This window comes from Oncorhynchus kisutch, linkage group LG8 (genome assembly GCF_002021735.2).
Source record: "Oncorhynchus kisutch isolate 150728-3 linkage group LG8, Okis_V2, whole genome shotgun sequence".
NCBI lineage: Eukaryota > Metazoa > Chordata > Actinopteri > Salmoniformes > Salmonidae > Oncorhynchus > Oncorhynchus kisutch.
In genome coordinates this window covers 32,524,214-32,791,112 of record NC_034181.2, presented here as the reverse complement: position 1 = coordinate 32,791,112, position 266,899 = coordinate 32,524,214, and the positions used below count along the sequence as shown (strand labels likewise).

The window sequence follows — 266,899 nt, the reverse complement described above, 5'->3', positions numbered from 1 at the left end:
GTATACGAACTGATACAAAAAACTACACTTGATTCATAACTTCAAGTTTTTCCATTTAAATTATACAAAATGATTGCCACCAACAGAATGCTATAGGGCATACAACAATCTCAGCTCTGTAGATTGTGCTGCGAAGAGACATGATCATTTATTCTGGTATTGATCCTTTGTTTCTGGTCACAGGTTCAGGAATGGTTAAAAATCACAACATTCACTGAAAATTAACCTTACAAATAGCAATGTTGGGCGATTTGGAAAGCCATAGTCAGTCAATAAATAACATAATACTCGTAGGAAAGGTTTTCATCTTTAGCTCACAATCTGTGGACACTATACGATTAGAAAGGTTCAAAATGTATGTAAAACATCACAGCACAATTGAAAAATATATGGCACATGGAATCCAAACGAGGGTAGTTTATGGTGATAGGTGGGATGGGCTGAGAGTAGCTGAGGGGTGGGATAAAAGAGCGTATGTTTGGTAATGTGTTATTGTTATGTGATTGCTTTCTCTAAAAGTACCATGTATGCAAAATATGTATGTAAAATGTATATGTAAAATGTATGTATATGTAACAAAAAAGCTGTAAAAAACAAAGATGTGTCCTCTGAAGAGGGGTAAAAAATATATTTTTTAAATCTAAGTAACATAAAAAAATCCACATTAAATTCCGTCAGTTTAAGCTGGAGATATCAGTTTTGCAGGGGCTGCGTCTCAATCCATCACATCCTCCTATGTCGGCCTTCCGCATTTGTCAGACCGTGAGACATTCCAAAAATCGAAAACGTCTGGCCTACAAACTAATATGAGCACTGAGGAAAGATGAGAATCCCACAAACATGACGATGTTCTCCGTTTCCCCACAAGTTTCACGTGACTTGACCGAAGGTAACCCATACAAATGAATGGAAGTATGGAAGTAGTTGTGTGTCACATATCAGCATAGACCGATGAGACAGGACAACTTAAGCCGAGCTCATCCTCCCCCTTTCATGTTCAGGTCTCTGCCAGAAGAGCACAAATACAATTTCTTATGTAACAGTCTATGTTCAAGGTGGACTGTAAAGCTGCTCTGACAGTGGGCTGGCTCTCAATCAGCTATTCACTCACACTGAGTTGAGTCGGCACATCCAGCCTTAACCAGCCTGGTGAAGAACCAACCAACCTGCTGGGTCAAGAACCTACTAGAGTGGCACTCAGAAACAGGCCTAAACATGTCATTTCTTCAACCTTAAGCAATAACTCATATGCTCAGGTCTAAGCAGATTGTTTAGCTTCAAAATGTATCTCGGTAAGTGAAATGGTATAAGAGAATTCCATTTATGGATCTAAATCTGAGGAGCGAGGTACTGTATATCATGGACATGAATGTGAGTGTAGCCTAACTGTCAGCTAAATATAGTGTCAGCTCATCAGCCAGCTTCAACTTTGCCAAAACAGAGTTACAATAGGTGTCTCATCGTCTCCATAAACAGAACAGCCACTTCGGCTGCCGCTGCGTCTGTTTGTGGAAACACCACAATGGAAAAACCCACTCAGTGAGGCTGAGTCCCCACCGCCACTGCATCCTCCCAAACAGACAAAACCATGTTCTAGTGTTGAATCTACATATACACATATAATGTCGCTGACTGACTCATTGCTGTTCAGGCTCATTGACGCCAGTATCTCCCTCATACATCAATGGCTGTGGCAGGGCATTGAGAGATAATTTCCATTAGATGTATTTCATGACTCCCTGCAGTTAGTCTTTGTGGCTTTGGGCCTAAAGGCTATGTAGCAGGAGTGTATCAGTGCATGACTGTCTGTAGGGCAGTGTACGTGTAGTCAGGGTTGGAAAGGTTACTTTCTCAATGTAATCCATTACAATTCCCTGACCAAAATTGTAATCAGTAAAGTAACTTTTGGATTACCCAAACTCAGTAACGTAATCGGATAACTCTACCTACATGTACATATTACCTGAATGCCGCTGCACATCGACTCTGTACCGGTACCCCCTGTATATAGCCCCGATATTGTTATTTACTGTTGCTCTTTAATTATTTGTTATTCTTCTCTCTTACTTGTAAATTGCTGGCCATACATTTTACTGGGTTGGGTATGTAGGCTTCTTTTGACATGATTAAATTATATCTTTACATTAAAAAACAAAGTATATCAGAATTCCAGTCATTCCAGTAAATGTTATACCACTTAATCTTCAAGAATAGGACTTGGAAATATGGAAGTATAGATTAGCCAAATTGTTTAACCTGAGCATGACCCCAAAACTAAGGACCTATTAGCCAGTCCTACTCTGTTGTTTATGATTTTGCTGTCATGGAGGACTGATTGATTCTAGTTGAACAATAAATGCTGCGTTCATGGAATGGTATGCTTTGAGCACTACTGAAATGTGCTATTTACATGTGTACAAATGAATGCCATTTGCTATAGGCCTATGGTTTACCTTTTTGTTGGTGACACTTAGATATCTTGATAATATGCAACTGTTTAAAGGGCAAATTTACAGATGAAACAATAACAAAATTAACACCACGCCTCTGTTTTGGTAAAAAGCTGAGGGATCGGCCGGGAGAAATGTAACCACTAAGATTAATAGACAGAGCTATGGATGCAAGGACTGACCATACATGATATCAAAATGATTGTTTTAGCATTTTATGAGGCTATACAGTGATTGTTTAAATTTAAAATGTTTACAAACATTGGAGAAAAACAAGCTTATATTTTGGGTTCTCATGGAGTGTAACATTTTAACTAAGCTCATGAGACATTTATTATATTTTTCAAGATTCAATGGATACATTTATAACTGGGTGGTTTGAGCACTGAATGCGGATTGGCTGACAGCCATGGTATATCAGACCGTATACCACAGGTATGACAAAACATTTACTGCTCTAATTAGTTGGTAACCAGTTTATAATAGCAATAACGCACCTCGGAGGTTTGTGGTATACAGCTAGTATACCATGGATAAGGGCTGTATTCAGGCACTTCCGCGTTGCGTCATGCATAAGAACAGCCCTTAGCCATGGTATATTGGCCATATACCACACCTCCTAGTGCCTTATTGCTTAAATAAGTCAAAAAATTGATATAGCAACTACATATTGCCCTTTTAAGTGTATCAAAAGTGTGCGAGGTTGAGCACGTTTCCATTAGGACTATGGATTTAAAAAAATTATCAGCATGAATTAGACTGAATAATGAAAGCCCTTAGGCTGGGATCCGCACTATGCAGCTGTTGCAAGAGCTCATATTTCACCTGCTGTCCACTGGTTTCAAAAACAATGATTCAATTCAACCATTATATTGGGTTAAAATACACATTTAGATTTGTGAACAGCCATCCACAACAACCACAATACGTAAGGCGCAAATGACTAAATGAGAGAGCAGCAGTGTGATTCACATCAATGCGCTATGTAGATATCAATAAGTGATATCCGTATCGCCGTAGAGTGCTGTCATCCTTCAAATCAGAGACCACTATGAAATCTGTGGTTTTACATTGAATCCGTTACTCCCCAACCCTGCATGTAGTAAGGATAAGGAGTGGAACCACAGGATATTTTTTTTTTTATGTAATTTTTTTAACTTGGCAAGTCATTTAATTAAAAAATCTTATTTACAATGACGGCCTAGAAACAGTGGGTTAACTGCCTTGTTCAAGGGCAGAATGACAGATGTTTTACCTTGTCAGCTCAGCGTTTCGATCTAGCAACCTTTCGGTTACTGGCCCAACACTCTAACCACTAGGCTACCTGCCGCCCCAAAATGGAATATATACTGAACAAAAATATAAACGCAACATGTAAAGTGTTGGTCCCATGTTTCATGAGTTGAAATAAAAGATACCAGAAATGTTCCATATGAACAAAAAGCTTATTTCTCCCAAATGTTGTGCATACATTTGTTTACATCCATGTTAGTGATTATTTGTCATTTGCCAAGATAATTCATCTATCTGACAGGTGTGGCATTTCAAGAAACTGATTAAACAGCATGATCATTACACAGGTGCACCTTGTGCTGGGGATAATAAAAGGCCACTCTAAAATGTGCAATTGTTATGCTGACTACAGTCCACCAGAGCAGTTGCCAGAGAATCTAATGTTAATTTCTCTACCATAAGCAGCCTCCAACATCACCCATTGAGCATGTTTGGGATGATCTGGATTGATGTGCATGTATATTTAAAACCAAAAACTTTTGGACTTTTACTCAAGTAGTATTTTACTGGTTGACCTTCACTTTTATTTGAGTCATTTTCTATTAAAGGTAACTTTTACTCAAGTATGACAATTGGGTACTTTTTCCACCACTGCCAGATACTGACTGGTTTTCTAGTCCGCGCCCCCACCTTTTTTTAAGGTATCCGCAACCAACAGATGCATATCTGTATTTCCAGTCATGTGAAAGCCATAAATTAAGGCCTATTGAATTTATTTCAATTGACTGATTATATTTTTTGTTCAGTATAGTTTAAAAGGCATTTGGTCTATATACAAACAGCTAAAAACAGCCAGCAGTAGTATATCATCAATCCTTATGCCAGCACACCTTCATCTATCGCTCTATCACTCTCTCCACTCCACCTGATGAGCACCATTGTATACTTAGCTCTCCATCCTTCTCTCTTTACTCAAACTCCACAGGCGGACCTTGATAAAAATAGTCATATTTTCCTATTGGCGTTTGAATTACCCCTCACCTCTACTTCTCCTATCGTTCCATCTCTGTCATGTAGCTTTCACAAAGGTACTGTATCATAAGACATCATCTCTGCCTTGCAGTACACTACAGTCTTTGCTGAGCAACCTAGTGAAGGCTGAATCAAGCTGATGATGGGTTGCTGTGCTGTCAACATCGTTATCTGCCTTCAACAACAATCATGGTACAATACAGCAACTGCAGACAGGTTCTGATCTGAGGCAATGTTTCAGGGAAGCTGAAGAAATTGTGATGGTGATGATATTTGTTTATGATGATAATTATTAGGTGTAGCTACAGAATCTTCAACCTAGTCCAGCATTTGGTTTAGGTATTTTATTAGGATCCCCATTAGCTGTTGCAAAAGCAGCAGTTACTCTTCCTGGGGTCCACACAAAACATGAAACATAATACAGAATATCATTAGACAAGAACAGTTCAAGGACAGAACTACATAAAAAGGCACACACAGCCTACATATCAATGCATACACACAAACTATCGAGGGAGCTAACTTTAGTTGCTCTGTGTATTCTAGCTTGACTTGCTAGAAAGTAAGAGAAACAAGTTGAGGAAAAAGTAACTAAACATGTTTTATTATCACCTGAAACAATATGTTTCTCCTGTCTTGACTGAAAAGGCCATATTTTTCAATCTCCCAAAATAAATGCAATCTGAAGAGAGACAGGCTCTCCTCCATCTTGCGTTATAAAGACTACACAGTGAGATAGATTCAGGCACTTGCAAAGTGAAGGAAAATTATGAAACACAGAAAGATAAAAAATATTGTTTTATAATTATTTTGCATTGACTTATCCGAGCAGTAGTGGGGAGCACACTGCATGAAAAGGGCGTACAGTCAATGGAATTCCATACCATGTGTGTACAAGGCGTTAGGCATGTGCAAATGTTTTCTGAAATCTTAACGCATTCATGCAGCACAATGTAAAACACAGACACTGTAAATCTGTCAAAGCTTCCAGGGCAGACAGTTATGGAGTCACTTTAACCGACCACAGAATGAGAAATGCATAGACAATATGGTCTCATAGGCCCATTGTTGAGAGGCATCAGTGTTAGGGCCTCTATCAAAAATGTCTATAGGCCTATATTTTACAACTTTACCAAGATAATTTACTGCAAAGTGCTCTGATGGTATGTGCCTATTTTTCATAAAGAAGCTTTAAAAGCCCAAATGTCCCATATTCCACTCTTAAATGGTGACAGGCAGTTATGGGTAATGTGAAGAACATTCCTCATCCAGTCTGGTCATACTAGAGTATTACTCTTTGACCTTTGTTGTAATATATAAACAAATATGCCCTATAGAGTAGATTAGACTGGGAAAAGGAAACTGGCACGTAAACAAAGACTTTCCCATGGAGGTGACATACAGTATAGCATGTCACTGAATTAGAGCAGAGAATGGTACCACTTCACTGACTCATTGCAAATCAGCAAAAAACACAATTCTAAACAGCATGGATGGAATCATTCTAATAATAAATGGTGTGCAATAAAAGACGAACCAGTATATTTTTCCCTGCCTATATCCAAACCACACCAAATGATGGTCACAAAAGTACTATCATCCATATGGTAGTCATTGGAAACATTTAGAAACAGAGAATCACACATAGTATATTGGCTAATGCAGTGAAGCTGGCTGAAGAAAAATACCCTTAGTTGGTTTATTGCATTTGTCAGTATCAAAAGTGGAATAATTCAACTTTCTCAATGACCAAAACCAACTGAGCATGAACTGGCTTCAAAATGTGGTGATGTCTAGATCTACTGATAGCTGGGAAACCTGGGTAAAAACTGATGACCAATGTTTGAAGTTCTTCCAACCCACTTCTGTTCACTTTTCTCTGTGTGGACATTCTGATCTGTCCTGTGTTTGAATAGACTATTCAATCATATACTTCTTGAAACAGTTAGAGCAGGGTGTTGATGCAGTGAGCAACTTCTTACCGTCCTACCATGTCATGTCGTCCAAGTCTGTCTGAGTCTGAAGATCTAAAGTGCAGAGATAAGAGAACATAGGTCATTCAGTTCCAAGACAAACAGAAGAGCATCAAGCTTTCAACATGAGACAGCTATTAATGCATTATATGGCTTGCTATAAGGATTCACAATAGTGTACGGCTTTGTAGCAGACAAAAACAATAAAATATTACAAGTTCAAATGTATTCCATTTTAATACTGAGACTCTGCTTTCATCCTACTTCCTTACATCCTCAATAAACTCAATGATTTATTGACCTCTGTGCAATCTTCAGTCGTTTGTTCCTTTCCAGATTTTTGGGGTGGATGATGTCATTCTTCTGCCACGTTCTTCATTTCCACAGGGTGACCGGTCTGTAGCACTGTGCTGGCTTTCGTTGTCGGAGAAAAGCCAGAAGGAACTTTGTTTTTGTTGTCAATGCGCCTGCTTTAGCCATTATCAAAAGGAGAAGAGAGATTAGGAATTGGAAAGAGTCATAACACAGATATACAGTAGTACACACTGCTGTTGTACCCTTTAGAGGTGAACTTATCGTATTGTAGAATGGTATGCCAATGTGTTAGAGTAAAACATTTTTTTTTTTTAAAGATTTACTTTAAACCTATCAGCTCTCCTAGTCCGTTACTGACATGGAGCACATTGTTGCACTAAATCCCATTTTTGTAAGTGTTCCCATGACAGCTGCAAGTCCAATAAAACACATGAACTAGATTTTCCCTTGAAATGGAAATAACACTTAAAATGATCACATGAATTCAAGGAATGCGTTGCCTACAAGAGAGAAAAGAGAAAAAAGATACAAGATCAAACAGTACAATAACATTTTCTTTACCCCTTTCAATGTCCATCAGCTAAGAGCAGAACAAACTGTTCACACTAACCCATACTGTACAAGTAAGCTGTAAATTATACACAAATTTTTATCAACAGTAAAATAACTTGAAATGTTTTACTGCAGCATATTGTACATTATGGTGTATTGTGGGAAAATGTTGGGGGCGGGGAAAGAATTGCTGTATTTCAAATGGGACTGTAATTCTACCCCACAGAATAGAGGACAGTAATGTACCGTATCTTTGGAGCGCCAAAAAACCAAATGACCACTAGTGGGTGCATGGTGTTGTTCCCGTTCTCATTACCATATTTTGAAGCGTGCCTTGTAAGAGGCTATATTTGTTGCACCTTGTGAGTGAGCATGCGGTACCAATTTAGCTCCTATGTGGTTATAATGCCCCATCAATGTAAGATGTATAGGGGCAGATTGGCAGCAAGTCTTAAACCTTAAAATGGTTGAGCATTTTACCATGTCCTTTTGGTCTGTTTTGCCCTGGAAACAGTTTCTTTTTTACAATGTAATACAGTATATTTTAAGGTACAGTGCAGCAGGTTCCACGCAGCTGATAGGATCTGAAACAATATAAGTGTTCTATGGGTACTGACAGTACCAGTCAAAAGTTTGGACACACCTACTCATTCAAGGGTTTTTCTTATTTTTTTTTACAATTTTCTACATTGTAGAATAATAGTGAAGACATCAAAACTATGAAATAACACATATGGAATCATGTAGTAACCAAAAAAAAGTAGTGTTAAATCAAAATATATTTTAGATTTTAGTTTCTTCAAAGTAGTCCCCCTTTGCCTTGACAGCTTTGCACACTCTTTGCATTCTCTCAAACAGCTTCACCTGGTATGCTTTTCTATGCTGAGCACTTGTTGGCTGCTTTTCCTTCACTCTGCGGTCCAACTCATCCCAAACCATCTCAATTGGGTTGAGGTTGGGTAATTGTGGAGACAAGGTCATCTGATGTAGCACTCCATCACTCTCATTCTTGGTCAAATAGTCCTTACACAGCCTGGAGGTGTGTTTTGGGTCATTGTCCTGTTGAAAAACAAAAAAAGTCCCACTGAGCGCAAACCAGATGGGATGGCATATCTCTGCAGAATGCTGTGGTATCTATGCTGGTTAAGTGTGCCTTGAATTCTAAATAAATCCCTGACAGTGTCAGCAGCAAAGCACACCCACACCTCCTCCTCCATGATTCTGACTCATCAGACCAAAGGACAGATTTCCACCGGGCTAATGTCCATTGCTCGTGTTTCTTGGCCCAAGCAAGTCTCTTCTTCTTATTGGTGTCCTTTAGTAGCGGTTTCTTTGCTGCAATTCAACCATGAAAGCCAGATTCACGCAGTCTCCTCTGACCAGTTGATGTTGAGATGTGTCTGTTGAACTCTGAAGCATTTATTTGGGCCGCAATTTCTGAGGCAGGTAACTAATGAACATATCCTCTGCAGTAGAGGTAACTCTGGGTCTTCCTTTCCTGTGGCGGTCCTCATGAGAGCCAGTTTCATCATAGCACTTGATCTTCTGTATACCACCCCTACCTTGTCACAACACAACGGATTGGCTCAAACATATTAAGATGTAAAGAAATTCCACAAATGTACTTTTAAGAAGGCACACTTGTTAATTGAAATGCATGCCAGGTGACTACCTCATGAAGCTGGTTGAGAAAAGGCCAAGAGTGTGCAAAGCTGTCATCAAGGCAACGGGAGGCTAGGGTTAGGGTTTGATGTCTTCCTTGTGTCATAGACGGCCTTGACCAGGAATCCCACGAGGCAGTGCACAATTAGCCCAGCGATGTCTGGGTTAGGGGAGAGTTTGGCAGGCCGGACTTCGACTTTCACCTCTCCTGAATCCATAGTGGAGTTGCAAGCGATGGGACAAGACTAACTACCAATTGGATATCATGAAATTGGGGCGAAAAAGGGGTAAAGTACTACAACAACAAAAAAAAAACTTTTAGGAAAGCAGGTGAAGTGAACCACCCTGCAAATGCTTGGCGTGATGTGGGATACATGGTTCTGGGGCACAGCTGACATATGGTTGATGACACAGGATTCTACATTTCCAAATGGTTTAATACCTCATTATCTATTCCCAATGTCTATGGTTGGAATTTATGTGTAACTATGGAAATGGTCTGAGATCAGCTCAACATATGCCACAATTATAACAATAACATGTTAACTAAGAATCTGGACAATAACATTCCACTGTCCATCTTTGGGTTCGCGTGACATCCCAAAATCAGTCAAGCTTAGCTTTGCGGTTGCGATTCAAGCAAAACGTGATAAATTATACACAACAGTTAAACAATGTCTTGAATTCCACAGCTAATATAAACTGTAGCCTAACATCCAATCAAAGTTATGTTTTAATGTTCCCGTGGTGAATGAGCTCATTTATTTAGTTGTGAAAGCACAGTAAACGATTCATGATCTTTTGCACATTGCTACAATAACTGTCTGTCTGTCAAAAGGCAAAGAAATATTGTTTGTCCTATCCCTTGTTCAAGCCTAACGTTTACAGCTTTCATTCATGTAATATCCATGACTGATCATCTCAAAATATTAACACTATGAATTCCAGTTTATGACATGTGTTTCTGTCCATGGCCAAGCTATCAATCTACTTTAATGTTGTACTAACACAAACCTTCAATGTATAGGCCTACGTTCATGCATTTTCTGGTGATTAAAACATCATCTTAAGAGAGTAATAAAGGCATGAATGGGGTGAATAATTTAGAGCCTCATCGCTGAATAGTTCCTAATAATACGTCAGTACGGGAAACTGGAGACAACCCAGAGAAGGAGATATAAAAAGGGAGATATAGTATAGGCCAGGTTCAGTCACATACATTTCCTAGATGCCAAAGGCCCAGATGGATATTGTCATTTTTAGGCGTAGTAACAAACTCCCAACTCACGACCCAAAACGGTTCAAACCCCTCATTGGCAGAAATAACATTTTGAAGTTTTAAAGCACATTTTCTGCAATTCTACACATTTTGCCGTGCCGTGTGTATTTACATGATACAGTACCGGAGTGACTCAACAAAATCAACGTAAGCCAGGTGGTTGAGGCCCGCATGGGCACATAATCTAGCCCTGATAACTACAAGATTTAGATAACTGGTTAGCCTAAATTACCAGCCTAGCCAACATGGGCTAGTTGATCAACTGGACATTTCTGACAGGTTACAAATAGCTCTAAGATCTGTCAGTTAATGACATAAGATGAAAACTGCCCATGCGCTGCCAAATTCCGAAATTGCGTTCTAAGTACTATTACAACGCTCAACGGCATTAAATTGAAAGCCAGATTCGGACCGCGGTCCACCAGTTAAGAAGGGTTGGCATAGGCTGTTCTACCAATGGGGTTTTATGACCAAGCTACATCTGAAACAGGCAGTCATAAACATTTCCTCTTCATGAGCAAAAGTCATACTTTTACTTAAGTTTCAAAATAAGATTTCAAAATTTACCCAGAGAAAATACATAAATTATATGTCCTGGTATAGCCTTGTGTTTTACCACAAAGAACCACTAGAAACAGTCACTGTTTCTTCGATTTTCTGAAGGAAATACACTGCTCAAAAAAAGAAAGGGAACACTAAAATAACACATCCTAGATCTGAATGAATGAAATATTCTTATTGAATACTTTTTTCTTTACATAGTTGAATGTGCTGACAACAAAATCACAAAAATGATCAATGGAAATTTATCAACCCATGGAGGTCTGGATTTGGAGTCACACTCAAAATTAAAGTGGAAAACCACACTACAGGCTGATCCAACTTTGATGTAATGTCCTTAAAACAAGTCAAAATGAGGCTCAGTAGTGTGTGTGGCCTCCACGTGCCTGTATGACCTCCCTACAATGCCTGGGCATGCTCCTGATGAGGTGGCGGATGGTCTCCTGAGGGATCTCCTCCCAGACCTGGACTAAAGCATCCGCCAACTCCTGGACAGTCTGTGGTGCAACGTGGCGTTGGTGAATGGAGCGAGACATGATGTCCCAGATGTGCTCAATTGGATTCAGGTCTGGGGAACGGGCGGGCCAGTCCATAGCATCAATGCCTTCCTCTTGCAGGAACTGCTGACACACTCCAGCCACATGAGGTCTAACATTGTCTTGCATTAGGAGGAACCCAGGGCCAACCGCACCAGCATATGGTCTCACAAGGGGTCTGAGGATGTCATCGCGGTACCTAATGACAGTCAGGCTACCTCTGGCGAGCACATGGAGGGCTGTGCGCCCCCCCAAAGAAATGCCACCCCACACCATGACTGACCCACCGCCAAACCGGTCATGCTGGAGGATGTTGCAGGCAGAAGAACGTTCTCCACGGCGTCTCCAGACTCTGTTACGTCTGTCACGTGCTCAGTGTGAACCTGCTTTCATCTGTGAAGAGCACAGGGCGCCAGTGGCGAATTTGCCAATCTTGGTGTTCTCTGGCAAATGCCAAACGTCCTGCACGGTGTTGGGCTGTAAGCACAACCCCCACCTGTGGACATCGGGCCCTCATAACACCCTCATGGAGTCTGTTTCCGACCGTTTGAGAAGACACATGCACATTTGTGGCCTGCTGGAGGTCATTTTGCAGGGCTCTGGCAGTGCTCCTCCTTGCACAAAGGCGGAGGTAGCGGTCCTGCTGCTGGGTTGTTGCCCTCCTACGGCCTCCTCCACATCTCCTGATGTACTGGCCTATCTCCTGGTAGCGCCTCCATGCTCTGGACACTACGCTGACAGACACAGCAAACCTTCTTGCCACAGCTTGCATTGATTTTCCATCCTGGATGAGCTGCACTACCGGAGCCACTTGTGTGGGTTGTAGACTCCGTCTCATGCTACCACTAGAGTGAAAGCACCAAAAGCATTAAAAAGTGACCAAAACATCAGCCAGGAAGCATAGGAACTGAGAAGTGGTCTGTGGTTACCACCTGCAGAACCACTCCTTTATTGGGGGTGTCTTGCTAATTGCCTATAATTTCCACCTGTTGTCTATTCCATTTGCACAACAGCATGTGACATTTTTTGTCAATCAGTGTTGCTTCCTAAGTGGACAGTTTGATTTCACAGAAGTGTGATTGACTTGGAGTTACATTGTGTTGTTTAAGTGTTCCCTTTATTTTTTTGAGCAGTGTATTTAGACCCCTCCAGACTTGGCCATTTCAGTGACATTTGGGACAAACATACAGTACCAGTCAAAAGTTGACACACGTACTCATTCAAGGGTTTTTATTTTGACTATTTTTTACATTGTAGAATAACAGCGAAGAGATGACAACTATGAAATAACACATATGGAATCATGTAGTAACCAACAAAAAAATAAAGTGTTAAACAAATCAAAATATATTTAAAATTTTAGATTCTTCAAAGTAGCCACCCTTTGCCTTGATGACAGCTTTGCACACTCTTGGCATTCTCTCAACCAGCTTCATGAGGTAGTCACCTGCCATGCATTTCAATAAACAAGTAGGAAAGGAATTCCACAAATTAATATGTTTGTCTTGTGACACGGTAGGGGTAGTATACAGAAGATAGCCCTATTTGGTAAAAGACCATGTCCATATTATTGCAAGAACAGCTCAAATAAGCAAAGAGAAACAACAGTACATCATTACTTTAAGACACATTAAGAACTTTGAAAGTTTCTTCAAGGTCAGTCGCAAAAACCATCAATTGCTATGATGAAACTGGCTCTCATGAGGACCAACACAGGAAAGGAAGACCCAGAGTTCCCTCTGCTGCAGCGGAGAAGTTTATTGGAGTTACCAGCCTCAGAAAATGCAGCCCAAATAAATGCTTCAGAGTTCAAGTAACAGACACATCTCAACATCAACTGTTCAGAGGAGACTGCGTGAATCAGGCCTGCATTGTCGAATTGCTGCAAAGAAACCACAGCTTTGCTGCTGACACTGTCAGTGATTTATTTAGAATTCAAGGCACACTTAACCAGCATAGCTACCACAGCATTCTGCAGAGATATGCCATCCCATCTGGTTTGCGCTTAGTGGGACTATCATCTGTTTTTCAACAGGACAATGACCTAACACACCTCCAGGCTGTGTAAGAGAGAGAGTAATGGAGTTCTGCATCAGATGACCTGGCCTCTACAATCACCCAACCTCAACCCAATTGAGATGGTTTGGGATGAGTCGGACCGTAGAGTGAAGGAAAAGCAGCCAACAAGTGCTCAGCATCTGTGGGAACTCCTTCAAGACTGTTGGAAAAGCATTCCGCATGAAGCTGTTTGAGAAAATGCCAAGAGTGTGCAAAGCGGTCATCAAGTCAAAGCGTGGCTCATTTGAAGAATCTTAAATATAAAAAATATTTTGATTTGGTTAACACATTTTTGGTTACTACATTTTTTATTCTACAATGTAGAAAAAAATAAAAACCCTTGAATTAGTAGGTGTCCAATCTTTTGACTGATAATGTACATCCAACTTCATAGTGCTCTGACTACGTAAACGTGGAACAGGCAACCAGTTGCTAGTCTGCTATAACAACCTGTATAATGCGTATTCATCTTTGAGTTGAAAGCTAATAAAAAAAAAAAATTAAACACACTTGTGTATAACCTTTAAAAAAAATGAGTGTGATTTCACTCCGATTTAAAACGTCTTAAAAAACACCTGTGAACAGATTAGGGAGACCCAGCCACAAATGCTAGTGACGGTAAACAAACCCCTGTCCTAGCCTGAGAAGGCCTGTGTAATTGTAACATCAGGTTTACAGTATGTAATGTTTAGAGCAGCCATGGCCTTTACAGTACATCACCGTCTGAGTGCTTATTTGAACCCTGTTAGCTAAATGAGTCTCCTAGGTTTTCATTGTGTGGTGCGTTTATATTCTGTATTTCACTGAACAGAGTGATTTAAAGTGTCATTTCAGGATCAGATTGTTTAATGTTTTAGTGATTTAGTGATTTAGTAACTGAGTGTATGCAACCTCAACTACGACTGAAAGCACATTCCACATCTGCTTTGTTAAATGTAGGCTACTGCCGCTGATACATTACTTAAAAATGACAGCCAATAATAAGATATAATGCCAACAAAAGCATACATATATAGTGATATACATGCCAAAAAGCAGTTGTGGGGAAACAATCTGCACCAACAAAAACTCATGCTTTTATTGCAAAAAATGTGAGAGTTATCCAGGTTATATGCCTAGGCTAGCCTATACAATTATGTGGAGTGGAGTCAGCACTTGCAGATGAGAATATATTTCCTCCGGTTCCTGAACTCAACATGGACATATTATCAATATTGAATACAATTTCACATAATGTGTGACCTTGTGGTATGAGGAATGCAAAAGCAGGAAGTCCCTAATCAAATAGACTAGTACAGTAGTAGGAGTAAATTAACATGCAAATCTTTATCCACATAAAAAATAATGAACTCCAAAGACAACTAGACTTAGTAGAAACCAATTTTGGTGCAATTAAACATTGGGACATGACAAAACCATTTAAACCCATGGCAGATGATAGGTGTGGGATGGTCTCCCTGACATTTACTCCATTTTAGTCCAATTCATTCCCAGATCGAATGATTTGGCCCCAAACTCATAGCACACTAACACTGTCTGCATGGGACCTAGCTGTTGCACAGCTGTGCAACTTGATGAATCTACTGCATCTTCCCATATTTTAACACTATGGGGACTGCAGAAATAACAATGCAGAACATTAAACAGAACATTCAACTGGAGACTGAGAAGAAAAAAAAGGGGCTTCTGGTAGTAAATGTACTTTATGTTACACTCTAACATTAAGCCTCATGAGTCAAAGTAATGTGGGACAGCTCACTGCCAACTAGGCTTCACAACAAAAAGCTCAGTGACTGGGATTCCACAAACTCAGGTTTCAGCTGCCTCAGGTCATGTTATCATGTTATTTAGGAAAGAAATTGAAACTGAATTTCATCGTAAGCATCCATTTATTTTCTAAAGCTTAACAAAGCAAGCAGAGTACAAAGTACAAATAGGCCTATTGGTTTACTAAATATTAGTAAATGAGGTCATCTCACTATTCTCTGATCTTCAGTACCTCAATCAGAGCCATCGCCTCTTCCTCTGGACCAAAACAGAAAATAGAGCCGTAAGTCAATCCACATGCAACCACTTAAAAATCAAGCATAGTATCCGGTGTAACCTCATTATCGTCCTCTAAATAGGCTACTCAATGACGTCAATATAGACATTCTCATCTTGTCATACTGTCTTTGAAGTTTTTTATCTAAGTAGGGTTAAAGTTAGAATCCTTAGTTTCTACATTCATTCATGTCCAAAAATGTTATACCCATTGATGAATATACTTTATAAATGCCTCGTGAGCTTAGTTCAACTGTCATACCCCATCTGAACACAAAATCTAAGCTTGTTATACATAGCCTCAAAACATGGTTAAAACTATAAATGTTGACATGATGTATGGTCAGCCCTTGCATACATAACTGTCACTTTGAATTTGAGAGTGGTTACATTTCTTCAGGTTAATCCCTCAGCTTTACCAAAACACAGGCAGGGTGACCGCTTTAATTAAACCAAAAGAGGAAGAGAAGCCTATACAGCCAGGAGTTTTTCGGAACCGACCCGCTTTATGATCACAGCCTTGTCTAGCGTCACAATCAAAAAGGGGAGAATAACAATTCATTATTTCCCGTTGCTCTCCTCAATCAATGCATAGTAAGGAAGGTCGCATAAACTACTGACATACAGCCTACTACAACTACATCTTTGTATTCTGCAATTCTGCATCAACAGGGCACTGCCATTTATGTTTAACCTCTAGCCCCCTCTGGTGGCATTGTCAATAAATCAGCTAAAAAGGACAGGCATATAGTACTTCAGACAAACACTTCCATGGTTACTGTTCATTAGGAGGGGAGGAGCCCTAGTAGACAGAGGGGAGGAGATATGCATGAGTTATAAAGCAGATATCACGGTGAAGGATAATGCAGGTAAACTAAACTCTCCATGAAAAACAAAGCAATATGCATAAACACTTAACACCCAAAGGCAGTGGCTTGGACAATTTATAAACTCGAAGCTCATTTGTCAGATTCTACATTCAACGGGTAAAATGGTTTAAAACAACAAGTTTACAGTACCTTCATACTATGGGAGAGTGGAGGAATGCACAGGTCCACTGTGAGCTGAGGATCTCTGCTGTACAGGTAACATCTCCTGTAATAATATCTACCCAGAAACACAGACAATTTAGTAAGAGAAAACCTTCAAATTATCATGCCGTCATTTTTATTTCCATTTGTACAAATCTAAATGTAACATATGCAGTCTTCTTAAAACTGGTGTGAATTGTGCTGTAGGCTATTCTGAGATGAACTTAGATTGCCCTCATCAGAACCTCTGTGTGGCTCTTGCATTGCTAGATGTTGCTAGACAGACCACTAGCAGGGACAGGTGAAGAGGTGCCCCAAGGGTCCACAAGGGCAATTAGGGTGGTTGTCAAGCTGCAGCAAGAGCTGGGAGAGAAGACAGAGGCACGGCTGCAGGAAAAGGGGGTTTGGTGTATTGAGGTCACCATTAGAGAGCATTACCACACAGGGAGCTTCCACCTGGCTTCTCAGCAGACCTAGCTAAGCAAAAAGGGCAGTCGGCAGAGACAGATCATAGGTCAGAATCCAAACTCTTCCATCAATATGCCACCAAAGCCAGCTAGTCAGGCTGCTGACTCTGGATATCCCTCTACAGTCTGGGGAGAGAAGCTGTATGGATCAAGATGATACAGAAGGGCCAAAGGGCTGTGAGGATGAACCCCTTTCTGGTCCAAAAGGTCAGACAGATCCAGGACCAGACCTGTCCCCCTGCTCTCCAGTACAGGGAGCTGACTGGCCACAGTTCCATCAGCCAGCACCTGGCTGCAGTAACACTGTGGCCATGGAAGCATTCCTGGAGCTGGCTGGGCTCCAGCGCTATAGCAGCTGGACAGGGGCCAGGAGGCTGGAGTACAAGCTGCCTGGTGGTGACTGCACACTGGTGGTGCAGAGGAGACACAGCATGGGAGGATAAGCAAACACTGACACTGCTGTCCACGAGAGCAGAAGTTCTACATGTTGGCCATGAATTTGAGAAGATGGAAAAAGTGGCAGCGGAGCTTGACTCAAATCCCAACTGACCATGTTACAGGCTATCTAAGCAATTGAAACATCAGCAATTCATGTCAAGAGGTTAAATAACTCAATTTAATAAATATTTATTAATATAAATTGGTGTCCCATTTCTTTTACAGCCGGCCCACCTATGAATGACCACAGCATGCAAATTGTACAGAGAATTCCCCATGATGATCGTGTTGCATGATGTACTTACCTTTTTGTGTTGCACGAGTAATCATATACCGCAATAGAAATAGCATATTTTTGTAGACACTAAGAGGCCAACTTGGCCATGACTCGTTGGCCAAAGCAGAAAATAAGTGTGTGGTAAACATGCTTGAGATGTTATGTTTTGTTCGATGAGTTAATCTTAATCTGCTAACGTCACTTTTTGTAAATGAAGGATTTATGTAATCAGAACAAGCCATAAAAGGTCATATTAACCGACTGACATCTCATAATAAAGGCTTTGGAGAAATGCATTCTAACTTTAGATCTTGTTTGGCGTTTATCCGATTATTTCCCCATTAATTTACCTGATAGAATTTTCTACTTCTGGATTCCTAACTAACTTCCGTTTATTTAGGGCTACAAGCTGGCGAGCTATATGGCTGTGGATAAAATAAACAAACATTGTTAGTCAGTGACTGCTCGAATTCAACGTTGTCATTGAAGTTGTAGGCTACTAGCTAGCTACTGTACTAACTTTGCTTTTTATCCTGATTATGTGCCACATATCCCTCTGCAGGCCAGGTCCTATTTGCACCCAAAGAATGTAATTACTAACCTGTAAACAATTTGCTCGCCTCTGCCACCACTGCAAGAAAAATCACTGGACAGGAGTGCCAAATCAGCATCTTTATTTTACAAACAAACGCATTTTCTATTGACATTTCTTTGTATCATAAAAAAGCAATTTACAAGCGTAAGAACCCCCAAAAAGCAGCACAGAATGATTATGAGTAAAATATAATTTGAATAAATATATCATATATTTCATGCTATAAAATAAATTCATAAATGGCAAGTTAATAGTTCAGCTCTAGCTAGCTTAATTTACTTCATAGTTGTACATAACAGTAGAGTTCTGAGGTTCACAGTTGGGTTGTATGTAGAGTGGATTAGAGGGAGGTGGACTGACACCTGGCCAAACTAAAAGGTCTCCCCTGTTCCTCAACATTGAACCTCTGTGCTTGTCACACGCATGCAGAGGGGGAACGGAAAACATGGGTTCAGTGAGACCCTTGAGGCAGAATGTTTGGGAACCACTGACTGAGGATTTATTTCCCCACCTGAAGAGAAGTGCACATTGAATTCTACGCATATGAGCTGTATGCCCAGTGACCACTTTATAACACTAGTATAAACCCTGAGTTCTACTTATTTTTTTGTGCCATATCAACAAAAATACATGATATCCAGACACCAAATGTCAGAGACCAATGAGTTTCACATCAAAGGAAACAGGCCAGTCTTAACATGTAGTTAAAGCAGCACTGACCAATTCCACTCTGACCAGCTGAAACTTCAGTCTCAGTACACGAGGGGAAAGGGGAGACCTTTACATTTTAGCATGAACACAGGTCGCCACTCCCAATGTGGCTTTGCAGCCCACAATCCCTTTCAGTATTTGATACAGATGGAGGTGCAACTTTAAAACCAGTGCCATTGAGTTTGACTGAATCACATGCTTAGCTTTTGCATTGCAGTTAATTGACAGTCATAGGCTTTGGATGCGTACTTAGAAGACCAGCAATACCAGTCTCACCTAATGAGCATTTTCACTCAACCTGTCCAAAGACTCACAAAATATATAAAAAATATCAATATCAAATTGTCCTTGTCCTACTTCAATTCGATAGCTCCCTGACATTCAATGTTTAGTTGAGATGTGACAGGCCCAGAATTAGATTAGGCTCACTGATAACAATACATCCCCTTTAAAAAGGTTATTGCTTTTGTATATTACACAGTGGAGAAAGGCTGAGAGAAGCTATGGAAGACTTTCAGATTTTGTTAAAGTCTATATCAGTGTTCATAAACTACCTGAAGTTAGTCTGTTCAAAAATTCAAAAAGTAGTCAAACAGCCTTCCCTGTAAACACTTCCTTCTGATTACTTCTGGCCCACAAGCATCTCCCTCCTACCTTTTCTGTGAATAGTTTTGAACAAACAGAGTGAACGCAAATAAGTGTCAGGTTCAGTTGGTTGGTGAGTGGTGTGACATTAGTAACCAAAGTTGATAAAAGCATTTACACAAGTTGCCCCCCCCCCCCCCCCTCTATAATGTAAATACACAAGTGTATAGTATTTTGTATATCAAAATCTATAAACAGACCAGTCTATAAGCACCATTTAAGGGTAAAAAGGTCCCTTAAGATAAAGTAATAGAGTCCCTTGAGGTGGAGACAAATTATGAGTAGATCCTCTCTGGAATATGAATGTATCAAAGACAGGATATTTCTAAGTGCATGCCAGATGAGACAAACACAATAACTATGGTTGTGTTCCAAAACCAGCCATCGGCATTTCAAAAACTATTTTGTGGGTGAGTGACGTGCAATACAACAGGGTAATCTTTCCATTTTTCACTCTACAAATGTCATGTTTTTAAAATCTTCCCATTCTCAAGCAGCTGTCCCCCCTGGTCAGATGTTACAAAAGGAATCTTGAGAGGGGAAGAGTCTAGCTGTACTCTCTCCTCTCTCGCGCTCTCAGAGACTGAAGGCGATGCCTTCGATTGTCCTCAGTGCTAACAGAAAGGCTAGAGTAAACATACAAAACAGCCTCTGGAGAGAGGAACAAAACAGCTCACGACTGTGATTAGATGCCATGCAAGTCACCATATTACCATAAACACAATTCATCACATTATTAATGGATATCAAATGGGGTCTGACGACAAGGAAATAGTAGGGCTAAATAAGTACGGCTGGAAAAAAATGGAGGTGGCATGTAAACATAATTTAAGAGATCAACTTGGGCATATATCTAAGACATGATTCTCCTCACTGCTGAACTATTCTCAATGATGTGCTCATTCCCTTTAAGACATTTAATTGTTGCATAAACTAAATCACAGGAAAGATTTTTCCAAATTAAAGTGAAATCAACAGTATTTTATCAATAGATATACCTTCCCCTTGATCCATTTCATTCTTTACATTGAAGGCAGGCACAAAACAGAAGTCCACTGTAAGTGCCATGGAGTCAGGGATATAGTTTGTGTGGAAAGGCACAGATCACGATTCAAAAGCCTTTGTTCTTCAAAATATTACTAGGATTGATATGGTTGGCATCTTAAAATTATATAAATAAACAAACTCAATTTCTGTACAATTTCTTTCATGATATTAAATATATCTGGCAACATGCTCAAGACTGTGGGACTCTGTGGAAATAGAAAGGAATTGGAAAATAGGAACCAGGCTACAGCTTATGTAGGAAACTCATCTTGCCTCTTGTTGGCCAAATGTAGACAGACCTTTGTCGTTCAGTATTTGTTTTCTATGGAGGATTATCCATCATGCTATCGTCTGTTGGACTCCTGGCACAATAACCTATAGTAGTCTGCCCCTGTTCTAATAACGTGAAACATCATGAGAAGGATTCAATGATATGACGAGGTCAATTCCCTCTTAAACCAGTAGGGGGACAGATTCGATATGAGCAGAGGGTTATAAGACTTTACAAAGACGGTTACCACACAGAACATGACATTCTAGACTTCTGCCTAGTAGGCATTCAGACAGTGGAAAATAGATTGTGGCTGACTTTCAGCCACAACACTGTCAAGCATGTTATGTGAGAGAAAATAAAAACAGGGAAAAACAAAGGGAAAGGGCCCGTCACTGATCTTCAAAAACAGACAAGCAACAAGACGATAGTAAATCAGAATTCACTAAATCTGAGAAGGACCCTATTGGTTTCCATGGCATCTGGTGAAACAAGACGATGGACATCAAAACAATGAACCCATTGTGTTGTGGGCATAGAGAGACTATTGGTGACCTAACGATATGAACAGTAGTGTTTCCCCTAGTATTTTTCTTCAACACCAGTGGCAAAGGAAGCAGGGGGTGGGCTGGTTCTCTTTGCTGGCTGTTAGAACCTAATTTGATGACTTCAAGACATTCTACTCCAAAACACATGAAAATTTAATTATGTTGACACCATCGGAAATAGAACTGACGAGCGCCACTACAGCACTGTAGGGAGATAAGGAGCATGTGGTGGCTGTGCTCGCTCTGCTCACTACAAATATCAGCTTGAATTTGTCACACTGATCTTAAAGGGATAAGATTTTGGCAACTAAGCCCTTCTACTTACCCAGGCAGATGAATTCGTGGATACAATAGAGTACCACAGTATGAGTCATAATAACCATAAAACCTAGAGATCAAAACAGGGAAATTGTTCCAATCATTTTTCACCAAGTGTAAATCTCTCTAGGACAAGGCGACTTAATCAATATATTTGTCTGTATTTACCCCACAAAAATGAAATGCTAAATAGATGCTAATGTGGCTATCATAAAGAACTACAAATGCCATGATGATCTGGACAAGACTGCCGAATCAAGGCAAAGGTAAGAATCTCTGGATTAACAATCTAAAGTTAGTTAAATGTAATCAATAAAACAGCTACAGTTCTTTAAATGGACAATTATGTTAACTGTCTCAAGACTACGCAAGATTTAAATTCACTATACCTGTTCGCAAAGGTATCAGCTAGAAACGAAGTGCAGGAGCTTGTAGAGATGTAGTTTTGCATGATGTCTACTTTGAAGCAAATTCAAATTTTTGAATCAGAGTAAATAGAGCCAAATATAATGATAAAAGTCTCCTTGTCCGAGAGAGAGATTTACATGATCAAAACGTCACACCAGGATAGGCCTACACGAGAAACAGCCCTTATATTAAGTGTTTCTAAAATTCCCTATGGGAAAAATGAATGATGGAAAAACGATTGGAACCATTTCCCTCTTTTGACAGCTAGGTTTTATGGTTATTATGACACCTCCACTGTGGGGCTATATTTATGTACCTGTGTGCAGTTTGAAGGAAGTAGAAGGTGTTTTTGCAAGCCATTGCCAACTAGTGTTAGCACAATGACAGGCATACTAGCTGTTCCCATAGACTTCCAGTCATTGCGCTTACGCTAAGTAGCAATTGCACCAACACTAGTTAGAAACTTCCTTTAATAAACTGCAAGCAGAAACAAAACTAGTATCCATGAGTTCATCTGACTGGGTATGTAGAAAAAGTGCTTAATTGGCAAAATCTCGCACCATCACTTTAAAAGCATGTCTGGGCAGAAATACACATATGTATTTCTGCAAAGACGTGCTGCTGTTTAAAGGAAGATTCCTAACTAGCAATAGCTCAACAGCTAGCATGCCTGTCATTGTGCTAACGCTAGTTAGCAATGGTTTGCAAAACTACCTTCTACTTCCTTCAAACTGCAGAGACAAATAGAGCCCCACAGTGGAAGTGTCATAATATAAACTATTATTTTGAAGTGGCCGACACTGCTAAATAAATATAGGGTAAAAACACTTGGACATGCATGCAAAACTGCTCAATACCAATATGAAAACAAAAATCACTGCAAAATAAATGTTTTTTTTAAAGGGCACTAAAAACCGAAAAAAAATAACAGGTATCAAATGGTGGTCCCACCAGGACCTCTGGTGTTTTCAGGACACTTTTAAACAGTGAACCATGTGACAATTAACATTTTATTTGAGCCTTCTACCACCTTGGAAGGTTTACTGTAGTTATGTGATCATGTGTAAAAACAAAAAAAAAGGTACATAGGATACAAGGAAAGCGCCACACTGCTGAAATAGCAAATCAGCAAGAAGAGGGATAAGGGGGCAAAATGACTTGTCAAAAAGTGCTCTTTAAGGATCAGCTTTCCACCTGATCTTAAAAGGCCCAATGCAGCTGTTTTTATATCAATATCAAATCATTTATGGGTAACAATTAAGTAATAGATTTGTATAAAAATGGACAAATGGCTTTTTAGCAAACAAACTTTCAAGCAAGTATTTTGCTAGGAATGTCTGGGAGTGGTCTGAATGGGAAGGGAAAACTATGTTATTGGCAAAGAGGTATGGAAAATCACTGACTGCACTGGGCCTTTAAAAAGAGATTACTCTGGACTAGCATGTTGGCGCAATAATTTATTCCTGTATTTCTCAAAACTACCGTAGTTAGAAGCATTTCGACATACAATAAGTCGAAAGCCAGTTCAGCTAATCCCTGGGCCTGTACTATGCCATGGCTTTCTGCATTGCAATGCTTAGTCATGAAATGCAATATAAGTCTGACAAACATACCCCCCCATCACCACCATATGTGCATTTGTGAGTTATGACGATATGAATAACGAAATTAACGTTTTGAAATATGGTCAATGACATTCGTCCAACTGCTAGGCCCTGACAGCCCAGCTAATCTCGAAACATGCAGATCAAAACCAACAGTGCCTTCAATGATTATTTACCTATTAACACTGAAATAGCTAGCTATCAACATCAGTTGTCAAAAGGGCTTACACTGACCGAAGCAATTCCAATTCCAATTTGATTCCTGACTATTAAAAAGCAGTAGCATAGTGCCGAATACATCTATGGTCACCATTGCTCTTCAAGACATAAAAAAAAATTAACAAAACTATCACCAAGTCTCCATTCAGACGATTCTATTTGAAACAAAAAGTGCACCATTACTTTGGATCACAAGCTTCTCTCAAAATACCATCAAGAGCTTATTTTCTAATGAGGCATCAATGAGTTTCCCATTTGATTCCCTCATCTCAACAGTGATGTCGGATCAGGGAAGGGCAGAAACAGTGAATGAGAGGACGAGAGCAGAACATGAGTCCTAATGAAATGGAGAGTGAATAAAGAAATGCCATGACAAGATGGTTGATTTTCCTTTGTTGTTATTTGCATATTGATTCTATGCAGATTCAGGGCAGGACTGCCCTTGCTGTACCAAGCTAATGAGTGGGACTCTGCACTGAGCATAATCTTCACACAAATAAACTAAGAGTTTCACATAAACAGGTTGAGAATTAACAAACTAAAACATCAAGAGAATGGAAGACACTCCAAATGACTTCACTGTGTATGAGGATCAAATCGTTGATCCCATGTGGATTAAAATATATTATAAACTGGGTGGTTCAAGCCCTGAATGCTGATTGGCTGATAGCCGTGGTATATCAGACCGTATACCACAGGTATGACAAAATATTTATTTTTACTGATCAAAGTACATTGATAACCAGTTTATAATAGCAATAAGGCACTTCGGGGGTTTGTGATATATGGTCAACATACCATGGCTAAGGGCAGTATGCAGGCACTCTGTTTTGCGTCGTGCATAAGAACATGCCATTTGCGTTGGAATATTGGCTATAAACCACACCACCCTTGGGCCTTATTGCTTAAGAAGAGAATATTTAAAAAAGCACTGACCTTCATTGGTGAAAAGAGACAAGAGGAATTTGTCCTGTGTGTTCTAAAAACAATTATAAACTGGGTGGTTCAAGCCCTGAATTCTCATTGGCTGAAAGCCATGGTATTACAGACCGTATACCACGGGTATGAAAAAAAATATATTTTTACTGCTCCAATTACGTTGGTAACGAGTTTATAATAGCAATAAGGCTCCTCGGGGTTTGTGATATATGGTCAACATACCATGGCTAATGGCTGTGTCCAGGCACTCCGCGGAGCATCATGCGTAAGAACAGCCCTTAGCCATGGTATATTGACCATATACCACCTCAGGCCTTATTGCTTAAATAGATATTGGCTGTAGAGACAGTGGAAATATGTCATTTATTATCCTCTATTATTGTATTCTATCCACTGTCCTCCTTGCGCATGCTCAATGCAAACACACTTAATATTTCTTAAAACACATCAATATAGCACCTTCGTTCTTTGCCCACATTACATCCTGTCTGACCATGAACCAACGGGCAAGGACACGGTCCAGCGTTCATACAATCAGCAAGGAATATTAGTCTAAAGTATCAAGGCTTAGCGTTGGGACTGAGGATGTTCTGCCTAGAGTTTGGCAAATGAAACAGAGACCCTAAAGCAAAACGGTTTGTTTTTAAAACGGTGAACACTTCTGTTCTTGGTAGGTTCTTGGATATGAGGTAGAACCCGGTGGAGTTTCATAAAAGCTAAAATACTGTCTGTTATGAGTATGTAGTTGTATCATGAGGTATTGAACGGATATTTCACACAAAGCTTTGCACTTGGCAGAAAAATAATTCCTTGTGAGTAAAGTGACCTCCTTTGGCCACATGTGCAAAAACAGGTCAGGTAAAAACATGATATGATAAGCATCTTATCAGAGCTTTCACATTATCAATTATTGCAACATGCCTATATTACTCTGTAAATATGTTTTAAAAACATATATATTTTTTAAAGCGAAAACAAAAGGCCTTGATTATTGAGGGCACCTTATCAATAGCGAGTTGATACCCCTTCCCTTTGAAATCTATTTTTAAAAAGTACCCCTTTCTCCTCTTCTTCTACATTAAGCAACAGTTGACTTTCACAAAAATGGATGGACAGGCAGAAAACGGATGCACAAAGTAGGTTCAACATTGAAAGGAGCCGGTTCCAAAACAAATCCTAAACGTTTAAAGAACATATCTTAAAGCTTCCTCAACCAGAGCCAGGGCCTAAAAATCACATCTGGACGCCTCGGCTTCCTCAGGGCTGCACTTTGAGCTCTCCTCCATGTCGTTGGCCGGAGCCTCCTCAGCATACTGCGTCTCAAAGGCCATCCCCTCTGAGGCATCCTCTGGGTCTTTCTGACCAGAGATGCCCTCCGTCCTCTCTGGAGAGTCCATGTGGTTGGGGCCCTCTGAGGCCCCCAAGTGCTTCTTTCTCAGGTGTTGGTTGAGGGTCCCCTGGAAGGGGAAGCACTTGCCACAAATCTGGCAGTGGAAGGGCTTGTTGTCCGTGTGGCCGCGGATGTGGTACTCCAGCTGGTCCTTGCGAGTGTACTTCTTGCCGCAGAACTTGCAGACGAAGGGTGTGATTCCCATGTGGAGGCGCATGTGGCGGTCCAGGCTGCCCTTCTGATTGAAGGACTTGCCGCAGTAGATGCAGATGAGCCTCTCGTTGTAGGGGTACCACTGGCTGCGCAGGCTCCGCTCTCGCACATCGTTCTCAAAACCTACTTGGCCCAACACCGCCTCGCTGCTGTCCTCAGTGTTTCCCGGTTTGATATGACCCAGGACCTCTGCTGGGACGGTCACTGAGGGGCGCTTGGCTCTGGCTCTGCCGCCCCTGAAGCCACTGAGCATGGAGCGGGAGGGGCTGGAGCTGCTAAGGCTCACAAAGCAGGGGGACGACAGGCCTGAGTAAGTGTAGCCAGCTGGCTGGATGACGGGACCATAGGAGCCAACACTGACAGCCAGCACCTGCTCTCCATCCACCAGCTCTGTGTGGTAGCCATCGTCGCCTGCCGAGGAGCTGTCCGAGTAGCTGGGCCTATCTGCCTTCTCCAGCTTCACGTGCACGTCTGTCACCTGGCCGTCCTTCCCAATCAGCTCCACCTGCTCGGTCTCTCCCTCCATGGCTGCCTCCTGCTCTGACACACCGTCACTGCTGCCACGATCTGACTGGCCCTCCTCCTGGTACCGCGCCCTGCCATGGCCTTTCCCTGCAGCCAGCTCAGAGCGGGCCTCTATGCTGTGCCTGGAGTAGTATGGGGGGGAGATCTGTGTGGGGTTGATGAAGAGGCTGCTGTCTTTGACACCATTGCGGCTGGCCTGGGAGCCCTCCTTGTCTGGGCTTGTGGCGCTGGAGGGGATGCTTATCTTGGAGTGGATGCCCTCCAGGATCTGGGTACACTTGTCGATGACGGCCTGCATCTGCAGGAAGCTGGCTGCTGTGAGGAAGCTGACGACATCCTTGAGCTGCAGGGACATGCGACCAGTGTAGCAGAAGGCCAGCAGCTGCTCAAACACCTCAGGGTTCTTGATGACGGAGATGGACAGGCCACTCATGGTGCCCAGGGCCGAGTGGTCGCGGAAGTACGGTGAGCTGGCCGCCAGCACGGCCTTGTGGGCACGGAAAGGCTGGCCCTGGATGTGAACGATGATGTCACATAGTTTCCCCTGCAGTCGCAACTCATTGAGTTGGTTGAGAACGGTGTTGCTGAACTCTGGCACGTCAAACTCTATGTAGGCACTGCCGTCGTCCATCTCTTGGATAGGTCTTTCCAGTTTGTAGGCTGCCTGTGGCAGAAACGGAGAAAACAAAAAAAAATCGTTATGAATAAGAATCAGGATACATCTTAGAACACCAGTCATCCACTGAATCAGTGGCTGGTCTTTTCAAGTTTCATTTTCACATACAAAATATATATTCATTGACAGTTAAAGGTGAGGTTAATTTTATTTTACAAGTACAATCATGGTGTGCCACAACAGCCAAATAAAAACAAGCACGCTATATGAGCAAACTTTGGCTGTCTGTGCCAGAAATATGCCAACACTGAGCAACCTAGACTACAGCATTTCACATTCACACTGGCCTGGGGAGAAAAACGATGCTTCAACAAGATACCCTAAATCTTTAGCAGCAACAGCATAAAAGGATGTCAATTTTTTATGAAAAAACAGTACTGTACACTTCCCTTGTGCTTCAACAAATATGTGTTGAGTATATTCATACAAGAAATGCCTGGACAAAAATAACCGTGTGCATTTGACCTAGTGTAGCAAAAAGCATTGAGTGTTGTAGCCAACAATCTTGACTTGAAATAAGATCCAGCATCTGGGCAATTTCACAGTAATTTAGCAAAGGAATGACTGTAGGGATAACTGCAGCCTTATCCAAGTTTGGAGATGGCGTGCAAGAGCATAGTCATTCCACCCATTTCAGGATTCAGGCCATCTTTATTGTTGGGAGTGTACAAGATCAAAATACAAAAGCACTCAGAAACCAAGTAGCCTGCACCACAGCAAAAACAGCTAGCGAGCAAAAACAACAAAACATACTAGCAGATCTGGAGTGAAAATCCTCACTGCACTAACATTGCAGGCCCTTGAACCTTGAGTGGTCAGAACAAGATAGGCTACCATGACAGCACTCTGACGCATATTGAAAAGAATCTTCAAATTACTGAATTATTCAGTAGGAATATGACAAGAATAGTAGTCCTCCATGTGAAGTACATGTGTTCTAAAAGCATTTCTACATTTTAAAAATCTGTTCAGGCAAAGAAAAATCTGGTTATTTGGCAACAAAGTGGTAGCCGGCCCAGGCTAGCTGTAAATGTCAAGTCACTTGGTCACACCCAGAGTGGGACTGAACACTGCTTCATTATGATGTGGCAAGTGAGACTTTGCTTCTTGAAAATCCTATATATTTTTATTTTACCAGGCAAGTAAGTTAAGAACAAGTTCTTATTTTCAATGACGGCCTAGGAACATTGGGTTAACTGCCTTGTTCAGGGGCAGAATGACAGATGTTTACCATGTCAGCTCGGGGATTCAATCTTGCAACCTTTTGGTTACTAGTCCAGCGCTCTAACAACTAGGCTACCTGCAGCTCCAAAAAAGGTGAGGTATGTTGGGACTAGAGGTCGGCCGATTACGATTTTTCAACGCCGATACCGATTATTGGAGGACCAAAAAAGCCGATACCGATTTTTTCAAATAAATAATGTATTTGTAATAATGACAATTACAACAATACTGAATTAACACCTATTTTAACTTAATATAATACATCAAAAGTTTGGGGAACGACCTTTCCTGTTTCAGCATGACAATGCCCCCGTGCACAAAGCGATACAGAAATGGTAGTCAAGCTCGTGTGGAAGAACTTGACTGGCCTGCACAGAGCCCTGCACAGAGCCCTGACCTCAACCCCATCGAAGACCTTTGGGATGAATTGGAACGCTGACAGAGCGAGGCCTGAATCGCCCAACATCAGTGGCCAACCTCAATAACGCTTGTGGCTGATTGGAAGTAAGACCATGCAGCAATGTTCCAACATCTAGTGGAAAGCCTTCGCAGAAGAATGAAGGCTGTTATAGAAAAAAAAAAAGTGGTAAAACTCCATATTAATGCCCATGATTTTGAATGAGATGTTCGACGAGCAGTTGTCCACGTACTTTTGGTCATGTAGTGTACGAGGTACAAATGTATCCAGTTTTTAGGCCTGAGCTATTTTACAAAAACGTGTCCGTCTCAGTCTGTTCTCCAGTTCTGCCCCCTTCAATCTCTCCTCCTACCTCTCTCTCACCCTGCCTGCCTCTCCCTGGAAATTCAGTATGATCTTCTGCACATTGAGTGTCAGCAGTTTGAGAACGTAAACACTTTCTCTGATTGCCTAGGCTTGCCAAGACACCTGTGCCACTACCCATATGTTCTCATCCTGGTTGGCACAGGAGACTGAGGGCAAAAAGACAAAGAGAAAATGGAAGAGCATTATTTCCCCTCTGCCATCATGAGGCTTTCAAATATAGCATGCATATTAAAACGTGTCAGTGGCCTGTCCCACTCCCAACATCATGCATTGCAAACTAAACTGAGAGCCAAGTTGAAGGGCAGCCAAAGAACGTATGCCGAGTGGCTGAGCTGAACCCAAAGCGGCAAGGGTCACAGAAGCAAGGGTCAAAACGGACTGGATTGGAAACAAACTCACTTAAGTTCAGCAGTAGGGATGGGGGTTTGAAATAGTTTCACTACTCGAATAGTATCATGAATTTCTGTTGGATATCCAGATGTTTGAAATACATGCGTCTTTTTTAGATGTACGTTTTTAACCTGAGCATTGCTGCGCGAAGGAGAGACACTGGCACTCTGCAGCTGCAGCAATAGAGGGGCCGGTGTGAGATGGGACCGAGCCGAGCAGGCAAGGGAGAGAGGGACTAAGTAATGTTAGCCAAGGCAACTCGGCTACAGCCAAGACGATCTAACTTGTAGCTGCCACAATGTTAAATCATCTCATATAACAGGGCCTGTCTTGATTAGAGTAGCCAGCTACCCATTCAATTAAAATGAGCAACCAATAGGTATGCTGTTGTAGCCTACTCCTTTTGCTAACTTTTAATTCTGTAATTTTATTGCATCTTGCATTGCATTAGTGTACTCACAAGTTCTCGAATTCTAACGTCCGTTCGGATATTCTAATATTTGAATAACCGTACACATCCCTATTTAGCAGGTTTGATTAAGCCCAAAATAAACAATAAAAATCTGAAGTCTAAAAGTGAAATGAACTTTGACCAGTGTAACACCCATTTTCTAGTCATATTGCTTTGTCTGAGTACAGGACAAACTGAGCTACCAGGAAGTGACCCGAGACCAGGTAAGTGGAACTCTGGTGTTTCCTCTGCTGTAGGTAGGCCTATGACTAGTCGGAATGTGGGCCTGTAACTTAAAAGACTGCACTACAAAACTTGCCCATCACTCAATTTTAAAAAGCATACTGTAAAAACAGGAATGTCAGCACTGGCAAACAACAAGCAATGAATGCTTACTTCAAGATAAGCAGTGTTTTGCCTACTTTGCAAAACAGCATGCAGCCCGAACCAAGCCAAAATTGCAAAACAAGCAAGACATGGCAAAGCAATACAAAATGGGCGGGAGTGGGAGACTTCTGAGAAAATGGATCTTGTGAAATTGGAGGGGGGAGTACATGGGGGGGGGGGGGGGGGGGGGGGGGGGGTTATCTTATTTGCCCTGGTGTGAGCAGAATAACTTGCAAGCACACAGAATTTGAGCAATGGAAATAACAGGGAATTAATACATTTATCATTGACCTACAGGAAATTGGGTTTCTGGGTTGATTAAGACATTATCCATTAACCTATATTCTGACTCCTATCATCCATGTTGTATTAGAATTCCCCAGGCATTGAAGAAAAAGCACTGGAAGACAACGCAATCCTTTCGCTACTAACCTAATCAAAATGTGACCAACACAATGAAAATAACAATACATTCGGGATGTACTGTCAGCCTCATTCCATTGACAGGTCATCACCAACCTCTTTTTACTGTCAATTACTGACATGGGCTGCTATTCCTGCCATTCAATCATTTCTGTTCTGGCCAATCCCTTTGGGTAAAGAACATTTCAATGACCAGAGAAACTGATAACCAAGCTACCGTGGAGTTACTGCAGCACAATTACAAGAAGTACAGGACTAATTAAAAATAAATGGACATTACAAAACTAGCAAGGGAAATAAGGCTTTGCATATTCGCTGGGCATAGCCTAATCAGTACAGATAAAAAATACTTCCCTGTTGCTTGTAAGTCGCTGGGCAGAGAAGTCAAATCGGTCTCTTTTATACTCAGCCAAACTGAGTGCTGAGCTGAGTAAATCACTATGCTAACTACCGGTTGCTACTGTAGGTGGTGTTAGTCGGTTGTACCTGCGCCAAAACTCAGTATTTTTCATCCTATAGCTCGTTCTCCACCTTTTTAAATAATGAGCCAACATGCTTGCAGCGTTTCTTATCCTGACAGATCACATATAGTGAGCAATGTGTTTGGAACATCAAATCATAATATTGATTCACAATAGTTAATCGTATCGTGATAATAGCATATCGTGAGGTCCCTGGCAATTCCCAGCCCTACTACTGTCAAAACTAGGCTTGGGTGGTAATCCAGATTTTTATACCATTCTTGCGAAATCCCGGTGGGGCAAAAATGTATTTCCTATTGAGTATTGAGATAAACTTTTGTTATTGACCAAATACTTATTTTCCACCATAATTTGTAAAATAATTGATTAAAAATCCTACAATGTGATTTTCTGGATTTGTTTTCTCATTTTGTCTGTCATAGTTGGAGTGTACCTATGATGAAAATTACCGGCCTCATCTTTTTAAGTGGAAGAACTTGCACAATTGGTGGCTGACTAAATACTTTTTTGCCCCACTGTATGGCATCACCAACCCCGAACACAAGGGACGCTATTTTCAAACACAAAAAAAAACACTGAGCATCATCAGTAAGCCAAAGGTTAGCAATGCTAACAAGTACATGTCAAATCCCATAGCCAATGCTAGCTAAATGCTAACTAGTGAATACAAACAATTTATACAGCCTGATAAACTATTTGCAGGTCAGACATCCCAGCTTATAGTTATTTACATTTTAGTCATTTAGCAGACGCTCTTATCCAGGATGCCTTACAGTAGTGATTGCATATATTTTCGGTCCCCCGTGGGAATCAGACCCACAACCCTCGCGGTGCAAGCGCCATGCTCTACCAACTTTTCTGAACACACACAAAACAAAGTAGACAGTAAGGTTGGATTTTTCCACTGTTATCAAGATATGGTTAGCTTCTTGCAAAATCAAGCTTAACTAGTTACTAAGTTAGATACTACTTGTAAACAAACATGTGACTGGCTCAGCTGCTTTTAAAAAGGAAATACCGGCAATTCGTAACCTAGTGGGGCGAATCAACGCAAGCATAGCTTTTTACATTTGCATCACAACTCATTTGAGAAAATGAGGCTATTTTTAGACCTTTACTTGTTTCCTGTAAGAACTCATGATCCATGAACCTATATGACAGACATCTTGGTGTCATGATACTCCTTATAGTGTGTGCTAACGTATGGAGTGTCTAAATTCTGAAATACAATCATTCATTTATTCACCTTAAATATTAACATTTTTGATTTTGTTTATTTTTAGACATTGTTTGGAACAATATATTCTAGAAGTACACCACATTTCCTCAGTGGGTTCCCTGCTAATTCTGACATTATGATACATTTTATGAGCACCACCATACCTAGGGCTGGCACAATTACCATATAACCGACAGCCATGGATGAAGACGGTCATGAAAATAAAATAACTGTCACAAGTTTCAAAAAAGTTGTGTGTGAAGCCAAAAACAAACAAAAAGCGTGTGTGTTTTTATTTTATTTTATATTTATTTTTTACACACGTGTACACGCTGGAATTAGAATGCACGGTAGTGAAGCGAAAACACAGGCCGGGGAGCATCATGCACTTCAAATTAGAAAGCAAGTATTCTTTGCCTTTACGCGAAGGAATGCTGATAAAGTGAGTGGGTAAATTGCCAGAAAATAGACTGTGTATTGTTAAATCAGGAATAGTGACATGTATAGTTAAGTGTGTATTTAGTGTTGACAAGTTCAGTTGCCTGTGCCAATAATACATATTTTAAAACAAATGTATGCCTACCTTTGTTGATTTCCAGCACAGGCATATAGGCTAGGCAGGCTGCGAAACTCTGTTCAAGAGAGAATACCATTATGTAGAAAGAACGAAATTACATAAGAGACAAATTCTTTATAAACTGCTAGGGTATATTTGCTACAATTCTCCTCATGTTCATGAGCCAACATAACAGGAGGCAGGTACGGTGGCTCCCATTGGACATAAGGTGTGTCCCAAGGAACAACAGTAATTCACGAGGGCTACATAGCAAACATAAATACAACTGCTTATTATGGATTCTCAAGACAAATAAGTTGGCAGTGTATGTGAATTGACTCTACTCTCGCACACAAGTTGACACCATTGACGGAGTCTCTGTGTGGTTTCAGCTTTACGAGTTATCATTTTACTTCCTGCTTTGCTCCTATGGGTACACTCACAATGGCCGCCAGTCAACCCATTGTGCCATTTTTTACTTGAATAGGGACGCCCGTTATACTCATTCTGTGTTTATAGCAGCTAGGGCTGACCCTATTTAGTCGACTGGACGGTAAATAGGCTGTTGGTTGACCAATAATTTTTGACCCAACTTGAGAGAAACCAGTTTTGGCAAATTTCATTTAGGAGCTGTCAATTTATTAATTGTGTTTTGTTTGGAGCGCTCCTGTCAATGTTGAGTGAGAATGCACACCTGATTACGTGCAGAAGTAGGCCTAGACTACCTGGCCAAATGTTGGCTTATAAACTGTGCCCATTTGGGGATCTGGCAGTATTCCTGATTGTCTTAGCTCACCACCATTAATGAGCTGTGGAGCTTCAAAGTATTTTTTTCTTCACCTCAAACAAAGTCTGTTTTTACATTATTGAGAATGACAATAGTTCCTCAATGTAGCCCATTTGAAAAATATTTCCAGCTCTCTCCCTTTCGATAACCACTTGGAATGAAAGGGGAAAACTGATCCCGTGAAAACGTTTTAAAATACGTCTACCTGATTACTTCTTATCCCTTGCACAAATACAGCAGTGTCTGCCAGGAGCTCACTGGTGTAAGAAACTGAGGAACAATAATATTTTATACAAGTTTCTTGCAGACATGCAGGCTGCAATTTTTGCAGGCTATATTTATATAGTCAGGCTGCAATTATATAGGCAACAGAAATGTAGATTTGTATACATTTATTTAGATTAAGAAGTATTCAATCACATGACAAAGATTTTGAGATACGAAGACTATTATAAAATAAATTAAACTGTTCCACGAAAATGGGCATATGAAAATCATAACTGGCATGCAGATCGGTAAAAATGGTAAGATAAATTGGCACTCCTAATGGAAAAGTTTGCCGACTCCTGGAGTAGCCTATGACCGGCAACTTCAGGAGCGTAATGGCAGAATCTGCAAAAGCCAGCAGCAGCGGGAGGTAGTGGTTGAGGAACATGTTTTTTTTTCTTCTGGTTAGGCTCTGTCTGGCTGCCTCGAATCATTTGTGTGTCTTAATTATTTAAAAATCACAATGTGCTTATAGCATCAGACAAGCTCAGTAAACTACATATATAATAGGTTAGTTTGAAATAAGATTTTTTTGGGGGGGTTGTCTGTGACAGCCCTAATGGCAGCACATGCAGTCAGGAGCAGAGAAGAGGATAAAATATTTTATTTATTTATAAATCAAATAAATATTTGTATTATTATTATTATTATTATTATGACCGCAGTCATTTGGCTGGCCAATTACCATCATCCAAAATTCCATGACCGTCAAAGCACTAGCACCACTAACACAGTGAATGGGAAAATGGCTTCAAAGGGAACTCCCTCTGCTGGTGATTGGCGGAATGTACAATCCTAAAGGAGGGCTGTGATTGGTTAGTGACCTATAATCTACATTTTGATGTATAAAACGTGTCATATATTTTTTTTAAGTACCAGAGAATCCCCTCTGGAAATGTGACATGTAATATATTGACAAATATGGTCTAAAAATAAGCAACATTAAAAAGGGTGCTTGAGATATTTATGTAAAATAAATTGTGGAAAAATGTGTTTCAGAATCTAGACAGTGTATATTTAAGAGCACACTGTAAGAAGTATAAGGACATCCAATATGTCCATCATGTACAGTTCTCAGACCATACGGATTTACAGGAGGCATGTAAAGGCCTAGGTTCAGAAAGGGCCTAAAATTAACACTTATGATTTTAAATACACAACAAAAAATATACAAATGTAAAAAGTATGACAAACATCCTCCCTCCCAATGCAGTTAATACATTCAGTAGCCAGTTTATTCAGTACACCCATCTAGTACCGGGTCAGACCCCCGTAGCCATGAAGGGATGCACCTGGTCAGCAACAATGTTCAGATACGCTGTGGAGTTCAAACATTGCTCAATTGGTATCAAGGGACTTAACGTATGCCAGGAAAACATTCCCCATACCATTACACAACCAGCCTGCACCATTGACACCAGGCAGGATGGGGCCATGGAATCATGGTGCTTACAGCAAATTGTGACTCTGCCATCAGCATGACGCAACAAGAATCGGGAGTCATCAGACCAGGCAATATTTTTCCACTCAATTGTCCAGTGTTGGTGATTGCGTGCCCACTGGAGCCGCTTCCTTGTTGTTTTTAGTTGATAGGAGTGGAACCCGGTGTAGTCGTCTGTTGCAATGGCCCATCCGTTACAAGGACCAGCAAGTTGTGCATTCCCAAATGCCGTTCTGCTCTGTTATTTGCCTGTTTGCGGCTCGCCTGTTAGCTTGCACGATTCTTGACATTCTCTTTCGACCATATCAACAAGGGTTTTTTGCCCGCAGGACTGCTGACTGGATGTTGTTTTGTTTGTCGCACCTTTCTCAGTAAACCCTAGCCCAGGAGGACCGGAGTACTAAAGTTCTGTTCTTCCTGATAATTAATTACACACACACCTGGTGTTCTGGGTATAAATCACTCCCTGACTAGAGGGGTATATTGAAAAAAGCTGTCGTCTTCTAGGTCCAGATTTGAATTTCAGGGTGCTAGGGTGTTGTTCGGTCTTCCCTTTTATTTGAAAAACAACTGTTACATTGTGCTTCCCTTTATGTTTGTGTTATTGCTCTACCAAGGGGTGGCATGGTAGCCTAGTGGTTAGAGCGTTGGACTAGTAACCGAAAGGCTGCAAGTTCAAATCCCCGAGCTGACAAGGTACAAATCTGAACAGGCAGTTAACCCACTGTTCCTAGGCAGTCATTGAAAATAAGATTTTGTTCTTAACTGACTTGCCTAGTAAAATAAAGGTAAATTAAAAATTAAAAAAGTCCAAGTTATTAACACAGTATGCATTTCCTAGTGAAAAACAAAGGTACTATCTAACAAGTTAATGTAACAAAGCTTTGGAAAATCCTGGAATTCAAGGACACCTGGATGACCCTAGATGAAACTGCACTTTGCACTGCTGTGTCCACAACATACAACCAGTAGTTTTATCTGGCCTTTTATCAAAGCCAGATGCGCCACATAAAGATAAAAAAAGACCTATAATTTATGTGTAATCCAATAACGTTTGCCTACATTTTATATATTTCAGTTTTAAGGTTTGCAATCAGTGCAGCTAATTCGTGCCTATCAATTGACTGAATACAGGAGACGAGCTAGCTAGTCCCAAAATAATGTCAACTTTACTTACAAGTTGCAACAATAACGGACTAGATAATTAACTAGCTACTATAGTTAATTATTTTACAGGGGTTTGAACAAATGTTACCCAACTAAAGCAACCATTCCATTTCCACAACACGAGCGTTTTATGGTGCCACTTTGGGTCCCAGCAAAATGAAATGGAACATTGTTTTAGCCTAACGTTACCTACACGAACTAGCTAGGCTATTCCTTTTCTTGATACACTATCTGACAAGATAGTCATGTTCAGAAAGTTAGATTTGACTTTTCCTTCTAGTGGGGGATAACAAGGCGGACTAATTGGCCTCGAAAAGTTGTAACGCTACTTAGTATAACTTCTGTATAACCTTACTGTGTCTGTCTCTAGAGACAAGCTTGCTGCCGCCCGATCTGACATTAGCCACTTAGCCTGCTACAAATTCTGACAGGCTAGTTAGTTAGCTAGGTACTATAGGTGGCTACATCAAACGGCATAAAACACCAGGCTGACAGTTAAGGCTATCAAAACAAGTTATTGGTTAGCGAGCTAGCTAATTTACGTTATTTGACTAACGTTAGCAAGTATGCTAGCTAGAACGGTGATGCAGAACAAATAAAACAGTGCGGGATGCGCGGAGATCATGGCTGTTAACGTATATCGAAGATGACTAGCTAGCTTAGCTAACTTGGAAGCCTTGTTTTACAGGCAAATTCCCCCAAAATTAGCTAAGCCTGTGCGTCAGCAAGCTAATGTTACCGTTGGACAGGAACCTAGCGCGAGCCGCTAGCGGGCAACCTTTTCAGAAAATGACACAAGCAGAAACAACGTTTTGATGATGAGATTATCTTCAGTTTGTGTCCAAATCAATGTTGAAGTCTGTCGAACTCACCTTTTCCCAATCAAACGTCGCCCATTTCCCCCAGTAGCTCGCTTTCACTTGAGCCAGGCCTCCCCCCACTCCAGCTGTGTCAGTCACTGCAAAAAAAAAACTGCAACCGGAAGTGTAGCTATAGGTTTCCGAGCCCGACCTGCTGGGTCTACTGCGTTTGCACCATATAGGGTTTGCACAAAAATACAATTTCTGATATACCATATACCACGTCCCCAATGAAAGTTGCGCCCCTGTATATAAGTGTTCAATTATTTAAAGTAACACATTTGTAGCATATCCTATTCTTCAATCTATATACTAAGTTAACGTTACAAACTATATGCACCTCTGTTTGAGGTACGATCAGTTTTTAATCACATTATTTAAGACCTTTATTTGTGGGGTGTGGGACCACACAACGCATTTCTGTATTGCTTTTTAGATTACATCCTTATAGGAAGCAGATAGCATATATGGCCTGCCCTTCCAAATAGCCTTCATACATAGAAGACCCTTGAAATTATAGTGTAGCAATCTTCGCTATATGAGCCACATTACAATTTCCACCAAGCGGATTAACCCTATTGGCGGGATGCCTGGGGTGTTTGGTCTTTGTGCCAGCAACCTGAGTTTGCTTCCCTGCCCTGTTGTTCGCTACACCGGTGTCAGATGGCGGCTGAGCGATGCGTAGGGTGTTTGCCTTTCACGCCAACAAACACAAGTTCGCTTCCCTGCCCCGCCATTCGCTACAATATTAATAATGTTTACCTACAGCATATCACAACATACAACTCCAAGAAAAATAACATTTGGGATTTGTAAAGAGAATCCTCTCACAGTTAATTAGTTTTTTCAGAGAAATACAGGTTGGGCAGGAGTGCAAAACTGTTTGAAAGTGGGGGTCAGAGGCTGCATTTGGACTATAGATCAATGCCAAGGTCCCTATCTTCGTCACACCTCTTCTATCATACCACATATGTGCTGATCTATTCCTGCCCAGAAATCGTTAACCGTCATTTCAAAACACAATGTCAAGCAGATGTCCTGACTGTAATGACATGAAATGGGCTATATCATACTGTCTGGGGATTTATGTAATGCAAACTCAATGAACCACCCTTTATGAACAGGTCATAAAGGTACTGCATGTAGTTCTGTAGTCTCTCCAGCATGGGGTGCCACAGACTAAATAAAGAAAGTGTTGTGAAACAACTGCACTCTATAGGCTACTTCCAAAATAAAATAAACCATTTTTTAAATTTACAATCACTTGAGTAACTTAGGGATACAAAGTACACTGAAAAAAATATGAATGCAACATGCAACAATTTCAAAGATTTTACTGAATTACAGTTTATACGAGGAAATCAGTCTATTTAAATAAATCCACTGGGTACAAATGTAAAAAAATAAAGAATATATAGAAAAATAACAAATAATTAAAGAGCAGCAGCAAAATAACAGTATCGAGGCTATATAGTTGAGGTAATATGTACATATAGGTAAAGGTATAGTGACTATGCATAGATAATAAACAGAGAGTAGCAGCAGTGTAAAAGAGAGGGTGGGGGGGTAGCCATTTGAAGAGCTGTTCAGGAGTCTTAAGGCTTGGGGGGAGAAGCTCTTAAGAAGCCTTTTAGACCTAGACTTGGTGCTCTGGTACTGCATGCCATGCAGTAGCAGAGAGAACATTATATGACTAAGGTGGCTGGAGTCTTTGACAATTTATAGGGCCTTCCTCTGACACCGCTTGGTATAGAGGTCCTGGATGGCAGGAAGCTTGGCCCCATCACCGATACCTTGAAAAAATAGGTAGAGGTGTAAACCAGTCATTATCTGGTGTAACAACCATTTGACTCATGCAGCGCGACACATCTCCTTCAAAAAGAGTGGATCGGGCTGTTGATTGTGGCCTGTGGAATGTTGTCCCACTCAGTGGCGACCCCTCATTCGGGGCAGATGGGACGGAGCCCCACCTGTTTTGAGCCCCAACTGTTAAGCTAAAAAAAATAAAAAATGTGCCTGTTTTGCATGCTATTTTGGCAGTAATACGTGTCACATATCAGTTTGCTATCAATGCAAAAAATATATTTGAATTAATAAAGCCGCATACAAACATGGTCTCTTTTTTGCATTTTTTAGTAAGGCAGCTCCAAAACGCAGGTGTTTCAGCCCATCTCAGTGCTTTCTATGGTGGTGGGAAAGCCAGTGGAAAATACAGATTATAAGGGTTGGTTGTACCGTGATTGGCTCAGTGTTCTGTCACTCACCGCAAAATCTATGGGGTGAGCTCGAAAATTCAAGCTCCTTGGATGCTTCCATAGAGTTACATTAGAAGTGCCCATCCAAGAAGGGTCAAGGTCATTGGCCACAGATAAAATTACTTCAAATTACATTATATTTACCGGGGTTTTGATTGGACTGATCATGTCAACATCATTCTTTCAAAATCTTAGCTAGCAAGCTAGACAAGCAGTCATCATCATGAATCACGTTGACAATCTTCTGGCAAATCCTTTTCAATTCATGTCAAATGAAAATAAATTATAGATAAAACGTATCGGTGCTCATTGGCCATTGGACATAAACATTACACAACAAGTTGGAATTTGCAAATTCAACAATGGGTGGTTTGGAAGGAATCAGTGGCTAACTGCAATCATTGCAAAGCAATCACTAGCCTGCTATTCAGTGGAGCGGATGTGTGGTCCAAGTCTGGGTTTAAGGGTCTCTTTTCCAAGCTTAAATTATAAACATTCATGCTGTCAGTCATCAGGGCTTCTGTCGCGTTCAAAACAACTGGTAACTCGGAATTGGGAAATCTCAGACTTCAGTGAGTTCAAAACAACTGGGAACTCAGAAGATAAATAGCTCCAACTGGGATAATATGTTTTGGACGGTCACCCAACTCGGAATTCCTAGTCTGGAACTTGGGCCTCTTACTAGAACTCCGGTCTGAAGATCATTGACGTCATGATTCTACCTTGTTTTTTTGTTTTTTTGAGTTCCCAGTTGTCTTGAAAGCACCATAAATCCATAGAATGCCAGACTTGGATGACAAAGTTTGAAGACAACATTTTACCACAAGGATCGTCGTGCCACCTTCCTGTTCAAGTGAGCACAACACAACAAGATGTGTCCAAAAATGTATTGTATGTTGCTGCATAAGTTATGTAATATGCCAGGAAGATATGTGGACTGTAGCTAAGAAAGTTATACTTAGTGTATGTTGTGTGGTAAGCTCTTAGTAGCCGATGTGCCTCACCCTAATAATTTGGTCCCTTTCTCCCTCATAACTTAGCCTACTGTTAAGACTTGGTGGTGCACATGTAGCCTATAGCCTGTTATGGAGAAATGTAATCATTGAATATTGTAAGAGCATTCTTTGTCTGTTTTTATTCCCCCTTTATTTATCCTACGGTTCTGACTTGGTGTACAGGGAAAATACTGTAAGAACGGCCCGTGTTCGGAATTCTGTCGATGTACATTTCAAAAGTGCTGAACAAATAGTTATATTGACTACATTCGTCCTAGCTCACTCATTAATGTCTTCATCAAAATGACGGATTGCCTCTTATCCGCTCGTCATCCCCTTATGCCATAGTTTGTACATCTCAATTGTCAGTAGACACCACATGTGTTTAAGCAAGTTATCCATATCAGTTATGTTTTTTAAAGGCAGTAAATGAGGCTGAATGAACTGTTTCGAATGCCAGACAAGGCTCTGCTGATAGCCAGGTGTAATAGTGGTAAGTATCCACCTCATGGTGCTGGAAATAAAGTTATGCTGTTGGGACAGCTTTATGTAGGCTCTAACAGTTTGTGTGCACCGTTTGTCACCATTTTAATGCATTGTTTAGTGTTGTGTTGTGTAGTGGCTTTGCTGGCATGCATCAAAACAATTGGGGGGGAGTTTGCCCCACCAAGATTCACATGCGAAAATGGCCACTGGTCCCGCTCCTCTTCCATGGCTGCGCAAAGTTGCTGGATATTGGCGGGAACTGGAACACTCTGTCCTACACGTTGATTCAGAGAATCCCAAACATGCTCAATGGGTGACATGCCTGGTGAGTATGCAGGCCATGGAAGAACTGGGAAATGTTCATCTTTCAGGAATTGTGTAGAGATCCTTGCGACATGGGGCCATGCACTATCATGCTGAAACATGAGGTGATGGCTGCGGGTGAATGGCATGACAATGGACCTCAAGGTCTCGTCACGGTATCTCTGTGCATTCAAATTCGCTAATGGTAAAATGTAATTGTGTTTGTTGTCCGTAGCTTATGCCTGCTCATACCATAAATCCACCGCCACCATGGGGCATGGTACAGCTGTCTGCCAGGATTAATCCTTGAAGAGCACACTTCTCCAGTGTGCCAGTGGCCATCAAAGTCGAGCATTTGCCCACGCATCGGTTACGACGCCAAACTGCAGTCAGGTCAAGACCCTGGTGAGGACGACAAGCACTCAGATGAGCTTCCCTGAGAATGTTTGAGACAATTTCTGACAGTTTGTGTAGAAATTCTTTGCTTGTGCAAACCCACAGTTTCATCAGCTGTCCGGGTGGCTGGTCTCAGACGATCCCACAGTTTAAGATGTGGAGGTCCTGAACTGGTGTGGTTACACGTGGTCTACGGTTGTAAGGCCGGTTAGACGTACTGCCAAATGCCCTAAAACGACATTGGAGGTGGCTTATGGTGAGAAATTAACATTACAGTCTCTGGCAACAGCTCTGGTGGACATTCCTGCAGTCATTATGCCAATTGCAAGCTCCCTCAAAACTTGAGACATCTGTGGCATTTTGACGAAACTTCACATTTTAGAGTGGACTTTTTTTGTCACCAGCACAAGGTGCAGGTGTGTAATTACCATGCTGTTTAATCAGCTTCTTGATATGCCACACCTGTCAGGTGGATTGATTATAAATATTGTGTAGACATTTTTAATGGAATATCTACATCGACGTACAGAGGCCCATTATCAGCAACCATCACTCCTGAGTTCCACTGGCACATTGTGTTAGCTAATCCAAGTTTATAATTTTAAAAGGCTAATTGATCATTAGAAAACCCTAATTAAGCTCAGCTGAAAACTGTTGTCCTTTAGACTAGTTGAGTATCTGGAGCATCAGCATTTGTGGGTTCGATTACAGGCCCAAAATGGCCAGAAACAAAGAACTTGCATGTTTTTGTTAAAGAGAAACATATAACTTACAGTAATGCCACAATCTATGTTTTGTGACCTTTTCTATCATTTGTTTTGATTTCAAGCTGAGTAAAACAACTATCTCTATTTATCCTTACTATTTCCTTTACTGCCAATTACTCATAGCCTCACTCAATAACTTTAATTCTAAAAATAACTGTACATTTTATTCTAAAATTAACTGTGAGAAAAAATACATTATTAGTTAATAACTCAACACTGAAATATTTAATTGAATGTACATGCACAAAATGTATCTGAAATGCTTGTGTATATTACGAATATTTTTTTCCCCCTTTTATGGGGTGGCAGGTAGCCTAGTGGTTAGAGCATTGGACTTGTAACTGATAGATTGCAAGACTGAATCCCTGAGCTGACAAGGTAAAATCAGTCATTCTGTCCCTAGGGCTTCATTGAAAATAAGAATTTGTTCTTAACTGACCTGCATAGTTAAATAAAGGTTAAAAAAAATGTATCAATGGTGGAGGGTATTCAATGCCATACAAGCTTCAATGCCATACAACTCTCCTTCCGTGGCCTCCAATTGCTCTTAAATACAAGTAAAACTAAATGCATGCTCTTCAACCGATCGCTACCTGCACCTACCCGCCTGTCCAACATCACTACTCTGGACGGCTCTGACTTAGAATACGTGGACAACTACAAATACTTAGGTGTCTGGTTAGACTGTAAACTCTCCTTCCAGACCCATATCAAACATCTCCAATCCAAAGTTAAATCTAGAATTGGCTTCCTATTTCGCAACAAAGCATCCTTCACTCATGCTGCCAAACATACCCTTGTAAAACTGACCATCCTACCAATCCTCGACTTTGGCGATGTCATTTACAAAATAGCCTCCAATACCCTACTCAACAAATTGGATGCAGTCTATCACAGTGCAATCCGTTTTGTCACCAAAGCCCCATATACTACCCACCATTGCGACCTGTACGCTCTCGTTGGCTGGCCCTCGCTTCATACTCGTCGCCAAACCCACTGGCTCCATGTCATCTACAAGACCCTGCTAGGTAAAGTCCCCCCTTATCTCAGCTCGCTGGTCACCATAGCATCTCCCACCTGTAGCACACGCTCCAGCAGGTATATCTCTCTAGTCACCCCCAAAACCAATTCTTTCTTTGGCCGCCTCTCCTTCCAGTTCTCTGCTGCCAATGACTGGAACGAACTACAAAAATCTCTTAAACTGGAAACACTTATCTCCCTCACTAGCTTTAAGCACCAACTGTCAGAGCAGCTCACAGATTACTGCACCTGTACATAGCCCACCTATAATTTAGCCCAAACAACTACCTCTTTCCCAACTGTATTTAATTTATTTATTTATTTTGCTCCTTTGCACCCCATTATTTTTTATTTCTACTTTGCACATTCTTCCATTGCAAAACTACCATTCCAGTGTTTTACTTGCTATATTGTATTTACTTTGCCACCATGGCCTTTTTTGCCTTTACCTCCCTTCTCACCTCATTTGCTCACATTGTATATAGACTTGTTTATACTGCATTATTGACTGTATGTTTGTTTTTACTCCATGTGTAACTCTGTGTCGTTTTATCTGTCGAACTGCTTTGCTTTATCTTGGCCAGGTCGCAATTGTAAATGAGAACTTGTTCTCAACTTGCCTACCTGGTTAAATAAAGGTAAAATAAAAAAATAAAAAAATAAAATATATATATATATTTGACCACCTCTCAATCAGAAAGATTTCTGGCTCCCAGGTGTCTTTTATACAGGTAACGAGCTGAGATTAGGAGCACACTCTTAAAGGGAGTGCTCCTAATCCCAGTTTGTTACCTGTATAAAAGACACCTGTCCACAGAAGCAATCAATCAATCAGATTCCAAACTTTCCACCATGGCCAAGACCAAAGAGCTCTCCAAGGATGTCAGGGACAAGATTGTAGACCTACACAAGGCTGGAATGGGCTACAAGACCATCTCCAAGCAGCTTGGTGAGAAGGTGACAACAGTTGGTGCGATTATTCGCAAATGGGAGAAACACAAAATAACTGTCAATCTCCCTCGGCCTGGGGCTCCATGCAAGATCTCACCTTGTGGAGTTGCAATGATCATGAGAATGGTGAGGAATCAGCTCAGAACTACACGGGAAGATCTTGTCAATGATCTCAAGGCAGCTGGGACCATAGTCACCAAGAAAACAATTGGTAACACACTACGCCGTGAAGGACTGAAATCCTGCAGCACCCGCAAGGTCCCCCTGCTCAAGAAAGCACATATACATGCCTGTCTGAAGTTTGCCAATAAACATCTGAATGATTCAGAGGACAACTGGGTGAAAGTGTTGTGGTCAGATGAGACCAAATTGGAGCTCTTTGGCATCAACTCAACTCGCCGTGTTTGGAGGAGGAGGAATGCTGCCTATGACCCCAAGAACACCATCCCCACTGTCAAACATTCAGGTGGAAACATTATGCTTTGGGGGTGTTTTTCTGCTAAGGGGACAGGACAACTTCACCGCATCAAAGGGACGATGGACGGGGCCATGTACCGTCAAATCTTGGGTGAGAACCTCCTTCCCTCAGCCAGGGCATTGAAAAAGGGTCGTGGATGGGTACTTCAGCATGACCCAAAACACACGGCCAAGGCAACAAAGGAGTGGCTCAAGAATAAGCACATTAAGGTCCTGGAGTGGCCAAACCAGTCTCCAGACCTTAATCCCATAGAAAATCTGTGGAGGGAGCTGAAGGTTCGAGTTGCCAAACGTCAGCCTCGAAACTTAATGACTTGGAGAAGTTCTGCAAAGAGGAGTGGGACAAAATCCCTCCGGAGATGTGTGCAAACCTGGTGGCCAACTGCAAGAAACGTCTGACCTCTGTGATTGCCAACAAGGATTTTGCCACCAAGTACTAAGTCATGTTTTGCAGAGGGGTCAAATACTTATTTCCCTCATTAAAATGCAAATAAATTTTTTGTTGTTGTTATTCTGTCTCTCACTGTTCAAATAAACCTACCATTAAAATTGTAAACTGATTATTTCTATGTCAGTGGGCAAATGTACAAAATCAGCAGGGGACCAAAAACGTTTTTCCCTCACTGTATGTGGATGCACCTGCTTTCAATATACACTACCATTCGAAAGTTTGGGTTCACTTAAAAATGTCCTTGTTTTTGAAAGAAAAGCAAAAAAAATTGTCCATTAAAATAACATCAAATTGATCCGAAATACAGTGTAGACATTGTTAATGTTGTAAATGACTATTGTAGCTGGAAACACATTATGTTAGCTAATCCAAGTTTATAATTTTAAAAGGCTAATTGATCATTAGAAAACCCTAATTTAGCACAGCTGAAAACTGTTGTCCTGATTAAAAATGTTATAGAAATGCAGTTGTTGATATTGAATGTGTAATGCAATAATATGTCTGCGGTAGAACTTTGCCACAATCTCAAATCAAATCAAATCAAATTGTATTTGTCACATACACATGGTTAGCAGATATTAATGTGAGTGTAGCGAAATGCTTGTGCTTCTAGTTCCGACAATGCAGTAATAACCAACGAGTAATCTAAACTAACAATTTCACAACAACTACCTTATACACACAAGTGTAAAGGGATGAAGAATATATACATAACAATATATGAATGATTGATGGTACAGAACGGAATAGGCAAGATGCAGTAGATGGTATCGAATACAGTATATACATATGAGATGAGGAATGTAGGGTATGTAAACATATAAAAGTGGCATTGTTTAAAGTGGCTAGTGATACATGTATTACATAAAGATGGCAAGATGCAGTAGATGGTATAGAGTACAGTATATACATATGAGATGAGTAATGTAGGGTGTGTAAACATTATATTAAGTGGCATTGTTTAAAGTGGCTAGTGATACAAATTTTACATCCATTTTTACATTATTAAAGTGGCTGGAGTTGAGTCAGTGTCAGTATGTTGGCAGCAGCCACTCAATGTTAGTGGTGGCTATTTAACAGTCTGATGGCCTTGAGATAGAAGCTGTTTTTCAGTCTCTCGGTCCCTGCTTTGATACACCTGTACTGACCTCGCCTTCTGGATGATAGCGGGGTGAACAGGCAGTGGCTCGAGTGGTTGTTGTCCTTGATGATCTTTATGGCCTTCCTGTGACATCGGGTGATGTAGATGTCCTGGAGGGCAAGTAGCAGTTGCCGTACCAGGCGGTATTACAGCCCGACAGGATGCTCTCGATTGTGCATCTGTAAAAGTTTGTGAGTGCTTTTGGTGACAAGCCAAATTTCTTCAGCCTCCTGAGGTTGAAGAGGCGCTGCTGAGCCTTCTTCACCATGCTGTCTATGTGGGCGGACCAATTCAGTTTGTCCGTGATGTGTACGCCGAGGAACTTAAAACTTACTACCCTCTCCAATACTGTCCCGTCTATGTGGATAGGGGGGTGCTCCCTCGGCTGTTTCCTGAAGTCCACGATCATCCCCTTTGTTTTGTAGATGTTGAGTGTAAGGTTATTTTCTGATTTACAGTAGGACACTGCATCTCAGAGCGATGAAATAGTATGAAATATTATTGATGAGGAGCTCCCTCCAGATTTGATGTTGAAATGCAAAAGTCATTTCCAGTTTTAATTACAATTACAGTTACTGCATTACATAGTGTTTCAGATATTATCCAATATAGCAATATTGCAGGTTAAGATGGTGTTCCACTCAAACAAATACATTTTTACATATGAACCATAATACAAAATAAATACATTCATCCAAAAAACAGAAACTACATTTAGTTTTTCTCTACTTGGATATGGACCAATGTATGCAAAGAGGTGAGTTTGAAATCTTGCATATGTATGGATCTATGTATATCAAATTAATTTGTCAAAAGTAAATATTTCTGTAAGAACTCCCACAGGTTTGCCTCACAATGGAAATTTATCAAAGAGACATAAAGACATCAATTTGGAGTCAATTTGGACTCAGAAACGTGTCCTACCACCACATAATTAACACCTTTCAAAACATAAATACACTTTGTGTGTTATACACTATATGCTTGAATTTGGAACATATCGAATGGGCTACCTTGTTGTCAAGGTTTGTCACTTTTTGATTTTGATGATAAAAAAACTATAGTTCACAAACCTGCGTTTGTAATTATCATAATATTTCAATATTCAGCTGTATATCCTTCCCATAAAGCAAAAATGGAAAAGGTCTTGTCTTTTTGACTCTTTTACACTACGGTAGACTCTGGGCTTCTTAGCCTGCAAGTATTTATGGACGAGAGGGCTGAATGTGATCCTGTGTGTATTTTATCTCATTCTGTGTGAGTTACAGCTTGGCAGCTCTAGTGAATTTCTGACATAATCTGGTTGCAGGTGGGTGATTGACATAAGGAGCAGAATGGCTTTGTCATTGCACGTGCTCCTTGTTAAACAAGATGCTCCTCTATTCTCAACAGTCATTTGCTTTTTTCAAGAGCTTGACACACAGCTGAAGGTGCAGCCAAGGTATGGTGATGACAAATGGTTTTGTTGACCTACAGGGGGTGATCATGGTATTGATAACATTTCAAACATCCTCCTAATCAATGGGGTTTTCTGTTGAAGTTGTAATCTTTCTTGAAACAGGCTTTGTTAGGGGCAGTTCCATTTACTTGACCAATACGTTTTTGGTGGTAAGCTAATGGGACTGGGTTTGAGACGTGCAGGGCAAGAATCAGGAGGGGGCTCCAGGTGGGGTGGCTTGGATCTCTGAGGTGACTCACTACTTTTTTTATTCAGGTGACTTAGCAAATTCCTCAATGACCCCCCTCGTCTTAAAGCTTTGGAGAGCAAAGTTTGCTAGGATCTGTTCAAAGTCCAGATCTCAGGTAACAGTGTGAAGGAATAGGGAGCTCTACTGTTCTGCTGTGCAGACTAAAGAACATAGATTAACATATGTCACAGTTCTTGCCTTTGTTTCAGGACAAAACAAAAATCCCTGAACAAGGAAATCATTGTTGTCTCACGACTGTCACTTTAATTTTCAATGTCAAACATGATTGAACTACAACATAAAGAACATTGTTGACACTTGAACATTTTGACAGGTTAAAAAGATTGAATATCAATGGAGGACATTATATTTGTCTCCTTGTAAATATAACATGAAAAACACATTGCTCTCTACGTGCAACAGGAGTCCATAAATACCTTGGCTGTCAGTACTCGGGGGAAACAATGGCCTCCTAGTTCTTCAGTCTAGAGAGAAGCTATAGCTCACTGATGGAGAACATATTTCCAAATAGCAGGTGTTTGAGTCTGTCAGTGCCTGGTCCTCACCATGACTGTCAATGAAAGGGCCAGCTCGGCCAGGTGTGGGAGCACCTCTCGGGCCCTCTCAGCTTACTCCTTGAATATGTTGAGGGTTTGGGGGAGGATGTAGCTGATATCAGAAAGTAAAAGGTTGTGAGAGAGCGCACAGTACATTTTCCCTGTCATTGGGCAAGACTAAAGATTCATAACATAGGTAAATTATTATGATGATTCAAAAACCACAAACCATGCATTTGCATCTTTTATTTAGTGCTTTATCTCTTCCATCAAATATTTAAGTGCCTTGACGAAAGTGAATAGCTTAGATATCTTAATTTGTTCAGAAATTCTGAGTTACCAATGATGAACAAACATACAGCACACTAGTCTCAGTGTAACTAGATGGATATAAATGATAATGAAACTCTAAATGCTTCTTCTTCAGATGTATCATATCGCATTTGCCTAAGAAATTAAGGCACATTGTGGAAATAATGGCCTGGGTTTTAAGGGAACACAGAGAGACCTGTGGGGATGAGTGATATCTGGCACACCATGAAGAGAAGGAGAGGTGTGCTGCCCGGTGCTTAGCCCAAATGAAAGCCCTGCTTAGTGGAGCAGAGATCAAGATGACGGACCGGTGGAGGGTTCAGCTGGGCCTTTGTTATTGATAAGTCTGTCATCCCTGCTGATATTGGAGCAGTAATGACAGCTGATGATTAGGCCACTCCTGAGCTATTAACTACATTTCTTATCCTTACTCAAGCCCAGGAGAGCAGGCTAGAGAGACAAAGGCAACCTTTATGAATTCAGGGCCTTAAACGGCATCCACCTGACCTGAAAGGCACAACTGTTACGTCTTTCTGCCAGGCCAAAGAAGTCAGGGATGAGATACATGTCAAAGGTCGCTATTTAAAATGAAGGGGTTCTGAGTGACTGGGCTGTTGAAAGAAGGCTGTGATGAAATTACAGAAAATTGGCTGTTTTGTCAACATTTCATCGGCAGATTTACAGAAAGCTGACCCCGACCCTCTCTCCCCCCTCTTTCACAGAGCTGTGGGGATTGGGTCAGTCAGAATTGACTAACAAAGAAATCTCCTCTTTATTTCTCTCTCGCTTTCCCTCTCCCTCTCTAGAAGTGATATTTAATATGATCTCTTTTTAATGATCCTTAAGTGGCTGAAATTACATCTCCCCCAAAACATGTAAGTAGGAAAAATGACCAGTCTGGTCTCATAGATAAGACGTAACATAGTAAACGTAAAACACTCAAATTAGTATGATATGTTACGTTTGGTATTGTTACATAAGACAGAAGGTGGATGGGTGGGTGTATAATGCGAATGTCTAACAACCCAAAGGTTAACTAATTAGCAACTTAGCAACTACTTACTACTTTTTAGCTGCTTTGCTACTACTTAACATGTTAGCTAACCAGTGGAGGCTTCTCAGATGAGGAAGGGGAGGACCATCCTCCTCAGTGAATTTGAATAAATATAAAAATTGTAAAACACTAAAGAGGTTATCTTTTTAGATAAAACTATGCTAAATATATTCACATCACCAAATAATTGATTACAATACACTGTTTTGCAATGAAGGTCTACAATAGCCTCAACAGCATTCTGTAGGGTAGCACCATGTTGTAGCCGGAGGACAGCGAGCTTCCTTCCTCCTCTTGGTGCTTTGACTTCAATACAAAACCTAGGAGGTTCTTGGTTCTCACCCCCTTCCATAGACTTACACAGCAATTATGACAATTTCCAGAGGACGTCCTCCAACCTATCAGAGCTGACATGTTGTCCACCCAATCAAAGGATCAGAGAATTAATCTAGTACTGAAATAATAAGCTACAGGTAGCTAGCACTGCAGTGCATAAAATGTGGTGAGTAGTTGACTCAGAGAGAAAGACAATAGTTGAAAAGTTTTCAACAAATTAATTTATTAAAAAATGAAGGAGAATCAAGAGAAAGAGAGATTTCATAATTTCTTTCAGTTTCACTTAACTAGTCAGCTGCATTTGCTAGCTAAGTAAGTTACTCAAACACCCAGCTCAAACAGAGGGATGATATGTTAGCTAGCTGGCTATGGCTATCCAACAACACTGGAACTCTTCCAAGTCAAGGTAAGCTTTTGGATTTATTAATTTATTGCTACAGGGGACTGCTGGTGTAACCGCTAACTAACTTTACACTGTAACGTTACTGCATGATTGTGGCGGGTTTATGACATGGTTTGGCTTGGAAAGGTTTTTTCGCCTGGTCTCATACAGCTGCTGTGTTGTTCGTTGAAGTCCACAAACAAAGGGAAAAGGTGAGAGTGAATACAACATAGCTGCTATGACAGTGAACTGTGTTTATGCGTGATCAGGGGTGTATTCATTACGCCTATTCTGTTGAAAAACATTTCTTAATTGGAAGCAAACGATACGATTAAAACATCTGAATTTGTCTAATAGAAACTCTCGTTTGCAACTGTTGGACTAATGATTACACCCTAAATAAGCTAGATGCAGGCAAGAGCGTGCAAGGCAGTATGTGAATGTGTCACTGTCTGTTATCTGTCTGTCTGTTATCTCAAATTTTTCTGTCGACCTGCGTGTACCTACGTTGTAAACTTTAATTCATAGGCTAGGTTGTAGCAACCTCATGATGGGTATAAAGTATCATGTAGTAGCCTAAACCTATCGGTGTTAAATTTCACTGGGTGAATGGAATATGAATGACAGTCGTCCAACATGCTGTAATAGAAATAGCCTAGCTAACGTTAGTCACCTAGCTAATATTACCGTTAGCCACCTAGCTAATGTTAGCCAAAACAAATTGGAATTCACAACATATTATAGGTTTTGTAAATTCTTAACACATAACAAACTTATTCAAAAAAGGATTAAATCATTTTTTCCCCTCATCAATTTAAACACTATATCCCATTATGACAAAGCAAAAATGGGTTTTATGGGGTCCTGAGCGCTCTGGAGCAGGTTTTCATCAAGGATCTCTCTGTACTTTGCTCTGTTCCTCTTTCCCTCGATTCTGACTAGTTTCCCAGTCCCTCCCGCAGAAAAACATCCCCACAGCATGATGCTGCCACCACCATGCTTCACCGTAGGGATGGTGCCAGGTTTCCTCCAGATGTGACAATTGGCATTCAGGCCAAAGATTTCAATCTTGGTTTCATCAGACCAGAGAACCTTGTTTCTCATGGTCTGAGAGTCCTTTAGGTGCCTTTTGGCAAACTCCAAGCGGTCTGTCATGTGCCTTTTATTGAAGAGTGGCTTCCGCCTGGCCACTTTACCATAAAGGTCTGATTGGTGGAGTGCTGCAGAGATTCTTGTCCTTCTGGAAGGTTCTCCCATCTCCACAGAGGAACTAGAGCTCTGTCGGAGTGACCATCGGGTTGCAATGTCAACTGTGAGATCTTATATAGAGACCTTTGTGCCTTTCCAAATCATGTCCAAACTATTTAATTAATCACAGGTGGACTCCAATCTAGTTGTAGAAACATCTCAAGGATGATCAATGGAAATAATGCACCTGAGCTAAATTTCAAGTCTCATAGCAAAGGGTCTGAATACTTATGTAAATAAGGTATTTTAGTTTTTTTATGGTTCATAAATTTGCAAACATTTCTAAAAACCTGTTTTCACTTTGTCATTATGGGGTAATTGTGTGTAGATTGATGAGGAACATTTTCCATTTAATCCATTTTAGAATAAGGCTGTAACGTAACAAAATGTGGAAAAAGTCAAGGGGTCTGAATACTTTGCGAATACGTTGTACATGTCGGTGGCTCAATCAAGCTAGTCGTATTGACTGCTTTTTTATTTCACTCTCGCTGGCGCCAAACATTTTAAAAAGTATTGATCGGGGACGGAATACGGCCGGACCATCAAATAATTAGGCACGTACATTACTCTTACAGACTTTTCACGTGGGCAAGGATATTGGAAATGTATCAAAGCCTATTGGATAATAATTGGTTTTGAACTGGGACAGAAGAACTTACTTTTTCCGACATAACATAGGTACAGCAGATCCCTGTATTATGTGGAACACTTTTAAATGTACCTTTAGAGGCTATGCAATTCAATAGTCACTTCTAAAACAAAGGCAATTTAGGTCAAAAGAGTCCATTTCAACAAAGGAAAAGGACTAACAGTATAGATAGATAGCAGTAAAAACTGTACCATAGAGGCACATAATAAGTTAGAGGAAAAACAAAAATAAATTGAGGAACTTATTCAAGATCAAGTGTAATATATTATAAAAAATTAAGCGAACTGGATGCAATATGGGTAAAATGCAATCTTCAACATAGAAATACTAACAAAAATAATTTACTGAAACTTATTACAAATGTTGGTGACCACCCATCACTCACCAAAATATATTTTGAAAGAGGAAGCAAAGTACTTTCAGTATATGTTTCAGTCTCCTCCGTCTCCACTAACCAAAGTTAATTGTATGGATTTTTTAAATATTAATAATTAAAAATTAACAGCTGTACAGGAAGAGTCATGTGAAGGCCAAATTACAGAGGAGGAACTTGTTGATGCAATTAAAGCCTTTAAGCCTTGGAAAACTCCAGGGCTGGATAGCATAACAGTTGAGGTATAACAAACCTTTTTTGATGTACACAGAGGAGCATTATTAGCATGTTTTAACCACTCTTGTAAAAATGGTCAATTATCAGATACTCAACAAGAAGATCTGATTTCATTATTACTGAAACAGGACCCAAGTGGTAAATATAAAGATCCTGTTCTTTGAAAAAAATGGAAACCCCTTACACTTCAGTGTAAATGCATCACACAAAAAGGTATTGTTGAATATTATTCATCCTAATCAAACCATATTTTTTACATGGATGATACATTGGAGATAATTTAAGGCAAGTACTGGAAAATAGGACACTGTGAAAAATCTTTTGATAAAGCATGACGTATAAAGCATAAAGTTTAAAGGCTTTTGATAAAGTATGACTGAAATGTATATATTAATGCCTGGAATATTTACATTTTGGAGAATCTCTTATACAATGCGTTAAAGTTATGTATAGTTACACTAGGTGTAAAATAGTAAATAAGGGATACTTCTCAGAAAGTATTCAACTGTCAAGAGGAGTAAAACAAGGTTGTCAACTATCGGCATATCTATCTATTATGGCCATCTAAATGTTAGCTATTAAAATCAGATCCAACAATAATATCAAAGTGCTAGAAATCCAGGGCTTAAAAACAAATATGTCATTGTACACTGATGATTCATGTTTTCTTTTAAATACACAATTGGGATCCCTCCACATCCTCAATGAGGATCTAGATACGTTTTCTACCCTCTCTGGATTACAACCAAATTATGATAAGTGTACTACAGTATATTACATACTGGATCACAAAAAAATACAACTTTATCACTACCGTGTAGTTTACCAATGAAATTGGTAAATAAATATGAATTAGTAGGGCAGAAATGATTAAATATTAAAGCATTTGACCTCTCACTAAAGGCTTCAGTCAAAAAAAAGTTATACTTAAATCCGAACGGGTTCTCTAGTAGATTAGTAAGAATGTCGCACCCCGTGTTCAAGAACGGCCTTTTTCCCTTTATTCAGATTTCAACCTCTCACTTTCGGTTATTTGAAAATGAAATAATCCCTAAAATATCGCTATTTTTAAAACAAGCCATGGAAAGTTGGTTGTGATTTTTGCTTAATCCACCAGAAAAGACTGAAACAATTATACAACAAATAGTATGTTTAAATTGAAATATAATAATTGATTAAAAAAAACATTTGAGATATATATATATATATATATATATATATATATATATATATATATATATATATATATATATATATACACAGTATGAAAATAAGTATAGTCTATAAATTATATCATAAATAGGACTGGTGGAGTTGTCACACATGCAGCTAACAAAAACATATTGAAATGTCTGCTCTACTCAAAATTACAACCAACTAATTGCAGCATTACTGCAAAAATGGAAGAGGAAAGTGGAAGGGGGGGAAAGTAGTGTCTGTCGTTCCTGCATTAAAGACCAAAATTGGAGGAAATTGTGATAAATAAAAAGGATACCAATTTCATTTAAGGACCATAAAATGGACAGCTGTGCCATATAGATTGCAAAATAGTTTGGAAGAAATTTTCAATGTACCGATTCCAAGGCATATGGTTTATGAACTGATATGCAAAACAACAGTGGATTCTAGACTTTTTAAATTGTAATTATTATACAAATGTCTTGCAACCAATATAATATTATATATATATATATATATATATATGTATATATATATATATATAGGGGATACAACCATCCCAGCTCTGCAGATTTTGCTGTGAACAGACGGAATCATCAGATCAATTGTTTTGGTACTGTCCGTATGTAGCTTATTTTTTGGTCGCAGGTCCAGGAATTGCTGAAGAATTGCAACATTTACCTGGAGCTAACTCTGCTAATAACACTGTTCTGTGATTTGAAAAGTCATAGTCAATCGATCAATAATATTATACTACTTTTAGCTAAAAGTTGTGTCTTTAATTTACAATCTGTAAAAAGATTAGAAAGGTTCAGAACATTTGTGAAAAATCACAGCTCATACAAAAATATTTGGCAAATAGAAATCCAAAATGGATGGGAGGGTTGAGTGTAGCTCAAGGGTGAGATTAAAACAAACTAAAAATAACTATTGTAAAATACTTTGTGTCCGTAATATGTATACAGTATGAATAAGCTGGAAGTAGAAGCCTACGTGTTGTTGTCAATCAGTTTTCTCCAATTAGGAGAGGGCTGGTAGGGTTAATGGAAAATAATAAAGGAAAATACAGTTGAAGTCGGAAGTTTACATACACTTTGGTTGGAGTCATTAAAACTCGTTTTTCAACCACTCCACAAATTTCTTGTTAACAAACAATAGTTTTGGCAAGTCGGTTAAGACATCTACTTTGTGCATGACACAAGTCATTTGTCCATCAATTGTTTACAGACAGATTATTTCACTTATAATTCACTGTATCAAAATTCCAGTGGGTCAGAGGTTTACATACAATAAGTTGACTGTGCCTTTAAACAGCTGGGAAAATTCCAGAAAATTATGTCATGGCTTTAGAAGCTTCTGATAGGCTGATTGAGTCAATTGGAGGTGTACCTGTGGATGTATTTCAAGGCCTACCTTCAAACTCAGTGCCTCTTTGCTTGACATGGGAAAATGAAAAGATATCAGCCAAGACTTGTAAACCTCCACAAGGCTGGTTCATCCTTGGAAGCAATTTCCAAATGCCTGAAGGTACCACATTCATCTCTACAAACAGTAGCACGCAGTATAAACACCATGGGACCACGCAACCGTCATACCACTCAGGAATGAGATGCGTTCTGTCTCCTATAGATGAATGTACTTTGGTGTGAAAAGTGCAAATCAATCCCAGAACCACAGATTAAGGACCTTGTGAAGATGCTGGAGGAACAGGTACAAAAGTATCTATAGCCACAGTAAAATGAGTCCGATATCGACATAACCTGAAAGGCCGCTCAGCAACGAAGAAGCCACTGCTCCAAAAGCACCATAAAAAAGACAGACTACGGTTTGCAACTGCACATGGGGACAAAGGTCGTACTTTTTGGAAAAATGTCCTCTTGTCTGATGAAACAAAAATATAAAATTTTGACCATAATGACCATCGTTATGTTTTGGAGGAAAAAGGTTTAGGCTTGCAAGCCGAAGAATACCATCCCAACCGTGAAGCATGGGGTGGCAGCATCATGTGCACTTCACAAAATAGATGGCATAATGAGGCAGGAAAATGATGTGAATATATTGAAGCAACATCTGAAGACATCAGTCAGGAAGTTAAAGCTTGGTCACAAATGGGTCTTCCAAATGGACAATGACCCCAAGCATACTTCCAAAGTTATGGCAAAATGGCTTAAGGACAACAATGTCAAGGTATTGGAGTGGCCATCACAAAGCCCTGACCTCAATCCGACAGAAAATTTGTGGGCAGAACTGAAAAAGCGTATGCGAGCAAGGAGGCCTACAAACCTGACTCAGTTACACCAGCTCTGTCAGGAGGAATGGGCCAAAATTCACCCAACTTATTGTGGGAAGCTTGTGGAAGGCTACCTGAAACTTTTGACCCTATTTAAATCATTTAAAGGCAATGCTACAAAATACTAATTGAGTGTATGCAAACTTCTGAGCCACTGGGAATGTGGTGAAAGAAATAAAAGCTGAAATAAATAATTCTCTCTACTATTATTCTGACATTTCACATTCTTAAAATCAAGTTGTGATCCTAATTGACCTAAGACAGGGACTTTTTACTAGGATTAAATGTCAGGAATTGTGAAAACGGACTTTAAATGTATTTGGCTAAGGTGTATGTAAATGTCCGACTTCGACTTTATATACACTACCGGTCAAAAGTTTTAGAATGCCTACTCATTCAAGGGTTTTTCTTAATTCTACATTGTAGAATAATACTGATGACGTCAAAACTATGAAATACCACATATGGACTCATTGTAGTAATCAAAAAAGTGATAAATAAATAAAAAAATATTTTATATTTGAGATTCTTCAAATAGCCACCCTTTGCCTCAATGACAGCTTTGCACACTCTTGGCATTCTCTCAATCGGCTTCATGTTCCTTATACATTCTATAAGAAACGTAACATATCATACTAATTGGAGTGTTCCAGATTTACAGAAATGACAGGCTTCCTCTTTGTTACCAAAGTTCTTAAGGAAATTGTAAATGTTTAAAATAATGTTCCATAACAACATTTTATGTTACAATATTGTATTACAATTAACACTAAAAGTAATATAAAATACAAATATCTATCAGATAGTTAACAAATTATAGACACTATAGTTTGGACAATTTAGTGAAACTGGAAAACAATGTCATCAATCTTACAAGTAAAACAACAAGTGTAAATTAAACATTAATGAGCTGAAATTGAAATAGAGATACATGATTGGTTGGCTATGGACACATCACCTTAAATGTTTTGCTACACAGCATTCCCTCTTAAATCTCTATACTTGTCCCTGACCCCAGACCTGCCTTCTGTCTGCCTCTGGTATTCCCTGACAAAGACCAGCGGGAATCCTGGGCTTGTTGCTTTAGCCTCCAACAGCCGGAGGCAAAGCATCTTTCATTAAAGTCTAAAACCTCAGGAATATGATACTTGCCTAGTGATAAGATCTGGTAATGCAGTAACATGGAATTATGGAAGAAGAAAATTGCCATTTTGTAAATAAGCACCTGTGATCTCTCATGAAAGCCCCCTGTTTATGGGCTGGGTCAGTACAGGGAGAAAGAGGGGGCCTGGAACCCAATCTGGCACCGGCCTGCAGACTCAGAGGAGGGATTTACAGACCAGGGGCCATGCAGAGGTCCGGGGCAGTAATATTGGAGCTGTAGAAAGTCAGCCGAGGGAGGACCAGACAGTGCTCTCTCTCTCTCTAGTACCTGCAGTCAGAGAAAATCATCTCCCCCTTACAGGGGAGCATGGCCTCCTGTAGATGGTCCAGCCAGTAGGCTGTGTTAACCTACAGACGTTCAGAAAGAAAGCCATGTTAAGAGTCATGTTGTGCTGGTCAATGCTAACACAGAGGGAGCCTCTGCAGGGTAGCATTCCATCCACTCTCCATAGTGTGTGAACCAGGGTGACCACTTTATTGCATTGACCCCTGACCTATGACTTCAATGTGGAGGTGTTGTCATGTTATCGGAATGAGAGAGGGAGTGGGTGATGGATCATGGGAGGGTGATCTCTCACTCGCCAGATTCTGAGACAGCAAAAAGCTGAACATTATCAGACAGAAAATGAAAAGGACACTTTCAACAGAATGGTAGAGAAAGGCATTCATAATTACAATGTCACACATGTAATGTTTATCAGCACAGTTATTTTTGTTGTAGTTCCTATTTGACATTATATCTAGAGGCCTGGGCCATCTATAACATTGCAGTTCTTCTCTTCGCCTCATTCATAAGTCCTCATACAGAGCACTTGTTGAACTTTTACAATATAGGCTCCACTACACTATAGCGCTATCTATGGTTTTTGCTTCCTCTGTCACTCCATTTCTTTTTAAATGCTTGTAATGGGTTGTAATGAGCTAGTGATTGATCCCACAGAGGCATGTCTGTTCTCTCCTCCCTCCCTGAAAGTGCATGTCAGGTGCGATAGAGTTATGTGACATTCAGACAGATTTGACGAAGGAGATACAGTGTTGTACTTACCCTCACCCCAAGTTCAGAGCCATCAAAAGAGCCCACCAAGCATGCAGGTGTTCTGCTTGCAGCAAAATCCCTGCCAGAAAATTCACCCCACCCGCCCCCCGCCCCCACCCCAGGCTCTCTTTTTTCTCTCTCCCCGAGCAGCCATAAGCAGAGCTACAGTATGCTTCACGCTCACATGGCAAACATGATATCCATGATGCAGTTTCCAACAAGGTATCATTCTCATATACTGTGATTCAACTCTTCTGCCAAGAACAGGCTGCTAGTCGTTCACACCTCATAGAACCACAGGACTATCTGTTGACTGCCACCCTGGAGGATTTGTTCTGTTTCACCTCATTATATGCAGCTTGCTTTGACAAATTTGTGATTTCCATTCGGAAGTGGAGGCTTTAGTGAAATTTTAGACAGAATGCCCAGTTCTCACTGAAATCATTTCCCCCAGTCCTTCCATAAACATTATCCTCGCCATTAGTTAAATATGCAGTCCGGGATCTTAAGCACAACAAATGTGTAACATATTGTACAAACTGGATGACGTAGTACACAATTCGATGATGTAGTACACAAAAAATGGGGACACATTTTGGCTCGCAAGCACCACTTTCAAAACTATTGGCTGAAATTAAACAAAAGTTCTGGAGCATCACTTTAAGTGGCCACTGACTCATGACTACATAAGTCCCCCAACACAAGAACAGGTTAAAATGTCTGGCAATGAGTGCTCAAGGGGAAGAGGATTGGTTAAAATGGTGAGGTTGGATGGAATAAAGAAAGAAGACTTATTGTGCTAGAACTGATGTGTTTCTTGACTCCTCTGGGTAGTTTCCTCATCACCTCTTTAAATGTGTAAGCGTTTGGCACACAGCCTAAGGCAGGTTCTCTCGAAGAAGCCAGCAAAGCAATGAGGGTCAATGGTGGCCATACATTTTTTTAAACTCCAGATTGGAATCAGCCGTGAACTGAAGGAATATAGTATGCTCTGAAGGTATGCAAAAACATTTGCCTTGATCATATTATGCTCATACTACCCTCTACAAGGATAATGTAAATTAAGATACTCTGCCATGAAAGGAGATTGAAATATTTTGAATGTAATAATAATAATTATCATCGTAATTTATTCAACATATATAGCGCTATTCCTTACATAAAGACATCTCAAAGTGCTCTAAAGCAACAACAACAACAAAACAAGCAATTTAAACACAACATCATCAATCATCATGAGTTGATTGACGGTCAAGAGACTGATGGTTGAGAAAGTTCATAGCCTGAGTTAGGTTAGTGGAGGAAGGAGGTAGTCAAGGGGAGAGCTGGGAGCAGCAGGCAACACGTTGTCATTATGGTGTCTTGCCATTCATGCCGTCTGTGGCTTCGTAGTAAGACTCAGATGACGATACTAAATTAGCCACTAAATTAGCTAGTTAGTCTTCACCACTACCAAAATGCAGCACCCACTTGAGTGATGCTAATGCAGTCACAAGGGCCAGAAAGCACACTACAGCACCCTTTCCTCTGGTCTAAAAAAAATATAACAATGCCCCAGGGCAGGGATTGGGGACATTGCCCTGCGTAGGGTGCCGTCTTTCGGATGGGACATTAAACGGGTGTCCTGGCTCTCTGTGGTCATTAAAGATCCCATGGCACTTATTGTAAGAGTAGGGGTGTTAAACCGGTGTCCTGGCTAAATTCCCAATCTGGCCTTCATACCATCATGGCCACCTAATCATCCCCAGCTTACAATTGGTTCATTCATCCCCCCTCCTCTCCCCTGTAACTATTCCTCAGGTCGTTGCTGTAAATGAGAATGTGATCTCTGTCAACTTACCTGGTAAAATAAGGGTAAAACAAATAAATAATCTTTAATGGTCATCTATAATCTATTTACAACCTCCACCTTCTGGCTTCTTTCCATCCTCAACATCCCGATAGTTGGTGTAATCCAATCAAAACATTGCCTTCTAGCCAACCAACATTAGCTAGCTAGCTAGCCAAAAATCAACTGCTAACTTCAGTCTTGAAAATGCTGGATTCAAACTATTTAGACTCTAATAATAAGCTAATAGTTCATTCCTAAAACAAAAAGTATGTAATGGAAAATGCTATAAAACAATTAATTATTACAAATATTTACAAAATGTACAGCAGCTCTCTGCCTAGGTGACCTCAAGGCACCATGGCAATCACATAGCTAATAATAATAATCTAAGTATCCGAATGAGGTCCAGGAGATTTTGAAGTATCAATCCCAAACATAATAATCAAATAATCTAATCTAAGTATGTTGAATAAAAAATGATATTGAATTTACTCTGCCGATTGTATGTGGTGTTGATCCTTCAGCTGCTTAAAATTTGAGACAAAATATCCAATGGAAAGTATTGAGGAAGTTTAAATATAATTTTATTCATTTATTCAATTGTATCCATTCGTGACAGACAAGGAACGTTTATGATTTTTCTTTGTAAATGATCGTGGTGTTGTCTACATAATTTGAATACATCTCCACATTTCATATCTAACCTAGATCATTTCTATAGATTACACTGTACTGATGAACTGTATGCCCTCACAGGGTCTCCATAATTGGATACATATCCTTAGGCCTTCTCAACATAGAATATATCCCAGGCCCAAAAACAGCAAGTGTGTTTTACTGTAGACCCAAGCCTTTACTCTGCCCCATGTTCAGACATACTGACTCACAGCCCCTCCCTTCTATTCAGTCTATGTTATATTTTTCTATACCATCAGGGGGCGATGCCAGAAAGCTGAAACTAAACATCTAATAATTTGTCCGTTATTCCAAAAAAGAAGGAACCGATTCAATCGTTATTTATAGTTAACTAAGAAGTTATTTGAAAACCTAATCTGGTGTAATACAGTTATACTTTATATCATGAAATTAAAACTATCTTATTATTTTGCAAAGTCAAAGTTGAGGTAAAATCATGTGTACTGTGTTTAATAAAGTCGATGAACTAAAGACACTGAGGGGGAGCAGTTCAGAACAATATTTACAATGTGGGAGTGTGATTAAGAAAGTAATTAAATTAGACAAGGACCCCTACCCACTCTGTCTGTGGGTCAAAGTTAACTTCCATGTTCATCGTGGGAGACTGGAGACGTTTGAGCTTCGCTGGTTTCCTATCAGGGTTGGTCAGACTGGACTGACAATGGCAATGACAGACATTGACTCTCTCTGCTAGAAATATCAAGAAGTTATATCACCTGTGTACACACACCAACCACAATGAGGATTTAAAGCTACAAGATGAGGGAACAAAATATTGATTAGAGTTCAGTTGTTACAAACATTTTCAAGCAGAGCCGTTTTCACCTGACACAAACCACAGCTGCTTTGCCCTGCAGGATCAAATGTTCAGGAGAAAACTAAAATAAGTTATACACAAAATATCATTAATTGCATAGGATAAAGAGGCTGACAGCGCACCAAGAGCATGAATAAATCAGTAGATTGTAACGGCCCCTGTTCAGTGTAGCTCTTACCTTGTTGGAAAGCACATGTACAGTATAACCATCTGCTATCAATCCAACCCAGAGAGACACACTGTGTCTTACCTTGAGTCCGATCTAACACGGATAAACCAAGCAATACAATTTGAGTCACATCTACAATACTGAATATACTCCAAAATGTGTTGTGGGCTTCTGAGGCTTGATGCACCTGTTGTTAATTGTTATCAAATCAAATCAAAGTTTATTGGTCAAGTACACAGTTTAGCAGATGTTATAGCGGGTGCAGCTAAATGCTTATGTTACTAGCTCCTAACAATGCAGTAAAATATCAAACAAGTACACAAAAAATAAACAAATAAAACATATTCATATAGTATATATGGGGCAGCAGGTGTCACGTTCTGACCTTAGTTATTTTATTATGTCTTTGTTTTAGTATGGTTAGGGCGTGAGTTGGGTGGGTTGTCTATGTTCTTTTTTCTATAATTTGGGATTTTCTGTGTTCGGCATGGTATGGTTCTCAATCAGGGACAACGATTGACAGTTGGCTCTGATTGAGAACCATACCATGCCGAACACAATCATACTTAGGTAGCCTGTTTTTCCCACTTGATTTGTGGGTAGTTGTTTTCTGTTTTGTGTGTTTGCACCTTACAGGACTGTTTTGTTTCACTCTCTTTGTTGTTTTGTTATTCAGTGTTCAGTTGATTTATTAAATATTAACATGGACAAATACCACGCTGCGCATTGGTCCGATCTTGACTACTCTTCCTCAGATGATGAGGAGAACCGTTACAGCAGGTATCAGAGTGGTTAGAGCATTGGGACAGCAACCAGAAGGTTGCTAGATTGAATCCCCGAGCTGACAAAGTAAACATCTGTCGTTCTGCCCCTGAACAAGGCTTTGTAAATAAGATTTTTTTTCTTAACTGACTTGCCTAGTTAAATAAAGGTTAAAATAAATATATATATATATATATATATATATATGAGTATGAAACAAGAAATCATAAAATATTAAACCAATGAACAACTTCTTGGGCCTGTATTTATTTCAAGGCTTCCATATTAGATGTATCTTTAGTGAGATAAAAAAAAATATGTTAGTTAGCGCTTTGCCGCAAGCCATCCTCACACTAAACCCTTTCTGTTTTGACAGATGGCATGTTATTTCCCCTGGCCTGTTATTTCTATTCCCAACGTAACAACTTCCCACTGAAGACTTTGAAACATCCCAAAGGCAGCATGTACTTCAAGCTTTAATAGTAGGTGGGGTCTTGATTTGATGCATATTGCACAGGAGTGTATCTTAAACTGGATTGGTGTGCATTGCTTGACTGTATGAGACCTCTCTCTGTCAGTAAGACCTGATGTCTTAAAGATAGGATGCACATTCCACTGTCTCCGCACCATGTATGTTCCTGGATGTGATTTCATAGCCCCTTATCTTTTCAATAACAGTCGGTTCCCCTCAGTCTGTACCATTACCATCAGATTGAACCTAAATTGGGGGCGCCTGCAGTACTTTGCAATAAAATATCTCGGTAAGCAAGTGGCCAGCATTGGAAAAATAGACAGAGCTACATTGGAATCAATGACACAAGAAAGTCTATACCAAGTTAATACAATTTGACTTAGACTTGTTGGACTTTTATTTCCAGCTTACAGTATATAGGGCTACATCAAATATGGCAATACATACTGTATGCAGCTGCATGTGTGAACATGGATGCCAATAGTTCATATCAATTATTAATAACCATTCAACTGGGACAAAGGGAAAGATCTATGAGAACAATTGTCCAAAATCAATAGGGATAGCTATAAGTAATGGCTGTATATAGCTCTAATCTAAGTAAAGGTGGATAAGTGACAAGATTGGTATTGGCACCTGACACTTTCTGACCACTGCAAGACCTTATGCATTATTAAACGTATTGTTTGTTGATCCCTCCAGTGGCCTCTACACTCCTGTAATCCTCTCCCTCCATAGGGCTCTATTAAAAATCACCCAGCTGTCCTCATTATGTGGTTTTGGTATGACGACATAGCCAGCATCAAGTACAAGCAGTGAAATGTTGAATTTATGGTGTCTTTGTGAACATACAATTACATGTAGAACTCTGTGATTTGTAGGATTTGTAGGATCTCTGTGTTTGTCTTGTGACCATAGAGATCCTATTAAATTATTCTATGCTTGTGACAGCTTATCACATTTAGGGAAATCCTTTAAGTAAAATTGAGTTAATTTTAAGAACTCAAAAAATACTTTTGGATATCTTTGATTCAAACACATGATATAATATTTTCTGTCATGTGGGCATCTCAGGTGACCAATTTGTCACCTGCCTCGTCCCTGGACTGAGGTTGGCTGGATGCCGGGGAGAGAGAGGGTGGGGACAGCAGGGCAGACAGAGAAATGGAGAGGAGAAGGACCAGGCCTGTCATCCTGACTCTCAGATGAAGTGGAGGATTAGGGTGGAAGTGAAAGCCTACTGAGGACCATGGTGACAGCAGATGGAGAGAGATTGGATAAACTCTCCTGGAATTTGCAAATGGTATCTACATGAGGAAGGGAGAGAGATGCAGAGATAGATAGATAGATATATATGAAAGTAGAGGTCGACCGATTATGATTTTTCAACGCCGATACCGATTATTGGAGGACCAAAAAGTCGATACCGATTAATCTGACGATTATTTGTATATTTGTAATAATGACAATTACAACAATACTGAATGAACACTTATTTTAACTTAATCTAATACATCAATAAAAATAAATTTTGCCTCAAATAAATAATGAATCATGTTCAATTTGGTTTAAATAATGCAAAAACAAAGTGTTGGAGAAGTAAAAGTGCAATATGTGCCAAAAAAAAAGCTAACGTTTGAGTACCTTGCTCAGAACATGAGAACATATGACAGCTGGTGATTCCTTTTAACATGAGACTTCAATATTCCAAGGTAAGAGGTTTTAGGTTGTAGTTAATATAGTATTTATAGGACTATTTCTCTCTATACCATTTGTATTTCATATACCTTTGACTATTGGATGTTCTTATAGGCACTATAGTATTGCCAGTGTAACAGTATAGCTTCCATTCCCTCTCCTCGCCCCTACCTGGGCTCGAACCAGGAACATATCGACAACAGCCACACTCTAAGCAGCGTTACCTGTCGCTCCACAAAAGCTGCGGCCCTTGCAGAGCAAGGGGAATAACTACTCCAAGTCTCAGAGCGAGTGACATTTGAAACGCTATTAGCGCACACCCAGCTAACTAGCGAGCCATTTCACATCAGTTACACCAGCCATTAGGCTGATAGGCTTGAAGTCATAAACAGCGCTGTGCTTGCAAAGAGCTGCTGACAAAACGCACGAAAGTGCTGTTTGAATGAATGCTTACGAGCCTGCTGCTGCCTACCATCGCTCAGTCAGACTTCTCTATCAAATCATAGACTTAATTATAACATAACACACAGAAATACGAGCCTTTGGTCATTAATATGGTCGAATCCAGAAACTATCATTTCGAAAACAAAACGTTTATTATTTCAGTGAAATACGGAACCCTTCGGTATTTTATCTAATGGGTGGCATCCCTAAGTCTAAATATTATTGTTACATAGCACAACCTTCAATGTTATGTCATAATTACGTAAAGTTCTGGCAAATTAGTTCGCAATGAGCCAGGTTGACCAAACTGTTGCATATACCCTGACTCTGCGTGCAATGAACGCAAGAGAAATGACACAATTTCACCTGGTTAATATTGCCTGCCAACCTGGATTTCTTTTAGCTAAATATGCAGGTTTAAAAATATATACTTCTGTATTTTTATTTTTATTTTTATTTTACCTTTATTTAACCAGGTTTGCAAGTTGAGAACAAGTTCTCATTTACAATTGCGACCTGGCCAAGATAAAGCAAAGCAGTTCGACAGATAAAACGACACAGAGTTACACATGGAGTAAAAACAAACATACAGTCAATAATGCAGTATAAACAAGTCTATATACAATGTGAGCAAATGAGGTGAGAAGGGAGGTAAAGGCAAAAAAAGGCCATGATGGCAAAGTAAATACAATATAGCAAGTAAAATACTGGAATGGTAGTTTTGCAATGGAAGAATGTGCAAAGTAGAAATAAAAAAATAATGGGGTGCAAAGGAGCAAAATAAATAAATAAATAAAAATTTAATACAGTTGGGAAAGAGGTAGTTGTTTGGGCTAAATTTTAGGTGGGCTATGTACAGGTGCAGTAATCTGTGAGCTGCTCTGACAGTTGGTGCTTAAAGCTAGTGAGGGAGATAAGTGTTTCCAGTTTCAGAGATTTTTGTAGTTCGTTCCAGTCATTGGCAGCAGAGAACTGGAAGGAGAGGCGGCCAAAGAAAGAATTGGTCTTGGGGGTGACTAGAGAGATATACCTGCTGGAGCGTGTGCTACAGGTGGGAGATGCTATGGTGACCAGCGAGCTGAGATAAGGGGGGACTTTACCTAGCAGGGTCTTGTAGATGACATGGAGCCAGTGGGTTTGGCGACGAGTATGAAGCGAGGGCCAGCCAACGAGAGCGTACAGGTCGCAATGGTGGGTAGTATATGGGGCTTTGGTGATAAAACGGATTGCACTGTGATAGACTGCATCCAATTTGTTGAGTAGGGTATTGGAGGCTATTTTGTAAATGACATCGCCAAAGTCGAGGATTGGTAGGATGGTCAGTTTTACAAGGGTATGTTTGGCAGCATGAGTGAAGGATGCTTTGTTGCGAAATAGGAAGCCAATTCTAGATTTAACTTTGGATTGGAGATGTTTGATATGGGTCTGGAAGGAGAGTTTACAGTCTAACCAGACACCTAAGTATTTGTAGTTGTCCACGTATTCTAAGTCAGAGCCGTCCAGAGTAGTGATGTTGGACAGGCGGGTAGGTGCAGGTAGCGATCGGTTGAAGAGCATGCATTTAGTTTTACTTGTATTTAAGAGCAATTGGAGGCCACGGAAGGAGAGTTGTATGGCATTGAAGCTTGCCTGGAGGGTTGTTAACACAGTGTCCAAAGAAGGGCCGGAAGTATACAGAATGGTGTCGTCTGCGTAGAGGTGGATCAGGGACTCACCAGCAGCAAGAGCGACCTCATTGATGTATACAGAGAAGAGAGTCGGTCCAAGAATTGAACCCTGTGGCACCCCCATAGAGACTGCCAGAGGTCCGGACAGCAGACCCTCCGACTTGACACACTGAACTCTATCAGAGAAGTAGTTGGTGAACCAGGCGAGGCAATCATTTGAGAAACCAAGGCTGTCGAGTCTGCCGATGAGGATATGGTGATTGACAGAGTCGAAAGCCTTGGCCAGATCAATGAATACGGCTGCACAGTAATGTTTCTTATCGATGGCGGTTAAGATATCGTTTAGGACCTTGAGCGTGGCTGAGGTGCACCCATGACCAGCTCTGAAACCAGATTGCATAGCAGAGAAGGTATGGTGAGATTCGAAATGGTCGGTAATCTGTTTGTTGACTTGGCTTTCGAAGACCTTAGAAAGGCACGGTAGGATAGATATAGGTCTGTAGCAGTTTGGGTCAAGAGTGTCCCCCCCTTTGAAGAGGGGGATGACCGCAGCTGCTTTCCAATCTTTGGGAATCTCAGACGACACGAAAGAGAGGTTGAACAGGCTAGTAATAGGGGTGGCAACAATTTCGGCAGATAATTTTAGAAAGAAAGGGTCCAGATTGTCTAGCCCGGCTGATTTGTAGGGGTCCAGATTTTGCAGCTCTTTCAGAACATCAGCTGAATGGATTTGGGAGAAGGAGAAATGGGGAAGGCTTGGGCGAGTTGCTGTTGGGGGTGCAGTGCTGTTGTCCGGGGTAGGAGTAGCCAGGTGGAAAGCATGGCCAGCCGTAGAAAAATGCTTATTGAAATTCTCAATTATGGTGGATTTATCAGTGGTGACAGTGTTTCCTATCTTCAGTGCAGTGGGCAGCTGGGAGGAGGTGTTCTTATTCTCCATGGACTTTACAGTGTCCCAGAACTTTTTTGAGTTAGTGTTGCAGGAAGCAAATTTCTGCTTGAAAAAGCTAGCCTTGGCTTTTCTAACTGCCTGTGTATAATGATTTCTAGCTTCCCTGAACAGCTGCATATCACGGGGGCTGTTCGATGCTAATGCAGAACGCCATAGGATGTTTTTGTGTTGGTTAAGGGCAGTCAGGTCTGGGGAGAACCAAGGGCTATATCTGTTCCTGGTTCTAAATTTCTTGAATGGGGCATGTTTATTTAAGATGGTTAGGAAGGCATTTTTAAAAAATATCCAGGCATCCTCTACTGACGGGATGAGATCAATATCCTTCCAGGATACCCCGGCCAGGTCGATTAGAAAGGCCTGCTCGCAGAAGTGTTTCAGGGAGCGTTTTACAGTGATGAGTGGAGGTCGTTTGACCGCTGACCCATTACGGATGCAGGCAATGAGGCAGTGATCGCTGAGATCTTGGTTGAAGACAGCAGAGGTGTATTTAGAGGGGAAGTTGGTTAGGATGATATCTATGAGGGTGCCCGTGTTTAAGGTTTTGGGGAGGTACCTGGTAGGTTCATTGATTATTTGTGTGAGATTGAGGGCATCAAGTTTAGATTGTAGGATGGCTGGGGTGTTAAGCATGTTCCAGTTTAGGTCGCCTAGCAGCACGAACTCTGAAGATAGATGGGGGGCAATCAGTTCACATATGGTGTCCAGAGCACAGCTGGGGGCAGAGGGTGGTCTATAGCAGGCGGCAACGGTGAGAGACTTGTTTTTAGAGAGGTGGATTTTTAAAAGTAGAAGTTCAAATTGTTTGGGTACAGACCTGGATAGTAGGACAGAACTCTGCAGGCTATCTTTGCAGTAGATTGCAACACCGCCCCCTTTGGCAGTTCTATCTTGTCTGAAAATGTTGTAGTTTGGAATTAAAACTTCAGAATTTTTGGTGGTCTTCCTAAGCCAGGATTCAGACACAGCTAGAACATCCGGGTTGGCAGAGTGTGCTAAAGCAGTGAATAGAACAAACTTAGGGAGGAGGCTTCTAATGTTAACATGCATGAAACCAAGGCTATTACGGTTACAGAAGTCGTCAAAAGAGAGCGCCTGGGGAATAGGAGTGGAGCTAGGCACTGCAGGGCCTGGATTCACCTCTACATCGCCAGAGGAACATAGGAGGAGTAGAATAAGGGTACGGCTAAAAGCTATGAGAATTGGTCGTCTAGAACGTCTGGAACATAGAGTAAAAGGAGGTTTCTGGGGGCGATAAAATAGCATCAAGGTATAATGTACAGACAAATGTATGGCAGGATGTGAATACAGTGGAGGTAAACCTAGGTATTGAGTGATGAAGAGAGAGATATTGTCTCTAGAAACATCGTTGAAACCAGGAGATGTCATTGCATGTGTGGGTGGTGGAACTAATAGGTTGGATAAGGTATAGTGAGCAGGACTAGAGGCTCTACAGTGAAATAAGCCAATAAACACTAACCAGAACAGAAATGGACAAGACATATTGACATTAAGGATAGGCATGCTTAGTCGAGTGATCAAAAGGGTCCGGTGAGTGGAGAGGTTGGTTGGTGATTTAGACAGCTAGCCAGGGCATCGGTAGCAAGCTAGCATAGGATGGAGGTCTGTTAGCCACCCCTTACGTTCCGTCAGTAGATTAGTGGGGTTCCGTGTGGTAGAGGGGATTAATCCAAATCACACAACAACAACAAAAATAAAAACAATAGATATAGTTATAGAGGCCCAAGAAGAAAATATAATAATAATAATTTAAAAAATAATTTAAAAAAAATAATAATAAAAAAATTGTCCGATTGTCTATTCAGATAGCAGCCGGTAAGACAGCTAACGGTTAGCAGGCCGCAGATGGGCGTTCAGGTAACGTCGCGACGGAGGAGCCGGCCGAATAACTCCTTCGGGTAGATAACGTCGGCAGTCCAGTTGTGAAGGCCCGGTGGGGCTCCGCGAAGGCAGCAAAACGGGTCCGGATAGGTGACCGCAGCCCAGGTGTGATTGATGGAACTCAGGAGTGATTGACGGAGCTTGCTAGCTCCGATGGTCACACGGATAGCAGCTAGCTAGCTGTGAGATCCGGGTATGAATGTCCAGGGACATGGAGAGAAAAATTGGTCCGGTATGTTCCGTTCCGAGCCGCGCTGCGCCGTACAGAACTGGCGATAGATTTTCGAGCTAAAGGATAGCTGATGACCACAAACCGTGGTTAGCTGAATATTAACGATTTGCCAGTAAAGGAGCTAACTAGCTTCTGAACTAGCTTCTGGATTAGCTTCTGGCTAGTTTCAGGCTAGCTTCTTGGAGTTTCTGGCTAGCTTCTTGGAGGATTACAGATCTGAGGTAAATAATACTTTTTTATAAATATACATTGGTGAGGCGGGTTGCAGGAGAGTGTTTTGAAGATGAGTTGATGGAAAATAAAAATAAAATGTATGTGAAAAAGTTGTAAATATATATATATACAGGACACGACAAGACGAGGACAAAAGACGTCTGAACTGCTATGCCACCTTGGAGACAAGGTGGCATTGGTATGGTTAGGTACAGTCGTCCAACGATTGTGCTTTTTTCGTAAATGCGCTTTTGTTAAATCATCCCCCAGCGTTGCATCGATTATATGCAACGCAGGACACGCTAGATAAACGAGTAATATCATCAACCATGTGTAGTTATAACTAGTGATTATGATTGATTGTTTTTTATAAGATAAGTTTAATGCTAGCTAGCAACTTACCTTGGCTTCTACTGCATTCGCGTAACAGGCAGGCTCCTCGTGGAGTGCAATGAGAGGCAGGTGGTTAGAGTGTTGGACTAGTTAACTGTAAGGTTGCAAGATTGGATCCCCCGAGCTGATAAGGTGAAAATCTGTCGTTCTGTCCCTGAACAAGGCAGTTAACCCACCGTTCCTGGGCCGTCATTGAAAATAAGAATGTGTTCTTAACTGACTTGCCTAGTTAAATAAAGGTATTAAAAAAATATATTTAAAAAATAAATAATTGGCAAAATCGGTGCCCAAAAATACTATAATATTTCCGATTGTTATGAAAACTTGAGATCGGCCCTAATTAATCGGCCATTCCGATTAATCGGTCGACCTCTAATAGAGAGATAATAGATATATTTTATATTGTTCTAACCTCTTGACACCAAAATAGGCATATATTAGCATCATACTTCTTCACACATACTTTTTCACACTTCTTCACACCATATTCTTCACTGGGTTAGAGTGTTGAACTAGTAACTGAAAGGTTGCAAGATCAAAAAAAAAAAATCTGCCGTTCTTCCCATGAACAAGGCAGTTAATCCACTGTTCCTAGGCTGTCATTGAAAATAAGAATTTGTTCTTAACTGACCTGCCTAGTTAAATAAAGGTTTTAAAAAAGACAGGGCACTGGCCACTAGGTCATTACAGTATGACACTGGCACAGATCATGGTTGACTTTTCTGTGTGATCACATGTTATGATATCAGATAATTTAAACCTCTGGCAGAATGGATGGTGTGTGTGTGGTGGTCCAGTAGCACCAGGCATTCCTCCTCTAGCAGACACGCTGACTAGGCGTGGGCTCAGGTATCTCCAGTAACCTCCCTTTTGTCCTGCACTATAATAAAACCTTTTGTCTACTGGTTTCTGCAGGTCATTGTGGGGAGCGCTTCTTAGTGTCAGCTTTAATTCACACTGTAATCCTAGCCATGATGCCCCACAACTATCCACGCTGCCTGCCATTCAGCTGCTCTGGGTAGTGCTGCGGATGCATTACCCTATTACTGCACCCAAGGGAGGACTTGTAAAGTTGGTTGCTTAAAATTTAAAAACTGCTTTAATTGACATCCGTCAAACCTCACCCAGAGTAACGGCAGGGTCCTCGGGGGCGGATGGTTGTCTGGAAACTTCCAAAGATCCCAGCTTGGAAGTTGGCCCTCGGGCTCTGTGTGCCTTGCTGTCCTAAAGAGAAAAGACACAAAGAGAGAAAAGAAGACAGATCCTCACGTTAAAACAGCAAACATTATAACCTGATACAGATATTCAGCTTGAGTCAGACAGTGACTGGGACATAACACTGTCTGTACAGTGCTTCTCTTGGGATTGATATGATCCTGGAGGAATAGTGTTACTTCAAACTTTAAACACCTTGTCTGAAAATATATTTTAAAACTTTAAACGCTTATTATGATAACTACATTTACTGTAAGTTGAGAAATGGTTTGCTAAATGTATCTCTTATTCCAGCATTCAATTACTATTGTACAGCAGATTCAATATGAACTGGCAGGACTATGACCAATCAATCAGCCAATGAATTAATCAACCAATCAATGATCATTAATGACACTACTTGTTCCTAATATCTTCTCTAAAATACTTTTTGTAAATAGCACAAAAACTGACCACTGCAGGAGAATGGTTGAGTGTAATGTGTACTTAAAGTAACCATACCAGAACTCTGTTTCCTGCTGGCAAGCAAGCAAAAACATAGGGAGGTTCAAACGGGCCTGTTGACTTGTGGATTGGAGGGTTGTGGGAGCCAGGCTCAGCCCTGTTCCCCGATGGCTCACATTCTCTGGGTGAACCCGTGTCCCGGGACCAGCTGGGCGGCACTTTCTCATGTCCCAGGTCCTCACAGTTCACTGAGCCCTTTAAAGTGAACACACCAACCAAGAGCACTCAGGCCCACAAACATTGGCAGGGCAGTCTCCCATCTGAAACACACACACACACGCACAAACACACACACACACACACACACACACACACACACACACACACACACACACACACACACACACACACACACACACACACACACACACACACACACACACACACACACACACACACACACACACACACACACACACACATCCTTTAATCTAACTCACTTTCCTTTGATTTAATTAAGACATACTGTACAAAGAAGAATAAAAAACATTAGATCTCCCAAGTTTGGTGGCATGACATTGATTGCAGGCTACTTCTCAAAGAAATAGTCAGTTCAAGGCAATATTTAGTAATTAGCTGATTTCCCCCCCCCCCCCTTTTTTTAAAATGTTGTCTGAGAGAGATGGATTCTGAGATGGTTACGGGAGGGAAATGTCTAGAGTGGATCAGTTTTCTGACATGGCACACTCCGGTGAACATATACATGGAGATCAAAGTGACCCCTGTGCCTACCGCAGTGCATCCCCGACAGATCTAACAAGTGCCCCCATTGTGCAACTCTGACCTGTTACTGATAATGGATAGCCGCCAGAGCCGCCCCCTTTGAGAACTGGTCACACACACAGAGAGCCAGTCAGAGCTACGGCTGCAGTAACTCTCCCCCTGGAACATCATATGATAACATGTAGTATGACAGACAGGACAATGTACAATACAAACATTGCTGAGTCTTATATCTACATGCAAGTGAAAGTGAATCATTAACATTCACTAGATTCATACAAGCTTCCTCCCTGTAGCAGCCATTTTGGTCTGTAATCTCTCTCCCGTGACTGTTTATTTATTGTAATGCAGAAACTGTTGGAACATCAAAGAAATGGAACAATTGCCAAAGGTTTGGTGAGTTCCGCTCATATAAACGGTTCTCTGCAGTTGTTTGATATATCTGCTGAAACAGCAATGCACAGGATTTGGTTTCCATCAGGCCAGAACTATTTCTCCCCCTCACAAAAAGACACATCTGCCTCTAGTCTGTGTTTTAAATTATACTACATTTCAGTGTGTAACTTGATGGAACTTTAGATTAGTTTTAAACACACACCCTCTCCTTCAGGCTTGTAATACTTTTTTATTTGGTACAAACGTAGATCTGAAAACCTGTTCAGACAGGTCTTATACTGTACATGAAAGTGCGAGCAGCACTCGGACAGTCTCAGAAAGTATCTGTACCAGCCTTGTCTTTGCCCTAGGCTTATGGTCTCGGTGTACCTCCCCTCTCAAAATACGTTTGGATGATCAAGGCCTGAGCAGTATTAAAGTACACCACCATTGACCTTGTCATGAACTTTGTCTTCATTGTACATTGGAGGTTGACACACAATGGCTGACATTATAGGCTCTGTGTTTATTTAGAGACCCAGCCATGACAGGTTAGTGAATTAGCACTGGCATGAATGTATAAGATAGACTGAAGGCCTGCTGGTGGCTCCATCTCACCCAGACTAGCTCCCCTGTAGTAGAGACAGTGGGAGCGTGAGGGGGTCAAAAATGCACAAGTTATCAAATGATCCCCAAAAGCTTCCCTGTACCCCCTGCCTGGGCTTACAGAAACAGGACAGACTCCCACAACGCACCCTGCCAGCCTGCCAGCCCTGGGGGCTCCTCCAGACGGCTCAGGAATTTAGCATGGGGATCCGACCAGGCCTACAGCTGAAGGGGGATTTCTCTCCTCCTCTGTTTCAGCTTCTTATTGTCTGGGATGTGAATCCCGGTGAGCTCGGTCTGCCTTTATTTTTCTCTAAATCACACTTTTGGATGCACTGTTTGTTGGGTCTCAGGGGTCATAAGACATCATTGTCTGACTAGAATATCACCAGAATGCCAATAAAGGTGTCCCAAGCATTACAGGAAAATGGAGGTGCATAAAACAGAACTAATACTTCAGATGTGGCCATCTCTCAGGGTGTTCCTTTATGGAATTAATATCTAGTTATTTATATCATTCCACTAGATGAATGGTGAAATATGCAGAAATCCCTGTCCTAGTTGCTAAAATTCTATAGGATCGCCTAATTTTAGTTTATGTGACAAAACAAGCATCGTGTAGAGAATCATTGTACCATCTAAACCTAAAATATATTTTCAATAACCAAAAGTATTGTATTTTAATCTGTTTGAGGCTGGTGTACAAAACCGAAAGTAAAAGACGCAAAAACCAAACAGAAGAAAGGGAAGCATAGAAATACATACAATAGATCTACTGCGTCTTAGACTTGCTTTCAATGAGAATGACAGAGCTATAACACACATTTCTACGTGAATTTAGTTGTTTCCCAAAAAGTTACATAATGCAGCTTTAAGACATTTAAAAATGATAAATGTAACTCAGGTTTGTAAGGTTGAAGCAGCCAATGAGTCTGTACTGATGATTTTTTTTAAATAAATGTCTCTTGCAATGTATAGGTAAGTATGCAACAATACTTATTTCTTTATTACATAAACACATATGTTTCACCATAATTTTATTTTGAAGTATTACTTGGAATCAATACCCTCAATAGCCGAAGGGATGTGGTAGCCTTCAGGGATTTATCACCATTCTTAGTTTAAAATCAATATTGGCCTCAACATTAGACCCAAATGGCAGTACATCAATGTACTGAACCATGCACATTTGTATTATATAATATGGTGATGAACAAAGCCAAATGAAACACTGCAGTAATAGTTTCAGATAATGGGAGATTATGACATTGTCAACACATGAAATCCATCACCAGCACTTAGACAATGTCATGAGTCAGAGGCTCAACACTAATTGTTACAGTAAGAAGTTAACAGGTTTCATTTTAAGATGTGTGCTTATTTCTAAAATGATTTCGGAAAGATTAGTACAAAAGGCTTACAAAATATTTACACTTTCTGGACATTCTTTATTAAAGTGTTTCCAAGTCAACCTACAATTCAATTTTGACCATGATTGCAGTACAGTGAGTGGGTTCCAGGGGGCAGTATTGGCCTGGCAGAGATAAACTTGGCCCACTGCAGGTTGACCGCAGAAAAACATACAGACAGACAAGACAGCAAATAATCAAACCCTAATCTATAGCTTAGACACTTTCACCACAAATACTTCACCACAAATTGACTGTTTCATGAAGACTGTATCAGCAACATCCTGCTAGAGAATTACATTCTCCTGCCTTACTGCATTACCAACTTCAGAAATGTGACATTGACATGTGATTGGTCGTTATTTCACTTTCCTTGTGGCAGGTTAAGTCAACTATTGTTGGAATATACAGTATGACAAGAATAAGTCAGTGTCATTACTGAAAACTATAAACATTTGAGTAATATACTTACCTTTCATCTTTAATTTGATGATTACTATTTTGACAAACATAACTAGATCACAAAGAAACATCTTCAAAGTAGTTATAAGAATTATTTTCTTTGGTATCTCATTTCAGATGAAGCTATTTTACTTTTCAGAAGGTGGGCCTAGTTGGGTTTAATAGGTGAGGTGAGTGTGTGTGTGTGTGTGTGTGTGTGTGTGTGTGTGTGTGTGTGTGTGTGTGTGTGTGTGTGTGTGTGTGTGTGTGTGTGTGTGTGTGTGTGTGTGTGTGTGTGTGTGTGTGTGTGTGTGTGTGTTTTGTGAGTGTGTGTGCGCACACGTGCATTGTGTGATTCAGTCATCACTATTGATTCAGGTGACAGGGGATATTGACGCTGAGTCACTGCTATCACAGTGTGTGATGATGATGAGACATGGATTTGTCTGGCTTGCCCCACAGTAACACAAAGGGCTGAATAGAGAGCAGGCAGCCCGGGATGGGGCCCAGGGCAAGGCTGGCGGCAGGCCCATCTGAGAGCCACCAGCCAGCCACCTGCATGGTACTGCTGGTCTATTCTCCCTGGAGCTGCCTGCCCCTGCCTGCCAAGCCTCATCTACAGCCCAGCCATATCCTGCTCTCTCCTACTCTAATATCTAACCGTTGCATCTCATCTGTCCATCTCGCCGGCTGAGTCTGTATGTGACTGGAGTGTCGTGGCCTCAGCTGTGATCCGGCTTTTAACCACTGTTGTGCTGGCTTCTTTTCAGCTGCTTTTCAGAGATTACAATATGGTGTGGTCAACAATGAGACAAGCCAGAACAATTGTTAGCTGGGTATTTTTGGAGATTGCTGTTTTTTTTTTTACTGTGCAACTTGTTACTCAGATGTCTTTTGTACATCCATGGTTTGTTTGTTCTCTAAATCTTGTTCTCTAAATCTATCTAATATCCTAGGCCTAGCTAATATCCATAAAATGTCATTTCATGAGACACAATATTATAGCATGTTTATGTTAATGCAGTGGTTTGTATTGTGTTGATGACCATTGTCTTCAATGAAATGTTATAAGGTTGATGCGGAACTAGACAACTACAATGTGGATGTTATACTTTGATAATACAGTGAGCAGTGGGGGGAACAGAGGAACTTTCGTAGCTGTGCCAAGGTAGTGAAAAATAAGGGTTACCTTTATATTTGATTGTATGAATTTGATATACAGTCATAAACAATATGTTGAAATCATATGGTCACATTTCAGTGAGTGGTACGATCAAACTACACTGCTGCTTTACCTCTCCAGTTAATTGAGAGAAGTGGTTACAATATATACAGTATTTAAGCAATAAGGCACGAGGGTGTGTGGTATATTGCCACGATACCATGGCTAAGGGCTGGTCTTAGGCACAACGCAACACAGAGTGCTAGGACACAGCCCTTAGCCGTGGTATATCACAAACCCCTGAGGTGCCTTAATGCTATTATAAACTGGTTTCCCACATAATTAGAGCAGTAAAAAATAAATGTTTTGTCATACCCATGATCTGATATACAACGGCTTTCAGCCAACCAGCATTCAGGGCTCGAACCATCCAGTTTATAATTCCAAATATATTATGATGGATGGATGTGTTTCTTTGAAATGTTTCCATTTGGGATTTATCTATTTTTATATGATATGACACACACACACACACTAATTCATACACATTAGCTACAATGGCGCAGGAAGAAATAGCAGAAGTTTTACGGGCGCCCAACCAATTGTGTTATTATGTGTTTTTTTTGCATCATTTGTAACTTGGAATATTATTTCTTCAACAAGCAGAACGCACAGGATATACTGCTAACACCCGACAAGGCCAACAACCCAGATATTGGCAAGAGGAAGAGGCGCAGGTACAGAGGACACAGAGCGGGGTGCCTCGTGAGGATCCGCAGAAGGCGAGTGGGAAAGCTGCAGTTACCGTCAATATTACTCGCAAACGTGAAATCATTGGACAATAAATTACACAAGGTACGATCACGAATATCCTACCAACGGGACATCAAAAACTGTAATATTCTTATGTTTCATGGAATCGTGGCTGACATGGATATTCAGCTAGCGGGATATAAGCTGCACCGGCTTAGATACAACAGTACACTCCGGGGGGGGGGGGGGGGGGGGTCTGTGCATATTTGTAATCAATAGCTGATGCACGAAATCTAAGGAAGTCTCTAGATTTTGCTCGACTGAAGTAGAGTATCTTATGATAAACTGCAGACCACACTATTTGCCAAGAGAGTTCTCGTCTACACTTATCGTGGCTGTTTATTTACCACCACAGACGGATGCTGGCACTAAGACCGCACTCAGTAAGCTGTATAAGGAAATAAGCAAACAGGAAACCGCTCACCCAGAGGCGGCGCTCCTAGTGGCCGGAGACTTTAATGCAGGGAAACTTAAATCAGTTCTACCTAATTTCTATCAACATATTAAATGTGCAACCAGAGGGGGAAAAATGTAGATCACCTGTACTCCACACAGAGATGCGTACAAAGCTCTCCCTCACCCTCCATTTGGTAAATCTGACCACAATCCTATCCTCCTGATTCCTGCTTACAAGCAAAAACTAAAGCAGGAAGCACCAGTGACTCGGTCTATAAAAAGGTGGTTAGATGAAGCAGATGCTAATCTACAGGACTGTTTTGCTATCACAGATTGGAACATGTTCCGGAATTATTCTGATGGCATTGGGGAGTACACCACATCAGTCACTGGTTTATCAATAAGTGCATCGATGATGTTGTCCCCAGAGAGACTGTACATACATACCCCAACCAGAAGCCATGGATTACAGGCAACATTCGCACTGAGCTAAAGGGTAGAGCTGCCGCTTTCAAGGTGCAGGACTCTAAGCCGGAAGTTTATAAGAAATCCTGCTGTGCCTTCCGACGAACCATCAAACAAGCAAAGAGTCAATACATGGCTAAGATTGAATTGTACTACACCGGCTCCAATGCTCGTCTTATGTGGCAGGGCTTGCAAACTATTACAGACTACAAAGGGAAGCACAGCCACGAGCTGCCCAGTGACACGAGCCTACCAGATGAGCTAAATCACTTCTATGCTCGCTTCGAGGCAAGCAACACTGAGGCATGCATTAGAGCATCAGCTGTTCCGGACGACTGTGTGATCATGCTCTCTATAGCCGACGTGAGTAAGACCTTTAAACAGGTCAACCTTCATAAGGCTGCGGGGCCAGACGGATTACCAGGACGTGTGCTCCGGGCATGTGCTGACCAACTGGCAGGTGTCTTCACTGACATTTTCAACATGTCCCTGATTGAGTCTGTAATACCAACATGTTTCAAGCAGACCACCATAGTCCCTGTGCCTAAGAACACTAAGTCAACCGTCCTAAATGACTACAGACCCGTAGCACTCACGTCCGTAGCCATGAAGTGCTTTGAAAGGCTGGTATTGGCTCACATCAACACCATTATCAGACCCACTCCAAGTTGCATACCACCCAAACAGATCCACAGATGATGCAATCTCTATTGCACTCCACACTGCCCTTTCCCACCTGTACATAAGGAACACCTACGTGAGAATGCTATTCATTGACTACAGCTCAGCGTTCAACACCATAGTGCCCTCAAAGCTCATCACTAAGCTAAGGATCCTGGGACTAAACACCTCCCTCTGCAACTGGATCCTGGACTTCCCGACAGGCCGCCCCCAGGTGGTGAGGGTAGGTAGCAACACATCTGCCACGCTGATCCTCAACACTGGAGCCCCTCAGGGGTGCGTGCTCAGTCCCCTCCTGTACTCCCTGCTCACCCACGACTGCGTGGCCAGGCACGACTCCAACACCATCATTAAGTTTGCAGACGACACAGCAGTGCTAGGCCTAATCACCGTCAACGACGAGACAGCCTACAGGGAGCAGGTCAGATACCTGGCCGGGTGGTACCAGAATAAGAACCTATCCCTCAACAGAACCAAGACTAAGGAGATGATTGTGGACTACAGGAAAAGGAGGGCCGAGCACCCCCATTCTCATTGACGGGGATGTAGTGGAGCAGGTTGAGAGCTTGAAGTTTCTTGGTGTCCACATCAGCAACAAACAAGAATGGTCCAAACACACCAAGACAGTCATGAAGAGGGCACAACAAAGCCCATTCCCCCTCAGGAAACTAAAAGTTTTGGCATGGGTCCTCCGATCCTTAAAAGGTTCTACAGCTGCACCATCGAGACCATCCTGACTGGTTGCATCACTGCCTGGTACGGCAACTGCTCGGCCTCCGACTGCAAGGCACTACAGAGGGTAGTGCGTATGGGCCAGTACATCACTGGGGCTAAGCTGCCTGCCATTCAGGACCTTTACACCAGGCGGTGTCAGAGGAAGGCCCTAAAAATTGTCAAAGACCCCAGCCACCCCAGTCATAGACTGTTCTCTCTACTAGTCTAGGACCAAATGGCTTCTCAACAGTTTTTACCCCCAAGCCATAAGACTCCTGAACAGGTAATCAAATGGCTACCTGGACTCCTGACCCCTCCTGTCTCAGCCTCCAGTATTTATGCTGCAGTAGTTTATGTGTCGGGGGGCTGGGGTCAGTTTGTTATATCTGGAGTACTTCTCCTGTCCTATTCGGTGTCCTGTGTGAATCTAAGTGTGCATTCTCTAATTCTCTCCTTCTCTCTTTCTTTCTTTCTCTCTCTCGGAGGACCTGAGCCCTAGGACCATGCCCCAGGACTACCTGACATGATGACTCCTTGCTGTCCCCAGTCCACCTGGCCATGCTGCTGTTCCAATTTCAACTGACCTGAGCCCTAGGACCATGCCCCAGGACTACCTGACATGATGACTCCTTGCTGTCCCCAGTCCACCTGGCCATGCTGCTGCTCCAGTTTCAACTTCCACCTGACTGTGCTGCTGCTCCAGTTTCAACTGTTCTGCCTTATTATTATTCGACCATGCTGGTCATTTATGAACATTTGAACATCTTGGCCATGTTCTGTTATAATCTCCACCCGGCACAGCCAGAAGAGGACTGGCCACCCCACATAGCCTGGTTCCTCTCTAGGTTTCTTCCTAGGTATTGGCCTTTCTAGGGAGTTTTTCCTAGCCACCGTGCTTCTACACCTGCATTGCTTGCTGTTTGGGATTTTAGGCTGGGTTTCTGTACAGCACTTTGAGATATCAGCTGATGTACGAAGGGCTATATAAATACATTTGATTTGATTTGATTTGATTTGGACTATTTGCATTGTGTGCCACCCCCCAACCCCTCTTCTACACTCTGTTCATCATATATGCATAGTCACTTTAAATATACATTCATGTACATACTACTTCAATTAGCCCGACTAACCGGTGCCCGGCACATTGGCTACCCGGACTATCTGCATTGTATCCCGCCACCCACCATCCGCCAACCCCTCTTTTACGCTACTACTACTCTCTGTTCATCATATATGTATAGTCACTTTAACCATACCTACATGTATATACTACCTCAATCAGCCTGACTAACCGGTGTCTGTGTATAGCCTCGCTACTGTTATAGCCTCGCTACTGTATATAGCCTCGCTACTGTATACAGCCTCGCTACTGTATATAGCCTCGCTACTGTATATAGCCTCGCTACTGTATACAGCCTCGCTACTGTATATAGCCTCGCTACTGTATACAGCCTCGCTACTGTATATAGCCTCGCTACTGTATATAGCCTCGCTACTGTATACAGCCTCGCTACTGTATACAGCCTCGCTACTGTATATAGCCTCGCTACTGTATACAGCCTCGCTACTGTATACAGCCTCGCTACTGTATATAGCCTCGCTACTGTATATAGCCTCGCTACTGTATACAGCATCGCTACTGTATATAGCCTCGCTACTGTATATAGCCTCGCTACTGTATATAGCCTCGCTACTGTATATAGCCTCGCTACTGTATATAGCCTTGCTACTGTATATAGCCTCGCTACTGTATATAGCCTCGCTACTGTATACAGCCTCGCTACTGTTATAGCCTCGCTACTGTATATAGCCTCGCTACTGTATATAGCCTCGCTACTGTATACAGCCTCGCTACTGTTATAGCCTTGCTACTGTATACAGCCTCGCTACTGTATATAGCCTCGCTACTGTATATAGCCTTGCTACTGTATATAGCCTCGCTACTGTATATAGCCTCGCTACTGTATACAGCCTCGCTACTGTTATAGCCTTGCTACTGTATACAGCCTCGCTACTGTATATAGCCTCGCTACTGTATACAGCCTCGCTACTGTATATAGCCTCGCTACTGTATATAGCCTCGCTACTGTATATAGCCTCGCTACTGTATACAGCCTCGCTACTGTATATAGCCTCGCTACTGTATATAGCCTCGCTACTGTATATAGCCTCGCTACTGTATACAGCCTCGCTACTGTATATAGCCTCGCTACTGTATATAGCCTCGCTACTGTATATAGCCTCGCTACTGTATACAGCCTCGCTACTGTATATAGCCTCGCTACTGTATACAGCCTCGCTACTGTATACAGCCTCGCTACTGTATACAGCCTCGCTACTGTATACAGCCTCGCTACTGTATATAGCCTCGCTACTGTATATAGCCTCGCTACTGTATATAGCCTCGCTACTGTATATAGCCTCGCTACTGTATACAGCCTCGCTACTGTATATAGCCTCGCTACTGTATACAGCCTCGCTACTGTATACAGCCTCGCTACTGTATATAGCCTCGCTACTGTATACAGCCTCGCTACTGTATACAGCCTCGCTACTGTATATAGCCTCGCTACTGTATATAGCCTCGCTACTGTATATAGCCTCGCTACTGTATACAGCCTCGCTACTGTATATAGCCTCGCTACTGTATATAGCCTCGCTACTGTATATAGCCTCGCTACTGTATATAGCCTCGCTACTGTATATAGCCTCGCTACTGTATACAGCCTCGCTACTGTATATAGCCTCGCTACTGTATATAGCCTCGCTACTGTATATAGCCTCGCTACTGTATATAGCCTTGCTACTGTATATAGCCTCGCTACTGTATATAGCCTCGCTACTGTATATAGCCTCGCTACTGTATATAGCCTCGCTACTGTATACAGCCTCGCTACTGTATATAGCCTCGCTACTGTATATAGCCTCGCTACTGTATATAGCCTCGCTACTGTATACAGCCTCGCTACTGTATACAGCCTCGCTACTGTATATAGCCTCGCTACTGTATATAGCCTCGCTACTGTATATAGCCTCGCTACTGTATATAGCCTCGCTACTGTATACAGCCTCGCTACTGTATATAGCCTCGCTACTGTATACAGCCTCGCTACTGTATACAGCCTCGCTACTGTATATAGCCTCGCTACTGTATATAGCCTCGCTACTGTATATAGCCTTGCTACTGTATATAGCCTCGCTACTGTATATAGCCTCGCTACTGTATATAGCCTCGCTACTGTATACAGCCTCGCTACTGTATACAGCCTCGCTACTGTATATAGCCTCGCTACTGTATACAGCCTCGCTACTGTATACAGCCTCGCTACTGTATATAGCCTCGCTACTGTATACAGCCTCGCTACTGTATACAGCCTCGCTACTGTATATAGCCTCGCTACTGTATATAGCCTCGCTACTGTATATAGCCTCGCTACTGTATACAGCCTCGCTACTGTATATAGCCTCGCTACTGTATACAGCCTCGCTACTGTATACAGCCTCGCTACTGTATATAGCCTCGCTACTGTATATAGCCTCGCTACTGTATATAGCCCTGCTACTGTATATAGCCTCGCTACTGTATATAGCCTCGCTACTGTATACAGCCTCGCTACTGTATATAGCCTTGCTACTGTATATAGCCTCGCTACTGTATACAGCCTCGCTACTGTATATAGCCTCGCTACTGTTATTTTTCACTGTCTTTTTTACTGTTTGTATTTCTTTACTTATCTATTGTTCACCTAATACCTTTTTTTTTTTTTACTTAAAAATTGCTCTGTTGGTTAGAGCCTGTAAGTAAGCATTTCACTGTAAGGTTGTATTTGGCGCACGTGACAAATAAACTATGATTTGATGTCTTATCAACTAACCTTGTGGGGACACAAAATTCAGTCCCATTCAAAATCATATTTTCCCTAACCTTAAACCTAACCCTTACCCCAGAACATAACATCAACCCTAACCCTAACCCTCATCCTAACCCTAGCTCCTAATCCTAACCCCTAAAACTAACCATAACCTAACCTTAACCTTAACCTTAAACCTAATGCTAACCCTAAAACTAATTCTAACCTTAGCCTTAAACCGTCTAGAAATAGCATTTGACCTTGTGGGATCAAACAACATTTCCCCAGTTGGTCAAATGTTTGTTTGTTCACAATTCTTGTGGGGACTTCTGGAATAGTTAAACACATCCATACAGACACACACACGCGCACGTGCACGCACACGCACAAGCGCGCGTGCACACACACACACACACACACACAGTCTTGCACAGGTGACCTTGTGGGGACACACAATTCACTCCCATTCAAAATCCACATACACAAAACTGATAAATAAACAATTAAACAGACAAAGGCTAGATATTGTCATTGCAGTAATATATTCTTCTCATTTACATGAAGCCTTAAATTCAATTGGGAAGGAATATACCCATACAAAGCTTCAAGTGTCAAGTAATAATGTAGTTAGAGATGTCATGAGAATATAACGTCTTGGGACTGTCTCTCGCTGCTTGTTTTCCTCTGCAGATATCAGTTTCAAAACAAAACAGGGAATCAGAACAACCCACTACTATTTGTTTTTCCTTTTGTGGCTGTGAAGCTACATAATAGACTTTACAGTATATTGAAGAGTTTCATTCCAAAATGCTATATATCCATTTACAGAAATGTTGGTAAAGGAGCTTTAATTGTTTAAATAACTTATGAAAGAGATTGGTGTGGTTGTTCAATGATAGACATGTATTTGTTAGAAATTTCATTTAAGAGAGACAAATAATAGTGTTTTTTTTTTGCAAAACGCTATATATCCATCTGCCTCACTCTCCAAAAAATAAGTAGGTAGTACTGCTAAGTTTTACACACATCAAATGTGACAAATGACTATATTTTTCATATAGATATGTACAAATTATACATTTGTATCAATACAGTAATATGACATATGTCTGTAAAACATTTGCATTTGACATTTGAAACATCATTTTGCAATTTATTTTAAATATTATTATACACATATAACATCTATGAATAACACATCTGAGAACAGCAAAAATTTACACACACACACACACACATGAAGGAACCCATAAGCATTCATTTCACACAAATGTGAAAGATTGGTGGATATACTGTAGCATTTTGGAAATAAACTCTTCATACTGTATGTTAAATCCATGTTGGATCCATTTGAATCCATTTGGTGTTGGTTGTGGAGGCATGACTGAGGTTCATGTACTGTGGTCACATCAGTGGACAGGCCGTAATGAGAAGCAGGGCCTGGGAGGTGGGAAATGGATGGGCCCTGGGGATGGGATCACCCTGGGTTAACTATCAAAGATGAGGGCAAACCTATCCCTATGGAAAAGGCCCAGAAGAAAACATCACCCTGCAAAAACGAATCCCTCCAAACAGAACAGGGAGTTGCCCCGCCATAAAATAATTAATCCAAGACACTGGAAACGGATTATTTTCCCTCTACTAACTCCTTACTGGTCACAGCCTACAAGACTGGACACTGCCACACTTTGGCCGAAAATGTTTTTGGTCTGTTGAGACTAAAAAGTTATCATTCAGCCATCTTATGTTAAGTATTCTGGTGGATGGTTTGACATTTGGCACAATAGCTGTGTTTGATGGTTGTATAAAAAAGGTTTTTATCCTTTCTCCGTGTAAGTATTGTAGTTTGTTTTATTTCAATTTGAACAAATATATATTTTTTCATAGAAGAGCTGTATTACTCCATGTGCGTCTTGCCAAGGCTTAGCTGTTGAGAGCATTTCATGCTTTTTTCAAAGATTCTGACCATAAGAAATTGATACATGTTTATGTCTTTGACTGTTTATTGAACAATATCTGAAGGAATTAATAAAGTATATATGGTTAACCATGGAGAAAATATGATAATAAATGTATTATAGAGTCTTGGAAAGACTCATGTGAGGATATTGAGAAACACCCAGCAAATGTGGAAACCACACAGTGATAGACAGTGAAAAACCAAATGAAAATAAAGACAGATGTGAAAGTCCAACATTTAGCTTGACAGAAACAGTTGCAACAATGAAGTTGTCTAGACGGCTAGTTTTTATTAGATGAAAAGTTGGCTCTATTAATGCATCTTCTTAATAAAGTCAGCCTTTGGGCAGATTTGCTCAATAAGTCAAACCCAATACAACATTTCTGTGAATGTATACTTTACGATGTTTAATCTTTTAAATACAGTAAAATGGCGTTCACAATCCCAACAGAACATTTTCCTACAATGCTATTTAAATCTTTCAAACAAGCCTACTTAACAATGTCAAACAATGTGTGCAATTTAACTCAATGATAACAATGACTTTATTATGTTAGTCCCTCTTGGTGACGTCAGGCAACATAACTATTTTGACCACCACCCAATCAAGATGAAGTGCTTCTTATCCAACTAGAATAGCGTTTCCTGAATCCATTGTCCACCATGGTCTAAGAGGGCATCTACCTGTCATGCCGTCACAGGGCTGGCTGATTCAGCAGTGTGGTCCACCTAAATTCACAACTCATGTCAAACCCTCCATGGGATCACTATATGGATATCAATTGAACAGCTCCTCCCTATGTTCTGTGATTATAGAGGACCCCAACTGTACTGCTAACACAACCCACCATCCCAAGCAGCATCACATGGATGTTATGCATTTATATGCACCCAGAGATAAGCCAACAGACACTTAGACATACAGTGCCTTCAGAAAGTATATTGTGTTACAGCCTGAATTTAAAATGATTAAATTGAGATTAATAGTCATTGGCCTACACACAATTCCCCAAAATGTCAAAGTGGAATTATGTTTTAGAAATGTTTACAAATTTATTTTAAAAATGAAAAGCTGAAATGTTTTGAGTCAATAAGTATTCAACTCCTTTGTTATGGCAAGCCTAAATGAGTTCAGGAGTCAAAATTAACAAGTCATGTGATAAGTCTGTGTGCAAAATTTGTGTTTAACATGATTTTTGAATGACTGCCTCATCCCTGTACCCCAACATCATCTATGTTTCTCAAACATCAAATTTCGAAGTTGTTCCAAACATCACATTTCAAAGTATTTATGGTTAAGTTTAGTCATTAACTCAGAATTTTTAAGCTTAGGGTTAAGTTTAGTCATTAACTCAGAATTTTTAAGCTTAGGGTTAAGTTCAGGCATGAACTCCAACTCCACATTCTTAAGGTTAGGCATTAACTCTGAATGGTTAAGGTAAGGGTTAAGGTTCTGGATAGGCTTAAAACAAAAATATAAAGACAACTTTCTATTGCTGGATTTGAGCTTCTTTGGAATCAGAGGTAGATGTTTATGTTTATGCCCTAGCAAAACCGAGACCTACTTTAAGGTAACAACACTCACTGTTGCCCCTAGTGGCTTGTTTCCACATCATCTCCCAATGCCCCCAGACCTTGAATACTGACTTGTATCACAAACTTGGTCTCAGAGCATTTCAAGTTATTCTGTACGGAAATCCGAGACATTTCATTTGGTATGATATGTTATGTTTCGTATGGTAAGTATTAATTTGTGGAGGTCCATCACCATATGATATGATATCTTACGAATTACAATTCTTATTACATGTTACGAATGTCAAAATGTATTCTAGTGGATTCTAGCTAGGTGCCTAATGTTAGCTAGCTGGCTAACGTTAGCAAGGCTAGGGATTAGGGTTAAGTTTAGGAGTTAAAGTTAGGTTAAAGGGTTAATGCTAAAGTTGTTCATGATTAGAATCAAACATTCATGCTAAAAGCCCACTAACTCAGGGATGTTAATATTTACAGTATGTAAAGGACATATTTCTGTATTTAATTTTCAATAAATGTGCATACATTTCTAAAAACATCTTTTCACTTTGTCTTTATGGGATATTGTGTGAGATTGAGTGAGATAAAAAAAAATCAGGCTGTAACACAACAACATGTTGAATAAGTCAAGACGTATGAATACTTTCTGAAGGTAGTGTATGCTGCCCCCCCCCCACACACACACACACGCAACACATGACACAAATACGCACACACACAACCTTTACTCACTGTCTCACATCTAGTATTTTTCATCACCTCTCGCTGACACTCCACTACTAGTATGCCCCTTAAAGAGGATCCCTCTTTCATCACAGCAACACATTAGTCTCCCTCCACATGTCCAGACATGGGTAGCACTGCTAATGGTTTTGTAATAATTGTCGACAGAGTTACAGGTCCTTGGGCAGAGGCAGTAAAGGCACATCACTGAGACACTGATGACTGACACCTCATTTCATGGTCCTTCTACCTACTATAAAACTATGAATGTACCAGAACCTTCTGATGATTATTTCTGCTTTAATCTTTATATTTGTCTTGAGTCTGCTTGCTTTTGGTCTTGCTTGCCTTCCAGTAAAAAAAAAACATGTTTAGACAAGTAAAAAATGTATAGAGGTAACAGCTTTATTTTCCCATTATGTCAAATTAATCAGCAAAGAGTACAACTGTGACTGTTAACTTCAGTTATTGGTTATTGGATGTGATCATAATGTGTATACTAGATCAGTGGTTCCTCATCATCCAGTCAACGTGGAGGAAAAATAAAAACCAATAGCTATTTAGACATCGTTAAGCAATTTGTAGCCTACTGGGTCCTAAAGCACCAGTAACATGAGTTGTTTCTACACCGAACAAAAATATAAACACGTAAAGTTGTTGGTCCCATGTTTCATGGGCTGAAGTAAAAGATCCCAGAAAATGTCCATACCCACAAAAAACTTACTTCTCTGAAATGTTGTGCACAAATTTGTTTACATCCCTGTTAGTGAGCATTTCTCTACCTGACGGATGTGGCATATCAAGAAACTGCTTAAAGAGCATGATCATTACACACGGGTGCACTTTGCGCTGGGGACAATAAAAGGCCACTGTAAAATGTGCAGTTTTTGTCACAATGCCACAGGAGTGTGCAATTGGCATGCTAACTGAAGGAATGTCCACGGAGCTGATGCCAGATAATTTAATGTTAATTTCTCTACCATAATCCGCCTCTAACATAATTTTAGAAAATTTGGCAGTATGTCCAACCAGCCTCACAACAGCAGACCACGTGTAATTACGCCAGCCCAGGAACTCCACATCTGGCTTATTCACTTGTGGGATCGTCTGAGAACAGCAACCCCGACAGCTGATTAAACTGTAGGTTTTCACACCTGAAGAATGTCTGCACAAACTGTCAGAACCGTCTCAGGGAAGCTCATCTGCGTGTTCGTTGTCCTCACCAGTTCGGCGTCGTTGTCACGCCCTGGTCGAAGTATATTGTGTTTGTCTTTATTTATTTGGTCAGGCCGGGGTGTGACATGGGTTTATTGTGGTGTGTTTTGTCTTGGGGTTTTGTTAGGTATTGGGTGTGTGGCTCAGTGGAGGTATCTAGCAAAGTCTATGGCTGTCTGGAGTGGTTCTCAATCAGAGGCAGGTGTTTATCGTTGTCTCTGATTGGGAACCATATTTAGGCAGCCATATTCTTTGAGTGTTTTGTGGGTGATTGTTCCTGTCTTTGTGTTTGCACCAGATAGGGCTGTTTCGGTTTTCACATTTCATTATTTTGTAGTTTCTTCATGTATAGTTTTTCCTTCATTAAAATATCAGGAATCATCATCACACTGCATTTTGGTCCGACTCTCCTTCACACCTAGAAAACCGTTACAGAATCACCCACCACAACAGGACCAAGCAGCGTGTCAACAGGCAGGAGCAGCAGGAGAAGCAACAGCGGCAGCAGGAGATACGTAATAAGGAATTCTGGACATGGGAGGAAATCCTCGACAGGAGAGGACCCTGGGCTAAACCAGGGGAGTGTAGCCCCCCCAAGGTGCAGCAGGAGAAGAGGCAACAGGAGCAGCCCAAAGAGGAGTACAGTATGGACTATACTTATTGGGAGGAGATAGACAGGTGGGCGGTCGACCCAGGGAGAGTGCCGGAGCGCGCCTGGGATTCGATGGAGCAGTGCGCGGAAGGTTATCGGATAATGGAGTTGGCGAAGCAAGCACGGCGGCGCGGACGGAAGCCCGAGAGTCTGCCCCAAAAATTGCTTGGGGGGGGGGGTTCACAGGGAGTAGGGCTACGCCAGGTAGGAGACCTGCGCAAACTCCCTGTGCTTACCGGGGGGCTAGTGAGACCGGGCAGGCACCGTGTTATGCTTTGGAGCGCACGGTGTCCCCAGTGCGGGTGCATAGCCCGGTGCGGTACATTCCAGCTCCTCGTATCGGCCGGGCTAGAGTGGGCATCGAGCCAGGTAAGGTTGGGCAGGCTCGGTGCTCAAGAGCTCCAGTGCGCCTGCACGGTCCTGTCTATCCAGTACCACCTTCACGCACCAGCCCTCCGGTGGCAGCTTCCCGCACCAGGCTTCCTGTGCGTGTCCTCGGCCCAGTACCACCAGCGCCAGCACCACGCATCAGGTCTACAGTGCGCCTCTCCAGCGCTGCCGGAGCCTTTCTCCTCTCCTGCGCTGGCGGAGTCTCCCGCCTGTTCAGCGCCGCCAGAGCCTTCCTCCTCTACAGCGCTGTTGGAGTCTCCCGCCTGTTCAGCGCTGCCAGAGCCTTCCTCCTCTACAGCGCTGCTGGAGTCTCCTGCCTGTTCAGCGCAGCCAGAGCTGCCAGCCTGCATGGAGCAGCCTGAGCTGTCAGTCTGCATGGAGCAGCCTGAGATGTCAGTCTGCATGGAGCAGCCAGAGAAGTCAGTCTGCATGGAGCAGCCTGAGCTGTCAGTCTGCATGGAGCAGCCAGAGATGTCAGTCTGCATGGAGCAGCCAGAGCTGTCAGTCTGCAAGGAGCTGTCAGTCTGCATGAAGCAGCCTGAGATGTCAGTCTGCATGGAGCAGCCTGAGATGTCAGTCTGCATGGAGCAGCCAGAGCTGTCAGTCTGCATGGAGCAGCCAGAGCTGTCAGTCTGCAAGGAGCTGTCAGTCTGCATGAAGCAGCCAGAGATTCCAGTCTGCATGGAGCAGCCAGAGATGTCAGTCTGCATGGAGCAGCCAGAGATGTCAGTCTGCATGGAGCAGCCAGAGCTGCCAGTCTGCATGGAGCAGCCAGAGCTGCCAGTCTGCAAGGAGCTGCCAGTCTGCAAGGAGTTGCCAGTCTGCAAGGAGCTGCCAGTCTGCACGGAGCCGCCAGAGCTGTCAGTCTGTAAGAAGCCGCCAGAGCTGTCAGTCTACATGGAGCAGCCAGAGCCGCCAGTCAGCGTGGAGCAGCCGGAGCCGCCAGTCAGCATGGAGCAGCCAGATCCGTCAGTCTGCCAGGATCCGCCAGTCAGCCAGACTCTTCCAGATCTGCCAGTCAGCCAGACTCTTCCAGATCTGCCAGTCAACCAGACTCTTCCAGATCTGCCAGTCAACCAGACTCTTCCAGATCCGCCAGACTCTTTCAGATCTGCCAGTCAACCAGACTCTTCCAGATCCGCCAGTCAGCCAGGATCTGCCAGAACCACCAGCCAGCCAGGATCTGCCGGATCTAACTACCTGCCTGAGCTTCCTCTCAGTGCTGAGCTTCCTCTTAGTGCTGAGCTTCCCCTCAGTGCCGAGCTTCCCCTCAGTGCCGAGCTTCCCCTCAGTGCCGAGCTGCCCCTCAGTGCCGAGCTGCCCCTCAGTGCCGAGCTGCCCCTCAGTCCCGAGCTGCCCCTCAGTCCCGAGCTGCCCCTCAGTCCAGTGGGATTCTGGGTGAGGACTACTAGGCCATGGTCGGCGGAGAGGGTGGACTATCCTAGGACGCGAGGAGGAGGGACTAGGACATTGATAGAGTCCACGTCCCGCGCCGGAGCCGCCACCATGGACAGACGCCCACCCGGACCCTCCCTATTGTTTTGATGTGCGTCCTGAAGTCCGCACCTTAGGGCTGGGGTTCTGTCACGCCCTGGTCGAAGTATATTGTGTTTGTCTTTATTTATTTGGTCAGGCCGGGGTGTGACATGGGTTTATTGTGGTGTGTTTTGTCTTGGCGTTTTGTTAGGTATTGGGTGTGTGGCTTAGTGGAGGTATCTAGCAAAGTCTATGGCTGTCTGGAGTGGTTCTCAATCAGAGGCAGGTGTTTATCGTTGTCTCTGATTGGGAACCATATTTAGGCAGCCATATTCTTTGAGTGTTTTGTGGGTGATTGTTCCTGTCTTTGTGTTTGCACCAGATAGGGCTGTTTCGGGTTTCACATTTCATTATTTTGTAGTTTCTTCATGTATAGTTTTTCCTTCATTAAAATATCAGGAATCATCATCACGCTGCATTTTGGTCCGACTCTCCTTCACACCTAGAAAACCGTTACAGTCGTAACCGACTTCAGTGGGCAAAGGCTCACCTTCAATGGCCACTGGCACGCTGGAGAAGTGTGCTCTTCACAGATTAATCCCGGTTTCTGAATGACGCTGTCTGCCATAAACGCTGTATGCCGTCTCTACCAGGCAGATGACAAACATCAGCATGGCGTCGTGTGGGTGAGCGGTTTCCTGATTTCAACGTTGTGAACAGAGTTCCTCATGGATGACGGTGCGTTTATGGTATGGGCAGGCGTATACGGACAACAAACACAATTGCATTTTATCGATGGCAATTTGAATGCACAGAGTTACCGTGACGAGATCCTGAGGCCCATTGTCGTGCCATTCATCCGCCGCCCTCACCTCATGTTTCAGCATGATACGGCACAACCCCATGTCGCAAGGTTCTGTACACAATTCCTGTAAATTGCAAGTGTCCCATTTCTTCCATGGCCTGCATACTCACCAGACATGTCACCCATTGATCACGTTTGGGATGCTCTGGATCGACGTGTACGACGGTGTGTTCCAGTTTTCGCCAATATCCAGCAGCTTCTCAAAGCCATTGAAGAGGAGTGGGACAATATTACACAATCAACAGCCTTATCAACTCAATGCGAAGGAGATCTGTCGCGCTGCATGAGACAAATGGTTGTCACAACAGATACTGACTGGTTTTCTGATCCATGCTCCTACTTTTTTGTTGTTGTTGGTATTTGTGACCAACAGATGCATATCTGTATTCTCAGTTGTGAAATCCATAGATTAGGGTCTAATGAATTTATTTCAATTGACTGATATCTTGACTGTCACTCAGTAAAATCTTTGAAATTATTGCATGGCGCTTCTATATTTTTGTTCAGTATACATTTCCAATGATGAGGAGTTTATTGTTTTAGAGCAGCGGTTGTCCTGCTGAGAAATTAACGATTTACATTTTTATAGGCTGAACTCATGCTGAAATCCAATCTAACAGACATCATTCATTAATTCAATTAGGCCACAATGACATAATTTGCTGGCGGAGCTTTGTCGTAAACACTAAAGATGACAGCTGTCTATGTTGATACTACAGAAGAGTCATACAGTCACATACTTCACATACTGTATATCCAGTGACGTCAGTGGAAGGGGTGGTGGGGGATTGAAGCTCATTCACTGAATACACTACACAATTTAAAAACCCATAAAATGATATTTGGGGAAGAGCAAAAACAAAACAAAAATGACACCAGCCATTAATTATCACCGCAAAGTTAGGTTTAAAGGTACAGATCAGTCAAAAGTTGCGACAAACCTACTAATTCAAGGGGTTTTCTTTATTTGTACTATTTTTACCATTTTTACTTTCTACATCATAGAATAATAGTGATTACATCAAAACTATGAAATAATATGGAATCATGTAGTAACCCAATTTTTTTTTAATTTTTTTAGATTCTTCAAAGTATCCACGCTTTGCCTTGATGACAGCTTTGCACAATCTTGGCATTCTCTCAACCAGCTATTATTCACATGCTTTGTAAACAACAGGTGTAGACTAACAGTGAAATGCTTACTTAAGGCCCTTTCTAACAATGCAGAGAGAAAGAAAAGAAAACATGTAATAATAAAATGTATAATAAATACACAATAAGTTGCGAAAATACATGGGGTACCAGTACTGAGTCGATGTGCAGGGGTACAAGGTAATGGGGTACCAGTACTGAGTCGATGTGCAGGGGTACAAGGTAATGGGGTACCAGTACTGAGTCGATGTGCAGGGGTACAAGGTAATGGGGTACCAGTACTGAGTCGATGTGCAGGGGTACAAGGTAATGGGGTACCAGTACTGAGTCGATGTGCAGGGGTACAAGGTAATGGGGTACCAGTACTGAGTCGATGTGCAGGGGTACAAGGTAATGGGGTACCAGTACTGAGTCGATGTGCAGGGGTACAAGGTAATGGGGTACCAGTACTGAGTCGATGTGCAGGGGTACAAGGTAATGGGGTACCAGTACTGAGTCGATGTGCAGGGGTACAAGGTAATGGGGTACCAGTACTGAGTCGATGTGCAGGGGTACAAGGTAATGGGGTACCAGTACTGAGTCGATGTGCAGGGGTACAAGGTAATTGAGGTAGATATGTACATATAACTAGGGATAGAGTGACAGATAATGAACAGTAGCAGCAGTGTATGTGATGAGTCAAAAAAGCTAGTGAAAATATGCTCAACGCAGATAGTACTGGTAGCTATTGAGTTAATTGGGTTAAGCAGTGTTATGGCTTGGGGTAGAAGCTGTTCAGGGTCTTGTTTGTTCCAGACTTGGTGCATTGGTACCACTTGCCATTTAGTAGCAGAGAGAACAGTCTATGACTTGGATGGCGGGAGTCTATGACAATTTCTAGGGCCTTCCTCTGACGTGGCTGGTATAGTGGTTCTGGATGGTAGGGAGCCCGGCGCCTGTGATGTACTGGGCCATACGCACTACCCTCTGTAGCACCTTGCGGGTCTCATGCCAAGCAGTTGTCATATCAAGTGGTGATGCAGCCACTCCAGATCTCTCAATGCTGCGACTGTAGATCTTTTTCAGGATCTGAGGGACAAGGCCAAATCTTTTAAGCCTCCTGAGGGTGAAGAAGCATTGTCGTTCTCTCCTCATGACTGTGTTGGTGTCAGTGTCGGCCTGCCCATAAAGGCATTAGGGGCGGCGACCCACTTGTGATTGCCCCCCCAAAAAATAATTATATATATATATAATATACATATTATATAATTCATGGATTATGTTTTAAATGCTCATAAAAGTACAGTAAACGTGTACATTTTCCTGTTTCAAAAATATATTATTCAATACAAGCTGTTCTGTTACTTACTGCTCTGCCCCTCAGTGACTGCCACCAGCAGCAGCTCCGCCTCTGTGGGTGCATAGACCATGCGAACATTGCTTGGATTGTTTTGATAAAACAATCCAGGCAAAGCAAAAAGCTAATTGTAATTAAATGGTAAATAAATAGTTGTAACATTCATGGGAGCCTGGGACCTGATAAACCGGAAAACTACATCCAACAAAAGTCGAAGGACAGAGGGATACACTATCTAGAACCTTCTCATCTCAGATCTGGTAGGACAAAAAAAACATGGCCAATTTCCCTAGTTGTTCATCAGGTTCTGCTGTACAGTGGCAAGAAAAGCATGTGAACCCTTTGGAATTCCCTGGATTTCTGCATCAATTGGTCATCAAATTTGATCTTCATCTAAGTCACAACAATATACAAATATAGTGTGCTTAAACGAATAAAACACAAATTATTGTATTTTTCTTGTCTATATTGAATACATCATTTAGGTTGGAAAAAGTATGTGAACTCCTAGGCAAATTACTTCTCCAAAAGCTAATTGGAGTCAGGAGTCAGCTAACCTGGAGTCCAATCAATGAAACGAGATTGGAGATGTTGGTTAGCGCTGCTTTGCACTATAAAAAAACACTCACAAAACTTGAGTTTGCTATTCACAAGAAGCATTGCCTGATGTGAACCATGCCTAGAACAAAATAGATCTCAGAATACCTAAGATTAAGAATTGTTAACTTGCATAAAGCTGGAAAGGGTTACAAAAGTATCTCTAAAAGCCTTGATGTTCATCAGTCCATGGTAAGACAAATTGTCTATGAATGGAGAAAGTTCAGCACTGTTGCTACTCTCTAGGAGTGGCCGTCCTGCAAAGATGACTGCAAGAGCACTGTGCAGAATGCTGAATGAGGCTAAGAAGAATCCTAGTGTCAGCTAAAGACTTACTGAAATATCTGGAACATGCTAACATCTCTGTTGACGAGTCTATGATACGTAAAGCACTAAACAAGAATGGTGTTCATGGGAGGACACCCCGGAAGAAGCCACTGCTGTCCAAATAAAAAACATTGCTGCACTGTCTGAAATGTGCAAAAGTGCACATGGATGTTCCACAGCGCTACTGGCAAACTATTCTGTGGACAGATGAAACTACAGTTGAGTTGTTTGGAAGGAACACGCAACACTATGTGTGCATAAAAAAGGCACAGCACGCCAACATCAAAACCTCATCCCAACTGTAAAGTCTGGTGGAGGGCCCATCATGGTCTGGGGCTGCTTTGCTGTCATCGACGGAAAAATGAATTCCCAAGTTTATCAAGACATTTTGCAGGAGAATGTTTGGCTATCTGTACGCCAATTGAAGCTCAACAGAAGTTGGGTGATGCAACAGGACAATAGAAGAAACTACACTTTCTGGAGTGGCCCAGTCAGTCCTGACCTCAACCCGATTGAAATGCTGTGGCATGACCTCAAGAGAGCAGTTCACACCAGACATCCCAAGAATATTGCTGAACTGAAACAGTTTTGTAAAGAGGAATGGTCCAAAATTATTTTTGACCGTTGTACAAGGTCTGATCCGCAACTACAGAAAACATTTGGTTGAGGTTATTGCTGCCAAAGGAGGGTCAACCAGTTATTAAATCCAAGGATTCACATACTTTTTTTCACCCTACACTGTGAATGTTTACTTGGTGTGTTCAATAAAGACATGAAAACGTATAATTGTTTGTGTGTTATTAGTTTAAGCAGACTTTGTTTGTCTATTGTTGTGACCTAGATGAAGTTCAGATTACATTTTATGACCAATTTATGCAGAAGTCCATGTAATTCCAAAGGGTTCACATACTTTTTCTTGCCACTGTAGGTGACAGGGCAAAATGTGTGGACTAAACAACATAAAATTGGGTGTATCACAAAGCATGATCAAATGAATTAGCCAGATACAGTCATTTTGAGAAACATTGAGAAATAGTCTGGTCGAATTTTGGTCAAATTAACAAGTTATCTACCTTTTGATAAGCAGCTAGCTAAAGTTAGCTGGTAACTTGCTAGCTAGTTATCTCCCATGCCAATTTCAAGTCTTTGTAGCTCATTCCTGCAGTCAAATGACCAAATCGCCCTCTAGTGGCCTCATGGGTGTAATGCTATTAATGTTTTTCATAATTTCATAATTAATCAATATTATTACAAAACACCTCTGTATGTATATAAAGTGTAATATTGGGAGACAAACACAAAATGTAATACATTTCAACTCTATCAGACACGGTACAGGTTTCTTATTTTTTTAAGCCCATGTGTGTGAGGTGTATACTTTTGTATTAAATTAGATTTGTTTAAAACTACCAAGAAACACTTTGTAGGACCCTGATTTAGTCCACTGCAGTAAAAGACTAAACTAATATCTGACTAATTCAGAATTATATAGTTATTTCTGAATGAATGTTAACTGGCTAGCGCATCATGCTTTTTGACATTATGTTAGCTAGCTATCTCCAGTTTGATAATGTGTTTTCACTTATTGCATCTGCATGTTGGTTGCGTTCTCCCTGGTGCACTCGTTCGTTCGTGAGCTGGCTCCTTGTTGTAAATAGTATAATCTAATCTGTTCAAAACAGCATGTGCAGCAGTGGTTATTAGGTTTTTGAAATGCAAAAGGGAAATAGGTGTATTCATGCTGTTGTTCAAATGCACAGATTGCTTCATATATCTTATTAAATAAACTACCGGGAGTTTGAAATCTTGTCATCATATTTTTCTGTTAACCACTCCAACCACCTTGTGCCCCAGGTATTCAGCCAATCAGCGTCTGCCACTGGTTGGTTAATTGACAATAATTGTCAATAGCATTTAAAGTTTTTCAATAGATTTTTATATTTGTAGCTACTTTTCAAGTAAATACCTGCAGTTAAATTGTGCAATAAGTTAGGAGATGTACAGTGGGGGCAAAAAAGTATTTAGTCAGCCACCAATTGTGCAAGTTCTCCCACTTAAAAATATGAGAGGCCTGTAATTTTCATCATAGGTACACTTCAACTATGACAGACAAAATGAGAGAAAAAAAATCCAGGATTTTTAATGAATTTATTTGCAAATTATGGTGGAAAATAAGTATTTGGTCACCTACAAACAAGCAAGATTTCTGGCTCTCACAGACCTGTAAATTCTTCTTTAAGAGGCTCCTCTGTCTTCCACTTGTTACCTGTATTAATGGCACCTGTTTGAACCTGTTATCAGTATAAAAGACACATGTCCACAACCTCAAACAGTCACACTCCAAACTCCACTATGGCCAAGACCAAAGAGCTGTCAAAGGACACCAGAAACAAAAGTGTAGACCTGCACCAGGCTGGGAAGACTGAATCTGCAATAGGTTGGTTTGAAGAAATCAACTGTGGAAGCAATTATTAGGAAATGGAAGACATACAAGACCACTGATAATCTCCCTCGATCTGGGGCTCCACGCAAGATCTCACCCCGTGGGGTCAAAATGATCACAAGAACGCTGAGCAAAAATCCCAGAACCACACGGGGGGACCTAGTGAATGACCTGCAGAGAGCTGGGACCATAATTTGCAAATAAATTAATCAAAAATCCTACAATGTGATTTTCTAGATTTCTTCCCCCTCATTTTGTCTGTCACAGTTGAAGTGTACCTATGATGAAAATTACAGGCCTCTCTCATCTTTTTAAGTGGGAGAACTTGCACAATTGGTGGCTGACTAAATACTTATTTGCCCCACTGTAGCAGATTTCGTTGTTAATTTCCCCTGTTGAATAATTTTACATGATGAAGCTTACCGTAGTTCCCCAGAACAGTTGAGCCAGTCACGCGTTTGTTTGTAAATAGCACAACGGAGAAAGCAGAAGCAAGTAAGTCCAGCTGTGTATTGACAGGGGTTGCGTTTGATATTGTAAGTCAACAGTGTTTTTTTTTGCTTCAATAGAGTGATGGGGGGTGCAACTATAGTTTTCCTTCACAGAAATTACTTTAGTGCTACACATTTGGCCAAAAAATTGCTTCACAGAAGTACAACACTATTTGACTGGCAGAAGTAGGCTACACTGAGAACAGTAGAAGAGAAAAGTTGCTAGTCAGAGCATTGTTGTAACACTTGTCGTTGGAAGGAGTAGACCAAGGTGCAGCGTTGTAGGTGTAAATTTTTCTTTTATTGATGACGCCCAAAAACAAATACAAAACGAAACGCACAGTTCTGTAGGGCTGGAAAGCAACAGTACAAAAAAAAGGCTGCCTAAGTATGATCCCCAATCAGAGACAACGATCTGATTGGGAACCATACCCAGCCAACAAAGAAATAGCAAACCTAGATTGCCCACCCTAGTCACACCCTGACCTAACCAAATAGAGAATAAAAAGGCTCTCTAAGGTCAGGGCGTGACAGTATCCCACCCCCCAAATGTGCGGACTCCGGACGCAAAACCTGACTCTATGGGGGAGGGTCCGGTTGGGCAGCTCCGGTTCGGTATGTAGACCCCGCTCCCCTCGCGGATCCCCCATCCGTGGAAGCAGACCGTGGATCATTGTTGGAGGCTCCGGACTGTGGATCGTCGCCGGAGGAACCGGACCGTCCACCGGCTGTGGAGGGTCACTGGAGGTCCGGAGCATAGAGTTGGCACCACGCGTCCTGGATAAAGGACAACCCTTGCACGGCAAGTGCGGGGAGCTGGCACAGGACGCACTGGGCTGTGAAGGCACACCAGAGACACAGTGCGTAGGGCCGGCGCAGGATATACTGGGCCTTGGAGGCTCCCTGGATGTCTGGATCGTAGAGCTGGCACAACGCGTCCTGGACAAAGGACCACCTTCGCACGGCAAGTGCAGGGAGCTGGCCTAGCCAGTCTCCAGATCTCAACCCCATAGAAAATCTTTGGAGGGAGTTGAAAGTCCGTGTTGCCAAGCAACAGCCACAAAACATCACTGCTCTAGAGGAGATCTGCATGGAGGAATTGGCCAAAATACCAGCAACAGTGTGTGAAAATCTCCAGCCTCCACACAGACAGCTGTTCACATGCTGCTCCAGATCCAGTACTGTTCGTCCTTCAGACAATGGGCTTTTTTGTAGGCTATTTGACATGCACGATGCCCAAATTGCAAGCAACACATCTCTTTTTTAAAATAAGCTAATGATCCTCTGTGGCCAAATCATGCTCTCTGGTGTAATATTTTGAATTATTTGATTTATTTATTTATAGGCATGAGGAATGATATCGACCATTTTTGCAAATTCAGTTTACTTTAGGGGAAGCTTACTTTCACCTATTCTATTGGACTCGTCGCCTAAGCCGACATCAATGTGAAAGTAACTGGTGCATAAAATAGCTGGCTGGGAGGCTTACAAGGCCTAGTTCAAATGCCAACATTAAGTTCAAAGCAATTGTTGCACTGCCTAAACAGCTCGGCAAAGTAAACTGTCTGGCACTGTCTCTGCTCTCGCAGGCTGGCAGCTTCTCTCTAGTGATGGTCCTAAAGCCAGACAACCAATATGCTAAACCATCCTATGCATTTTATTTGGGATTGGAATGATTTTAGTCTACTTTTTTATAACAGACTTTTTCATTTTTGGCCTTGAACTAGGGGTATGGCGACTGCCATACCCAACTGACACCCCTGTATTTATCCCTTAATTTAATTAACATCCGCATGGTCTATTAATGTTGTTCTGTTCCAATTGCTGTGGTGACAGAAATATGCCATGTTTGCCATCATCCCTGCAGTGTGAGTCTAGTTATTGTTGGCATGCAACCTACTGCAGGGGTAATCCAAGATGAGATCATGTTCTCTTTGTCAGCAGACCACAAAGAGCACTAACAAACTATACTATTATCTAATGATTCTATTTTTCTCTGTAAGGGATGAAAAATGTAGGATACACATCATTCTGTAATTGTATGTCAGACTTGTAGCTATCTAATAGACATATGACTGGGCGGGCTGGGCAGGGACATTTACGCTCTTTACTATTACAGTTTATGTGGACTTGAAGGATTAATGAATTTGTACTTCCCTCACCTGATACTGAGACGGCTTATCTTTTGAATCGTCTTCCAGACAGTTTGAACACAACCTTAAGACAGAGAAGAGGCAACCCAGTGTTCCCAGGGCAACTTGACAAGAAATGACATGCACCTTCAAAAGGACAGCCACAGGCAAGGGGTTTGTGGGTAGCCTTTCCCCCTGAGCAATGGTAGCTCATTCCATGCTGGCTCGGAACACAGAACTCTCTCTGTCGGGGCTTGCTGCCTTCACCCGAGTCTCCTTTATACTCCTGCTCCTTCCCAGAAGGCTGCTGCTGCATCACATTGCCTCTCAGAGGCAAATCAGGTGATCCAGTCACACGCTGAGATTGGCACCACCGCTGTGCATCTCAACAAAAGGATTGGATCTGCAACAGTACTGCTTAAGAAGTAAAAGGCATTTTAAAATGTTGTTTTGAGCAGCTAATACATTATATTGTTTTCTGAGTAATATGTCGTCAACATAAAACGAGAAAGAGAAATCTAGAACGCATGAGTAATGTTAATTGAAAAATACATATTTCTCAAACTTCATCCCTTTTCTCCAAGAACATTTTCATTTAGGAAAAAAGCTAGTTATATAACATAAAGATCAGTGTACTTAAAACAGTGTGTTACTTATCCTAATTCATGGCACTGCTTAGACCTTAGCGCTCAACGCCATATAGCTTGTCAGGCCTCCCTTTTCAGCAGAGGAAGTCTACAGAGATCTTTCAGTCAGGAGGGTACAGTGAGTCTGATGACATACAGGGAGGTGGGCGAGGGAGCTCATGTACCTCCACACCACCTTGGGAGAGAACCAGTGAATGCCTTGGAGGAACCTTGACTTTCCAAAGCCTGCTTGGGCTCACTGGTGTGACCACTCCGAGCCAGAAGGAGTAGGACTAGAGGGAAGGTCTGTGAAACTCAAGCTCCATACACATGCACGCACGCGTACGCACACACAGACCACGGATGAGTGGTCTGCTGTACACATCAACACACAAAGAAAATGGACACATAAAACCTGCTTACACAAATCCCTGGAAAGGGGACCAGGCAGGGTGGTAGCGGTGGGTACAAGGCCAGGGGCTGAGGTTTGGGCTGAGGCTGGGGCAGTGCAGATCACCAAAGCCTCTACAGCCTCTTCAGAAAAACACTACAACTCTATCTTCTGCTCTGGTGGGTCCACTTAGGCTATTGACTGTAAGGTAATCAATATCAGCACAAAAGGGTCATTCTGGGAGTTCACGACCTTTGATGTCTGTGCTAGGTTGTAATCTGGAGGCAGAGATTATTGCTCCTTCCAAGAAATCTACTATTAAAAACTATGATTTACTCTGTTCCTCATTCTAACACTGACAGCTAAATATTCGATGAGATTGACATTTATATAACATGGTGATCACGGGAACATCCAGTTATTTGACAAACATTTGTGATGTTCTATGTCTACATATTGATGTGGATCTATTGAGATACATCTGTTATTACACCCACGAGTCCATCTAAAATATCCATCTTCATTATTAAAAGGAGAGGACGAACAACAGCAACACTTAACCTCACCACACTCAGTGATATTGTAAAAGTGCAATTTCTCTACAAATTGACCCCACAGTTAATTATTAAACCATGACATTTAAGGAAGACCCCCAAAATCCATATAGTGAATGTACTAACCTTTTGAAGAAAAGTCTGGCGGGGCTGTTAATATGAGGTTTGTTTGGGATGTTTAAAGCCTAATAATAAAGCTGTCAAAGCCAGTCAAAAGCTGCCCGTCTGAGAGTAACGGTCTTCTGGTGTGGTGCTCCAGTTGGACAGCTGAGAACAGAAGGTGCTGGGGGTCAGTCAGGCCTCTGATACAGACAATACGGTCTGGGAGGACACAGCCACTGAGAGAAGACTCTCTGAGGAGGCACATGGAATCATGCTTTTGCTCACGCTATGAATACATTTGATTCAATGTTAATGTAAAGAATATTCATGTTCATATTAAAAGAATGGCATTGATGACCTAACAAAAACTCTGGAGAAGTAGTAATATCTCAGTGAAGGTCAGAGGGAAGGGCATGGAAGTGACAGTAGTAGTGAGCTCAATCTTCTCTGAGAAAACACCCGTTATCAGATAGGTTACATAGGTCATACATAGGTCACACAGGGTGACATTACAAGGTCCAGAATCCAGCCCACAAGTCATTAGGTTTGCACTGTTAAAGAAGCATTTAATAGCTTTGTCACTGCAACCTGTGTTAACCAGGATTCCTGTGTGGGGTTTAGCGAGGGCTTAAATAATTGAGAAGTCAGACAATTCGATTCATTGTTTTGCATGACTTGGACCATCTCTCTTGAACATGGCCCAAAGGTCCTTACTACTGCAGTTACTCCCCCCTGAATATCATACAATGTGGCTCACATTGCCATGGAATTGGAAGTTTGAAAATGAAGACCCTCATTGCTCACTGTGAGAGAGGTATTCCTTCTGCCCTTGTTTGGAAATTGAATTATTCATAGACCTAAGGACATTCTTATAAAACTGCAAGAATGGTAGATTAGCTTATAACGTGCGTTAAAAGGCAATGATTTTATTGTTCAGAAGTTTATTGCAATTCTATCAGAGTAAATATTTCATTACATATGAGTCAAATATGCTTCAAACTAGAGGCATCAGCTTATTTTCATTTTCAAGATTAGGATGAAACAATTACGATGTCACTTCAAGAAGTTTTGCATTCACCAGCTACAGATGTACTATTTTTCAAAGACCTTTGGACATGACCTAAAATGTTAGATAATTTATGCAAACAAATATAGACCTTAAAAACAGGTTTACTTTTATAACTTCCTTCATAAAGAACAGAGGAAAACTTGTATTTTGAGAGAAAATGTACATCTTACAAGTCAGCATTGGCCTCCAGGAAGCAGAGAAAAAGGGGCTCTTATTGGAGGAATTAAGCGTATGTAATTCATAGAAAGTACATGACAGGATGAGCGTCAAATGCAGAATTCTTGCCAGTTTAATTTACCAGTTATTGACTGTTGACTTTAAGATTTACTGTCTATGGCCAGTTCTCTGCCTACCTGTGATTTATTAGCCAATGGTTAGTTCTGTCAGAACACCTTGTCCTGTGCTACATCCCAGGGTAACTCAAAAGTCTCTAACTACTTCCCAGAGGACTGTGTGTGCTGTCGGGAGGGACCCAGCTTGCTGTAAGCCAGTCATCTAACTCTTCCCTGCCCTGCGTGAAGCTGGACAAGTTGTATCCTATTTAGTTTCAGCTATACAAGTGTTATCGGATCACCGTGCAGAAAGTATCAGGCTTAAACAGGCTATACAAATAAACTAATAATGTTTCTTCATGACATGCAGGCAGCCATTTTTTGGGGAGGGAACCTGACGGAATAAAACAGTTAAATACAGCTCTTTATTTGACTTGGTTTGTAAACTGCCTGAGTAATATGACACTGCAGACACTCCCTTTCAAGCCTTCAGACCAATTTCATCTATAGAGAAAAAGCAGTGACCGGTTTAATTCTGTGTTCCGTTTTGAGTGATGCACAAATCCAATATAACAGCACAGGTGAATTTGAAAAGTTAGCTCAGTAAATGTCAGTGTCCTGGGCATTTGCCAAGAGGTAAATTAGGTCATTTAATAATGGTAAGCACACAGGTATCAGTTTACATTGCATTTCCTGGTTATGAAACACTATAGTAAAAGATCAATAAATGTATTTACTCTGCATCCAAGAAATGACTTTGCCACTGCATAGTGTTCTAACAAAACCATAATTAAAGTAAGACCACAAGCAGGATATTAGCTTTTCCAATTAAAAATCCTCTTTATCCACACTGAATAGACGCTTTCTTAGGTTTCATAATAGGAGCATAATACTGTCTGTCTGTATGTCTATTTGAATTAGATGCAGCAAATGGAAAACTCTTGTTCGACTCATTATTATTCTTTATTGACGTCCCTGGAAAACAAATTGTTCTAGTTTGTAAGACATAAAATTTCCCACTTTGGGGTGGCAAAGGTTTGATGGTATTAAATTGTTCCTCACAAGCCCCTGATCAAATTGATATATATATATATTGCCTTATATATTTTGCAGTATGGGAGTCTGTCACACCCTGATCTGTTTCACCTGTCTTTGTGATTGCCCCCCCCCCCACCCCTCCCTCCAGGTGTCGCCCATCTTCCCCATTATCCCCTGTGTATTTATACCTGTGTTCTCTGTTTATCTGTTGCCAGTTCGTCTTGTTTGTTCAAGTCAAACAGCGTTTTGTGTCTCAGCTCCTGCTTTTTCCAGTCTCTCTTTTCTCTCCCTCCTGGTTTTGACCCTTGCCTGTCCTGGCTCCCAGCCTGCCTGCCTGACCACTCTGCCTGCTCCTGAGTCTGCCTGACGACCTGTACCTTGCCTCCCCTCTGGATTGCCGACCTCTGCCTTACCCTGACCCTGAGCCTGCCTGCAGCCCAGTACTGTTGTCCCACCTCTGGTTTACTGACCCCTGCCTGCCTTGACCTTTCTATTGCCTGCCCCTGTTGGAATATTAAATGATTGTTTATTCAATGTGGTCTGCATCTGGATCTTACCTTCATACCTGATAGGAGTCTATGCAATGAAATCATTTTTGATGCAAGTTGGAATGTTCACATGCTCATTGAAAATGATCTCATCTTAAAAACCAGGGGATGTGGTTAATTTTTGCCATCAGATCTAATGATTTACATAGACTGACTCATCATTGAAACAAAAATGTTACAAAATGTTACAAATAGCATACTGGGAAATAATACATGTCCAAGAGATCCAGATCTGGTGGCATATTGATTTTATGATTACCACCTATAGTAGTATGTTGTATAACAATACTCAGCATGCTAAGATGAAAGGTGTGCTCTTGTCATTTGTTGAGTTGTCCCATCAAGTTAACACAAAGATTTAGGTAAACACAAATTATCTCCAAAAAGGAACATTGGTGATTATAAGCTCTTCTATCCCTGACCATTTTAGAATTCTCACACCCTGATCTGTTTCAGCTGTCCTTGTAATTGTCTCCACCACCTCCAGGTGTCGCTTGTTTTCCCCAGTGTATTTATCCCTGTGTTTCCTGTCTCTCTGTGCCATTTCGTCTTGTATGTCCAAGTCAACCAGCGTTTTTTACAGTTCTCCTGCTTTTGCTATTTCTTCTTTGTCTAGTCCTCCAGGTTTTGACCCTTGCCTGTTTCTGGACTGTACCCGCCTGCCTGACCATTCTGCCTGCCTTGACCTCGAGCCTGCCTGCCACTCTTCTGGACTCTGATCTGGTTTTGCCTGTACACGACCATTCTCTTGCCTAATTCTTTTTGGATTATTAAACATCTAAGACTCCAACCAATTGCTCCTGTGTCTGCATCTGGGTCTCGCCTTGAGTTATGCAGCATGATTGCAATTTAAAGGCAATGTTCCCGTGTTATAGCAGGGACTGCATTCACGGGAAATGCTGCATATGTCAGCTAAATCGGAAATGACCTTTACATTTCTATCACTCAATCTGTGTCATTTATTGAATTGAGCCCTTAATTTAAATTATGCAATGGGTGATTAGAAAAAGACAGCCTTTTAGCAATTGGACTATTGCTGATGCTCTCAACAACCCTCTGCAGCCACTAACCAATATATATTTCAGGAGGCCATATACTACAATATACAATTTTTACCATAAATAGTGCAATTAGACACCATATAAACTCAGCAAAAAAAGGACCGTCTTGTCACTGTCAACTGCATTTATTTGTGTAAATATTGTATTTTATACTGATACTGATAACAAGTTCAAACAGGTGCCATTAATACAGGTAACGAGTGGAGGACAGAGGAGCCTCTTAAAGAAGAAGTTACAGGTCTGTGAGAGCCAGAAATCTTGCTTGTTTGTAGGTGACCAAATACTTATTATCCACCATAATTTGCAAATAAATTCATTTAAAATCCTACAATGTGATTTTCTGGATTTTTTTTTCTCATTTTGTCTGTCATAGTTGAAGTGTACCTATGATGAAAATTACAGGCCTCTCTCATCTTTTTAAGTGGGAGAATTTGCACAATTGGTGGCTGACTAAATACTTTTTTGCCCCACTGTACATTGATTTATTGTTTAAAAATAAAAAATAGAAATAAGAGATGCAAATACTGACCAAAAAGGGTTTTGGCACATTTTGGGATCAATTTAGCAGAACAACTAATGGGTCTCTTTGTTCTGTGACCACATCGCAGTACTGCCAATTCTGTCTCAATGTACTCTAAAATGCATACATGTTTGACCTATGAACTCCAAGGTTGGCCCATAGACATGTTATTACCAATCCAATTGTTTTACACCTTAGTTTGTGTTGTAATATTAATTTAATAATATATTAATTGCCTTAGTATGAGAAGATTGTTCCCTGACAATACAACATTTAATTTCATTCCGTCAATCCTGTCCAACTAACCGCATAGGGGTCATCACATATCATGCACTGATACCCACATTTATCTACCTCCGATAAGTGGTTCTCATACCAACATATAACCCAAAGACATGGACCTTAATTAATGAAAATCATCATTAGACTTTGCAACCCCAAAGTGGACAAATATGTCAAATTTGTTCCTCTGGCCCATGGACAAAGTCCAAAAATGGTTGTGGTAAAATGTGTTTAAGTATTGTAGGGCCGCATTAAAGGTGGGTCGCCAGGAGGTTAGGGGAGCTGGCTTGTGTTAGCCCTGGAGGGCATCGCTACCTCATCCAATGCCCCTGGTCTCACCATCCTCCTCAGACTTCAAACAGTCAGACTGCATTCCTCTGCCGTTTAACAATAAGCACTAATAATGCTGAAAAATGAAAAGCAAAACAGATGGTGTCCAATAGTGTGGGAGGATTACCGAGACTATCCAAGGCTATGTCTGCAAATCTAGGCATGGAGAGGTGAATCCCACTCCATTTCATTCTCAGCAGGACACAGAGTTGGCCAGCCAGTATCTGTGGAATAGTGTGGTGTTTTTTTATTGACAGCCTGAACGCAAAGGGTCTCTGGGGGGGCAATACCTGGCTGGATGGCAGGCTGTGACCTCTCTATTTGGTCACAGCCACAGCACAGTCAGTCAGCCCCAGTTGTGTGCTCACTTCAAGATTCAAAAAAAATTACTGGCTTGAAGAAAATGTCAGTCAGACAGACATTGGTTACCAACACTCTCACTAACAGTTAACCACACACAATGAAAAGTGCCCAACAAAAATAGAGAGAAGCTCCTCTAATCCCCAGTTGGACTAGCGTTGAACTCATAAGATTGTGCTAAGAGCAGGGAGAACCAGACAGTGGTGAGCCCACGGAGACCTGAATGTTTTTGTCCTAGCCTGTAATTAATTGGGCTGAGGGAAATGTGGTTTCGGTCACTTCTAATTGTAAGGTTGGGAAATAATGGTGATAAAATATATCCCTTAGAGGACATTATTGTGTTAAGATATGCTGTGGAATGAAAACAATAGTCAGATAAAAAATCATGTATTGTGGGATATTCATAGCAAACCCAGTCATCTGTTACAGTAGATGAATGAAGGATGGGCCTCTTCTGGTTTAAGTGATGGAGAGAGGATGGGTTATAAGGTCACAAACTGACACAGTACTATCGATTGTCTCCCTTCATGCTGTGTTATTAAGAGGCCTGCTGCTGAGAATATATCTAGACATTCATTTGATACTTTGGATAAACAAACAGGACCATACACATGCTTTTTCTTAGGGCGGAATATAAAGAAAACAGCTAGGAGAAAAAATGGATTACAGGCCAACAACTGTCTCTCAGGTGGAAGTGTGGGATTTTGGTAATCTAATGAAAATATTGTTGATGGGCTAATTTCCTATGTGGTGCCAGAGCGGCAGAGGAGAAAATGTGTGAAAAGTCTACAGAGGCCAACAGTTAGCAAAGTGGAAATGTGTGTGTCAGAGTGTGTGTGGGTGTGTGTGCGAGTGGTAGAGGTCAGCTCATGTTTCAGGAGTGCTGTTTTCTTGACTAGGCCACCCCACAAATCCCTCTCAGGGTCTTCTCTGGGCTAGCTGAATCTCCTAGCAGGTAGTGATGCAAGTTAGCATTCACCCGCTGCCTGCCCTGTTTCGGTTTGATTAGTTCTGCTCTAATTTGAGAAAATACAATCTCAAGGTTTGCATTGATGATGAGGAGGTAGGGTAGAACCTCATATTTGTAATGACAATAAGGGGTTTGTGCTTTGAAATGACAGGATGGGAAGGCACAGTGATGGAATAAGAAATTATAATTTGGAAAGCTTAAATGGACACTTCGGGATTTTAGCAATGAGGCCCTTTATCAACTTCCACAGAGTCAGATTAACTTGTGGATACCATTTTTATGTCTCCGGTTCCAGTATGACGGAAGTTAGAGGTAGTTTCGCCAACCAATGCTAACTAGCGTTAGCACAATGACTGGGAGTCTATGGGTATCTACTAGCATGCTATGGGTATCTACTAGAATCTACTAGCAGGTTCCCTCTACGCTGAGAAGCATGAGATTGAACTTCACTCAACTTAACACTATCAACTTTTCTTTGTACTGTGGGAATTGTGATCGAATCAGCGCAGTATTAGCCACTTTCTATGCAACATACTAAAACAAATGAACTATGCAAGACTTAGTATGCAAAACTAACTATACAAGAGATTTTGTTGTAAGGCATAACGCAGCAGAGTTATAATTTTATTGCATTGACATGCACGACTCAGGTACGTACTCTACACAGACGGGAGCACCATAACCAATCAGAGCTGCAGTAGGCCTATATGCAAATAGATCATTGCCATATATGGATCTGTGCCATTCACTTTGAACTGGACTGTTTTCACAGTATCAGCAGTGGTGTGTAGATGTCTTGGTACTGAGATCAAATCGAAAGCTACATGTAGCGACGTGTGCACATTTGTACATGTGTTCATATTCTTTGCTAGTTAGTGAATTATTAGCTCAGTTATAGATAATTTGTAGTCAGCAATGTGCGAGTGATTGCTTCCTACAAGGGTACAAGAAGTGTGCATTTTTAGACATCTTTGAAGAGCGAGTCAGGTAATGAGATTTTTTTTGTCTTCAAGGGGCAGTGTTGTATTCTGAGACAGGCTTGAAGCTAAGTAGCCAATAGGCAGAGGGTAGCATAATTTGTCTGATTCTCTCTAATAATGGTATTGGAATAATGACACATTTTATTTTGTAAAGTGGTTTCTTGCATCAAACAACACAACAACATTTTCAGTCACCTCCTTGTCTGAAGGACAAGTGGATAAACAGGTTAATGTCAAGCCCTGCATGTCTCATGGAATGTAGGCCTACGTTGAGCACCACACATTGGCTGATACTGTAGGCTGACTGATAGAACAGCTATGTCCATGTTAAAATGTTATGGGATGCATTTTCTCCATTGTTTTTGATATTAGGCCGCTCTGGTAGGCCTAGATTAGGATCAAATAGACACCGTAGCCTACGTTACCACTGTTAAAACTAACTTAAAGCGGGTACAGCCTCAGTGTTCACAGTAAACACATGCTGGAAGTTGCACAGAACTTTCACCACATTCAAGTTTATGCTCAGCAGACCTGAAATTTGGGGGAACATTTTTGACGGAACATTGCCCATAGACTTATTTACGTGCATGCTAGTAGATACCAATAGACTTCCAGTCATTGCGCTAATGCCAGTTAGCATTGACTCGCGAAATGACCTTCATAAAAGGTATAAAACAGCCAGTACATAATGTAGATCTAGAGGTGTCTTAGAGCGAAAAGGTTTAGATTAGAAGATACATGTAATTGTATTCACTACTAAGACACAAAACAAAAAGTGAAACACATGAAGGGTAAATATGATGACAACTCAGCACACTACAATACTACAGCATGCTACTATGGCATGTGTTTGCTGGTGAAAGGGCTTTCAGTTGTCCTCAGAACCCTACACTGTGGGTTCACCTGGCCTGATCTCCACTAGGTGAGGTCCTGACCAATCTAGGCTCTCCTTGAAATGCAAACCCACTGTGGGTGTGCCAGCTCTCTGGGTGTTTACTGTACATTCAACTATTTTGTTATGCCTGTTTGCTGTGGCTTTTACTCTGTAGTCCTCACACATGACTCAGCCCAATGAGACAATCACCTCAACCTGCTTCCTGAGAATAGTCATTAGCCTATTCACTGGACATATCCCCTCACCACTGTACAGAGAGGACTCTTGAGTCCTGAGTCTTAGTTAACACTTTGAGTCCCACAATCACGCTGGCGTGATGTAATGCTTCTGACTCCTTTTATACATTCTGTGTTTGGATTTGTCTATTTCTTCTGCATCCGCTGATACCAACCATTAGCCTGTGCGATTAATTGGGGCTGAGCTAGAGCAGTGTTCTATGTCGTTAAAAGGTAAAGGGTTCTTCTACATAGAAGATCATAGGAAATCCCTGGATATCACTGTGGGAACTGTCCCACTGTCCCAATGAGTGAGAAAATTACAAAGCCATAAATATCAAACTCCCAAATTGTAATGGTGAGAGGTTAGCATGTCTTGGGGATATTATATTTATGCCTCTAACTTTCTCACTCATCATTATTCATGATTCATTCAGGATTATCTGTAATCATGGTGTAGACGTGTTCAGAAACATATTCTATTCTTATTTACAATAAAAGTTCATCCGAAATGACACAATACATTATTTACCAATCATTTATATTGTGCACAAAATAATCTGAAACACAACATTGTTTCACAACAATACATTTGTAAAGTCACAATCTTGATGTAATCATTGCGTGCTAGGAATATGGGACCAAATACAAAACTCATTTTAAACTGTTCACCCGATATGGATGAAAATACCCTCAAATTAAAGCTGACAATCTGCACTTGTATCATTTCAAATCCAAACTGCAGAGGGGTATTCCAGAAAGATGGTTTAACAAATTCAGGATTTCCTGAACATATCCGGCTTGTCTTAACCAGATGAGAGAGTCCAGGATTTCTTGGTTCCAGAACGGCTGCTTCTCGTTTAAGTTATTAGGCTAAGTGAAGCGCAAATTGGTTTATTTGACTACCTACTACATATCCTGTTCAAAGTGTTACGGATACAGGTATCCTGTGTGTGTGTGTGTGTGTGTGTGTGTGTGTGTGTGTGTGTGTGTGTGTGTGTGTGTGTGTGTGTGTGTGTGTGTGTGTGTGTGTGTGTGTGTGTGTGTGTACCGTGTGTGTGTACCGTGTGTGTGTACCGTGTGTGTGTACCGTGTGTTTACTAATAAACCCTGAGTCTCACTTTTACTTTGTCACTATTATAACTCATGCAATTTATGTTACGGTCTCGCTACCATCTCCCCTAGACTGTAGGGCCAAAAGGGATTCGTAACATAAGGCCCTTAAATATTTTGTCTTGCCCATTCACCTTCTGAATGGCACACATACACAACCCATGTCTCTATTGTCTCAAGGCTTAAAAATTATTATTTTAACATGTCTTCTCCCCCTCATCTACACTGATTGAAGTGGAGATCAAATGAACCTAGTAGGTTGCAGGTTTGCTTCAGAGCAATTCGTTGCTATGATTTCTTGCTTTCAAGATCTCTTTCTGAAGCGGAACATTTTGACAGATCTTGCTAAATCACTAATCCGGCTTTATGGAATACCCCTCAGGAGTACAGATCCAAAACAACAAAAAGTGTCACTGTCCCAATACTTTTGGAGCTTACTGTATATTGCGGGGATGTTAGCTGTAATCTACATTGTACAGTAGAAATGGAGAACTGCATTAGGCTGTTTCTAAGAGTGTTGCAGTGGAGAAATGACAGGAATTCAGCCAAAGGCGGTGGAAGACATTTCCCCTCCATTTGCATCTGAAGACAGGTCAACCACTGAGGTGTTTGGGCAAAATTGGTGATGTCAGCAATGCTCCTTTAGGGAGAGGAGGAATAATGCCAGAGTGACAGGGGATGACGAACGGCCATACCTTCCAACACCTGTGACAGCAGATATTTTGGGTTGATAAGGAAAAGATATACTACTCTACCAGAGAGAGCTGGCATTCACCACCTCACGAACACCACACGCCCTCTAAGCGTCGGTCGTCACCATCAAGGCAGTGGATTTCAACATTAATTTATTACCTGTGCAGAAACTCACTCACTCCCTCTCTCTTGTATGTTGTGCATGAAGCACACACGATAGCACACAGCAAAAAATGAAAGGGCAGCTACTACCCAATGATGATGCAAAACAATCCAAGTTAAAATCCTGATCACAGCAGCTAAAAGATTAACGAATATACATACACATACTGTACAGTGCATTCAGAAATGATTCAGACCCCTTGACTTTTTCAACATTTTGTTATGTTACAGCCTTACTCTAAAATTAATTTACTCGATTTTTTCCTCATAAATCTACACACAATATCCCATATTGACAAAGCAAAAACATGAAATATCACATTTACATAAGTATTCAGAACCTTTACTCAGTACTTTGTTGAAGCACCTTTGACAGCGATTACAGCCTTGATTCTTCTTTGGTATGACTTTACAAGCTTGGCACACCTTTATTTGGAGAGTTTCTCCCATTCTTTGCAGATTTTCACAAGCACTGTCAGGTTGTATGGGGAGAGTAGCTGCACAGCTAGTTTCAGGTCTCTCCAGAGATGTTTGATTAGGTTCAAGTCCAGGCTCTGGCTGGGCCACTCAAGGACATTCAGAGACTTGTCCTGAAGCAACTCCTCTGTTGTATTGGCTGTGTGCTTAGGGTTGTTGTCCTGTTTGTTGGAAGGTGAACCATCACCCCAGTCTGAGGTCCTAAGCGCTCTGGAGCAGGTTTTCATCAAGGATCTCTCTGTACTTTGCCCCGTTCATCTTTCCCTTGATCCTGACTAGTCTCCCAGTTCCTGCCGCTGAAAAACATCCCCACAGCATGATGCTCCTATCACCATGCTTAACCGTAGGGATGATGCCAGATTTCCTCCAGACGTGACGCTTGGCATTCAGGCCAAAGAGTTCAATATTGGTTTCATCAGACTAGAGAATCTTGTTTCTCATGGTCTGAGACTCTTTAGGTGCCTTTGGGCAAACTCCAAGCGGGCTGTCATGTGCCTTTTACTGAGGAGTGGCTTATGTCTCCAATCAAGTTGTAGAAACATCTCAAGGATGATCAATGGAAACAGGATGCACCTGAACTCAATTTCGAGTCTCATTGCAAAGGGTCTGAATACTTATGTAAATACGGTGTTTCTGATTTTTCTTTTTAATACATTTTATATAATTTCTAAAAACCAGTTTTTTCTTTGTCATTATGGGGTATTGTGTGTAGAATGACGAAGAAAACAATCAATTTAATCCATTTTAGAATAAAGCTGTAACATAACAAAATGTGGAAAAGGTCAAGGGGCCTGAATACTATATATGATTCATTGTTTGCAGAATGTCAAATCGAATCAAATCGAATCAAATCGAATCAAATCAAATCAAATGTTATTTGTCACATACACATGGTTAGCAGATGTTAATGCGAGCGTAGCGAAATGCTTGTGCTTCTAGTTCCGACAATGCAGTAATAACCAACAAGTAATCTAGCTAACAATTACAAAACTACTACCTTATAGACACAAGTGTAAGGGGATAAAGAATATGTACATAAAGATATATGAGTGAGTGATGGTACAGAGCGGCATAGGCAAGATACAGTAGATGGTATTGAGTGCAGTATATACATATGAGATGAGTATGTAAACAAAGTGGCATAGTTAAAGTGGCTAGTGATACATGTATTACATAAAGATGCAGTAGATGATATAGAGTACAGTATATACATATACATATGAGATTAATAATGTAGGGTATGTAAACATTATATTAGGTAGCATTGTTTAAAGTGGCTAGTGATATATTTTACATCATTTCCCATCATTAAAGTGGCTGGAGTTGAGTCAGTGTGTTGGCAGCAGCCACTCAATGTTAGTGGTGGCTGTTTAACAGTCTGATGGCCTTGAGATAGAAGCTGTTTTTCAGTCTCTCGGTCCCAGCTTTGATGCACCTGTACTGACCTCGCCTTCTGGATGATAGCGGGGTGAACAGGCAGTGGCTCGGGTGGTTGTTGTCCTTGATGATCTTTATGGCCTTCCTGTGACATCGGGTGGTGTAGGTGTCCTGGAGGGCAAGTAGTTTGCCCCCGGTGATGCGTTGTGCAGACCTCACTACCCTCTGGAGAGCCTTACGGTTGTGGGCGGAGCAGTTGCCGTACCATGCGATGATACAGCCCGACAGGATGCTCTCGATTGTGCATCTGTAGAAGTTTGTGAGTGCTTTTGGTGACAAGCCAAATTTCTTCAGCCTCCTGAGGTTGAAGAGGCGCTGCTGCGCCTTCTTCACGATGCTGTCTGTGTGGGTGGACCAATTCAGTGGTCCACCACTGAATGTCAACCTGCAGCCATAATATACTTTTAGAAACAAATGGTTGTAAGAGGATTCTTCGGCTGTCTCAATAGGAGAAACCTTTTTGGTTCCAGGTAGGACCCTATTGGATTCCATGTAGAACCCTTTCCTCAGTGGACTCTACATGGAACCCAAAATAGTTCTACCTGGAACCAAGAAGGGTTCTTCAAAGGGTTATCCTTTGGGGACAGTTGAAGAACCCAGGTTGACGCCTTTTTTTTATAAGAGTGTAGGCCATGGTATGGGAGGACGGGGAGGACTGTACATTTGGAGGGCCAGAAGTATCACCACATAAAGGATGATAAGATAACAAGATGTCCCCGACATACACGGTCACACTGTTTTTAGCTCCTAGCCAACTTTGCCAGTCCATTGCACAGACAGGAAGAAAATATTATCCAGGAAAAACAGAGGTGGAGGGTATGTCTCATGATTAACAACTCATAGGCTGAAACTTACGCAGGAAGCACCCGTGGTAAGGACTGTTGAACTTTGGTTTGACCAATTGGAATTTATGCTTCAAGACTGTTTTGATCACACAGGCTGGGAAATGTTTTAGGTCACCTCAGGAAATGGTATCAATGTTCACACTGACTCTGTGAATGGGTTCATTGGGAAGTGCATAGAGTATGTTATTACCTATGTAAAAATGCTGTTCATCGACTACAGCTCAGCCTTCAACACCAAAGTGCCCTCTAAGCTCATCACTAAGGTCAGGGACCTGGTTCTGAACCCTTTCCTGTGCAACTGGGTCTTAGACTTCCTGATGGGCCGACCCCAGGTGGTGAACGTAGGCAACAACACCTCCACCACGCGGATCCTCAATACGGGGGCCCCACAGGGTTATGTGATCAGCCCCCTCCTGTACTCCATGTTCACCCATGACTGCATGGACACGCACATCTCCTACTCATTCATCAAGTTTGCTGATAACACAACAGTGGTAGACCTGCTTACAAAAAAAATGACAAGACAGACTACAGGGAGGTAAGTGGTGCCAGGAAAATAATCTCTTCCTCAACGTCAACAAAACAAAGGAGCTGATCATGGACTACAAGAGACAGCAAAGAGAGCATACCCCCATCCACATCGACAGGGCCACATTGGAGAGGGTCAAAATGTTCACGTTCCTCAGAGTAAGGACCTGAAGTAAGGACCTGATCACTGAGGACCTGAAATGGTCCCTTCACACCGACAGCACGGTGAATAAGGCGCAACAGCACCTATTGAACCTCAGGACGCTAAAGAAATATGTCTTGGCCCCTAAGACCCTCACATACTTTCTGCATGGAGAGCATTCTATCGGGCTGTATCACCGCCGGTACAGCAACTGCACCACACGCAACCGTAAGTCTCTCCAGTTCACCCCATTATCATCTAGAACATGTATGCTCAAATTGGGGTACGCGTCTGTCAAATACAGGTAGCCTAGTCAAATAATTAACATCTAATAACATTAACCGTTACTCTTTTGCGGATATTCCACTAACGGTCCGTAGCCAAACATAGCTGCTGCCTATCCCGTTTGCCCAAAAATTGATAAATGGTTAAAAAAAAGTAAGGAACGCGTCTATAGAGCCACGTACCAGCTCTACTGGTGGTACTGCTACTACCAGTAGTACTACACCTGCACCTGTCGTTGACACAAGTTGTTCTGCTTCCACGAGCACATACAATGCTAGCATCAGGAATTCTACATTTGTTGTTAGCCCAGCTAGCATGGACACTGACAGTTGTGAATTTGATGCAGCCGAAGAGCTACTGCGCCCTTCCCTGGGAAGGCACCGGACAACAGACAGTGATGTTGTGCCTTTCCTCAGCCAGAGTGTGTTATAGAGTGGAAGTCGGAGGTTTACTTACACTTTAGCCAAATACATTTAAACTCAGTTTTTCATCATTCCTGACATTTAATCCTAGTAAAGAATCCCTGTCTTAGGTCAGTTAGGATCACTACTTTATTTTTAGAATGTGAAATGTTTTTATTTCTTTCATCACATTCCCAGTGGGTAAGAAGTTTACACACACTCAATTAGTATTTGGTAGCATTGCCTTTAAATTGTTTAACTTGCGTCAAACATTTCGGGTAGCCTTCCACAAGCTTCCCACAATAAGTTGAGTGAATTTTGGCCCATTCCTCCTGACAGAGCTGGTGTAACTGAGTCAGGTTTGTAGGCCTCCTTGCTCGCATACGCTTTTTCAGTTCTGCCCACAAATTTTCTGTCGGATTGAGGTCAGGGCTTTGTGATGGCCACTCCAATACCTTGACATTGTTGTCCTTAAGCCATTTTGCCATAACTTTGGAAGTATGCTTGGGGTCATTGTCCATTTGGAAGACCCATTTGTGACCAAGCTTTAACTTCCTGACTGATGTCTTGAGATGTTGCTTCAATATATCCAAATAATTTTCCTCCCTCATGATGCCATCTATTTTGTGATGTGCACCAGTCCCTCCTGCAGCAAAGCACCCCCATAACATGATGCTGCCACCCCGTGCTTCATGGTTGGGAAGGTGTTCTTCGGCTTGCAAGCCACCCCCTTTTTCCATAACTATGGTCTTTAATATATATATATATATATATATATATATATATATAACCATAATATATGGTTCTATATTTGTTTCATCAGACAAGAGGACTTTTCTCAAAAAACTACAATCTTTGTCCCCATGTGCAGTTGCAAACCGTAGTCTGGCTATTTTATGGCCGGTTTGTAACAGTGTCTTTTACCTTGCTGAGCGGCCTTTCAGGTTGTCGATATAGGACTCGTTTTACTGTGGATATAAATACTTTTGTTCGTGTTCCTCCAGCATCTTCACAAGGTCCTTTGCTGTGGTTCTGGGATTGATTTGCACTTTTCGCCACAAAGTACATTTGTCTATAGGAGACATAACACATCTAATTCCTGAGCGATATGACAGGTGCGTGGTCCCATGGTGTTTATACTTGCGTGCTACTGTTTGTACAGATGAACGTGGTACCTTCAGGCGTTTGGAAATTGCTCCCAAGGATGAACCAGACATGTGGAGGTCTACAATTTATTTTCAGAGGTCTTGGCTGATTTATTTAGATTTTCCCATGATGTCAAGCAAAGAGACACTGTTTTAAGGTTGGCCTTGAAATACATGCACAGGTACACCTCCAATTGACTCAAATTATGTAATTTGGCCTATTAGAAGCTTCTAAACCTATGACACAATTTTCTGGAATTTTCCAAGCTGTTTAAAGGCACAGTCTACTTAGTGTATGTAAACTTCTGACCCACTGGAATTGTGATACAGTGAATTATTGTCACGACTTCCGCCAACTCCGTCCTACTAGCCGCTACCGATCCCTTTTTCATTTGTCTGTTGGTTTTGTCTTATTAGTTTCACCTGTGTGTATTTTAGTTTAATTAGCTTCCCTATATATAGTAGGTTGTCCCGCCCTTGTTTTGTGCGGGATTGTTTTTGTTACTCTGTTGGATTGTGGTTTTCATGTGTGTATTCTCCGGACTGTTTTGTCCTGTGTTTGGGCTGGTCTATTCTATGCGCCCTCTTGTGTTGGGTGAACGTTTGTTTGCCGGAGAATAAATTCACGATATACTGAACCCTGCTCTCTGCGCCTGATTTCAATCCACCACTCCTAGTATCCCGTGACAATTATAAGTGAAATAATCCATCTGTAAACAATTGTTGGAAAAACTACTTGTGTCATGCACAAAGTAGATGTCCTAACTGACTTGCCAAAACTATAGTTTGTTAACAATACATTTGTGGAGAGGTTGAACATTTGTTTTAATGACTCCAACCTAAGTGTATATAAACTTCCGACTTCAACTGTATTTGCAAAGTACTATCTCACAACTAAATGAAACCTTTACTCTTGCGCAGACATTTAGAAACAATTCCAATTTGAAAAATAAGCCACAGGAGTCTCTTGAGCGATAATTAAGACAACTTTTGAGTAAACACGTTTAAAAGCAACAGATACCATTAATAAGAAGGGGCTAGCTACCGAGTGGCGAGGACAGACAAGCCCCATACTATATTGGAGGACTTAATTCTTCCTCCTGCTGTGGATATGGCTCGGACAATGCTGGGGGAAAAGGCCCAAAAAAACTATACAGACAATGACTTCATCAAACAACACTGTTTCACGACGCATCAGTGACATGGCAGGAGATGTTTTGAAACAATTACTGCTTCGCATACAAGCCAGTAAATTATATGCATTACAGCAGGATGTGTCAACAGATGTGGTGGGCCTTAGCACAGGTCCTGGTATATGTCTGTTACATTTATGGAGGGTCAATTAAGGAAAACATCCTCTTCTGCAAATCACTGGAAACCAGGACAACAGGAGAGGATATTTTTAAAGTACTGGACAGCTTTGTGACATCAAATGGACTTTGGTGGTCAAGATGTGTTGGTATCTGTACTGATGGCACAAAAGCCATGACAAGGAGACATTTTGGAATAGTAACGTGCGTGCAAGCAGTTGCTCCCAACGCCACTTAGGTACACTGCAGCATACACTAAGAGGCTGTTGCTGCCAAAGGAATGTCTGACAGCTTGAAAGACGTTTTGGACACTACCGTGAAAATTGTTAACTTTGTTACAGCAAGGCCCCAGAACTCTCTTGTATTTTCTGCACTGTGCAATGATATGGGCAGAGACCATGTAACTCTTTTACAACATACAGAAGTGCGCTGATTATCAAGGAGCAAAGTATTGATTAAAAAAAATTCTATGAGAGACAAGCTTAAAGTTTTCTTTACTAACCATCATTTTCACTTGTCTGACCGCTTGCATGATGATGAGTTTCTCACACGACTGGCCTATCTGGGTGATGTTTTTTCTCGCCTGAATGATCTGAATCTAGGATTACAAGGACTCTCTGCAACTATATTCAATGTGCGGGACAAAATTGAGGCTATGATTAAGAAGTTGGAGCTCTTCTCTGTCTGCATTAACAAGGACAACACACAGGTCTTTCCATCATTGGATGATTTTTTGTGTGCAAATGAACTCAAGCTTACAGACAATGTCAAATGTGATATAGTGAAACACCTGAGTGAGTTGGGTGCACAATTACGCAGGTACTTTCCCGAAACGGATGACACAAACAACTTGATTTGTTATCCCGTTCATGCCCTGCCTCCAGTCCACTTACCGATATCTGAACAAGAGAGCCTCATCGAAATTGCAACAAGTGGTTCCGTGAAAATTGAATTTAATCAGAAGCCACTGCCAAGATTTCTGTATTGGGCTGTGCTCAGAGTATCCTGCCTTGGCAAATCTTCCTGTTAAGACACTCATGCCCTTTGCAACCACGTACCTATGTGAGAGTGGTTTCTCAGCCCTCACTTGAATGAAACTAAATACAGGCATAGACTGTGTGTGGAAAATGATTTAAGACTGAGACTCTCTCCAATACAACCCAACATTGCAGAGTTATGTGCATCCTTTCAAGCACACCCTTCTCATTAACCTGTGGTGAGTTATTCACAATTTTTGATGAACCAATAAAATGTCATCTGTAAGATGGCGAAATAAAGAGCAAAATTATAGATTATTATTATGTTATTATTTGTGCTCTGGACCTATAAGAGCTCTTTGTCACTTCCCACGAGCTGGGTTGTGACAAAAACTCACACTCATTCTTATGTTTAATAAATGTATCGTATAGTGTGTGTGTGTGTGTGTGTGTATAAAAAGTTTTGGAACCACTGATCTAGAAGGTAGAGACAGTACAGGTGCATCAAAGCTGGGGACTGAGAGACTGATAAACAGCTTCCATCTCCAGGCCGTCAGACTGTTGAACAGTCATCACTAGCCGGCCTCCGCCCAGTACCCTGCCCTGAATCTCAGACACTGTTACTAGCCGACTACCACCCGGTACGCTACCATGCACCTTAGAGAATGCTGCCCTATGTACATAGTCATTGATCACTGATCACTTTAATAATGTGTACATACTGTTTTGCCCACTTTATATGTACAGTGAGTGCACAAAACATTAGGAACACCTTTCCAATTTTTTGTTGAACCCCCTTTTGCCCTCAGAACAGCCTCAATTCGTTCGGACATGGACTCTACAAGGTGGCGAAAGCATTCTACAGGGAAGCTGGCCCATTTTGACTCCTATGCTTCCCACAGTTGTGTCAAGTTGGCTGGATGTCCTTTGGGTGGTAGAACATTCTTGATACAAGGGAAACTGTTGATTGAGAAAACCCCAGCAACTTTGCAGTTCTTGACACACTCAAACCATTGTGCCTGGCACCTACTACCATACCCCGTCCAAAGACATATTTTGTCTTGCCCATTCATATCTCAATTGTCTCAAGGCTTAAAAATCCTTCTTCAACCTGTCTTCTCTGCTTCATCTACACCGATTGAAGTGGATTTAACAGTTGACATCAATAAGGAATCATTGCTTTCACCTATGTCATGGAAAGAGCAGGTGCTCTTAATGTTTTGTATACTAAGTGTACAGTATATACTGTATTTTATTTAACCAGACAATTCAGTTAAGAACAAATTCTTATTTTCAATGATGGCCTAGGAACAGTGGGTTAACTGCCTGTTCAGGGGCAGAGTGAGAGATTTGTACCTTGTCAGCTCGGGGGTTTGAACTTGAAAACTTCCAGTTACTAGTCCAATGCTCTAACCACTAGGCTACCTTGCCGCCCCAGTCATGCCTCATCCTATATAACTACTGCTGTACACACCTTTTCTATTCACATACTATCCATACTGTCTATACACACCATTCATATACATATACAGTACCAGTCAAAGGTTTGGACACACCTACTCATTTCCTTTATTTTTACTATTTTCTACATTGTAGAATAATAGTGAAGACATCACAACTATGAAATACCACACATGGAATCATGTTGTAACCAAAAAGTGTTAAACAAATCAAAATATGTTTTATATTTGAGATTCTTCCAAGTATCCACTCTTTGCCTTGATGACAGCTTTGCACACTCTTAGCATTCTCTCAACCAGCTTCATGAGGTAGTCACCTGGAACACATTTCAATTAACAGGTGTGCCTTGTTCATTTGAGGAATTCCTTTCCTTCTTAATGTGTTTGAGCCAATCAGTTGTGTTGTGACAAGGTAGTGGTGGTATACAATAAATAATAAATAAAACCCCTTGTATGAGTACGTGTGTCCAAACTTTTGACTGGTACTGAATATTTATATTCCGGACTCTGGTCTGGAAGTTAATTTCCTGCAATTCTATACATTTTGCCATGAGGTTTTGTAATGTTAACTTAAACACTGTATTCTAGTAATGCCTAATTCTAATACTGTATTTTCTGTTCTACTGTACTGTACATTACCTAGTATATCTTATGTAAATTAATCTGGTGTACAGTATATACGTATAGGTTGCATTTAGATTTCTTGTGATATTCGGGTTGTTAATTTAATTAGCGCCGCCATTTTTTTATTACGTTTTTTAAAATTGCTTATTTGTGTGCTCGTTTGACATTTTACTGCATTGTTAGGAGCTAGTAAGCTAAGCATTTTGCTGCTCCCACTATAACATCAGCTATACTGTGTCCGCGACCAATACATTTTGATTTGATTTTGAATTGATAAACTAGAGCTCAGATAACCCCTCATGATTAGAAGAGACTGTAGGCAGCAGGCAGGTGGCCAGGCTGGGATCTGGGGGAAGTGTCAGCTTGTCTGACCGCATTGAGGAGCTGTCAGGTAGATGAAGGAGCACACAGGTGGTAGCTAGACTACATTCAATCAGCCACTGCCTTCCTAGCTGCGTGCTACATCCCCTCCAGGCTGTACTGGGGGGGGGGGTCTGGTAGTGATACACGGGTTGACTAATAACCCGTACTCCCTGCAGTTATATCCGTAGGGCGGGCGGGTTTAGGATCATGAAATGTTGTGTGGATGAAGGGTGGGTGCGTGGTGGGCAGGTTGAATGCAGATAAGGGGGAAAAAACATCCATGAATATATAATTCTTGTGCAATTCATATCTATATGCTATACAGAGGTTTTTCTTTCATTATTTGAATCTGGCATTAGAGCTTAAGCTTTAGGTCCTAACTGTATGCATGCCAAGTACATGCCAATCTCCAAATGCTTTTGGGAACTTGGGCAGAAAAAGCTCATGTAGATCCTAAATATTCAATAAATACATTTGGAAATGTTGAAGAAAACCGTCCTTGTTCAATAAATGTTCAAGAGAAAAACAGTGAACTGTACAGCACATTTTCTATATTTGCGGGTCGGGTGCAGACCTCAGATTTTCACTTTATCACATATCGTCGGGCGGTTGCGGATGGGTTATTAGCAATTAAGGGTGGGTGTCTGGAGCCTACTCAAGCCATGTTAAATGATCCTGCTCTCTTTCTCTGTGACCCAAACTACTAATCTCTCCCTTTCTCTCTTTCTCTCTCTCTCTCTCTCTCTCTCAAATCATAAATGAACATGGTTGTAAATTTCATCCATTCACACAGTTTAATCCAAAAAACTACAAACCTTGCGTTCCATCTCTTTAACAACTTCTGTACCATGAAAATACATGTTACAATTCCTTCTGGGTCACAAAATGATGCAATTGCTATTATGAGGTTCAGTCTTTTTAGTACAAATGTGTTTCAGTGTAGCATGAATTAAGCTATCATCAGGAGAAGAAATATTGTTTATTCAATGAACCAATCGACTTTGGTAATTTAGCAATTTCTTAACAATTGAAAATGTACATTTGACATGGTCTCAAGTCTGTATGAAATAAATAGCACAATTTTGCTCATTTACAGCCAGTCTGAAAAAAGGGTTATGGTTCATAATTAAATGGCATACAAATGAATTGTGATAATCATGTACTCACTAATTACATAACAAAATGTTCTCCTGTTTAAATAAAGCTTTTCAGATTCATAAGTACCTTCAAGAGCATGTTATAGTTAAATAAATAGAATGTTTTCCATTTTAACATGCACAACCAATCTGCTTGGGAAAGTATTTACACCAAACGGACACCACAATGCATCTTTATTTTTCTGAATGTTTATATCTCTCACACACTCTTACTCAAATACACACACACATACCCACATTGTCTCTTGTGAACACACTGTCTATTTACTATGAACACAATATCTTCTCTTTAGGGCTAAAACTATCAATGTGATCAAAATGCTAATGCTGAATGCATTATAAAGTGGACACATCTCAACAACTCACAGGTTTTTTTTTTCTGGGTTTTTCAGTTTTATGGCCATACGATTAACTATGAAGTCATGCATTATGATAACTGGTGGGCCTGTAGTATTTGGTTTGCATTTTTAAAATTGGTGGCTCCATTGATTTTCTTTTTGTTGACAAAGAAAGGTGTGCAACTTTTCTGGCAGTAATATACAAATATGTTACCAATAATCTCTAGAAAAAAAGAAGAAAATTGTTGTTTTTTCCCAGGGAATCTCCACTGTTGAGAAACTATTTTTCTCTATTTGAGTCCATTGTCTGCACATGATCCAGGAGTCATTGGAACAGGTCGTTGCTTCTGTCTTGTCCATAGCAGTGTGGAAACTCCTTGATGTGAGGCAGTTGAGGAAGGCGAGAAGCAGAGTTTGTGGATGATCTGCTATATTACATAATATAATTTCTGTATGTGATTCTTTCATGATGCAAAGTAAGAGTTCTGCATGGAATAGAGTCGGTCAATGGGTCCCACACGTGCTTGCATGTTCATTTCTGAAGATGCCATGAAGCAGTCACTGAGGCTGGTTAAAGATGTGTCGCTGTCTATGTCATGGAAAATTGAATCATTACCTATAAAGGAGAGAAAGAGAAAAAATAGTTGCAACAATATAATAATTTACAGTCAAAGAAAATACTATACGCGGGGCATTGAATAAAAGCAAACTGCAACTTCCAATTGCACTGATAATAAATCTGATATATTTATGACTGTCTTGCAAAGTTATAATTGTTAGTCTTGATGCCCACTTTGAATGATTGTTATTACGTTCCATTACAATTCTGAAAACTGTTTTGACAATAGCTCTCTGAAAGCATTGTCCCTCTCTGGGACAGTTACTATGGATCTGAGAGAAACATGTCAACAAGAGGCATCTATCCAAAAGAGCTCAATAATAGCAAATGTTTACGTATCTCATAATTTCTCTTCCTATTATTTTTCTTGTGGGAATTGTTAACTTTATTGCACTCCCGATTTTAATGACACTGTTACAAAAGACAGGGATAGAGTGATGAAGAGACATATCTTTTAATGTTTTGGCAATATCACCCTTCCCTCTATTTATCCCATAAAAAAAGAAGAAGTGTGATGAGACTGGGACTTTGGGTGTTGCAACTGCAAGACACAAAATGGAGGCATTCAGAAATGATATTACGTTTAGTAAACAATCTTTATGGGGTTGGAGACACTGCTCAAAATTGTCTTCTACCAATTTCAACCCGTATATGTAAATTAAACGGAAGAATAAAATAACTGAATCAAGTTTTATTTAAACATTTGTGTTTTGTTTGCGTTTGCATCCCTGTGTTGTCATGTGTTGCTGCCTTGCTATATTGTTGTCTTAGGTCTCTCTTTACGTAGTGTTGTGTTGTCTCTCTTGTCATGATGTGTGTTTTTGTCCTATATATTTTTTTTTTATCCCAACCCCCGCCCCCGCAGGAGGCCTTTTGCGTTTTGGTAGGCCGTCATTGTAAATAAGAATTTGTTCTTAACTGACTTAGCTAGTTAAATAAAGGATAAATGAAGAAAAAAAAATACAAATCCCTGTGATTGTCACATACAATGGTTATTTCGCATCGTGGTACATTACTTCACTCATCATTCTCACCATTGTTTTGATTATAATTTACCGCAAGCCATTTGGATTATCTAAAAGCTCCTCATATAGTCCGCAATGCAAACTGTCAGATAGCATAGCATTGCATGCCACTAAACCCCATACACAGACAGAGAGAACATATTGAGTGATTGTGGGGCGGGAGGGGGAGGGGGAGTAGAAAACATGTTGGATTGATTTTGAAATGAACTTCAAAATAAACCAGTGGCCTGTGAGTATGTTTGTGTCATCTCATGTGGAAGGGGGCTGCTTGTACTTTGTGCGAGCAGCCTAAGCCAGGGCTCTGTGGCCTGAACACATGTCCCACACTGGGGAGCATGTAAGGTTGAGCAGGGGGGTAGGGGGGTGGCTGCTCACCATATGGGTTCATGTGGTCTCCGGGCATCTGTGGGGGAGTGAGGCCCTGCTGGAAGGGGTCTGTACTGTAGCCGTTCTGATCCATGGCAACCAGTTGCTGCTGGGGCGGGGCCAGTGGCGTGAAGGAGTTCATCATGCCCTCCATCCGATTGGACATCACCTCTGAAACACAGCCAATCACATGGAGAAAGACTTTACACGAAGACTCCTGTGTTCCTGGGAGGAAAATCATCAACTCTAAATCTAATACAGAAACTAGACCATGAGCACTGTCTCCATGGAAACCCTCTCTGCTCTGCTGTGGCCAAGGGAGATTCTCCCAGCATTCCCTTGAAGAAGGCAGCTCTTGACTCACTCAGTGGTGAGTGGGACGCACACACAGCCCTTGTGGGTTTGAGACTGGAGCCCACCACCCTGCACTTTCCTTTACAGTGGTGAGCCCTTGTGAAAAGATGTCTGTCATTCATTTATTTGGGGTTCCAGAAGTTTCCATCACATATGTCTGCTGTAATGCTTTCTTGTTTAAGTTAACTGTACTCAGTAAATTTTGTTATCTAAAATACATATATCTCCTCACATACTATCCTATCCAGTATTCACAATATGCACTTTTGGGCAACAGCATTTCAGGGCATACTGTATGCCTTTCCCTACAGAGTTTGACAAAATATTCTAGAGCTGTTGAGTAATAAAATGTCAATGTAAGCCTTGGGATTTCCAGGTAGCTGCTTTAGCTTGTACAGCTATATTTATGTACTGTGTGCAACATCTCTTAAATCGTGTATCTTCTGTCTTGTGTATACTTTGTGTAGATTCTTCCTCCTCACTGTTATATATCTTGTGTTTTCTTACAAGATTGTGAAACCACATCCTTTCTCCATAGTGGATGTGTGTTTTTCAATTAAGCTTTCGTCTGTGCCTGGAATCATATCATTACTATCATTTTATCTAAAATTCCAAATATAATATGATTTGTGAACATTTTACGAGTGATTCTTCCTCACGGTGTGGTACAGTGCCAAGGCATTTGTCTTGAATTCTGAGAAGATTGCCTCTGAACCCTTGTTGGTGTGGCTCTAACCCTGACAAACAGTTTGTATGACATCATTACAGGAGTGGAGTTTCTGAACGGGAACGTGAGTGTTTGACCTGGCTACAGCATGGGGACTACAGTTCTCACACAGGATGGGTCATTTTATATACAAGACTGATTAACAGGTTTTCATTTGTAAATCTCCCAACCCACACACACAGCTGACACGGTCTCCCATGTACCACGCCTGACTGGAGCCACAGACGCTAGCTAGCCTCCCCCCCCCCCCCCGCACACACACACACACACACCAGTGGAAACTAGGGCTAATGCGTGGGAGGTCACACACGAGCAGAAGCCATTACGTCCGTTCTACTCCAAAGGTTTGCATGTTGCCTCAATTAATGCCATCTTTTGGAGTGGTCACACAGAGCTGTGGTATACAGTATGTGATTATCCTGCCTCTGTGTTTCTCATTGAAGTGCCATGCTGCACGTTTAGCTGGCTGAATCATCATTTTTATTTATGTTATGTGATAATCCCAGATCACAATTTTTAACACCATGTCAAATGCAAAATAATTGTCTAAAGCCATGGTAATACGGAAGCAGTAACATCTGTTTTTAAACTACCGAAAGGCTATTGAAAATGATTCTGGGGCAGTGGTTATTGGCTCTCTTCAGCCCAAACTGTAGACTGTATACTGTACCTTGGCCAAGCCTTTGAGAATTCTGTTGTTCTTGTTGCTGTTGCTGTCTCCTTGCCATCTTCTTCATCTAAAAAATAAAAAGACAGAGTTTTAAGTAACTCCCCAAACTAACGTGCTGTTTTTCATTTGAAAACAATGCTTCTTGTTGCTCACCCCTGAGTGAACTATAGGAACACGTATCTGACTGTACTTGGTTATCAAAGGCTTTTGAAGATAATATCAAAAAAGGAGGTGGATGTAGACATCCAACGTATGACTGAGGTAGATTTGAATGCATTGCACTTTAACTTTACAGAGTTAAATGGAATGCAATGAAATAGTTCCATTTATTGTTGATATCTGTGGTGATTTGTTAGCTCCAATACTGTAATGTTTGAACACTCCTGCCAATCTATGTGTACTGCATTGCTATTACTACATTGGTCTCTTGATTAGTAACAAATAACATAATTATCACAAACAGTGCCTTTCTGGTGGTTGTGCTCTCACCTTGGCTCTCTGGTTTTGAAACCACACCTGCACCACACGAACACTGAGGCCTGTCTCAGCAGCTAGGGTCTCCCTTACCTTTAACAAGTCAACACAAATGCATTTCAACATCCCACAAGAAAACAAACACCTAACTACAGATTGTGGCAGTCTTTTTGGACCTATTGGTTACTGCCTCTTCAAAGCTTTGGAGTGGCTGCAGTGAATGCTTTTTAGGGCCTCCACTATGGATGCAGTTCCTCTCTTTCAGAATGTCATTTGGCGCAGGGCAGATGGGCTGCGTTACCCTCTACCTCAGTTAACACAGACCAGAGTGTTGCTAGCCACTTCAAAGCACAGCTCCGAGGTGCTGGAGATTTTTCAAATTTGAGAATTTTATTTGTAAAACTACTGTAGGCCTCATGGCATTCCTCCAATTCTCCATATGTCAGTCTGTCCATGGGGATATTATGAAGTATTAGTATTGGATTTGCATCTACAGTATACTACAAAAACAACTCAAAGTAAGCTTAAAAGATTGATTTTGTTGCTTCTCTTCTCACAAATGCCAGCTTTCAGTTCATACTGTGTGTATACTGTAGCAGTGCAGACATTTACAGTAGTTTTCCCAATGTAGGTCATTATTTCAGGTCATTCTCTGTAGCCTAAATACACTTGTTCCTCGTAGCTACTTTTGTGCTCAAACTGCAGCTAGCCGCCTTCGTGCTAGAGGTTAAACAAAGTGTTAGTTTTCACCTCCGTTGAGAGTTCCGTAGGCAGACAGTGGGATTAACTCTGTCTGTCTGGTGAAAATAGAGCTGCTTTGGTGGTGACTAGGTCATGTGGAGGAGAGGAGAAGGTCTCACCTTTCTGCAGGGCTTGGAGGACACCTCGAAGGAGGCTTTGAAGGCTCGTCTCTGCTGAGTGTTCAGAATGGTGCGGGGTCGCTTGGGCCTTCTGGGGTCCTTCCCATCATCTCCCTTGCCCTGGCCTCCGGTGCCTTTCTCCTGCTTGATACCCAGATCCCCATCGTCGCTTTTCTCTGCATGGAGATACCATTTTTCACCAATATCAGTATGGGTTTGAGCTGACTCCTTCTCAGAAAGTCTGCTGATAAATAGATGTTCTTTCCAATTCCAAGAGATTCCGACTCCACAAGTGTATCCATAATGAAAGGAGACACGTGGATTTAATTATTTCTTATGAATTTATTACAAAACGAATAGGCCACGTGCACGATTAGACTTTCAGAGGACAATGTTATATGCACATTTGTCATTGGATTTGACATTATATCATTGGTAATTAATTACACTCAGCTTTGGCTGTTTTACACCAAATAAATATTTGGTAAGAATACTACATAGCGGATCCACCACAACATGAAAAGGCAGCATGACCACATATGGGAAATGAACTCAAAATATCAGAGGAAATATCAAATATAGATTTCAGAACCTGAAAATAATAGTAAAATGTACACTGGGTCCCAACAGACAAAAATACTAAAAAGATGCTATGCATAAAGAATACAATTGGAAAAGGTTCTAAGACATTCTTACCAAAAGGTGGAAAGCTGATGGGTTTTGTTATTGTCTATTGTAATTGGATGTATCCATAAAGGGATCTTGGTGTCTGTCTATTGGCACACATAATGTGCCATCTTTTATCATCACATAGTGTGATGGACATTAGCTCATTAATCTAACAAGCAATGTCAGTGTACATAATATAAAGATACTCGTACTTAAAATGCTAAACTTCATGAGTTTACAAAGATAATGATCAAATCCAATGTTAAATCATGTATCCCTAATGCATTCATTACAACATTCAAGGCCTGGGTGAGTGAAAAGCAGTGTTCTCAGAAACAGCAGCACTTTCAATTAAAGCAACAAATGATGTGGGCTTCCTGTGATGGCTTGGAGATGCATACATGATGGTTTCGTTCTGTCGGCTGTCATCTGGTTCTGATTCTCTACTGTAAATAGTGTGGTGTAGTATGCTAAACTGTATTTCACCAGTTGATTTCTATATTTTATTTTCTGTATATGCCGAGGTTAACCTCTGTTCATGTAAAATCTTGAATTTGGAGACACTCCAAAAGAATGCCCATGTGCTCCACTAGGACAAAACGAAGCGTGGAAGTAAAATAAATATTCCTTTAAGTTGACAAAAGTTGACACAGACAGATGTGTTTGACAAATTCTCTGCCTTTGTGTGCATGTTTAAATGAGAGCCAGATGGGTCTGAACAGTGAGGCTTGGCGAGATGCCTCATTGTGTGGAGGCGAGGGGTACAGAGGAGAAGATAAGAGGAGCTCCGCTCGGCCCTCTGTCGAAAGGCCCTAAATCCTCCCGTCAGTCATCATGATACACCGATTTAATTATTTCCAGCAAAAGAGCCCGCCGGCACAAGGGCCCAACAAGCCATTAATACAGTTCCTTTTTGTCCTCCCTGTTTCCACTTCCTAGCCCAATACCTTTTTGTCTTCCCTGTTTCCACTTCCTAGCCCAATACCTTTTTGTCTTCCCTGTTTCCACTTCCTAGCCCAATACCTTTTTGTCTTCCCTGTTTCCACTTCCTAGCCCAATACCTTTTTGTCTTCCCTGTTTCCACTTCCTAGCCCAATACCTTTTTGTCTTCCCTGTTTCCACTTCCTAGCCCAATACCTTTTTGTCTTCCCTGTTTCCACTTCCTAGCCCAATACCTTTTTGTCTTCCCTGTTTCCACTTCCTAGCCCAATACCTTTTTGTCTTCCCTGTTTCCACTTCCTAGCCCAATACCTTTTTGTCTTCCCTGTTTCCACTTCCTAGCCCAATACCTTTTTGTCTTCCCTGTTTCCACTTCCTAGCCCAATACCTTTTTGTCTTCCCTGTTTCCACTTCCTAGCCCAATACATTTTTGTCTTCCCTGTTTCCACTTCCTAGCCCAATACCTTTTTGTCTTCCCTGTTTCCACTTCCTAGCCCAATACATTTTTGTCTTCCCTGTTTCCACTTCCTAGCCCAATACGTTTTTGTCTTCCCTGTTTCCACTTCCTAGCCCAATACCTTTTTGTCTTCCCTGTTTCCACTTCCTAGCCCAACACATTTTTGCTCCCTGCCCATAATATCCATTGTACATAGAATAAAATGAATGAATGACTGAATACAATTACTCAAAACTGTGGGTCTCACCCAGAATACGTTTTCATACTTTTCTGTGTTTGCGAGTGTGTGTTCTTCTGTTTCTGCGTGTACTGTATTGTACTGTAATGACTGCGATAGGATTTGGTCTTACCTGAGTCGGAGTCGTCCGGGCTGACAGAACTGAGCAGGTCCTTCTCCTTCTCATAGTCACTCTTACACAGCAGCTGGCCCTCCTTCAAGACAAATTCATCCCCTTTTCTCAGCTGCCGGTCACACACACAGCAGGAGAAGCAGTTGAGGTGGTATACACACTCCAGAGCACGCATCACAAACTCTGTGGGGGCGATCTTCTCCAGGCATCCACTGCACTTGGCGGCAAACAATCTATGGAAGGTGAGAGAAAAGGCACCATTACTAATCAGATGAATAAAAAACGTACGTTACATTAACAACACAATCTGATCACAGAATCAAGGGGGGTCAACTTAATCTCCCGAGCTTGACCTGTCATCATGGGCTTTTGATTAACAGGGTTTGAGGGTGGCAGGCCGCTGTGGCTGATCCTGTGGGCAGCCAGTAGCAGTGAGTGGTCCCTTTGACTGGAGTTCATGTGTGTATGTGACTAGGGTCCCCCTATCCCCACGCACTCCAACAGAGCTGGGTCATGGGCACCTAAATGCCTCTTAGCCTCAGACAGCTGACCGACACTGGGTTCAGTCAGTTATGATGCTCAATTTGAATCAGCACATTAAATGTCCTTTTTTCTCTTTTTACTTGTTTATCATAATCACTGTTTCTCTGTCAGATTAGCATCTGATTCTTTGCAGGTTGTCAGCATGGTCTGTTTGAGTAACGACTAGGAACTGGAACATGCCCACTGTGTCGTCATACTTTTCTACACCCACTATATCTGATTCATCTCCTCCTACTCATCACACTGTTTTAAATCTCATCTGGCCATCCAGCCTCTATGGTGCACGGCTACATTAACACCTCCATCTTCCATAATATATTTTCAGGAAGATGTCAAACTTTTTGTATTCTTTTATTGGTGGCTGGGAGAGTTTTAATTCATTTGCTGTCGTTCAGAAGGAGAATCATTAACTGGGCAAGGAGGCAGAGAGTGTGGTTGATCTTGTCCAGCCATGAAGCTGGTTTTATTAGCATGCTCTTTGTTTTCGTTGGTCTGGAGGACAGCTGGCAGCCGCCTATCTATTTGTGGTGAACATCTATTTCATTGTGCAAGGGAGAGAGCGAGAGGGAGGGAATAGAGAAAGAGAGAGAGAGCAGCAATTGACATGATCTGCTGTTTCAGGACAGGGATGAGCGATAGTGATGAATATGTTTAAATATGAGGGGAGAGAAACCAAAGGAAGGTTTTGTCATGTTAATAATATTGTAGGTGCTGATTGAGAACTGATAGGGAGTTTGTGTCTGCCACACAGTTCAGTAGAGCAGCTGCTTGCATGGTTGAAACAAGAGACACGTTTGGTTGCTGTTTCTAGTCTCTACATCTCATATCAGCTCCATCTTTGAGCGGACATTTACTACAAATCAGACTGTTTTCTCACTATAATGGCAAAACAACAGAGATATCAGAATTGGCACACGCAGGCTTTAATCTTTCAATTATTACAATACATTAAGAAGATTATTATTAAACTATGGAAAAACCTAGAGGATAATCGCTTAAAAAATATATTTTTGCACATTTTGCAAACAAGCTGACTTCTTGTGAAAGCAACCTGCAGAGACCTACAGCATGATGCTTATCTGCTCAACGATGAAATTACTGTGATCCAACAAAATATGTAATTCATATAATCTTAAACATAACCTAATATTAATTTAACCTTTGTTTAGGCAGAGTCCCACTGAGACAAAAGTATATTTTGCAAGGCAGCCCTGCATTACATGGGCAGCAAGCAATTACACATTAAATATTCAAGCTGTGTCAAACGATAATAGCAGGGACATACATACAGATGTAGGATCTTAATTTGAACCAGTTTGCTACAGCAGGAATATAATCCTGCATTAACAGGAAATGTGAATTATTATGTGGATTATAATTAATGGCATTTCTTTGTAGGGGTTGATATATTTTTCGTTAGGGCAAATCAAGTCTGAAATTTTAAAGTGGAAATTACAAACTTAAACCTTGAATACACTAAAAGTTTGCATTTCCTGCTATGCAGGAAAATTCTCAGCAACAAAAGAGTGAACAAATTAAGGTCCTACATCTGTAATCCAATATCTACCGCAAAAGTGTAGGAGTAAAACATAAAGTCCTCGTGGATCAACCTTACAGTTGCATGGAATGTTGGCTATCGCTGTTTAAACAAATCAAAATATTCACAAGATAGATGAATAATAATTCATAAATTTAGAGAGAAGGACTGTCTAACTGTTGCATGCTGGGATTGAGGGACATGAGGGGATGAATGTGTGGTGACCAGCCCAGAGGTCCAGCTCTAATGTTCAGCTAATGATTGGCGTCTGAGAGGAGAAAGGCAGAGGAAATGACTTGTTAGTATGGTTTTGATATGTCCCAGATTCCACATTCACCTTCAACCGCTCTCTCAAATCTTCTCACCCAGATAAAAACATTCTTATTCAGGCCCTTCTTTTCTTTCTTTCTTTTCCTCTACGATTCTAATCTTGTAAGCCATTATTTTTCTATTTCCCCTCTGTCACTTTGCATTATTTTTGGTGCTGTAATTCCTATTTGTCCCTTCTGGAATCTTCCTGTCCTGCTTTGTCCTCTGGTCTAATCCAGACTTCTTGCCTGTTGTCGGCCCCTGTACCCCATTCTCAGTGGGGTTCAGATGGAATATCCATGCATGACGCCCCTTCTATGGCAACCACACCTCCACAGGAAGGCAACGGCGACTTTTCGGATGGGCAGAGAGGGCCTTTCAGAAGCTGGCAGCAGAAGTAAATCCTTCTCTAAGGAACAAGGGGAATTAGCAGGGAGCACTGGACTAGGGATTTAACCCCTCTCCTTTGAAAGGCCCAGTCACTCCGACTCCCGCGGCTAGCTACAATCAAACAGAGGGGGGGGGGGGGGGGTCGCGGTGCAGAAAGGAGAACACAGCTCCCTGAATGACACAAGCACTGGATTGTGGAGGAGCCTAATCCCACTTTAATACCTTTCCAAGTTCAGCTCCTAAAGAATGCTCTTTAAAACAACACCAGTGTGTGAGCAGTGAAGGACAACCAGAGGGAGGCACGCTATTCAACCTCCATACCATTACCTGATTAGCAGATAGAGGCCCAGGCGGTGGGGAGAACATGCCCACGGGAGACAGGGGAAAGACACAGATGATGATGATCACGCTGATCTGCAAAATACTATAATAAACACATCAACTATCAAGGTCATGCTGACTCCAGCCCTAAGATGAACAGGGTCTGCAGTTTGAAGTGTAGGCTAAGCTCTTTGTAAAAGCTAATGGGGCAAGAGGGATAAGATGCAGCCGTTGGTGTAGTGCTGGGCTAGCATGGTTTGTCAATATCCTTTTACAACTCCACTCATATCACTCAAAAATGACAAACTGTCTCAAAGACTCAAAATGCCATTTGAAATCAGAATCTGCCCAAAATTAACCAGCGAAAAAAGAATGCATCAGTTTCTGCTGCTGCCCATAGTGACCCGTCTATTGAAGCCTGAGTTAAGAAGTCTGTTGTTTGTTGTGTGCTCAGCAGCTGTGCTGTTGTACATTTACTGAGGACGGAGATAGAGCACGGACCACAAAGAGGACCACCAGCCAGCAGGATCCTATGTCCCTGCTTTCGTTTGCAGTCAGGATCTGCGTTTCTCTCCTCCCACACCTGAGCGCACAGATCAGCCCATAAGACCCTCTAGTGTGGATCAATGACCACGTTTCAAGCAGCAAAGTGCCAATATTTACCCAGGCGTTCTCAGCATTGGACCTCATCAGTAGAATAAGAGATAATCTCAGCAGATACCTTTTAAGATGGCTCACAGGGGAATCATTCATCTTTCCATCCTTCCATCTCTTAGCACTCAATATCTTTGCTTCTCTCTCTCTCTCGCTCTCTCTCTCTCTCTCTCCCTCTCTCTCCTTTTCTGCCATGCTCACATTCTAGCTAGCTGTACTGAGATTCACAAGAACCTATACTCTCACCTTGCTAAAAGCAATGTAAAACAGTAAATGGAACAGCAGCATTTCATCATTACTCTGCATTCACCTATGGTGAATTCAGCTATGCACCCTCAAAGTACTTTACGATGGAAAATACTCAACTGTTTGAAAAGCTTCCTCAGATAGAGATATTTAACAACAACAAAAATATATCCCTGGTCTGGTCAAAGGATAAGCTCAGTGCAGCTGAGAAGCCTCAGCCTTTGGAGTCGTGTGTTTTCACCTCCCTGTTCCTCTTCTTTCTTTCTCCCGCTAAGACCCACTGCAGAAGTATGCACTTTCCCTTTGAACAGATTAGAAGCAACTTAAAGTGTGACAACATCTTAAGCTTTCACCACATGTTGCCAATGATTTCCCACTAAAGACATTACTTTCAATGCTTCTGCCACAGTGATAAGGATCAGGCTGGGAGAAAGGGATAAAAGAGGAGCCCGGAGGATGAGAAAGAGGAATGGAGGAGTTTGTGGCTTGATAATCATGGTACATTTAGCAACACATGGTCTCGTCTCACCTACTCCCCTTTTGCTATTAAACAACCAGAGAAATAGCATAACAATTTAGTGGGAGAATAGCCCAGGCTATTATGTCCTCGCATCCCCTTCAAAAGAAAGAGAGGATCAGGATTAACCCACGGAACAGCTGTAAACAATCACTTTGAAGATGGCCCTCCTTGTTTCACTAGGAAGCGGGTGGGCCTGTAAGGCTGGCCATGTCAATCACCCAGACGTGAAGGATGAGGTGTATGGAACAGGGTCACAGCCACAGGAAGGTCTCCGGACACTGAATGCAGACTGAGGACCTGTGGAGCAATCGGTCAACACCGCATGGCTGGAAGCTCATTGATTTACAGGCTACATCTCTGGCTTGACCTTTCTCTCCAGCCATCCATCTCCACCGCAGTCCAACAAGAGCCCAAGTTGCCTGTCTCCTGGAAACCAAGGAGAAGGGTGGAGGCAGTGACCAGAAGAGAGAGGGGTGGAGGTAGAGACCAGAGAGACCAGAAGAGAGAGGAGTGGAGGGAGAGACCAGAGAAGAGAAGGGTGGAAGGAGAGACCAGAGGAGAGAGGGGTGGAGGGAAAGACCAGAGGATATAGGGGTGGAGGGAAAGAGGGGTGGAGGGAGAGGCCAGAGGCCAAGGATACTGGTAAACAGCAGCTCCTGTTAAAAACATGGTAACTCTGTTCCAAGGAAGACTAGATATAGAGTTGAACAGCTTTACTGGTTGTGGATGTATGTTACGCGCAAAAACATTTGATGCCCAGATGTTCCTTTGTGCATAGATGGCGATCCTTAACATTTAGAAAATGACTTTGTTATGTACAATTGTGTTGGCTACTCGACAGCACTTTAGACCACAGAGGCACGGGTTCTAAATATAGCAGCCTCAACTATAACCCTACTTTGTCTAATTGCTTACAGTGATAACCACAGTTGTAAAACACACAGCATAGAGAGGGACTTGACATGCGAGAGTATGGACTGTCATCATAACTAAAACAACAGTAAACTTGTTAATTTACACTCAATTACATTTCAAAACTAGAGCATAACAAAATGATAATCTAGAGCATCATTACTTTTAATAATCCTAAAGGATATGGCTCCATGGCAGTATGGTCTCAGCATGGATCTTAGGTTGGTGTGTTTAGACACGTGTAGAAAGTAATGAAGCCAAATAAGAAGTGCCATCCTTCTAGTCCCCAGGGCCAGCTCCAGTCAGCCCTAAAACCTGCTTAATCACCCCCCTCCCCGCTAACAAAACATTAGCATAGTAATGGACTTCAAATGGAGCCGCTTTGTTTTTTAATTAAACTCTCAGCAGGTAAAAGTAACCCATTAGAGGAAAATGTACACACTACTAATGGCTCAAAGGTGCCATCTCCATCACTTCTCTCACACATGGGCTCTCCCTCTATACTATATAGTGAGGCTGGCATTTGTAAGATGCCTTGCTGAAAGGAAGCTATGAGCGCATGTGCACCTGACCCAAAATGCCAATGAAAACATATGGCATAGTTTTTGGATATCACTATGTTTTAAACATGAGTTACATAGTGAGTTACAGAGGTGTTATTCTCATCACTTGACCCCCACTGCTGGTCAGGCTCAGATGAACACACTGTTTCTATGACTACATGATCTCCTATGTACTGGAATGCTGAAAGATTTCTTCAGGCAAGCCTCTGGCCACACAGACAGCCAGCCGTCTAGTCATGTTAGATTGGGCAATATCACTGTATTACACAACTACACACAGCAAACCTCTGCTTTTAGTCACATTCAAATGATCACATGCCAATAATTGTGTTTTTCCCACACTAGTCTAGAGATGAAACAAGGTGAAAAAAGTTGTGTTATGTCGTTCAGTATCAATATCAAATGTCTACACATCGCTTTAGATGGCAAAATGCATGAACTTCTATGGCAGGTGTTTGTTCCCTTAAAATTGCAATATGTCTACTGCAGCATGTTGGTCTTCCAGGTTCACCAGATGCTGTAAACCCTGTGGGCACAACCTGACAGTCAGCTGTGGGAGGATAAAAGGACCTGTCACTGGGAAAGCCTCATCACACGTATAGGAAAATTCCAGACACCAACCAGGGTGTTGCTGCTGCCTATCATAAGGCTCTGTCTATCATTTACCAGACATTCTGCAGCACCGGCAATCAGAACACAGAGCTAGAAGCAACACCTACATGCCTCCAAGCATTGATCAAGTTGTTGTGCACTTAAGACTGCCGTTCTTTGGGATTTCTTACAGCCAGTGCTCCGTGTCTGTGCTATGGAGTCCCATAGGGTTGATGTTGAGCTTAAAGGCCTGCTTGTGTGACATCATCACCATCTTTATCATGAGTTCATAATAGATGCAAATTACACCACACAGTTAAGCTCGCTCTTTGGCACTCTGTAGTCAAGACAGAGAGAGAGGTAACTTTCTCTGCATGTTAGGGAAAGAGTTGTGCTTCAAGCACACAGTGAAAGAAAAGCTCATGTTGAAATGTGAAAGGACAGTGAGACCGCTGGCCAGCAGAAGAGGCTGAGTACACAACTAAGCGGGCGAGCAGGCAGCCAGGTACACAAGTGCTGTTTGGACAGCTGTAGTTTCTGTGGATGGACACTCAATGCAACATCGCATTCAAGCCCTGCTTCCACACAGACAGTGTCATCACTCACTTTGCATTATAGAGTGGGGTACAGGGTTGGGTAGGTTACTTTCTAAATGTTATCCGTTACAGTTACTAGTTACCTGTCCAAAATGGTAATCAGTACCGCAAATTATGGATTACTCAAACTCAGTAACGTAATCTGATTACATTAGGTTACTTTTAGATTACTTTCCCCTTAAGAGTCATTAGAAGAATATAAAAATGTATATATTGCTGGATAAATCAATGTTAAAGTTTACATAGCTGGACATATATGGATGTAAAATTGTACTTTATGGGTTGGTTATGTAGGCCTCTTCTAACCCATCACTTGTTACTATATATAATAATAAAATAAAATAATATCTTTACATTAACATATATAATTTACTAGTACAAAAATGGATGTAGCAACTACAGATTGTCTATCAAAAGTGTGCGAGTTTGAGCATGTGTCTATTAGGTCGATGGATAAAAATAAAATATCAGCATGAATTAGATTGAGCAATAAAAATAAAACACTTTTATTCCATAGGCTGGGATCAGCACTGTGCAGCTGTTGCAAGAGCGCATTTTTCACTGGCTGTCCACTAGTTTCAAAAACAATGATTGATAGGTAACTTAAACTTCTTGAATTCAACCATTATTGGGTTCAAATACAAATTTAGATTTGTGAACAGCCGTCCACAACAACCACAATCCGTAAGGCTCAAATAGCTAAATGAGAGAGCAGCAGTGTGATTCACATCAATGTGCTATGTAGATATCAATAATAAGTGATATCTGTATCGCCGTTTACTACACCACTGCTGTCATCTTCACCTCCAAGCGTTTATTCAAGTTGGATAATCTTTGGATGCCGACAGCAGTCGCACCATTGTAAGACATAGCTTGTACGGTCGCCTACAAAAGCTTCATTCGTGCTCTTTTCCCGCGATCCATCAAACACATTTGGTGTGTCATCACAGTGGTCAGACTCGCTCAGGTGGAATACAGCCTTTTTTTCAATGCTGATTTGAATGTCATTGAGAAAACAGAGTAGTGTCAAAGATTTTTTTTCGCAAACATCTTTTCTGAATTTAAAAGTAATCCTCAAAGTCTTCATCTAGTTCTTCCAAAGTATCTGTAATCTGATTACAATATTTTTGCTGGTAAAGTAAAGGATTGCAGTTACAATTGTTTTGTAATCCCTTACACATGTAACTCCCCAACCCAGGTGAGTTATAAAAGAAATCACTGAAATGAGCGAGTTTACGATACATAGGATAGACTAACTTCCTGATTAGTGCATCTAGAATAGAATAAAACTTTATTGTCCATCCTGGATGGACATTTTTCTTTGGCATCACCTTACATAAAAAAGATCAAATACACATACATTCTCACATCACACATATTTAAACCAGTCAGTCCATCATACTGCATACACTAAAAACATATGGGGACACTGTACATTCACTCAGAACTGACCGCTGCCCCAACTGCACTGTTAAAATAGATAGATAAGTACATATGCCGATACAATTTACGTTGCATTTAGTAGTCCGACAGTACAAGGAACACATTAATGTTTGAACACATTTACTAACTAATAGCATAATTATTCAAGGTAATAATCAATAGACTGTCTATAGGTTTTCATTCCATTACATCATCGTAACTGTCTCTAAACAGGACTTTTATCTTCGATTCAAAGCAGCTGAATTTATTTGTCTACAAATGAGGCAGAAGGCTGTGAATTACAGGGCTGGTATTAATCGTGATCTGCTTCTTCTCACTCCCCCCAGTCAGTCCAGCCGACAGTAACTGAAGCTGTTTGTATGGCCCATCTCCCCGGCCGCCCTGCTGGAGATGTGACATCTTTACAGCACATGCTCTGCAAATGAGAGCCCGCCGAGAACAGAGGGAGGGCTGGGGACAGCTTCCATTTAAAGCCACTGTAAATTCCTCCGCACCCATTTTATATTTTTAATAACTCTATCGCAGGTCCTCTGTCTGTCTGCCCCTTCCAAGCGAATCTAGGTGAGGTGTAGCAGACCCCCCATTAAGGGCTTGGCCCACTCAATGAGGCATCCTGGGTGATTGCTCCTTTAGAGAGGGGGAGCTGGGGATGGCTAGCTACACTGGTAGTAATAGCTATCAGATGTTGTAGAGTATACTGCTGCCTATAACTGCCCACATCTACAGTCTGCTTTTCACAACAGTGGACCTGAGGCTTGCTGTACTCAGCCCAGGTTAGGGTAGTTAGGGCAGAGGAGGCTCTGAGTCTGTGTGCTCATTACCAGCTAGTGCATCTGAGGGCTGACATCATCCTTCAAACATGGAGAGGCTGTACTGTGAAAGCACAGTACATAAAATAAACCAAGGGTAATGGCTAATGTTCCAGTCTTTTCTGTAAGTAAATTTGGAGGTCTCTGATGATGAATGACCTGATCCCCTATCGAACATCAATCTAGGAAGAAGTTAGACACAAAAAACTATGGTTGTTTAACTTTATTGAATAAATGAGTGCTAATTACTAAAAACTAGAACTATATTTTGGGAATTTCTTGGGGGAAATATATATGGAAAATCTGTTTTCACATTATGTGCTGAAATGGTTAAAAAACAACATTTGGAGTGGAGGGCTTTATAATTACTATTGACCCCAGAAGGTCCTGGACGAAGACATAAAACAAACAGTAATATGAGGTGCTCTAAAGCGGAGGTCTGCAAATATGCAAAGGCAGGGTCTGCTGGAAAACCTCACGTTTTGGCTTCTTTTCTCCGCTCCTAATCTGTGGGCGAACACAATATTAAGACGGCTTTGGTGCCACTTGTGACCCAGCTGTTCGCTAATGAAAAATTCCACAGCTCCATGCAGAGGCCAATGGGGCCTGCCCCCCTCTACCCCAAACCAAGCCCTGTCCATCTTATGGAGTTTACCATGGCTAAAAAGATACTGGATTAATAGGTAGAGAGGGAGAGGCAGACAATCTGGAAGAAAATCCCATGTGTGTTTTCCCCCTCCGCTTCCTCCCATCCTTAGGATATTGGTGTGAAGACAAGTGTTTGCCCAGGTTTTAATTATGAGCAATGATGTGGTGATTATTGTGATGGTGGATAGTTGGATGAGGGGCTTTATTTATTCAACAGAGATTCTGGCTAAGCCTAAAATCAGTCTGGAGAGAAGAATCTGAGACTGCCGGGGTTTAGCCATTGTCCATGAGAGCCGGACTCGTCTGTTTGTGTTCCTGCTTTTTCACCCTCTCCACTGGTTCCCTGTCTTTCTGAGTGACATAAACCTCTTAACTCAGACTGCTCCGATTGATGGAGATGGAGATCACTTTTGATCATCCCTGCCTATTATCTTCATTACAGAAAAGCACTGACCATAAGGAATAAACACCAAAAGTGGACATTTCCAGCACAACTATCACATAAATTCTAAACATATTTCAATAATCCTCAAGAGTCCTTTAAAGAAGATCACCCAATCATCATGTTCCTGTCTGGCTAAGTATACAAATACACATTTAATAGATATACTGGAAGTTGGCACCTAGCTGTGAAACGGCAAGGCACAGTCAACAGCTGCTCATCTGACTCCCCTAGTTGACTTTGAGTCTAAAATACTATTTAGGCTGTAAAATGACCTCTAATCTAAAGATACTGTATCAGATGTATACCATTTCATAATCACATACTTTGACGAATTTACAAAAGACTCCCTTAAAAACGTGTGCTCTTAAATCCGAAAAGGTTTTGGCAACGATATTCCTAGAGTGCAAGCAAGGTAGGCAATTTAACCAGACTCTAGTAATGCTCTTAAAAAGACCTGGTTAAAGATTGTTTTGTGGGAAAGCATGTTGCCATGGCAGCATTGGCAGGAGCTATAACATGAGATGTGTGTGATAATGTCCTGGAGGGTCTCAGCGTGAGGACACCACAACATCCTCTCCACAGCCAGGAGACAGAGGCAGTGTTCTTTATTAAAATACATTTTCTAGGTAAGGAGCACAGCACAGCACACATTAACCAGGGAGATGTCTGGGACGCGCGGGAGAGGAGGAGGTTTACTTTAAATCTCGCTGCTGCATCTTTTAGGGAGGACGCTCACTGGGGGACCTCTGTGAACTCTGCTTCTCTCAACAACAAGAAAAGATCACAAAGGCTTTTTCTTGACAGGGATCTCAAAATCAGAAATGTATGCATTGGAAAGGGCACCAGCTTTACAAGATGAAGCCACAGATAATGGAAAACGATAGAGGGAACAAATGAAAGAGAGTGGGAGAGGATAAGAGAAAAAGCCAAAGAAAAACAAACAATCTTTTTCAACGACAGGATGTTTCAGGACCCAAAGGTTAGGGATTAACACTCAGATTAGCATGCAAATAATATATTATAATTTCTGATCTGCAGGTCCCTTCAAAGGAATAAATCCAAGATTAGCAGGTGTTATGCTAAAAAGCTTTTTGTGTGACATAGTTACACTAGCCAAACAAATATGTCTTTCAGTGAGAAGGGCTGGCATGAATGTATTGCTGTAGCCATAGAAGCCAACTGGTATCTAAGAGCCTTGGAGAGGGGGCAGTGTTGGAATGTGTCAGACAGACAGAGGGGCGGCGAACACACCACAGAGCTAACCAAAAACCTGCTGTTTCACAAAAAAAGCATAATCTACTCCACTATTCTGCTTACAGACCACCTATAAATATCAAGTATCTTTGGCCGAGGAAGGAAAATAAAAAGGTTCATTGTGAGATCACAAAGCTTCTCAGTGCCTGATTATCACTGTATTGTCTATGTTTTGTGTGGGAGAGGAGCCAATTGAGGAAGATTGACGTTAAAAAAAAGTGTATTCATTAAGTGAAGCATTCACACAAAACATCTAATTTACTGAAAATGGCATTGTGACGTACGGTCTGTTTTCTAAAGTAGATGGAACATATGTGCATATAAATGCTGAAATCAGGTGTTCTCCATTTTGTTGGCTAAGAATTGTCACCCATATGCTACTGACAGGGAGTTGGCGAGCTTTTAAAGAAAGAGAGCCTGAGACTGCAGAGGATAAGATCAGCTACAACGACGGCCCAGGATTTCCCTGGCGGGAAACTGACTGGCTGAAGCATTCAGGAAATTCTGGCAAAGACACAGCATGACGCATGGACCGGCAATGCCATAATGAGGTCAGTTATGGTATGATAGTACAACAGTAACATGGACATGACTCTGTTTTGTTTTCACACACAGGGACACAGTCACAGAACTGGTCTGGTACCACTGCAAAGTAAAACGATGGAAGAAGATCCTGCACTGAAACATCACTATTAGGTATTGGTTTGTTTTCAAATGCTAATGGTTTTGATTTGATACCGTTATGTAATAAGGGATGACAATCAGAGACGAATATTCAGCATTTTCCCTGAGATGGAATCATCAAACTAGATGGCAATCATAAAGTCATTTGGAAAGGTCTGCAAACATTCATTAAGAGGTAAGTTACTGCAAAGTGCAGGCAATGAGCGAGTTAGCAATTCATTCCTTGTTCACAGATACTGAGCCTTAACATTTCTGCTGCTTTACAGTATCCTGAAGAAAGATTCAAATACAATGTTTGCAATATTGCCTAAAATAACATATACAACTATTTGTGGTCTGTTCTGTGTTTTAAACCTTCCATCTTGAAGATGCCAGAGCACCTGAGCAGTAGTATTTTCCCTTTGTGAAATGGGAATGATTATATTTACTGGGCGAAGAGAGCCCAGCTATTTCTATAACAACGGCATAAAGAACATAAAATATTCTCCACAGCAGAGAGAAAACCATGAACAGCAATGTCTCGGCCTCACAGAGGTGAGAATAACATACCGTAACGTCTAGACATTGTGCAAGAGACAAATAACACCCCAAAAGAACAATAAATGAATTGTCTGAGATTTTCCTTACTTGCTGATACTTGTGTTGTGTATCTGAATTGGAGGTATTTATGTGTGTTTCATCTTGACAGGGTTTTTTCCACCCTACATGTTACCATCTAATGTTACCGTGAGGCTATTCTGTTCATGTATTCAAGCATGTATTTTGCCTCCAGAAATCTGGCAAAGAGGTTGTCTGTCTGCGTTGCCCTCTATCTTTCCCACACACACAAACACACACGGCTCTCTTTCATGCAGTTGGCTGAGTGTTTGTGTGAATCACTCCAGCTGGAAGAGAACAGGTTTGACAAAATTCCATTTTTTCCACGTGGAGCCTTCGAGGCACAGAGAGGAATGGCAAAGCATGGTAGAGCACGTCCCATCTCCCCACAACCCAACCCACACTCTGACTCCCCACATTCCCTACCAGCACTGACACCCAACTCACCTCGCTGGTTAAACCGTGGCTCCTGACTGCACACTACCCCTCTGACTGGCCACTAAGGGATTGACCCGCACCACTTTTTACTAAACACTTCTTCCAAACATGCAAGTGCCATCAGCTGTGGGGTAAGAGGATGAATCCTGGTTAACAGAGAACTAACCTCTCTAGGGCATGTGACGTTGTGCCAGCTGTATCTCCAGTGCACGTAGATGTCTACAATGAGGTTCTTGTCTACCAAACACCAGTCCTTATACAAATTAATGACATGAATCTCTATTTCTCTTCAGAAAGTGACAACGCCTCCTCCTGCACTGACAACCTCAGTGAGCCCTGTATTCACCAGCCAATTTTACACTCCCTTTAAATGCGTGCAGCCCCTCATTGCGCCTGGGAGCAGCCCATTCTCTGACCCTGCCGACAAAAAACAGCTGTTTGGATAATGCAGTTGCAGCACTTTATGTTACAGAATGACACACGAAGGGGAAGAGGCAGAGCTTAAAGCCACTGAAAAGCATCTGAAACACACAAGAGGAAATGTACACAAATATCCACTCATGCAGTATGAATGTAGGCACCAAGCAGGATGGAGTGGTAAACCACAGATACAGCTAGAGGTTATGGGGACGTGCTGAGGGACTAACAGGAGGACGCGTCCCACCAGCCGGAGCTGCAGTCCCAGGGGGGTGAGGGGGTGTGAGGCTCTCTGCCCCACTAGGGCCTGTAGCTCGCCTATCCTCAGGGCAGTCACCCTCCTTTCAACCTCCCACCTCTATACGCGAATGACAAAGCCCTGAGGCCTCGTCACCCCCATCCCCCTACCTCCCCTCTCCTCGCCCGCTGTCATTCCCAGGTGCCTGTCAGAGGGGTGTCTGTTTCACGACTGGTGTCACCATAGCCCCAGGCCCAGCCTTTCATTTGAAGTGCCCTGGCCCAGCTCTGCCACGGCCTGATCCCATGGCCCGCGGCCTGGGCCATTGTCTTGCCTCAGAGAAACACCATTATTTCAACTCAATTTACTGTGAGTAAACACTGAGTGATGACCCCCCCCCCCCCCCCCCCCCCCCACTCTCTCCCTGACCCATGGGCTGTAATATACACAGCTAACAAATCATTGCTCTTTTCCCATTTATATCAGTATCTCCAGAGTGGCACTCACTAATTCACTTTCCAGCATAGAGAGTAAGACAAGCCCCATGTGCTTCTGAGTACGCTTTCATCACTGAATGGGATATTGAGGGCTGCTGGCCGTATTGTGCACACTTATAAATATCAGGCTCCTCCATTCTCATATCCACAACATACTGTGACCATATTGTGGCCACCACGGTCCCAAACAAATAAATAGTAATGTTAGCCTCAAAGGTTCATAGATGGTAGAACCTCCGGTTTTGCAATGAGAGACAAACATTGAGACTGTTCAGCTGACCTGGGAGTAAACATTTTGGTCGCTTTTGTGTTCCTCAGACAATGGCCACAGCGTGATTTGAAACACGCAGCTGCAGAATGTGACAACGTTGGGAGTGTGTGTCTAATGTGGTCAGAACTGTCAGTCCACATAGGCCAAATATATATATTTTTTACCAGCATTCATTGATTGACAGGTTAGACGAACTGTGATAATGTAGATGTAGCACAGACATCCCCCAGTTTTCGCCAGGGGTGCAACTTTGGTTTTAGAAGTGGGGGGGGACATAATTATTTGTATTTTTTTTATCCAGTCGGATAAACACTCCAAACAGCCTACCTGACCGCCCGGAGTCGTCCGCATGGTCCTAAAGCACACCGTTTCCTCGTTTTGTATCACATTCCAATGATAAAACCGGGGGGGGGGGACAAAAATGCAATTTCAGAATATGGGGGGGGGACATATGCCTCCTGTCCCCAGTGAAAGTTGTGTTCCTGGTATTTGTCACAAAAAAGGTGCAAGTACATTGTTGTTTGGTGAAATAGCACCATATTCCAATTTAAAAAGCCTTTATGTGGGAGATTATACAATATGTCTTAATTCTAGGGAATTATCAGACAGCTTTAACTAGCGGTCGTTTACACTGTCTCTGCCCAGCATTGGTAATATGATTATTTGGAGTGTATTTTATCTTAGGCAGAGAGAGGCTGACATAGTAGAACAAACTAATGTGATACAAGCTCCTGCTATAACGGCTTGATTCAAATATTTTAAAGGTAACTGTTTATGACAAGGTAATAATGCTGCATGAAAAAGGCTGGCCTGTAAATTGGTTAGTTAGGGCATGATGGATGAGGGAGAGACTAACCTTATATCCAATAGAACTGCTTGATTTCTAGAGCACCAAGCAGGATGGGGTGGTAATGAATTTGATTTAATTAGCCTGTCCCTTATTTAATTAAGACCTTAAGAAATGTGACCCTGCATGTAGTCACATACAAAAAACAACTTTGTGGTGAAACTGATGAAAATATCTAAAACAAAACCCCCAAAATGATGTTTTTTCAAAATAAAAGACCACAGTGCACATGAGTAAAATTAAAATGGGTATAATGCATTCTAGATATTTTTCTCTTTACATGCCAACTGCTCCATCCATCTGTTTAAATATGGCATCATACATTTTGTGCATTCTATCGCCATCTCTTTTACCAGTTCCTCTATCAACAATAAAGAATGCAAAGGAAGTGTTGTACCTGTAAGAAGTCAAAAGAGAGAAGGCGGCTAGGGATCAAGCAGTAGCTATAAAGTGTTAATTAAGGTAGTGATTCATCATCAGATTATTAATGAAGCTTGTGTTGGGCCCTCAGCTCCACAGTAATGGGCTTGTGTATATCTCTCTCCTCTGGCCCTCTGGGTGGACCTGGGCCTGGTCTAACACTGCCAGCTAATCTCTTTAACGGCCAGGGAGAGCCGAGCTGCAGGGCCCTGAGGCTCCACCATGCCTCTGAAATGTTACCCATCCACGGGTCCTCATGCCTTTCCACACAGGCCTGCCTGACACCTCTTATTGTGACTGCTACCTTTCACTATTCCACCTCTCTGAACAGCCTTCTCAAGTCCATCATTCTGACAGCCCCAGGTATGTGTCAACCTATCACTAATTGACCATGCATGCGAGAGCCGAACAACAAAAAAAAAAACACAAAGACAAATAGAGCTGAGAACAAACGATGGGTTCAGCCATTGCAGAACATGCCCTCCCTCTTCAATATAGGGCCTGGTGTTTATACAAGTCAGGGTTTTTTTCTGGAGTTATTTAGCTAAAGCCAGCTTTGATTTGTTGTGGGTTATGTTGATGTCTAAGCTTCCTGGTTGAGGGAATCAGCCCGCATTAAAACAAGACTTAGAGACATACTTATCATTGACAGTCCATCTCGTGCTCCCTCTGGTAAGCTTGGGGAACAAGAGCAACAATACACAGCCCATTGATGCTTAAAGAGGGATAGCACATTACAGATCCAATTACCTGTAATACACACTTCAGTTTATCTCACTCCCAGTCATTATCTAAACTGCCGACATATCATTAGGGTACCTGGTTGAGAAGTGTGTGTGTGTTTTTCTGTCTCTTAATAGGCCCCAAAGGGACATGGTTGTTTTGTAACTAACCCTCTGTAGGCCATGAAGGCATGAGTTTATAAACCATTTGAAAAAAAGGGAGGCAGGACCCCCAGAACACTTCACTATCATGCACCAAATACAAACGTATCTGAGATGGCGACGGTGAGCTCTTTCTCCCTGCCTGTACATTGTAGAAGCAGGAGATTAATTATGTGATTGTGGAGAAGAGAAGGAGCCCAACCCTCAGTCAGACTCAGACCAGTCCCTCATTACATTACTGAGGCCTCTGGAGAAACCCAATTGACTTCAGACCCACGCAGCTCCACTGCTTCAGAGGTGGAAATGAGAAGTACCTACCTGCCCAATGTAGATTTACACTGATTGAGCACCACAACATGTATTTCCTACATCTCACATAATGTCTCTGTGTAATTACAGGTCAGGAATAAGTTGCAGAAGATAAAATAGAGTTAAAACTGATTCAGGCAGAATAATTCCAGTACATTTCAATTCGTATACATCAGGGGTAGTCAACTAGGTTCAACCGCAAGATGATTTTTGAAGTGGATGGTGGGTGGGTTGGTGTGGGGGGGGCAGAACATAATTTGTACACTGCAAATTGACCACAATTAAGCCCAATAATGGATTATATTTGAAATGAACAATAATTTCATACACTAGATGACCAAAGGTATGTGGACAACTGCTCCTCAAACATCTCATTCCAAAATCATGGGCATTAATATGGAGTTGGTTCCCCCTTTGCTGCTATAACAGCCTCCACTCTTCTGGGAAGAATATGTTAGAACATTACTGAGGGGACTTGCTTCCATTTAGCCACAAGAGCATTAGTGAGGTCAGGCACTGATGTTGGGCGATTAGGCCTGGCTTGCAGTCGGTGTTCCAATTCATTCCAAAGGTATTCGATGGGGTTGAGGTCAGGGCTCTGTGCAGGCCAGTCAAGTTCTTCCACACCAATCTCAGCAAACCATTTCTGTATGGACCTTGCTTCATGCTGAAACAGGAAAGGGCCTTCCCCAAACTATTGCCACAAAGTTGGAAGCACAGAATTGTCTAGAATGTCATTGTATGCTGTAGCGCTAAGATTTTCCTTCACTGGAACTAAGGGGCCTAGCCCGAACCAGTATTCCTCCACCAAACTTTACTGTTGGCACTACGCATTTGGGCAGGTAGCGTTCACCCGGCATCTGCCAAACCCATATTCGTCCGTCAGGACTGCCAGACGGTGAAACGTGATTCATCACTTCATGTTTCTACTACGCTCCAGAGTCCAATGGCGGCGAGTTTACACCACTCCAGTCGACGCTTGGCATTGCGCATAGTGATCTAAGGCTTGAGTGTGGCTGCTCGGCCATGGAAACCCATTTCATGAAGCTCCCGAAGAACAGTTATTGTGCTGACGTTGCATCCAGAGGCAGTTTGGAACTCGGTAGTGAGTGTTGCAACTGAGAACATACTATTTATTTTTGTAAATGTATTTTTACACGCTTCTGAACTTGGCGGTCCCATTCTGTGAGCTTGTGTGGCCTACCACTTTGCGGCTCAGCCGTTGTTGCTCCTAGACGTTTCCACTTCACAATAACAGCACTTACAGTTGACCGGGGCAGCTCTAGCAGGGCAGAAATTTGGTGAACTGACTTGTTGGAAAGGTAACATCCTATGACGGTGCCAAGTTGTAAGTCACTGAACTCTTCAGTAAGGCCATTCTATTGCCAGTGTTTGTTTATGGAGAACTGTGACGCTGATTGCATGGCAGTGTGCTCGATTTTATACACCTGTCAGCAACGGGTGTGGCTGTAATAGCCGAATCCACTCATTTGAAGGGGTGTCCACATACTTTTGTATATATAATGTACCTTGATTACATTGAGATACGATTGATCAAATGTCTCTTTTTTTATTTGTGTTGAATACTTGGGAACATATTTCCTCATTTTAACATTTTAGCTGAATAACTGGTGATTGTACAGTCTTTTTTGACCAAAAACAAATAAATCACTCGTGGTCCGGTTTTGGCCCACGGGCCGCCTGTTGCCAACCCCTGGTATACATAGTCAATAAATATGTTTGTCTCTTATGTTATCAATTATTAGCAAATCATAATGTTCTGGTATTCTCCTCTACTGGATTATCCATACAGTATCGCATGAAAGAAATGCATTATGGCTCCAAAATGGAAAAATCCTTGAAAACCATAAATAATCATTGTGCATGACATTTGAAATGCAGCTGCTTTTAAGAGCAGTACAGTGCATTATTTCTGACCACCACAAGAATTCCTTTTAAGATGGGGGATTTGAGGAAGAAATGATAACCCTACTCGGAGTCAGCCAACAAAAATCATATATTACATCTCAAATACAGATAAAGGAGTTTAAACCTTTCTTTAAATGTAAAACCACAATGCATTGGCATTAAAATAATCCCTTTTGTGGACTGTGAATTTATCCTTTCCATTTTTGAGTAACATTATGCTCAAGCCATGCAGTCAGTCAGTTGCCTGTACTACGGCTCTGTCTGTGACGCTGATACATGCCGAAGGAACAAAGGGACTGAGGCATTGAGACAGTCATCTCTCACTCCTCACATCTAAAGCACCAGCGGCAGATAACATCTCTTGTCATCATAAAGATATCCATGAGATCTATGACCATGGCCTTCTCTCGGAGAGCCACACACCTAGGCAATTACAGAAAAGGTGAGGCAGAAAATGCCTCATCCATAGGGAGTTTCACACAAGCAATAACATGCTATGAGAGAGATAGACAGCACGATTAGATAGAAAGACAGCTAGACAGGCAGAGATCAAGCTGAATCCCAAACCTTCATCTGGCTACATGTTCACAGGTCAGGCTTAGCTAATCTAATTCCTGGGGTTTCCCACAAAAAAAAGGCAAGTGCCACTCAGGAGAAGTAGCAGGGAGAGAGAGGGGTTGAGGGTGGATGGAGGGAAGGGGCTTGAATAATTATGAATCGGGGAGATTAACCTTCTGGGGAGTTAATTTGAAGAGCACTGGGGATAGGGGAAAGGGACTCTTTTATTTCCCTGGGGTGCCCCTAATGCCATTGTGTGGGAATGGAGAGATCAGGCTGCAGAGCAATATCGTGTCTGTTAACGGCCATATGATGAGCTGACCCCACTGCCATGCCCACAATCACACCTGCCGTCATCACGGCTAATTTGTTAAACACATCAATAGCGCTTTATTGGCCTTTTCTTTCCTGTATTGGCCCATTGATGCTGCCACTGTGCTGAGAGACAAGAGCCCCCCACCCACCTCCACCCCAACCCCCGCCCCAACCCTTATAAAATAAAAAGGAATATCAAATTCCCAGCTATCTATTGGGTGAAATAACTTAAATATAAGACAATATGTTTTATAGCACAATAGATGTCAGCATACAATTGAATATAGATAATTATGGATATTTAAATATAAATGTATTGTAGGCCTACTTATATGATAGTGATTCCCACACTCCTCAAATCCTTTCACTGATCTCCCATATGTAAGTTGTGAGAGAAAGAGGCAGAGAGGGGAGAGAGAAGAGAGAGACCTAGTAGTGAGGAAGGGAGGGGAAGGATACAGACACAAACCAAGGGTTAGATAAATCACAGCATGTGCAAAAATGATACTTCGCAGCCCTTGGCTTTGTGAGGGGGTCTAGATGGAATTCTTTCATTTGGAGAAGGGCCCCCGTACCCAGCTCTCTCCGAGAGGGTCTCTTGTCATGTTTGCAGCGCAGAGGCTGAGAGATTGGATCGGTGGATGGCAGAAAGGCCCTGTTGTGTGGCTCTGGCAGCAGCCTAGGCCTATGGCGGCACGGGCCGTGACATCTGGATTGAGTTTGCTGTGAGCACACTCAGACAGGGCTGCCTCTGCCAAGAGGAATCTCAGCCCTTTGATTCCTACTCCCATGGCTTGCTCTAATTGTCATCTCTGATTATTTAGTTGAAGGTGCAGGGATGAATCATAAACTATTATGGTGGGATGACATTCTCCTCTCCAAGTGAATTCCTCCTCTCCTTCAAGCTCTCTCCCCCTTCTCGTCTGATAAAATAATTAGGCATTTTTTTCTCAGAGGAGGAGAGACTGGAGGATAAACATTGCTCATCTCTCAGACCGGAGCAAGTTTTTCTTTGCTCAGATTTGGCTGAGAGGGACTCTCCACTGGAGTTTCTTCCAAAACCACAATCAACATGAGATGAGAGCATTGAACGTTCACAATGATTTAATGAGAATGTTCAATTAGAGAGGACTTAGAGAGGACTTTGTCTTTTCTCCAGGAATGCCTCAACACAATAAGGGGAGTCATTTCCAGGCTAGGGTTTAACCAGTAGCAATTGTTGGAATGTGTTCACTGTTTTATGGAGAGTGGCGTGCTCTAATGAAGAGCTTCATATTGAGATGGCGGGTACTTCATATGAATCAAAAGCATACTCAATGGGATTATAATATTTAAATAATGTATAGCTAATGGACACAGAAATATGTCAGGGAGCTCCAAGTGTAAAAAAGGGTGGGGGATCTTTAGAGTATTTCAACAGTATCGGTGAATAAATCCGAGAATTCTCTGAGTTAGCTGTGGATCTGTTAATTATCGCACTCCATGCAACTCCAAGCTATTACCTATACATTTCATGGTTGAGGCCCTCTGGTCTAAATCTGCTCAAACAAATAAACCTTTGACATTTTGATCAGATCATCTACCTAAATGAATCTTTGGATATACTCTGACAAAAGCAACATCGTAAACGTGAATGATAACTAAGTATAGATCATTTAATATTGGGAGAGAACTCGGATTACAATTCAATGTAAGGTATTCGTTGTTTCACTTTCTATGTCACACGATTCTGTTGTTCTTATATTACAGTGAAATTGTAGCATTTTTTTTGCCTGTCATATCATAGCATCCATAGTACAGTCCTTGTTCAATGTGGCCTATACAAGCCTTAGGTCATAGGTTCAGTGAGCCTAAACTCCTATCAGGTGGTGTTAAAGAAAAGTCACACATAGCTCCCAATTATAGCTATCTAATCCGGCTAGCTATGTGGCTGAGAAGTACGTCAGTCAGTCAGGTGAGAGCAGGTTAAGTTGCACTAATGTGAATGGGTGGGGTTTGTCTTTGACAGGGCGCGGTCTGCCTTTGATATATCAAATGTTTGTTTTGGAAACAATGTTGGGGGTGAATATGGGGAGTGTGTGTGTGTGTGGGGGTGTGTGTGTGTGTGTGTGTGTGTGTGTGTGTGTGTGTGTGTGTCCTGCTAGTCAACCCACTAGTGGTATGCTGCTGTCTGCTCTCTATGACACCCATATCACTCTCCTCTCATGCCATACATTCTATATGGATGAGCCATGGTAACCTTATGTCTAGATCCTCGGGCTGGAGTCACTCAATTCACTATATGCAATGGATATTCAAACTCCAACAGATTATAAACAACCAAGCATTTAAGACATAGCTGGCCAGAAAGTATAATAGGAGTCCTATGTACTGAGCCACCGAATGTCCCCACTTTCTTATCTAAGAGACCACGAGAGAGTCCATGACAAGTACCACTTGCATTTGCAGGCATATTGAATGGTTTAAAATGAGGCGGAAAGATGAGTATCAGTTCCTTCTTCCTTTGACTGCTCTGTTTAAAGTAACCACTACTCATTCATCACTGGTTGGTAGGGCAATTTTTTTTTCTTTTGTGTGTTGAGCATACCATCAGATTAGGTGGGCTCTGATTTCAGCACTAATTGTGCTCGTCCACTTAAGAAGTTGACAGCTCCTCGAGTGAGGAAGCAGACCTTGGTGACACGACACTCATCCATCATCGGCTAACCGATCACCTCCCTCTCATGGGCTACATGCTAACAACATTAACACTACTGCTGGGCATCTGACTTACACATCACTCGCACAGAGCTAAATGCTAACATCATTAGCTAGCTCTAATGTTGGACTTCTAACTAACACATCACTCACAGAGCTACATGCTAACAGCATTAGCTCTGCTGCAAAAACACCCCGGACCACAATGCTGCCCTCTAAAACAATCAGATAGATTATTTTGCCTCAACACCATTTGTGGTTGTCATGAGAATAGCCCTCATTTGTCTCTGAGAATGTGGTCAACAATGTTAGGGAGAGAAATTCAGTTTTGATTCCACCCTGTTTTTCCCAAAAAAGCTCTATACATTTTATTGAATGTACAATACATGCTTCTAGCAGAGCAACGGGAGCCACCATTCAAATCCCATTAGAATTTCATATTTCACATAAACATTGAACCACCGAGATTATTTTTCATTAGAACCGAAATCAGTAAAATGAAAATGGGGTAGAGACAATAAAAAGAGGAATGTATTCATCTACGGTTGGATTCTCTGGCTTTATTTAAGATCTGTGCCAATGTGCTAAATCATTAACAGCATTAATGATGTTATAAAGAATTATGAGAGGAAATCAAATTTGCCTCGCCACTTGAGCGCCACTAAAATGCCAAACAATAAACTACCAGATTGCAAATTAGATCAGTAAAAATATCAAACACATTGCGGTGGAAGAAAATCCATAATTGCGTTTAGCGCCGGGCCTCTCCTGGGAGGCGAGACACTAAAGATCATCAGCACGCTGCTACATGGTAGCTGCTATATTGGATCTGCTATTGACAGAGCAGTAAAAATCGACAGGCTAACTAAATAAACACTCCAGGCATCATTAAATATTCAACAGCTGAGATTTGACTGGAACTCCTGCTTCTCCCATCCCCGTCAATGGCTTCTCTCCCTCTGCAGCACATCTTCCCCAGCCCCCCCCCATCTCCCCCACCCCCACCCCCACCCCCCCTTGGCTCCTGACAGCAATAAATGATGCGGTGCCTGAGGGCCCTACTCCAGCGGGAGACCAGGCTGGGAGGACGGAGCAGGAGAGCAAAATAAATAAAGAGGAGACAGCCTATGACCAATGACCATTAACTGATGGCTGAGGGCGAAGCCCTGTGGCATCCAGTGTCCCCCCTCAGTCTTCATCTATAGAGATGGAGAGTGTGTCACACTCACAGACATCCACCCACCTGTGGCATCACAACTAACTTTCTCTGTCAAGATGTCCTATCAAAAGACAAAGTGTTTCAGAGAAACAAATCTGATCCCACCCACATCATACTGTTCAAAAATGCCATTGTGTCAGCAGAAAGACCAAAGGCCATGGGCAAAGACTATTTTATTTCATTACAGTATCAGGGGCCAATACAGTAAAACAAACAATAGATGGTGTTGCCCTGGTAACCGAACCACAATCCAGCATCTGTTTCATCATAGCCTCTGCATTTCTAGTACAAGCTGCATAAAGGAGAGAAAAACATATATCCATAAATAATATAAACTCCTGAGGCCCATGACAAGATCATATGCATTCATCTGCCCGGGTGAATGGAGCAGGGTTATGCAAATGACTGATGACACCGTTATTGTGTGAGGAATATCGGTGGAGTAATTACTGTTACATGTCGGGCTGCCCCTCCACCGCTGAGCTCTGCTCGACGCTCTTCATTTCTCAGCCGCTCTCGCTCTCGGGGGAGAGATGAGCCGCACGCTCTCGAGAGCAGAGCTAATAACGGCAGCTCAGATATGGGCACGGCTTAGACAAGCCCTGAGGTCCTGAGCCACAGACTGCTAAACGTCGCTCGGGTCTCAGGAGAGGTCCCCAGCTCAGATCAAATGATTAAAAAACCACCAGAGCTGAGTGACAATCATCAAATCAAAATCAAATGTTATTTGTCACATGCTTTGTAAACAACAGGTGTAGACTAACAGTGAAATGCTTACTTACAGGCCCCTCCCAACAAAGCAGGAGAAAAAAAAGATAAATCATAGAAAAATAACAGGAGGAATAAATACACAATGAGTAACGATAACCTAGGTATATACATGGGGTACTAGTATTGAGAAATTGAGGTAGATATACAGTTGAAGTCGGAATTTCACATACACCTTAGCCAAATACATTTAAACTCAGTTTTTCACAATTCCTGACATTTAATCCGAATAAGAATTCCCTGTAATTAGGTTGGTTAGGATCACCACTTTATTTTTAGAATGTGAAATGTCAGGATAATAGTAGAGAGAATGATTTATTTAAGCTTTTATTTCTTTCATCACATTCCCAGTGGGTCAGAAGTTTACATGCACTCAATTAGTATTTTGTAGCATTGCCATTAAATTGTTTAACTTGGGTCAAATGTTTCGGGTAGCCTTCCACAAGCACAAAAGGTTTGGTGAATTTTGGCCCATTCCTCCTGACAGAGCTGGTGTAACTGAGTCAGGTTTGTAGGCCTCCTTGCTCGTACACGTTTTTTAAGTTCTGCTCACAAATGTTCTATGGGATTGAGATCAGGGCTTTGTGATAGCCACTCCAATACCTTGACTTTGTTGTCCTTTGGAAGTATGCTTGGTGTCGTTGTCCATTTGGAAGACCCATTTGCGAGCAAGCTTTAACTTCCTCACTGATGTCTTGAGATGTTGCTTCAATATATCCACATAATTTTCCTGCCTCACGATGCCATCTATTTTGTGAAGTGCACCAGTCCCTCCTGCAGCAAAACACCCCCACAACATGATGCTGCCACCCACGTGCTTCGCGGTTGGGATGGTGTTCTTCGGCTTGCAAGCTTCCCCCTTTTTAATCCAAACATAACGATGGTCATTATGGCCAAACAGTTCTATTTTTGTTTCATCAGACCAGAGGACATTTCTCCAAAAAAGTACGATCTTTGTCCCCATGTGCAGTTGCAAAACTTAGTCCGGCTTTTTAATGGCGGTTTTGGAGCAGTGGCTTCTTCCTTGCTGGGCGGCCTTTCAGGTTATGTCGATATAGGACTTGTTTTACTGTGGATATAGATATTTTTGTACCTGTTTCCTCCAGCATCTTCACAAGGTTCTTTGCTGTGGTTCTGGGATTGGTTCATGGTGCTGCGTGGTCCCATGGTGTTTATACTTGTGTACTATTGTTTGTACAGATGAACGTGGTACCTTCAGGCATTTGGAAATTGCTCCCAAGGATGAACCAGACTTGTGGAGGTCTATAATTTGTTTCCTAATGTCTTGGCTGATTCCTTTTGATTTTCCCATGATGTCAAGTGAAGAGGCACTGAGTTTGAAGGTAGGCCTTGAAATACTTCCACAGGTGCACCTTCAATTGACTCAAATTATGTCAATTAGCCTATCAGAAGCTTCTAAAGCCATGACATAATTTTCGGGAATTTTCCAAGCTGTTTAAAGGCACTGTCAACTTAGTGTATACAAACCTCTGACCCACTGGAATTGTGATACAGTGAATTATAAGTGAAATAATCTGTCTGTAAACAATTGTTGGAAAATTGCTTGTATCATGCACAAAGTAGTCCTTACCAACTTGCCAAAACTATAGTTTGTTAACAAGACATTTGTGGAGTGGTTGAAAAACTAGTTTTAATGACTCCAACCTAAGTGTATAGAAACTTCCAACTCCAACTGTAGGTAAGGGTAAAGTTACTAGGCAACAGGATAGATAATAAACAGTAGCAGCAGCACATGTGATGAGTTAAAAGAGTTAGTGCACAAAGGGCCAATGCTGATAGTCTGGGTAGCTATCGGGTTAACAACTTAGCAGTCTTGGGGGTTAAAGTTGTTCAGGGTCCTGTTGGTTCCAGATTTGGTGCATCGGTACCTCTTGCTGTGTGATAGCAGAGAGAACAGTCTATGACTTGGGTGGCTGTGACTTGGGGGCATTCCTCTGACACTGCTTGGTATAGAGGTCCTGGATGGCAGGGAGCTCGGCCCCAGTGATATACTGGGCCATACGCATTACCCTCTGTAGCTCCTTGCGGTCGGATGCCAAGCAGTTGCCATACCAAGCGGTGATGCAGCCAGTCAAGATGCTCTCAGTGGTGCAGCTGTAGAACATTTTGAGGATCTGAGGACTCATGCAGAATCATTTCAGTCTTATTAGTGCATGACTGTGTTGGTGTGTTTGGACCATGATAAATCCTTAGTGATGTGGACACCGAGGAACTGGAAGCTCTCAACCCGCTCCACTTACAGCCCTATCGATGTGGATATGGGCGTGCTCGGCCCTCTGTTTCCTTTAGTCCACGATCATCTTCTTTGTATGGCTGACATTGAGAGAGAGGCTGTTACACTGGCACCACACTGCCAGGTTTCTGACCTCCTCCCTATAGGCTGTCTCATCATCGTCTGTGATTAGGCCTACCACTGTCATGTGGTCAGCAAACTCAATGGTGGTGTTGGTATTGTGCGCGACTATGCAGTCGTGGGTGAACACGACTGCATGTTCACCCAAAGCCTTCATTTTGCTGGACCCCATGAAAAGTAGCTGCTGCCTTGGAAACAGCTAATGGGGATCCATAATAAATACAAATACAGGAGGGGCTCCGTGTTGATGGTTACATGGAGGATGTGTTGTTGCCTACCCTCACCACCCGGGGGCTGTTCGTCAGGAAGACCAGGATCCAGTTGCAGAAGGAGGTTTTCAGTCCCAGGGTACTGAGCTTAGTGATGAGCTTGGAGGGCACTATGGTGTTGAATGCTGAGCTGTAGTCAATTAACTGCAGTCAATGAACAGTATTCTCATGTAGGTGTTCCTCTTGTCCAGATGGGAGATTCGATCCAACACTCTAACCACTAGGCTACGTGCCGCCCCAATTTCCCTGAGTCTACCTTTAATATGCAACATTAAAGTGATCCTGTCCGATTTTTATAAATACGTCTTGGCAGCTGGTCAATGAGCAGATACTTTTAACATGTACATGTTTTCTATTTTAAAGCTCAAATGTGTTCAAGAGCCTAAGAAAGCACTCTACTTTCCATGAATCTATGTGCAATAGCAGCAATCTGCCTGAAGAGCTGTAATATGTCTTCTTCATCATCTTTTGCAGATGAGGGATTGTCTAATAAATAAAAAGGGCAGATGTTTGTTTTATAGAAAGAGAGAGATAGAGAAGAGTGAGAGGAAACATTAAAATGAGGAGGTAGACTTGTGTAGGCCCTGAGGCTGTCAGTTAACACACCAGCCAACCAGGAATGTTTTCCCCACAAACCAGAGAAGGAGAAACGACTGGTTCATACTGTAAAAACAGATCTTATTGATGGGACTGTATTTCTGCATACAATCTAATCAAATCAAATGTATTTATAAAGCCCTTCTTACATCAGCTGATATCTCAAAGTGATGTACAGAAACCCAGCCTAAAACCCCAAACAGCAAGCAATGGCCAGGGACAATTTCAAGATGCTAGTGTAAGCTACCGTTTCTCTGTAAGCTAGAGAATGATCTATTGTGCTGCAGTGTGGGTTGAGGAGAGAGGGGCAGGGGTTGCACTTGTACCCTAGCACCATTCATTTCCTCATCAGGTGCACCTTCTTGCAGTGTACAGACACCTCATATATCTCCCAGAGTAGGATCCGGCTTATCTCCACATTTATCTCCCAAGTAATAAGTCCCACTTAGACCTGCACAAGCTCCAGATCCCTGGGTGGTAGGCTACACTGCTCCTAACACAGGCCTGACTATGAACACTGTCATCTTCCCTCAAACACCAGACACGCACGCACACACACACACGGTACAGCTAAGACATTGCTCCAAGCCCTGAAACAAAGGATGCATTCCAATACAAAGCTGTCCGTCAGAATGTGCGAAACACATAAGAAGTTATTCACCTACTGTCCTCACTCTGTACCATTTTCACAAAAATACATCTAACTTTTTCTCCCACTGATGTAAACCATACATCAGGTCTGAAACTATCATTTATCATATTGACCACAAGGCGGAAACAACACCCCCAAAAAATGATGATGTTATTCCAAACTGTTTTTTAGGCAGAGGTTTAGTCGTAGTAAATACCATTTGGGCCAATAGCTTCAAGCTCAGCTAGATTTCAGCAATAAAAACATCGGTAAACAGAGAAGCCTAAAACAGTCAGATCAATTAGGCTTCCCTAGCCGACAAACACCAGAAGACGGCTGAGTAACAGAACCGAGTCATACATACACAAGGCTCTTGTCTGACGTTAAAATGCTTTATTCACACAGTGTGCTGTTTCCCCACAAACCCAGAAATGCATTGAGAATGAAAAAGCTGTCAAAGAAGAGTTTCATCCAATAAGTGTTCTGCTTCAGTCCTCGACAGAGAAACAAATAAAGAGCCATAAACAAAACATACTGTATGTCTGTGGTGTGAAATATCAAATGTTTCTGTGAGTTTTTTCCTCTCCCTACTTTTAACTGCTATTGTTCTAATGCTTGCGTGGTCTGGTTTTAATTTTCTGTATTTTTTCACAGCAATAAAGAATAATATAATAAAGAAATTGGCCTCTCCCCGGCATGGTTTCTCACCGTGGGATGAGTCGTAAATCTGATAGCATGATTAACCATGCATGACAAAAATAAGGCCATTTTGTTTATTTGTTCCTGTTTCCTTGCCTAATGTCCGTTCAACAGGGCTTTGATCCCTCTAACCTTATGGATCTCCACCGTAAACACTTACCTTCTCACGACACTTTTAGTACCATGAGGTTTGATGCCAGGCATCTGCACGGAAGTCCAGAAACAGATAAAGTCACAAGGCACAAGAATGTATCGTACAACCAGCTCTCCTGTTGAAGTGTCTTGGGATTATTACATTACACTGGTTGGATAAAGGACAGTCAAGGACTTTTTTCAGTTATTGCATTTCTGAAGACAATGTTGTACAGACGTTGCTGTTGTGGTGAGGTTGTGGATCTTGTGAAATGTTCTCTCATCGTGACATTATGCTATTCACAGGGAGATGACTGAAGCTTTATCTGTGCTGCAAAGATACTGTACCTGGCTTCTCTCGCAGCCAAAATGCCAGCTACACCCAATCTCAGGAAAAGAACTTCATCTGAGGCTTTGAAAGGCATTGCTCAATAACCCACAACCAACCTAACGCCCTCTGCCGTGAGGCATCTCTACAGATTCAAAGGGGCAGTTTAGACATGACTTTTGTTCAGAAGAATGTTACTAAGACTGCTTTGATACTGCCGACAGACACATTATCGTAAACAAGTCGGTTCTGACCCTGACTTATAATTTTGACCTCGATACTACCATAGTAATTCTATCGATACTACAACACTGTCTGTTAATCCTGAATATAGAAAACATCCGCAGGCTAATAGAGCTCATCTGCTATTATACATAATACTATACACAACTCAAACACACACACACACACACACAAAGACCACCACAACAAAGCACACACAGCACACAACAATAAAAGCAAAAGAGCTCCCAGTAGATTTGCAGAGAGAGAGAGCATAGAGAGGAGACCACAGGAATTGTTTATCAGAGGCAATCGCAACCAGGCTTGGACTTCTCAACCTGTTAGAGGTCCACAAGTTTCTTTATCCTACACTGAGACACGTGCCATGGCATGATATTGTCCTCTCCTCCTCCTCTCTGCCCTCCTCTGCCCTCCCAGCCCCTGTCACATGCCCAGGCAGACAGCTCCAGAGGAACACTCTGTGATGTGCCTCTCTTTCCCAGCAAGACTACAAACATTCAGCCCGAGGGCACAGTAAGCAGGTCACCGTGCCTTACTCAAGACAAATGTTCCCTTTCGTTTTGGTTTATTTATCCCATCAATAATCATAACAATCAGCAGATAATGCATATTTCTTCCTCTTCCAACCATGTGTTCATGCCCGTGTATATCAAAGACGCAAAGGAATAATTATAGTAAATAAAAAATAAATACAACCAGAAAAAGGGGAACGAAACGTGATTGCAAGGCAAAGTAAGAGTTTCCTTTAGCAGTTGCCAAGGCGCCATTAAATGTTATGGGCACATCAGGGCCCATAGAGCATGTTGGTCAGCACAGTGGGAGTATGACATCTTACACTGTGCAGGTCTACGTTCTGGACCGAGGAGCCAGCTTCAAAAGAACTAAACCATCAAGAAAAACTGAGTTTGTATGAGGCTACTATGGAGCCAAGCAGCACTCCTAACTTAGTTCAAAAATGTTTTCCTGTAAGAGTTCAATTTAAGCTGTGTCTTCAGGTAATTGTTTAACAAGGCAACCAAATTCAAGAGTGTAAGTCCTGAAAGTCACTCAAATAACAATAGTCTAATATTGTTCAAGAAGAAGGGTAAAATAAATGGAGAACTACTGCCCATGAGGGATGTTTCAGAGCCACTCAAATCCTTGTCAGAGCAGTTTATTACTTCCCTGAAATATCTGGAAAAGAGAAGCCACTGAGCAAAAGCAAACTGTTTTCAGGACTTAGGGTGTAAATCTCTTTTAATGTTGCTGATCTGTGTGTAAGCGGCGCTTCCAGAAACCACTCGCTGTTTCTAACACCCCACAACTCTCTCATCAAATATTGCATATTCTAAGCGGTTTTCAAAGTTATAACTGCAGAGAATGACTCAGCCAAGAGTCTGTCGCTTTCTCTCGCTCTGTTTTTTTGTTGTTGGTTAGAAAATCCATAAAAATGATTTGCTCTTACCATACATTACAGCTCTGACTCTGCTTCTATTTCTACTGTGGATTCAGATTCAAATTCCACATGGATAATAATCAATAGATGTGACATATCTGGTCAATTGAGTATTTACTAAACAAGATGCATATTATAACGTTGACCATCTGCATCATCTGCCAATGCAGCAAATCTGTCCAGGCAGTGATCCGCCCCCATCTCTTCTCCCAGGTTAGGTCATAGTGGGATGTTTTTCTGTAGAGGGTCCTTCCTCCTCTCTCTCTCTCTTATCTTCCTGCCATCTCTCTGTGGGACGGCGGTACATGACTCCCTCACTGGCTCCAAAACCACACGCCTCCCCTGGATGGACCCAGATTTGCTGCATGACTCCATGTGTGTATTCTTTGAGGGGGTGGGGAGAGTATATATGTGGTGTGTGTGTGAGTTTATTAGTGCCAGGATATGAGAAGGAGGGAGGGAGGGAGGGAGGGAGGGAGGGAGGGAGGGAGGGAGGGAGGGAGGGAGGGAGGGAGGGAGGGAGGGAGGGAGGGAGGGAGGGAGGGAGGGAGGGAGGGAGGGAGGGAGGGAGGGAGGGAGGGAGGGAGGGAGGGAGGGAGGGAGTACCTCTCTGGGATGTCTGCATGTACACTATCTAAACAAGACCGTCATCAAACCCTAAGCATCATCACCGCACTATTAAGAACCCTGACATGACAATTACTCCATCAGACAACACACTTATAATAATGACAATCCCTATGCCAATGCATTTTTATTTATTTAACCCTTATTTTACCAGATAAGTTGACTGAGAACACATTCTCATTTACAGCAATGACCTGTGGAATAGTTACAGGGGAGAGGAGGGGAGATGATTGAGCCAATTGTAAACTGGGGATGATCAGGTTACCGTGATGGTATGAGGGCCAGATTGAGAATTTAAAACCACGTCTATTAATGATATCAGCAAGCAGTTATCGATGTAACTACAAAAGCTCAATACTGCTGGTATGTCAACGCTCCGTCACATGTGCATTAATACATGTGATTTACGAGAGGAAACCTTTGAAACACATATAATGTACAGTCTTTACTGTGCACATTTGGGAAGCGGACAAGAAAGACCAAAGCGGTTAGCAGACGCTCTGCAGTCGCCTCAATGATGTCGTGTTTTTGTTTTGTGATTACCGATCAGATCTATATAATAATGAATGGTAAGAAAAACATCTAATCTCTTAACTTCAACTACATCAGCTACACTACTATTAGTAATCCAATGCAGGATCATTTAGAACAGGAAAGAGAGGAGGAGAAATAACTGTTATACTTTTCCTTCCTCTGTATAATTTCCATGTCAGAGTTGAGGTGAATTTAAAACCTGTAATAAAGTCATGAACAGCAGCGTGTGTGTAGATGATCACTCTCATGAGAAATAGTTGTGGAGAAATAGAAAAACCTATGTTGCTTAGCGTGGCAGGCACCAGGCCTATATTTCATGCATGACTTTGGAGAATGTTAATAAGGATTAGAAACATACTTCAAGCTAATGTACTTTTCTTCTGCAAGGCCAACGGTATTTTTTAAAACTTCTGTCTCTGAAAGAGAGGGACATGGAGTGTGCCAATTTACAAAGACAAAGACAACTTCATTCATTGGTTATAAAGAGAGATCTAATATTTGATAACGTTTATAAAATATCAGTGGAATGTGTAAAATGGTATCTCTCGGTAGAGTCTTCGAGAGATCTCTGTAGTATCTATTCCATTGGAGCTGACATGTCAGAGAGCATGCTCTGACCCGAGTGCCCCTTCAGCCGGTGCATGGGTTCTGGTTAGTGTAACTGGCTTCCAGCTGAAAGCTAAAAGAGGCCTTCATGTGGAGATGTTATGTTTCCAAGGAAAGATGGACCAATTAATCTGATTATGGTCACAAATCCTACAACATGTGTAAGCATGTCTCTGAGCATGTGGGATACAGATGTTTTGGGGGGTGTGTGTGTGTGTGTGTGTGTGTGTGTGTGTGTGTCAAAGCCTTCTCGGTCTGTTTGAAAACACAACACCAGAGCACTTAACGGTTTTAAACAGCCTCTTTTCACTGGCATGGCCATGAATATCTCTATTCTGAGGGCAATCCTTTAGTTTTCATGTAAGAAATCTGAGTCACTCGGTCTTCCGGAGGGGTGTGTGTGTTGTGCCACTGCAGGCTGGCCGTGCAGAGGGGTGAGCGGAAGGGGAACGAGGAGCTGACAGACAGGGCCTGATACTACACCTCCACCGTAGGCGAATCCCCAGCTAACCCCTGTGCTGAAAGCCAGGATGTAGCACTCATCCACAGGCCAGGAAGGGACAGCAGGGAGAGGGCCAGCTTGCTGCTGATGGAGGGGGGCTGTGGTTTGGGTGGCACGCACCGCTTACTGCCTCCAGAGCCGCGTAACCGGGAGGAGAAACCACAGACTGTGTCATCTGCCAACACCGTGTCCAATGCCTGGCTGTGGGACAGATCCACTTCAAACACAGACTTAAACATTCATTCACTCACTGTATGTACTACACAAACACAGATATGAACATAGTATACACACACACACAAATAGTCACATTGTAGTCATGCTTACAACTACCCCCTCTCCCCAACCTAAATGTTTCATTTAAAAAAAAATCTACATTCAAACAGCATCTGTGAAATCTCTGACACATTTCAAACAAATACAGTTGGGTATACTGTAGCTGCTTTCAATTTACTGTAGATACAAACTGACTACTTCCCATCTGTCTGTTGTGTTTGAGTCTGCCAATAACAAGTCTTATATCACCAGTTTGAATAGAGCAGAGGACTCTCCAGTCCCAGTGTGCACTGCAGTGGTGTAGAGTAGACTGAGCAGAGGGAGAGAGGCAACTCGTGACCCCAGTTCCACACTGTGCAAGAGAGGGCCCCGGTCAGAGCCAGTGCTGTCTCTCCAGCTGGGATCACAACGCTAGACTGAGGCTTGGGTTTCAGAGCAGGACTCCGGCCTCGGGGTGTAGGGGTGGGATGCCTGACACTTGTGCCGGCAGGGGCAGAGGCAGAACCCAGCGGCAGGCCTGCAGGACTGACATCAGACAGACGCCCACCCCAGGGGGCTGGGCCCGCTCACCCGCCCGCTCTCAGGAGGAGGCAGCGACAATCACAGGGGCCCAAGACAGATTGGGCTGCCATAGGGCTGCCATAGACCACACGTTTGCCTTTTAAACTGCTGAGTTTGGATTTGCATCCCACCACAACGTATTTCCATCGGGGGGGGAGGGAGGTTCCACCTCACTGACTCAAATGAACAATCTCAATAAGGCACTGGTATTAAACTAATGTAAAAAGCCACAGGGCCAAAGAGAGCCAAATCAAAAGAGATTATGAGGGTACAGTAAAGGTCGTTGAAAATTATGATATGGCAATAACTGAGCAAATGAAACGACATATGGTAAGTACATCAAGTCATCCAGAAGCCATTGAATAAGATTCACACTATTCTAAACATAAGACTATTGAATCCATATAGTGACAGTTCTGATACAACAACCTAATTATGTGTTTCCTATTCAATGTTCTTCACACTTTCAACAGTATGGAGACACAAATATCTTAATTTATACAACGGGGGGGTCTAATCCTGGATGCTGATTGGTTCAAATCACGTTACAGCCGGTGTCTATTACATTACTTACCACCGGCTAAATTTATGACGGCGAAATATCTATTCACTGTCGAATCCACTGTCTCATAAGCTAAATATGTTTTTCCTATTCAATGTTCTTCACACTTTCAAAAGCATGGAGACACATGTATTTTCATTAACACTTCAAAACAAAATATATCAGAATTAATGTTCTATCTCATTCTGTAAATCATCCATATTTCATCCCCTTATCCAGTCCTCTCCAAGGTGCAGGATCATTTTGCAGCTCACGAGTGCCGGAATTTCCCAGGAAGATGTATTGTGGCAGTTTTCTGGGAAATATTAAGATCCAGCCAGCAGCGAGAGAAGGCGAGGAGGAGGAGGAGGGGGGGGGGGGTCACAGACGCTCAGTATCATCGTCTCGCTGATGATGAAATGCCTCTTATATCCCAGTTCTCTCCCTCTTATTTGCTCTCCTCTTTCTTTCCCTCATTCTGTCTTTGTTTCTTTCCTTCCTTCTTTCTTTGTTTCTTTCCTTCCTTCTTTCTTTCTTTCTTTATTTGTCTCTACCTCCTCCACCTTTCTATCTTTCCCTCCCCATGCTTTGCCTGCTTCGTTTTCTGTGTATATTTCTTTCTTTATCGCTCCGTCCTCCATCTTTATCTCTCTCTTTCCCTATCCCTCACTCGCCTCTCTTTCACTCTATTGTATTTTTCTCTCTCGCTTGTCCCCCCTCCCTTCACATCAAACATGGCGTCTGTCTTCTCCAGGTCTCCAGGGCAGAGCCCAGGGTGGGCAGGGCAGGCAGCCACTCAGTTCACTAGTGAACACTCTCCCCTGTCATCACCACAGTACCACAGAGCCTCCACATCTGCATTGTCTTACACTGGTCATCTGCACTCCACACCCCTTCACCACCCCCTCCTCCCCCTCTCTCCCACTCCTCCAAATCCTTCATCTATAGCATACAAATATTTCCCCTTGGAGCTTTTTGAAGCTTCCATGGGTCACCGGACCCTGAGCACAAATCATTTTTGCTGGTTTTGGGGTGGCTTGCCAGAAAGGTTGGGAGAGACAACGAAACCCAATCTGCAATGTTTTCACTGCAGGGCTATTTTTCTTGCCAAGACAGCGATGGTCAATCAGCGGTGATCCTCAAACAGAGAGGTTTAGGAAGCCTTCGCTGGTCTACATGTCGTCGTTGCAGTTTACTTAAACCTTTCTCCCCTCCTGCTCCAGGGGAATAGGCCAACGGCATATTTAGAGTTCCTGACAGCCTGCTGTGTCTGGCTTCAGGATTCAGCCCCAGAACCACGGCACTGGCTCTACTTTGATAAATAGAGAACACAATACATCTCCTGGTTTCCAATAAAACTGAGCTGTTCGTTTTGACAGTGTGACACCTCACTTGCCGTCCTTGTTGTTACTGAATTATTGCCCATTGAGCAGGGGAGCCAAAAAGTACTAAATATGTCTGAGACCCGTCTCCTCTGTGCAGAAAACAACCCTTACTTCAGTTGCCCCAGCACTACATATCTAACCTATACCCTAAAAGATTGTGGAGAGAATGAACTTCAACCAACACTTTCATTTGCAGGCCAAAACTGTAACTCTATGAGGTGATAATTGTCTAAACATTCATAGTGTATACACCTTGGAGGCTACTCTACAGCTAGCATTCATAACACCTCTGTGCGCCATTGGCCTGAGAGACAGAGGGTGCTGATAGACAGGACAGTAAGCCAGGGAGATGAGCCAGAGCAGTGCCAGTGACCCTCCCACCTGCAGCCTACATCAGCTCTGAGACAGGAGTGGAAAGAGGATGGGTTGAAATCTGAAGGCCTGGTTAAAGTAACCAGATTGTTTCAGTGCATCTGATCTGCAGTCTAACAGACTTCCAAACAGTTGAATGAGTAAATAAAGTGTCCCCAGGGGACTTCTGCTGGAGATGGATTACCGTAAGAGGGTACACAAAGGACTCTAAGCCCCACAGTACCCAGGGAGCTGCAGACAAAAGCCAATGTTGGGGTTCTACCAGGGAACTGGCCAGGTTTATTAATCTCATTCTGGGTTGCACCAACTTCCTGCTATAGCAAGCCATGCACTCACACACATACACACAAAGACATACTGTACATGTGCTCAGGTGTATGCACACACACTTGCATGTACTGTACTTACATGCGCACGCGTGCGCGCACACACACACACACACTATAATGGATGTTTAAGGGTGTGTGTGTGTGTGTGTGCCTCATAAGATCAGTCTCATGCCCACTTGGCTGTGGAAGAGGGCTTAGGGGGAAGTTGGGGCTGTGGCATTATGCAGCCCCATCCTATTCTGCACCATTCTCCCCCCTCTCTGGACCTGACACAACTAAAAGGATTAGGAGCCCCTGTTTCCGTCAGGGCCTCCACCCAGGACAAAGCACTCCACAGCTTAATGTCACAGTCTATGATAAAAGTACAGATCTCTGTCAGTCAGCTTGGGCAGAAATACCAGTGTTTGTAAGCTAATCTCATTAAGAGATGAACAAAAAGAGTGGCAGAGAAAGATTTTTTTTGTTGTTGACTAAAGTGTGTTTAATGACAAGTGCTAACGTGATCAACGTCAGAGCACATACATGTCTGTATGTCAAATAAGTCACGAAATGCGCCAACACGATTACATTCCTACTGAGTATGACATATACATTTAATCAGTGAGTGTAGGTAACAGGTAACAATTTGTGAGGTTTGAGTGAATGTACTGCTACAACGAAATATGATTACAGACTGCACAAGGGGCAGAAGAAAGAGAAACAGAGAGATAGAGAGATGGAGAAAAATCCACTGGTTGAGGGTAAACATACTGCTATGCACAGATCCTCATGTGGTGGTAGAATGTGTGTCGTTAGTGTGAGAGTGCGCCAAGGGCACACAGCAGTCGGACTGCAGCACTTACCATCCTGATGCCACCCCTTTCTTGTGTATCTGTGAAAAGCCTACGTGTTGGAAAAAACATTCCAGTGTGATCACATTTACGGAGTGCAGGGGGCCAGTTCTGAAATCCTGAGCCAGAAGAGGCCTTGTCTCAATTCCACATGCAGGTTCGACTGGGGTGCTTGAAGAACAGGCATGGACAGATTGGTTGTTCTGCAGATACAGTACAAACACTAAAGCATTATTGTAAAAAAAAAACAGCATTCTAATTATTGATCACATTTTTTCACATCAATCAAATCAATGAAAAAAACAACCATCCTAATATTTTTTTCACAAATTGCCACGTCTACTAGTGCCATTAACCCTGTCCCTTTTTCTTTGTATCTTCTCTCTAACGCTCTCGCTTTCTCTCTATATAAAGGGATAACTGCAGATTTAGCTTTTTTATTTCAGTCTAATTTGTAGATTGGATTAAAACATTTTCAGTAGTTTTTGAATAGTTGTCACCCTCTGCCAATGATCCCCTTAGGAGTTGAAGATGCTGATGAAAATCCCTATGTTCCCAAGCCTTTACTCATGGCTGATTAGCATTCCTGTCTGACTGACAGGTCTCACTGACTCCCACACTGGATCTCTAACTTTAGGAGCTGAGGTTAAGTTGTGGCTACCAACAAATTGCATGCTTGAGTTGCTTTGCCCCCTTTGCTATCATTCTGAGTAATGTGAGCCCACCAGGCAGTTCCCAGTACCGATTCCGACTCCACTCCTCCTCAGGCCAACAGCTCCCCCACAACAAGCCACAAGGCGTAGCCCCACATCCCTACCCACCAGCCTGGCCTCTTAAGTGGTGATGGGCATTAACATGGCTGAGCCTCTGTGGCTTGCCAAAGTATCTTGCTAGCTCGTCCTTTTTCAACTGCGCAAGCATGCACACACGGACAAATGCAAAAAGACACAAAGACACACACACACACAAACACACACTGTGATTAAACGAACAACTAAGCTTATATTACCATGGTTTGGATGTTGGGAATAAAATATTTATAATTTAATATGAGTGGACGAGAGCATCTTATAATTGCAAACTCAGTTAACCATTGGTAAATGCACCAAGTAAATAAGAAGTGTATACGGCATTACAAATAAATAACCCCTAAAGTACCATTAACAGGTCACGATGAGTAGGGGGAAATGGTTTGTACGTCATGAGATGACAGATGATTGCATCATATTATGCTGCTGGGACAGGCCAGGCAATGTTGACACAAAACTCAATACTTCCTTACAGAGGAACACAGCTAGACCAGTCAGCTCCTTGCCGCGCCATGCACTAAGAATCCAGGCAAGCTGAAGCAATATTATCCAGCTTACGGCAACTAACGTTAGATTTGTCTTTATGCAGGGGCCCTCTACTTCTATTCCAGCGCTAGCCATAGCCACTCCATCATCCCCTTTCTCGTTCTTTTGGAAAGAATTAGAGAACAAAGAACGTTACGTCTTGCAAAATACGTCTCTCTGTTTATGACCTGGCTAGTCCTTTATCATATCATCAAAAGCACCATGACATAGCTACAGTATAGCCAATGTGTAAGAGTAACTTTGTCCTCTACTCCAGAATGTCCCCGTACACAGGGATGGAGTCGGCATGAGAATACCTTGACCATTTTGCGTGAATCCCTGTTCACACCGAGAGAAAATGCACACAGGAGTGTCGTACACTACAGTGAGTGGAACACAGAGTGAGCTAGTGCAGCTAGTGTAGAAACCTAGCTGTCAGCATGTATCCACCACCCCGCATCCTGAACACAGCTAATTAAAAAACAACATTTCACAGGAGGACACGCCTAACAGGCCTAAAAAGCACCAATCAGCACACCAGGGTCTCGTCCAAGTGCTGATAGTAAGGGGCTCTGGTGTCATGTGTTCAGTGGTTTGTTATAATAATGTGCATAGTGACTTGAGCAATACTGCTGCTTCAACATATATTCAAATAGAGGATCAAGTGGTTAGCAACATAGATTAGAAATTGTAAATATAGATAGCAGAAATATTTATTTAGCATTAAAATGCATTCTAATGGAAATATTTCACTAGATCTATTGCCACCTACCTGCACTTGTCTGAGCATCACAATAAAAAGGTTTGCAACAATATATTTTCAGAAATAATATACCTTAAAGGGATACTTCAGATTTTGGAACTGAGGCCCTTTATCTACTTCCTCAGAGTCAGATGAACTCGTAGACACTGTATCCGTTTTTCTCTCTGCGTGTTGTTTGAAGGAAGTTTCTAACTAGCGCAATGACTGTAAGTCTATGAGTATCTGCTAGCAGACTGGAAGTTTATGGGTATCTGCTAGCATGATGATTGGTTAGGGAAAATGCCCCTCTCGGGGAGATACATGTGTCCTCTAATGATGTCTAATTGAACTCCCAACACCAGGTCAGAAGAAGCTCTCAAGGGGATGGTGTATTTCCACTCCACTTCTCACACATCATCTCCCTCCCCGACCGACCGACCAACGACCACCTCATGGTTTCTACAGTTACAGTTTCCACCCTGCAGACAACCAAACAAACCATACCTATTTACTTTGGTTAGTAGTGGTTTTACATTGTCACCTGTCCTAGTCTAAAGTACTTTGCATACAAGCTCAATCATGTATGGAGAATTGAGTAAGATAACACATTTTAAAAGTCACATGACATTATATAAATATACAAAGTTTTGCATTACATTTTCCATGTGATTAATAAATAAAAAACATGTAAAAAATTATTGGGTCCAGTGGAATATGTCATTAATATTCTGTATGATATCCATTTAATTTTATTAAAATGTATTGATAAAAAAAAGTAAATAGCTACATTTCGAAATTCTTATAAACTGCGCATTTGTCTAATGTGTAAATCTTCTATTTAAGTCAATTGTGAGACAAAAAAATCTACTTCAACATTCTCTACCATTCTGAAACTTAATTAAATCCAGTTGTTTATATATCAACAGGAGAAAGTCTTAAGAACATTTAAAGAATTAAATCCTACCCTAATCCTATAATAAGATTATTCATCCTAACTCTGAGCCAGGTTTTGTAAAACTATGTTGGAGGGAGAATTTAATGGGAAACAAAATCATACACTTCCTTGGTATGAACATAAAGCTGTAAATTGTGCCAAAGGTGTAAAAATGAACATTTGCCAATCCCTTGATTTATAGTAGCCAGAGATGATTATGGGGCATGCATCATTTGCTGTAGGAATGTAATTAGGCACCTCTCCCTTTGTATGGCAAGGAGCCTGCCTTGCAGCTCATGGCAGTTTGTGGGCTGACAAACACATCTTAAATTGGTGTCATAAAAGTCAAAAAGGTGCCAATTACACCTCTAAGTATCCCATCAACCCAAATGAAATAAACAAATAAATACAGATAGTGTTGTGTACACATGGGACCCCCCTGCTAGTTGTTGACCTGAGAATGATGGAAGGTGAAGAAAGGGAGGCTGGATGGTGTAATGATGGATAATAGTATGGGTGTACATGACAGGTATCAGCAGGTTACTGTTTAGAGGCTGTGGATACCCTGGAAGGTCACAGCATTACAACGGTTACAACACTTCACGGCCAAAACAGCACTCCAATTGTGAAAATAAACTACTGCCAGTTCCGACCTCATACACAATTTCACACACACACGCACACACACATACGCACACACGCACACGCACACACACACACACACACACACACACACACACACACACACACACACACACACACACACACACACACACACACAGACTATACGCAAACACCACAGAGAGAAAGGTGGTCAAATAACAGGATCCCTCTCCGTGCCTGCCTGCACTGTTTGTCTATGTCACTGTTTCCTGGCTGCATCTCCCAGGCAATGGCATCCCGGAGCTGCTGCTATGAAATTCACATTGTTACTACTAACTGCCTAAGGTCATGTTGGATAGAGCAGGATGAATAGCAGACAATGAGAGTGATGCGGGGCAATAGATGTAGCTCATTGTTTGATTCAGGGTATCTAGCAGAGAGCTATAATGTACCAGTGATTGAAGTAGCAGTGTTAAAAAGCCCTGACACAAAAAGTTTAAAATTGAGTGACAAGCATGAAGAGCACTGATGCAATGAGTGGGAAAACAGGGCACCCCTAAGTCCACATGCTACACAAAGACTGTGCAGGGAGAATACACTTTAGCCCCCCATCGAGACAACAGCAAACGCCATCAGTCAGTTTGCTTCACCATTGTCAAGGCTTTATTGGATGCGCGCAACGGTAAGTTTTCGATATCACGCATGCATGTGATCTGCCACAAAATATCATTACTGCATCCATGTTCTTGCTGTTAGTTATAGAAGAAAAAAAACGACATATATAAATGTATTTTTTAAAATAGTTTTACTATACATTTCCATTGACGTTTAATTAGTCTACCAATTAAACGTGTCCAAAGTAAAAGTTTTAATGGTCATAATGGTAATTATGAATATTAGTAGTAGTAATAATAATAATCATCATCATCATAATAATAATAATGATAATTCTAATGATAATCATAATAATAATAATATTTTTAGTTCTCAGCGTGTATGGAGAACATTTACGCATGCCATTGTTGCTTTTCGCAGGCCGTTTTTGTTATTTAAAATGGTGGAATGATAACCTATTATTCCTATAATGTAATAAAGGAACAGAACTAAATAGAGCATTTTCGTTTATAGGCCCACTGTATTCGCAAAAAGTCTTGTATCTCCTTCTAGTTATTTTTTATAATCTCTCTCTCTCTCCCTCTCTCTCTCTCTCTGTGAGTGTGTGTAATTATTACAATGACATGGGATTAATAAAGAAATAATATCAATAAACTATTCAAATGGGTGGGTCTACATTTTTGGGTTGTTGTTTAACTTGAAACGAGACAAAGGCCTACGCTGCATTTAGACCTATAATTGTCTAAAACATTTGCATTAAGAAAAAAATGCGCTCCGATGTTGAATGGTTGAGGTTTAGACATGAATCTTGCCGTCCTACTACTATGAACAAGGTTAGGCTAAATGCTCCACTGAACGCTGCAGTGACTACCATCGGTCTCCAATCCAACGACAAATTAAACACTTGCCGCAAGAGATCCACGTCATAACAATATAAAATATAAACGAAATTGCAGATAATAAAGTGCCACTAAAAACCAACTGTTCTGTGACTGACTATCATTTCGACCAAGTGGTGGACACTGCATAGGCTACCTACATCAACGTTAGAAAAGAATAACGACTAACACTAACGTGAATTGAAACTGGCTGCCTGTAGGCCTACCTGTTATCACCCGCCATATAATAAAAATAAAGAAAATATTGAAAAGCTTATTTTTTTCAATTATAGGTCTATGATGGGCGTAAATGTCGCCCATGTTTTCTAAAGAGCGATATAAGTCCAGGCAACTGACAAGTAGGCCTAACGGAAGCGCGTATTTGTGCTTGCGCATTCGACCGCGTGAAGAGTGAAATTATTGGAAAATTGGACACATCAGCTAACAGTGTAGGCCTGATGACTTAAATTAAATCAAAGTGGGTTATTCTGCTGCAATTCTGAAATGGTTGGACACACTCTAAACCAGAATTATACGCATGATTCCCAATTGGTTGTAGGCTAGGCCTAGCCAAGGCCTACTTGGTGATATATCCTTGCGCGTAAAACAACCACACAACATATATAAGTATTATTGTCCTTACTGTTGGTAGTCATGTTTGCAGTACAGTTTCCTATCCCGGAAGTAACAACTGGTAGTGAGAGGTTGTTGACACACAGCGCACTGCAAACACTCCTCGTGCCATGAGGAATCGTTGACTCTCATCAGAAACCGGTCAGATATTGGACGCTGGCATCCTTCACATACAGATCGGTGATGGTATTCTGTCCCTAAAATGGATGCAAAATAAGTTTAAAATTCAACATTAATATTCATACTAGCTCTATTTTTGTATATCTTTATTTACAATTTAAATGTTCAGTTTAGATATTAAATATGAAGTAATAGATTATAAACATGTCATAAACATGTAACTATAAAATAGAAAACACAAGCAGTCCTTATCACACTACAAGACCAGGTTGTAGGGCCTAGTCTAATAACTACAATGATCGCCGAAATATAGACCTGGAGTGCTTAGTGAATGTGTTTTAATATCTATACCAAAACCACTAAAATCAGGAATGAGGCCAGCTAGCGGTGAAAATATTTGTTGAATGTGATAGCCTATGTCCTAACTAGCAGCAATCAATTGCAGTAACTTTCATCAAATGATTTGACGTAGTAATAATTTCACAAATGAATGAAACAGGCTATTGTGCCAGAGTAATACATAGATCGTGAACACAGTGATCAGTCATTTGTGTTATTTGTTGCTAAGAATACAATCAATACATTCATATTTAAAATGACATCTAAAGAAAATTGTAAAATATATCAAATGTTAAGGTAGGAGGCCTACGGGTCATGAGAGGATATAGTCTGCATAGCTGCGGACATACAATTGCAGCAATGGTGTGTTCATCAAAGGTCTCGTATTGTGTGTGCTATCTGCACTCTCCGGCTCTTTTAATACTATGGATGCAAATGAAACTAAGCAGGACTTACCAAGCATGACTCCAAGGGTAGCTTGACGATGGGGATTATCTTCAATCTTTATACCGTCTAACATCCTTGGGTACTTGGAATGGTTTCTCTTCGAGAAACAGCGTTCTAGTGACTTGGGACCTGTTGCAATATCCATAACAATGTACTGTCAGACTTGTTTTCGCTTCAAATCCTAGCTAAAGCCCACAATATTTGCTGAGACTACTCGCACACACACATACACAAACAATGTGTGTTCCCAGATCGCAAACTTAAAAAATTAAAATTAAAAAAGGCGTCCCAATGTTAAGACCGGCTCCACTTTTTGTGGGGCTCTCCTAAGCAGAATCTTCAGATGTCACAGAATCGTAAGAAGCGGCAATAAATTTGACAAACACTATTTTGAGCAGTCACCTGTTAATTTGGACTGAATACGTTTCGGCTACCTTCTTGTTTGCACCCGAGCGTGGCCAGAAGAGAAGGCTACGGAGGAGGGACGTATCCGCTCAAGCATTTGCTTCTAAAACAACAAAAACAACAACAATTGTAACTCCAAGAAATATGAGTGAAATGTTCCAATGGTAACTCTTCAAATACTATGCCCCTCGGTCGGATCCCTGCAGCTTGAAAAGTCTCAGACCAAGATTGAAGCCAATAGATCCTCCTCCCACCCCTCCGTGGTCACGTCACTTTTTTTTGGACTATTTACTGACTTTGGGATGCTATTGGTGCTCACTTTTGGTGCGCTCTAAAGAGTTGAACTGAGTTTCGGCTATCACTTTGAACAAAGCTATAGACAATATGGTGAGAGAGAAAAAAGTACAGTCAGTGTACAACAATTATAAAATAGACAACTCAAATACTGTACATAGTAAACTAAAGGTATATCAAGTAACTTGCTACGACCATTTGCAATATATTTTTATTTAGCTAAAAGTGTACTATTGTTAAGATTATAATGCATTATTATTGTTTTGATGATGATATAATGATGATGATGCTGATAATGCTTATTTTTGTTATTGTTATTATTATTATTATTATTACTAGGCCTATTGTTGTTGATTTTGTTGGTGTTGGTGAGGATGATGCTTCTTTTTTCTCCTCCTCCTTCTCCTTCTTCTCCTCCTTCTTCTTCTCCTTATTCTTGTCTTCATATAGGTTAGTAAATGCTTTGAAATCAAGTATTGGACCATCACGCGTTCGAAGTGCACATGCTTTGTGGTATTGTGTCCACTACAAAGACTTGAACCTAGTGACCCCTCTACCGCCGACGCACCTGGCGATGGGGTGGCGATAACTGAGCAGCGTGCAGTGTAGATGCCGTAGCCTATACTGACTTTTTAAGCAGTAGCCTATATCCATTTGCAATGTATTTTAAAAACAGGATGGAACCTTTTTTTTATGTCGTTCATTCGTTCATTTAGAGCTATCATTTTAACAATATAGGTTTATGTTAAATGGTTAATAATACTGTTGCCTAATACATTATGAAATGCTACCTGTTTGCCTGTGCACCTAATTTTCATTAGCCTAGTTATTGTATTCAGTTGGATATCCTTTTCTTGTTGGTTGTGGGCAACCCGAAAATGTTATTATTGTGGTGTAGTGTAAAATTATACTAAACAATTATGCATTGCAATCACAACATTTAGCAAAAACAAATAAGTGTAGTTATACAAATTATTCATACTGACACAATTATGCTGTTCTGTGCCGGACACAGGCCATCATTATAATTCAGCAGAGGGCTGTTCCTTTCATCTGTTTTTATCAATCGCAGGTGTCCTCAGTTGTGACTGAGATGCACACCGATTTATTCATGACAGGATGGCTCAGAAAAGCAAGCCTTGGAATCGAAAATACTATCCCCAACGAAAAAAAAGAGTCCCATTCCTCAATTCTAAATGATTCCCAATTTCAAACAATGTTATACACGTATAGAAAATAAACCATGTTAAACCATTAAATTAAATTAAATGCAACGAGTTTCCACTATGTAGGCCTAGCCTATATAACATAATGTTTGTCCTATATGTAAAATATTTTAGCTTTCCAATGCGGGTTTTGTGTTTTAAGATGTCGGCAAAGGTGAGGAATGCGAGTCGCCCGTAGCTGAAATTACAGGGTGCTGTACATAATTCGTTATGCCTTCCCTTTTGTAGTACTCCAGGGATTCAGTACATTGGAGGCATTGGGACACTTCGGGCAGTCACTCTGAGATACCCTACCTCGTATACCTCATCCCTCTCTATCTCTACAGTAGGCCAATACACCACTAATTACAGGCCTAGATGATCTTGCAATATGCACACCTTCATGGTTTTGAGCATTCCTTAGCCCATAGTTTTGGGTATGGAGAGAACTCAGATCTACGGTCCTAATGTGATTCTGGTCTCAGTTTGATCAAGCACAGCATCGGGCAGGAGGTGGGTTGGAAGAGACGGCCTCTGCTTAAGTTAATTACTCGAATCGGCTATTATTTATCGCAGCGCGTCTAAATCCAAAGGATATCCTAAATGTCCTGGTAGTCAAATGAATACTCAATCAATCTCAAACCTACTTGTCAGCGAACTAAATGAAACTGCTGCATTTTCCCCCGTTGTTTAAATAGCTTAATGGATCTAAATCAGGTGCTAATAGTTTACTGCATTTAGTCCATAGGCGACTCTGAGCAATATTGTTACATGTTGCTGCTGAGTTGATACATAAATAATGCATAAGAAATATGTCGAAGATGCCAGAAATATTGTAACTCAAATTTGATTGCGAATAACAGCACTTTACACTAAGAATTTGCAGCCACATCAAATACAAAACAACCAAAACAATAATAACAATAATAATATGAATAAGAATACATTTACAATCGCAGTTAAGACATTCAAAATAGCCAGGTATATTACTATATAAAATAACAGGAAAGCAACATTCTAAATAAAAAAATGACAATAAATGATCATATAACATTTTTTAAATCTTAGTTTTAGGTTAGGCCTACCGTATCCATATGTGTTCTTGATATCCTTTGTGGACAATATGGTGAACTAGCCCACTTTGCAACGTTCAAAGCCATAGAACTGGTCCATGATTTGTTTACGATGCCCTCTGGCGTTCAGAAGAAGAACTGCTAAGGACTCGGTCTGTTGGAAGAATTGTGTTGACTACAATGCTTCATGCGTCGACTATTTAGACATATTCTGGATTGCAATTGGCCTGGATTTGATTGGGGAAATATATTTGTTTATATGCAAAACTACTGCCTCAACAGATACTAATGTATTCTATTTACTAAGCCTTTATACTGTATGTCAGAGGATTCAGAAAAATGTATTTTGAGATATAGATAATTCGAGTACAATATAATAATATATCTATAATAGATAGACAACGTAGAGTAGTAGGCTTCATGAACCGTATTTCTATGGGATTGACCTGCCTGACTAAGGATGGTTGCCTAAACCTGCTAAGGATGTAACGCTGCACTAGAAAAGCCCTGCATGACACATCTGTGATGTGTTTGTACAATATCAACCTCCTCTCATTTTCCACTTGGTAAATGTCGTTCGTATATTGGACTAACTATTCAAAGGGTTGAAACAGAATACTACTCTCTACCATTGTGTCATATCGACAAGAAAATTCAAAAGCGATTATAATGAATACAAACTACTGGCAGTCGGACACCAATCGCATATGCCAATAATAAACCAAATGCTATGTTTTTGCCCGCGGCGTTTAATGGGTCTCTACATGAGAACGCCTCCCCCTAAACTAAGGAAGAAACTTCACGCAGCAGGTGTGTTGCATGTGCACCCTGGGAAAAGGTCCCAATAAGTATGCTAAGAAGGTTATGAGAATCTGTTTTCAGTAAAACAACCCATTTCCATTGCATCCACCGAAAAGGTAAGAGGTTATTGTTTAAATGCAATGCATGAAATCTCAAGTTCAATTCGTTGCTGGCCTATATGGCAACAACGACATTGCCTTTATTTAGATTTGAAATAGGCAACAGGCCCTACAATACATAAGAAAACGAAACAAGTAGCCGAAGAATAAACTTCGTATTGTTAATTTACAGAAATGTCTAAATAGGCCCATGGAGTCATTTTTTTTTGTCGTGCGCGTAAGAATAACTATATTCTGCAACTGAATGTAGGCTACTTTGTCACCCAGGTTAATATATTATTTTATCAATTGTTATTGCGTTTTTCCTACGGTAAAGTAGACAATAATGTAGTAAAACAAACACAAATCAAAAGGCAAAAATTTAAAAAGCAAATAAATTCGTTGAAGTCATTTGTTTATTTGTATTTATTATTTCACCTTTATTTTATCGGAGAGTCTCATTAAGACCGACGTTTCTTTTGGAAGGGAACCCTGCACAAGTCATCTTATATTCAACATTTATATGACAACCAAATGTGATTTATTCTTCATTCTTCACGTTTTTACCCTCCATACCGTGAAATGTTAACTGTGAGAGCCCGGGGCAAAGACTGTGTGTTTGTGTGAGATCACTGAGAGAGATGTGAGGGGTCAGGTCAAGACCTATTTCATTATCGGCTCTGAGAACCTTATGTTACTTGTTATATAATCGCCAAACCTACTATAACAGACCGATAAGGAATTAAACACAGGTTATAACAACTATATCAAAGACAGATTATGGATTTATAAGACAACTCAAAGACCACTTTATATCTTTACCGCCATCATAATGATGGGTCTCGAACATGTTGTGATAGCTAGTTGAATTACAGCAGAAATTCGTTGTATTGACGTTGATTTACTGTTATTACTGTTATCATTGCACTATTATTGTTACCATTCTTATTATTGTTATTATTAATAATAATGAAAACCTCAAATTGTGGTGTAATATTGACAAGTAGACATTCATTTGTTTGTTATGTATTTCACGGGTATTTGAATACTTAACTTGGGAACTATATTGCAATTTACTTTAATGCAAACTCTTACAAAAAAGTCTATGAGAGTCTTTACATTTTTTATATTGTAATATTCATCCAACATTAGTTTGACTGTAATTACCAGTATAAACATGATTACCAGGTTACTAGAAGGCTATAGCATAGAAAAATGAATGATACCATTTTCAAAGTGACTTAAAGCTTTTGTGAATAGCTTGGGAACACGTTTGCTTACACTAAAGAATATAAGTAAAATAATGTGTTTGCATAGGGATTAATGAACTACAATAAAAGCCAACCCAATACCTGATTTTGAATGCTATATTGATTATGCATCAAAATAGCAAGGTGTCAAAATGTGTCAAATGTGTTCGTTCACTCACAGTAATAGAAAATGACTTTTGTATGGACACATAGTTTTCACTCTCTCTAGTATACAAGTTGTTCTATTTCAATATTGTGCATGGGGTACAAACTATGATATTACAGTATTTTGGGGATGAATAAATTGTAGGGCAAACGGGTGAATTTGAGTTACAATTGGTACATCTGTACAATTGGTAGTCTGGCTTTCAACATATCCAACAATAATCAACATAATAATAGAAATAAGCACTTAGAGATGAAACATTGTGGAAAACATTGTAAAGCTTTTGACAAGGGTCTTATATTCTACAAAACACTAACCAGACTTGAAATACATCAGATCGGATGATATTAATGTCAAATAAATATTATTCCAAAATATTGAATGGCTACAAAAGGATACAGAAATACAGGAATGCAAAACAAACTTCCCTTTCAGACAAATCTTAGATCTTAGTGAAAAAGCCCATCCCTGACTGAAAGATTACACCAGAGACATACAGTAAATTGCAGTGGCTGAGGACATTGGTGGTTTAACTCACTTTGATCTTGTAATGAATGTTCCTCAAAACCTTTGGCTCTCCATGATGCTTCTTTAAAGGCAAGGATAAAACCTCTCTAGCGGTCTTGTTTGCCCCACACAAGATATGACTTACGCTAGTTTAAGTAGCCGCTTACAAGCATAGGCTGAGGTACACAGAACATGAGATGTCTCTGGGATATCATACAAAATAACCATAGGATACTTTTTTAACTATAGGTGTTGTTTCTGAAGGCCACACCTGGGGAATAGACCATCAGAATCCTTTATCGTGCAACTCAATCATGCCCTCTTTGATACACTAACATCCCAAACTACAAATATCCTTGATTTAGTCCAATCAAACATAACATAATATAGTAAACAAAATATAGGACAGTGAAACGATGAGCCATAAAAACACCATGAAAATGAGTTAAAATGGTGAAATATGAGTGCATATTATATGTATATCATGCAGGAATCTCAAAGTGACATTATCATTTTAAAATACAGTGGTAACCCCTCTCTGAACAAACAGGTAGCGTTCACAGCAGAATGCACTCTTACAGATACATATAAATAAGGAACAGAGTGCTGTAAGTATACTGGCAACATCCATAAAGACAGACATACTTTATCATACATCAACAACAACAAAAGAACAACACAACAACAGTGTTGACATGATCATTTTCACAGTACCAGTCTACACCCGTATGAGAGAAACCCCCCCCATCTGAAGCACAACGGCTCTCCTCTATAGTATAACAGAACTACAGTGATGCCCCCTGCTGGACAGTCTAACACTATGTGACTCAACTTGTGGTTCATTCACAAACACTGAACATCTCAGATACTGTTTCAGCTCCAGAACTACTTCGAATTGAATATGACAACAGATTATCTAACAGTTTATATGGTAGCAGATGCGTAATGTCAAAATCTTGAATGCATGTTATCTACTAATAACTGAGCATGTCAAACTGTTACACAAAGTTACTGTGAACAGTGATGTCATGTTGCACATATAATGAGTGAGTCATGTAATCTGAGCAATATTTCTTGAGAATAAAAAACTATATCTGTCATTCAGAAATGACTTGATTCCAGACGGGCACATCATATACAAACACTAACAAACAAATGTAGAACCAAGTAAAGAGTACTGGGTTGCCAATGAAGGATGGTTCTCCTTTCCCTCCCGTTACAGAAAAGTTTCACAAAGCACACACAAAATGTACAGCCAGAAACATGTCAAACACCTTAAACACATTGAAAACAATCAAAGTACGGCAGAATTCTGCATGATCAAAACCCCATTAATACCAAATCTGTGTCAGTCACTCAACATCTATCCGTGACACTACCCGACTGGTGGTGACCATAGTTAAAGGTTGCTATGATCCATCTGGCATATGGATATTGCTGTGACTAAGAAACATTGGGCAACTGAGGTAATTGCAGAACAGGGCTGTAGAACAGTACATAGAAAACCAAGCCACATCTGGATAAGTTAATAGGCCAGATAGACAGACAGGGGAGTTGTGTTTGTGAGTGGGAGATGATAGAAAGACCAGAGCAGAGACTACTCAGCTGAAACAATAGAGAACATGCACGTTCCTCCGTTTACTCGCGTACAAGTTCCATTTGCTCACAAAAATGGTCAGCGAGAGTATCTTTCTTGATAATTATATAAGATGTGAGTGTAACAGATGCAGCAATATGGATCTAGTTGCTTTGCCTGCTTTGCTGCTCTGGTGATGGCAAATGTCTCTCAATTCTGGCACGATTTACAATGATTTTTGTTGGATTGTTATGTTGTTCATATGATTTGTCTCCAGGACAATAAGGTATCCCTGACAGAAAGCAAGGCTGCAGGAAGTTCCAAGCATGTGCCATTTACAGCAGGCGTACACAGCTTTTACTCATGTGGGACACATACATTCTCCATGTTCCTACAGACCTTGTAGCTAGAGCACTGAAAGACATTCTGAATGGATCTAAAAAAAACAGGCTATGTCATAATGTCATGTTAGCTTTAGGACTCCAGAAAGATGTATAATCATGATGAACACCACACTATGGAGAATCCATTATAGAGATACTTGGAAAAAACTGGCATGAAACAAAAGGCATGATTTCTTCACTTATTGCAGTTATACATGCATGCAAAGTAAGTCAGAAACCAATAGTATATGTGTGTTGGCTATGTTACGGTCACAACCGCTGTGCAATGGCTTAGGGGCCACAGTTCGAAAGGTATTTAGACAAATATTTTTATTTATAGAATCAAGTTCATTACTTTAGGTAAATGTCACTTTTCTTGTGCAGTCCATAGGTGTACCACAGTGTTCTTGGGGAAGTGTGTGTGTGTGTGTGTGTGTCATTACAAGTCTGCACTTCAGAGAAAAGGTAGAAATCCACCAGATGTTTTTCAGCTGGGTGGATCTGGTAGTGAAGATTTAGACAGCATCTGTCACAAGAAAACATTTCCAATCTGTCCTAAACATTAGGCAGAGTAATCTAAAACCCCTTTCCATCACAACGTGCTGCTCCTTATGTGCTGACCACAACTTCCGTATATCCCTTCCAGAAACTAAGAAATACTTGGAACGTCTGACTGAGAGAGAGAGAGAGAGAGAGAGAGAGAGAGAGAGAGAGAGAGAGAGAGAGAGAGAGGAAAAAGCTCTCTGGCTTTTGTCAAGATGAGAAAGCCAGAGCAGAGAACCATAAAGTCTAATGAATATATTAGTGGGTGTTTTCAGCCCCTTAAAGGAGAGCTAACAGGCTAAATGAAGTTATCAGAGCACCCCACCTGGGGCTGAGGACCAGGGCTTTGAACTAGTGGTCTAGTGGTACTCATGAAGGTCACTAGAAAAACAATCATCTACTGTGTAGACATACAGTACAGGACAAGGTTTCCTGCTAATACTGTTTTAATGATTATGAATGTAACATGTTCTTAAAATACATTTGGCACCATTTAGCTTTTTTTTCTGCAAGTCACAAAAAAAGATTGTCAACAATTAAAAAATGTTCACCTAACATGCCACCGGTCAGCTCTGTATGGTGTTCCTCAGTAATGTGGGAGTAACTAAAAGGGTGATTGTTAGAAAGGGACCTCGCTGGTCTGCAGGAATTTCCTTCCTGGAGTTCATGTGCCTAGTTACCACTTTGGCAAACTCATGCCCTATGAACTGACCCTGTTACGTCCTCCTTCTGGGTTCAGCAGGGGAAATAAACCAATCCTCTGTGGAGCGCTACAACTAACAAGAAAACTGCTAGCCCAAATCTCTCAATACCTTTCTGTTTTCCCTCCGGACCACTTTCAGCTTAATAAACATCTTAACTGGGCAAGCGTCCCACGGGAGTTGCTGGGTAATCCCATGGGCAACCGGAGCTCAGAGCTGACCCTTTATTGCATCCAGGTGGCTGTGTTAAAAAAAAGCTGGCCAACCATAAATGTCCAATAAAATGCATGTGGCACCTCCAGGGGTGTACAGGGTCACTGCACCTGTCTGTGGAGTAAGTCTCTCCTCTCTCCTCATGGCCAGGCACGTGCACAGATAGGGCTCTACCTGTGCAGAGCACATGCCCATTTTCCCTTCTAGGAATGTCCAAAATGTCCTTCTTGGGTGGTGGTATAATTTCCACAAAAATGATTTTTTGTATACATTTTTTTTGTCATTGCTTTTGGAACCCAATACCCGTAAGTCACCGTGATGTCATCAAGTTCCACCACCCATTGGTTGAACCTTTTGATCTGCCCTGTATGGAGCTCATCCTTTTTTACCCAGTCGGCCCTGTACACAGATTGCATGTGCCTGGTATCCATACATGCATGAGATGCTGTCACAGGTCGAGTGTGTGTGAAGCTAGCGACCTAGTTTAAATATCAACAGTACCGGACTGCCACAGCAGCATGACATTTGATTAACACTTGATAACACTTGATTTAGCCTACATCATCATCAATATCCGGTCTGGTTGGCTGATACAAGCAGCAGACAGGCAGAAAGACATAGGGCCCAGTTCTAACCCGAGTTAAACATGCATACATGGAACATTTAATCCCTTTTCATGCACTTTTCTCTTTATGCATATTCTGACCTTGTGTGGTGTTCATGTTTTTGTTATTTGCATTTTTGTTATTCGCATTGGGTTTTTAAAACAATACAGCCATAACAGTTTACATAAAAAATACTTAATACGCAGATGTTGACTTATGTCAATCACAAGCAATATAGACAGCATACATGGTTCATATTTGCCATTTACCATTGCTAGATCACAGTTATCAATAAATATTGTTTTATTTAATGAAGTGTGATTTTTGTTAACAAAAATCAATTATAATCAAGACATGGGTGGAATAAATCATGTTTATCTTGAACAAATATAAATGAAACAAGGTTTTCATCACTATTGATGTTAATTGCTTTGAACGGAACAAATTGGAAGGACAAATCTTACATACAGTATTTATGGAAATTATAAATGAGCCCTATTGAACATAAATTAAGGCCGGTCTACACACAACATGAGGGATATAGTTTTACTGTGTGTGTTGCAAATGTATTTCTTGCACTTGATGCATGTGTACTGTGTCTTCCTGTTCTTCTTGAGGCCAGTCACATTGCAGTGCTTCTTCTTGTTGCTAGCGGCTGCAATCTACAATGTTTAAAACACTTAGTTCAGGAATTTTACTAACATCTCACTCACATACATACATACATACATACATACATACATACATACATACATACATACATACATACATACATACATACATACATACATACATACATACATACATACATACATACATACATACATACATACATACATACATACATACATACATACTCACATACATACATACATACATACATACATACATACATACATACATACATACATACATACATACATACATACATACATACATACATACATACATACATACATACATACATACATACATACATACATACATACACACATACATACATACATACATACATACATACATACATACATACATACATACATACATACATACATACATACATACATACATACATACATACATACATAGTTACAGCAGGCCAAGGTAGGAGAGTCAGACACACACACATGCAACAACATCACTCACACTCACTTCCGGTATTGGAGTTCTTGGTTCTGTGGGACGGGCGGCTGGGGCACCAGCATCCTCCTCCTGAATCCTCCTCACAATGGCTGTAGAAGCTGGGGTTCTTGGGATTTGATTTGATTTGATTAGGATCTCTTTTAGTCCCCATTTGGACTAATCTTCCAAGAGTCCTTATGTGTTGCCTCCTCTGTATTTGAGGTATTACTAATGCCTTGCCCAGCTCCTCGAGAAAGAGCTGTCTCCTCTGGAGCATCCCTCTGTTCCAATCTGGGTTCAATGCCATCCAGATGACAAACGCGTTGTATGCTGAGATGTCCAAGATGTTGAAGAATATCACAAATGGTCAGCGTAGGGTTCTTATTTTGCAGCTGTAGCAAGTCACCAGCTTATCTAAATTGTCCATCCCTCCTTCTGTGGCATTGTAATCCATTATGGTTTCTGTTTTTGGATGTTCCTGGTCACAGATTCTCTCATCTCTGTGCAGCGTACTCATGAGTACCACATTTTTGCATTTCTTTGTCACGTAGCACACTAGGGACGTGTCGGCCGTCAACACAAACTTAGAAGAATTGATTGGCATGTTCCGTGTATTCAACATCTGAGGTGGGAGCTCTGGCTTCTTTTTGTACTTTTCTTACCATCGTCAGCTTCCTCTTGAGGAGCTCCTGTGAAATGTGCTTCCAATGCTTCCTCTGTTATGGCGATGTGGTTATTCCTAAGGATCTTTAGTAACATTTGATAATATTAAAAAAAGACATGTTGGCTCATTAAATCGTTACGAAGCAGAGCACAGACTAAGCCATAACAGTTTGAACTTGACCCATGGTGCAATACATGGCTGTGTCATCACACATTTCCATGGTTAGCGGTGGCAATAGTTCGAGGGTACAGCCTACTGTTGTACACTATTCTCCCTATTATAATTATATGTACACTAATCTTCCAACATTAGCATGGGTTAAAAAACGGAGTTTGACAATTTTCTGAATGAATCAAACCACCATTTTCTTTCTTTCATATGTAAAGGCTCTCCAACCCTGTTTTTTATGATTCACTTTCCTAAACCTAAATAATCTTCAAAATCAGAGTATATTTACACCTACTAATTGGTGCTAAAACGGAGATGAATTTGCATATATTTAGATGGCTTTCTTTCATTGATCCTTATTATTCTGCTGAACCAGTCAATATTTGATTGAGTCTGTCAACAAAAGCCTAACTAAAAGGTATACCGTACACCACAAGAACATATGTTGGCCAGCAAGTGGGTGGGATTTCAGCAGCTGAATGACATGTATTTTATGCAAAGCCGTTATGCACCTTCCTAAAATTAATCTGAATACCAACTACCATATGGGATTCTAATGATGACAGACCTATGTGGGTTTGTATTTTGAATTTTGTGGTCGCACATTGAGATTCGTGGTTGTAAGCACGATTCGCAAATGTGTCATTTAATTTTGCAAGCTTGTATCATGATTTGTGAAAGATTTAACAGCATTTTGATATTTGAATACATTCAATAAGATTTGCCAGTATAATTTATTTTCAGAATTATTACAAGTTCATTTACGAGTCTACTGTGAATCAAAATAACACTTGCAGATTTTGAATCTGTGTACACTCCGAGTTCTGTCACTGTTGATACATTACCAAGATATTCTTAAACTGTCACCAAGTTTTGTACATTTTTTGAAAGAGATTTGCAAGTCAAAATGTGATTTGCGTGCTGGGGGCAGCAACTTGTACTCTTGACCAATCAGTTCCTTCTGTCAAAACCACAACCACCTAACCATTGGCTGGATTGTTCCATCAATCAAATGTCAGGAAGTAGCTACCCACATGAGCAAGAGAGGATAAAAAAAAGTTGTTTAGTTATTTTTAGCAAGAGAGGAGGAGGTAAAAGAAAAATCTACTTGAAATCAATAGTCTATTTTATTTGTATTCATACATTTTTTTGTGTGAAAAGGCATGACAGTACTTTGTTTATCATTTAGAATATAATGGTACATTTCAGACAAACTCCAGACCAGCTACTGCATTAGCTAGCTGGCCTCTGACATTCATCCTAGTTTCACCATCAACTGGCTAGCTTTATCAGGCAGCTTTAGATGCAAGGAAAACAAATATATTTGCTATTTAATTAACCATCTGATTGATGAAGTTGAGTATAAATGCCATTGAAACTGCTGGGAAAAGCTAGCTAACTCCCACCATCATCACTAAAGTGTAGCTAATGTTAGCTAGGTTTCTAGAAAATAAGACTTGTAACTGACTTTTGAACACTTGTCTAACTACTTCATTCCACTGCCTGTTGACTGATTAATTGGTGACTGAAAAAGTTGGCTAGAAAAATGCCCCTCTCAATTTCACTGCAAAAAGATTAGCTAGATAAAAGTAAACTGGTAAACTTGATCATGCTGATGAATATGTAAAACTGTTTACAAAAATGATGACACATTAAAGGTAGTTGGTGTTCTCAGTAACTTGAACCAGCACTGAAATTTGAGCAGTGAGGTTCATTTATTCTCACTTTCTGCTCGCTTTTGTTAGATTTTGACCACAATTAGTTGAATGAGGCGTTAGTGAAGTGCTGGAACAAAAAACACTTCTGTGTAAAGAACCTATGGCTGTCATGACTTCAATTGACCAAATACAGTTACCATTTTATTTTGTTAATCTATGTAGGTTTGTCATATGATTTCCTCGAGCCTGGTGAAGATGTATAGAATCATAATACAAGGCAGAACATTTCCCTGCATCCAGTTTGAGGCCTGCTACCACCAGGAACATGGAGCACTCCATGTCAGTAAATCATGCATATTGTTTATATACTGTATATATAGCTAATACTCCACTCATATGCAGAGTGAGAAGCCCTACGCCTCATACACTTGTCTACTCCTGGAGTAACTCCTTGTCCGAGAGACTGATTAGAGAGTTTTGGGCCAATGGGAGGTCAGGGGTGAGTTCTTAGGAGTGAGAGTGAAGGTACAGACATGAAGATACAACTTGAAACCCCCTGCCCCTTTTACTCATCCATTTGACTGATTGGAAGGCACCCTTATAGTCCTCAATAATCAACATATACATGTTAACTCTCTTGCAAGAGCATTCCGTACCTCTATCCATCTCTCTACAGGTGCTAGAGACAGAATATTCCAAGGACCTCCAGAGCCTTCAGATCAACTACCTGTGATCTCTCCAGAGAAGTAAGCTCCGCTGGGGGTAATATACTTGATGCACCATGTAAACCTTCTTCACTATGGTTGTCCGTCTGTGTGATGACACATATCATATTATCCAGGGCCACTGGTTGGATTTACTGTACTCACTCCAAAACACATGTACTCTCCTCCCACTAAAAGTCTCCCAGACCTTTATAAAAACTAACGCTTCCATCCCTCTGTTCCCAGGTGAGTCTACCGGGCCATGGAACTCTAGAGCAGAACATCAAGAAACCTGCCACCATGTTGTAAGCTATAAACAGTTCCTTGAGGAAGGATGCAACTATCATGGCTTCACATTTTTTTATAGGTTACAAAACAATGACTGTTTCTTAGCCTGTTCTCATTTTTACTAACTACTATGGTAACCTAAACATCTGACAACATGCAGACTTTATCCATCAAGACAACACTTAGAGCTTATAATTCAAAAAGGTTTAAGTCTCATATCCAGGTTGCAAAAAATGTTTTATGTATAAAGGACATCACACAGGTGTGCCAACTGAAATATATATCCCAGACAAGACTTAAGAATAGGACAAATATGCTGCGTTTAGATAGGAGGCCAAAGTAAGGTTGTTTTTGCAGTAATTGGTCTTTTGATCAATCAGATGTGAAAAGATCTGATGTGATTGGTCAAAAGACCAATTAGTGGAAAAAAGGTCAGAATTGGGCTGCCTGTCTAAATACAGCCAGGGACAAGTGAATATAAGTCAGTTCTTGTATTTGCAAAATGTTCCATGAATTTGAGTGGTTACATACAGTACATGTTAAATGGCTATGAGATGGAGATAAGGAGACTCTTGCTGTAATCAAAGGGAAGGAACCAGTGAAGGCCCCAGTATTCAGGCAGGCAGCTTGTAGCAGATGTGTTACAGCATGCAGTGGCCTGATAGGGAGATGACAATAAATACATTATGTACGTTTCACCACCAAAGCCATGTTAGCATTTACTGCGCGTTGCTGAACGATCAAACCATTTTGTTAGTGTCACTGATATAAACTGGCAATTCAAATACAGTTGTTAAACATTGACTGTGATACCTCTAGGGTCCTTTGGTGGTCTGGCAGCATGCTCCTTTCTAGTAATCTTACTCCCTCTCCACCTGAAATACAACAAAACCTGAACAACAATAATACTAGTCAGTCAGTAACTTGGCTAACAAGGCTAATTAAACACTTGTGTAAATGTGCGCATCAGCCAAATGATACCCAACCAGCCTAATAGTCTATTTGCAGTGAAATTTGGAGGGGCATTTTTCTTGACAACTTTTTCAGTCACCAATTAATCAATATACAGTGGAACGAAGTAGTTTGACAAGTTTTCAAAAGTCAGTAAGAAGTATTTAAAATAGCTTCAAATATGTCTATATTTTTTTCTAGAAACCTAGCTAACATTAGCTACACAGCAGTGACGATGGTGAGAGTTAGCTAGCTAGTCCATGACATGTATAACCAACTTCATTAATCAGGTGGTTAACTAACTACAAATATGTGACTGATCGGCCCAAATCGGTGTTATGTAGCAACAAAAAAAAACTATTTTTATTTTTTACATTGGATAAAGTAGAGACAAAATGGTATATCACACACTGCATTTTTGAGGAACAATGAGAAAGTAATTCTGCTTTGAAAGTTGATAAACTTGTAAACTCACTTTTGAGAAAAGGGCCTTTTAATGTTTTGGCACCTACTGGAGAGCTCTCCTTTGTCTACACCCATTCAGCATTGTTCACACCGTCTTAAGCCAGCCCCACCCATCTCTTTAAGGATTCACATGTGAGATAATGTGCTAAACAGTGAGTAGTGTAGTAAAGATTAAGACTAAAAGTGTTAGTAGCCTACAATAAGGAGCAATTCCAGGTAAACCGAAAGTGTCCAGATAAAAATATTTAATAAATATTAGATGACGCTGATCGAGACACATTTGTCTCAATTGATGGATCATGTGAAAGAAATGCTATAACCCTCAGCCACATCCAGATGTGGAAAGGTACTAACCAGCTGTGGGATGTTAACCCCTGTCACAGTGCTGTCCTTCACAGCACCAGCAATCTAAGACAAAGTGTTCACTCTGGTCTTTCTGAAGCGCTGCATCTTCAGTAGGGAATTGTACATTGAAATTTTAGATTTTATTTTGTGATGATCAGTGAGTATGTTGTTGCAGCAATAAATAAACCCATGCTCAACAATGTTATCGCTACGGGGGCATTTGGAATTTTGTGAATTTCGAGATATTAATTCTGTGCACGGCCCTGCCCATGGACGATCAGCTTGTTGTATCGCACCACCTCCAGCTCTACCACCCATCCATCCCCTTCCTGTTTGTTATACAATGTGGTGGCATTATTTTTAGTGCAGTGGGTTAAATCAGGGTCACACAGTGTTTCTTGGTAGTCTTAAACAAATCTACTTTGAAACAAAAGTATACACATCAGACACATGGGCTTAAAAAAACTAAATACCTGTACCATGACATAGAGTTGAAATGTATTACGTTTTGAGTTTGCATCCAAATATTACACTTTAAATACATCACAGGAGACTAAAATAAAACAAAACCATTTGCTATAGAAACACCGATATGTGTTTAATAATTATGACATTTAAAAAAAATATGAATAACATTCCACCCATGTGGCCACTAGAGGGCACTTTGGTAATTCGACTGCAGGGAAGGGCTAGTACCGACAGTAACTGTCCAGTGAAAATCTAACTTTGGAAAGTTAATATTCTGTTAACTCATACCCAAGTAAGGTTGCTGAATTTGCCTATACTGGTAGGCCTATACTGGTAGGCAATACTGGTAGTATACTATACTGGTAGGCAAAAAAAGCAAAATTGGACAAAAAATGTAAATAATCTGAAATATAAAAAATGTCATTGCCAAGTTGGTTTGTTTGCAAACATCTGTCCTAGGCAATCACATCACCCTTGTTTATGACTAACTCACACATATGAGACACATGGCAGCAAACTCCCTTCATGCGTCCAATCAGAAGGGCTTAATGAGGCTGCAGGTTCTGCTGAGGTCTGGACACAGCACATTGGCCCTTTGATCTCACTTGAAAGGAGTTAATTGATCTCTGTGTTACAGGCACTTTGTGTTGTAGACCTACTCTCCCAGGAGGGAAAAAAAGACTGACTGGTCATCTCACATATGGAGAAATATGAGAGAGAGAGAGATCACATCACACCCAGCTCCATCCTTGCTCAATTACAATAATGTGGCTCACACGGCCCAGATGCCGTGGCAGAGAAGTGAGGAGAGCTGTGGGGGTCGAGGATAGGCCCTGCTCTCCTCTGTGAGATCACTCATTGCACCACAGCACTCACTGCACTTGGCCAAGATGGTTTTGATATCCCTCTCCCCCTGAGTCCTGTTGGGGCTTGTTAAGGTAGAGGTGCAGGGAGGACCACACGTTCAAACTCCCCTCTAAAAGGCTCAGTGGAACATTCCACTACCTGACGACACTCACAAAACAACAAAGAGACTAGAGGCCTCAAGGTCAACTTCAACCAGTCCTAAAGTACCAGTTAGTACAATACCACCTCCCTCTACCATGGATGGCCCTATCCAGGTACACAGCTCTAAGGCCATTAAAATAAACTACAGTGTCAAGTGTGGCTGCAGGCAAAGCAGAAAACATTTATAGATAATATCTGTGTTGTTAACCTAACATAGTAGTTCAGAGAACACGTGTAAAGCTACAGTATGATAAAAAAAACAAAGCTAAACTTCTTGTTTATTCATATCTAGCCTTAGGGGACAAGATAGTACAGGTACTAAATTGTACCTTTGGAAAATAAATATAAAAAACATTTTTAGGGTACCATAACAGTGACAATGCTCGTTGTTCCTTTAAAGTGGCAAAAATGTACCTATAAAAAGTTTTTGGGTGTTGTTTTAACACTGTTAGGTATAAAGCCTTATTTGCATATTTTCCCAGGGAGTCTTTCAGGTGAATTTTAGAGTTACCAGTACCACCCATGACTTTGTTTGCTAGTGACAGAGAGATGGTTGCTTCATTCAATGGCTTTCAGTCCTGTATCCTTCACCAAGTGAGTGACTAAGTGAATGTTTGATCATTGATATGAAATGCTTTATCACAATTCATTACATACTGTATATCATAAGGCTATATTTTGGCAGCCTAGTTTTAACCCAACACAATGGCCTGAAACCTCTGGCTTGCAGGTCACATTATGCTGGCTTGCAAAGTGATATGTAATTCCTGTTGGAATTAGGAGTTAGGATATCCAAAAATGTAAACTTTTAATCACAGTCAACCAGTGGTGGAAAAAGCTACTAATTGTCAACCTTGATTAAAAGTAAAGATACGTTAATAGAAAATGACTCAAGTAAAAGTGAAAGTCACTGAGGAAAATACTACTTGGTTTTAAATATACTTAATTATCAAAAGTAAAAGTATATATATATATATTACGAAAACCATTTTATTTTTTATTTCTGGATAGCCAGGGGTGCGCTCCAACATTCAGACATCATTTACAAGTGAAGCATGTGTTTAGTGAGTCCGCCAGATCAGAGGCCGTTTGGGATGACCAGGGATGTTATCTTGATAAGTGTGTGAATTAGACCATTTTCCTGTCATGCTAAGCATTCAAAATGTAATGAGTACTTTTGGGTTTCAGAGTAAAAAGTACATACTTTTCTATAGGAAAGTAAAAGTTTTCAAAAATATAAATAGTAAAGTAAAGATACCCCTAAAGACTACTTAAGTAGTACTTTCAAGTATTTATAATTAAGTGCTTTACACCAGTGCAAACAACCTGCATTTAGAATGATTGCCAATGTAGGGAAAATGTATAATCCATCTAAATGGGAACAACCACCTCAGTAAAGGGTGCAATAAGTCCAACTACTAACAGATTGGATTAGTTTAGAAATATGTAAGTTATTTATCTTTGTGTGGCATAAGATCAATCAACCAATCAATGTGCAGGCAAAAACACACATATTGAAATAAACAATTCTAAAAATCAACCTGCAATAGAGCATGATGGGAAATATACAGTGCTTTGCAAAGTATTCATCCCCCTTGGCGTTTTTCCTGGTTTGCTGCATTACAACCTGTAATTTAAATGGATTTTTATTTGGATTTCATGTAATGGACATACATAAAATAGTCCAAATTGGAGAAGTGAAAAAAAAGACTGAAAAGAGGTGCGTGCATATGTATTCACCACCTTTGGTATGAAGCCCCTAAATAAGATCTGGTGCAACCAATTACCTTCAGAAGTCACATAATTAGTTAAATAAAGTCCACCTGTGTGCAATCTAAGTGTCACATGATCTCAGTATATATACACTTGTTCTGAAAGGCCCCAGAGTCTGTAACACCGCTAAGCAAGGTGCACCACCAAGCAAGTGAAACCATGAAGACCAAGGAGCTCGCCAAACAGGTCAGGGACAAAGTTGTGGAGAAGTACAGATCAAGGTTGGGGTATAAAAAAAAACTGAACTTTGAACATGCCACAGAGCACCATTAAATCCATTATTAAAAATGGAAAGAAAACAGCACCACAACAAACCTGCCAAAAGAGGGCCGCCCACCAAAACTCATGGAACAGTCAAGGAGGGCATTAATCAGAGAGGCAACAAAGAGACCAAAGATAACCCTGAAGGTGTTGCAAAGCTCCACAGTGGAGATTGGAGTATGTGTCCATAGGACCACTTTAAGCCGTACACTCCACAGACTTGGGCTTTACAGAAGAGTGGACAGAGAAAAAGCCATTGCTTAAGGAAAAAAATAAGCAAACATGTTTGGTGTTCACCAAAAGGCATGTGGGAGACTCCTCAAACATATGGAAGAAGGTACTCTGGTCAGATGAGATAATAATGTAGCTTTTTGGTCATCAAGAAAAACGCTATGTCTGGCACTAACCCAACACCTCCCATCACCTGGAGAACACCATCCACAGTGAAGCATGGTGGTGGCAGCATCATGATGTGGGGATGTTTATCATCGGCAGGGACTAGGAAACTGGTCAGAATTGAAGCAATGATGGATGGCACTAAATACAGGGAAATTCTTGAGGGAAACCTGTTTCAGTCTTCCCAAGATTTGAGGCTGAGACGTAGGTTCACCTTCCAGCAGGACAATAACCCTAAGCATACTGCTAAAGCAACACTCGAGTGGTTTAAGGGAAAGCATTTAAATGTCTTGGAATGGCCTAGTCAAAGCCCAGACCTCAATCCAATTGAGAATCTGTGGTATGACTTAAAGATTGCTGTACACCAGCGGAACACATCCGACTTGAAGGAGCTGGAGCAGTTTGCCTTGAAGAATGGGCAAAAATCCCAGTGGCTAGATGTGCCAAGCTTATAAAAACAGACTTGCAGCTGTAATTTATGCAAAAGGTGAATAGTTATTCATGCTCAAGTTTTCATTTTTTTGTCTTATTTCTTGTTTGTTTCACAAGAAAAAATATTTTGCATTTTCAAAGTGGTAGGCATGTTGTGTAAATCAAATGAACCCCCCCCCCCCCGGTTAGGGTGTGGTTTTTAAGAGCGTGTGATGATTGTACCTTTATATTCAAAATATTGGGTACAGAAATGTACCATTGTACTATATTATCCGCACATATACCCTAAAAGGTACCGGACAGTACCATGTGAGATTTTATGTGAGATTTTATGTGTACCCCTGAAGGCACCCCTGAAGGCACCCCTGTGTATTTTGATATTTTTGTACACCTGGGAACAATACTGTACCCTAACCGTACTCTTTTGTCTGTGAGTGTAGGATGGGTGTGTTGGGTGTTTGTGTGTGCCGTTGCTATAATCAGATTTGTGGTGTTTTGGTGGAAGTTGTGTGTATGCCGTTGCTACATGTCCCTCCAGTGGGACGGACATATTCTCTGCAGCACATCAAATATAAAAACAGCCCCACATGCTCTGGGATTAATGGCTCCCTATGCTTCTGTTCACATTGGAGGTGGAGTTTATCAATGGGCTGCTGTATCACAGGAGACCTGAATGCCTAGCCACCTGCCTGCCTGCACTGGTTCTATAGGGCTGATCGCCCCTGACAAGCCTCACACCGTCACTCTCTTGACTTCCCTCTCCCTGGTCACCGCAGCACAGGGGAAGCAGGCTTGTCAGAGGGAGAGCGAGAGGCTAAGCCAGTCTTAACACAGCCCCTCAAACCACCTCATAAATACAGACTTCCTTTTCCAATTTCCAACTGGCAGATCCACCTCTGTCTACTAGCTTACACACTGTTCCGTGCCAAAGTCTTGGGTGTGAGGTTAAAAATGACTATGGTGCATCTGGCCTGACTCTCAGAGGGCGGAGCTTTGAAGTGCTGATCCAGAGTTTAGTTTAATCAGTCAAATCTCACATGTATTGTAGCTGAAAAGAAGATATCACCATGACAACTGTGGTATATAGCAGTGACAGGCATAGCAGGGGAGTTACAAAGAGATGCCTTTAAATAGATCCACAATATATGCTTAAATGTGCTTAAATACACAACAACCCAAAACCTCTCCACTAAAGACACATGTGCAAGCCTCTACCCTTTTAATTACAGCATGAGTTTACACAAAACAGGGACAAAATGAAGGCCTATTCCTTTTTGATTTTACAGTGTGGTTTCTGCATATCATTATTATTTTTCAATATGATAAAGTGGAGCCGAGCGAAAAGTAAAACCATATGAGGCAGCTTTTTGAAAGGGCGCTGGGCATGGCTTTTGAAGGAGCTGTGGTTCTGATGGAGGGCCCATTCTGAGGCAATCTGCTGGGCTAGGCCAGCCACACTCCCCAGCTCACCAGCAATACGCCCCCACAAAATTGCCCAAGTGACATGGGCAACCACAGTCTAAGGGTACAAATTCAGCAGGAAATATCACATATGACCTGCTGTGTTTCTATTCTGGTCTGCTTGGATCTATGTTACAATTATTACCTTTCCATCCATGAACGATTAGAGAACAATGGGCTTCTTTTAAAGGTGTCAAGAAAAAAGTCCACAGTCACTCATGTTGTTTGCCAAAATCTGGGTTTTAACCTGATGGATCAGGTTAAAATGGGTTTAATACTGACCAGGGTATGATACAACTGATACCGTGGCAGGCTTATAGCAAACCTTTATAAGGGAGCACATACCCTTATCATTACTGCTGCTCCATAACAGTGCTCATCCTGCCTTCTCCCAAACTGTATAGAGAGCTTCTCAAACTGTGAAGAGAGCAATGTGGTGGCATTACCCCCTGCTTACTTCTGGAGTAAAACATATGAGTGTGCATGAAGTGTAGTTGTGTGTAGTTCATTGGGGAGGTGCGTCTCGGGCTGTCAGTGTACTTTAGGGCTTCACTGATGTGGGGTGATGGGTGTCACCTTCATGAACAACAACAACCACAAGATGTAACAACGGTTCTCAGCAGAGTGTTCCTGAGTCACCTCTATTGGTCAGGTTCAAACCGCCGAACAGGAGACAGACAGCCACAACACAGAGGATTGTCATCTGTTGCACACACCGCTAAACATCTGGGAATACTCAAATCCATTAGGAGTTTAGGTAGAAATGATATTAACACTGCTTACACAGAAATCATAAATTCATAAAGGTAACAAGCAAGTCTAATTAAAGAAGCAAGTCATTAGATTCATGTAATTTCAGAAACTAATTAAATCTGCAGAGATTAGCAAATAGATTCTGATATCTCAATTTCTACAGAATGACACATTTCAGTAGTTGTTAAATTACATTAATGTAAAGAGACAGAACATGTTATGGGGGGGGGGGGGGGGGCGTATTTTTGATAACATATTATAATAGGGTCTGGAATGTGGGGGGGGGGGGGGGGGGGGGGGTGCTCTGAAGTGGTAGCTCTGATGTCATGAAGCTTTGCTCATTCTTACTGCAAAGTGCTCATGATGAACTGACTCTGTGATGGATGTGTGTGCTTGCTGAAATAAGTGTTCCTCATACACCTTCAAGGAGAACTGACTACTTGACTGGATCTGTCTGTCTGTCAGTGGGAGCAGAGCAGAGCAGTGAGGCAGCCTCCCATTTATTCTCTGAAGTCTCAGTCACTGCTACACAGCCTCAATTCTACATGTTATTCTGACAACCAAAAGGGAGACATGAGATTCAGTGGTCATGAGATTTATAAGGTGTTTATTCATTCTTATACATTACATAACTGAATAATATAATAATATACTCAATAACAATAGATTTAAAACAATTCAACAATCATGTCAATTTAACATGTGTTTAGCCTATTTGATTGTACTAAACTTAGTGTTTCCCAGGACCCCTTAGGGTAAAAACCAAAACGTGCTGGGAAACACTAACACTACATAACTAATTAAAATGATCAAAGCTTGATGATTAGTTGATTATTTGAATCAGCTGTGTAGTCCGACGGTAAAAACCAAAACGTGCACCCCTTGGGGTCCCCTGGACAGAGTTTTGGGAAACCCTGTACTAACTCCACATGAAATATTTTCCTAAATAAAAACTGGAAAAGGTATCAACGTATTTGGAGATGTGCTACAGAATTAAAAATACATTTTCTGATAGCTTTACAACATATGAGGTCATTTGGTTACTGTGGCTCTTATCACGCAAGCAATAAGTGAGCACAAACAATTAAATGAGCGTTAAGCGGAGTTTGCACAGTATTGTTATGATAACAAATACAAACATTTGACCATAACTCTGAAACATACAGAGCTATGGAGAGATTACAAATGCACATTTAACAACATTTAGAATAGTTAACTCCAATATTATGATACTTGGAATTTTATGTTACTAACTTCACATCCTGTTTGTGAGATTTCTGTTAGCCGTTAATTTGAGATAGATTAGAAACCTGTTGACTTCTGATATGAGGGACCATTGTGAATGTGGACTCTAAACTGGACATCAGAGACATCATTCCAGTAAGTGCTTCGTTGTTGTGGAATGAGAGACCATTCGTGAAGGTGCTGTAGTCTTTTTCTCTGTCCCTGTTCCTCTAGAGCGTTTCTCACTCAAAGGCTCTCTCAGTACTGGCTCTGGGTGGGCCTGGGAGGCAGGGAAGTGCCGATGCTGTGCTCTGTGCTGAAGTTGTACTCATACTGCCACAGGATAGAAGTAGAAAGGGATTTAAAATACAGTATATCCTGTACAAACAGTTTGTATATGAAAACACTTCTTCACCAACAGCATTGAGGTTTGTACACGTAGCTCTTTCAGTAGCAGATCATTATGCCTTCAAGATTACAAGCCGGGTATGGGTTTGAGTATGAAGAAGGCTGAAAGGAGAAATGTGTGCAAATACTGTCCCCTTGTGGAATAAATTGAGAATGTATAATATGGTTATAAAACCACAGTGCTTATGAATTTTCTTCACACCATCCATCTCCCAGATACATGCATCTAATGCACAGTTCTTCTTGGCTTTCTCAATGGATAAAATAATATATCCTTTGGTCACAAACAAATGTAAAAAAATACATTGCAATGAAGGAGAGCAATTCAAATCAGTTTAGAATATATTTGGAGGGAAAAAAACTCCAGTAATCAATTGTGATGTTGTGGTCAAAATATATTTCAAGTCATTGTTGAAAGAGTAGTACCACGTATCAACTTTTACTATTGCAATTTTACTAAAACAAGCAAGCATACCAACTCATCACTTCAATACACTCTGATCTGCAATACTGAATCACTGCACTAGGTGATGCTGCAAGATCATCAAATGTGTTTTTATATCTATACTCAAAGATCCCAACTAAGCACAATGGATTTATTGGGGATCTCCAACCAACACCCCTCTGTCTTTCAGGAAACTATAAGTTACGAGTCACATGCCACAAGACGGTTAGTTATGATGAAATTCAGCCACGACACCTGGCAAAATAAATAAACAAATATATGTAAGTGTGAGCCTGTGTGTGGATGATGGATGGGGGAATGGGGTGTTATCAGGGAGAGCATGTATCACTGTCTGCCACTTTTACATGCGGGCTGACAGGACAGTGACACACAAGAACATGGGCGGCAGTCACCCAGATGAACAGAACTTCATTTCCTGTCCCTGTTCCACTGCTAAAAATATGTGACATGTTGTCTTCATTAATTCCACCTCTATTTGGAGCTCTCTCTCTCTTTTCTCTCCTCTCTCTTCTCTCCTTCTCTCTCTGTCTGTCTCTCTCTGTCTCTTACACACTACATGCACCCAGTCACACACACAGTTTACTGCTGAAACACACACACGTCCATAGGTGCAAATGAAAATGTCTGTCAGATTCAAACACGCATATGAAAAGACATCCACACTAACAGACACACTCTCACAAGCTAACTCTGAAAATCATTAGCCAGCCGCCAAAAACAAACATTTTCTAGCAGTGCAAAGTACATAAAGACGTCAGCTCAAATCGCTTACTAATTAACACTTAAAAAGATACAAATTAGATATGCGTGGATAAAAGCAATTATAATCTCCACAAGTTTTGCGAATCATTTGGGAAATGAAAAGAATGCCTAATTGCTGGAACCAACATCATCTGAGAAGTATGGCTTAAGTGATGCCTGTTAGGAAACGTTCTTATCTGTAACACTGTATATGATTACAACAGTTTTCCTCAATTACACGTGCACATGTCAAATACCACCTCTCTTTTATGTATGTCTTTTAAAAAATGTATCAGTCAGTTAGAATGTCCTTTACAATAATAATCTTTCTTCGACCTGAAGAGAGAAAATGAACTCCTCCAGTGACCTCTGACAGTGACCTCTGCTGGACAACTGAACACCACTCACCATGAACAAGAACGGCCTGTTTGTGTGACTGCATATTTTAAAGGCTGCACTAAATACTGCACTATTTATTCATAGTGGTATTGGATTTGATACACTGAAAAAAAAGATCTAGTGCATATTACAAATACTGCTTAGCTTTTGATAACTGTAAATATCTGTACATATATGAGCAGGTGTTACTATGTAGTAACTAGGGGGTGCTCAGTGACTACATATTTTGGCTTCAACCTTCAAACTAGAACAGAAAACCAGTATCTACATTTTAGAGCCTAAAATGAAATGAAATTATTTTTATTTTTTATTTTTTACAAAGAAAATAAGCACTCCAAAAGCCCTGAATATATATTTGACATGTGTAATATCAAACTAAAATACGATATTCATTTCCCATCTCTAGAGATATTGTAGTGGGATAATAATGCAAGAGGAGAGAAGTAAAAATAACACAATGGTGAGGGATGTTTCCTCTTGGAAACTAATTATCAAGCTAAGCTGTGACTTCATCCCCATCAGCCTGGCCCCACCATTAATCTTGTGCTGTCGTCCACTTCACTAAATCCTGCGTGTTACACTATCTCACATTTACTTCATCAGTTCCAGCTACCGCTGCGGTAATTAATGATTCCTAGCGCTCTTCCCTTCCCCTCCACGGCTCAGCTCGCCATGTGTCCTGCTGCTAATCACACTAACTGAGAGGAGAGGAGAGCTAGCCTACGGGACGAGCTGCCAGGCTGTCTCCATCAGCAGACCGCAGTGGCCACACACACACACACACACACACACACACACACACACACACACACACACACACACACACACACACACACTCACACACACATAATATTAGTACCTGAGCTGACAATGACAATGAGCTCCATTCTCAGAGACCAGATGACAAGATGGCGACTGTGTGATTTCTATACTATGTGACAGTATACAGAGCCAGGGAGCAGAACAGACACCCAGTTTGATGAGGGAGTGTTTGCTCTGTAACACATCTCAAACCCAACAGCACCTGTTCTTTTACAGTGGTCTGTCACTTCCTGGCAGTTCTGATACCCAGATATCGTGCTAATGAGAGAGAGGGGGAGGGGTTCACTCTCCTTCATGCACACACAATAACTGTGTGAGAACACTCACACATGCACACTCACACAAGCACAAGAACATATCATGCACACACACACACACACACACACTTTTCTCATTTTTTTCTTACCAGGAATGCCTGTAGGGTAGCTAGTTGCTCTGTAATAATACACTGTCTGTATTCTTTTCATTTACTCTGCATGAACGTGTATCTCTACTGTCTGTATGCTGGCTGTCTCATTGGGTAAGAAAGATCAAGTAAGGCTAATTGAAACCAAACACATGCAGTATGTGCATCATACTGGCAATCAGTTTCAATAGTGAGAAGACCACCAAAAAAAGAAAAGAACACCAAATGGAATCCAGAGGGTTTTTGTGCAGGACAAAGTGAGACTAGTCAGTTCTCAGAGAGAGTGGCTGACCAGGCCCAGTCTGGGCGGGCTTTAATTCAATCTGGGTTTAGTGGAGCCAAAAGGGCCTTGCCCGTCTCAGACACTTAATTACAACCCCCAAGAATGTTTGCTTTGCATTCTGGGCCAACGGTGTCAGTGGCAGCCGAGCGTTGCAGCCCCTACTCACTTCCTCCTCGATCTCTGCCAAGGATTTGATCGTAATGCCCATTAAATTGACTCGCTGCATCTGAAATCAAAAGCAGAGAGAGAAGAAAACAAGAATCACGGGGTTAGGCACATGGCTAAGTAAGCATGCTTAAAATCTTTAATCCTCTCCCTCTCTGTTTCAATACAAAAGGTGATATAGTGACAGCCGCCGCCAGCCAGCCAAATGGACTGCATTGAGCCAGCTCTGTCTGGCTGCATGCATTCATCACTCAGTCTACACTGGAAGAGAAGAGAGGAGAGTGCAGGAAGCTGTGTAGAACTGACTGGGGATCAGATCCTGGAGAAGGAAGAATACAGGCTACATACAGTATGTCCTCAATTGAAAAGTAGATGGATAAAAGCTACGTGTAGAGAGCACTTTGTACCTCACAATTTAACAAATTAGAGGCGATGAAAAGAAAAAGGCTTTTTAGTTGGCATAATTCAAAAGCTTTGTGGAAACACTCACTTCTTCAGGGGTTCTTGGAAATTTCTCAGAGATTGTGAAGGGCACATCATCCATTGCTGAAAAGAGAAAATAAAATGTTGAGTGGAAACATTCAAGAATAAAAACATGACAACACGTTTCATACAAAACCAATCATTCCATAATCTTCATACTGAGTATCTCATCCTGGCCAAGTGTAAAAAAATAAAGCATTGAAGACCAGCCTCCCTCAACCCCCCTCCCACCCAACCCTTCCTCAATAGCTTGAAGATGAAAGGTTTTTTATTCTCCACTGTACTTGAGTACCTCCACCCACCCCCTTCCCTCCTTCCCCCAAAACCCTCGCCAGCCCGACTCCTCTTTAATTACTCTTGATTATTCCTGATTCTGTCTTGTCGGAGAGATGTTCCACTCCAAAACAAAGACACTCGCGCAGGAAAAGGGGAAAAGAAGTGAGACAAAACATTCACCGGATACTGATTTGCATGAAAATAAGCCACAGTGTTTGGCAGGAAAAAAGTGGATTGAAATGAGGACTTGCCAAGAGCGTGGTAGTGTAATTAGCATTTGACCAAACAAACGAGCTTCAACAGAGCTATAATTAAGCAGGCCTGTAATTAAGTGTATGCCCTTTATCATAATGATCATGGTTAAAATGGTGTGATGGCTGCCAGTTGATTATTAATGGTGCAACCCCATACTGTACGCAGCCTGCAAAGGAATCAGAGTGTCACTACTGTCAGGCTAGAGAGCAGCCCTTTGTTTATAAAATACATTAGGGCCCAAATTAACGCAGGGTGACAGGGGACACAAAGGCTCTCGTTCCTTTCCAGACGAGAGGTGGTGACTAACTGCCGCTGCTCGGCTACACCAAATCACGAAGCACACAACTTCTAGCTCCCCCCTCTCTCTCTCTCTTTCTCTCTGAAGGGCCACAAATATCAAGAGGCCAACCTTCCAACTGGTGTTATTTTACCCATAGTCCATCAGCCTGCTGGCACAGGAAAAGGAACTCAGAAATACATGTAACCAAATGCTTTTCATGAGTCACTGTTTTGGATCTGATATTAGTCTGTGGAGAATATAACTTAATAACAGTATTTCAAACAATGGCATTTGAACGTTCCTTCATTCTGACACTTATGACTGCCTTTTTGTGTACCTCAACAGTAGGGATCCATTATACTGTACTTTCCACCCATAAATGTGATTTTTACTGCTACAATGAGGTCTTTGTAATCTACCCGTGACCTCACATAATGTAATGACTACAGAGCTCTGAGGGAAATACATTGAATATCACCCCTACCTAAAACCCACCATCACCATTACAAACCACTACTGTAAATCTACACTATGAGTTAGGGCGGATGAGAGAATAGCCTTTGGCCTCCATTTACCATCACCCCAAAGCCATTCAGAAAGCCAGCCCTGGCATGTGTGCTTCAACCCGCTCAGAGGAGGACTATTTAGCAGCAGTGCTAGCTGAAGGGCTATCTGCAGCAGCAGGGCTGGGTGATTGGGTGGATATGATGGCTTGTTTAAGCCCATAAAAACAAGTGAATAAACATGTGCTACTGTGTCACCGGGAGCAAAGAGGTAGGCGGGCGGGGGAATATATTAGAATCAATACCCAGCAATGGGAAGTGCAGATTGCACCCTGTTGATGGATCTGTGTGTAACAGACAGATTAATCTAGAGCTGAAGGCTGGGGTGCTTCTTGTTGTTCAAGGATTACATTTTAAATCAGATCTCACTTAGTATCCCCCCACCATCCATACTGGAGGGTCCATCTCACACCCAGACCAACGGAGTAACTTGGAGCCGATTTTACTGGGCGAGAAATTGCTACTTTATCAGGCACACGTACATACAGTAGTGGAAAGTGCTGAAGTAATGTTAGTCCAATCTCCTGGTTGAAACACTCCCAGTCTAAAGCCATTCACTACCTACTCAAATGGCCAGGGCTAGAGTCTGTCTGAGCAATGAATCAAGTTCCAGCAATTTGTGTGAGGAAAACAAATATTTGACCATTGGTCATGTGGTCCAATCTATATGTGTGTAAATGGTGTAGTAAAAATGTGCGCGTTATAGAGTGATTGTGTATTTGGTATGATGACATTTTCTATCAAATCAGAGTCTATACATGTGCTCTAATTATGACTCCCTAATGAATATGATGATGGTTATGATGGTGATCATGACGATAACAACAATGATGATGATGGTGGTGTTAGCGAGTAAGGGCCCTGTGGCCTGACTGATGGTAGTGTAAAGAACGGAGTCAGCACGGGCCCAGAGTGGATCACTGGCTTATTAATGGCTCTATCAGGTGAGATGAGGAATGGCTGCATTGTCATCTCCAGCCCCTGGGCACAGACGAATGGCTGTTTCAGGACGGGATGGGCTCCCTCGTCTGCTGCGCAGAGCACCAATCCCTCACAGTTCTGTAGTTGGACGCGCTGTCATTGTGGACTACAGCTTCAGTCCCGCAATGACCCGTACACAGGACTATAACGCACACAGACACATGCACACACACACACACACACACACACACACACACACACACACACACACACACACACACACACACACACACACACACACACACACACACACACACACACACACACACACACACACACACACACACACACACACACACACACACACACACACACACACACGTATACAGGGTTATGCTCAGACATTGACTGATTGAGGACTGTGTGGGTGATCGAGCATACCTCCCATTACCTGAACCACAACTCTTAATTAACAATGAAAGAATGTTAAATAACTTTTCTTTCATGCTTCACTAATTCAACATACCTGCACTGATCTGTGTCCACTATAATTACTCAGGTGAATCAAACTGACTCCAGGATCAGCTGGGAAAGTACTGAATATTTACTCTAATACAGTCTTACATGCCTCTCTATTTTTAAAGTGGCAATATGAATCAGTAATGTTTGGGTTACTGTGACTAAGACTGTGGTACTTCTACTGAGATACAGTGAGGGGACAGCGGGAGCCGAGTATGAGAGATCTGAAGATAAAAAAAGAACCAGACTGAACAGTTCCCGTTGGCCAAAATCTATCACAGACTCAGTTTTGAAAAGTTATTACGGGAGTTTCCAGTTTCCATCTAAGCACTTCCCTGTAAAGACATGATATTAACTGTTTATTGCGCCTTGAGGATTGATGCATCTACTATATATATTTTTTTTTACAATAGAAACTTTGTGCACAACCACACCAGTGTCCAACTCCAAATACTTTATTATAGGTTCCTTGCCAGTGTATCTGCCTCATTTAAGGTAAATGGAGTTTGGATCCACATAGATCAAGAAGAGGAGGACCTCTTCTGCCCATTCACAGCCCTCACCCCGACTAGACACTGACATGAGAAATAGTGGCCAGTCCTGACAGCATCTCTGAGACAGATTGTAGTTTATTTTGTCGCCCGGGCATACCATCTGTGCCATTCCAATAGAGGCTGTTTTCTCAGGCTGCTGTAGGAGAGAGGGCACGAGGCACAGGGTCCCTCAGTAGCTCTGCAGCCGCGGCAGGTCATTAGTCAAATTGCCTAATGAGAGAGAATACAAATTGCCCCCTACCCTGACAGGAGGTGTCAGAGCTCCTGACCCGTGCTATGAGAACAGATGATCGCGCGTTGCTATTTTCAGATTATTTTAATGACTGTGGCTCTATGATTTCCATTCTTTTCCCCCTATCTTTTTTTAATTCCTCCAGACAGAATGGGAGTTTGGGGGGGGGGGGGGGGGGGGGGGGGGACCTATGAAGATTCTGAAAATGTCCCATAGAAAAGCAAAAAAGTGTTACTTTTAATGATTACAGCAAATGAAAAAAGGGTTGCTGGGGATGACAACTGAATATATTATCTATCCTTTTTCACAAGCATTACAATTGAGATGTTATTCATATGATATTCAGGATATATTTTACAACAGGTTCATTTTGGACATTGGACTCTATACACTTACTAATGTATCACGGTAACCCTAGTTAGATTGATGCAGTCACCAAAAATAGATACCAAAACAATATTTATGAAATGGAGACAATTGTAAAATGCCAACACCTATACTGAAAAGAGTGATTTAAATGGTTTTAAGACACACTACTAGTCCCAGTTAGCTTGGAGGGCATGATTCTCAGTGCAGCTAATCATTTGTACAGGTGGATTATATGGGTGTCTCTGTAGACTCCTCAGGGGCAGTAGTGGGGCTGCTAAACACTCAGGTTTACACAGAGAAAGAGAGGAGGGAAAGCGGAGGAGTATTTAGCAAGGAGGGAGTAGAGTTATTTTTTCCATCTGTGTGACAAGCAGCCCTTGAAATCCAGTTCTGGGTTGGGAGCCAGGAGGCAGTCCCAGTCGGGCGCTGGTCCATCAGTCTTCCAGAAAGTGGGCACACCTACAGTGAGTTGGCCACAAACACTACGGCACAACAGTGGATATTTGGAGCTCCACAGTCTAATTTCACATAATTTCTTCTATTTGAGGGCCCATATTTTTGTCTCTCTGTTATGGACATTAAATGCATATGATGATACAACAGACACCTACAATTCTATAAAAGGGCGGCTATAGCATAATGATCAATCATGCATAGAGAACTTATCTGGTAGCACATTCTATTTGTAAAATGCTATTTGTATTGTGCTACATACTATCTGTATTGTGCTACATGCTATTTGTATTGTGCTACATGCTATTTGTGTTGTGCTACATGCTATTTGTATTGTGCTACATGCTATTGTATTGTGCTACATGCTATTTGCATTGTGCTACATGCTATTTGCATTGTGCTACATGCTATTTGTATTGTGCTACATATTGTGCTAAGAATTTCTTCTTAACTGACTTGCCTAGTTAAAGAAAGATTATGCTATTTGTATTGTGCTCTGTAATTGCAAAGTAAACATAGTCAAACATCCCTTTCAAAGTTTCAAAACTCCAATGTAGGCTAACCACGATGATCACTTAGCACAAGTCTGGGAATTGAATAAACATCAGAACTTGATAAGCAGTACATTGTCTTTAAAGACTTAACAGTGGCACCAACATTGAACCCCAGCTGTGGTTGCTGGTAAATGTGCAGCAGAATCTGTGTATGAATGGGGTACGCCTCTCTGGACAAGTGTTAAATCTGGCAGAGGGCTGACAGTAAATTGCATGCGCAGGATGGGACACAGCAGAAGGCACAATTACACAAATCCCCTCTTAATTAGCGGTTCTGTGGGAAAACTAACCTGTAATGATGCAAGGGATGTGGTGAGCCCAAAAAAACTAACTAGCAACACTCCAGAATACTGGTGAGAGTGTCACATGGCCATGTGCCTTCTGAAGAGGATCAGAGAGTGACGTGTGATCCGTTGTGATCAAAGCAGCTGTACACTATGGTAAGGGATGGTCCCCATGCTGCCCTGCTCCCCCCAGCTCCTAGCTCTCTCTGAGCTCCTTGCCCTCTGGACTGTGGGCAGAGCAGCAAGTCCTGCGAGGTTGTGGGTGGCGTTATTAAGTTTTCGATGCTCACAGTACCAGGCAATGTAAAGTGGCACCTCACATGGTGAGTAATGAGCTGTGCCAGGGCGGAAGCAGGAGGGATGACAGCCAGAGAGGCTTCCTTGGCAGCCACTAAGCTGGGCCTCAACCAATTCATCATCCGCCTAAACCAATCCACCAATGCCGCGACGCCATTTGTCATTAATTATGCTAATAAACACACCATTACTCTCCTGGTGAAACAAGCAACGGTTATTAGTTAAGGCCTTTCGGATAGGTTGACACATTGAGGCATGTTTGTACACATCAACGTGTACACCCTTAGAAAAAAAGGTGATGTCTAGAACCTAAAAGCGTTCTACAGCTGTCCCCATAGGAGAACCCTTTGAAGAACCCCTTTTGGTTCCATATAGAATCCTTTTCCACAGAGGGATCTGTATGGAACTCAAAACGATTATACCCAGAACCAAAAAGAGTTCTACCTGGAACCAAAAAGGGTTCTACCTGGAACCAAAAAGAGTTCTACCTGGAACCAAAAATGGTTCTCTTATGGGGACAGCTGAAGATCCCTTTTTAGAACCCTTTTTTCTAGGACTGTAGGTCAGTAAACTGTATGTGGGTGAGTAGGCCTATAGTGTTTCAAGTTGGAGAGACAAAACAATTGATTCAGTTGAAATGTTACAATAAGTGAGTGTATGGTTCACCTAAAAAGAGACTTACTGATTTTCATCCAATCATATGGGAACAATTTCTTAATCAGGCTCTTTGCTATGCTCACAAACATAATGACTCCATCTTTGTAAAAAGGGCGATTGTTTTAACATTTCTAAAGCATACTTCATAGGTCCTCTTAGAGAACCAGTCTGAGCAGAACTATTTAATATAGCTTCTGGGAGCCCCAGATGCCCTTTTCCAAAACTACTTCATTTCCAGAATCTCAATGTGCTTTTTACATCACACTACGGTATGTATTATGAGATCATTAATTACAAACTTAACAAGTCAGCAGAGCCATTAAAAGATCTTTAAGGCATATTTGTCCATAAATCTCCTTAAACTATATTTAATGACTGGATTTGGGGGAAATATTTTTTACCAAGTTCTAATTAGATGTGTGATAACAAACCCTGCTGTACATGGAGGGAATGAGGGAGCTGTGACAGGCCATCCATTGATGGTCTCCATGTCTGGCCACTGAGAATAATGGAGCCCTGCTTTTATTCCAGGGAAGAATAGAGAGCAATGAGGGATGTGAGTCCAGTCTGGTCTGCAAATGCAAAGTTATTCAAAGTCACTTATTAATGGGGTTCTGAAAGATTGCATTCATATATTTTGTTTGTAAATATATTTCAATATGCTTCAATTTATGGCCTTTTGAAATTAGCAGATTATCAAAACAGAAACCATTTGTATTAACTATCTAGGTAAAATGTGTTGACAAAAGAAAATAGTTGTAATATTCAAGATACTGATAACCAAAATGGTAAAATGATCACCATCTTTTGGGGATGTTCACTGTGTGCGTAAGCATGCTTAAGCACTCTCTTGCTTCTCTCTCCACACTGACCATAAGAATAAATCATTAATGGGTTTTTAGAGAAGAAACTTCACAGTTTTTCATGCCTTGATGCAAGCCGAACCCTTTGGCTTTGTTTCAGACATTTAGAATTGTTTTATCGTACAGGAATTGCATACTTTAAATCTTGTACCATCTAAATTAAAACACAGCCGTAAATCTGCCCAATACCTCCCCCCATTAAATATCCATGCAAGATTCATTTGGCTCAATTTACTTGATCCAGGATCCTTTGGATGGATGCCTTACAGGAGAGGAAAACACCACTCTGGTTAGTGTTTTAATGACCCACCAGAGGTGCCACAAGGCCATTGAATAATAAAAACATGCCGATGACATTTGTGTCACTAGGCGGAGGTTGTTTTTTAATCCCTCAGCCTAAAGAATGTTGTTATTATAAAATATAACCACACTGGTGCAGAGGCTGTGGAGATATATCATAGTGTGTTGAGATTACAGTTGGAGATTAGCAGAGCTGAACTCCTCCCTCTGCAGAGGCTAGCCTGCAAGCCCAGCACCACAGAGAGAGATAAGATGGAACTTTTGTTTGAAACCTTATGAGAAGCCTCTTAATGAAAGTGCTCGGCCAAAAATAATCTTTTTTCTCAATGTTAGTCAATCAAAAAAATGGTGTAGTTGGAGAAAAAGAGGAGAAAGAAAGTAATTTTGTATAATCAGTGAGCACCATCTGGAACAATTAACTGAATTCCACAAAACCCATAGGATCAGTCATATTGGCTTATTAAAGATCCGGAATTATACAAGTAATAAATCCTTGGAAAAACGAAGCGTAGACCCCTGCCTGTCACGACTATTTTAACTTCAAATACAGTGGAATGCTTGATAAGGCTGAAAAGAGGAGATTAATATATGCAAATTACGTCGAGCATTTAAAAGCCCCCCAACAACTGTCTCCTTTTTTTTCTGTCTCTTATTATGGGGCTTTATGTTTTATTCATACACCAACTCACCTGTCATTTCATAAGCTAAAATATTATGAGGGTATTATTAAACAGCGTAAAGTGGCGCTTTAATTGGAAAGCCCCATTGCATTTTCCAGATGCACAAAGTTTAATAAGGATTCTAATATCGTTCCAGAAAATCAAAAATCATTGTCATCCTTCTGCCATGGTATTTTGCAAACCCAAGTTAATTTTGAATCTTCCTTTTTTCTTTCTCTTCCAATGGATGAACTGTCTCCCGTCTGTTAATTGAACTTCTTTTAATGGATTGGGAAATAATTGCACTCCATATTACGTTATATCTGGGCCAATGTCAGGATTTTTTGATTTAATGCAATAGATATGTTCATGTATGACTTTTTATCACTAGGATGTCTACTAAATATGACATGCTGTTCAATGGATACACAATAAAGCAAATAGTATATCAACTCCATTCAAAACACCATCTTTTTATGCTAAATAGTGAAGTAAAGGGAAAGAAAACAGTACTTCTAATTAGTATTAATAGAATACTATATACCAGGGTGTATTCAACTCTTACACTACGAGGTCCGGGTGTCCCAGGTAGACCAGGTGTCCCAGGTCTAAATCAGTCCCTGATTAGAGGGGAACAATGAAACAAAATGCAATGGAACTGGCTTCGAGGTCCAGAGTTGAGTTTGAAGGCTAAATACCTTTGAAGATGCATTTTGTTACAATCCAATACATTTCATAAATGCACATTTCGTTATAATTACATGCACCAGGAATAACTTGCTCCCCTGTCAAAAGTATAGGAAATAATTGGCAAAGAAACTTGGATCAAAGAGATACAGGTGAAATAAACATAAGGTTGGGGCTGTTGTGAAAACTTCATCTCTGTCAAAATGAGCTTGAACTGTCAAGTGAGAGAAGCTTGAAAAATCTATGTGAATTAGTTTTTAATAATCTGGTTATAAATGTCAAAGCGCCTGCACATCACATCTCCACATAAAGTGACTGAAGATGACAGATTTCCCAGACATGTTGCCTCTCCTCCCCTCTCATTCTTTTTTTTGTGTTGGGTTTTTGTTTTGTTGGGAAGTGACGGAGGGTTTAATCAAGAAAGCAGGCAATTCATCAATCCTAAAGAAGGCGCCTGTACAACCCTGACAGAGCGCACATGGTTTTAGACCAACGTGAACCTGGCCAGCTGTCAACACACCACACACACCGCGCAGCTCACAATTAACACAAACCTGTCGTCTGCTCCGACCCCACACTTGGTCTGCAGGTCGTCACACTGTTAACGAAGGAGGAAAGATACTCTCACAATCTAAATGTGTGGCTGTAAGGCTCTCTTTTCAAGACAAATGAAGCTGAAAGAGAAAGTCTTTGTACAGTATGACTGGGAAGATGAACCCCTCTCTTCAAACCCCACAAAGTGATTCAAAGAGAGAGCAGGGCTGGAGGATTTGTGACATGGTGATAAAAGAGCAGACACCAACGACATTCATATGATTATAGAGCACAGCCTCTATTGATAAATGATGATTGCTGGCAGTGTACTGAATCACTATGGTTCTTATTGTCACTCAAATACTGTCCTAACAGAGGTATAACACACGGAAGGCCACAGACCAGACCAATGTAGGTAGCAGGTACATAGGTAGATAGGTATTACAAATAGTAATGTTATCATTCTAAATAAACAAGAACAAAAATAATCCCTAAATCAGTAATTATATGTTATGAACTTTGTGTGAGATCATATAATAGTGGACTGGTAGACTTGACTATCTTCAAAAACTTGTAAGGACACGGTCAGTGTGTGACAGGGATAACTGGGATGATAAGTGCATGCCACAGCCCCGCTATCTCGCCACTGTGGAACAAGAGGAATCCTCACCACATGGTGTCTCTCTCCAGCTGGATAAAAACCTGCCTGCTCTACTCTCCACACTCCTCGTCTGGAGAAGCACCACCCCACACTATGGTGTTTCAGCAAGTTCTGACTCCATAGACTAAGCCAAGTTTAAACTAAGTTCCAGTCCAGATCAATTTCATTCCACTTTCCACTCTATTATTACTAAAAGAGCATTCAGTTTGCATTTCTCCTACAGCAGAAAACTGCGGGTAAATGTGAGCGTGGCATGTGATGAATCATATTTGACAGCTGTTAAACGTTCTCTTGAGTGTAATGCTGAGCTCCTCTGGGAAGCAGTGTTCATTCTTACAGATAAGCACAGCTCTTTACACGTCTGTGATAAAAGACATGAAATGTGTGCATAGATCAATTACCAAAGGAGCAATCTACACGTTGGTGGAGATTAAACACTTTTATAACAACATATGGCTAGAAATATTTAAAAACCTTGATTCTGCAATGAATAGAAGTGATAGGAATTTAAGTCAGCTCACTGGGGTCAGGTTGGGGCACAGTGAGAGAGCTAAACTGATTTAGAATACAGTTCCGATGATTTGCAAGACGCCTTACCATACCATACCATACATACACAGTGAGGCTCCCTATGTGTAGTTGAGTTTGGTGCAGTAAAGATACAGTTTACCTGATATGGTATAGAGACTGGAGCTCTCTGAGTCAGGCCTGCTTGTGCTCCTCCTGTAGGGGCTGGTGGGGAGCGCTGCAGGTATTTGCCTGGAGGAGACAAAGCACCATGTCACGTCAGACAAGTGTACCACAACATTGAAGGTGAAATGTTCTCTGAGATATGGAGAAGAACGCCAAGGCGTGGATTCAGTGTCGGGAGGAAAAGGGGTTCACTGGGGAAGGATCTTCCGATTCCAACCCCATCATCCCCATGACGACACCCCCACCCTCTTCAAGTCAGACAGCGCGTTGATCAGGACGAGACACACCTGACAGAAAAGGGTCTGGATATGGAGACATGAAATAAAAGCCAACCTGTACGTGAGCTGCCCAGGGGGCTTTAGTAGGTCTTTAATGGTTTGGGTCTGGGATTAGGGCCTGGTTAGTGCTAAAGAAATATAAATTATATGACTCATGGGAAGTCTGTTTTACCATACTACAGGCTTGCATTACAAAAGAAACAGCATGCAATGCACTTCATGGGCAGTTGGAGCTAACAAACCGTATAAGATTGCAATCCTCATCAATCAAGCTATCATGAATTACACCCTGTGACTAAGCCCTACTGATCGATAAATCCACAGCAAGCGCAAATTATTTCTCAGCTTCAAGAGAGCTGCATAATGTGACTTTGAACATGTATTGAAGTTCAAATGAGTTCCTCCAGAACTCTGATATCGCGATAGGCTACAGTGTGTCCAAATGTAGGGTAATGCTGAGCAAGGTGTTCATGTAATATGGGAACTTTAAATACCCATAGCTAGGGTCATAAGGATTCAAACAAATAACTCAAATACTGTAGTTGTGTATTTGTGTGTATGTTTACATGTATTTGCCCATTTGCAGTTAGGACAAATCATCTTCAGGGGGCTAAAAAATAAATGTTCAAAAGACTAGCGACATATCTGCACATCCGCATATTCTGATGGCAACACTGCATGAGTTGTGGCCATTCTACATTTCTATCTCTTTTGATTAGATAAATAAATGCTATCATTTCTATCAAAAACAATAAAACAAACTCCCTGACAGGTTGTGGTATTTATGAGCTAAGGCTTGCAACTCAGATTTATTTGCCATGATAGGGTCGACTTTTCCCCTGTTCATTTACATCAGCATTTGGCCATCTTAAATCCAGGCCAATGGTGAATTTTTAAAAGGTTGGCATCAATCTTGTGGAACCGATTGCCACATTTAATGAAGACTTCCCTTACCTTGCAAAGGTTGACTCCAATGCTGAAAAGGGAAGGGACATGCCTCTCCAAGCAGTGAGACATTTCACAAACACTGATAAACTGAAGGGAGATTGTTTAGATGCTCTTTTGAAGAAATGCGCTTGAGCGGTTTGGTTCATGATATTGCATAGAACAATGAACCGATCCATTGAGAAACACAAATGTAAATAAAGCAGAGAAGACCTACTTTGAAACATCCATTTGCTCAAATATCACCAATTTGATAAGGTCAAAATGGAGATATGTTTAGCTGGCCTTTGAAAACTATTGTACTCAATATTGCATCTTTCCTGGTACAAAAACAAAGCACTTTATAATGAAATGATGGGTTGCCGCCTAATGAAATCAAGGGAAGATCAGACATTGCCATAGAATAGAGCATGGTTGAACCTCCCACACCAACAAACCTTCATGGACCAATGAAATGATCAGCAAACATCAAATCTACCGAAGAACTGTATTGAATGAATTTTTTTGCTCACATAAAGTGCATCTCCTTGTTATAGTATAAAGTAAGGGGTCTAAGAGTCTCCATTTTCATATTAAACTTAAACCACAAAGAACTGTCTTATTCCAAATTCTGGGCTTTCTGGGCATGATTTGGGTGTACTGGATATAGGGTACCATGTGGCAAATCAAGTCTAATTCTTAAAATAAAAACATGGCAAGTGTATTGCTATGTAATCAACGGTAGCAGTTGGGCTCAGATTATGTTGGCCACTGGAGTTTTGACTACAATGAATCATCATTCTAGGCAACGAGAGCCATATTGACACTTGTTCCCAATTTTAATATTTAATTACAATGTAATTCCTCATTAAATTACTGTAAAACTGGGAACATAGCCTGACAGATTTTTAAACAATTACAACTTCACTCAGGAGCCCATTGACCCAATGAAATCGATGTGGAATGTAATCACAAACACATATGCATAAAAGCCATAAGCATAAATAACAACCTGATCCACTTTGAGCTGGCACACATCTTCAAGTCAAAATGTTCTGAGTACTGCTGATTGCTTGATAAGATCAATTAGCTGTCTAAATCCTAATATCAAATTATGGTTTTATATATGTGTTCGGGTGTGGTTGGTGAGATAGAAATTAGGTAAAAGAAAATGAAGCTGTCTATCTGAAAAGAAGAGGAGAACATCTGTTAGACAGTGGACAGACAAGTAGTAGTCTGCAGAGAGGCAAGACAAGGATAAAAAATAATATCAGTGAAGAGCCTGAGCTGCCATAGAGGGAGTTGGGAGCGCTTGTTTTGACACTCATCCAGCCTCTTCCATGACAACATCTCCACACCTTCCTCAATATGCAGACAGTCCTGCTTTGCAGGGGCTGCTTTCTCACCCATCATTATCTTCCTTTAAGGTTTGTGTCAGGTGCTGGAAAGAATAGCTGCATGAATTCACAGGAAAATCTCTGAGCACACAGAGCGCATCAGATTTCACTTGATGATTCTCTCGTTTGTGGCACCGTTCTGCATCCATTTGCTTGATTTGAGATATACATTTGCCAACTTTTTTAGGATTCCACAAAGTAAAGAAAAATAGTGATTTCAGTAAGTTTGACTGTGGCGTTATGGCTGGGGGCTCTGTCAAAACAGCCCACTCACAGACAATGATGGCCTCCCTCAAGAATCAGGTACAGTGCTGGTTAGGCAGTGAGGAATGGGGACAGGTACAATGCCACCGCATAGCAGCTAGGACACTGTGGAAAGTGTCAAAAGCAGAGGAAAGGACAATATAAAAGCTAGAGGAGACTGCATGCATGTCAATCGTGGCATTCAATTATATTTCCTGACCCCCGTCAGACAGTTACCTTATGAATAATGTTTTAAACCGCAAATCATACAACTATGGTCATGTTACGTTGTGGAAAAGATGATTGGCCTTAACATTTTTATCGTTGGGCCATTTGATTTAAAAAGTGTCCAGGTATACAGTACATCAGGCTATTATTCCAAGAGAAATGTAAAAAAAAAAAAAACTTGATTATGCAGGAGAAAAAAGACATTGCAATATTAGCACAAGGCTAATTTATGCCACCAGTCCATCTAGAGGTCAGATATCAGCCTTAGCAATGACAGATTTATCAGGAGAACAAATAGCAGCGTTGGAAAGGAGGAGCGTAGATGAAAGGAGAGGGGGCTGCTGTAGTGGATGCATTAAAAGCCTGACAGGACGGCGCAGCTTTTCCACATAAGGGAGTCAGGAAGTGGCTGACTGGCCTCTCTCAAGATGGAAAGAAAGCTGAAGTGGTTGACACCAGGCCAAAGTAATCATTTAAAACGGGACATGGCAGCAAGTAAGGATGTTCCAGACAAAACTGATCAGAAAAAGTACATAACAGCTCTCTTCAGTTTAGCTAAAGGCTCAGGTTATTCAAAACAAGGCCTGTCTGCTTGTTCAGTAACTTTAACCTAGATGCTGACAGCTTTAAATGCTGACAAATGTTTAAGTGGCTTCGTGGTTTAAGTCAGAGCACAACTCTAACAAGCTCACATTGCCTGGGGCAACCTAACATTTGTAAGGGATCACCAGCATTCAAAATTACAAGGGTCATAAAAAATGTACACAATATTGACTGCGTTTAAAACATATTTTCCACTGACTGTGAAAGGCACTTACATTTAAGGGGTGCCGTTCTCAAAAGGCCATAAAGTTGTTATAGATAGCCCCAAGACAGCACAGTGTACAGGAGGGAATTCTCAGACGCTGAGCATGGATGAGGGAAGAGTTCAAGTGATGCAAACAAGTTTTCAGAAATGACAGTTACCAGATACTAACTGCCTGAATAGTTCGAAAACATGGACATACTTATTTTGGCTGATTGAACCAAACATAGCTCATATGACACTGAGCACACACTGGTTGAATAAAATCATATGATGTTAGCCACACGCGTCGAATACAACAGGTGTAGACCTTACAGTGAAATCAAAGTTGTTAACACGTCATTTCAATGAAGTTACGTTGATCTAACATGGAATAGACGTTGAATTGACATCTGTGCCCAGTTGGATGGCTCATAAACACTCCAGAAATATTGCAATGTATTGTAGCACAAGGTACTCAGTATGATGAAAGTGTGGCCTTTCCATGCGTTGGTTGTTTATCTGTCTATAATGAGGGGTCTGGAGCAGCCAACAAAGAACAGGCAATATTCACTTCATAAAATGGCATTGTCTACTTTGGCTGGCGAGAGTTTCTTATTCAGTACATCATCTTGCTCCTATGTGTCTGTGCATTGTGGATGGAAATGAACTTAAGGGAAGGAAAGGGAAGGCTCTCAAGCTGTGGCATGAATTTGTAAATGTTAATACAAAAACATGAGCCTGTGATCTCAGCAGGCATCAGGAGGGGGTTTGTTGCTTCGAGGTGCAATTTATTCTTACCCCCAACGCCCCAGCGACTTGAAAGTGGGCTTCAAAAGAGCTAAGGATTACTGGTAACAGTTGAGAGGGTACACGGCCTAGACTTTCTCCATCGTTTCGAGACATCAAACATTATTAACTATCTGCTCCCCAAATATTCGCGATTCACACAACTCCGATTTGTGTGTCTCGCCTCTCAAATCGTAGTTTGCACACTTCATACCTTTAAATCAAACAGCTTTCTCTCATCACCAGTAGCCATATGAACAGTCTCACCTTTGAATATCACTCCATCAGTCTGGCCACCTTCACTCTGACCTCTGCTGTGGAGTGGAGTAGTCTTCATACTGCTCTCCACATTGAGCCTCGAACATTCCAGGAGCAGCACTCCAAGCCGGCAAGCCCATCGATACCCCTGCCATGCCCCCCTCCCCACCGCCATTCAAAAGGAATCTTGATTGTTTACTTACAATTTGCTCTGGAAATCCCCAGTACTTCATTGCGATAAAAAATTAGGCTGTTGGATCTGGCCGCAGTACAAAGGCCTGCTCCTTCTCCGTGGGCCCCAGGCAGGGCAGACAGAGCAGCTGAGGATGGGGGTACGGTACAGCAACAGTATGGCATGGTGGAGCTCTCTGCACTACCTGCCTCTGTCTTCCCCTCCCTTCCTCTGCAGCTGTTTCTCTCTTTCTCTCTCCAGGCTACGTTTCTTCCCCTTTGTCTGCACAGTACAACAGCACTAATGTCACCACAGTAAGAGAGCGACCCGGCTCTCCAACTTGAGACAGAGACCAAAAAGTCTCTGTTCGGCCCTCGTTGAACTTATGTTCCCATTCAGGGGATCCTGTCTAGTTTCCCTTTCTCTCCAGTACTCCTTCACTGCTTTCTCTGAGCAGGCACAGCTATCAGGACATGTACTGTATGAATATGAACTGTCAATTACTTGTGTGTAATAAACTACATCACTCAAGAGGTATTGACTGACTAATGGATCACAAACATACCTAAAGGAACACAAAACGGACAAATCTGAACTTGGGACTCATGTTTCCAAATACTAAAAACACAAAACAATGGCATGGTCCTTTTGAACTAAAAGTTTAGAGAGAGGGTGTTGATGCTTGGTTATAAAAGTATCATTAGGAACTTGGTATGTACCTTGTGGTGTTGGGCATTGAGTTGTAGATAGCGGTTTCGGTGGATGGATGGACATTTCCCGTTCGATACAAAATGTCCATATTGTTTAGCTCTCTGTAGAAACAAGAGTCACACACCAGTCAAATGGGAAATTAAACTCTTAAATTCATGAGCAACACTGTCACAGGGACATTCCAAAAAGATTCCAAGACCAAATCCATTATTAAAATTCAATGACATAATTGATGAGGGTACAGCTCATATATGATTGATAAAACAGCAGACATGTGGGTGATCAGAGCAGAAGACTGAGTGAGCCCTTCGTTTCTCTTGCATACCTGTGGTGAAATGAGGTACTATTGACAGACTGTGCACTGTTTATGTCCAGGCAGGTGCCTCTAGCAGGCTGCAGGCAAAGTATGTTTTGAGAAGGGAAATAGGGATCCTGCTCATTGGAGACTATGCAAAATCAATGAAAACCTACTGCGCACGTTGCCACAGAGCTGCATGTCAAAACACAATGCCATGAGTGTCAGGTGTTAAGTACGACATTCCTTCTGCTTTTACAGGTCCGTCCACTCACCCAATACACGTGTAGTGTGGACAGGTGTGCTTGGACTTCCCCTGAATCTGGATGTCACACACAGCAGTCTCTGTGGCTAGGCGTAGGCCGAGCCTAACACACAGCCTCTTCTTCCTCAAGGCAGGCTCCTCTGACGGACAAGGAGAGAGACAGACCATATTAGGGATCATGAACAAGAGGCCAAATTCATCTCTTGGTCACGGCTATGCATAAAAGAATGATATGAACTATAAACACACAGAATACTGCTAAGCACTGACAAAATCCAATAATGATAACTGTAAACCGAAAGACAAATGCTAACCCCTACAGTAGCCACAATATATGCTGCCAAATATGAATGCATTTTGTTCTACTGGATGTGCAGGATAACATTCCATACATCACATTAGATGTATACACTAAACATGGATTCACATAAAGTGGTAAAACATTACATTAAACCATAGCCCAACAACACATACTCTTTCTGTTGTTCATTCCAGCTAGAAAACATAACCATGCGTGCCCATATTACTTCTGTGCCTCCTCCATTTATTTCCAACCACCGATAGAAAGTGTAGAGTAAATGTGATGATAATAAAAAAGAATAAACATCTGTCCTCACTCACCACACCACAATATTATTACATTTTCAAGGCCTGGATAGTGAGGGGGAATACATAGCACTCAAAGAGCACTAAAGCATTGGGGAATGCATTTCATTAATATTAGATAACCCCCATCCACTCGTCCTCTCCCCAAATAAATACATAAATAAATAAGCCCCTCATAAAGAAAAGCACAGCTCCAGCTGAGATAAACAATGACTCATGATTCTCTTCCCGTGTACCTCCAGGGCAAAATGTTTCTTTTATTCCCACAGACTATCATAAATTAAGCTAACCTGCACCCATAAAACATTCACTATCTCAAGCTAAGCTGCCCCAGAGGACTTCCGCAGAGGCTGATTAAAGCAAAGTCAAAGCTAGTGAGGGGCCCGAAAAACCTTCAGAGGTACGGTTGTGGTTTAGGGGGAAATGCTTACTTACTGGTGTCTATTGTTTCTTGGATGGGTATGAAGCCCTCTGGTAGAGTGTCCTTCAAATCAATCAACCTCATGTCAAGGAGCACATCTGACGACTGGCTCTAATGTACAGGAAAACATTCAAAATTGCATATGCACGTTTCAGATGTAATAGATTGTAAGAACCACTTCTTATTACAAAAGTGTAAGGGTTATTCCGTTTTTGTAATGGTCTGAAAAGAAATTACAAAGACAACTGAATCAATGATTTCCTAAAAGCTTTGGAAGTCTCTAAAGAGAGGAGTTGACACATTGGTGAAAGTAATTACTCCATAATAGCTTCTCTTAAAAATGAGAATGCATCTGTGAACTTGCAATCATTCTCAACCCTTGGAGGGAAACAGCAGGGTTGTATGTGAGGCAGGCCGGATTGCCTGTTCATCAGAATTTGGTTAAAAACAATCAGGGACTGTTTAGTTGACATTTTCAAGCATGACTCTTCTCAGCCTCCCAGCCTCCAGTCATTATATTTCCATTTTTCGCCGTAGTAAATTGCAATCATACACAGCGGCAGTGGAGAGGGGGGCGACCGAGTCGTTACTTGGCCCGTCCGAAAATCTGGATTCCACTGCCACTGTTGCCCAGCAGTCACCACCGTTAGAGACATGTTGTACTGATTGTTTTCATTCTGACTTAGGGTGGAATATGGATGAATGTTATTACTATGCATGAAACTCTTTCTTCGGCTGTTTTTTTTCCCATCAGGACCTGACAAAAGGGCCATCTACCTCCAACCTAGAGTATAAATCACTAAGTATTTACTTCCTTCCAACGCAATTCGGTGGCTAATTTTGCAGAGTCTGTTTTTGTCCACGACAGTTACTGAGGGGCTACATTGACTGGCAGACAAAATAGTCTTGGTTGATGGCTCTGTCATGTTTTATTTGTGCCAAAGTCTTTAAAACAGTGTGGACACACATTTTAAGATAATACACAGGAACATGGGCAAGGCTATTTGTGTGACAGATACTAAACTGTGGACTAGACTGAGCTCTGTCCCAGGCAGGCAGGCAGGCAGGTAGGCAGGCAGCCGTTAAGAGGTGCATTTACAAGAGCTGGCTTCAACCACTCTCACAAGGATTCTAATGGAACTATTTTCAGAATTAGTAGTAGTGTCCAACCACACATTATTGACTTGTCACAAGGATATGTCAGAGTGAACACAGAGAAATAATTCATTGCTTGCAAAAATGCTATTATGTCTACAAATGTGGGCATGAGGTAAAATCGTAATTTTATGAAAGAAAAGTGTGAGTTTGACAGTATAAAATGTTCTAAGGGTGGAGTCGAGGACTGTTCAATGGGGCATTCATTCAACTGATTTTGTGACCTCCTCTAACTCCAACCGCAAGGCTGTAAACTGAGACACTGACAGAAACTGTGGAAGGAACAAAGGTTGAAATGTCTGTCTAATCATTACAATCCTGTTGACATATTATCAGTCTTTTGGGCTGAAGTATGTACATGTACTGTATAGGTCCCAGGACCATTAACTTGATCAGTCAGATGAATGGAGTAAACCCATGTCATATATTTATCTGAATTTGTTCAAATTCTTTACATTTAAGTTTAAAAATGATAGCATAGTAAGCATAGTTAAACACGGTTACATTTTATGTAACTAATATGCCTTGATTAGATAAGCATTCACCCTCCTGAGTTAACGTTGGAAACACCTTTGGCAGCAATTAGGGCGTTGAGTCTTCTCTTTCTAAGAGATTTGCACACCTGTATTGCGCAATATTTGCCCATTTTACTTTTCAAATTCTTAACGCTCTGTCAAGGTGTTGGGGATCATGGGCTAGACAGCCATTTTCAAGTCTTGCCATATAGTTTCAAGCAGATTTAAGTCAAAGCTGTAATTTGCTCACTCGGGAACATTGTCTTCTTGGTAAGCAACTCCAGTGTAGATTTGGCCTTGTGTTTTAGGTTATTGTCCTGCTGGAGTGTTAATTCCTCTCCCCGGGTCTGTTGTAAAGCAGACTGAAGAAGGTTTTCCTCTAGTATGTTGCCTGTGTTTAGCTCCATCCCGTTTATTTTTATCCTGAAAAACTTCCCAGTCTTTGCCAATGTCAAGCATACCCATAGCATGATGCAGCCAACATCATGCTTGAAAATATGGAGAGTAGTACTCAGTGACGTGTTGTGTTGGATTTGCCCCCAACAAAGCTTCAGATTTTTGGCCAACAAGTTTATTCCTTCCTTTTCTTGCAGTATAATTTCAGTGCCTTTTTTTCTGTATATTATATTGTTCTTTTCAATTTGTAATTTAGGTCACTATTGTAGAGTAACTACAATGTTGTTGATTCATCCTCAGTTTTCTCCCTTCACAGCCATTGAACTCTGTAGCTGTTTTAAAATCACCATTGGCCTCATGGTGACATCCCCGAGCAGTTTCCTTCCTGTCCTGCAGCTCAATTCAGAAGGATGACTGTATCTTTGATGTGTCTGGGAGGTCATCCACAGCATAGTTATTAACTTGACCATGCTTAAAGTGATATGTAATGTCTGATTTGTTACCTATCTACCAATCACTTTCGGAAAGCTCCCCAGTCTTTGTAGTTTAATCTGTGGCCGAAATTCAATACTTGAAGGGTTAGTCATTGAAAAATCATGTCAACCCCTATTATTTCACACAGAGTGAGTCCATGTAACTAATTACGTGATTTGTTAAGCAACATGTTACTCCTGAACTAATTTAGGCCTGAACAAAGGCAGTGAATACTTATGCAACAACTATGTTTTAGTTATTTAATTTGTATTCATTTGTAAATATTTGCAGAATAACATTTTTAGCTTTGACATTATGGAGTATTTTGTGTAGATCAATGATGAAAAAAAGAAAGAATTAAACACATTTCAATCCCACTTTGTAACGCAAGAAAGGTGAAGAAAAATCCAAGGGGGGAGTGAATACTGATGATACACAGTGTTTTTCTATTTCATGGTAATTTATCAAATCTACTGTAGGCTTTAGAGCAGGATAATTGGTGTTCTCTATTCTCAAATTTTAAGTGTAAAAAAATACCATGCAAATTTGCCTACCAATTGATATGTAGAGAACGTTCAAAGAGAGCTCAATTAACAGAAAAGTTATTACTGTTATTTTAAATAGGTGCCCCATTTCCAACCCTTTTGAAGAGTCATTTCTTATAAAGGGAACAACATTTTTGATGTGTGCATCATCTTTGAAGAATCACTAGGAGGTATCCAGATTCTCTGCAGGGACAAGGTTCATTGGAAAAAGTGAATAAAAGCTCATTGAAATACTATGAATAATCATAAATCTCCCTCTCTGGAGGACACAAGAACGTCAACGATATAACCCTGGGAGCCCACCAAGATATCACACATCAATAATATACATGCAATCATATAATCAAAAGTTCATATTGGTATTTACATTCATACAAAAAAACTGACTTTTAAAATTCATTGAACATTATGGCTCTTTCAATTATCAAAGTGCTGCACAGGAGAACGCTAGAGAGGGCAAATCAAGCAAACCAGTGCCAAAAAAGGTGTTAGGGATGAGGTGTTATTGCATGATGCCTAGGGAAATTGAGAAGTTTACATTTCCACTTACATTATCTCTGGTGAAACAGAGGTAGCGGGTGACCTTGGATTTGAATAAGCCGTCCTTCCACAGGTCGGCGTCGGAACCATCTGTTGTTTGTGCAACCTACGTGAAAAAAGGAAGAAAAAAACAACAAGGAGAGAAGAACATGCATGAGGTGGGATAAAGTTAATGTATGTACGCTGTGAGCGTGTTGCTTTTTGCCTCTTCTCTTGCATACTTCCCTTAATTAACGGTCGCCTGCTCCAGCGCTCCATCTCATTAGTGCCCTGTGTGGGTAAAGATGGAGCCTTAGCCTCCAAATAGGTGGCTGAAAAGATCATCCCCTGGAATGGGGCTGATTAAATAAAACCTGACAAAGATCTGCTCTAATAAGAAAAACCAAAGTTCACTGTGCTCCTAAAATATACTGATGGGGATGGGGAGATATTATTTGGAGGAAAAATAAAATAAGTTCCTGAATATGGCAACATAATGCACAAGAGCCCAGGCACATCATAGAAAAGGCTATGAAGGACAGTGTGGGCAGCATATCTATAAGTGTGCATGCACTCAACAATGATAAAGCCAAGACTTCCCTCACATGAGTGAGTCAGACATTTCTCCATAGCTACCAGCAAACAAGCTTGGCTGAAACGTCATGTTACATTGGCCATCGTCGGTAAATCACCAAAATGACTGCCAGACTTATTCTCAGAGAGGATCCTTTACAAAGACGATTCAATTTAATGAGGTTCATTCAAACAAAGAAGTTCTGGATCTCTGCCCCCACCCACACAAATTACCATCCTGACAATAATGATGAATGACCCTAGCAATTGGCTGTGGAAAACATGGCAGGGAGAGACTTATGCAAAACCACCAGTGACTAGAGGGAGGAGAGAGAGAGAGAGAGAGAGAGAGATAAAGAGAGAGAGAGAAAAAAAGAGAAAAGAAAGAGAGAAAGTGAGAGGCAGAGAGAGAAAAAGAGAGAGATGCAGGCATCTCAAGCGGGCGCAGTCCCATGAGAAGCCCATACATCACCAGAAGCCCCCACCTCCTTACAAGACAACCCGTCTTGGCCACTTTTTCCAGGTCAGTAGCCAGTGCATCCTGTCAGCGTAAACAAAGGGCTGGCTGTGTGAAACCCAAAGTCAAGCAAGGGAGTAACGAGGGCACAGCGCTCCTAGGAGGCACCTCAGGCGTCATCCTGCCACAGCTCCGGCAGCAGGGGGCGACGCGCCCAGAATGTGAATTGCGAGAGAGGTAAAGGGGTAAAGTTTTGGTGGACTTACTCTGTATTTTCTTTTTACTATCTACTGTAATGTGGCTCCCATCTTCCAACAGAGCTCATTGCTGGAAGTGTTTCCGCTGCACGAAAATTCTGAAGATCAGAGGAATCACAGGATCTGACTTTAAATCAATCTTTGAAATCTGATCTTGTCATTTAAATGTTCATGTACACATATCAAGTCAGCTGATTAACTGATATATCCAACTGCCGATTCCCAAAATCTGTACAAATGAAAATTATTCAAAACTGTCATGGAATAGGTAAGTCTATTGGGAGTACTGGTATTTCCTATGACAGATCTCAAAAGATAGAGAACTTCATTGAGGTTATAATGAGAGAGAGCACTAAAGAAGCAGATGAAAGGCTACTGCTACTAGGGATGGACATTTGAAATGATTTTCATATTCAAATAATATAGTGACATTTTAGGATATCCGGATAGTTAAAATACATTAAAGAAAGCACTCTTGACTTTCTTGACCAATCAAAATGACGCAAATGCACATGGCAGAGATAAACAGTGGACAGACTGCTCAATAAAGTGTTTCAAAAACTATATTCAAAAGTTGTTGTTTTATTAAATTAACAATATCAAATGTCATGGTATATCCTTGTAGGTAACAATGTCACAAGGATCATTTAAATTACATTTGGACAAAGCTTTTTGATTCTTAATATAGACCCAAACATTTTTTATAAAAAGAAAAGTCACTCAAGTTATCAAATACTAACGTCCGTTCGAATATTTGATTAAACGATTAACCGTACCCATCTAAGGTTGGTAAACCCATTCAGCGGAGGCCCTAGCCAATTACAGTGGGCTCAGATCTCAGGCTAGCACCACACGCCTTCAAATAAACCTATGTTAATGTGTTCATGAGGGTAGCATGTTATAGGCTCAGGCAAATTTGAATTACACACAGCTTCCCTTTGCGGCCCTAAGTGTCTGTGTCACTGCCTGCTTAAGCTGTTTGATGTGGGGCGGCTGCTGCATGTTGAGCAATGCTCCTGATTCCTGTGGAACAGTGTTTGATCTGGGCCTGCTCTCTTGCGTAGGAACAACCTGTTCAAGTTCAGAGATGTGAGTGCACCGTAGTGGAGAGCAAAAGAGTTAATCAGCTCATTGATCTACGGCATAAAATGTATTTCTTAAAAGCAGTCATCGTTGGAGATGAATGCAGAAAAAGGAAACAACAAAAGTAGGCCTAGAATGTAACATGAACAGTAAAAGAACATGACTAAAAATTGACATAAGCAGACACCTCCACTCCCGTCTGTTACAACATAGGGATCTGTCCTACTGAAGAATCCAAGCAGGAAGTCTCATTCTCATTCACTGTCATGTGGCATGCATGGAGTCCCAATGCCAGTATGCAAAGCACAGTCACAATGCCAACCCACCAACACCCACCAGAGATTACAACAGTTGGGCTGTGTGGGGTGGGGCAGGAAGAGAGAGAAGGGGATGAGAGGAAGGAAGAAGAAAAGAGAGAGAGTAGAGAAAGAAAAGGAACAGAGATCTGCCCTTGAGCCCACTTCAGGCTATATCACTGTGTTTGCTTTGTGCTTTGTTAAATTCACAAAACACATTCCTCTCTCCATCTCTCTCTCTAGCTCTCTCACTTCTCACTCTTTCACAAATACAAACATGGCTCCCACGGGCCAGTGATATCGCTGTCCCACTTTCCTCTCTCTCACAACCAGATTGTTCAAACTCGCTGGGGTGCCAAACAGCCGGCAACCCCTCTTTACTGTGAGAGTGTTCAACAAACATGGGGACACAGTGCCAGAACTGTGGGGGGCATCCACCAAGGGTTGTTAAACCATAGCCTCTGGTACGGCTGAAGGACTAATGGCAACAAATAAGCCTGCAGTAATCATCTCCATCATCAAAGTAAACTGCATGAATTAGTTAGTTATTCAATTCCTCTCACAAAAAACTTAACACTACTCACAAGTGCTAGCCAAGTACATGCCCAAGTGCCTCATGGCTACCCTCCAAAGACAATATTGTAGAATCCACAACAATACAACAATGTTATTAAGAACATGGTTTCATGGCCTTCCCTAGCCATTTGGGAGCCCTAAGAGGTGGCAAAACATTTGAGTGGCCGCCCTCTTAACGGTAGAGAGAAAAACATTTGAGTTAATTTCCTGCAATTCTATACATTTTGCCATGGGACGCAGAGAAAGTGTTGCTGTTTCAAAGCATTTTTTTACATTGACAAGTTTTAGCAGTTCTTAAGCTAATTTCCATCAATTCTACACATTTTGCCATGCCTAATGCCATGTTAACATGATATTGGAGTGAGAATGACTAATTATCACTGTCAAACGCTCCCTAAAACACTTCCTAATCAACCTGGCCCGGGTATCCTGGAAGGATATTGACCTCATTCCGTCAGTAGAGGATGCCTGGTTAATCTTTAAAAGTGCTTTCCTCGCCATCTTAAATAAACATGCCCCATTCAAAAAATGTAGAACCAGGAGCAGATATAGCCCTTGGTTCACTCCAGACCTGACTGCCCTTGACCAGCACAAAAACATGTTGAGGCGTACTGCATTAGCATGGAATAGCCCCTACGATATGCAACTTTTCAGGGAAGTTAGGAACTAATATACACAGGCAGTTAGGAAAGCAAAGGCTAGCTTTTTCAAACAGAAATGTGCATCCTGTAGCACAAACTCCAAAAAGTTCTGGGACACTGTAAACTCCATGGAGAATAAGAGCACAACCTCCCAGCTGCCCACTGCACTGAGGCTAGGAAACACTGTCACCACCAATAAATCCACGATAATTGAGAATTTCAATAAGAATTTTTCTACGGCTGGCCATGCTTTCCACCTGTCTACCCCTACCCCGGTCAACAGCCCTGCAACCCCTGCAGCAACTTGCCCAAGCCTCCCCCATTTGTTCTGAAAGAGCTGCAAAATCTGGACCCTCTCTTTCTAAAAATATCCGCCGTAATTGTTGCAACCCCTATTACTAGCCTGTTCACCTCTCTTTCATATCGTCTGAGATCCACAAAGATTGGAAAGCTGCAGCGGTCATCCCCCTCTTCAAAGAGGGAGACACTCTAGACTCAAACTGTTAAAGACCTATATCTATCCTACCCTGCCTTTCTAAGGTCTTCAAAAGCCAAGTTAACAAATAGATCACCGACCATTTCGAATCCCACCGTACCTTCACCGCTATGCAATCTGGTTTCCGAGCTGGTCATGGGTGCACCTCAGCCACGCTCAATCAAAGATATCATAACCGCCATCGATAAGAGACAATACTGTGCCGCTGTATTCATCGACCTGGCCAAGGCTTTCGACTCTGTCAATCACTGCATTCTTATCTGCAGACTCAACAGCCTTGGTTTCTCAAATGACTGGTTCACCTGGTTCACCAACTACTTCTCAGACAGAGTTCAGTGTGCCAAATCGGAGGGCCTGTTGTCCGGACCTCTGACAGTCTCTATGGGGGTGCATGCTCTAAGTGCATGCTCTTCACCCGATAGCTGCCCGCACCTTCCCGCCCGTCCAGCGTCCCTACTCTGGACGGTTCTGACTTAGAAAATGTGGACAACTACAAATACCTAGGTGTCTGGTTAGATTGTATACTCTCCTTCCAGACTCACATTAAGCATCTCCAATCCAAAATTAAATCTACAATGGGCTTCCAATTTCACAACAAAAAATCCTTCACTCATGCTGCCAAACATACCCTCGTAAAACTGACTATCCTACCGATCCTTGACTTTGGCGATGTCATTTACAAAACAGCCTCCAACACTCTACTCAGCAAATTGGATGCAGTCTATCACAGTGCCATCCGTTTTATCACCAAAAGCCCATATACTACCCACCACCGCGACATGTATGCTCTCGTTGACTGATCCTCACTTCATATTCGTCGCCAAACCCACTGGCTCCAGGTCATCTATAAGTCTTTGCTAGGTAAATCCCCTCCTTATCTGAGCTCACTGGTCACCATAGCAACAACCACCAATAGCACGCGCTCCAGCAGGTATATTTCATTGGTCACCCCCAAAGCCAATTCCTCCTTTGGCCGCCTTTCCTTCCAGTTCTCTGCTGCCAATGACTGGAACAAATTGAAAAAATCACTGAAGCTGGAGACTCATATCTCCCTCTCTAACTTTAAGCACCAGCTGTCAGAGCAGCTCACAGATCACTGCACCTGTACATAGCCCATCTGTAAATAGCCCATCCAACTACTTCATCCCCATACTGTTATTTCTTTTTTTTGCTCCTTTGCACCCTAGTATCTCTACTTGCACATTCATCTTCTGCACATCTATCACTCCAGTGTGTAATTGCTAAATTGTAATTATTTTGCCACTATAGCCTATTTATTGCCTTATCTTACCTAATTTGCACACACTGTATATAGACTTTTCTGTTGTGTTATTGACTGTATGTTTGTTTATTCCATGTGTAATTCTGTGTTGTTGTTTGTGTCGCACTGCTTTGCTTTATCTTGGCCAGGTCGCAGTTGCAAATGAGAACTTGTTATCAACTAGCCTACCTGGTCAAATAAAAGTGAAATATATCTATTTTTTTAAGTAACAAAATCAACGGGGACCCCCTGGAGTTCAGGGCCCCTGGGCACGTGCCCTGCATGCCCGGTCGGTAATTCCACCATGATTACAACCAGTTTAGATAGCTGGCTAGATTAATTTAGCAATCTAAAAATGTTTAGCTTACATAGGCTAATTGAGGGACTGTCAGTGACTGACATAACAAGAGACAAATTGCTGTTGCACAACCAAATTTTAAAATTGCACCTTGTGTATTCTACTATTCTAACTCAAAACAGTAAGACTGAGTTCCCCAAAAATGTAATATTAATAAAGACCTACATGGTTTTGATTAATCACTGATTACAAAAAATATAGAATTTATACATAAATCATAATGCATAAATTATACTGCATCTGCTTCACAACATATGCATAATGCAATTGATTTGCCTACAAATGAGGAAGAATTCAAAGTAAGTGGAAAATGTTGAGTGAAGTATGGTCAAATCCATTTATATTCCATGATAAGCTATATGCTTTTATTTAATAATGTATCCTCAGTCCAAAAGAGGGAATGATGAAAAAAGCTCTGAGAAGTTACTCACAACAGAGTATTCAGCAGGTGCCTTGCTTCGGCATGCCACCACAACAACTCCGGTGATGGGCTCTGAGGTCAGCTCTGGGAGAGCCTCAAACAGTTCCTGTACCTCAGGCATCATGCTGGACCCTTGGAAAGACAGCAAAGTTTACTTCAGAGCCTTACTGGGATACTAGTAATAGAAGTAATAGTGCCTTCACTCCCTCACAAAAGACCTTTTCAACATACGTGAACATCTGGGGGAAGAGGATTAGAATCTTAGCTTCTGATTCAATAATCTTAATTTCCATGTATTGAACTATTTCAAAGACACTTTTCTCTCTCTTATATGGATCTTTCCCATCGGGCTGCATGTAGTCTAATGCTGTACTTTCTGGACAGAAGATTTGGAGCAACAGCACAGCTCATATATTTTGGAGTAAAGCATACTACATCATGACTAAACCCATAAAGATGTTAATCTTGGCCAGAATGATAACTGTCACCCAATATTGACTTCTGTCAGCTTCTTGGGATCCAAAAGAAAAAGTGGCCTCTGAGCTTTGCATCGAATGACAAGTGAGACCAGCATGACAAAAAGCAATTAAGGGTGACCCAGTGAAGTCACCCAATAACAGCTTAGATGGAGTGATCACATATTTGCAAGAAAATCCAGATCAATTGTTATCTATTCCTGTCTAAAGAAGCTATAGCGTAATGTGTATGCAAGGCTTTTACAAGGTTAAGTGGCTTTGCAGAGGTCCCTTTGCCATTTTATTAAATTATGTTTAAAGCATCCTAGTGGGGTAAGTGACACAGATACTGCATTCCATCTAAATGTTTACTGAATTTATTATAATTAAGTCTATTGAATTTGGTAGATTTAATACAGGAATAGCTATTTATTTAAGAAATGTTAGTTGGATGTTCTTATTCATGAAAGAGATCCAGGATAGCAAATTAGTTTAGGGAGGGAGAATGTTAATTTGTGGACTAATCATTCTAGCTTTTCCTAACTGCAGTGTAGTGGTTGGAGGCAAACTGCCATTAAGCCACACTCTGTAAAATGTGCACATATCAAAGGGTCGGCCACCAACAAAACTGTAAACAATAGAGAAAATTCAATACTGCATCCCATCAAATTGCCACATGCAAATGTACTTGTGTGATGGAGACTTGTGTGATGGAGACGGTCTGGGTTAGAACTAGGGCTAGCTGAGAAATGCTCTTGTGTGATGGAGACAGTCTGGGTTAGAACTAGGGCTAGCTGAGAAATGCTCTTGTGTGATGGAGACGGTCTGGGTTAGAACTAGGGCTAGCTGAGAAAATCTAAACTCTCCATATACAAGTACAAGGGAGTTGAGTAGCGATGAGTGTGGGCAGACTGGAGCTGTGACTACATCGAGTCGCTGTAAAATCTTAAACCCTTACCATGTACCTACAGTATGTTTGTCCCGTGTAAAGTCAGGCTTATCTATGTTTGATGAAATCCATATTTTTTTATGAATCTTTCGTTAAATACAACCTCTTTTCTGTTACTCTAAAATGGCTCTAAAACGTAGATTACATGATGTAATCTGAGATTCCATTGGCAAATGCGTTATTCCCTCTGAATTGCCATATTAGAGAAACAGAAACAAGTACATGGTCTGTGGTAGAATTTGACAAAAGTTTGCAGGACGTATAGTGCTATGTCTTCCTCTGGGTGACCAGGTTGTTTGTTGCATCCTAACAACAAAGGGGAATTATGGGGAGAATTTACATTGGTGGTTAGGTGAGTTAACAACAAACGTTAGGATAATTTATGTGAAAGTGTAGGGGAACTAAAACGACAAAGGTTAGGTTTGAGTTTGAGTTTGAGTTTATTTTTATTTTTACAGGGACAGTGCACATTAATCAACATTTCAGTAAAAGTGCCGGTTTTAGCCAGCCGGCTAATTTTCAACCGCAGTCCCTGGGCAGGTTATTAAAAACAATTACAATATAGACAATAGCAACATAGAACAAGCAAGACATAGCAACATAGGACAAGCAAGACATAGCATACAGACAGAGCAACATAAAACAAAAAGCAGCAAGACAAAATTCATAAAAGCAACAAAGTGTTTCCACACCTCACAAGCTACAGACAACAGACAACATGGAGAGCGGCAACACACAGCTAGGGACAGCTAGGTGAAGTGTGTTCAATTTAGAGGCTTAGCTAAAATGCTGAAGTTGTCCCGACATTTCTACATTTTGTAGAATGAATGATACAGTTAAAAAGTTCAACCTGATGACGTCATCAAAATTGCGTTGCGTGGGGAGCTAGAAAAGACCCCCCCCCCCCCCCCAGAGACTCATTATACCCTGTGTTGTCACAGAGAAGCATTTAAAAAAACTTTTTATCTTTGTACCCACAGATCATAGAAGTGCGCTGTTTTCACATGTGTAGACACAATTTTTTTTGCCAACATCTCCAACGTGCTTAAAGACATTTTATGAGAGCAACATTACATTCGTCAAATCAAATCATATTTTATTTGTCCCAGCGCCGAATACAACAGGTGTTGACCTTACCGTGAAATGCTTCCTTATGAGCCCTAAACCAACAATGCAGAGTTTTTAAAAAGTAAGACAAATCTGAAAGATCAACTAAAGGATTCATTATCTGTGTATTCTACGTAGCCTATTATCGGTGAGTAATATTCCTTTCAAACATACTAATTTCCATTTGTAGAGCATGATTACCCAGATGGATGGCGATTTACAGATTTTTCAAGCGTGTGTCAATTTTCAAGAATGGACCAGCCAGCAACTGGGATTCTTACCACAGAATTTGACCGCCTGGAAAAAATGTAAAGTGTTCCTGCTGTATGGAATAGGACAGAGAGGGACACATGGTGCTAGACAGGTAGGCCTGTAATTCTTACCTTGGTCAATTGTTTTAAATGTCGTCCTGCTGTGGATCCTTAGAGGGTGCTGCTTGTGTCTTTTACTACAGAGTTCACAGAGTGTCAATGTTCTTATCATGGTTAAGAAATAATTAACTACAACCAGAGACGGGTTCAACTTTTTTTCCTCACTACGTAACTCAAATTTCCTCAACTACATAATTCAGAGTTGTGTGCCAATTTTCCATTGATAGTGTATGCAGGCATCTAGCGAAGCCATTCACTAGTCTAGTCTAGTCTAGTCTCATTGACATGTTAGAATCGGACTTGTTTTGTGAGTTGACAGTATGGTTTGGTGTCACAATCCCATCTGCAATAGCCATTTGCAATCAGTTTAGTCAGTGCAGGTCGGGCATGGGCAACTGGCAGCCTGGTTGTGTATCAGCAGGGGTTTTCTATATGTCAGTCACTGATAGTCACTCAATTAGCCCATGTCAGCTATCATTTTTTGGGATTGGTTAGTCTAGCGACCAGCTATCTCAATTTAGTAATCATGGCAAAACGTGTGGAATTGAAGCAAACTTGCTGTAAAACTGCAACATTTTCTCTACACCTCATGGAAAAATGTGTAGAATTGAATGAAATGAACTCTATGACGTAGACCCGCAAGCAATTGCAGGCCCTCATGATGAGTTCAGGTTTTTTTGTGGCCCCACCTCCATCAAAGTTGCCCATCCCTGGTGTAGTTTATAGGCTTGGCCTGTCTCTATAGGTCGATCTAACCTTACCACACATAATCTTGTCCCATGCTTTTGGAAGGACCTCTGGAATACCCATTTCAGGCATTCATCTGATGATGATGGAATAACATATTCCAGAATTTGTAACTATCTAAGTAGAAAACCTTGTCGAAACAGCATGTAAGTAGGTAAGAGTCCTAGAATTGTTGTAGGCCTACCTTAAGTCAAAATTCAGAAATTCTGTTCCCCATTCCCATCATGTTGTGGATAATAATTACATCAAATTGGGCCTGCACATAATTGGAGGTGTGCTCTATGTTAATATTTTCTTGTCAAGGTTTAGGCCTAATGATTTCCTGCTTCTCCAGTGGTCTCTAGTGTCTTCCTGTCATGTACTGTATTTGTGCTTTGGGCAGAGTTAACAGGTTTTAATTTATTCTTATGGCCACATTGATCCCGTTTCACCATTCATATGATGAAAACCATTCAGCCAAGTCAAGCATAGAAATAAACAGGCTGTAATCCCACCCAAGCACTTTCTACGATGAAACCTTAACGATAGAAGTTGAAACAGCCATACTGGAACACAGTGAGATGGAACAAATTGTGTTGCAGCCAATTGAGTGGTATAAGAATACATCTATCAGCATATTGTAATGGCGTGCACACAGGGCCATAACACTGATTGATTCAGGCCTGTCATTTCTAGGAACAAGTTAAGAACTGTACAGAGAGCAATGTGGTTGTGAGCAAGAAATACGGTAAAAGCATCTGTTACAGACCGAACATCCTATTTGAGTTAATAACGCACAATGAGATCAAGCACACAGGAACTAAACAAGATTTAATGAACATAATAAGGTAATGAGACCTCTTATGCTCATCATTATTCATGACAAACTGACAATGAGTCAATGCCAATAGCTCATAGGAGCAGAGTGCGTCACTGAGAGAGTAATGGCAGTCGTCGTTGAGACTGAGCATGACTGTGTCAGGTTGGCAGAACACCAGCACTAAAAAGCCCCAAGATACACATGTCAGAAAACATACACCGGTTCAAGCTCCCAGACAAGTAAACCCTTTTGTCCTCCTCTCTCTATGTCCCAAATACGGGAAGCTGACAGAGAAATCTAAATGATTGTGCTGGCTAGATCACACCAATGATCACACACACATCCCTGTCCTTATACGTTATGTACAGCTTTATGCCAGCATTGTTCTGTCAGCTTTTCACAACCAATCTCACACCAGGAAGCTTCGACAACCCCCAACCCCCAAGCATTCTCATTTCAGCTAGATTTTGCAGCCAGACTAATTTTCTCAAATAAAATCTCAGGTATAAGAGAAAAATGCATTTGCAGTCTAAGAGAGGTGCACCTGTTAAAGTGATGGTCTAGTTATGGAAAAGGTGATGAAATGCTCAGTGCGAACGTCTCAAGATATCAGCAACACATGCTAACTGTGAAAGCCATCAGCTGTTACTGTGTTTTTGGTGTGCGCCACGTCACACGCTGAGGATTGTGGGATAAGATGAATGATGGCTATGGCTAATTCTGTGGGGGAGCAGTGCACAAATAGAAAGTATGCAGAGCCTTACAGATGGCATGAGGCAGGGGTTAAACCCAGGCCCCTTTGTTCATTATCTCTATTTAAGGCACTACTATTCCTCTGGTCCATGCTAAATATAATTTCATTGCCAAATCAAACTGTCCTTTTTGGTCCCCATTTTGCAGTAGCTGGGATTGAGTGATCAACAATGCCTTCACATTAAGATATCATCACTTTTGATAGCTATCTCTCTAAATCAGCTAAATCGCAAAATGGTTATGAAGTACTACTCTGTGAACTGTAATTGGTCAGTGAAAAAAATGGCAAAGCCAAAAGTATGTGCTTCGTTAAACCGCCCTCATAGTTTCACTGCTTTCCTCCTTGTGTGTAAAGGTCATCTTCTGTTTTTTCTAATTTGGTGGCACTAGTCTGGGGACTTTAAAGATGGAGATTCCTTTGTTACCACGGAGGGTAATAATATCCCTATTTTGACCTGGGAAATCTATAGTGCCCCAATGCCCCCATCGCCCGTTTGAACCCATTACTGACTGATGTGTTGAAATCTGCAGGTCTCATATCAAATATAATTAAATTTCCCCATCTTCAGTCTGCCCATAAAGAACCCCCATGTCTCTTGAATAGCTTATAATAATATGTCTAAAGAAGACCACCCTTAGTGCCCCCAAAGAATCCGGAATTGCACTTAGCTGTTTGCTGTACTGTATAATATCCTTGCTTTTCTGATAGTGTAAAGGTTTGTGTGGGCTATCCCTGTGTTGCCCTAAATAACAAATCTCCCATGCTTTCATTCTCCTCCATTGCCTTTGCCAAATGCGCTTAAATCTCTTTTGGCGCCATCTGTTTTCTTGGCACTAAAATACATAAAATGAAAGTATACCTCTTACCAGTACACTAACATGTCTCATCAGTAATGTGGTTGTTCACAGTAGCTATTCAGAGGTACAATAGAAGATGAATGAAATCCACCAATTACATGTTTTGGAGGCCGAGTAGTATTTTGTTTGGTTACATGTTGAGGTCTGACAGAAGACTTTCACTGTGAGTACATTTTTCAGATGATGTTTCCATTGGGGATTAGATCAACTCTAATCTCATTGTCATGACATCTCTTGACCAACTCAATCCACACTGGCTGTGTTCTCATCCCATTGCAGAGTTGTCAAACTCAACAAAACCCTTAAGGGACATACTGGGTGCCTCACTTATGATTCACCATCACCTTATACTTCATCACCCTACACCACACACACACAAAACATACACACACACACACACACACACTCAGATTCTTACTCCCGTCTGGTGGGGAGTCTGGCCTGCTCCGACTGACTGCGCCTCACTGCCCTCATGCAGTGGTGTGCCAGTTGTGCCTTCCCCCATCGCTGTGAATGCCACCATCTGGTGTGCCACGTGGACATCATAATCTCTCCTTAATTACATTAGCAGCGCAATCAGTTACTGCATTACAAGGCCGGGCGAAGAGCTTTTAAATCTTGGAGGAAATCATAAATAATTGCACTAAGTACCCGGCACCAGATGTGCGTGCCAACTTGGCTGGCATGAGATAAATAGTAACCTCGACAACAGTGTTCAATATCGTCTCTGCAAATGTTTTTTGGACAGTGTCATCTTTTTACCCTTTGCTCTGCTCATCTCTATTTAGTCATGGGGTGTTGGCGAGCCTGCCTCCGTGTGATAAAACCCAAGGAGTGTTTAGTGTCCATTCACACTGCCGTACCTGTTGCTGCAGTAGTTCTCTTCAGTATTGAATAGCACATTGCCCAAAGTCTGTGACGCACACGTTTGGTCTCACAGTCCCTTTCAAAGCCTTTTTATCCCTCGATCCACTCTGCGTTAGTGTCAAACAGAACTCACTGTATGGAATTGGATTTAGATCCATGGTTTATAGGCTTCATTCTTGAATCGTTTGCTCTGGAAATGCATGGTTATAAATGGTTGTGTTTATTATTATCTAGTTAGTGTGTGAGGCTGGCCTGCCTGTTTATGTGGGTGTCTGTCTGTGTTGAAATTGAATGGGCTGTGCACATTATTAGCTAATGCTATCATGTCTCTGGTTGCATTGAAGGGAACGTTGGTTGTGTCAGATAGCACCTCTCACTCGTCTTCCAGCCATCTCCCCTGTCCTGGGGACAGCTCATAGCGAAACACCTCTCACTCGTCTTCCAGCCATTTCCCCTGTCCTGGGGACAGCTCATAGCGAAACACCTCTCACTCGTCTTCCAGCCATCTCCCCTGTCCTGGGGACAGCTCATAGCGAAACACCTCTCACTCGTCTTCCAGCCATCTCCCCTGTCCTGGGGACAGCTCATAGCGAAACACCTCTCAGTCGTCTTCCAGCCATCTCCCCTGTCCTGGGGACAGCTCATAGCGAAACACCTCTCAGTCGTCTTCCAGCCATCTCCCCTGTCCTGGGGACAGCTCATAGCGAAACACCTCTCAGTCGTCTTCCAGCCATCTCCCCTGTCCTGGGGACAGCTCATAGCGAAACACATCTCACTCGTCTTCCAGCCATCTCCACTGTCCTGGGGACAGCTCATAGCGAAACACATCTCACTCGTCTTCCAGCCATCTCCCCTGTCCTGGGGACAGCTCATAGCGAAACACCTCTCAGTCGTCTTCCAGCCATCTCCCCTGTCCTGGGGACAGCTCATAGCGAAACACCTCTCAGTCGTCTTCCAGCCATCTCCCCTGTCCTGGGGACAGCTCATAGCGAAACACATCTCACTCGTCTTCCAGCCATCTCCACTGTCCTGGGGACAGCTCATAGCGAAACACATCTCACTCGTCTTCCAGCCATCTCCCCTGTCCTGGGGACAGCTCATAGCGAAACACATCTCACAAAGTCCACTGTCACCCCAGAGCGGATCCATATCTCCAAATGACCACACAATGACAGTGACATTCTTTTTGTGTTAGACCATAAATGAACTACATAGTTTGAATCCCCAAATTCCAATAGTTGCTCACCGATTCAAACTATATTATTGCATATAGTTCCATTTGACTGTGTGGATGGGATCAATAAAGAAAACAATAATGTATGTAAAACCCCAGTTACTTAAATGTAACCTTTACTGAAAACTAAAACTGAGATAATGAATAGAGTCATTCATTGTATCCAAGTCTTCAGAGTCGCAATAATTTGGTTGTTTTGAAAACGTAAACGGCTGCGGCATTCATCATATTCAAATGAGGCAGTAAAATAAATGATGCCCCTGTGTTTATAAACAGGCACTAGAGCAGACTGTGATTTCTAGATGGGGTTTCTTAAACATGTAAATGAGATACAACATTTGCAAAAAAAGACCCCTTTGGTGATTTGTCTCCTTGAAAGAGTTATTGATATTGACCTATCAGATGTCCATTATCATTTTATCATAACATGGCATTCAATGAACTTTATTTCAATGAAAACATGTCATTTAATTTGTTTCTATTTAAGCCAACCCTTGTGAGAATAAAACAGAGTGAGGTGAAAAAAGATAATTACAGGTAAATATCTTATAATTTATCATAATTTCTCCATCCACTTTGTCGCAGTTTCCGTATTTAAGGAAGATAGATGACACAAGATGTTGTCTTGTCTTTCACACTCTCTCTGCTCTGTGAGTGTGTCCGAATAGGGAATTGTTTTACTATTTTACTATTCTCTAGTAAATAGTAAATGTTTCGTAACAATGTTCGCACTTCAGTCTGTTTTTATATATATATATATTTTTACTTCTACTCTTCAGAGTAAGATGTTCACTTGGTGGCCTATGCAACCAAATAAGACATATTTGTGACTTGTCAACACTAGGATATCAGGGTTGGGGTTAGCCCAAAGGCTGGCAGATGGCGCTATTGAGTCGTTTCATTATACCGTCCAAAGGGAATCCATGCAGCCGGCTATAGACTTGTCTCCCCGTCGACCGGTTCGTACAGTCTCCATTCAGGCTACGAAGGTGTTGATTTCTTCCTTAACTTGCTTTAATGGTGAGAAGGTGGAAAAAAAACAGAGAAAATACTGTATGTGTACTTTCTTTATGAAACGGTGACTAATGCTACTTCTGGACATTGTGTACAGCATTCAGACAAAGGGTAAACAACCGACTGCTGCATCCTGATTGGCTGAATGTGATATGCAAAAACATCCTGGACTAGCATTTAGTCACTAGAATGGTGGTGGAAAATGGTGTCTGCCAGCCTTTGGGCTAGGTTGGGGTCAATACCATTTGAATTCCAGTCAATTCAGGAAGTACACTGTAATTACAATTACGCGTTTCTTCAATGCTTTTCAATTAGGAAAAACCTAATTTCAATTCCAGATTACTTTCTGAATTGACTGTCTCGTTGAAATGTAATTTCCCCAACCCTGTAGGATATTAATGGAATTGCATATTTGTGTGTCTATAGCTGACACAGACCTTGAGTTTGTCTTGTTAGGAGAAGGCAACTTGTAGTGACTTTTTTAAGTGTGAATAGAACTTCCCAGTTTCATATTCACTGAAGCCATAACATTAGAAGCTGTTTTTAAACTCACACAAGAATATGTAAAAAGGCAGTGGCGTTGGAGGTTGTGTCTATGAAGCTACAATGTTGCCTACTGTAGGTGGCCATTAAGGAGTGAGACTTTGAAGGGTGTGGCATTTGCGATGCCTGGTGGGCATTCTGCTGAGGTGGCCTGCTCCACAAGGGCAGCCATTAATATCTCAGTGGTTATATTCCCATGGTGAGGTGACTCGTAGGAAAAGGTCCCGCTCTGCAGTGTAGCATCGACACCTATGAGCACAAAGTTCAAAAAAGAGCTGACTTACTCATAAACCTGGATGGACCCAACCATCTGCTCTCTCTCTACTTTAGTCTATGTGTGTTGTTAAGCATATTTAGTATTTTTTTAAATCACAGTGAAGAAAACACACAGCACACATCATTGGACAACGGCATTTGATTAATGTTAACTCTTAAATGTAACTAAATATAATCAAATATGTAATCTACATAATCCCCCAAAGTTATTATTTATCATGAGAGGGCCATAAACAATAACTAGTAATGCTGCATACTCCAAGAAAGGTTCAAATCTCACCTTTCTGGTAAGAATAGTTACAAATTGCTGAGGTGTAGTCATTTTTGGGGACACAATCTCAGGTACACAGTATGAATATGATACAAATATAAAAATATGAAATATTTTAAATGATGTATTTCCTATTCAACAGAACAGTATGAATAAGGCTTGAAATGACTTATGTGCTTTCTAAATGTAGCATAATCAAATTATAAAATGACTGACTAGAAGATTTCACCTTCCTTATAACTGTAAAATACATATTTGTATATTTAGTGTTAGAGAAAATTTGCATATTTTCAAAAGGTCTCTCTTGATCAAAACATCTGCCCCCATCGCTGTGAATGTCTCACAGAGCTCTGGCTTGGCTTCCTGAACTCGTTAGAAACTCTCCTTTCATCTCATATAAATCGGTATCTGAATGTGCTACAGCAACAAAACCACTCTGTCCTGCTGCGTTACGTTGTAACAATTCCAGGCATATGCGTTCTTAGTGGCTATGACATAGGGTTCAACCAGGAGTTGATGGACAGTTGGAAGAGTGAATGAAATGGTAGGAGGGACATGTTTTTCTTTTTATTTCACCTTTATTTAACCAGGTAAACTAGTTGAGAATAAAGCAAAGCAGTGCGACACAAACAACAACACAGAGTTACACATGGAAAAAACAAGCGTGCAGTCAATAACACAATAGAAAAAAAAGAAAAAGTCTATATACAGTGTGTGCAAATGGCGTGATTACATTTTAGCAGATACAGAAAAGAAAAACAATATGGGGATGAGGTAGGTAGATTGGGTGGGCTATTTACAGATGGACTATGTACAGCTGCAGCGATTGGTTAGCTGCTCAGATAGCTGATGTTAATAGTCAGTGAGGAAAGTCTCCAGCTTCAGCGATTTTTGCAGTTTGTTCCAGTCACTGGCAGCAGAGAACTTTGGGGATGACCAGTGAGATATACCTGATGGAGCGCATGTGGGGTGGGTGTTGTTATCGTGACCAGTGAGCTGAGAAAAGGCAGAGCTTTACCTAGCATAGACTTATAGATGACCTGGAGCCAGTGGGTCTGGCGACAAATACGTAGCGAGGGCCAGCCGACTAGAGCATACAGGTCGCAGTGGTTGGTGGTATAAGGGGCTTTGGTAACAAAACAGATGGCACTGTGATAGACTGCATACAGTTTGCTGAGAAGAGTATTGGAAGCTATTTTGTAGATGACATCGCCGAAGTCGAGGATCGGTAGGATAGTCAGTTTTACTAGGGTATGTTTGGCGGCGTGAGTGAAGGAGGCTTTGTTACAAAATAGAAAGCCGATTCTAGATTTGATTTTGGATTGGAGATGTTTGATATGAGTCTACAGTCTAGCCAGACACCTAGGTATTTGTAGTTGTCCACATATTCTAGGTCAGAACTGTCCAAAGTAGTGATGCTAGTCGGACGGGTGGGTGCAGGCAGCGAATGGTTGAAAAGCATGCATTCAGTTTTACTAGTGTTTAAGAGCATTTGGAGGCCACAGAAGGAGTGTTGTATGGCATTGAAGCTCATTTGGAGGTTAGTTAACACAGTGTCCAAAGAAGGGCCAGATGTATACAGAATTGTGTCGCCTGCGTAGAGGTGGATCAGAGAATCACCAGCAGCAAGAGCGACATCATTGATGTATACAGAGAAAAGAGTCATTTGAGAAACCAAGGCTGTTGAGTCTGCCGATAAGAATAAGGTGATTGACAGAGTCGAAAGCCTTGGCCAGGTCGATGAAGACGTCTGCACAGTACAGTCTTTTATTGATGGCGGTTATGATATCGTTTAGTACCTTGAGCGTGGTTGAGGTGCACCCATGACCAGCTCGGAAACTAGATTGCACAGCAGAGAAGGTACGGTGGGATTCGAAATGGTCAGTAATCTGTTTATTAACTTGGCTTTCGAAGACTTTAGAAAGGCAGGGCAGGATGGATATAGGTCTATAACAGTTTGGGTCTAGAGTGTCACCCCCTTTGAAGAGGGGGATGACTGCGGCTGCTTTCCAATCTTTAGGGATCTCGGACGATACGAAAGAGAGGTTGAAAAGACTGGTAATAGGGGTTGCAACAATGGCGGTGGATAATTTTAGAAAGAGAGGGTCCAGATTGTCTGGCCCAGCTGATTTGTACGAGTCCAGATTTTGCAGCTCTTTCAGAACATCTGCTGTCTGGATTTGGGTGAAGGAGAAGCTGGGGAGGCTCAGGCAAGAAGCTACGGGGGGTGCAAAGCTGCTGGCCAGAGTTGGGGCATCCCAGGTTTAAGTGGTCAGATTTCACATCCTTCTTCACACAGGCAGAAAAGACAAACTCCTGTCTCATTGAGAATCAGGGCTTCCGCTCAATGCAAGCCATTTCGATCTATGGTGTCCACATATCAATTTATAAGCGAAGGTGTCGGTCAGAACCAGTTCCAGAACCATGCAGGTCCCCAAAACAAGGGAATTTACATCTAAGATGATTTTTTAGTAGTTGTACTGCCTACAGCTTGATGGATCCTCACTTAAGATATCTGTCTTACAATTGTAACTTATAATAGCTTTTGCATTGGCTGTTAGCTGTAGCTTGTAATAGCTATAACTTTAAAGGTAGACTCGCATTTGTGTTTAGTAAGTCCGCCAGATCAGAGGCAGTAGGGATGACCAATGATGTTCTCTTGATAAGTGTGTGAATTGGACCATTTTCCTGTCCTGCTAAGCTTTCTAAATGTGACGGGTACTTTTGGGTGTCAGGGAAAATGTATGGAGTAAAAAGTACATTATTTGCTTTAGGAATGTAATGAAGTAAAAGTTGCCCAAAATATGAATACTAAAGTAAAGTACTGATAACTCAAAAAACTACTCAAGTAGTACTAGTATTTTTACTTAAGTACCTTACATCACTGACAACTAAGAGCGTTAAAGCGTGAGGCTCAACTTCTCCACTGTTTTGGTCCCGTGGCTACCACGCTGTAACAGCGTGAAGTGAACTCGTGCACGTGTTCAGATACTGTGTGTGAGAGCGACCTCTTGCATCTCGCTCATCTCAATATGGGCGGGGGTGCTCATTGGCAACGTCATTTTGCGGAGTCTACCTTTAACATCTTGAAAATCTTAGAAATCACATGGCTCCCCTCCCTCTCTCGGAACTCTCTGATCATCCATCCAGCCCATTCACAGCTTTCTCTGTGGAATTGGAATAGTGAATTATCATAATCACTCATAGGAACAGAAACAAAGAGTAAAGGGTGAATATAAAGAGTTATTAGTTTAATAAGAAACCACAATAGTATCACAAAGCCAGAGTTGCCTCCCCTGTCATGTTTTGATTCACTGATATACATAGCTATGAAATACTCCCAGGACTTTGTCACTCAACTCTCTCATGTATTTGCATGTGCTGTTGGCCCTGGTCGGGTGATTTAGCGTGAACCTTTTATCAGAGCTCAGGCACGCAAACTCCACTGGGGTGCCCACTGTTTTATAAGGGTATAAATAATCAATGACACTGCATCTGTAATTGGCCTGTAATGCTGTTTGTTTAACCTCCCACCAGAATGGTATGTTGTTCGCAGTACAAACAATAGAAAGAGATATTCACTAGTGACTGAAAGGAGAGATATCTTTCACTTTGCCTTTCATTTCTGTTATTGCCTCTCCTGCTCTTCAAATTTGGACAATGTCAGCTATTTTACATTCAGCTATATTGGATTATAATTTGCATTATTTTCTGATTGAGTGTAATTTCTGTATTTTTTTTACTTTGAGACATGTGACTTTCCCACATCAGCACTGTCCTATCACGCAAGAGGTTTGACAAGTGGGAACACGTCTCAATTTTAAAAAACAAGATCTAAACAGGGGTTGGCAAGAGGCAAAACACGTGAGGGATTTTTCCGTTTTTGGTAAAAAGAAGACTGTAAATCACCAGGAATTCAGCTGAAATTATTTTATGTTGCACTTTGTGTTGTAAATTAGCTTTGATTAAACCATTGCTTTTGTTTATCTGGTAGTCATCATGGATAACAGTGGGACGTTGGAATACAAGAGGTGTTATATATCTACTTGCGTTGTGTCAAAATATTATCCTCACACACACACACACACACACACACACACACACACACACACACACACACACACACACACACACACACACACACACACACACACACACACACACACACACACACACACACACACACACACAGTTTGAGCATTGCCCCCACCCAATCTCACCCCTGAGTCTCTCATTCCCATTATTATTAATATCTGCCTTTTTAATTTTCGACTCTGTCATAATGTGGCGGCCTAAACTGCAAGAGACAATCCCTTATTGATTACTTTCCCTGCAGACCTGGCGCATGCGTCAGCTGATCACGCCTCTCACGCACATCTCATGCATTTCAGATAATAAGCCGCTGCTCCGGAGTTGATACAAATTGGATATGCAGTCAGTCACTGTCCAAGTGAATCATGTTGCAGTCTGTCAGTGGGCTAGGCTTGGGTTATCATTTTCCCCAACTGAGGCAAAGAGAGGAGAAAATGCCATGAGCACCTGTTATAATGTGGTGATGGCATAGAGACACACATGTTGGTGGGACTGTTGATGATGTAGACTATACAATTTGAATCACAGCTGCATCTTATATTTCTGCAATACTACACAGTATTATTAAGCCTATGAGAATTTGAATGATGTTTAAAATCCTCCCAAAGCATTATACTGTAACATGAAATACAAGTAACATGCTAGACAGTCCACATCTTTGGACCACTTTACGGGATAGACAAGGAATGGGTATGGGGTTGTGAAAAGATAAAGAGTTTGTCAGAGCTCGGGTATGACAACCAAGCATTGTTTTTGTAGGTATCCTGTTAATTAAATGTATTTTCTTGTCTCAACAAAATCAATGTCACTCAAAAGAATAGTTTGTGGAGAAATCCATTTCTGGATGAAATCTACTTATCACTGTCAAAATCACGTTTGATACATTATGCCAGTCATGTCATGCCAGTATTATACTAATTGTGAGGATCTTTCAACTGCTGGCTTGTAGAGCCATTTGTATAAACATGACTATTGGAAGTTAGTCCAAACATCTTATGTTATAAACCCATTTTACACAGTATTTTACTTTTGGATTTGCTTTCTTAGAATTATAGGAAAAAAGTAAAGAAAGATGGCTGTCCCACTGGACTTGGTTCCTTCAAATTTAGTGTATTTTCTGGTTAAAAATCAAGAGGGAAGTTTTTAGGAGTTGTGCCGAGGAGCATAGGAAGACATGATTAATAATACAACAGGATTATAGAGCACAGACTGTGCAGTTCCGACTTTAATAAGCCCATGGAGGGAAAACAACACCAGACCAGGAACATGCACTTAGCACTGGCATAGCACACACCCCCACAGCCCCCGCAGTGCTAGGGGGGGCACGCGGGCTCTGTGGGACCCAACCCAGAGCTGTTTCTGTGTTTTTCTTCATAGAAAGAATAAGCTATTAATTGAGTATGGTAAAAGAAAATATATATTCTAAATGTTCTTGATCGAGGTAATTTCTCACCACTCTTTTCAGGTGTCATCTGCTGCAATAGCAATGGAAAAAGAGCCTTATTTAAAAGAACAATACCTGAGCTGCTGTGCTGTGGTTCGGTTTGCTCCAAAGCCCTGAGAAGTTGAATAATTGGCACCCCAGTGTAAGGCTCCCTCTGTTAGGCAGCAGCTGTTTAAAATATGGATGATATTGTGGTCATTGTTGGGTTTTATTAGGTTCTACTGGGGACGTGCAGCATAATCTTCCCACTCTGACCTTTTCTGGCATGCAGAAAAAGTAAACAAACACAGCACTGATATATTCTCTCTGTCACCAGAGGAGCTGAGCAGCCTTTGAATTGATCACATTCAGGTGTCTGCATTGTGGAAATCAACTGTGAGGACCTGGAAGACAGGCTAGCTAAGAGGAAACGTCTCCAGTAAAGTGTAGAAGCAGAATCATGGATGAAGGGGAGGAAGTTATGAATGTATTGACAACTTTGATCAACAGATCAACTCTCTATTGGCATGGTTCCCATGCAAACAGAAATAGATATAGCAAACACTACTTATTGTATTTCATTATTGTGCATGCTGCAGCAACAATAATATTTCTCTTTCAGTTTTTCCTCCCAGCATGCATCAATCCCACTTACTTCTATTATAGTTGTGGGCTGATTTGACCTAATCCTGTACATTGTGATGGGAACAGTGCTGCCACAGATTCAGTCATATCCTGTGTTGGATATGTCATGCTTGGCATAGCGCCTGTGCAGACTTTACACATGTTTGTCACACTAATCCTAGTCTCATTTCTTTATTACACTCTGGACATCCATTGTTAACTCTTGCATAAATACATAGATAACAAAATTATTAAATTAAAGGCTTTCCCGTTGCACGCTGTCGCCTTAAATCATGCATGAACGTGATAATTACCAGGGCTAGGCCAAAAGGGCCCATCACTGCTGCTTTAAATCCCATAAACGCCACGACCTGATCATTATAATTGACCATCTATCAGGGTCATTGAGGAGTCCACTGTCGTTATCCACTGCTTATAATCCCTCTTGATCATTGCTAATTACGCATAGTGGGAGAAACCAATATCCCGGCTCTACACTGATGGTAGGAAGAAGCCAGCCAATTGAGATGATGGCGAGGTAGGATAGTCTACGAAGGAAATGAGACGGTTTGTAAAGTGACATAAAATTCGACAACTTGAAATAGAAACTGAAGAAGCATGATGTTTCTTAGAGTTGTTGTGAGATTGTGACAGTGTCTTGTCAACCTGACTTCTGTTTTTGTATGAACACCACTTCTTCTGCTCCATTTTAAAACAGGTTCTGGTTGTCTCTCTATGGGGAGGTTTTGAGTTTCTGTCAAAGGGAAATCACCATCTATGTTGAGCATGCTCATTTAAAGAAAATACATGTTAGTCATTTTAATTCAAGGTCTGGTTGTTTCAATGTTCCTTTCATTATTTTTACGGTCATTATTGATTTTAGAACATTTGGATTAAAGGCAGTCAATTCAGGAAGTAAACTTAAATAACAATTCAAAATGTCAAAAAACATTCTATTTTCAGTGACTTCTAAATAAACTGAGGAGTTGAAGATATTTATTTAAAACATAAAAAATCAAATTAAAATAAAAAAAACACTTCCTGAATTTACTGTCTTCAATTCGACTTTAGGTACATGCTTCACAACAACAACTGCAAGAGATTAAACACTAGCAGGACTTAGTCCTTGTTCGACTTCTTGTGAAATTTCAGTTTCATTGATATTGGTGAGGAAAAGTTGACATGGTTGTATTGTCTTTTTATCTCGTCGTCTGTCTGTCACCGTTGGGAATTTCCAAAGGAAGCTTGTGGTGGGCATTACTTTTGCCAGCACTTGCTCTTACTCCTCGTCCAGTTTCACTACTTCAGCCCTGCCAACAAGTCATTGAGAAAATGCACAATTTATTAAAACCTTGTGAGGAGATCCTTACCCCCTTTCACCACACAATAACGTAAAAGCCATCAAACCCTTGAGTAACCCTCTTTGTAGAAATTCATTTATGAGTTTGGTCACATAGGAGATGCCACTCTAGCCACTAACACCCTACAACGTGCATGCTCGTTATGAGGATACATTGCACAATAAGCTATTCTCATGGAAGGTCTCAGCTCTCATTCATTCTGGCTCTATTTTCTTCATAAGCACATCATAAAAGTTATGAAATCACACGTATCATGAACTTGTTTCATTAGGAAGTTGTACTTTAAACCTTTTATTGGAATGATAAAACCAGATCTATTTTGGCATTCAAATGTTTTTTATTATTAAACATGTGCACTCAATCCAAATGTCAAAAGAGTATTTTGTTTTTGTCACAGTAAAAGCAGGAGTGACGGTTGAGACACTGATGAAAAGAGAGCAATAAAAAGCTAGTGAAACCCCAAAAAGTTAGTGGAAAACGAAAAGACAAAAGAGTGAGACAGAGAGAGAGAGAGTGAGTGAGAGCCCTATTCTCCACCGAGTAAGCATACAATGATGTTCGCTCCGTACAGTATATGTAGCACTAGAGATAAAACCCTCGGAGGCTTTTGCAATATGAAAACTCACTTCTTCTATTAGGCAGCATATACCACTCTTTTTTCAACACTGAGCATTGTTCACGTCTCTGTTCCCTAAAGCTTGAAAGCACACCATTTTTCAGCCACCTGCTCCCTCTGGGACTGAGGCCCAGAGATGGAGATGCAAAGGATATGTTTTATTGGACAGTTGCAGACAGATACATCTAAATATGTATTTTGGTCATTTTTGTATGCAGGCTGCATCCAGAGGGGGTTGGAATGATTATAGGACATAAATAAAGTGCAGTAGCAGGACATTAGGTCACGTGTTTTACATATATTTCCATGGCGAAAAGTCACACTACTTCTTCCCATTTGGGGTGGAGTGTGAAGAATATAGTAGAAAGGAGTCATACCTTCCAGAGTGATGGAGGTACGCACACAGCCTATCAATGAGAGATGAAACTGGACAGGCACGTAAAATATACATACTGAAGTGGATAAAAGTCATGGATGTATTGAAACCTGCCAACGAGACACAAATCAACCCGTCCATTGCGGGGGGCTGTGCAGGTCACCCTCTTAATGAAATGGTTTAGGCCCACTGATGCGCTTGAAGGAAAGTCAATGGGAGGTGTCAATGAGAAGGCGGACAGGGGGCTCCTGCAATCATACTGTATGCTTTTTGATTGACACGTCTTAACCTGAGGGGCTTTCTAGGGTGTCAACATAGTGCAGCCCCCTAGTATGGCCTTCAGCGACGTCACCATACAGGGCCAGTGTGAGTTATGGACATAGCTCTGCTGACCAGCTTCACACTGTAGCTTGTTTTACATATCTCCTTCTCCATCGGTGTGGAAACATGAACCTCAGATTTCTTTTGTAGCTCAACAGTCTAATTGTATTTCATTTTCAATTGTTTCTATATCTAGCAAACCCAACCCGTACAATGTACTGCAGTAACAATAGAATGAAGCCAGGTGCTGCAACTTTTCAATCCCTCACTGGTGCTTTGAAGGTAGACAAAACCTGGGAAGTAAAAGCAGCAGCCTTGGGCATACTGTACTTCAGAGAGTTCTGCAGCTTTTCACTCTGACAATCGCGCTATTCCTGCTGCACAGAATTATATCTGTGTGTCTAATTATTTCTTTTCAACTCCTGACAATACAATACTGCATGCCTTCCACTTGCAAGGACTAGGACGGAAGGAGAAGTGCCCTCCAAATTTTCCGCACATCTGTCTGCATGTCAACATAGCAACTTTCTAGACATCCCACGATTTAATGAAAGAGAAGTTGTGTTTCAATAGCAGAGTGCAAATGAAGTCTCTTTCTTTCTCTTTCCTTTCATCTTTTTTTATCTCTACTCCTCAACTGTATGCCACATTTGAGCATTTCTAGTCATTTTCTTTGAGAACAATACAAGATACAGTACAACCATATTAGCAATTCTGTTTTCATAGAAATATGGCATGTCCTTAGTGAATTGTAAACGTAGGATAGTAAGACTAGTGACCGTGAATCAATGTCTGGATATTCATGTTCGCCATGTTGAAATATGTTGTTGGATGATTTATTCTTTTTTAAAGTGATTACTGGCATGCTCACACAGAGCTACACATGATTTAATAGTATGGATTGTAAAATAATGCTAAACAGACCTACTGTACTGTAATATTCACATTGCCAATAGCAAGTGGTTCTCCCATTCCCTGTACTTCTATTTCCATCCCCTTGTCGTCTGTGTTGCAGCGCAAGATGTTTCTGCTGCCGTCTGGTCACAAGGGGGTAGCATTGACACAGTTGTTCAAGGCCTTTAGGTTGCAGCCTAGCGCTGGGACAAACTGTCTTTGATGTAATTGAGGTCTTAGACCTTTTACAAAAGCATATATTGGTTTGTATGGGCGAAATGTTCAAGGAACAATGGATTTCCATAAGTGGATGTAAAATTGTATTTGGAGCATCCCCGGCATGCTAATCACTCTCTAAACAATAAGCAAAAAAGGACTGCTTCAGGATGAGACTGGACATTCATCTGCACTTATGCGGTAGAAATGTAATGAATGTAACGGAATATAGCATTAGGATTAAATGTGTGACTAAAAGATCCAGACTTAACTACTTCTGGGCCCCTTCCCCACTAAATCATTAGAGCACATGTGCAGATTTCCATAGCCTTACACAGTAGTAGCATATCCGAGACAGGCCAGGAGCAGTACAGATGTCAGATTTTAGTTTGATCACCCTATTGTAGGAGAACTTTCCTTACGGAAAAGCCTTTTTAGACCTCAAATACACTACATTTTGAGGTTAAAAAAGGCTTCTGAAGATTGCAATGTCCACTTTTCCTTACCAAAAATGTACAGTGTCAACCCCTACAAAAATGTCATTTTTTTCCCTCTCATATTTCAATCATTTTAAACCACATAACAATTTCCTGTTGCTGCGGGGTTATTCTCCTGCTGTAGCAAACGGACTCAAATTAAGATCCTGTCTATATAAAGCCTACTGTACATGTCATTTCCCTTTTGCACCACACATTTGACTGCAGTGGCTGAGTGTACATTTTGGGGGGATATGCACTGTTCAGTATACCAAACATATTGATATACTGTATGGTTTCAGCCACATTGGAAAACAGAATTTCTACATTTCTGTCAGTGAAAATAAAAACCTGCAGGACATAGAGTTATTGCCACAGCAGCGTATAGATTAAGATGTTAATTATCAATCATGTAGAGCCCACACAAATGGCCTCCTAAAAAGCATTTGTATCTATCCATCTTATCATCCAAACTAATACTTAAATGTAAGAGCCTGGTACAGGGCTCATAAATAAAGGTTACATATTTACATATTCAGGTTATCATGAATATTGCAGACTCTGTACATACATATTCAAATGTACTGTTTATGAAATATGATCATGCAGCCAACATGAAAAGGTAGGTACATACACACAACAGTTCACTCATACATAGCAATGCTATGTTAAGTTATAACGCCTCGTTCTGTGATTAATAAAGACTAAAACAGACATTTGACCCACAGAGATATTCTGTCCTTCAAGGGTTTCTGTTTTATTACTAGACAAATATTGTCTAGTGTCGGTTTTGCTGAACAGGGATTTTTTTTAACAAAGCAAAGTTCAAATCTGATGCCAGTCTACCTTGGATTATAAATGTATGTATCAAATTAATGTCAGTGACATATTCAAACCCTCTACTTCCCTTAGCTCACCCAACCAATAAGTCATTGGAAAATAATGATTGTCATAAAACAAGTACGGAAATTCCCTCATTGGGTGTTTTGTTGATGGTGGTAGAAAAAGCTGTTTTAGGCGCAGCACCAGAATCTCCCATAAGTGTTCAGATAGGTTGAGATCTGGTGACTGAGAGGGCCATGGCATTTAGTTTACATCGTTTTCATGCTCATCAAACCATTCAGTGACCACTCGTGCCCTCTGGATGGGGGCCTTATCATCCTATGGGGGCATAGCCATGGTAGCCAAAATAATGGCCAAAATAATGGCCTGCCCAGCATTAATATACATGATCCTAAGCATGATGGGATGTCAACAGCTTAAATGACTCAGGAACCACACCTGTGTGGAAACACCTGCTTTCAATATACTTTGTATCCCTCATTAGCTCAAGTGTTTATATTATTTTGGCAGTTACCTGCAGGTTACTACATTATTAGCTCAGATTAAACATATAAAATGATGGTGTCCACTGCCATAATAAATGCTTCTCTCTGTTATTATCTACTGTATATCTTCCATTTGTTTCAGTTACAATTCTGAGTTCTGACACTTGTGTCACTGATATTCGGTGCACTATCCCGAAAGCAAACACTGTAAAAAATATCATACTGTTCTGATTTTCAAGCAGCACCAAACACCAAGTAAAGCGTTTGCAATGTGGTGAAATGTGGTAAAAAGATTTTTCATGTCCAATGCTATTTCCCTGTATTAATATCATATTATAAGAGCTCACCGTACGCAGCAAGTGGCTCATCTCCTACCATGAACTAGTTAACCTCAAAGAATACCATCTACAAATGTATTTCAGCAAAAGCAAATTACCTGGGTTTTGTGGAGGGGAACTAATCTCTCCAAGCATGACACTGGACAGGAAAGGGCTCTTACTGTTATTATGATGTGTCGACTTGTGTTAGATGGTGGGCCTTGATGGCCGCATCTGGAAGGAGAATTGGTGACTCCTCCACCATGACAGGCCTCTGATGGATGCAAAGGTGGAGGAGGGGCAGAGAGGATGGGGGGTTAGAGGAGTTGGGCTGGGGGATGGCAGAGCATGGTTATATGAGTGTGTGAGTGTCTGTGGGGGGAGGGGGGACCCCTCCCAATAAGGGTGCATTACCCTGTATGATAAATGTCTACAGTATATCGGTCATTTTACAATTTTATGTTTCTAATTGTATAAATATTTATTCAAAATAATTTTCATTTGCATGCGAACATTGTGTTTGCCTTGACACACATAGACATACACCAGAAATGTAAAATAGCAGGACTTCAGACTACTACATAAACAAGTCAAAACAATATCCTGCACAAGCAATGCTATCTAATGCTGCACTGGCTGACATGAGTTGGGTGAAAGGAATGATCTGACACCTAGACCAATGGATGAGCTGATTTGAGGTGAGAGGGGTGGGCTTGCATGTTGTCGAGAGACATTTTCTGACCTTTCTGTTTTCATATGACAGTGAGACATTCAAGTGTCTGTAATATGAGTTTTCCGTCAGTTTTTGAATACAGCAGAGTAATTGAAAGATACAGTAAGCTGGCGAACGGGGAAGTTGTTCTAGCTACAGTGTGATGCTGTTGTTGATAGTCACCCAGCACTAACATCACTACTGCAACCTCCACTGCAATTAGGATTGATAATTCCATTACAGTTTGTGTACCACTAATACTAAATGGTTTGGTTGGGCTTGTTCACATCATGGTGAACTTCCACTGGAATATCATGGAGCCTTAGCACTGTGCCTGTTAGATACAGTGATGACTGTGATGCTACAGAGGCTGCCAACATTTGAGTGCCAGCGCAGACAGGCACTTGTTGGTGTATCACAATCCTTCTTTTGGCTCCTGTTGGCAGCACAGAATGCTCAGTGCTCCGGTAAGGGAACTGTGGGGGCTCTGCTACAAACCAGAATGATCCATACTAAAATATTAATGCCTAGTTTTCCCCACATCAGCAGGGCCTAATTTGATTGCTGGTTAAGATATGCAGTTTTGGGGATACTGTCAGATCTCCCAATAGTTAGTTCTCCATTGGTCCCTTCCAGTCGTGGTCCCACAGGGGTCCCTAGAGAGTGTGGCATCATGGGGAGGTGTTGTGGAGAAGAATGGTGCTCCTGCTTGGCCTGGTAAAGATTGGGGGTGCAGAAACACAGCGGGACAGGTGTTGTGAGCGGCACACAAGGGAGTCTCACCAGGCTGCAGTGCCTGGCCTGCATCCATCTCTGTACCCTTGGAGATGAATGGTGAAACCATCCCGAAACAGTTCAACATCACAGTCATGCCTGGAGTGCTTTTCTCCAACAATGGGGAGAGAGGGTAGTTCCAAATATCATCACAAAAATGCAGGACAGTGCAATTAATTTAGACCAAGAAATGAATGGGAACACAATACCGTGGCATTGATGAGCTATAGATTAATAGTGCAGAGTAGAAAAATAATCTTATCCCCGTACTGCATAACACCTATATGAGCTCCAATATTTGCCTCCTTCCTCGATTATCAAAATGTTTTGTCATCATGCAGACCAGAGTTTTCGGCCTTTATTGTATAAAATGATGTGATCTTTCGACTGCCCTTTGTCTTGAAAGAAAAATGTATTCTCATTTGCATTACCATGTCTAAATGTCAGCCACCGATATTTTGTTAGACATTAGTAAAGCTGGCAGCGAGAGGCGCTGGATAATTGCACTCAGCCTAGCAGAGGGATTTACATAATTTCAGACAGCAATTAAAGAATCCTTGGGAATTTTCTTCCTGGCCTCCATCTCGCTCTCTCTTATCCACTCCTCCAACAGTACAAAAGAAGCATTCGTTTACATTAAGCCCCATGCTCCTTGCTGTGCATTTGCATGAAATTATAGGTTTTCATGATCTTGAACAGCAGGGTAACATTTAAAATGATGTTTTAAAGCCCTCACCTTGGAATAATAAAATGCCCCTATGTTTTTTCTTTATTTTTCTCAGACTGTGGGAGTTCATTGAATGCCACTCCACAGCAAACTTTCTCATTTTCCATTCAATCATTTACAATATAGCACATTTAATTGAATAAAGGATGGTTTTGACCTTCATTCCCACTCTTTACAAGGTCCCCGCTCCTTTGATCTGACCGTGTACTGCGCAATATTCCTTCCATGTCCAGGGAGAAAGAGAAGTGGTGTCCATTAAGGAGCAGTGTATTGTATCCACACTACTCACCTTTCAAAATGTCTGATGATATTCTGACATACTGTGACCGATTGGACGGTAGCAGGTATTGTATGTACAATAACTTTGCATAATACATGAGAAACTGTTGGTCATTCAAAACACAAGGGGATCTATAAGATGGAATGTGTTGTTCTATAGTAGCAATGCCTATTCATGTCATGACGCAATATTCAAAATGGTCATTTATCGGCTTAGTTACAGTGAATTGTAAAAAAAAACAGCACATTGAGAGATAATATCTATCATAACAGAAACGGCTTAATATATTAATCCGTGGTGAGGTTGACTTGGATATGCACGTAAAAAGGCTCCGGTTTTAAAGTAGCCTAAAAACTGTCATTGAGTACAATGGCACAATAATATTTCTGCCCCTCTGCCCAGGACAAAGACAGGGAGGGAGTGTTGGTAATGCTGTGAAGATGGCTCTCTTCTGGACTGTATCTTTAATTAGGTCTCAGTGGGTCTCAGTGTAATCCACCGTGCTGATTAGAATATAAGAATTAACTTGTCTAAGCTAAAATATATAGCTGTGAAAAAAATTGCAAAATAGCGCTGATACTTTTAGCACTGTTGCGCACATCAGGAAAATCCACGACCGAAATCTCATTGTTAGTGTGGTATGGATGACGATGTGCACCTTTCAATGCAGCAGAAGACCGTGTGTTGTGATTCTGGATGGCCAGATAACTTCCAACAATGACAAGAAACTGCCATCTGGGGAATCGTAGGTGGCTCGTTTTAGTTAGTTGTATCTTGTTCTCGATACCATGTCATGATTTTAGGTGTTTTGACTGATGGATGTCACGTCTATGATCATATGGCTAAAATTCACTAGTTAGCTAACCAACTGTAACAATGTATTTGAGTGACAACAAGTTCTCATTATGCAACTTCATTTATATTCAATAAGCATTGGGGACTAAATATAGTTTACATGTTGTTAACAATCTAAGCCAACCCGGTCTGTTTTGCCCCATAGTTGCGTATGTTTCGGTTTTGTTGCTGAACAACCAATCCCCGTATAGGATCACCAAGATTAGTTAAACCAAGGCATTATTGGTTTAAACACATAGCTTCGTCAAAACAATACCTTCCCCACTGGTTCCTTGATTTTCTGTCCTTCCTTAATGGCATCACAGAACATTTTCACACTAGTCTTCCCACTGCTTTGATATAAATTGTGACAGTAACTCAATATGAACTGAAATATCTGAGAAAGCCCTGAGCTCACATGTACTGACAGTGCTGTTTAATTCGATCTTGTGCCAGCCTGGGTTTTCTGCTGCCACTAAATATTAAACATGTATACCCGTTTTATTTGCATGTCGTAATGAGCTGGGAGACAGTGCCCAACTGGTCTAGCCACTGTTATCCCACTGCGCCAGTGCTCCACGGGAACCACGTGGCCTAGGGTAAACCAACAGAAAGTGGTTTGGTGAGGTAGCGAGGGAGAGAGAAAATAAGGCAGAGTGAGAGAGAGAATGTGAAGGGCAGCGAGAGAAAAGCATGTGTGTACATTTATGGACAGTAATTCAGCATTCTGATATCATTCTAAACCGACCTCAGTCACAAGGGGAGGGGGGGGGGGGGGGGGGGGGTTAAAAGGGATTGGTCTATACAGTGCCTTCAGAAAGTATTCACATGAAGTTGTATTGAACAAAATGTGGCAAAGAAATTAACTTTTTGTCCTGAATACAGAGGGTTATGTTTGGGGAAAATCCAACAGAACACGTCATTGAGTACCACTCTTCATATTTTCAAGCATGGTGATGGCTCATGTTATGGATATGTTTGTCATCGGCAAGGATTTGCGAGTAATTTAGGATAAAAATAAACGCCATAGAGTTAAGCACAGACAAAATCCTAGAGGAAAACCTGGTTCAGTCTGCTTTCCAACACTGGGAGACAAATTCACCTTTCAGCAGGAAAATAACCTCAAACACAAGGCCAAATATGTTGTTTAGCAAGTTGTTTACCAAGATTACATTGAATGTTCCTGAGTGACCTAGCTACAGATTTGACTCAAATCAGCTTGAAAATCAATGACAAGACTTGAAAATGGCTGTCTAGCGATGTTCAACAACCAACTTAACAGAGCTTGAAGAATTTAAAAAAGAATAGTGGGCAAATATTGTACAATCCAGGTATGCAACGCTCTTTGAGACACAATTCATTTTAATCCCACGCCGAAGATGTGGATGTCGGTAAAGGCAGTCCCCCGCACTTCTCTGATTTAGAGTGGTTGGGTTAAATGCGGAAGACACATTTCAGTTGAATGCATTCAGTTGTACAACTGACTAGGTATCTCCCTTTCCCTTTCCTTTCCTTTGTAACATAACAAAATGTGTAAAAAGTCAAGGGTTGTGAATCATTTCTGAAGGCACTGTATGTCACCACGTCTTTCTTTTTTTTAAATGCACCCCCTTTTTCACCCCAATTTCGATCTTGTCTCATCGCTGCAACTCCAAAATGGGCTTGGGAGGTGAAGGTTAAGTCATGCATCCTCCAAAACATGACCCGCCAAACCGCGCTTCTTAACACCCGCCCGCTTAACCCGGAAGCCAGCCGCACCAATGTGTCGGAGGAAACACTGTTCAAGTGATGATGAGGTCAACCTGCAGGTGCCCGGCCCACCACAAGGAGTTGCTAGAGCGCGATGAGCCAAGAACCCCCCCCCCCCCCCCCCCCCCCCCCCCCCCGGCCAAACTCTCCCCTAACCAGGACGATGCTGGGCCAATTCTGCGCTGCCCTATGGGACCCGGTTGTGATAAAGCCCAGGATCGAAACCCAGGTCTGTAGTGGTGCCTTAGACTGGTGCACCACTCGGGAGGCCCCATCAAATCTTTATAATTAATATATATTCATGATCTGGTAGTCCAGGAGGGCAGATGCCAGAGTTGTGTTCAGTAATTAAAATGCTTTCCCTCAAATGGGATCACCTGAGCATCACTCTACAGATATTTCAAACACTGATATTTATCTGTGTTATTTGTAATGTATATTTTGTAGGAGTCATTGTATGTGGAATGATAGATTTGGGGTTTTATATTGCTAAGTAGGATCGATGAGTTATGGCAAATGTCGGTAAACACAAAGCATACCTGTATAAGCAATATGTATTTTAACTCTTCTGTGGCATCTAAAACCCAAACTTTGGACTATATGGTATTTGGTATTTTGTTAGGATCCCCACAGACACTCTTCCTGGAGTCCACAGAACATGAAAAATGACATAATACAGAACATTAATAGACAAGGACAGAACTACATACATTTAAAAATGGAACACATAGCCTGCTTATCAATACATACACACAAAATATCTAGGTCAAATAGGGGAGAGGCACTGTATCGTGAGGTGTTGATTTTTTCTGATTTTTTAAACAATTTTTGCTGTTCATTTGAGCAATATGAGATTGGAGGGAGTTCCATGCAATAATGGCTTTGGGGACTGAAAAGACCCCTGCTGGCATGTCTGGTGGGGTAGGTGTGTGTATCAGAGCTGTGCGTAAGTTGACTATGCAAACATTTTGGAATTTTCAACACATTCATATTTCTTCTAAAAAATAATATGTGATCCAGTCAGTCTTTCCTCAACTCTTAGCCAAGAGAGACTGGCATGCATAGTATTTATATTAGCTCTCTGATTACAATGAAGTGCAAAACGTGCCGCTCTGTTCTGGGCCAGCTGCAGCTTAACTAGGTCTTTCCTTGCAGCACTCGACCACACGACTGGACAATAATCAAGATACGACAAAACTAGAGCCTGCAGGACTTGCTTTTGGAATGTGGTGTCAAAAAAGCAGAACATCTCTTTATTACGGACAGACCTCTCCCCATCTTTACAACCATTGAAATTTGCAGAAAAATTTGCAGAAATGTGCAGAAAAATCAATATTTCACATGAAATAGCTGTTTTCACATATTGAGCTAATATTTCACATGTAAAACCAGATTTTCACCATCATAAAATGTGGAGTTTATGTGTTCATACCACTTCTCACATGTGAGAAGAAAAAAATGTTTTCACCACTTGTGATTTGCAGTTGCACATGTGAAATCACTTTCACATATGGAATTGTATTTTCACATATAAAAAATGATCGCGTGTGTCTGTGAGTGACCGTTGAAAGAAGCCCAATGAAAATAACAGAGAAGCTAGCGCTCTGAGTCTCCTTATTTATCCTGTTTGACATGTTCAAATTAGCGCTTTCAGAGTTAATCAGTTAACTCAAGTAAGTAACTTTTTTATCACATTGTCTGAAAGCGTACACTGAAAACATCAATTGGAGCAAATTATTTGCAGATTAGTCATTTAATCACAGCAAATCCTGCAATAAACTTAATGGGGGGAAAAATCTTTTCACAGCCCTAGTTGACATTTGAAGTGTGAAAATACACATGTGAAAGTTTAGCGGTCATGGAGTTGCTAATGGTTGCTCATGGTCACGTGATGAGGTAACCCCGCCTGCGACTTCAGAATTAATGTTATGGTCAAGACATTGGTCAAGACATTGGTTTCTCCCATGGGAGACCCAGATTCTAATACCGCCAGTTACAAAAACAATTGTAGAATGTTTCATTTCACATATGAAATGTAGGGAAACGTCATGTGAAACACCCATGTGAAACTTCACTTGTCCGAAAACCAACTTTCTGTTTTTCCCACTTGACATTTTTCACATGTAAGTTGTTCACATGTAAAAAGTATTGTGAAATGCCACACATGAGTCCGTTAAACCACTTCTGTGAATTAAAAAATGAAATAAAAAAAGATTTGTTCACATGCCTGTTTTTTCAAATGTTTCCACGTCTTTTTTGTTCATGTTGTTTTTTTGTAAGGGTTATTCTGCATAGTACTGACCAAGTACCACATTGCTATTGAGTGCATCTCAGTGCTTGAGGCGTCACTACAGACACTCAGGGTCGAATCCAGGCTGTATCACAACTGGCCGTGATTGGGAGTCCCATACGGCGATGCACAATTGGCCCAGCGTTGTCCGGGTTTGGCCGGTGCAGGCTGTCATTGTAAATAAGAATTTGTTCTTAACTGACTTGCCTAGTTAAAAAAGGTTAAATCAAATAAAAGTAGGTGCAAAGTTCAGATATGGTGGTTAGATTTCTCTCCAAATGTGGTTGATGAAAGGTCTTTTGTTTGGCTTGTGCTTTTATTGCGAAACAACATATGTTTGATGCTTTGTAGACATAAAATAATTCCAAATAAAGAGCTGCATTCTCTTTTGTCTGTCAAAATCTCAAGGCTTTGTAGGACTATAATCAATTTAAAAAGGAATCATCTGTCAGGGACTAGTGTGAAGAAACTTTACAAATTAATTTCCCTTGTGAAACTCTTGGCAATGATTTCTGTTCTGTTTTTGTCGGGGGGGGGGGGGGGGTTCAATGAAGTGCAGTGGCATTGTCGTTCTCTACCGTACATCCCTTTCCAGCAGTGGAGCATGGAGATTCCTACCACCTCTCAGTGGGGATTGTATTGCTTTAATAATATGTATCAGATATGTCAAGGCAATTCAAACCTAGATCAAAACCAAAGCTGACTGTCTGAGAAAAACAGGGAAAGATCAAAGACATGAGATTGTGCAGGAAGGGTTGGTTGAAGAGGGGGTCTTCTTCTTGCCTGTTAATTATCACTATAACTGTTTTATTAAACACGTAAAACACATAGAGCAGTTGCTGAGAATTTTGTCCAGTCCTGGGCCTCCAGTGGGACAGCGTGTCCTGAGCTTTACTGCTGCTAGCTTGTCATGTCCACGTCAACTGTGCTTGTCGCTGTACATCTGAGCACTGGGACGTTTTTCAGGCATTTAGTTGTCTGTTTGACTTCTCTTGATTCTCTTTCCAAATCTTTTACATATAGTCTTCACCTGACATCACACAGACTGTTTCTCTCTAAAAACAATTTCAGAAACAGAAATCTAGTTTATGGTCCGACATGACACAAGATTGGGCAAATGTCAAGAACGGATCAAGTAGAGTCAACCTCAACAGAATTAACCACTTCCAGTCACAATATTAATCACATACTCTAGACACTGAATCATAACTTTTGTTTACTGCTAAGAATGACTGCCACACAATCAGACTTTCAGTATATGTCTTTATTATGTGTGCTTGCTGAAAGCAAAGCACAACTTTAGAAACTGTTCATACTTATTATTTGCTTTCCATTACCACCTGTAGGGCAAAAATTGTAAAAGATGCCAACATCAAAACAACTTAAAAACTTTTAAGATAGAAATGCCACTCAAACTTTAAAACGTGTAGACCGGTCTGGAATAGTATAAAGGGGTTGCAGATGCGTCACAAATCACCTAGCAACCACACCATGTTGGAAGACAAGAGTCAACCCTTATACCTTAATGAGTCAGCCTGTGTTTTTCTACCACCAGAAACTGTCATGTCGTGTGTGTAGGTGGCAGGGAAGCCAGGCGCAGGAGAATCAAACTTGGTATAATGGACGTAAAACAAACTCCAAAACCAAAGTATATAATACAATAAACGTGGGTACAAGAACCCGTCGCACACCAATCCATAAATCACGAGCATAACAATAAACAATATCTGACAAGGACATGAGGGAAAACAGAGGGTTAAATACACAACAATTAATGAATGGGATGGGATGGGAACCAGGTGTGTAGGAAGACAAGACAAAACCAATGGAAAATGAAACATGGATCAATGTGACGTCGACCGCCGAGCACCGCCCGAACAAGGAGAGGCATTGACTTCGGCAGAAGTCATGACAGAAACATCGAGACGATTGCCCATTATTTTGTTTTTCCAAGGACCCAGAAAATGGAGGCAGTGGGAGAACCTATTCAAGTAAGTAAATATATGTTTATTATTGTTTTATTTTTTACAATGTAATATTAGCTA

The 266,899-nt window shown here is 41.4% G+C and overlaps 3 protein-coding genes across 4 annotated transcripts; all 3 read right to left on the bottom strand.

Annotated features, from left to right (window-relative positions):
- Positions 1-18,564: 18,564 nt before the first annotated feature.
- Positions 18,565-38,574, bottom strand: LOC109895842 (zinc finger and BTB domain-containing protein 34). 2 transcript variants are annotated; one of them, XM_020489869.2, is made up of 3 exons: positions 38,467-38,574; positions 33,960-34,008; positions 18,565-28,004 (listed from the first exon to the last, which is right to left on the bottom strand). In XM_020489869.2, the coding sequence occupies exon 3, from the start codon at positions 27,969-27,971 to the stop codon at positions 26,439-26,441; it is 1,533 nt and encodes a 510-aa protein (XP_020345458.1). In that variant the 5' UTR covers positions 27,972-28,004; positions 33,960-34,008; positions 38,467-38,574; the 3' UTR covers positions 18,565-26,438. The 2 variants fall into 2 exon arrangements, with proteins under 2 accessions (XP_020345458.1, XP_020345456.1); XM_020489867.2 differs by lacking the exon at positions 33,960-34,008.
- Positions 38,575-126,231: 87,657 nt separating this feature from the next.
- LOC109895105 (LIM/homeobox protein LMX-1.2) lies at positions 126,232-179,651 on the bottom strand. The gene is made up of 8 exons (XM_020488753.2): positions 179,071-179,651; positions 178,166-178,352; positions 134,277-134,509; positions 131,862-132,037; positions 131,017-131,094; positions 130,528-130,594; positions 128,786-128,947; positions 126,232-127,382 (listed from the first exon to the last, which is right to left on the bottom strand). The coding sequence occupies exons 1-8, from the start codon at positions 179,204-179,206 to the stop codon at positions 127,231-127,233; spliced, it is 1,191 nt and encodes a 396-aa protein (XP_020344342.1). The 5' UTR covers positions 179,207-179,651; the 3' UTR covers positions 126,232-127,230.
- A 22,734-nt stretch (positions 179,652-202,385) lies between these two features.
- On the bottom strand, positions 202,386-238,168 carry LOC109895843 (multivesicular body subunit 12B). The gene is made up of 10 exons (XM_020489870.2): positions 238,095-238,168; positions 235,211-235,332; positions 228,813-228,908; positions 225,192-225,288; positions 224,161-224,290; positions 223,599-223,691; positions 217,784-217,872; positions 207,203-207,258; positions 206,714-206,773; positions 202,386-203,355 (listed from the first exon to the last, which is right to left on the bottom strand). Exons 2-10 carry the CDS (start codon positions 235,322-235,324, stop codon positions 203,281-203,283), a joined length of 810 nt encoding a protein of 269 aa, XP_020345459.1. The 5' UTR covers positions 235,325-235,332; positions 238,095-238,168; the 3' UTR covers positions 202,386-203,280.
- Positions 238,169-266,899: the final 28,731 nt, after the last annotated feature.

Coding starts and splice junctions, on each gene's coding strand:
- LOC109895842 (XM_020489869.2), bottom strand. CDS start 27,971: ATGGACGACGGCAGTGCCTACATAGAGTTTGACGTGCCAGAGTTCAGC.
- LOC109895105 (XM_020488753.2), bottom strand. CDS start 179,206: ATGGATATTGCAACAGGTCCCAAGTCACTAGAACGCTGTTTCTCGAAG. Junction 178,353..179,070: donor TACCCTTGGAGTCATGCTTG/GTAAGTCCTGCT, acceptor CATCCATTTTAG/GGACAGAATACCATCACCGA. Junction 128,948..130,527: donor TTCTCAAAGGCTTGGCCAAG/GTACAGTATACA, acceptor GCTGTGTTTCAG/AGGTGATGTCCAATCGGATG.
- LOC109895843 (XM_020489870.2), bottom strand. CDS start 235,324: ATGATGCCTGAGGTACAGGAACTGTTTGAGGCTCTCCCAGAGCTGACC. Junction 223,692..224,160: donor CCACACTACACGTGTATTGG/GTGAGTGGACGG, acceptor TTGTTTCTACAG/AGAGCTAAACAATATGGACA. Junction 206,774..207,202: donor TTCCAAGAACCCCTGAAGAA/GTGAGTGTTTCC, acceptor TTTTGATTTCAG/ATGCAGCGAGTCAATTTAAT.